Source organism: Stegostoma tigrinum, chromosome 25 (assembly GCF_030684315.1).
Source record: "Stegostoma tigrinum isolate sSteTig4 chromosome 25, sSteTig4.hap1, whole genome shotgun sequence".
In the NCBI taxonomy this organism is placed as follows: Eukaryota; Metazoa; Chordata; class Chondrichthyes; order Orectolobiformes; family Stegostomatidae; genus Stegostoma; species Stegostoma tigrinum.
The window spans coordinates 53,531,039-53,773,840 of NC_081378.1; the positions used below are offsets into that span (position 1 = coordinate 53,531,039).

The 242,802-nt window shown below is 43.2% G+C and overlaps 3 protein-coding genes across 8 annotated transcripts; 1 reads left to right on the forward strand and 2 right to left on the reverse strand.

The window, feature by feature from the left end:
* The first annotated feature begins 264 nt into the window (after positions 1 to 264).
* LOC125463442 (mitochondrial 10-formyltetrahydrofolate dehydrogenase-like) lies at positions 265 to 117,007 on the forward strand. Of its 5 annotated transcripts, none has more exons than XM_059654759.1 (23): positions 265 to 456; positions 1,250 to 1,394; positions 5,431 to 5,665; positions 30,558 to 30,723; positions 34,059 to 34,160; positions 43,689 to 43,778; positions 52,044 to 52,178; positions 53,285 to 53,410; positions 58,413 to 58,504; positions 58,692 to 58,839; positions 59,177 to 59,296; positions 59,491 to 59,618; positions 63,830 to 63,980; positions 72,854 to 72,924; positions 74,529 to 74,634; positions 87,368 to 87,455; positions 92,030 to 92,123; positions 93,918 to 94,017; positions 94,155 to 94,253; positions 94,363 to 94,528; positions 97,990 to 98,095; positions 107,355 to 107,445; positions 113,392 to 117,007. In XM_059654759.1, the coding sequence occupies exons 1-23, from the start codon at positions 409 to 411 to the stop codon at positions 113,431 to 113,433; spliced, it is 2,649 nt and encodes an 882-aa protein (XP_059510742.1). In that variant the 5' UTR covers positions 265 to 408; the 3' UTR covers positions 113,434 to 117,007. The 5 variants fall into 5 exon arrangements, with proteins under 5 accessions (XP_059510742.1, XP_059510743.1, XP_059510741.1 ...); XM_059654760.1 differs by lacking the exon at positions 113,392 to 117,007 and adding an exon at positions 112,723 to 113,360; XM_059654758.1 differs by having other exon boundaries at positions 266 to 456; positions 107,355 to 107,554; positions 113,392 to 117,002.
* Positions 91,964 to 134,070, reverse strand: nopchap1 (NOP protein chaperone 1). 2 transcript variants are annotated; one of them, XM_059654763.1, is made up of 4 exons: positions 133,296 to 134,070; positions 133,086 to 133,169; positions 127,347 to 127,483; positions 91,964 to 94,294 (listed from the first exon to the last, which is right to left on the reverse strand). In XM_059654763.1, the coding sequence occupies exons 1-4, from the start codon at positions 133,630 to 133,632 to the stop codon at positions 94,280 to 94,282; spliced, it is 573 nt and encodes a 190-aa protein (XP_059510746.1). In that variant the 5' UTR covers positions 133,633 to 134,070; the 3' UTR covers positions 91,964 to 94,279. The 2 variants fall into 2 exon arrangements, with proteins under 2 accessions (XP_059510746.1, XP_048410553.1); XM_048554596.2 differs by lacking the exon at positions 91,964 to 94,294 and adding an exon at positions 119,348 to 121,461 and having other exon boundaries at positions 133,296 to 134,062.
* Positions 134,071 to 142,009: 7,939 nt separating this feature from the next.
* On the reverse strand, positions 142,010 to 171,776 carry dldh (dihydrolipoamide dehydrogenase). The gene is made up of 14 exons (XM_048554541.1): positions 171,664 to 171,776; positions 170,861 to 170,933; positions 165,463 to 165,542; positions 161,755 to 161,823; positions 161,544 to 161,613; positions 159,200 to 159,300; positions 155,726 to 155,869; positions 155,291 to 155,392; positions 153,889 to 154,079; positions 153,577 to 153,747; positions 146,938 to 147,127; positions 144,105 to 144,242; positions 143,939 to 144,028; positions 142,010 to 142,252 (listed from the first exon to the last, which is right to left on the reverse strand). The coding sequence occupies exons 1-14, from the start codon at positions 171,700 to 171,702 to the stop codon at positions 142,187 to 142,189; spliced, it is 1,524 nt and encodes a 507-aa protein (XP_048410498.1). The 5' UTR covers positions 171,703 to 171,776; the 3' UTR covers positions 142,010 to 142,186.
* Between the last annotated feature and the right edge of the window lie 71,026 nt (positions 171,777 to 242,802).

The window sequence follows — 242,802 nt, forward strand, 5'->3', positions numbered from 1 at the left end:
TTCAAGTTGTCTCTGCTTCTGGTCTGTCCTCAGCTGCCAATGCGCATGTCCATTCGGGGTCCCTACACCGCTACCCACACGACGTGGGGGCGGGGCCTTGTCTCCGTGGTGACCAGCTGATGATGGGCTGTCCGCTCAGGTGGGACCGCGTACGCATGTAGCGTCTGGTGCAAGGGCGCGCGGGCAACGTAAGCGGCTCGGTTTCGCGTCAGCCCTGTCAGTGTCGGGGACGCGCGGGCAACGTAAGCGGCTCGGTTTCGCGTCAGCCCTGTCAGTGTCGGGGACGCGCGGGCAACGTAAGCGGCTCGGTTTCGCGTCAGCCCTGTCAGTGTCGGGGACGCGCGGCAGGTGGTGGTCAGTTCGCTTCGGATTCGACTCCAGATCCGTTGGGACCCTCTCCCTGGCGTCATGTTGTGGGCAGCCGGCCGGGCCGTTAGGAGATTCTCCACCGCGGCGGTGAGGATGGAGGAATCGGGGAGTAGCAAAGACGCAACCCTGGTCCTCTTTCCCCCTGGGTCCCACTCCCCAGCCCCCGGCCACACTTCCCTCACCCCCCCCGGAAAGCACCCACACCCCAGGGTGTCTGTCCACCGGTTCCCCCAGCCCTTCTCCCAATCTCCCCCGCCCCCCCCCCCCCACCCACCCCCAGCCGGGCTGCTCCAGCTGCTCCTGGGTGGACACGTTGCAGCAGCTGCGGGAGTTTGTGAAGGAGACGTGGCCCGATCTGAACCCATCGCCCAAACTCCCATCTCCTCGTAAACCCGTCCATCTCCCTCCAGAGTGTCCCCTCGGTGCTCCTGAGATGCTGTTTGGCCTGCTGTGTTCATCCAGCCTCACATTTTGTTGTCTTGTCCCCTCGATCTCCCCAGCTGAGATCTCTCCAGTTACTGCTCTATTTTAACGCTATCTCAGCCTTCTCCCTTCAACCTCCCTGGTCACTTGGTGGGACCTCCTTGATGCCGTTTCATGTCTCCTCGATGCATCGACATCTTCAACCACCCCAACCTTCCCCTTGATTCCCACTCGACCTCCTCAGTACTCCCTACCACCTCGATGCTCCCTGACCTCCTTGAATTCCCTCAACATCCTCAGATCCCCCGACCTTCTTGATACCTCTTGATCCCACCACCTCCTCGATTCCGCCACTTTCGACCTCCGCGATCCTGTCTCTCCTTACACCCTATCATGCTTCCTCTATCATACTTTAGCTTCACTGTACTTTAATCTGGTTACTGTTCTTTTTGAACAGAGCTGTTACCAGAGCAAGCTAAATGTGGCTTTAATAGGTCAGAGCCTGTTTGGGCAAGAGGTTTACACTAACCTGCAGAAACAAGGACACAAGGTTGTCGGAGTGTTCACAGTCCCTGACCGGGATGGGAAGGCTGATCCCCTGGGTGAGTACTGTCGTCAGTGTACTGTGGCAATTGACGCTTATTTTCTTCAAAATAATCTCCTTCCATTGTAGGCTGTGCTGTTTTACTCCTATCCAGAAAACTAAAACAAAACATTTGACATTGCATATGTAATCTACCCTTTATAAAATCCAAAAAGACAATTTATAACTAAAACTTACCTCCCATGTGATAACTACCCTAAAGTACATGATTTGAGCTTTTCTAAGCAAAATTAGACACTGAGCTACCTGCAGATAAATGGCCAAATATTTGGGCAATGAAGTTAGTTTGAAGGAGCAAAGGCAGGTTGAGAGGTGAAGAGGATTTGAAAGGAATACTAGAACTTAGACCGCAGACACGCTGACGGTGGTGAGCAGTAAAGTCTGGGGATTCTTCAAGCCAGAATGACATGAACACAGATCGTGGGTTGTGCAGCTGAAGTTAACAGAAAGGTCTTGCTCAGAGACTATATTACTTCTCAATCTCTCCTCTTTCAGTTACGATCTACATAATTTACATATTCAGTCTTCATGACCTAATTTCTTTTTTTCTCAGTTTAATAGTTCAGGACTGTACCAATATTCCTTTGCACACTGATGTCCAGAGCTGTACACGTTATTCTGAATGTGATTAGACTGATGTTCTATAAAATAACAGGATTACATCGGTATTTTGACTAAAGATTGATCTTTCGGTGCATTCAAACGTCTCATTGTTGTCATCACTGCTCATAGCTCCAATTTGGAGTCAGTTAGGACCTCCGTATCACCTCATTTTCCTCATACATTGTATAATTTTCATTCATATCATGATTCCCGTTCTTCTTCCCTATGCAGAGGAAGTGATGCGGGGGGTACAATTACAACATACAGAAGGCATCCAAATGGGTATGCAAATGGGAAGGATTTACAAGGCTATGGACTGAATGGTGGTAAATGAGACTACATCAGATTGGGATATCTGGTTGGTGCAGAAGTTGGACTGAAGAGTCTGCTTCCATGCTGTATGATTCTAAGTATGACTATACAGAACCTACTTTGTTTCATTTGCGACATGCCTAGTTAATTCACTTATCTAAATCCTTCCACTGCTTATCGCTTTCAGCTTTGTGGCCTTTAATTAACCTTGTACTATTTATATGTTTGCCTATCATGTTTGTGACACCTTGCTGCATTAAATAATTGTATTAATTATTGTAAGCAGAAATATTTGAAGTAATAACTTCCATTATCAGAGAGCAGCTTACGTTTAAACCAAGTGACTGCCATTATTTATACTGAATTTTACTTGCAGCTTGAAGTAAATTTCTAGGCTTTCTACATTACAATTTGTATAGGCTGAGATATTTGAACTTGGGGCTCAAGTTGATAATGCCTAGGGAGTCTTTTAATTTACTCACCATCTGCCACAGCTATTGTGACTCTACCTTAATTCCTAAAGGAACTGTCACTTCTTGAACTGCAAGTTAAGAGGATATGTTAAAAAGATACTTTGTCAAGCTTATCCAATGTCTTGATTTGGTTGTTTGCCCAGGCTTTCAATTCATAAACGGGAGTCCATGTAAAGTATGCTGCAATTGCCAGCAAGTTTACTTCAACAACTAATCAGCTCGTTATCAGTGGAACGTGGCATGTAATGTTGGTTTTTAATGTGGATTAAATATTCAGTAGTAGAGATGTTCATGATTAATAATTTTGTGGGAAAATTTCTTGTTACTGTTGAGTAAGAATATTCTATAAACATTTTTGCGTGTTTATTGTAGGCATAAAGAAAATCCACAACACAAGAAAGTTCTGTAAATAAGGAAAGAGACAAGCTATCGTATTCACTGAGCAGAGTCTGAATTCTTGATATCAAAGTTAAATATTTCTTAAATGGATCTTTATTTTTCTGTGCATAGCCTGAAACCAGTGGTTCATACACCCTTCTGAGTGAGGGATGCTAGTGCTGGTGATCTTCATGTTGAGTATTACAAGTTAGCAATCGGCTACATTGGGATTTGTGGAGTGAAGCTCTCATATTAGCCCCACTGTGACCGGATTGGAAGTAGTTTAGTTGAGCAAAGTCACAGCCATCAGAACGTGTGTTGATTTTACATGAAGCTTCTGGACAGGTATTTTGATAGTTTCTGTTCTAAAATAGTTACATCTAATAATAGAATGCAATGGAAGATAATCAGAAATAGATTCTGCATGGAGTGTCACATTTGCTTGGAGCTTGATGTAATAATGTGTTGTTTTTGATTTGCTTGATTTTTTTTAACTTTCTCATTTGTCACTTGACAATTGTTATAAAGATTGTTTAATATCGTTACCTACCTCTTCCTTGGTCTGAGTATTTATTTTTTCAATGAATTTTTCATCAAAAACTGCAGCATACTTTACGTGGACTCCCCTTTATGAATTGAAAGCCTGGGCAAACAACTAAATCAGTACATTAGATAAGCTTGACAAAGTATCCTTTTAACATATCCTTTTAACTTCCAGTAGGTTGTGTGGAGATAAAAATAAAACACTTAAATATTACAAGGAAAAATCCTGATATTATTCTGTCACCTTTGAGTTGCTACAAAGATGGCATGGGATATATGAAGGCTTTCAATCCAAGGCAATATATTATTTGCAGTTTATAACTAGAATTTTGTTGCTGGATTCCTGTTCTCCTATCACCCATTCCACAGTGACTGAGACACAGTTATCATACAATGGGATACAGAGCTAAAAGGTTACAGTTTCAGACCCTCGTCTAGGCAGAGGTGGCTGAACACAGATTAATCCTGGGACAAGTTCTGAGATTGGCCCAACAAACTCTGCACAGTTAACACAGTGTGGATCTGGAGGAACACAGTAGACCAGGCAGCATCAGAAGAGCAGGAACATTTCGGGTCGGTACCCTTCTTCAGGACTCTGCACAGGGAAGTGATTGATTGTTCAGGATTCCAGCTCTTGTGGCTTAGCTGAGAGTGGGAGAGGCTATGACTGCCTGCATAGACTGTGTGTGTGGGGTGGTGGTATCCTTGATTGATGCCCAAGTCAGGGCAGGAGAGCCCCATCAAATTAAAACAGGAAGGGCCTTGACTCTCGCTCTTAATGGAGGCAGGAGGGACTTCGATGGTGAGTTCAGGAATAGCATTCACTTTTTTAGAAATTCGGCACTTCTTTTGTTAGGCCTGAAACAGATTTGTGGCTGACTGTAAGTTGGATGATTTTTGGATAGTGATGAGGCCCTCAGGGCAGCAGTCTTTGTTTCAAGCCTGGAGACTAAAATCTGAACTGGTTGTAGCTGTCAGGTTTAATATAGAGAAAATGGATAGTAGGAATTTACTGACTGTAGTGTTTATAGAAAAAGTCATTGGGCAAAAGGCAAATGAAATGTTTTGCATAGAAAAATAATTTGATTTTTTAGATAATCCATTTTATAAAATATTGTACTGGAGAACGCGGCAGAAGAAGAGTAATATCAGACTCAGAACATTAACTCTGCTTCTCTCTCCACAGAAACAGTTAACCTGTGGAGTTTCCCAGAGCTTTGTTTTTTATTTCAGTGTTCTGTTCCCGGGCTGTACAGTTTTATGTTCCAGCATCTGCAGTTACCATTCTTCTATTTGATCGCCGATTGCAATAAAGTGAGACATCACTGGAAGAGCAGGAGAATAGTGGCTGTAGATTGATTCAGTTTTATCCTTAATTACACTTCTAATTAAACCAACAGCAGGTTGTTTCTGGTTTCATAATTGGATAAATAAAAATATCATTGTTTATCATCATTGATCTGCCAGTAAATTCATTGTGAACTAAGCTGTGAATCTGGCCTTTGTACTTTTCACCAGTGTCAGGAAACATTGGCCAGCAACGATGTTATAGGTATCGAATATTAGTTTATCCTCTTCCAGTCACACCAAATGGCATTTTAGAATCTATGAAAGACAAATTGACTTTGTTTTTTGGGGGGGAAATTCATTTTGAGGGTGAAAAATATCATTGTGGTAAATATATTGTAAGCTAATTTTTATTGTCATTTTTATTTTTCTCCTCAGCTGTTGCAGCAGAGAAGGATGGGACACCAGTATTTAAGTTTCCCAAGTGGAGGCTGAAGGGAAAACCTATTGCAGATGTTGTTGAGGCATATAAATCAGTTGGAGCAGAACTAAATGTGCTCCCGTTCTGCAGCCAGTTCATTCCTATGGATGTTATTAATCACCCAAGGCATGGATCAATAATCTACCATCCGTCACTGCTTCCACGTCACAGGGGTGCTGCTGCTATAAACTGGTGAGAATAGTGCTCCACGTGACATTGACATTGTTGTGGTGCACTTTAAATTGCATAGCAAGGATCAGGTAGATATGTAAGAAATTTATAATAAGGAAGAAACTGTGAGCTGCATGTTTCTTGATTTGCTGCAAAATTTGTATATTCTGTTGTGATTTTTAAAAAATTTTGAATTTTAAATTTAAATTGCTCACTAAACTCCTGACAGTCTATTAATGAACTCTGTCTTCTGCCAAGTAACCTGCGTTATTTGTTTGCACCAATCAAATTGGGGGCAGCATGGTGGCTCAGTGGTTAGCACTGCAGCCTCACAGCGCCAGGGACCCGGGTTCGATTCCAACCTCAGGCGACTGTCTGTGTGGAGTTTGCACATTCTCCCCATGTCTGCGTGGGTTTCCTCCCACAGTCCAAAGATGTGCAGGTTAGGTGGATTGGCCATGCTAAATTGCCCGTAGTGTTCAAGGGTGTGTGGGTTATTGGGGGACAGGTCTGGGTGGGATGCTGCAAGGGGGCGGTGTGGACTTGTTGGGTTGAACAGCCTGTTTCCACACTGTAGGGAATCTAATCTTTAAAAAAAATGAAGGTGAGAGATTTTAAGAAGGTAGTTTTATTGCTGAAAAAAGAGGCATGTTGCTGAAGGTTTTTATCATGCATGGTCAGAGCAAAAGCAAAAAACAGGTGGAGCGGCAAGTAGTGAGGATGACACATGGAGTCTGTAGAGGGAGAGAGACCAATTAAGTGAGTGGGCAACAACTTGGCAAATCGAACATATCGTGGGAAAATGCACTATGCCAGGAAGAACAGAAAACATGAATATTATTTAAATGGAGAGAGACTACAGAAAGCTGTAATACAAGATGGATTTGGTTGTGAATCACATAAAGGTAGCATATAAGTTCAGCAGGTAATAGAGAAAACAAGTGGAATGCTGGTATTTATTTCAAAGGGAATGGGGTAGAAAAATAAGAAAGCCTTTTTCAAAGTATACAAGGCACTGATCAGATCACAGTTGGAATATGATGAACAGTTTTCGTCCTCTTGACGAAGGAAAGATTTACTGGCTTTGGAGGGAGTACAAAGAAGGTACACTAGGCTGGTCCAGGATACAGAGATTTTCTTAGGAGGAGAGGTTGAGTAGTATTTAGGGGAAGGAGAGGTAGCCTTATTGAAACATACAAGATTCTTAGAGGATTTAACAGGGTGGATGCACAGAGTTTGTTTCCCCTTGTGGGAGAGTCTATAGCCAGAGGGTATAATATTAGAATAAGGAGTCCTCAATTTAAGATGGAATTCTTTTCTGTCAGGCTTGTTGGTCAATAGAATTCTTTACCACAGGGGGCTTTTGAGATTCGGTCATTAAATACATTAAATGTTGTGATAGACAGACCTCTAATAATTAAAGATTATGTGGATAGGACAGGAGAGTGAGTTGAGGATTTTCAGACCAGCCATAAGTAATCTCATTGGATGGCGGAGTAGATTTAATGGGATTCTGTTACATATTATGGTCTTAATGCCAAATTTCAAACAATTGCGACTTTTGTACTACAGGAGAAAAGAGATCTTGAAAAACACAAAGCAAAACATCCACTGATAAATGTGATTCCACAATTGGACAACAGTTTATGAACAATCCTGACTGCACTAATAGCTATTTTAACAATAAATTTACGATCAACTTGACCTCACAACATGTCTACTTTATGCTTGTTAGAAGTGATTTACATTCATATCAAGAGACCTGTTATCAACATGTATAAGGAATATGTTGAAGTGTTGCAGTGCTTGAAAACAATGAAGGACCAGGGGAATGTTTAATTCCCTGTTGCTTTCTCTGTGATGATGCTTCAGCCAGTTAGGGTGCCAAACGTACAGAACCCTTTTCCCTTGTCATACAAGTTGTTGTAATTTGGCATTCTTCCATTTGTTGTGATGAGTACAAGATGAAAAGCTTTGGCAACATGTCCCTGATTTCAACAGAATTCAAGTTTTGTATGACTAAGGAACTGGAAATGCGGAGGTTGTCTGTTGCGATGAGAGATTTCACTGTTTTGATCCATGTGTGAAGCAAATGGGACTTGATGCTTAAGAGACTGGGGTGAATGTGGATTCAGGTTAACATGAGCATTTAATTTAAGTTACACAGATGAAGGAATGTAAGCCGTTGCTGAGCTCTTGTGATATGTGAGTAATGTGCAGAATCACAAGAGATGTCTGAATCAAACATTTCCAAATTGTGCAGAACTAGACAGTTTGAGATGCATGGATAATGTGGACAGAAGTAGCTAAACCTCTCAGGTCACACTTGTCCCCCAGGCATCTTTTTTATTTGTTCATGGGATGTGGGTGTCACTGGCTAGACCAACATCAACTGCTTGTCATAGGAGAAGACGGTGGTGAGCTGACTTCTTCAATCTCTGTAGCCCTTGAGATATAGGTTCACTCTCAGGTTTGTGTGAGACAGAATCCTGGGATTTTGACTCAAAAACAGTGAAGCAACAATGATATAGTTCCAAGTCAGGACAGGTTATGTCTTGGACAACAAGTAACGGTTGGTGGCTTCTCTACGTACCTGCTATCTTTGTCCATCTAAGTGGTAGAGGTCCTAAGTATTGCTTAAGTATGAGATGGTCAGAAACAGAGAGAAGGATGTTCCTGAACAGTGTGTTTCCTCATGGGTGAGAAGCATATAAACTATATGGTTGTAGTTCTGGAGGTCTATAATTTGAGGCAATGGTGCCTTTGAAGTTGTGGGCGTAAGACTCAAATATTTCTTGCCTATTTGTGTCTGAGTGAAGGTAAAAGGCGGAAATGTCATAGTCAATGACATGGAGGGACACAATGAAATCACAAAAAATACCTTCTGATTAATTTATGTGCCATCTTCTGGAAGGAGAGTGAGGTTATGAAGATGACCTACATAGCCACAGGGTTATTGGAGCAGTAAGAGCTAACATGTTAGGAACACTGAGGTGGGGCATGGAAAGAAGGAAGGTTACTCTAACAGGGCCGACTTACCCTGAATCAAAATTATGCCAGTGTCTTTGTGGAGAGAGAAATGGAGGAAGATTTAAATTAGTACAAGTGCTTGTGTTACTGGACCTGTTACTTAGTGAATGTGTGTTGAAATTTCAAGTGACAAGTGGAGAAATTTGAATTCTGCTTATGTTTTAAATCTAGAAATTAAAAATTGAAGCAAGGAACAGTAAAAGTGATCTTGAGGCTGTTTGTCTAAAAATCTATCAGAGATAATGGGAACTGCAGATGCTGGAGAATCCAAGATAATAAAATGTGAGGCTGGATGAACACAGCAGGCCAAGCAGCAGCTTTTGTGCTCCTGAGATGCTGCTTGGCCTGCAGTGTTCATCCAGCCTCACGATTTATTGTCTAAAAATCTAGTTGAATTATGAATGTTATTTAGGAGAGGAAGGCTGCATTCTTACCTGGTCTGATTTATGTATGATTCCAGTCCAACATCAGTGTAATTGGTTCTTAAGCGACAAAAAGGACTGCAGATGCTGCAAGCCAGAGTCATTGGAGCACAGGTGCTCCCTGAACCACGATCTGGCACAGATTCACCTGCATTTCATCCAACCATATCTATTGCATCTGTTGCTCTGGATGTGGACTCCTCTATATCGGGGAGATCAAACGCAGACTCAGACCAGTTCGCAGAGCGCCTGCGTTCCACATGCAACAACCAGCCTGATTTCTGGTTACCATCCATTTTAATTCCTCCCCCCATTCCCCTGGTGACATGTTCTGTTTGGCCTCCTCCACTGTCAGAGTGAGGCCAAACGTAAACCGGGAGACGAACACCTGATACTTAGTCTTGGAAGTTTACTGCCCAATGGCCTTAACGTTGACTTCAGCTTCAAAATCTGTCTGCCCCCAGCCTTATCCCATGTCCAACCCCTCCCCCACCCCCCCACAACCTGACGCAACCTGTACATCTTCCTACTCACCTATCCACTTCACCCTTTCCACAAACCAATTACAATAACTCAAACCTGCATCTACCTAACTCCATCTCTCCTCCCCTTCCACCTGCCCCACCGCCCTCCCTCTATTCATTTCTGGGGCTCTTCTTTGCCTCCCCAGTCCAGGGGAAGGGTTTTGGCCAAGTGTTGAATTTCCTGCTCCTTGGATGCTGTCTGACCTGCTGTGCTTTTCTAGCTTCACATCTATTGTCATTGGCTCTTAACTGTACCCTGAAGTGATCTGGCAAACTTTTCAGTTGTATTAAACCACCGTCTTCTCAAGGCGACCATGGGTGGGTCGACAATGCCCTCATTCTGAAAGGGTGGGTGCTCCAAACAGTTGCAGTAGTAGAAGCTGAAGATGGTAGTTGAAAATGTTATCAAAATGAAAGGACAAAAAAGGACAAAAGTGCTGAGATAAAAGTTGCAGAAAAGGTGTAGGTTATCACGAAAGAAAATGTAAATATACATTTAATGATTGTGCTGTATTAAGTTGTAAAAGGGCAATAGTTATTTTAAAAAGATGGCACAATGTATTTTCTTGTACTGAGTGTTTGATAGCCTCTGAAAATGACAAATTCAAACTGTTAAAGGCCTATTCTGTTTTAAATTGACAGTGTAAATTAGTAATTTTATGCACATCTGGTAAGATTAATGTTGTATTCCTGAAGTGCTATGCCTGTCGTCAACCTGCTAACAAAACAATATCCTTTACCTGAATTCAGTTTAAATATCCTGACTGGTTTACCTCTCAATGAAAATTAACTCTGCTGTGAGACTCTGCATCATCTATGTTCTTCAGTACAAAACCTTCTTTATTACATTCCTATGAACTGTTCTCTACACTGCTTTTATGGAAAGGAGGTATTCAGCATTTATTTATATTTTAGATGTTATGCATTAGACATGATTAGGATAATTGTTGCAGTCTAACTGAATTTATTAAATTCATTATATGCCATTTATTGGTGTCTAACTACATTAAAGTGAATCATATGTTCCCTAGCATGACAGTTTAATTTTTGAAACCTCTTTTGAAAATTTGTCACGTCTGTTCCATTCTCTGGCATACTGAGAATATATAGTTTGCTTTTGCAGAAAATATCTATGTATTGCTCGCAATTATAAGTTTGGAGGAGACCATCCTCTGTTGCCCAAACTTTCCAGGCAATCATGAAAACATCAGCTACGTTCAAAGTTCATATTTGCAAGCTCATTTTAACCCAGTTATCTAAATTGCAAATTATTTCATTAACCTAACACATCAGTGCATTACTTGAAGGTTTATCTAGAGCTTTCTAAAAATCCATTGTGATCCCGTTCAGGGAATTTCAACTCAAAAACACTTTGTGCTCTTTAAACTTTGATGCTATCACCTAAGTCTTCCAGTATTTTTTCATTGCCAGTATGAAATCCATTAGTTTGTTTACCCCGAACTGGTCTTCATATTTTTTGACTATCAAATGAAACTTGGTAAGTTTCAGTCCTATGATAAGAACCTGTTTTTGTAAAACTGCTGAAAGTGTCAACTCTAAACTGGCCTATTACCTTAGAGATAATGGGAACTGCAGATGCTGGAGATTCCAAGATAATAAAATGTGAGGCTGGATGAACACAGCAGGCCAAGCAGCATCTCAGGAGCACAAAAGCTGACGTTTCGGGCCTAGACCCTTCATCAGAGAGGGGGATGGGGGGAGGGAACTGGAATAAATAGGGAGAGAGGGGGAGGCGGACCGAAGATGGAGAGTAAAGAAGATAGGTGGAGAGGGTGTAGGTGGGGAGGTAGGGAGGGGATAGGTCAGTCCAGGGAAGACGGACAGGTCAAGGAGGTGGGATGAGGTTAGTAGGTAGCTGGGGGTGCGGCTTGGGGTGGGAGGAAGGGATGGGTGAGAGGAAGAACCGGTTAGGGAGGCAGAGACAGGTTGGACTGGTTTTGGGATGCAGTGGGTGGGGGGGAAGAGCTGGGCTGGTTGTGTGGTGCAGTGGGGGGAGGGGATGAACTGGGCTGGTTTAGGGATGCGGTGGGGGAAGGGGAGATTTTGAAACTGGTGAAGTCCACATTGATACCATATGGCTGCAGGGTTCCCAGGCGGAATATGAGTTGCTGTTCCTGCAACCTTCGGGTGGCATCATTGTGGCAGTGCCACCCGAAGGTTGCAGGAACAGCAACTCATATTCCGCTTGGGAACCCTGCAGCCCAATGGTATCAATGTGGACTTCTCGAGCTTCAAAATCTCACCTTCCCCCACCGCATCCCTAAACCAGCCCTGTTCGTCCCCTCCCCCCACTGCACCACACAACCAGCCCAGCTCTTCCCCTCCACCCACTGCATCCCCAAACCAGTCCAACCTGTCTCTGCCTCCCTAACCTGTTCTTCCTCCCACCCATCCCTTCCTCCCACCCCAAGCCGCACCCCCAGCTACCTACTAACCTCATCCCACCTCCTTGACCTGTCCGTCTTCCCTGGACTGACCTATCCCCTCCCTACCTCCCCACCTACACCCTCTCCACCTATCTTCTTTACTCTCCATCTTCGGTCCGCCTCCCCCTCTCTCCCTATTTATTCCAGTTCCCTCCCCCCATCCCCCTCTCTGATGAAGGGTCTAGGCCCGAAACGTCAGCTTTTGTGCTCCTGAGATGCTGCTTGGCCTGCTGTGTTCATCCAGCCTCACATTTTATTATCTTGGCCTATTACCTTGTCTGTTTTATGGAGTAGGTCTCATCTTAGTTTAGGTGTCCTGTATATATTCATAAGTATAGAATTTTGCAGTACCATGGAAGATCATTTGGCTTATTACATCTGTATTCATTCTGAGAAAACAATCAGTTCAGTTCCATTCTCTTGTCCTTTTCCCAGACATATATATTTGGTGGATAGAAAATCAGAGATTTTTGCAAAAAAAGAGGAGTGCATTTGAGGCAAGTGTAGGTTGGGTTCATGCCTCACTTTGGTGACATAATGCAAGCTGATGCAGTGGTGCATTGCTGAGAAACTACTGCAGTGTCAGATGCACCATCTTTCAAAGAGCTATTAAAGAATTAAAATTAGATTTTATTGTCATGTATACTTGAGTATAGGAATACAGTGAAAATTGTGCAGAATTGCCATTCTCTGGCACCTTCTTGGATACAAAATGTAAAATAAAAAAAAACACAACAGAAATAAAAGGAACAGAGCCAAAAGGAAAGGAAAATGTCCAGATCTAAAAGTAAGAAAAATGTCCAGATCTTAAAATCCCATCTTAATAAAGGTGAATGGAACACTCGGGTTCTGATGCAGGCATCTGGGCCTAGATGCAGCTTAGTCTTTTGCTGCCTTCCCACTTCTGATTGCCAGGAGGAGCTTTGCCACTGATGCTGCTTCCAATTGTTGGGAGCAGTTTTATTGCCACCGTGCTGCCATGCCAGTTGCCAGGAGGAGTTGCGAACACACAGCCAATTCCAATGCCTCTGCCTCTGATATTTGGGAGGAGTTTTGCTGCCACTGCCGCCGGTGCCCTGGTTGATGGGAGGAGCCGTGAGCATGCTGCCACTGCTGCTGTCACATCAGACTACCGGGAGGCTGCTGCCATTCCATCAATGGCTCACTCTTGCTGCTGCACCGATGCCGATGTCTCCACCACAAAAGGCTTTACATAGAACATAGAACATAGAATATAGAATACAGCGCAGAACAGGCCCTTCGGCCCTCAATGTTGCATCGACCTGTGAACTAATCTAAGCCCCTCCCCCTACACTATCCCATCATTATGAGTCATCATTTGAAGTGCTGCTTGGTACATTCCGGCTCAACTAGTCATTGTCTTAACGAAAGATTATAAGCTGTAGGAGCAAAAGAAGACCATTCAGCCTATCAAGTCTACTCTGTCATTCAGTGAGAGCATGGCTGATCAGATATTCCTCAACTCTCCCACCTTAATTCCCTGACTGATTAAAAATCTGTCTATCTCAGACTTGAACATATTTAATGACCCAGCCTCAATAGTCCACAGATTCATTACCCTCAGAGAAGAAATTCCTCTTCATTACTGATATAACAAGGTGCGGAGCTGGATGAACACAGCAGGCCAAGCAGCATTAGAGGAGCAGGAAGGCTGATGTTTCGGGCCTAGACACTTCTTCAGAAATGGGGGAGGGGAAGGGAGTTCTGAAATAAATAGGGAGAGAGGGGGAGGCGGATAGAAGATGGATAGAGAAGAAGATAGGTGGAGAAGAGAAATACAGGTCAAAGACGTGGGTATGGAGCTAGTAAAGGTGAGTGTAGGTGGGGAGTTAAGGAGGGGATAGGTCTGTCCAGGGAGGACAGACAGGCCAAGGGTGCGGGATGAGGTGAATAGGTAGGAGATGGGGGTGGGGTTTGAGGTGGGAGCAGGGGATAGGTCGGAGGAAGGACAGGTTAGAGAGGCAGGGACAAGCTGGGCTGGTTTAGGGATGTGGTTGGGGGAGGGCAGATTTTGAAGCTTGTGAATTCCACATTGATACCATTGGGCTGCAGGCTTCCCAAGCGGAATGAATTGCTGCTCTTGCAACCTTTGGGTAGCATCGTTGTGGCACTGCAGGAGGCCCAGGATGGTCTGCGGAATGGGAGGGACCATTGAAATGGTTTGCAACCAGGAGGTGCTGTTGTTTACTGCGAACCGAGCATAGGTGTTCTGCAAAGCGGTCCACAAGCCTCCACTTGGTTTCCCTGATGTAGAGGAGGCCACAAATGGAACAGCGAATGCAGTATACCACATTACCAGATGTGCAGGTGAACATCTGCTTGATATGGGAAGTCATCTGGTGGCCTGGGATGGGGGTGAGGGGGGAGGTGTAGGGGCAGGTGTAGCACTTCTGCGGTTGCAGGAAAAAATGCCGGGTGTGGTGGAGTTGGAGGGAAGTGTGGAGTGACAAGGGAGTCACAGAGACAGTTGTCCCTCCGGAAAGATAAGGGTGGAGAGGGAAAAATGTCTTTGGTGTTGGGATCGGATGGCAGACGGCAGAAGTGTCAGAGGATGATGCATTGGATCCAGAGGTTGGTGGGGTGGTACTTGAGAACGAGAGCGATTTTTGTTATTGCAGGGAGTGGGTGTGAGGAATGAGTTGCAGGAAATGCGGGAGACATGGTCGAGGGCGTTCTCGACCACTGAAGGGGGGAAGTGCGGTCCCTGAAAAACAAGGAAATCTGAGATGTATGGGAGTGGAATGCCTCATCCTGGGAGCAGATATGGTAGAGGTTAAGGAATTGGGAATAGGAGATGGTATTTTTTTGCAGGGAGGTGGGTGGGAGGAGGCGTATTCTTGGTAGCTGTGGGAGCCGGTGAGCTTGAAATGGATATCGGTTTCTTGGTGGTTGCCAGAGATGAAGGCAGAGGTTCAGGAAGGAGAGAGAGGTCTTCGAGATGGTCCAGGTGAACTTAAGGTTGGGGTAGAAGGTTTTGAAGTGGATGAACTGTTCAAGGTCCTCATGGGAGCAAGTGGTGGCACCGATAGAGTCATCAATGTAATGGAGGAAGAGGTGGGGTTTAGGGCCAGTGTACGTATGGAAGAAGGATTGTTCCACGTACCTACAAAGAGGCAGGCATAGCTTGTGCTCAAGCAGGTACCCATGGGCACCCCTTCTGCCTGGAGGAAGTCGGCGAAATTGAAAGAGAAGTTATTGAGGGTGAGGACATAGAACGTAGAACATTACAGCGCAATACAGGCCCTTCAGCCCTCGATGTTGTGTTGACCTGTGAAACCAATCTGAAGTGGATCTAACCTATACTATTCCATGATCATCCATATGTTTATCCAATGACCATTTAAATGCCTTAAAGTTGGCAAGTCTACTATTGTTGCAGGCAGGGTTTTCATGCCCTTAGTACTTTCTGAGTAAAGAACCTACCTCTCACTTCTGTCCTATATCTATCACCCCTCAATTTAAAGTTATGCCCCCTCCTGTTAGCCATCTCCATCTGAGGAAAAAGGGTCTCACGGTCCACCCTATCTAATCCTCTGATCATCTTGTATGTCTCCGTTAAGTTGCCTCTTAACCTTCTTCTCTCTAACAAAAACAGCCTCAAGTCCCTCAGCGTTTCCTCATAAGACCTTCCCTCCATACCAGGCAACACCCTGGTAAATCTCCTCTGCACCCTTTCCGATGTTTCCACATCCTTCCTATAATACAGCGACCAGAACTGTACGCAGTACTCCAAGTGCAGCGCACCAGAGTTTTGTACAGCTGCAACATAACCTCATGGCTCTGAAACTTTCAGGGATCAATGCACGTGGACAACGAGATTTCTCTGCTCATCCACGGTACCAAGAATCTTACCATTATCCCAATACTATTTCTGTTAGTCCTTCCAAAGTGAATCACCTCACATTTTCCCTCATTAAACTCCATTTGCCACCTCTCAGCCCAGCTCTGAGCTTATCTATGTGCCTCTGTAAACTGCAACATCCTTCCGCACTAACCAAACTCTGCCGACTTTAGTGTCATCTGCAAATTTACTAACCCATCCTTCCACACTGTTATCCAGATCATTCATAAAAATGACAAACAGCAGTAGCCCCAAAACAGATCCTTGCGGTACACCACTAGTAACTGAACTCCAGGATGAACATTTCCCATCAACCACCACCCTCTGTTTTCTTGCAGCTAGCCAATTTCGGATCCAAACCACTAAATCACCCTCAATCCCGTGCCTCGTATTTTCTGCAATAGTCTACCGTGAGGAACCTTATCAAATGCTTTACTGAAATCCAGATACACCACATCAACTGCTGTATGCTTATCTACCTGTTTCGCCACTTTCTCAAAGAACTCAATCGGCTTTGTGAGGCACACCCTACCCTTCACAAAACTCTGTTGACTGTCCCTAATCAAATTATTCCTTTCTAAATGATTATAAATCCTATCTCTTATAATTCTTTCCCACACTTTACCCACAACCGAAGTGAGGCTCACTGGTCTAAAATTACCAGGGTTGTCTCTACTCCCCTTCTTGAACAAGGGGACAACATTTGCTATCCTCCAGTCTTCTGGCACTATTCCTGTAGACAACAATGACATGAGGATCAAAGCCAAAGGCTCTGCAATCTCCTCCCTAGCTTCCCAGAGAATCCTAGGATAAATCCCATCCGGCCTAGAGGACTCAATTATTTTCACACTTCCCAGAATTGCTAACACCTCCTCTGTATGAACCTCAAACCTGTCTCATCTAATATCCTGTATCTCAGTATTCTCCTCGAAAACGTTGTCTTTTTCCTGTGTGAATACTGATGAAAAATGTTCATTTAGCGCCTCGCCTATCTCTTTGGACTCCATGCACAACTTCCCACTACTGTCCTTGACTGGCCCTAATCTTACTCTAGTCATTCTTTTATTCCTGACACACCTATAGAAAGCTTTAGGGTTTTCCTTGATCCTACCTAACAAAGACTTCTTATATCCCATCCTGGCTCTTATCCATGAATCCGAAATGGCCACAACATCGAAGTCCCAGGTATCAACCCATGCTGCAAGTTCACCCATCTTATTCCAGATGCTCCTGGTGTTGAAGTAGATACACTTCAAATCACCTTCCTGCCTGCTGGTACACTCCTGCAACCTTATTCATGACCTCACTACTCCCACCCTGCTGTGCTGTACACTGGAGCTACAATTCAGGTTCCCATTCCTCTGCTGAATTAGTTTAAACCCTCCCCAAGAGCATTAGCAAATTTCCCCCCCCCCCCTCAGGATATTGGTACCCCTCTAGTTCAGGTGTACACCATCCCGTTTGTAGAGGTCCCACCTACCCCAGAATGAGCCCCAATTATCCAGGTATCTGAATTCCTCCCTCCTGCACCATCCCTGTAGCCAGGTGTTCAACTGCTGTCTCCCCCTGTTCCTCGCCTCGCTGGCACGGGTAACAAACCAGAGATAACAACTCTGTTTGTTCCAGCACCGAGCTTCCACCCTAGCTCCTTGAATTTCTGCCTTACATCCCCATCCCTTTTCCTACCTATGCTGTTGGTGCCTATGTGGACCATGACTTGGGGATGCTCCCCCACATCCTTAAGGATCCAGAAAACACAATCTGAGACATCACAGACCCTGGCACCTGGGAGGCAACACACCAACCACGAGCCTCTGTCATTCTCACAGAATCTTCGATCTGCCCCCTTAACTATGGAGTCCCCAATGACTAATGCTCTCCTCCTCTCCCCGTTCCCCTTCAGAGCAACAGGGACAGACTCTGTGACAGAGACCTGTACCCCATGGTTCACCCTTGGTAAGCCGTCTCCCTCAACAGTATCCAAAACGGTATACTTGTTATTGAGGGGAATGGCCACAGGGGATCCCTGCACTGTCTTCGGCTAAGTGGATGAGGGTGTCAGTGGTGGGACGCTGATCGGCCTGCGGGACAGGAAGAAGTGGGAGGGCATTTAAGCCATCTGTATGTGGAATGCAGGTGTATGGGGACTGGATGTCCATGGTTAAGATGAGCTGTTGGGGACCGGGGAATTGGAAGCTCTGGAGGAGGTGGAGGGTGTGGGTGGTGTCACGGATGTAGCTAGGGAGTTCCTGGACCAAAGGGAAGAAAATGGAGTTGAGATAGGTGGCGATAAGTTCGGTGGGGCAGGAGCAGGTAGACAATGGGTTGACCAGGGCAGTCAGGTTTGTCTTAAATATGTGACCCTTTGTCCTGAGATTATGCCTTCTGGTCCGAGACACTTCTTAAGGGAACACAATCTTTCTGATCTGCCCTGTGTCCCCTAAGAATTTTCTATGTTTCGGTAAGGCCTCCTCTCATTCTTCTAAGGGACAAAACATATGGGGACGGTCATTTGCACAGAAGACAGGACTGCCTCTTCATTAAAAATAACGATTTTATTGCCCAAGCATGGAAATATCTCTGAGCTTCAAGTGTTTCACATCATGCTGCCATTGGAGTGAAAAGGAAAGCCAGCAACATTTATAAAATTTTAGGCTCAAAATCTCTCTGTACTGATTTGTCGATTTGCTAGGATTTTGTCTGATTTCTTCATCAACTTCTTGCTTAGTTGACAGGATGTCTATCTTGTTTAAATAACTGTATAGTGTACTTGTCTCCATTGGTGATTCTTTCCCTTGAATTTGGTTAATATTGGTCCAGGAGAACATGATGTGTCGGATTGAATGTGATGATGAGGCTCTTGCACTGAATCCCTCAAGGTTCTTGTCAGTACAGCTAGATGTGTTGTCAACTGTTGACAAGGCTTATACTTGTAGCCACAGCAAAGATGTCCTGACTCTCTATCTCCTGCATCATATTACCCCAGTTTACTAACTGGAGGAGAGTACTGTCCATGACACTGCAAGTGTTGAATTAAGCCAGGGTGCAGTGACACAGCCATTGCATAACAGTTTAACTTGGCCAGTGGTGTTAAACAGCTTGACTCACTTATGTTGACTGCAATGGGCCAAAATCAATACCATATCTCATAAAGCAGGCCAATGTTTTGCAACTTGATGTAAACCTTTCAATAATGTCCGAGAGAACAGCGTCCAGTACACTTTTGATATGATGACTACTTCTTCCAATCCCCGTGCATGGAAATCCTACCGCTGAAAAGAGGCACGTTTTTAAGGGAGAATTTGATCATTGCAAATTATTTCCAAAGAACTTTGTGAATTTAATTGCATTTTGTTGCCAAATAGAAGATAAAAGGACTTTGAGAATGTGATTGCACCTGTTACTGTTGCCATTTTCCCATTGTGCCTAATTATTGTCTGCTTACCCTTCTTGCAGCTTTTTGTTTCAGCAACTTTGTTTCACATACTTTTGCAACTTGCATTGTAATGGACCAGACCAGACCACCTCAAAATATTTTAAAACAGTAGCCTAGACCCTAACTTTTTCTTATTTTAAGGGTAGATGTGAAGTGTGATGCATCTGGTCAAACCACTCAACGTTAAACAAAACGTAATTTATTTAAACACAATAGTTAAAATACAAACAAGAGAAAGAGAAACTTAGAATAAGTTTAGAAAACTTAAGTGAATAATAGGTAGAGGACCTATTACTAATTAACTGTTTCAATAAAGTAACATCCTATAAACACACCCTTTGGCAAAATGGTAAATCCAGACACAGATTCTTACAGGCAATTCTCCAAACTGGGAGGAAACAACATCGAAAGATTTCAGAGAATGTAGCAGCTAGGAATCATTTACTACAATTGCAACTCTTCTTGGACCTGGAGATGGTAGGAACTGCAGATGCTGGAGAATCTGAGATAACAAGGTGTAGAGCTGGATGAACACAGCAGGCTGAGCAGGAAAGATGACGTTTTGGCCTAGACCCAGGTCTGAAATGTCAGCTTTCCTGCTCCTATGATGCTGCTTGGCCTGTTGTGTTCATCCAGCTCTACACCTTGTTATCTCTTCTGGACCTAAACAGCTTCTGACTGCTACACTTTTTTTAAAAAAAGGTAAGAAAGCTTGATCTGTGAGTACTGGCCATTTCCCTTCCATTGTTACAACAGTTTTTAAAGAAAAGCCTAAAGGCCTCCTTTGATTATTGACTTAGGCAGTCTCCTGTAATCACTTTGGCATCTCTGCCTTTACAACCTCTCTTCAAAAAAAAATCCAGGACAAAATAACATTTTTAAAGTGACAGCATTGTCACACCATCAACGCATTCACTCAGGATGGGGTCCTGAGCTTGGCGAAACATAAGAATAAGTTTGTCCAGAAAATTTGTACTTCCAAATGTGGCTAGAACATTGCATCAATGAAGGTAAACATTATTTTTTCTGCATGAGAAATTTTCTATTACTTGGACTTTCAACTTTTTATCTTATAAATTTGGTTTTTTGACATTTAGGTTTTCCTGCATTTTTTTCAGTCAAGTAGACCCACGTCTGATATTTTTATCATGAACTTATTATCCCAAAAGGTTATTGTAGATTGATAATAACATTGCACATTTAGTGCATCTGCCTTCCCTTCACGCTGCATCTTGATGAGGAGATACATATGCCCTGATTTGTGTGCTCGTGCCACTTTAAAGGAGACATCTCTATTTGAACAAGTAGACTTATTTAATAGCTATTAAAATTGATTGCTATTACTGTTACCAACAGTGCCCTGAAATGTGCAAACAGGTTCAACGTACTGTTGAATGCCTGTTAGATTGTCAGGGTTGTATAATCAGGGAGGAATATTATTACTTCCTTATCTTCCTTTCACCTAGTACAGACAGCACTGGATAGTATTGTGTTTCTGGCTGATGATCTGGGATTCATGAGATATGCAATGAATATCCAGTACACTTGCCAAACTCAATGTCATGTTTAACCTGAGTGTTTCTCAAGTCTTCCAGACTGTTGAGAGATAACTTTGTTAATTAGAAATAGATTTGGATAAGGAAAGCTCTACGAAGTTTATATCTTCCTTCCTTCCTTTCCTTTTGAAACTTGCTTCTTGTTTGTAGGTTGAACTAAATGGTTGAGCTATGTAGAGACATAGAACATAGAACAGTAGAGCGCAGTACAGGGCCTTCAGCCCACGATGTTGTGCCAAACTTTTATGCTAAACCAAAGGTCTGTCTAACCTCCACCCCTACCTTATACTATCGTCCATATGCCTATCTAACAGCCACTTTAATGTCCCTAATGAGGCCAACTCCACTACCCTCTCAGGCAAAGCATTCCACTCCCCTACCAGTCTGAGTAAAAAACCTACCTCTGACGTCTCCCCGATATCTACCTCCGCTCACTTTAAAACTATGCCCCCATGTAACTACCTCCACCCTAGGGAAAAAGTCTCTGGCTGTCCACTGTATCTATACCTCATCATTTTGTACACCTCTATCAAGTTCCTCTCCTCCTTCGTCATTCTAAAGAGAAAAGCCCTAGCGCTGTCATAAATCATAAAGTCATTGCGTCATATGGCACAGAAGCAGACCCTTCAGTCCAACTCATTTATGCTCACCAGGTTTCACAAAACATAGAACATAGAGTACAGCACAGTACAGGCCCTTCGGCCCACAATGTTGTACCGTGTTTCCCAAACTAAGCTAGTCCTATTTGCCTGCATTTGACCCATATCCCTCTAAACTTTTTCTATTTATGTACCTGTCCAAATGGCTTTTCAAGGTTGTAACTGTATCTGCATCTACCACTTCCTCTGGCAGTTCATTCTATATATGCACCATCCTCTGTGTGAAAAAGCTGCCCCTCAGGCCCCTTTTAAATCTTTCCTCTCTCATGTTAAAACTATGCCATCTGGTTTTGAACTCCCTTACCCTGGGGAAAAGACCTTTGCTATTCACCTTATCAGTCTCGCTGATGATGTTATAATCCTTCATAAGCTTGACCTCCTATGCTTCAGGGAAATAAGTTCAAGCCTATCCAGTTTCCTGATAACTCAAACCCACCAGTCCCAGTAACATCCTTGTAAATCTTTTCTGCACCATCTCCAATTTAACAGTATACTTCCAATACCAGGGCAACCAGAATTGTATGCAGTACTCCAAAAGTGACCTCTCAGATGTCCTGTACCACAGTATGATGGACTAACTCCTGTACTCAGTGGTCTGAGCAACAAAGGCAAGTGTGCCAAATGCCTTCTTCACTATCCTACCTGTGACTCCACTTTCAAAGAACTTTCAAAGCACCCCTAGGTCTCTGTTTGACAGCACTACCTAGGACCCTACCAAATACTGTGTAAGTCCTGCACTGGTTTGCCTTACCAAAATGCAACACATTGCATTTATCTAAATTAAACTCCATCTGCCATACCTCACTCCTTTTGCCCTGCTGATCAGCATTCTCTCGTACTCTAAGATACCTCTCTTCACTGTTCACCATACCACCAATTTTGGTGTCACCCACAAATTTACTAACCATGCTTCCAATATTCTCATCCAGTCATTTATACAAAATGACAAACAACAGTGGACTTAGCGCTGCGGTCACAGGCCTCCAGTCTGAGCAACCACCCTCTCCTTCTGTCAAGACAATTTTGAATCCAAAGGCTTTCCCTAGATCCCATGTGACCTAACTTTACTGACCAGTCTATCTTGCAGATCCTTGTTGAAGGCCTTGCTAACGTCCGTGTAGACAACGTCTATCGCTCTGTCTTCTTCTATCTTCTTGGTGTCATCTTCAGAGAAACTCAAGTTTATGAGACACAGTTTCCCACTCTGACAGCCATGCTGACTGGCTGTAATCCTTCCTTGCCTATCCAAGTACATGTAATTTTTTTTTCCCTGAAGAAGGGTCTAGGCCCGAAACGTCAGCCTTCCTGCTCCTCTGATGCTGCTAGGCCTGCTGTGTTCATCCAGCTCTACACTTTGTTATCTCAGATTCTCGAGCATCTGCAGTTCCTACTATCTCTGCATGTAAATCCTGTCCGTCAGAATCCCTCCAACAATTTACGCACCAATGACATCAGACTCTCTGATTTGTAGTTCGTGGGCTTTTCCTTACATGCTTTCTTAAATAAAGTACAGTCAGTTCTGATATAATGTGTGATTTTCCAGTGTGAATTGGTTTTAACGTAATTGAAGAATTACAGAATGCTATTTGTAGAACGTTCCCTACATGTATTGGTTACAGCGTGATTCCATCTCTGTCACTTTAAATGTTGTGGTTATTGTGCGATTTTCTTGTAACACGAGACCACACAAGAACAAAACTATTGCGTAGAACCATCAGAATCAACTGTACAACATTAGCTACCCTCCAGACTTCTGGCACCTCACCCCTAACTGTAGTTGATACAAATATCTCCGTAAGTGGCTCTGCAATTTCTTCCTTAGCTTCCCACAAGTGTCCTGGGATATGCTTCATCAGGTCCTGGGGACTTAGTCATTGAGCAGTACAGCATGGAAATAGACCCTTCAGTCCAACTTGTCCATGCTGATCAGATATCCTAAATTAATCTAGTCCCATTTGCCAGCGTCTGGCCCATATCCCTCTAAACCCTTCCTGTTCAATACCCAACCAGAGACCTTTTAAATGTTGTAATTATGGCAGCTCATTCCATATGTGCACCGCCCTCTGTGTGAAAAATTTTCTCCTTTCAAATCTTTCCCTTGTCACCTTAAACCTATTCCCTCTAGTTTTGGATCCCCACCCCAGGGAAAAGATCTTGTCTATTCACTCTATCATGCCCCTCATGATGTTATAAACCTCTAGAAGGTGACCCTCAGCTTCCGATGTTCCAGGGAAAATTGCCCCAGCCTATTCAACCTCTCCCTGTTGTTCAAACCGTCAACCCTGGCAACATCCTTGTAAATCATTTCTGAACCCTTTCAAGTTTCACAACATTCTTCCTATAGCAGGGAGACCAGACTTGAACACAGTATTCTCAAAGTGAGGAGATTTGCATGTATTACTCGGGAGGCTTTAAAATAGTATGGAGGGAGTGTGGGAGAGATTCTAAGCAGTAGTAAGAAAAGAGAGAAGATCGAGGATGGTTTGGAAGTTAAAGAAAACAAGTTAAATAGACAAAGCAGACAAGAGCATGGCAGAAACTAGGGAAGACTGATGAATGAAACTGCACTTACTTCAATACAAGAGGCCTGACATGTAAAACGGATGAACTCGGGGCATGAATGGGAACATGGGACTGGGATATCATGGCTACTACAGAAATATGGCTAAAGACTGGCAGCTCAGTGTTCAGAGGTGTATATATTAAAGGAAGAATAGAAAAGGAGACAAGACATGACAGGGAGTGATGTTTTTGATTCAGGGAAACATCACTGATATACTTAGAGAATAATCTTGGGAGATCATCCAGTGAAGCTATCTGTGTGGAGCTGAGAAATAAAAGGGACAATCACTTTGATGTAATTGGAAAATAGACTGAACCAAGTTATTGCATTTCAGTCAGAGATAGAATTTTGATTACTTTGTAAACAATTGAAAAGTTGAACTGTGTCAACTATCCAAAGACTTGGTTCCAACCTGATTGCCATCCAAACTGAAGCCTTGTCTGGAATATCTTACATGTGACAGTGTGAGAAATCAAATTTTATCCTTTATTATTCAGGCTAGTAATCTTTTAAAAATATAATCCTTGCGGAGAGTTTGTTTTATTTTGAATTGTGGGAGTGTACGTGCATTGGGATCAAAAGTGGATATAGTTCCAAATCCGAATTAGAGATTAGATGGCAGCCAGTTTTGTTACTTGTTTTTGAAAAGTGAGTTGTGTTTGAGAGTTTATTACGCGGTCCAATGAAAATGTATTTATTCTGGATATCAAGACAAAAGGAAATCATTAACTATTTAGGTTAATCAATCAAAATATTAATTTTAATAGGTGATATTACCATTCAACTTGATTATCAGTGTATTCTTCCTTGCACTGAAACAACTCTGCAGAGGTGAGTATCCTACCACCAAGTCATCCTTTATTTACACATGAGCAGTCTTTGATTTTAGAACTCCCTCTTCAGAGTAGGCTGTCAGAGCAAACAGAACCTCTGACACTGCTTTTTTTAAAATCTGTCAGTCCGATTAACAACTCTAATCAGGGAAATCATATTCTATGTTGTCCAGCTGGCTGACCACATTACAATCACTGTATCCCTCCCTCTCTGAATCCATGACTTAGGCCAGCCCTAGTTTTTGGAGAGCCTCTTGGGCCATTTTAGCACTGGGTCAGGTTCCTCTGATTCGGCATTTGATATAGATAATGGGTAATACATGGGACCACACCTCTAGCGCCAGGAAGGCATCAGTAGAATTTCAGTTCCTTCTCGGCATCAAAGGCATTGATTCGGCTATGTCTATCCGACCTCTGATTCGGAGGACTCGTCACCACTTGATGGAAAGTTGAACCCATGGGTTTTAGCAGCCTTTCCAACTGTTCCAAGGGCAGGGTACATTTTGCTCCTGCACCATTTGTGAATTTGCAACTTTCATAGGTCCATGTGCTTGTTTGGGACTGTCGCACCTAGCCGAACTTTATATATCATTGGTCTTGCTGAATGTGCTGCTTACCCATGTGAAGCCATTTCTACGATTATTACACCAAATTCATCCCCTGTATCAAACAGTCACTCTCGCTCAGAGGAGTCTTGAGTCCAGCATTGATGTTCTTGATGCCATTTCAAACCAGTCCACTTCCTGCCAGGCCTGGGAAGATCAGACTTCACTTGGTTGGAGTCTTTTACCCATTAGCAACTCTACTGTATTTGCAAGTAGGGTGGCTCTATAACCAAATAAGAACCACGACAGCTTGGTGTCTACCAAGACTGTAGGCTGTTTCTTCATTGTTAAGCCCACTGTTTTCTGTCTCTAGTTATGTCCTTAGGGCAAATAGTACTGGGTGTGCCTTGCAGAGTTATGGAATTGCTTCCTGGTCAACATACAAGATGACCTTGGCTCCTCTGATTGTCCCTAGACCTTCCGGGAACACTTATGGGTATTTAATTAAGACTTCACTCAAGCAGCCATTTTCTAACTGAAAAATATTGAGCCAATCTAGGTGCATCTCTCACAACTCATTTGGGCCCGAGCCTTTTACTACAATCATTGGTAAGTGACCAGTTGCTTTTCATGAGACTGGAATCAATGTTGTAATTTTAATCTGTAAAGGTTCCCGGGTATAAGTTCTCAGCCTAGCCTTGTTCAAACTTGAGGGCTGGGGTCCAGACGGAATTTTGCTGAAAACTGGTTCTGTGATGAATGATGCCACCACACTGATATTGACCTCCATTAGAGCAGTCCAACCATTTAACCAGATGTTTATTTTAATTGGTTATGGTTTTGATGTTGCTAAACAGTTTAACTATTTCAAACCAGATGTAAGTTGACTTCTCAGTAGGTCCGGCAGCAACCATGGAGAGAAACCAGAGCCAAAGCCTCAGATCCAGTGACCGACCCCCTGCATCTGCCCCCTTCTCAGCAACCCAACTCCCCCCGCCGCCAAAGTTCTGAAGAAAAGTCACTGGATCACTGAAAACAGTGAGATTTTCCAGTAATTTGTTTCAGATTTTTTTTTCTTACACAGGTGGACTTTCCAAGGTATGAACTCTCCAGGATACCAACCTGTGAGTTAGCTTACTCAGTTTTAAGCCCAGAAGGACTCTTTTGCTATCTTGAGCCTGCATGCTGCAAGCAACTACAATGGCCAGGATCCTGAAGAAAATTTTAATTGTATGGCAGAGGCTTGAATTTGCTTTGAGGTTTTGCTGCAGGCCACCCTAGAGGCCACCTCATCATGAAATGTCCTGTTTGAGGCTATGTAATCGCACATAAATGGTGTTGCCCAAACTTGATCAGACTGGTGAGTGTGCCCACTTCCATCGGAATGTGCTGCAACTCTTATGCAGTTTCTAATGATAAATCCAGTTGCGTCCTCTGCTGGTAAATCTTTCCCATTTTGACTGGATTGTTTAATCCATGATTATTGCTGAATTCTTGGAGAATCTAAAATGCAATTTTTTTGATAAATTGTTCATTTGATTTGGATTGTTACTGCTGATGAAGCTTGTTGCATTCCTGTCACAAGTGGTTGGTTCTTCAAGTTTGCATCCCTCAACTCCACACTCAAATTGCTAATGTTTCCTTTTATGTTTATTCTTTGAATGTTGGCATTGTGCAAAGTCACCACTGTTGCCCATCCTAGTTACCAATGGGTGAGAGATTGAATGTTGAAGTCGATTAGGTGGGTGTCATTCAAGTGGACTGCTTTGACAGGATGGCATTGAGCTTCTTGAATGTTATTGGAGTTGCAGTTGTTCAGACAGCACAGTCCTGACTTGTGCCTTGTAGATGGTGGACAGCTTTGGAAAATCAGGATATGAGTTACTCGCTGCATGATTCATAGCCTCTGACTTGCTCTTGTAGCCACTGTATTTATATGGCTGGTCCAGCTCAGTTTGTAGCCAATGATAGCCGTCAAGATAGTGGGGGATTCAGTGATGGTGATGTCATTAAATGTCAAGGGATCATGGTTAGATTCTGTCTTGTTGGAGATGGTCATTGCCTGACATTTGTTTGCCGTGAATGTTACTTGCCACTTTTCAGCCCTGCTTCAGTGATGTGAAGTGTCGTAAATGGTGCTAAACATTGTGCGATCATCATTGAACATCCTGACCTCTGACCTTATGATAGAGAAAAGACCAGTAATGAAACAGCTGAAGATGGTTGGGCCTGGGACAACGTCCTGAAGAACTTCTTCAGAGATGTCCTGGAGCTGAAATGACTGATCTCTGACAACCACAACCATCTTGCTTTCTGCCAGGTATAACTCAAACCAGTGGAGAGTTTTCCCTCTGACTACCATGACTCCAGTTTTGCCTGGGCTCCTCAATATCACACGTGGTCAAATGCTACCTTAATGTCAAGGCCAACCTTTTGCACCTCACCTCTGGAGTGTACATCTTTTGTCCATGCTTGAACTAAGGCTATAATGAGGTCAGGAGCTGAACACCCCTCGTGGAACCCAAACTGAGTGTCATTGAATGGGTTATAACAAAGTGTGAAGCTGGATGAACACAGCAGGCCAAACAGCATCTTGGGAGCACAAAAGCTGTCATTGAATGGGTTATTGCTAAGCTAGTGCTGTTAGACCTGTTCTGATTGTGTTGAGCCTAGTGGATGTGCATTGCAACAATGGAGGGTATTCTGGCATGATGACAAGGTCAATGTCTTCACAGACTTAGTGATAATATTACTCAACTAGTAATCGAGAGTCAGAGGCTAATTTTTTTGGGGAGTTGGGTTTGAATCGGGGCAACTAGCGGAATTTAAATTTAATTAATTAATAGAATTCAGGCAATCCATAAACCTCGAATAGAAGGTTATTTTCAGAAATGATCGTAGTTTGTGGTTTAAAAAAAACCCATCTGGTTCCTTTAGGGAAAAAAATCTCCCGACCTGACCTACGTGTGACTACAGATCCACAGCAGCATGGTTAACTTTTAACTGCTCTCTGAAATGGCCTGGAAAGTCATTCATTTGGTCTAAATTACTGCAAAAGAAATAAAATTACACAGACTACCCCCATCTGTCCGAGATACTAAAACAAGAGATGGCACCCAGCTCTGTCAAACCTGCAGAGTACTCCTTTCTAATGTATGGGGGTCAGTATCAAAACTAGGACAGCTGTTCCATAGATGACCTAAACAACAGCTAGACATAGTGATTCCCTCATGGAATCATGACTTTGTCATTCATGTAAGGTGTCATTTGTGACTTTGGGAAGAACCATTTAAATGTTGTAATGGGATGAATATCTGATTGGAGAGAATCACACCATGTGTTGCAGGAAGGATAGGTCGGGATTTTGGAGGCAACAACTAATTATTAGCTTTAAATGATTACTGAATGGAACACAGTGACACAGTCAGTGACATGCTGAATTTAGAATGGATATCTCCTTCACTTTCTGTCTACCTAGATGTTCAGAAAGAATTGAGTCTTGTTTGTATCTATCTCATTGGACCTTTTTTGACTTCTTATTCCAAAACATTTCAAAAATACGTAGCAGATATTTCAGTCTTAACTGTGTGTTTCTGTGTGGTTAATCATGAACGAACACGTAACTGCAGCGCAGGATGCCAGTCATTGTTTAAACAAAAAGAATGAAGTTTTAGTTTCTGATCTTCAAATTTTGCTTGGTAGCTATAGGTTACAGCTTGGAAAACATTCGTTATCTGGCCTAATTGCGAGAAAGTAAGGATGAGAGGGAGCCTGCAGATGACAAAAAATTCTGGAATGTGGATGTGCTATTGGTTTTCACTCCAGGGCTTAATTACAAAATTGTTTGGGTGCCTCCAGTGTGCTAGCTGATATCGTGACAACTTGGTCAGTTGTTATGAAAGAAGCCTGACAACTGGAGGCAGCAGCTTGGGATTGGCACCTGACATGGGCAGGAACAGACACTCCAGGCTTTCAATTGGATGGATGGTGGGACATGTGGGTGTTAATTTTCTTGCTAATGTTGAGGTGAACGGTACAGACTGGAAGTGTCTGCGGGCTGGGAGGGAGGTGTTGAGGTTAGGGGGCAGGATCGTTAGACCCATCATTCAAAGGCAGGAGGCGGTGAATAGGGGAGGGAATTTACATCAGAAGGTGTTGCCTAGTGCAAGGGAGGCCTATGCTTTGTGAAGTACAGAAACGATGACGCAGTAGCATAGTGGTTAGCACTGCCGCTTCACAGCACCTGACCCAGGTTCGATTTTAACCTTGGGTGACTGTTCTGGATGTGAGTTTGCTCACTGAGCTGGAAGGTTAGTTTTCAGATGTTTCATCACCATTCTAGGTAACATCATCAGTGAGCCTCTGACGAAGCGCTGGTGTTATGTCCTGCTTTCTATTTGTCTGGTTAGGTTTCCTTGGGTTGGTGATGTCATTTCCTGTTCTTTTTCTCAGGGGATGGTAGATTGGCTCCAAATCAATGTGTTTGTTGATGGAGTTCCGGTTGGAATGCCATACTTCTAGGAATTCTCGTGCGTGTCTCTGTTTGGCTTGTCCTAGGATGGATGTGTTGTTCCAATCAAAGTGGTGTACTTCCTCATCTGTATGTAAGGATACGAGTGATAGTGGGTCATGTCGTTTTGTGGCTAGTTGATGTTCAAATGAACACTCCCCCTATGAAAACCAGTCCCACCCCATCTCCATAACCCCACATGGTGTTTTTACTGTGGTTAACCGACCTAACCTGCACATCCCTGGGCCGTCGGTGACAATTTTTAGCGTGGCCAACCCACATCTTTGGACTGTTGGAGAAAACTAAACCACCTGGCCGAAACCCACACAGACACAGGGATAACATGCAAACTGCACACAATCGCCCAAGGCTGAAATCAATCTCAGGTCCCTGGCACCGTGAGGCAGCAGTGCTAACCACTGTGCCAACTTGTCACCCTGAAGAAGCCCTGCCTCAGTTCCCCGAGATGGGGTAGTTAAGCCGCAGAGATTGTATAAACAAACCTGTAACCATTGTTTGTGTGCAGGACTCTTATTCATGGAGATAAGATCGGAGGTTTCTCCATCTTCTGGGCGGATGAAGGTCTGGATACTGGCCCCATTCTTCTGCAGAGGCAATGTGATATTGATCCGAATGACACTGTTGACTCATTGTACAATCGTTTCCTGTACCCTGAAGGAATCGTTGCAATGGTAAGAGCGTTTTCAAAATTCCTTCTCCAAATCTGAGCCTCACTGCCTAGACCAATATATATTTTGCAATTTTAATTGCCCAAGATCTGCCACTTGAACCTCTGCAGTCCATGTGTTGTAGATACATACACAGTGCTGATGGGGAGGAAGTTCAAGGATATTGAACCAGTGACATGAATGAACAATGATAAAATTCCAAGTCAGGATGTTATGTGACTTACAAGTGAACTTGCAGTTGCTGGAGTTATCATTTGTCTTGCTGATCTTGGTGATCAATAACGTGGGTTTGGAAGTTGCTGTCTTGGAAGCTTGGTGAATTGCTGCAGTATATCTTGGTACTCACAGATGCAAGGTGGGCTTGTGCCTGTGCACTAATTACAGGTTCAGAGGTGGCCTTGCAATGCAGCTTGATATGTTCTCCAGTAAGTGCAACAACTTTGACCATATAAGTCCCAAAAAAAAAGAAGCAACGTACCAGCCTGCTTCAGGAAAGTCCTGTTGAGCCCAAGGTATGCGACCAGAACCTGTCAGCAATGGAAAAGTTATCTTGGCAGCACACTCTCCAACTGACAAGACACATTACAGAATTGCCATATTGCAGCCTTCAGATATTTATCTGGGAACAATGTTGATTACATCTGCCTACCAAGCTGAAAGTGTGTGTACATATGAATTGAAATCAGAAGTAGGCCATGCAGCTCTTGAAGCTGTCCTGCATTCAGCGTGATCTGAGCTGATCATCTTCTTCCATACCATTTTCACCCAATATCCCTGTATCTTGATATTTTAATTAGTCTCAATCTATTGATCTTAATATTATACATACTCAATGACTGAGCCTCTGTGGTCCTTGAGTAGAGAATTCCAAAGATTCACCACTTTCTGAATGAAGAAACTCTTTCCCATCTCAATTCTAAATAGTCTGCTCCATATTCTATGACTGTGCCTCCTGGTTCTAGACACCAAGTCAGGCAAAGATTGTATATAATTACAGTAAGATGGTCCTCTAGCAATAAAGGCCAGCGTATCATTTACCTTTTCAAATGCTAGCCTGAATGTTAACTTTCAGTGACATTTATTATTATTGAAGCTTCTTGATTCAACCCTTTATTGATCAATGGAACAAACTCGAGGTGTCTAGTGGCCTGCTGTTGCTTCTAATTCATATGTTTATACAAACGAGGATGCCCAAGTCCCTTTTGAAATTCAACACTTCCTAACCCCTCACTATTGGATATTCTGTATTTCTGATTTTCTTATGAAAATGGATAATGTTACATTACTTCAGTGTATATTTCACCTGTCTAACTTGTTGGAGGGTTTGAATGTTTAATGTGGCAGAAGGGGTGCCAAACAGCTAAGCTGGTTTATGTTGGATATTATTGAACTCCAAGAGTTGTTGGAGCTGCACTTAGGCACACTAGTGAAGAAAATTTTAAAGATTTTATCACATCCCTGGTGGTGAGCAGTGTTGGGGAGCCAGAAAGTGCAGAATTTTTTGCAGAATCCTCAGCTTCCATTCTTTCCCAGGTGCTAAAATTCTGTTTTAACAGTGCCGCTGTAAATCTCCTTTGCACCTTCTCTCATACAAATGCCTCCTTCATGTACGCAATAGCCAGAATCAGAGGGGCTGAAGAAGGGTCCCAGCCTGAAATGTCAATTTTCCTGCTTCTCTAATGCTGCCTGACCTGCTGTGTTCCTCCGGCTCCACACTGTGTTGTCTCATAATATAACGCCTTGTTTGTCCAGCCTAAGTAATCTCTCACTTCTTGGAATTGAATCTCACTGTCTCATGTTTCTGCCCATTTAACCAGTCCATTGATACCTTCCTGCAGTCATTGGCTTATTACCAATTATCATTTCTTCTGTAAAGATATCCTATTACCTCTCTCTCATGTCCTCTACATTTAAATTTAAATTATTATTATATACCAGAAATAACAATTGACTCAGCATTCAGCCCTGCAGAATTCTGCTGGAAACAACCTTACTGTCACAAAATCACTCATTACCCCTTGCTGTCACCACTGATTCAAATTTCATTTCACTTGATGCATTTCCATGGATTCTACAAGTCTTTTATGGCCAGTCTGCCGTGTGATATCTTCTCAATAAGCCTTGCCAAAATCCAGATAGATTACATTAAGCGTTCTTATTCACTTCCCCTTGTTACCTGCCAAAACAAATCAAGTTATTGAGATAAAACCTTCTTTTAACAAAGCCAACCTATCTTTGGTTAATATCTATTTTACTAAATGACAAGTTGTACTACGCTTCAAACATTTTCCAGAAATTTTCCCTCTAGTAAGATTAGTTAGCCCTTTCCTCCTTTTTAAACAATGATGGAACTGCATTGTCCTTGGGTACCACATCTGCACTAAGAAAGGATTAGACAATGCATTTTATGTGTTCGTGAAACTGCTTTGGGTTTTACTTGATTTTGGTTGCTAATACACATCCTCACTTTGCTTTCTTAATTTCCTTTTTAATTCCACTTTTGTACTTCCTTAACCCTTTGCAGTATTGAATACTCAGTATCTGATGAGACTCCTTTTTATTGCCTTGACCTACCTTGGATGCTTTTTGACATCCAGGGTGTTTAGATTTTGGAGTTAAATGCCACCAAAGAAAATACCTGAGCCATGACAGCTTCCTATATGAAGAATTGCATGTATTGTACTTGACAGTTCTTGAGTGTTGAAATGAAATAGATTTTGATGCAAAGTCTCTGCTAACTTAATGATAGAACATAGAACATAGAGGACATAGAACATAGAGGACATAGAACATAGAGGACATAGAACATAGAGGACATAGAAAAGTACAGCACAGTGCAGGCCCTTCGGCCCACGATGTTGTGCTGTGGAATAATCCTAATCCAAAAATAAAATAACCTAACCTACATTCCCCTCAATTCACTGCTGTCCATGTGCATGTCCAGCAGTCGCTTAAATGTCACTAGTGACACCGCTTCCACGACTACCACTGGTCAACTATTCCATGCACTCACAACTCTCTGGGTGAAGAACCTCCCTCTGACGTCTCCTCTATACCTTCCTCCTAACACCTTAAAACTATGACCCCTCATGGCAGTCAATCCTGCCCTGGGGAAAAGTCTCTGGCTATCAACTCTATCCATGCCTCTCATCTAACTTATTGATGTGTGTGGCTGAGTTCAAATATGAATTCACTCCTGAATGGAAACTTGAGTGTAAGAATCTCTTGTCCATCACTTTAACTATGATTGCTGTGTAATATAACCCAGGATGCTGGTAATGTTGCACCTGAAGATTCCAGGAACTTTGGATCAAGTCCCAGTACCCTTTTCGTTTCAGGTAGAAGCTGTGCAGCTAATTGCTGAAGGGAAAGCACCTCGAATAACTCAACTTGAAGAAGGAGCAACATATGAAGGAATTCAGAGGAAAGAGAATGCAAAGGTAGTGTTTTAGTTTATTGTTTACAGTTATTTTGCAGTATCTTTTCTCCATAACAGTGACTGTATTTTGAAACTAAATCATACAAATGTATGATTCTGTTCATAGTCTGGCCTCAACATGATTCCAGATCTACAATGTACTTGACTCTAAACCACTTCTCAATTATATCAATTCACTAGTCCTACTAAAGGCAGGATCACCATACAATCTGCAGTGGTTCATGGAGAAGGTTCACCTCAATAATGAAGCTAGGGAGTGGTTGAAGCAAATACATGTAAGGAGAAGCTTGATTCATTCATTAGGTTGAAAAGAACTGAAGAGTATGGGAGCATGATAGGAAGAAGCAGAGTTGGAGCGTGGTCATTTTGGAATACAAAAATAACTCTTGGCTTCCTTCATCTATTGCAAAACATCTTGTTGAATTCCCCTGCTCTCTCCTCCACCCTCACTTCCAAGAAGTATGAGGAGCTCGTGGTGCTGTGAAGATTGAGGTAATTAAATGGCTGCTCTGCCATATCCTTCTTTTCCATGATCTTGGCTGCTCATACTAGCTTTAGTGCTCCTCTTTGCCTACTGTACGTTTACATCGATCTCTAGTTTTCATCCTACTTCACCTTATGTCTTCCTTGAGCTTATGTTGCCCATGGGTCCCACTTTCTGGTGTCCTATTCCTGTTAACCTATTCTCACTAACCTACTAATCACTTACCAGCTCACTTCCCCCACATCCATTGACCCATACTGTAAATGATGTTTTCAGTTCAGGTAGTGAAAGAGGCAGAAGTTCAGAAACTTGACTGGTTTAAACATGGGGAGGACCCTTTTGATAAGCTGATTGTATTTAAGGTGGTAATGTATTTTGCATGATAATGAGACATAAAAATTATAATTCAGAACAAAATTAATGTTCAGTTAATTAAAGAGAGCCAGCGGGGATTTTAAAGGATAATTGTGTTTAATTAACTTGCATGAGTCTTTTGATGAGGTAACGGCGTGTGTTGGTGAGGCTAATATTGTCGATGTGGTGTACATGGATTTTGATGGGGATAGAAGGCATTTGACAGAGTGCAGCTCAACAGACTTGTGTACAGACATTCAGCTCATCTAGTAAAAGGGACAACTTGGGCACAAAATTGGCTGAATGACAGTAAATAGAAAGTTGTGTAGCCTGGAGGAAGATTCATAATAGAGTTCTCCAGGGGTTGGTGTTATGACCTTGCTCTCCCTGATGCATATTAATAATCTAGATCTTAGTGCGCATGGCACAATTTCATAAGGTAGAGACTTCGCAAAATTTGGAAGCATTTTGAACTGTGATTGGGATAATGTAAACTTTAAAAATATAAACTGGTAGGAAGGGGAAGACAAGTAGGTTAAATTTAATGCAGAGAAATGTGAAGTGATTCATTTTGATAAGAAGAATTTGGAGAGGTGATACGTTACAAAGCGTTCAGTTTTAAAGAGAATGCAGAGTAGATGGATCTGGGGTATATATGTACAAATCTTTAAAGTTCTCAGGACAGATTGAGAGTGTGATTAATAAGCATTCGACATCCTGGTGTTTATTATTATATTTACAATGAGTATAAAAGCAAGGAAGATGTATAAAACCTCTATTAAACACTGGTTTGGCATCAACTGGATGCATCGATTACTTTTTGAAAAATGTGGTGAAGTTGTCAGGAAGATCACAAGGATGATTCCAGGGATGATGATTGTAGGTAGATTGGCAAAGTTGGCACTGTCCTTTGTGCAGAAGAGAAGGCTGAGTGGAGATTTGGTGTTCAAAATTATGAAGGGGCTAGGAGAAACTGTTTCAGAGATAGTAGGAACTGCAGATGCTGGAGAATCTGAGATAACAAGGTATGCAGCTGGAAGAACGCAGCAGACCAAATAGCATCAGATGAGCAGGAAGGCTGACTTTTTGGGCTTAGACCTAGGCCTGAAATGTCGGCCTTCCTGCTCCTCTATTGCTGCTTGGCCTGCAAAGGAGAAATTGTTCCCTTTATTGGTGGATTGAGAACCAGACGGCACGGATTTAAGGGCAAGGAAGCATTGGCAACACGAAGATGAACTTTTTAATGTAATGAGTCACTGAATGTGCTGCCTAGGAGCATGGTGGAGGCAGTTTCAATCTTGGCTTTCAAAAAGGAAATTGGATCATTATTTGAAATCGAAGCAGGTCTGCTGGGAAAAGACAGGGGAGTTGTACCAGGTAAGTTGCTGTTGCAGACAGTCAGCGAGAACAGAGCAAATTCTCTCCTGTGCGAGCTAAAAGTACAGTGTTAGTCTTTACAAGTACGCTGTTAACATCCAGATCTACCTCACCACATTCTATGCTAAATTGTCTGAAATGTCGTACTGGATGAGCAGAAATGTTCTCAGATATTGGCAAGACTGAGTATTTTGTCCCTGCTCTAAAACCCATTCCCTGGCTACTAACTCCACGGGGATACTTGCCTTTAAATTCTGTGCTTCAGCTCATAAAAGCAGGGAGGTTATGGAGGAACTGTGTAAAATTTGGTTAGGCCACCACGACAGAATCGTGTGCATTTCTGGAATCCATGTTATAGGAGGGATGTGATAGCACTGGAGAGGGTGCAGAGAGATTTACCAGGATGTTGCCTGGACTGAGAGTTTCAGTTATGAAGAGAGATTGGACAGACTGTTTTCATTGTTTGTATTAGAGCAGAGGAGATTGAGAGGGCACATGATTGAGATGTATAAAATTATGAAGGGCAAAGATAGAAAGAAAGAAACATTTTCCCTTGGTGGAAGGATCAATGACCGGAGGCATAGATTTAGGCTGGGGCAGGAGGATTTTTTAAAATTAATTCATAGGATGAGAACATTACTGGCTAGGTCAGCACTTATTGTCCATTGGGCAGTTAAGAAGCAACGACTGCTGTGGGTTTGGAGTCACGTGAAGGCCAGATCAGGGCATTAGTAAATGTGATGGGCTTTTCCAGCAACTGAAAATGGTTTTGTGGTAATCATTAGACTCTTAATGCCATATTTCTATTGAATTCAATTACTATATCTGTCAGGATTCAATCCCTGGTCCCAAGAAATACTACCTGTTTCTCTGGATTAACAGTCCAGTGATAATACCATTGGGCCATCACCTCCCCTTAGAGGAGATGTGAGGAAAGACTTTTTCACCAGGAGGTGGGAATCTGGAACACACTGTCTGAGAGAGTGTTAGAAGCTGAAACCCTGATAACATTTAAGAAGTATTTAGATGTGTATTTTCAATGCTAAGACATGCAAGGCTATGGGCGAAGTGCTAGAAAATGGATTAGGACTGTTAGGTAGTGACTTAGACACAGCCTTAAAAATCTGAAGGACCTTTTTCTGTGCTGTATAGATCTTTGTGACTATGTGTTTTGGGTTGTATTAGGATGTTAAAGGTGCAAGTTGTTGAGGGAATCTTAAGGGGTTTACATATTGTTAGAATAGTTGAGTTAAATTAGTTGACAGCATGTATGACCAATGTAAACATTTGAAAAAATTGACATTTGAGGACCTCATTTGTTTACTCTAATCTGTTTGAATTAAATCTGTGATTTTGTGATAATTGCTATGAATTACTTTAATATTCCTTAAATTAAAGAACTCCTGACTTATTCACTACCTAAACTGATATAAATAATTTTGAAAACAACAGGTAAAGGTGATGTTGTTATGAACAGAGCTGTGTATATAAGCTATCTGGACACAATTTTCCCAGATAGTGTCCTTGACTGAAAACCTTTTCAATTTATCTTTTAATTCCTAATGATCTGTAGTGTTGTGATGTATTCAGTAGTACACGTTCAGCTCTTAGTGCAGGTTACAGCTTCTGATACAGACATTCAAGCTGAATGTTTTATGTTTTGGCAGGGAAGGATGTATATTTTGGAAACTTGACTACATAATTAAGGCCAATACTACCTGTGTGGCAGTGTCAGTGTGTTACTGTGTTGGAGGTGCCACCTTTTAGATGAGATACTTAATCGAGGTCCCAGCTACTATCTCAAGTAAATGTAAAAGGTTTACATTCAAAGAGCAGGGAGTTCTCCCCTGATTCTTGACCACTATTTATCCTTCAACTGGTGTCTCTAAAAATAAATTACCTTGTCATTAACACAATGCTGAAAACAACAAATGCTGGAGATCACAGTGGCCAAGGCAGCATCCATGGAGAACAAACCTCAGATATCGTGCTCTGGAGTTAGCCAAAAAGTCCATCATCGATGAGGAGATCTAAATCTAGGTCAGCAACATCAGCATATGCTTCTACAAATCACAGCAGCAAGTGTGAACTTGCTACCAGTCATTTAAAATAATGGCAATTTGTCCATAAAGGTGGATCATGCTTTAAGTCCAAACACGTTAATGAAGAAACAAAGCAGTAAAGAAAAGGAAACAACCGCTGCACTCTTGATCCCATTACCTTGTGGAATGTCCTGGCCTATGTATCCAGAAATCTATGGGGTGAAAATTGGCCGATCCAGTCTCTTGAAAATCAAGGCAGAAACTTGTAACTCTGAGTAGGCATATAGAACATTACAGCACAGTACAGGCCCTTCAGCCCTCCATGTTGTGCCGACTTGTCATACCGATCTGAAGCCCATCTAACCTACACTATTCCATGTATGTCCATATGCTTATCCAATGACTACTTAAATGTACCTAAAGTTGGCAAATCTACTACCGTTGCAGGCAAAGCGTTCCATTCCCTTACTACTCTGAGTAAAGAAACTGCCTCTGACATCTGTCCTGTAACTTTCACCCCTCAATTTAAAGCTATGCCCCCCGTGCCCGCCGTCACCATCCTAGGAAAAAGGCTCTCCCTATCCACCGTATCTAACCCTCTGATTATTTTATATGTTTCAATTAAGTCACCTCTCAACCTTCTTCTCTCTAATGAAAACAGCCTCAAGTCCCTCAGCCTTTCCTCGTAAGACCTTCCGTCCAGACCAGGCAACATCCTAGTAAATCTCCTCTGCACCCTTTCCAAAGCTTCCACATCCTTCTTATAATGCGGTGACCAGAACTGTACACAATACTCCAAGTGCGTCTGCACCAGAGTTTTGTACAGCTGCAGCATAACCTCTTGGTTCCGGAACTCGATCCCTCTATTAATAAAAGCTAAAACACTGTATGCCTTCTTAACAACCCTGTCAACCTGGGTGGCAACTTTCAAGGATCTGTGTACATGGACACCGAGATCTGTCTGCTCATCTACACTACTAAGAATCTTACCATTAGCCCAGTACTTTGCCTTCCACTTACATCCTTGAATCAAGGGACATCCACAATAATTATGTTTCTGAGTTTGCACATTGACTCCTGAATGATTGATAACAAGAGGACATACCCTGAGACATTGACAAAAGAGTAAATGTCTAATGAGGAACCAGAGATCATTGTCTAGGGATAAGGAGTACATCAGTTAGGACTGAGATGAAGAGAAATCTCTTCACCAAGAAAATGGTGAGCCTGTGGAATTCTCTGCTGTATGAAGTGGTTGAGGTCAAAACATTAAATGTTTTCAAGAAGGAGTTAGATATGGTTCTTGAGCTAAAGGGACCAAAGGTTATAGGGCAAAAGTGGGAGCAGTATACTGAGTAGGATGATCAACCATGATCATATTGAATAATGGACCAGGCTCAAAGGACCGAGTAGCCTACTCCTGTTCCTATTTTTGTTGTCTCTATGAAAAGTCTTTTTTTGTGTAATTTGATGAGGATTTGGAATGCACTCAGCCAGATTGGCTGGCTGGCGGCTATCAATTCACTAGTAACTTTAAAAAGGGAATTAAATAAGTATTATATGAGGAAAGAATTGGGGACTTACTGTATTGGTCTTTGAGGCACAATGGGCCAAATAGCTTCTCCGATGCTGTACTGTTCTATGACAACACTTCATTTATTACAAACTGCTTTCAAACATCCTGAGATGTTGAAAGGTACTGTGTGGGAAAGTTCATATTTTATAGTGTGAGAATTTAGAATAACGTGTATGAGATCCCCCAGAGATGGTGGTGTGTTTCTGTCTTGGTTCCTCCAAAATAAATAATCATGCTTCCCCTTAGCTGCAGATCGATGGATATCAATAGCTTGCGTCTTGAATCCATATGAGTGTGATCAGGCCTTCCTTCAGAGGAGGTATCCACATAATCTAGATGAATCTCACAGTGCAGGAATATTATGAAATAAAACCTATCAGAACCACCAAGACAGATGACAAAATTCATGCTCATTTTGTACCATTTCTATTGCAATTCCCAGAAGGTGGTATAATAAGAGCAAATTAAAACTTTAAAAATGTTTAACAGTTGTGAACATCTGTTGGACCCAGTTGCTTCATTTCAGTTCCTGCAGTCTAAATGATGGGTCAGTGACCCAAATTAATGACAAGATGTTTTGAAATAAACTAGTTATGAAATAGATTCCTTGACAGCGGCTTCCTATGAACACTGGTCAGACACTCAGATTGAAGCTGACAGCTGGCAGTGAATATCTTCTTTTCAATACTGATTACTTCGAGTGCTGTGCTTAAGCTACAGCCAGTTCTTGGTGTAAATGTCACTCCAGCATGTTCTGAGCTAAAGAACGACAAACAGTTCATTACTTTTAATGGCATCATCCCACAAACTTGATTCCAGATCACTAAAAAAAATGCTGTTTAGCTGTCACCTTCCAATAATTAATTTAAATTTGTACAGTACAAGTTGATGAAGATAATGTAAACAGTAATAACACAAACATAATTAATTCTGTTTTTAAATGTAAAGCTTTAGTATAGGTATGTGGATACATTTTACTGGATTGTATTTTGAAATTATAGGTTACGACAACTTAAACTCTGTGGAAGGGTCACTGGACCTGTTGTTTCCTTCACAGATGCTGCCAGGCCTGAGCTTTTCCAGCAACTTTGTTTTCCTTTCTGAAAAATGTTTTCATTTCTTGCACGGTAGGGATGTTATTTCTAAAACCTCTCTGCTAAACTCTAAACCCATTTCTGATCTTCAGGAACGTGTAAGTTTCATTGTAAATCTGTAACTGCAGCACTGTATCCACTTGAACATGCTAACATGGCTGTTCAACTTATTTCCTACTTATAGAGTCATAAAGATCTACAGCACAGGTAAAGGCCTTTTGGACCACTGTGTCCACACCAGTCAAAACCAACTATCTAACTATTCTAATTCCATTTTCCAGCACTTAGCCAATAGCTTTGTATGCCATGGAATCACAGGTGCACTTCTGAATATAGTCTAAATACCGAATACAATCTGAATACATCCCTGGTGGTCCAGTGGTTAGGATTCGCCGCTGTCACTGCCATGGCCCAGATTTGATTCCTGCTCAAGGAATTAGGCTTTATTGTTCCTGGCAGTGACAATAGTAAAAGCAGAGCAGCTGCCATGGGATCCTTACACTATTTCACATCAGTTAAATTCCAATGAAGAGCCATTTGATCTGAAACATTAACAGTGATTTCTCTCCTCAGATGATGCCAGACCTGCTGAACTTTTCCAGCAACTTTTGTTTTGGGGCAGCTCAGTGGTTAGCATTGCTGCCTCACAGTGCCAGGGACCTGGGTTCGATTCCACCCTCAGGTGACAGTCTGTGTGGAGTTTGCACATTTTCCCTGTGTCTACATGGGTTTCTTCTGGGTGCTCCGGTTTCCTCTCACAGTCCAGAGATGTTCAGGGCAGATGGATTGGCCATGCTAAATTTTCCATAGTATCCAGGATGTTTAGATTAGGTGAGTTAGACATGGGAAATTCAGAGGTAGGGGAATGGGTTCCGGGTGCGATGCTCGTTGGAGGGGCGGTGTGGACTTGTTGGGCCAAATGGCCTGTTTCCACACTGTTGGGATCCTGGGATACTTAAATGTTGTAAGGGATTCTGTCTGTACCATCCTTATAGGCAGTGAGTTCCAGATTCCCACACCTAGGTGAAAAGGTTTTTCCCTCACATTTCCTCTGCCCCTTTCCTTAAATCTATGCCTCTTGGTTATTGATCTCCCCATCTAGGGGAAAAATTTCTTCCTGTTTATCATGTCTGTGACTCTGATAGTTTAAAACATGTCAGTCATGTCCTCCCTCAATCTCCACAGCTCCAAGGAAAACAACCCAGGTCTATCCAATCTTTTATCATAACTTAAACTCTTCAGCCCAGAGAACATCCTGGTAAATCTCCTCTGCACACACTCTAGAGCATTCATACCCCTCCTATAATGTAAACTTCAAAACTGCACGCAGTACTCTCGCTGTGGCCTAACCAATGTTTTAAACAGTTCCAAAGTTACTTTCCTGCTCTCAAACCCTATGCTTCAGCTAATAAAGGCAAGTATCCCATATATGTTTTATCCATCAGTTCTGCCACCTTAAGGGACTGGTGGATATGCACATGACCTTGTGCTTCCCCAAGGTACTGCCATATATCACATGCTCCTTTGCCTTGTTAGTTCTGCCCAAGTGCATCACCTCATACTTATTTAGATTTGAATTTCATTTGCCATTGATCAGCCTGCCTGACCAGCCTGCTTATATCCTCGGGCAATCTAAGGCTATCCTCCTCGCAATTTACCGCCCTATAAATTTTTGTATTGTTTGCGAACTTACTGATCAACTCTCCTACATTCAAGTCTAAATCATTCACATAAACCACAAACAGCAAGGGTCCCAACACTGACCCATGTGGGACCCCATGAGACATAGATTTCCAGCTGGAAAAACATCCCTCAATCATCTCTCTGTACTTCCTACCACTCAGTCAATTGTGGATCCAATTTGCCAAATTTCCTTGGATCCCATGGGCTCATATAATCATACAATTCCTACAGTGTGGAAACTGGCCATTCAGCCCACCAAACCCACACCAAACCTCAGACCATCCCACCCAGACCCATTCCCCTGTAACCCACCTAATCTACACATTTTGTTTTTGCTCTTTACCTTTGCTATCAGTCTCCCCTGAGGGACCTTATTTTCCTCATCTTTCAACATTCATGCCATCCAAAACTGCGTGTTATCCCAGACATGCCTCTATTTTACTTGTGGTAACTAAGGTTGCCAGACAATAAGTTTACAAGTAGTTAGCATTTTTAACACAGCAAAGCTTTCCAGGTTGCTTCAATAAAAGGATATCAAGTTGAGTTTGATACTGTTTCACAGAAGGAACTATGAATGTAAATAACCACAACTTTAGTGGAAATGGATTTCAAAGAGAATCATAAAGGAGAAGAGACAGAAAAGAAATTTAGACAGAGAATTCTTGAGCTGAGTGCTTAGACAGCATCATATTTTTATCAACATAACAAGATCATGATCATTAGGAACTCTAATGCCCATTTAGTCACAGCTGGCCCAATTGGCAGAAATTGCAGAGTAATATTTGTGTACAAATTAGTTTGACCCCTAGTTGTTTCAATGAAAAGCCTGTTGTTTTCCACTTTGTCTCAATTAGTAATGGTGTTAAATTAATGCATGAAAGTATAGGAATCAATTTCTGCACTAATGTTCTTTCTTCAGATTTCTTGGGATCAGCCAGCAGAAGCCATACACAACTGGATTCGTGGCCATGATAAAGTACCTGGAGCATGGACTCTCCTTGATGGACAAGTACTTGGAACATCCTTCTTTTCGTATTTTGATTTAACCCCTATAATGTGCAGGGCAGTTTTACTGCTTTAAATTGAGTACTGTTAAAAACAAATTTGAGTTAATATGGTTTCAAACTCAGTGTTAGAATTTTGAAGATTGACTCTAGATGCTGAATTTCATTTTTTGGCTCAGCAGCCTTGAGTGGGTCAATTTCCAAATGTCATATTGTTTACTTCAATTGGGCACTGCTTTTCCACAAAATTTTGGTCTTCAGAAATCTTGTGAAGACTGACATCAGGGCTGTTTTTGACTGATGACTGTTTTTGAATATTCCCTGTCTCTCCACGTGCTGATTAATTCTGTCACTCAGAATTGCTTCCAGTAGTTTCCCCAACGACTGAGGTTAGACTGACTGGCCTGTATTTTCCTGCTTTATCCCTTCCTGCCTTCTGAATAACAGTATTTTGGCTGGACTCCAAACTTCTGGCATCTCTTGTGGTCAGGGTGTAACTGAAAATTATTGCAAATGTCCTGGCTATTTCCTCCCTTGCCTCTCTCAACAGTTCAGGATATGTTTCACTCTTACCTGGAGTAAAGGGTCTCATTGTGCCTCACCCTGTCCCAATCCATCACCAATCAGATAATAATCTGCTTTGCTGTTTTTGTTACCAAAATGGATAACCTCACTTTTATCCACATTATATTTCATCTGCCATAGATTTGCCTATCCACTTAGAGTCATAAAGTTACTCAGTGAGGAAACAGACCTTTGGTCCAACTGGTCCTTGCTGACCATGTTCCAAACTAAACTAGTTTCACTTACCTGCTTGTCCAAATGATGATTAAGTGTCTCTGCTACGTCCTTACGGTTCATCCTCCGATCTAGTTTGCATTCATCTGCAAACCTGGACCATAAGACCATAAGACATAGGAGTGGAAGTAAGGCCATTCGGCTCATCAAGTCCACTCCGTCATTTAAATCATGGCTGATTGGCATTTCAACTCCACTTCCCTGCACTCTCCCCGTAGCCCTTGATTCCTTGTGAGATCAAGAATTTGTCGATCTCTGCCTTGAAGGCATCCAATGTCCCGGCCTCCACTGCACTCCGTGGCAATGAATTCCACAAGCCCACCACTCTCTGGCTGAAGAAATGTCGTCTCATTTCAGTTTTAAATTTACCCCCTCTAATTTTAAGGCTGTGTCCACGGGTCCTAGTCTCCCCGCCTAACGGAAACAACTTCCTAGCATCCACCCCTTCTAAACCATACATTATCTTGTAAATTTCTATTAGATCTCCCCTCAACCTTCTAAACTCTAATGAGTACAATCCCAGGGTCCTTAGCCGTTCATCATACGTTAAACCTACCATTCCAGGGATCATCCATGTGAATCTCCGCTGGACACGCTCCAGGGCTAGTATGTCCTTCCTGAGCTGTGGGACCCAAAATTGGACACAGTATTCCAAATGGGGCCTAACTAGAGCTTTATAAAGCCTCAGAAGCACATCACTGCTTTTATATTCCAACCCTGAGATAAACATTGCATTCACTTTTCTCATCAAAATCATTGATATATATTGTTAATAGCTGGGGTCTAGACTGATCCCTGCAGTATCCTACCATTACTGCCTGCTACTCCATAAAATTTATTCTTGCTGTTTGCTTCCTGTCCACGAAACAGTTCTCTATCCATGCCCATGCTCAATCTACAAGCCAATATAGACAATATCCAAGGTACAAAACCTCAAGTTTTGAAGGGTTCTGTGTCCCTTAGGAAAGGTGAAATCACAATGCTGAAGGTATACTACATGCTTCCCAACAGCCAGTGGGAGATGGAGGAGGGAATATACAAAAAACAAAGAAAATTACAGCACAGGAACAGGCCCTTCAGCCCCCCTAAGCCTGCACTGACATGCTGTCCGTCACAACTAAAACTCGCTGCTGTTCCGGGGACTGTATCCCTCTATTCCCAATCCTATTCATATATTTGTCAAGATGCTCTTTAAAAGTCGCTCTAGTATCTGCTTCCACTGTCTCCCCTGGCAGCGAGCTCCAGGCACCCACCACCCTCTGTTAAAAAAAAACTTGCCTTGTACATCACGTTTAAACCTTGCTCCATGCACTTTAAACCTAAGGCCCTGGTAACCTACCCATCCACACTTTCTCAGTGTTTCCCTCCCTACCTCCTCCTCTAACCAAAAAAAAGCACACAGACACTACTGTGAGGACCAGAAGCAAAGGGAAAGGGAGAGATCCAGGGAGCATCCTGGGAAGGTGAGTGAGGGGAGACCTACCTTGTATATACGCAGCGATAAGTAAGGTTAAGTGTTTAATAAGTTTTCCTAAACAGCTTGATTGGGGATAGAAATGTCAGTCAGTGGGGTTAAATGTTGCACTTGTGAGATGTGGGAGATCCGCAACACTTCCAGTATCTCTGTCTACATCTGCACTAAGTATGCCCGTTTGCAGCACCTCACAGACCATGTGGATAGGATGGAGTGGCAACTGGATGCACTTAGGAGCATGAGGATGGCAGAAAATGCCATAGACAATAGTTTTAGACATGTGGTGACACCCAAGGTGCAGGCAGATAGATGGGTGACTGCTAGAAGGGGCAGGCAGCCAGTGCAGGAGTATGGTTACCCCCTCTCTAACAAGCATACTGTTTTGGATACTGTTGGGGGGATGACCCCGTCGGGGGGTGCAGCAGCCAGACTGGTGGCACCATGGCTGGCTCTGTTCTTAAGAAGGGAAGGAAAAAGTGCACTATAACAGTAGTTATAGGGGACTGTATAGTTAGAGGTACAGATGGGCGCTTCTGTGGACATAAAAGAGACTCCAGGATGGTGTGTTGCCTCCCTGGTGCCAGGGTCCAGCATGTCTCTGAACGGGCAGAAAGCATTCTGAAGGGAGAGGGTTAACAGCCAGACATTGTGGTACACATTGGTATTAAAGACATAGGCTGAGTGACGAGGTCCTGTAACAGCAATTCAGGGAGTTAGGTAGAAAGCCAAAAAGCAGGATCTCCAAGGTTGTAATTTTGGGAGTACTCCCTGTGTCATGTGCCAGTGAGGCTAGAAACAGGAATATGTAAACAAATTTTGGAAAGATGTTAAAACAGCAGGTTTGTTGTGGCAGGTGATTTTAACTTCTCCTGTATTAACCCGGACTCAGTTCATACTAGGGGCTTGGATGGAACAGAATTTATAAGGACCATTTAGGAGCATTTCTTGACAGTGTGTAATCAGCCCAACCAGGGAAGGGGTTATACTGGACTTCATTTTGAGAAATGAGTCCAGCCAGGTGAGTGAAGTTTTCAGGGTGGGAGCATTTTGGGAGTAATGACCATAATACTGAGTTTTAAGTTACTCATGGATACCGACAACGCCTGTGTTAAATTGGGGGAAGGTGAATTACAACAATATTAGGCAGGAACTGGAGAGTGTTAATTGGAAACAGCTACTTGAGGGTTAATCCATATTGGACATATGGGAATATTTCAAATGGCAGTTGATGAGAGCACAAGAGTGGCACGTTACTGCAAGAATGAAGTATAGGTATGGCAAGTTATGTGAACCTTGGAAGACCAGGATGTTACAACCTTATTCAAAAAGAAGAAAGAATACATGAGGTCTAGAAGAATGGGACCTGACAAAGCCTTTCAAGTATGTGAGGAAAGCAGGAAAAAACTTAAGCAAGGAGTTAGAAGGGCTAAGAGGGATCATGAAAGTCATCAGCAAACAGGATTAAGGAGAACTCCAAGTGTTTTTATACATGTATGAAAAGCAAAAGGGTAGCCAGTGAAGGGGTTGGTCAACTCAAGGATAAAGGAGGGAATGTATGTTGGAGCCAGAAGTGGTATATGAGGTCATAAATGAATACTTTGTATTGGTATTCACCAAAGACGATGATCTCGGGGAAGGGAGTGTCAAATTTCTAAGCCAAGTTGCTATTAAAAAAGAAGAGGTGTTGTGCATCTTCAAAGCATGCTGCTCACAATGTGGTCCCCTCTACATTGGGGAAACGAAGCGTAGACTTGGTGACCGCTTTGCAGAACATCTATGTTATGCTGGCTAAAAAGACCCTGAACTACCTCAGATGGTCGGAACTGCCAATGCTGGAGTGTCTGAGATAATAAGGTGTAGAGCTGGACGAACACAGCAAGCCAGGCAGCCTCAGAGGAGCAGGAAAGCTGACGTTTCAGGTCTGGACCCTTCTTCAGAAATCATTTTTGAAGAAGGGTCCAGACCCGAAATGTCAGCTTTCCTGTTGCTCTGATGTTGCCTGGCCCGCTGTGTTCATAAGTCCATAAGACATAGGAGTGGAAGTAAGACCATTCGGCCCATCAAGTCCACTCCCCCAATTAATCATTCATCCAACTCTATACCTTGTTATCCCTGAACTACCTGTTGCCTGAGAGATAGTAGGAACTGCAGATGCGGGAGAATCTGAGATTAACAATGTGCAGAGCTGGATGAACGTAGCCGGCCAAGCAGCATCAGAGGAGCAGGAAGGCTGATGTTTCAGGTTTAGACCCTCCTTCAGAAAGGGGTTCTGAAATAAACAGAGAGCAATCCTTTAAGGATTTTCCAGAGAGAGGAGGGTAACTTCTTCAAGGTAGGCGTCCTTAGAAGAGGCTTCGCAGTGGGGTTAAAATTGTTTCAGAGTTAGTAGGAACTGCAGATGCTGGAGAATCTGAGATAACAAGGTGTAGAGCTGTTGCCTGCCACTTCAGTGCACCACCCTGCTTCCTGGCCAACATCTGGCTTGCTGCAGTGTTCCAGTGAAGCCTAATGCAAGCTGGAGGAAGAGCACTTCATTTTCCGCTTGGGGACCCTACAGCCCTCCAGTCTCAACATTGAGCTCAATTTTAGGGCCTAAACTCTCCCATGTCTCAGCCTCCTACCCCACACACCAGGACTTGTTACCACATAGCCTGCCGTTACACACTACCTATTGTTAGTCACTAACAGTCCCCATTAACGACTATTCACCCTCCCACCCTGATCGTTAGCAGCTCCTTTATGTATCCAACTGTCTTTCTCTCGCTTTGGGCCCTATTCTATCGTGTACTTCCTACCCCACCCATCTTCCTATTTTCTGCATATAAACCGATGTTTTCTCAGCCACCATCAGTTTTGAGGAAGGGTCACCGGACCTGAACCGTTGACTCTATTTTTTCCTTCGCAGATGCTGCCGGGCCTGCTGAGCTTTTCCGGTAGCTTTGTTTTGTTCCTGACTTGCAGCATCCGCAGTTCTTTTGGTTTTTAAAAAGTATTAAGATAAATAAGTCCCCGGGTCCTGATAGGATCTATCCCAGAACATTGAGGGAGGCAAAAGAACAAATTACTGGAACATTGACAGATATCTTTGTATCCTGTTTGGCCACAAGTGAGGTCCCAGGGGATTGGAGAATAGCTAATGTCCCATTGTTTAAAAAGGGTGACAGGGATAATCCAGGAAATTACAGGCCTGTAAACCTCACGTCAGTGGTAGGGAAATTATTGAAAACCATTATCAGCGACAAGATCTATAAGCATTTAGAAGCAAATGGACTGATTAGTGAAAAACAACATGGTTTTGTGTGGGGGAGGTCATGGCTCACTAACTTGATCAGGTTTTTTGAGAAGGTGGCAAAGATAATTGCCGAGAGAAAGTGGTTGATATTGTCTACGTGGACTTCAGAAAAGATTAGATTAGATTCCTTACGGTGTGGAAACAGGCCCTTCAGCCCAACAAGCCCACACCGCCCCTTTTAGCATCTCGTCCAGACCCATCCCCCTAAATTCTACGGGCAATTTAGCATGGCCAATCCACCTACCCTGCACATCTTTGGACTGTGGGAGGAAACCGGAGCACCCAGAGGAAACCCACGCAGACACTGGGAGAATTTGCAAACTCCGCACAGACAGTTACCCAAGGCTGGAATCGAACCGGGGTCCCTGGCGCTGTGAGGCTGCAGTGCTAACCACTGTGCCCCCGTCCCACCCTTTTTAAAAAAAAAGCCTATGACAAAGTCCCTCATTGGCAGACTGGTCCAAAAGGTAGTGTCACACGGTGTTGGGATGAGCTGGCAAGATGGATACAGAACTGGCTTGGTTGTAGGAGACAGAGGATAGCGGTGGAGGGATGTTTTTTGTAGTGGAGGGCAGTGAATAGTAGTGTTCCGCACGGATCAGTGCTGGGATCTCTGGTGTTTGTAATCTACATAAATGATTTGGAGGAAAATGTAGTTGGTCTAATTGGTAAATTTGCAGATGATACAAAGATTGCTTGAGTCGGGGATAGTGAGGAGGATTGTCAGAGGAAACAGCAGGGTATAGATCAGTTGGAGACATGGGCAGAAAAATGGTAGATGAAGTCTAACCCAGACAAATGTGAGATGATGCATTTTGGAAGGTCAAGTACAGGTGGAAATTCTGCAATGAATTAGTAAATGAATTAGGAGAATCGATATGCAGAGAGATCTGGGTGTGCAGGTCCACAGATCACTGAAGGTTGCAGTGCAGGTAGATAAGGTTGCAGACAAGGCCTGTGGGTGCTTACCTGTTTCCACTCTTCCAGCTCTATACCCGTCGACAGTGAGGATGAAAAAGTCATTGCCAAAGGCCCTGCGATCTCGTCCCTCACTTCCCATAGAATCCTTGGATAAATCCCATCAGGCTCGGGGGACTTATCTATCTTCAACCTCCTCTAGCCTACCTGCTTGTTTCACAACGTCCACCTCTACAGCTAGGTCCCTCTCAGTTGTGAATACTGAAGAAAAGTATTCATTAAGGACCTTTGCTATCACTTTAGGCTCTGTGCGCAAATTCCCTTTACAATCCTTGATCGGCCCTATCCTTTCTCCGGTCATTCTCTTGTTCTGCACATACGTGTAAAAAGCCTTGGAGTTTTCCTTGATCTTATCCACCAAAGTTTCCTCATGCTTCCTTATGGCTCTCTGAAGCCCTTTCTTCAGCTCTGTACTGGCTAACTTGTATCCCTGTCCAGCCTTTTTCGTTCCCCTTTTCTTAAACCTTACATAAGCCACCTCCTTCCTCTTAACCAGTCGTTCGACTTCTCTCAAGAACCAGGACTCCCTCACTCAACCGCATCTTCTCTGCCTGCCGGGGACAAACATATCAAACACACGCAGTATGTGTTCCTTAAACTATCTCCACATTTTTGTTTGTTGTTCCGCAGATGTTTTGTTACCGTGCTTGGTAACATCCTCAGTGCAGCCTCTGATGAAGTGCCGGTGTGTTTTCCCACCTGGCTTTTAAACCCTGAGGTCCATTGCGATGGATTACTTCACTTCCGGGTAACAACACACTCAACGTGGAACTATGCCGAGAGGAGGAGGAATACCTCTTCCAAGTGTTCAAGGATAATGGATATCCAAAGAACTGGAGATGCCTACAGGAACAGCATCAGAAATATTCTACACGCCCCGACACACGCATCACAGTACCCTACATCAGGAACATGTCAGAACTCACCATGACTTCTACGACCGCTGGGCATCAGAGTGGCACAAAAGCCCACATCAACCCTACGACAAGTGCTCACCCAAACTAAAGACCCACTCCCCCACCATGGACAGGACCAATGTCATCTGCAAGATCCCCTGCAGAGATTGTGAGAAACACAGCATCGGACAAACAGGAAGGAAACTAATGAGTACATGAACACCAACTGGCTACAAAAAGGCACGATCAGTACTCACTCATCTCAATCCACATGGACAAGGAGAACCACGACTTCGACTGGGACAACACCAAGATCCTGGGACAGGCCAGGCAGAGACAAGCACAAGAATTCCTGGAAGCATGACATTCCATGAAGCAGGCTATTAATAAAAACATTAAACTCGACCCCATATACATTCCATTACGGTGGAAGTGAGGCAATCCATCGCAACAGACCCCAGAGGTTAAAAACCAGACGGGTAAACACACCAACGCTTCATCAGAGACTGCACTGAGGATGTTAGCAAGCATGGTAATGAAACATTTGTGGAACAACAAACCAGCTCAGCGAGCCAACCAACCTCAGCAATCACAACCCCAGCTACGGATCTACTCCAAAACCTTAGAAACTGAAGTTAGACAAAGCCCCAGGATCGAATGCACTCGAATCAGTGTGAATACATTATACAACAGTTTACAAAAGGACAATATCTAGTTGCCTCTGAATTTGTTTGTAATGTAGTGATGACAGTGATTTTTTTTTATCTAAGAGATTATTTGGTTTTTGCAGTGCATCAGTTAACAGTTATGTTTTGTTTCTTGCCCATTTCAGGCAGTCACCTTGTATGGTTCATCCATGTATAAAGGAGCAGTACCATCAGGCCAGCCATTGGAGATCAGTGGTGCTAGCAAGCCTGGTCTAGTAACCAGCAATGGACTGGTGCTCTTTGGCAATGATGGAAATATGGTAAGACTTTATTACACTGACCTATCATAGTAAAGGGATGATTTTTCCAAATCTAAGACTCCTAAATTTCTTCAGATCCTTGTGTGAAATATGAGTTTCTCCAAAGCAAAGTAAAAGCAATCATGATAAAAGCAAAGTTTATTTGTTTGAATTATAATCAGTTTAGAATTAATGATAGGAACAAGTTGCAGCCCAAGTATTTGTTGCTGAAAAATTTGTCAGGTTATTTGTAAATGTATAAGGCCAGAAGCAATGAGCGCCTGGAAAATAATGGAGTCCTTTTAAAGGAGGTGCTTTAAATCCTAGAATGCCTGAACGTTGTTTAATAGTGATTGATTTTCTCTGTTTTCCGCTTTTATGGCAGTTATTCAATGGTGCAACTCCCTGTCTGCCATGTACTGTCCACTCTGCATAGTTAAACCACATAGTGTCAAACACCATATGGAAAATGTCAGTTCACTGCTAGATACTGCCTATCCAACTGGACCAGGTTCTTGGTTCCAAATCATAGAATCATTATAGAACCATAAAACTTAAGAGTATGAGGAAGGCCATTTGAGCCATCGTGTCTGTACCAACTCCTGAAAGAGCTACCCAGCTAGTCTCATTCTCCATAGTTAATGCACTTAATCTACACATCCCTGAACACTATGGGTAATTTAGCATGCCCAATACACCAACTTACACACCTTTGGACTGTGGGAGGAAACTGGAGCACCCAGCAGAAACCCACGCAGGCATGAGGAGAACGTGCAAACTCCACACAGGCAGTCACCCGAGGGCGGAATCGTCCCCGGGTCTCTGGTGCTATGAGGCAACAGTGCTAACCACTGAGCCACCATGCTGCATCCTGACTTGCTTGCTGACAATCTTGAAATTGTGACCCCTAGTTACTAACATACCAACTAGTGGATGCAGAATTTTGAGCCGTTAATTGCCTGAGGATTGTCTTAGCTGATCTTATCAAATACAGTGCTGCCTTGGAAGCTTTTGGTTTGGTGTTGGATAGTGGCATTTTATAGAGAAAGTCATTAGGTTGCTCAGTTCTCTTGGTGGTATACCTACACTTGGTATCTTAGATGAGTGGTGAGTATTGTGTTTTGCAGCTGGTGGTTCGAAACCTTCAGTTTGAGGATGGGAAAATGATTCCTGCCTCCAAGTATTTCTCATCTGGTGAGACTGTCACTGTGGAACTGACTGAAGAAGAAAAGAAAGTTGCAGAGAATATAAAGGTAAGTTCAGATTCTGTGGAATTAGAAATCTACACATCCCTGAACAAAAAGGATGCTTCTTTGTCTTAATGTGCTTCTCTTTGTTTGTATTTGTTATCTGCCCCACTCTATTGGACTGTCTCATTCTTTAGTGGAGCTGTTCACTGTCATGTTATATTTTAAGGATGTTCTGTTCAACATCCAAAAAAGCTCCAAATTGTCATTGATTGGTAGGTGAATGGTAGAAAGATTCAGGGCTGGGGCGATGATTAAGTGTTGTTGAGTTCAATGTGAATTACTGAAAAATAAGAATAATTCAGGATGAAAGAGCACTTAACTGCTTTCCCAGAATTGTCACCAGTATTCTTCCCTCATTGGTGTCATTGCTGTTTATGATATTGTGGGAATACTGCAGCAGTTACTTGTGGACTGTCACTGCTTATCAAAGTTTTAATAGCAGGTTTTGATCAATGTCTGGGTTTTTTTTAGTGGAAGTAATTGCAGCAAAGATTTTCAGGTTATTTGCATGAGAGTTAGACAAACAATGGACTATGTTGACATAGACAAGCAACAATTTTTGGTGTGCTGGAAAGCTTTGCTTTGAAACAAATACCTAGTTATATTTGTGAAAATTCACATTTCTTTCTTCATTTCTCATTTTTAAAAGATATACCACATGGGAAAGCATTTCCTTGGGTCCTCTGAGTTTGGATGAGACTATGCATGCCATCTGCTAGGAATTGGGGGAGTTACAGTACATAACTGTGGCGATTCAAGGGCACCCCAGCTATAACTAACTCCAATATAATTCTGTAATGCTGTTTGACTGAATCAGATTTCCAGGGCTCTGAGAGTAATGCTTCCCCTTAATTCTGGATGTTTAAATTGCAGACTTATGTTTCAAGGATGATGCAAAGGTGGCGCATAGAACATAGAACAGTACAGCACAGGAACAGGCCCTTTGGCTCACAATGTTGTGCTGAACGTGACACCGAGTTAAACTAATCCCTTCTGCCTGCTGATGGTCTATATCCCTCTGTGCTTATCTAAACACCGCTATTGTATCTGCCTGTACCACTACACCTGACAGCGCATTCCAGGCACTTTGCACTCTTAAAGAACTTGTCCCTCATGTGTCCTTTGAACTCCTCCCCCCCCCCACCCCCCCCCCCCCCCACCCCCCCCCCCCCCCCACCACCACCACCACCACCTTAAACGTTTGTCCTTTAGTACTAAACATTTCAACTCTGGGGAAAAAGACTCTGACTGTCGACGTTATCTACTTCCTGTCTCAGAAGGCAAACTGTTACTTGTGGAGCTGTTCATCAAAAGATAATATGCCTTTTTTGAATCAAAGGAATTGAAACTTGGAACATATTGTGTCAGGTCTCAAGTACGCTGAAGGCATCCAGTTGTGTCTCACCGCCACCTTTCTCGAATATCGTGCTGCCTCTGATTTCTAAAACTGTTTGATCATATTGAATGAACAGAAACTTCCTTCAGTTCAATATTGACGCGACTGGAAGTCATTGTCTTTGGTTTCCAACACAAATTCTATTCACAAAATACTGATTATATCTCTTTCTCTGATCACTTTTGCATTACAGAATCCCTGCATTGTAGAAGCGGGCCATTTGGCCCATGAAATCCACACCAACCCTCTGAAGAGCATCCCACCTAGACCCACTTCCTTACTCTGTCTCTGTAACTCCACATTTATCATGACTAATCCATCTGGCCTGCACATCCCTGGACATGTGAAATTTAGTCTGCCCAATCCATGTCCCCGATACATTTTTGGACTGTGGGAAGAAACTGGAGCAGCCAGATGAAACCCGTGCAGACTCCATACAGATAGTCACCTGAGGGTGGAATTGAATCCAGGTCCCTGGCACTGAGCCACTGTGCTGCCCGCAATCAGATTAATTTGAAACTTAATATCCTATATAATCCTGAGGTTCTCTAACCCAATTACAAACATATGAACTAGAAACAGACGTCAGCCATTCAGCTCCTTAGCCTACTCCCCATTCTATAAGGCTGATCTGTGTGTGTTGTGAATTCCACTTTCCCATCTATCCTGACAAATATTGATTCCCCTACCTAATAAATTCATAAAGGGGAATGACATTATAGCTGGAGATTTTTGATGGGATGCTGAGGTTCTAGAACAGGAAAGGTTTAGAGGGATATGGGCCAGCAGCAGGCAGATGGGACTAATTTAGTTTGGGATTATGTTCTGGCTGGACTGGTTGGACTGAAGGGTCTGTTACTGTGCCATATGACTTTATGAATCTGTGACTATGACAGTGTTAAGTTTAGTAAGGAGGAGGTATCAGGCATAAAGGTGCATAAATCCTCGACGCCTGATGAAATGTAGCACATGTTACTATGGAAGGCAAAGGAGGAGATTACTGGGGCCCTGGTAGAGATACTGCATTGGCTACCGGTGAAGTGCCAGATGACTAGAGGATAGCTAATTTGTTTTCTTGTTCAAGGGCAGCACAGACAGACCAGGTGATTACAGATCAGTTAATCTGAAATCAGTGGTAGGGATGTTATTGGAAAAAAGTTTTAAGGGACAGGATTAAGCAATACTTGGAAAGACCGGGATTGATTAGGGATAGTGAGCACAGACTTGTTGGAGGGAGATCCTGTCAGACTAATTTAATTGAGATTTTTGACTAAATATATTGAGGGTAGTGTAGGTTATATGATTTAAGTGGATTTCTGTAAGGCCTGCAATGAAGTCATATGTGGAAGGCAAGTCCAATAACTAAGATCTCATGAAATCAAAGGCAAGTTGATAAACTGGATCTAAGATTGGCTTTCAAATAGGAGGCAAAGTCTGAGGTGGAGGTGTTTTTGTGATTGGACTCCTGTGACCATTGCAGTACCATAGGGATCACTGCTGGGACGCTTGCAGTTTTTGACATTAACTACTTGGATGCAAATAAAGAAGGTATAATTAGTAGGTTTTCAGATGTCACGAAAATCGGTGGTGTTGTTGATAGTGAGGGTGGTGGTCTCAGGCTACAGTGTTCTATTAATCAGCTGGTAAATTGTGCGGAGCAGTGGATTTAAACCTGCTAAGTGTGAGGTGAAGCAGTTTGAGGATTTACACAATGAATGGTAGGTCCTTAGGGAGTACTGAGGAGCAAAGGAACATTCTTTTTCAGATCCACCTCATTAAGACCATTCAGGATCTCTTCTATTTCAATCAAGTTACCCCTCAATCTAAACTCCAATTGAAACAAGCCCAGTCTGTCAACATTTCTTAGTAAAGTAACCCACTCATTCCAGGAATCCATCAACCTCCTCACCTCTGTAATATCATTCTTCTCTGTCCTGACCTCCACTTGTCTATCGAAACCCTCATCCATGCTTTTGTTACTTCCAGACTGGACTATTCAATAATCCTCCTGGCCAACCAGCTTTTTACCATCCTGCCTCTCACCAAGTCTGTTACGTATCACTCACTGTTCCCACGTACATACTGGCTGACATTATGTCCACCTCTACCAATGTGTCTGATTTAAAAGTGTCATTATGAAGTTTTAAACTCTCCATTGCCTTGACCATCTGTATCTCTGTCACGTCCACCTGCTCTAAAACGCTTCTTCCAGAACATAGTTTCTTTGACTTTGACTTCTTGTTCACTTCCACCTTATTTGTCCATTGACAGCCAGATTTTCGATTATCCTGGCCCTAAAAACCAGGATTCACTCCCTAAATCTCTTCAGCTTGGTCTTTCTTTGACGTGTTCCATTAAAAACTACTACTTCACATCTCCTACTTATCCACTTTTCTTGAGATGACTTAGTCACATAGGAACAGGAGGAGACCATTCATCCCATTCCAACTTTGATCAGATCATGTCTGATTCTGATCTGTATTGTAACTGCTTGTAAATATTTTCTAGTCAACATGTTCAGAAATGTTATACAACTCTGAAGCAAGTGAGATTTGAACCAGGTACTCATGGTCCAGAGTTAGGGATACTACCACTGCACAATAAGTGGCCTCACTACCACCAAAATAGTCTATGGGTGGATTGTGCGTCAGCATACAAGTGCAGAGGGATGACATAGCAACCACTGCGAGCAGGGAAACCCCACCGTACCTGGTAATCCCAAGCAGCCTTCCATCCAAGTGTTAACCAGGCCTGAGTCTGCTTATTCTCCAAGATTAGACACTTTCAGACCATCATGGCTGTAGGCTATAGCTGCTTCTTCACATATTTCTATTCCTGAAATAACGCCCCACAGAAGCCAGTATCCCATCACCAAGCTACCCTTTACTTACATGTGAACAGCCTTTGACAATAGTACTGCCTCATATTTCTGGATGGTGTCAAGCCTGTTGAGTGTTGTTGGAGCCACAGTCATCTAGGCATGTGGCGAGTATTCCATCAGACTCTAGAATTGTGCTTTGTAGATGGTGGACTGGTTTTAAGCTGTCAGGTGGTGAGTTGCTTGTTGCAGGATTCCTAAACACTGACCCCCTGTTGTAGCTGGAATATTTGTGTCGATAGTCAAGTTTCTGGCCAGTGGTAGCCTTCAGGATGTTGATAGTGGTGTATTAGTAACAGTAATGCCATTGATTACCAAAGGGCAATGGTTAGATTCTCTCTTTTAGGAGGTGGACAATGTCTAACACTTGTATGGCATGATTGTTACTTGCCCTTGTCAGCTCGAGTCATGATACGGGACATAGACTGCCTGTTTACAATTCCCTAAGTTTCTGGTACCATCCCTCAATCCCAAGTCTTGAAAGACACAGTTTTATGTAAACAGTAGTTTTGTTATTGTGAGCTGAAGAAGATCATTGCAGTACGTCACTTCTATATGAAGGTGGACCAGTTGTCTAATTGGAATTGGGTGAGGAACTGGAACCCTGTATTACTCAAATCTTTGACATATCTTGGTAAACGTAATGTATGGGGGTCACTGCAACAGATTTTCTAAAATGGATTATGTTCGCTTTTATACATAGGCAAGTTTGTTTTGTTATTGTCTTCCAGACTATCTGGAAATCAATTCTGAGCAATGTTGATACCATTGAGGATACTACCGATTTCTTCAAATCTGGAGCAGCTTCCATGGATGTTGTCAGGTAAATATCTTTTCTTTTTAAACTCTGTGTTTGTGTGAAGCTTTGTGTGAGCCACAATACATCACCCTCTCAGCAGGGTGCCAGCAAATGAATATTCAGTTCCATTTGCAAATTTCACCAAGTTTGTCCTCTTGAAACTCTGTATGAAATTCACTCAGCTTGAGTAAAGCCATCGGTGTATGTTTAGGCTGGTTGAAGAAATTAAACAAAAATGCAATGGCCTGCAGCTGCAAAATGAAGATGTTTATATGGCAACGAAGTTTGATGATTTCATCCAAATGATTGTGAGGAAACTGAGAGGAGAAGACAAAGAGGAAGAACTGGAGGTGGATTATGTAAGTGCCATAATTTCAGTTCATTGATCAACAAACTAGTCAGTTTCCCAGTCTCTGATGTAAAAAGTCGTGAACTTATTACAGTTATACAATCAACAAGCCACATTCCAGTTAGCATGATGAACTGGGGTCATTAGTCTGCAGCTCTTAGAGTTAAGACATTTTAAAATTGCCGTATTCACAGACTGCATTGAATGAAAGGCTTCCAACACTGAATTTCCAAATTGTTGTTTATCTCGTTAAAGATTTGTGATTGTACCCTCAAATTCTGACAGTCTTTCAAGATGATCAAGAATGAAGGCCCTTGCAATTTATGAGATTCGTTTTCAATTTTTAGGTAACGATGGACGTAAATGACATGACTGTGAAAATGCCATACCAGTGCTTCATTGATGGCAGGTTTACAAATGCTGAGGAAGGGAAGACATATAATACCATCAATCCCACCAATGGCTCTGTGAGTAACCAACCTTCCAGTGAGATTCAGTCATTCGACAAAATAGACTGGCATCTTTAGCAAAGACAGTGCTAATTATTTCCCTGTCCTGAACGACTGGTAGTGTCAGCAATGTAACTGGCATAATTGGGAATACTTGTGATTTGTAATGGCTGTTGATAGTGAATTAGTAAATTCATTGGTCTGTTTGGCAGGTGATCTGTGAGGTGTCATATTCGTCAGTTGCTGATGTTGACAGAGCTGTGGCTGCAGCAAAAGATGCCTTTGAAAATGGACAGTGGGGAAAGATGAATGCAAGAGACAGAGGCAGATTGTTGTACCAGTAAGGCTTTTCTGACATTCCCATTACTCACAATATATGAGAATATGCACTATAATGTAAGTTGTTTGATTTGCAGACTAGTTGTTACTCCTAACTTCAACAGTTGCACAAAACTAAATTGAGCTGTAGAAAGAGATAATGGGAACTGCAGATGCTGGAGAATTCCAAGATAATAAAATGTGAGGCTGGATGAACACAGCAGGCCAAGCAGCATCTCAGGAGCACAAAAGCTGACGTTTCGGGCCTAGACCCTTCATCAGAGAGGGGGATGGGGAGAGGGAACTGCAATAAATAGGGAGAGAGGGGGAGGCGGACCGAAGATGGAGAGTAAAGAAAATAGGTGGAGAGAGTACAGGTGGGGAGGTAGGGAGGGGATAGGTCAGTCCAGGGAAGACGGACAGGTCAAGGAGGTGGGATGAGGTTAGTAGGTAGCTGGGGGTGCAGCTTGGGGTGGGAGGAAGGGATGGGTGAGAGGAAGAACCGGTTAGGGAGGCAGAGACAGGTTGGACTGGTTTTGGGATGCAGTGGGTGGGGGGGAAGAGCTGGGCTGGTTGTGTGGTTCCATCCCCTATTCCCAATTCCTCAGCCTCTGCCGCATCTGCTCCCACGATAAGACATTCCACTCCCGCACATCCCAGATGTCCAAGTTCTTTAAGAACCGCAACTTTCCCCCCACAGTGATCGAGAACGCCCTTGACCGCGTCTCCCGTATTTCCCACAACACATCCCTCACACCCCGCCCCCGCCACAACCGCCCTAAGAGGATCCCCCTCGTTCTCACACACCACCCTACCAACCTCCGGATACAACGCATCATCCTCCGACACTTCCGCCATTTACAATCCGACCCCACCACCCAAGACATTTTTCCATCCCCTCCCCTGTCTGCTTTCCGGAGAGACCACTCTCTCCGTGACTCCCTTGTTCGCTCCACACTGCCCTCCAACCCCACCACACCCGGCACCTTCCCCTGCAACCGCAGGAAATGCTACACTTGTCCCCACACCACCTCCCTCACCCCTATCCCAGGCCCCAAGATGACATTCCACATTAAGCAGAGGTTCACCTGCACATCTGCCAATGTGGTATACTGCATCCACTGTACCCGGTGCGGCTTCCTCTACATTGGGGAAACCAAGCGGAGGCTTGGGGACCGCTTTGCAGAACACCTCCGCTCAGTTCGCAACAAACAACTGCACCTCCCAGTTGCAAACCATTTCCACTCCCCCTCCCATTCTCTAGATGACATGTCCATCATGGGCCTCCTGCGCTGCCACAATGATGCCACCCGAAGGTTGCAGGAACAGCAACTCATATTCCGCCTGGGAACCCTGCAGCCATATGGTATCAATGTGGACTTGACCAGTTTCAAAATCTCCCCTTCCCCTACTGCATCCCTAAACCAGCCTAGTTCGTCCCCTCCCCCGACTGCACCACACAACCAGCCCAGCTCTTCCCCTCCACCCACTGCATCCCAAAACCAGTCCAACCTGTCTCTGCCTCCCTAACCTGTTCTTCCTCTCACCCATCCCTTCCTCCCACCCCAAGCCGCACCCCCAGCTACCTACTAACCTCATCCCACCTCCTTGACCTGTCCGTCTTCCCTGGACTGACCTATCCCCTCCCTACCTCCCCACCTATACTCTCTCCACCTATCTTCTTTACTCTCCATCTTCGGTCCGCCTCCCCCTCTCTCCCTATTTATTGCAGTTCCCTCTCCCCATCCCCCTCTCTGATGAAGGGTCTAGGCCTGAAACGTCAGCTTTTGTGCTCCTGAGATGCTGCTTGGCCTGCTGTGTTCATCCAGCCTCACATTTTATTATCTTGAACTGTAGAAACATGTGTTTTTCCACTTGAATGGTGCTGTGACTGTTCGAAAGCATCCTTGCAGGTACCAAATTGAAAATTTGTTTTGGATTTGCAAAAATTTGTTTTGTATTTATATTGGGTGGAATTTGCTATGTATTCTCACCCTGATATACCCACAATCAAGTAGTACAGCAATTACCCAGATCAAGGATGCATGGGAACGAACATTATGTATGTAAATATGTAAATATTCAGCTCTCTTCTTTTGTATTTGTATACTAATCCCTGTCCTAAACACATCTTGGCTCAAACCTACTCTGAGCTAAAGAACCTGTCACCTGCAAATTTCCTGCATTTATTTTTGCTCAAACTGACACCTCTCTCTGGAGGAGATTTATTGACACCTCAGGATACTGTCATTTTTTGGCCCAATATCACCAAACTTTGAGCAGATGCCATTTGTTTGTCCCCATAAATGCCCCCCACCAACAATATTTGAGAACAGTAGTTTTCAATTTTTTTTGTTGAGAATAGCTCAAATAGCCTAATTATCTCTTCACACCCTCATCTAAATTATGTAACTCATATTGTTAAAAAGGTGTGTGTAAAAGTTGTTTTAATACTGCATCTAAGGTAAAGATCTAAGTTGCAGATATCACCCCACCCGCTAAAGAAAGTGTTTGTGAGACAGCAACTCAGTCTGTGCTGCCCATGTTGTGGCTGCACTCTCCGTGGTCTCCCAGTTTAGCACAGTGTTAATTCCTGACCATTGCATTTCACTGACGTGCTCAGTCAGCAGATGCTTGTTATTTGCAGATCCCTTGAAAGTCTTTGTACAGCTCCAGGACTCAGTGGTTTGCGAACATTGTCTTAGAAGCCATTTTCATACATTTAGAACAAATTGCTGAAAAATTGAAATGCTTCCACAATAACACGTTATTAAGCTTGTTATGGTTAAAGTGAATGAATGATAACCAGCTTGAAAATTCACACTTTAAGAAGGGACACAGAATGTGAATTTGTATCATTCCCATGATTAGTATATTCCCAGCTGTGATTATGAGATTGGGTATTACTCGGATCTGACACATTTTGTTGATTATTTTTGTCTTGTATTCTTCAGGGCAATACACACTATTTCAGATTCAATAGGAAAACTGACGTTTGTATTGCATGAGAGGAGAGTGCTGATTAGCTGGCCACTGTAATCCGATTGGTAAACATGCCATAGAGAACGCACCAATTAAATTTAAACCAGGCAGGTTCACTCTGGTTAAGCATTCTCCTTAGAGAGGAGAAAAAAAACTGCAGATGTTGGAATCCAAGGTAGACAAACAGGTGGCTGGAAGAACACAGCAGGCCAGACAGCAGAGGCAAGGAGCAGTCAATGTTTTGGGAATTACCCTTCTTCAGGACTGTTTAAACAAGTGAAATGTGTGTAATTTCTGTCTGAAAAGACAGGTCCCTATGTGTTAATTCTTTTTATTTATTAACGGATAAGGGTGTTGCTGGCTAGGCAGTGTTTATTGCCCATCTCTAAATCCCCAGAGGGCAGTTCAGAGGGTCTGAAGTCGCATGTAGACCAGGTCAGGTAAGGACGGCAGTTTCCTTCCCTAAAGGACATTAGTGAACCAAATAGATTTTTCCTGACATTCAACAATGGGTTCATGGTCATCACTAAATTCTTAATTCCAGATATTTTAATTGAATTCATATTCCACCATCTGCCTTGGCAGGATTTGAACCCGGATCCCCAGAGGGTATCCGGGTCTCTGGATTAACAGTCCAGTGATAATATCACTAGGTAATCACCTCCCCGCTAATGTCTCATTTGTATTTGTACCTTCCAGCACATACAAGTGTGCTGCACAGAATATATACATTTATTGTGCCTGTTTTGACTCAACCAAATAGATATTAGCCGTATACTAATTTATTCCTCAGGATGTTGCTCTAATCAAATCCATGTTAACCTGCCGAGAATAAAATTTAAACAAAGCCTGCTAATTAACTGCCATTCACCATTAATTGGTGCATTCTTCATGGTAACTTTCTGCCAACCAGTTAGCATTTCACCTCTCAGGCAGCAAAGTATTTTTATGAATTGCCCTGATAAGTGCAACACAAAACCTTCAACTAAATGTGTCTTTTTTTTTCCAGAAATATTCGACACATTTGGGTTTAAATTAGTAATAACAAAATGGTGGATGATTGAGCAAAATTTTGAGTGTAACTTCCTAATTAGATTACCACAGGAAATTATGTGGTGAATCCTCATTTGCCGAGAGTGCACCCTGTAACTCTGAGAAATTGCAGACCAAGCACCTGCAATGTATTGAGATTTGGAGGTTGTTCTTATTTTAAAGTTTCTATGTTTCTGAGTTTACTTTGTTCAACTGTAGACTTGCAGATCTAATGCAGGAGCACCAAGAAGAATTGGCTACCATTGAGGCCATTGATTCGGGGGCTGTGTATACACTTGCTCTGAAGACGCATGTTGGAATGTCCATTCAAACATTCAGATACTTCGCAGGATGGTGTGATAAGATCCAGGTACAGAATGAGCACACACCTTTGGTCTTCCATTGCTTATTATAAAAAATGGAAACAGTGAATGCTAGTTCTTTGTTAATGCACATTAATACATAAAAGTTAAGAGCAGAGTACGCCTTCAACCTGTGAAGCCTATTCTGCTGTTTAATTTGGAAGATATAACCGATCTGATGTGGCTTTAAATCTGTATGCCCAGTTATCCCAATAATCTTTGGCTCCTTTGTTAGTCAAAAATTCATCTATCTGGGCCTTAAAAATTGCAGTTATCCCATGTCTACTGTTGTCTGTGGAATGGAGTTTCAAAGACTTGCCACCCTCTGAGAGGGGAAAAAAAAATTCTCAGCTCACTCTTAAATGGGAAAATCTTTATTTTTAATCTGTGTTCCCTAGTTCTAGTCTCTTCCACAATGGAAAACATGCTTTCAGTGTCTGTCCTGTTTGGTCCCCGTAGGATCTTGTATGTTTCAATAAGATTACCCTTCAAATCTCCAATGGATAGCTCAGCATGTCCAATCAACTGCTTTGAATGCATTTTCAACCCCTTTTTTAATAATGAGACCAAAATCTTTCTTACATTTACATTCTGTACAACTGTAGCAAAACATGCCTACTTTTAAATTCTATTTGCAATAAATAAGAAAACTTCATATGTTCCCTAATCAGTTGCTGTACTCAAACTACTTGTGATTTGTGTCAACACACTCAGATCCCTGTGTACCTTAAAGTTCTGCAATCTCTCTCTGTTGAAATGATATGCTGCTTTTCTATTTTTCCTGCCAAAGTGAATAACTTTACATTTTTCCACATTATACTCTGTCTGCTAAAGTTTTCCCCACACGCTTAACCTACCTATAAACCTTTCCAGAGTCCTTATTTCCACTTCATACATTACTTTCCTATCTATTTTTGTGTCATCATCAAACTTGGCAACCATCCATTCAGCCCTTTCATTTCAAGTAATTTATATAGAATTGTAAATTGTTGCTGCGCAAGCATCGAACCCTGTATAACCCGACTTGTTACTTCCTGTCACCCCAAAAAAGACCCACTTATGCCTTTCCTCTGCTTTCTATTAGCTACCCTCCCTCTGTCCATACAAATATGTTAACCCTGTACCATGAGCTCTTATTTTGGGTAATAATCTTTGTTGTACCTTGTCAAATGCTTTTTGGGAATCTTAAGTACGGTAGATTTCATGTTACTTCCTCCAGAAACACTAATAAATTTGTCAAACATGATTTTCCTTTTACAAGACCACATTAATTCTGCCTGTTTGCATTAAGATTTTCTAAATCCCCTTTTATATCCTTCTTAATAGATTTCAGCATTTTCCTTGTGATAGATGTCAGGCTAACTGGTTTATAGCTTCATGCTTTTTGTATCTTTTCTTGACTATTGAATTACGTGTGCTATTTTCAAATCTGATCGGACCCTTCCAGCAACCATTTCTTTTAACATTTTCAAATTTTCTTTATAAGCAACTTGTTGGAAAAGCAATTTGTAAATGATGGAATGGTTTAGACACAAACTGCGCAACCACATTTGGGGGATGGGGCATGGTAGGATGGACAGTGAGTGTTTCATGTTGGATGACCACAGGAAATCATTCAAACACGCAGTATAATTGAAAGGATTGACACAGTTCCCTGCATCTGAGAGTGACAGTCCAGAAGGCAGTGTTGCCTTTCCTCTTCCAGGGTTCTAGAACATCTCTCAGGACTGGATGAACTCCATCAGGGCCAAAGAGCTTATTAGACTTTAGTTTTAACAATTTTTTCAGCAGTCATTTCCTATTGATTGTAACTGTTTTGAGTCCCTCACTCCCCTTCACATTCTGATTCAGTTATTTCTACACTTATTTATATCCTCTATAATGAAGACAGATGCAAAATATGTTGAATTCATATGTCATTTCTTACATTTCCATGATTAATTCTAAGAGTCATGTTCTAGAGGACCAGTGCGCTCATAGCTTATTGTTTCTCTGTTTAAATACCCAAGGAGACTCTTGCTATTTGTTCTTATGTTTTTAGCTTTCTTTCTCTAATACTTTATTTTATTTCTCCTTATTAATCTTTCAGCCGCTTTTTCTGTTCTTTATATTGATATAGAAACTGTCAGATTTGTATATGTATTTTTAATGTCATTTGGTTCAAGTTTGGGTTTTGGCTTTTGTGGTAGTAACATATTGGTTTTCTGTGGGTCTGAAGTTAATAGTTCACTTGTAAATATTCCTGTAGCCATGTGATTTCTTTGAAAAGTGTTTGTGAGAACAACCTTGGCAGTGCTGAGTTTTTATTTACTTTAACATATTAAACATAGATAGGAGCAGGAGGAGGCCATTTGGCCCTTTGAGCCTACGTTGCCATTCATCATGATCACGGCTGATCATCCAACTCTTAATTAATTTTAATTAGATTCCCTACAGTGTGGAAACAGGCCCTTTGGCCCAACAAGTCCACACCGCCCCTTGGAGCATCCCACCCAATCCCATCCCCCAATAACCCACATACCCCTGAACACTACAGGCAATTTAGCATGGCCAATCCACCTAGCCTGCACATCTTTGGACTGTGGGAGGAAACGGAGCGCCCGGAGGAAACCCACGCAGATATGGGGAGAATATGCAAACTCTGCACAGACAGTTACCCAAGGCTGGAATTGAACCGGGTCCTTGGCGCTGTGAGGCTGCAGTGCTAACCAATGAGCCACCGTGCCGCCCAACTCAATACCCTAATCCTGCTTTATGCCCATAGCCTTTGATCCCATTTGCCCTGACTGCTACATCTGTCCACTTCTTGAGTACGTTTTTTTAGCAAGGTAAAATATTGTGCATTAAGGTCTATTAGAAATTGAGATTTTGGATTTTCCTAAGCTTAAGGGAAACATGCATAGCTTGGAGAGGGACATTTCTTTAAGTTTTTCTTGTTTTAGCAAAGAAGTCCTTAGCTGGAAGTGGTTGAAGAAAGCAGTGGTCCTGAGAAAGGGAGGATACAGTAAAAATAAATAACTTTTGAGTAAGGAATTAGCGATAGCTCCCAGACCAAATTGCTGGGATAAAACTCTGAAGACTTCAGGTGTATTATAGCTCCAGGAAGAAACTATCAGCAATTTCAGTCTTGAAGTTAAAACCATACTTGCCTAATAACTATTGAGATAGTAGGAACAGATTTTTTTATGTCTCTGCTATAAATGTGAGAAAGGCGTGTGCTTTTGTATACTGTACAAAGTATGTTTATGATTATAATTTATCAAGGAATGCTTTTACTGTGTGTTTAAAACTTTTTGTATTTATGTTTTAAGTTAAGTAGTTTGGTTTATTGTATTTTGTCTTTTCTTTTGGTTAATAATCTTACATTTTATTGTTAAAACAAAATCTTCCCTCTATTTGGTCACGTCTCAGTGGGACCCCCGTGTTAGATTCTGGTGGTATGGAGAAATGCTAATATAACACATTTATTCAAAAAGGTGGGAGGCAGAAAATAGGAAACTATAGACCAGTTAGTTTGACATCTATGCTTAGGAAATTATTAAAATCTACAATTAAGGAAGCCACACCGGGACATTTGGAAGGTCAAAATGCATTCCATCAGTCAGTATGGTTTTTGAAAAAAAGATGAATCATGTTTGACTAACTTGCGAGTATTCTTCAAAAATTTGACAATCAAAGAGGATAATGGGGCTTCTATGGATGTGGTATATCTGAATTTCCAAATGGCATTTGATAAGGTATTGCTCAAAAGATTATTGTAGAAGGTAAGATCAAATGGGTTTAGGGTAATTTATTAGTTTGGATAAAAATTAGCTAACCAACAGAAAGCAGAAAGTTGGGATAATTGGGTCTTTTTCTGCTTGGCAAGATGTAACTGGTGAGGTGCCACATGATGCGGTACTTGCACCTCAACTATTTACATTCTGTGTTAATTACTTGGATGAAGGGTTAGAAGGTACTATAACAAAATTTGCAGATGACACTACAATAGCTGGGGAAAGTAAGTTGCAATAAATAAGAAATTTACAAATGGATATGGATAAAGTAGATATATAGGCTCATGTGTAGCAATGGACGCAGATAAATATGAGGTTATCTATTTTGGTTTAAAAAATAGGCAACTTATTACCTCAGTAGAGAGAGGCTTCAGAGTGCTTCAGTGCAGAGGGATCTGGGTGTTTGGTGCATGAATCATTGAAAACTAGTGTGCAGAAATGGCAGGTAATAAGGAAGGCAATTGGAATTTTGGCATTTATTGCTAAAGGAATAGAGCATAAAAGTGGGAAAGTGTCTCAAATGTACAAGGTATTAGTGAGTTTGCACCTGGAGTATTGTATACAGTTTTTGATGCCTTACTTAAGTAAGGAATGTAGTTGCATTGGTGGCAGTTCACAGAAAGGTTCACTAGATTGATTTGAGTGATAAGAGGTCTGATTTATGAAGAATGATTGAGCAGGCCTATACTTTTTGGAGTTTAGAATGATAGGAGATTTATCTGAACAAGTCAACAACATGAGTGAAAGCCAAAGAGAAAAAGAAAGCAAAGCCCAATATAGAAACATAGGAACAGGAACAGGCTACTCAGCCTCTTGAGTAAGTTTTACCGTCCAGTGAAATCATGTTGCTCTGCGGCTTACCTGCCTTTGGCCCATATCCCTTAATAGTTTCACTCAACAAACCTTTTCCTGTCTCAGATTTAAAACTAACAACTGAACCAGTATCCACTGCTATTTGTGGAAGAGAGTACAAAACATCTACCATCCTTTGTGTGGGAGGTACTTGCTAACATCGCTCATTAAGCCTCGGCTTAATTCTGAATCAAGATCCTCTAGTTCTAGAATCCCCACCCAGTGGAAATAGTTTACCTACTCTATCATTTCCTGTCAACATCTTGAAAATCAGAACACCCACTAACCTTCTAAATTCTAGAGAAAGCAAACCTAATTTGTATAATCTCCCCTCATAACTTAACACCTGAAGAACAAGTATTAGTCTTGTAAATGTAAGTTGTGTTCCCTCCGGTCCCAGTATATCCTTCCCAGCATGTGGTGCCCAGATCTGCTCACCATGCTCCAAGTGGAGACTAAAATTATTTTAAGGTAAACTTGCAGGGTGTCAGTAGTCAGGAAGGCAAATACAATATTGGCATTATTTTGAGAGGACTAGAATATTCTTCTGAGGCTTAATACGGCTTTAGCCAGACTGCATTTAGAATATTGTGAGCAATTTTGGGCCCCATACCTCAGGAAGGATGTATTGGTCCTGGAGTGCGTTCAGATGACGTTCACAAGAATGATCCCAGGAATGAAAGGCTTAACATATGAGGAACATTTGACGACTCTGGGTCAATACTCGATGAAGTTTAGAAGGATGAGGGGAGAATCTAATCAAACTTGCAGAATACTGATTGGCCTGGACAGAGGGAAAATGTTTCCACCAGCAGGAGAGACTAGGACTCACGCCTTAGAGTAAAGGGAAGACCCTTTAGAACGGAGATTAGGACAAACTTCTTTCGCCAGAGAGTGGGGAATCTAGGGAATTCATTGCCACGGAAGACTTTGGAGGCCAAGTCATTCAGTATATTTAAGACAGCGAGAAATAGATCCTTGACATCAAGGGGATCAAAGGTTACAGGCAGAAAGCCTGGACCCAGGGGCATTGACTATGAGGAAAAGTTAAAAAGACTAGGATTGTTTTCACTGGAAAGACGGCAGCTGAGAGGAGACCTGATAGAGGTCTACAAAATTATGAGAGGCATAGATTGGGTGGACAGCCAGAGGCTTTTTCTCAGGGTTGAAGTTTCAATTACAAGGGGGCACAGGTTCACGGTCAGAGGGGGAAAGTTTAAGGGAGATGTGTGAGGGAAATTTTTCACGCAGAGAGTGGTAGCAGCTTGGAATGCACTACCAGAAGAGGTGGTGGAAACGGGCACATTGAATACATTTAAGAGGCACCTAGATGGGTACATGAGTAAGGAGGGAACAGAGCGATGCAAATCTAAAAATGGCAGGTTTGTTTTTAGGTTAATTAGGGTGTGGTGGTCGACACAGGCTTGGAGGGCCGAAGGGCCTGTTCCTGTGCTGTACTTTCTCATTTGTTTGTTTGTTCAAAGCAGGAGAGTAGCATTGAGAACCTTACCAGCCTTGATTGAATGGCGGAACAGAATTGATGGGTAAAAGGGCCTTATTTAGGGGCAGCACGGTGGCTCAGTGGTTAGCACTGCAGCCTCACAGCACCAGAGACCCGAGTTCGATTCCAGCGTCAGGCAACTGTCTGTGTGGAGTTTACACGTTCACCCCGTGTCTGCGTGGGTTTCCTCTGCGTGCTCCAGTTTCCTCCCACAGTCCAAAGATGTGCAGGCTAGGTGGATCGACCATGCTAAATTGCCCGTCGTGTTCAGGGGTGTGTGGGTTATAGGGGGATGGATCTGGGTGGGACGCTTCAAAGGGCAGTGTGGACTTGTTGGGCCGAAGGGCCTGTTTCCACGCTGTAGGGAATCTAATCTAATCTAATTTCTGCTCCTGTGTTTTATGGTCTTTTCGGTCTGAAATGGATTACCTAACACTTGATTACATTGCCTAGATGTTCCTAAATGGACTTTAACAATAACAAATTTTGGATACCAAGTTACAACTTAAACAAAAATTAAGATTTATTGTTAATAACATAACTTTAGCAGAACACAGATAGACAACAAAGTAGACCCATAGTCACAGTCATGGAGATCTACAGCTCTGGTCTAAAATTGGCTCTCCCCTCTCCCTCCCACTGCCAGTTCCTTTCCAGCCCCAAGGTGATGACTGGAACTCCGGAAATGGGCAGACGACACTGTTTCCTCGTGTCTCACTCTCTGATGCAAGGAACTGCGTTAATCACTTGGACTATACTGACCCCTGCTACCGTTACATTCCTATCAACATTATCCCACCTTCCCACTGTTTGAATGGCTTCCAGTGCTCATCCACCTAGATGACTTCATAGTTGTGTAGCTTGATTCTGAACCATTACGTTTTGAAGAATTACCTTTAGAATATTGATTGCAAACAAAAATTGAACAGTTTTTTTAATTGGATCCATTGGCTCGTGGGAGATTTTTCCAAGAATACGTGGTGTGTGTTTGAGCTCACAAGCAAAGAAACATTCCTGGTGGGGATGAATGTATTTGTTTTACTTTTGGACATGGACCACTGTTCCAACCAGTGGTAGAAGTCTTAAAAACATAACGGTGGATAAATCTCCAGGACCTAATGAAGTGTATCTCAGGATGTTGTGGAAAGTTAAGGAAGAAATTACGGGGCCCTTAACAGGGATAATTGTGTCATCTACAGCCATGGGTGAGGTGCTGGAGGGCTGGAGGACTGAAGTGTGGCTAATGTTGTGCCTTTATTTAAGCAAGGCTGTATGGAGAAGTCTGGGAACTATATACTGGTGAGTCTGACATCACTGGTGGGTAAATTATCGGAGAGGAGAGATTCTGAGGGATAGGATTCACATGTATTTGGAGAGGCAAGGACTGATTAGGGATAGTCAGCATGGCTTTGTGAATGGGAAATTGTGTCTCTCAAACTTGATTGAGTATATAACCAGAAAGATTGATTGAGGGCAGAGTATAAACATTGTCTACGTGGACTTTAGTAAAGCCTTTGACAGAGTTCTGCATGTTAGAATAATTAGTAAAGCTAGATCACATGGGATTCAGAGAGAGCTTGCCAGTTGGATACTAAATTAGCTTGACAGCCAGAGACAGAGGGTGGTGGTGAAGGGGTTTTTTTTGGACTACAGGCTTGTGACCAGCAGTGTTCCACAGGGATTGAAGCTGGGTCCACTTTTTTGTTTGTCATTTAAATAAATAATCTGGATGAGAATTCAGGAGGCATGGTTAGTGAGTTTGTGGATAATGCCAAAATTGGAAGCATAGTCGACAATGCTTATCTGAAGCTTATTTAAAGTTACAAAGGGATCTTGATCATTTGGGCTGATGAGCAGCAGCGGGAGTTTAGATAAATGAGAGGTATTTATTTTGGTAAAACAAATGAGGGAAGGACTTGTATAGTTAATGATAGGGCCCTGGGTCATGTTGTTAAACAGTCCAAGGAGTTCAGGTACGTAGTTCTTTGAAACTTACATCACAGGTAGACAGCATGGTTAAGAAAGGTGTTTAGCATACTTGTCTTCATTGCTCAGACTGTTAAGGATAGGAGTTCGAATGTCATGTTGAGGTTGTACGGCACAAATGTGAGGCAACTTTTGGAGTACTGTACATGGTTCTAGTCATCCTGCTAGTAGGAAGAATATTATCAAATAGGGGAGGGCTCAGAAAGATTTACCAAAATGTTGCTGGAACTGTAGGGCTTGAGTTATAAGGAGGGGCTGGATAGGCTGGGACTTTTCTTGTTGGAGCATAGGAGATGGAGATGTGACCTTTATAGAAGCTTATAAAATCATGAGGGAGATAGATAAAGTGAATAGCAAAGGTCTTTTCCCAAGGGCGGGGAAGTTCAAACTAGAGAGCATATTGTTAAGGTGAGAGGAGAAAGATTCAACGGGGACCTGAGAAGCGACTTTTTCACACAGGGTGTGCTTCGTATTTGGAATGAACTGCCAGAGGAAGTGGTTGATGCAGGTACAGTTACAACATTTGAAATCATTTAGAATAGGTATGGGACTAGTTTACTTTGGGTAATTTGGTCAGCATGAACGAATTGGACTGAAGGATCTGTTTCCATATTGTATGACTGTAGTCAAACTCTCTTGATCACACGTGGATTACCATTTCTCACTGTGCAACAGTTTACTTCAAGAACTTAAAATCTATTTTAGTTTTTTCTAGAAATGTTCAGATGAAAATTTAACGTGTGATTTTTTTTTTGATATCCTTTAGGGTTCTACAATCCCCATTAATCAAGCTCGTCCCAATCGTAATTTAACATATACAAAGAAGGAGCCACTCGGGTAAGATGGTGAATTCATTTGATGAGAGATAATGGGAACTGCAGATGCTGGAGAATCCAAGATAATAAAATGTGAGGCTGGATGAACACAGCAGGCCAAGCAGCATCTCAGGAGCACAAAAACTGACGTTTCGGGCTTAGACCCTTCATCAGAGAGGGGGATGGGGTGAAGGTTTTGGAATAAATAGGGAGGGGGGGGGCAGACCGAAGATGGAGAGAAAAGAAGATAGGTGGAGAGAGTATAGGTGGGGAGGTAGGGAGGGGATAGGTCAGTCCAGGGAAGACGGACAGGTCAAGGAGGTGGGATGAGGTTAGTAGCTAGGAGATGGGGTTGCGGCTTAGGGTGGGAGGAAGGGATGGGTGGGAGGAAGAACAGGTTAGGGAGGCAGAGACAGGTTGGACTGGTTTGGGGATGCAGTGGGTGGGGGGGAAGAGCTGGGCTGGTTGTGTGGTGCAGTGGGGGGAGGGGACGAACTGGGCTGGTTTAGGGATGCGGTGGGGGAAGGGGAGATTTTGAAGCTCAAGAAGTCCACATTGATACCATTAGGCTGCAGGGTTGCCAAGTGGAATATGAGTTGCTGTTCCTGCAACCTTCGGGTGGCATCATTGTGGCACTGCAGGAGGCCCATGATGGACATGTCATCTAAAGAATGGGAGTGGGAGTGGAAATGGCTTGCCCCCACACCACCTCCCTCACTCCTATCCCAGGCCCCAAGATGATATTCCACATTAAGCAGAGGTTCACCTGCACATCTGCCAATGTGGTATACTGCATTCACTGTACCCGGTGTGGCTTCCTCTACATTGGGGAAACCAAGCGGAGGCTTGGGGACCGCTTTGCAGAACACCTCTGCTCGGTTCGCAACAAACAACTGCACCTCCCAGTCGCAAACCATTTCCACTCCCCCTCCCATTCTTTAGATGACATGTCCATCATGGGCCTCCTGCAGTGCCACAATGATGCCACCCGAAGGTTGCAGGAACAGCAACTCATATTCCGCTTGGGAACCCTGCAGCCCAATGGTATCAATGTGGACTTCTCGAGCTTCAAAATCTCACCTTCCCCCACCGCATCCCTAAACCAGCCCTGTTCGTCCCCTCCCCCCACTGCACCACACAACCAGCCCAGCTCTTCCCCTCCACCCACTGCATCCCCAAACCAGTCCAACCTGTCTCTGCCTCCCTAACCTGTTCTTCCTCCCACCCATCCCTTCCTCCCACCCCAAGCCGCACCCCCATCTCCTACCTACTAACCTCATCCCACCTCCTTGACCTGTCCATCTTACCTGTGCTGACCTATCCCCTCTCTACCTCCACACCTACACTCTCTCCACCTATCTTGTTTTCTCTCCATCTTCGGTCCGCCTCCCCCTCTCTCCCTATTTATTCCAGAACCCTCACCCCATCCCCCTCTCTGATGAAGGGTCTAGGCCCGAAACGTCAGCTTTTGTGCTCCTGAGATGCTGCTTGGCCTGCTGTGTTCATCCAGCCTCACATTTTATTATCTTGAATTCATTTGATGGGTGTTTTGGCAGCCTGGAAATCTAATGTTGGAGTTAACAGTGGCTAATTTGAATGTGATGACTGATTATCAGTGTTTTCCAGAGTTTGTGCGATCATTATTCCCTGGAATTACCCACTCATGATGCTAGCATGGAAGAGTGCTGCTTGTCTGGCAGCAGGCAACACGTTAGTGCTGAAACCGGCACAGGTAACTCGGCACAAACTTGACTTGTTACTAGTGATAATGGGAACTGAAGATGCTGGGGAATCCAAGATAATAAAGTGTGAAGCTGGATGAACACAGCAGGCCCAGCAGCATCTCAGGAGCACAAAAGCTGACGTTTCAGGCCTAGACCCTTCTTCGTAGAGGGGGTTGGGGTGAGGGTTCTGGAATAAATAGGGAGAGAGGGGGAGGCGGACTGAAGATGGAGAGAAAAGAAGATAGGTGGAGAGGAGAGTATAGGTGAGGAGGTAGGGAGGGGATAGGTCAGTCCAGGGAAGACGGACAGTTCAAGGAGGTGGGATGAGGTTAGTAGGTAGGAGATGGAGGTGCGGCTTGGGGTGGGAGGAAGGTATGGGTGAGAGGAAGAACAGGTTAAGGAGGCAGAGACAGGTTGGACTGGTTTTGGGATGCCGTGGGTGGAGGGGAAGAGCTGGGCTGGTTGTGTGGTGCAGTGGGGGCAGGGGACAACTGGGCTGGTTTAGGGATGCGGTGGGGGAAGGGGAGATTTTGAAGCTGGTGAAGTCCACATTGATACCATTAGGCTGCAGGGTTCCCAAGCGGAATATGAGTTGCTGTTCCTGCAACCTTCGGGTGGCATTGTTGTGGCACTGCAGGAGGCCCATGATGGACATGTCATCTATAGAGTGGGAGGGGTTGTGGAAATGGTTTGCAGCTGGGAGGTGCAGTTGTTTATTGCGAACCAAGCGGAGGTGTTCTGCAAAGCGGTCCCCAAGCCTCCGCTTGGTTTCCCCAATGTAGAGGAAACCACACTGGGTACAGTGGATGCAGTAAACCACGTTGGCAGATGTGCAGGTGAACCTCTGCTAAATATGGAAAGTCATCTTGGGGCCTGGGATAGGGGTGAGGGAGGAGGTGTGGGGGCAAGTGTAGCATTTCCTGCGGTTGCAGGGGAAGGTGCCGGGTGTGGTGGGGTTGGAGGGCAGTGTGGAGTGAACAAGGGTGTCATGGAGAGAGTGGTCTCTCCGGAAAGCAGACAAGGGTGGGGATGGAAAAATGTTTTGGGTGGTGGGGTCGGATTGTAGCTGGCGGAAGTGTCGGAGGATGATGCGTTGTATCCGGAGGTTGGTGGGATGGTGTGTGAGAACGAGGGGGATCCTCTTGGGGCGGTTGTGGCGGGGGTGGGGTGTGAGGGATGTGTTGCGGGAGACGCGGTCAAGGGTGTTCTCGACCACTGTGGGGGGCAAGTTGCGGTCCTTGAAGTACTTGGACATCTGGAATGTGCGGGAGTGGAATGCCTCATCGTGGGAGCAGATGCGGCGCAGGCGGAGGAATTGGGAATAGGGGATGGAATTTTTGCAGGCGGGTGGGTGGGAGGAGGTGTATTCTAGGTAGCTGTGGGAGTCGGTGGGCTTGAAATGGACATCAGTTACAAGCTGGTTGCCTGAGATGGAGACTGAGAGATCCAGGAAGGTGAGGGATGTGCTGGAGATGGCCTAGGTGAACTGAAGATTGGGGTGGGAGGTGGTGAAGTGGATGAACTGTTCGAGCTCCTCTGGGGAGCAAGAGGCGGCGCTGATACAGTCATCAATGTAACGGAGGAAGAGGTGGGGTTTGGGGCCTGTGTAGGTGCGGAAGAGGGACTGGTCCACGTAACCTACAAAAACCTATACTCTCCTCTCCACCTATCTTCTTTTCTCTCCATCTTCGGTCCGCCCCCCCCCCCCCCTCCCTATTTATTCCAAAACCTTCACCCCATCCCCCTCTCTGATGAAGGGTCTAGGCCCGAAACGTCAGCTTTTGTGCTCCTGAGATGCTGCTTGGCCTGCTGTGTTCATCCAGCCTCACATTTTATTATCTTGACTTGTTACTAACCTCCTTTTTGAGTGGGTTTGTCAGTAATTGCAATTTACTGTCCAGACTCCACTTTTTAATGATGTCTAATTAACAGTCAAACATCTGTAAATGGAAAACAGGTCAAATTTCACTTCTTCTACTAACTTGGCAACAACCCCTACCATCATGTGGGGAATTTAAGGATCCAGCAGGAATACTGAAAATGCTTGACAGAGTGGAGGTTTAATTCCCTCTTTTTGTCATGTACATTTTCAGTTTTTAGGGAGAATCTGAAGTCATCAAAAACTCTCATTTCAAGTTTTGTTGTTCTGTCAGTGATCTTATTTTGGTTCCTTGTCAAACAGCCTTGATTTTAAAACTCTGTTCCTTGTTTCAAATCCCACCATGACTTTGTCCTTCTCTATCTCTGTAATTTCCATCTCCGCAATTCTGTGTGATACTATGATATTAGTACTGGCGTCTCATTGTTTCTCAATTATAATTGTTTCACTTTTGATAGCTATGCCTTAAAATGCCTAGACCCCAAGCTCTGAATTGCTCTTACACATCATTGGGGCAACACAGTGGCTCAGTGGTTAGTACTGCAGCCTCACAGCGCCGGGGACTAGGGTTCAATTCCAGCCTCAGGCGACTGTCTGTGTGGAGTTTGCACATTCTCCCCGTGTCTGCTTGGATTTCCTCCGAGTGCTCCGGTTTCCTCCCAAAGTCCAAAAATGTGCAGGCTGGGTGGATTGGTCATGCTAAATTGCCCGTAGGGTTCAGGGCTGAGTGGGTTATTGGGGGATGGGTTTGGGTGGGATTCTTCAAGGGGCGGTGTGGACTTGTTGGGCTGAAGGGTCTGTTTCCACACTGTAGGGAATCTAATATAATCTAATCACTGCCTTTCTACCCATTTTCACTCTTTAAGGCATTCCCTAAAACCAGCCTCTTTTACTCTTTGACTCATGATCTACTTATGCAGCTTGGTGTTTGATTTTGTTTTTATTTATTCCTGTGAATCATTTTGGAAATGTTGTTATATTAAAGTTTTTGCATACAAGCATATGAAAATGTGCATACGAACTAAAAATAGGCCATTCAGACCCTCAAGCTTGCTCAGCTAATGGCTGATCTGATTATAACATCAAATCTGCATTTCTGCTTCCCCTGATCATTTTTCACCTCTGCCTTAAAAATACTCAAGGACCCTGCTTTCATCATCTTTTCAGGAAATGTTCCAAAGATTCATGATGCTCTGAAAGGGAAAAGATGTCTAATCTCTGTTCTAAATGGGAAACCCCTGATTTATAAAGTGTCCCATAGTTCTAGATTCATCCAGAGAGGAAGTATCAACCCAGTAAAGACCCCTCAGGATCTTATGTTTCAATTAAGCAGCATCTTACTCTTTTAAAATACACAGAATACAAGGCTAGCCTGTGTAACCTTTCCTCATAAGACATTGCTGTAATTCTAGAAATTAGTCTGGTAAACCTTATCTGAACTGCCTCTACCACATTTATGTCCTTTTTTAAATAAAGGGACTAATACTACGCACAACATTCCAATATGGTCTCACCAGTGCCTGTTTGACTGAAGTATCACCTCTCTACTTTTGCATTCAATTCCACCTACGATAAATGTGAACCTTCTATTAGTTTTCTTAATTACTTGCTGTTTTAATTTCTTTTGAAATTCAAGTGCTCGTATGCCCAGAATCCTCTGCGAGTCAAAGCTTTGCAACAGCTCTCCATTTAGAAAATATGCTTCTGTTTTATCCCTTCCTGCCAAAATGGACATTTCCATTTGCCTGATTTTTTTGTCCCCACTCAATTAACATACCAATTTTTTTTTGTAGGCTGTTTGCATCCTCCTTACAACTTACTTTTCTACCTATCTTTGTGTCATCAGAAAATTTGGCAAAATACCTTCATCCAAATTATTTATATGAATTGCAAACTGATGAGCTTCCAGCACTGAGCCTGTGGTTCACTACTTGTTACATCTTGCCAACCTACAAAGATCCATTTACGTGCACTTTCTTCTTCTTGTAAGCTATCCAATCTTCTTTCCATGTCAATATATCATCCTTTATGTCATGAACTTTAACTTTCCTCAATAACCTTTGATATGGGACCTTTTCATGTGTTTTCTGAAGATCCAGTTGCAGTGAAACACTGGTTTTTCTTCATCCACATCATGTTTTACTTCCACCGCGAACTCCAACAGATGGTTAAATGTGATTTCCCTTCCACAAAACTGTATTGTTACTGCTTGGTTACCTCAAACGTATCCAAATGCCATGCTCTAACTTCTTTAATAATAACATTTTCCCTGTGATCGTTGTTTATATAACTGGCCTGTGATTTCCTGCTTTTTGTCCACCTCTCTTTTTGAATAAAGAAGTTATGCTCACCATCTTCCGATGTGATGTGACTGTCCCTATATCAAGGGGGTTTTGAAAACTTACAACCAGCGCATCAGCTATCTCATGAACCATTTCCTTTACAGCCCTAAGATAAAGTCCATCAAGACTTGAGCTCTTGCCAGGCTGTAGCTCCAAGAACTTATTCAGTATAAATTCAGTACTACTTATCGTGATTATCTAGTGATTTCCTTCTTCCCTTCTATTTCCTGATATATCGCTGCTTCTGGTATGTTATTTGTATCCCGTGAAGACTGATGCAACATACCCATTCAATTCATCTATCCTTTCCCTATTTTCATTATTGGTACTCAAGACTTCCTTTCCAAAGGACCAATGCTCAACAATACTAACTTCTTTTTAAAAGCATTAAACTCTTACCTGTTTTTATACTTGTAGCTAGTTTTCTCTTGTACTCCAAGTTCTCCCTTAATAATTTTTTTGTCACTTTTTGCAGTGTTTTTATATTCTGTGCAATCTTCTGACCTGCTAGTTGTCTTTGCACAATTATGTGCAACATTTTTATTTTGATTCTACCTTTAGAATTTCTGGTTAACCATGGATGGTGGGTCTGCCTCTTTGAAATGTTCTTACTCGTTGGAATTTATCTGTTGTGTGTATTCTGTACTATTCCCTTTAATGTCTGCCACAACAATTCTATCCTTTAATTAATTTGCCGGTTCACTTTAGCCAGCTCTGCTGTCATACCTTCGTGACTGAGTGGCATAGTGGCTTTGTGGTTCAGTTCTAGCCTCAAGCAACTTCCTGTGTGAAGATTGCATGTTCTCCCTGTGTTTGTGTGGGTTTCCTCCAGGTTCTGTGGCTTTGTCCCACAGTCCAAATGTTAGGTGGATTAGCCATGCTAAATTGCCCACAGTGTTTAGGTTAGGTGGATTATCCGTGGGAAATGCAGGTAGGTGGGTGAGTCTGGGTGGGGTGATGTTTGGAGAGTTAGTGTGGACATGTTGGGCTGAATGGCTTGTGTCCACACTGTAAGGATTCTATGATGTTGAACTGCCCTTAATTAAATTTTTGAAGTAGTAGTCTTAGACTCCCTCCTCTCTCCCTTGAATGGAATATAAAATTCAATTATAATATATTCAATGAGACCATTAATTAATGCTGTTTTTTTGGACATTTAACAACCCTAACCAGATGTCCTAAAGCCCTGATATCAACATAGCCCTCTGGACCCATGTGTTTGCTGAAGAGAACTATGTCAGTGCCCCTCATTATACTGTTACATATTGCCACTACATTCCTACTTACTTCTATCTTGTATATCTTCCTGTACCATGGTAGCATGGTCATTTAGTTCACTAACCCTACAGCTCTCACTGTATCCGGACAAGCTGAGATGAATCATGCTGAAGAAAAGTAATTCTTCCTTAAGGAAATGTGTAATATTGGTGGGCTAAGCTCCTACCTTGAATAGAGCACTGCCTTTCTGGTGGGGTGTCAGCCATGCCTCAGTTTGGAGCTCACACACCACCTAATCATAACGTTTTAGGTTCAAATTCCAGTCCAGGACAGTATTGAGGGAGTAATGCACAGTCAGTGCTGACCTCTGAATAAAATATTAAACTGAGGACCATCTGCCTCCTCCGTGGATGTAAAAGATCTCATGGAGAAGAAGAGCAGTTGAGTTCTACCTGATATCCTGGCCAATATGTATTAAGATATGGAAAATAATAAGCATCCCAAAAGCTGTGCACTTTGCTAATTATTAATTTATGTTTGTGGGAGCTGACTGTCTGCAGATTGGCTGCTGCATTCTGCAATACAATAGTGACTACATTTCACAAAAGTAGTTCATTGGCTATAAAGTGATTTGAAATATCCAATGGTTGTGAAAAAACTTGTGTAAATATAAGTTTGTCTGTCTTTATTGCAACTGCCCTGGACACAGTAAGCGATACCCTACGAAAACTGGTGATTATTGTAAATTAATCTTTCACACAGAAAGCTATCTGAACAAGCAAAATAAATGCTTGGTTAAAATTAAAGCAAAATATGTCACACATTCAGAGTTGCCTCTCACCCCAGTGCAATTTGTCTGCAGTCCAGCTGTCTCCCTTAGACTCCAGACTCTCAGTGAAGTAACAAAAGCGTTAGCTGGGTATGTCGTCTGAAGCAGCCTGTTGCTGGGGAAATCCAAGAACAACTCCAGCTTCCAAACAAAAATGCAGCTTCATTGTCAGCTGAACTCTTTCTCTGCAAATTGGAAACAACAAGGTTTATTCCAAGTTTGTCTCAACATAATTTCCATTGCACTAAATTGAACGTAAATTTGGGTAATTAAGAAAATCAGAAGTAGCAAAATAGACTGTGAACTGGATTTGTGCTGAAAGTAGAGATAACAGGGTGTAAAGGTGAATGAACACAAGGCCAAGCAGCATCATAGGAGCAGGAAAGTTGATGTTTCGGGCCTAGACTCTTCATCCAGCCCTACATCTTGTTATCTCGGATTCTCCAGCATCTGCATTATCTCTTGTGCTAAAAGTAAGTGTTTTGGGACACTCCTTATGAATGTGCAATGATAGCTTGTCTACTGCACTAAGCTGTCATGGACCAGACCAGACTCCCTCAAAATATTTTAAGGTATCAGAGACCCTAGTTTTTCTGATTTTAAAGGCAAATGTAAAGTGACTGTTTCTGATGCATTGTGACTGGTTAAACTACTCGTCATAACCAGCAGAGTTAATAACTCTGGTAGATGTGATGTGGAGATGCCGGTGTTGGACAGGAGTCAGAGGCTACGCGATGCCAGATTTATACTCCAACAGTTTTATTAGAAAACACAAGCTTTTGGAGTGCTGCTTCTTCGTCATTTCACCTGATGAAGGAGCAGTGTTTTGAAAGCTTGTGATTTCTAATAAATCAGTTGGACTATAATCTGGTGTCTTGTGACTTCTGACTCTAGTAGATATGATTTACTTGAACTTTCAGAAGGCTTTCAATAAAGATCCACAAAGGGATTAGCATGTAAAATTAAAGCATGTGAGATTGGAGGTATTGTACTGACACAGATCAAGAACTAGTTGTCAGAGAGGACACAGAGGGTAGAAATAAATAGGCCTTTTTCCGAGTGGCAGGCAATGACTCTTGAGATACTACAATGATCAGTGCTTGGACCCCTAGTTATTAATAATCCAGTAACTTTAGCAGATCAAAGTTAAACAATAAGTTAATCAAATTAATTTCTAGATTTTAAACCTAATTTCTTTTTCTCTAGCCCCCACTCCCACACAGACAGACAAACATAGTTAAGGGATAAATTAAAGAAAAATAAATGACATGTAACTGACCAGTTCACTTAAGCTGTTTCCACAATCTATAATATCGCACACACTTGGAATTGTATCTTGCTTGATTTCTGAAGGCACCAGTCAATGCAAATAGCTTCTGGCAGGCTGCAAAGAAATGTTCACCCATTCTGTGATTCTATCTCTGGACTTTCAATAAGTTCTTAATAGGAGTGTAACCAGAGAGTATTCAGATCTCCTTCCTGGAGCTTTGGCAGCTACAATCTTTCTGCCTTTAAACACAGTTCAAAGCCAGTTCAAACTTTGGTTTCTTTTGTTCGACTAGCTGACACCGATATCCCTATGAGGTCCCAGTTAGTATCCAACATCTGCCATCTGCTTGAGCATAATCCATCTCTGGAACCAAAACAACTTCAGTATTCTTGGAACAAGATTCAACGTGCAGTTGACTTCCAAACCTGGTCTTTTAAACAAATATCCATTTATTTGTTCTCCTTTTCTTTAAAACAAACTGCTGCTCATAACTCAAAGGTTACCTTCAGCTGACAGCTCACAGTCCAAATATGATGAAAATAAAAACACAGTGAAGCTTCTGTGAACCTTGGCAGTGAGAAGATTCATGTACAGGAACAGAGATACCTGGCTGCAATAATACAAGGCTGCGGTTAAACAAGACGTGCCGATTGTGTGCAGTTTTGACTCCTTGTTTGAGGAAGGATTTTCTGGCTATGGATGAGTGCAACCCAGGTTTACTGGAATGGTTCCTGTAATTGCATATGAAGAGAGCCTGGATTGATTAGGACTATATTGCTGGATTTAGAAGAATGAGGGGTGATCTCATACAAATCTACAATACTCTAACAGGACTAGAGACAATAAGGCAGGAAAGATGTTCCCAATTACCAGAGAGTCCCAAACCAGAGATCAGAGTTTAAGAAATGGGGTGAACTATTCAGGACTGTGATAAGAAATTTTGTCATCCAAAGAATGGTGAGCTTGTCTAATTCACTGCCTCAGAAAGCAGTTGAGGCCAAAGCAATGGATCTTTTTAAAAGTTATTTGTGGCTCATAGGGATAAAGGGATCAAAGTGTATCAGGAGAAAATAGGAACAGGGAACTGAATTGGATAAAACACAGAACTGCGAATGCTAAAAACCTGAAACAAAAGCAGAAATTGCTGTAGGAGGTCAGACCGCATCTGCAGAGACAAAACAGTTAACATTTCAAGTCCAGTGACACTTCTTTAGAACTGATAGTAGCTAATAAGATGTGGAATACAAGCTGAAGACGGAGTTGGGATTGTGGAAAAGAAGTAAATGAAAGCTGGATATGTAGCACAGAGGCAGATAAAGACAGGTAGACGATAGGATGGATAATAGTAGGTTAGGGAGAAGGAAAGGCCGGTAATGGGGATCTTAAGTAGGTGAAAATGATTTGGCTGAAAGCAGCCCGTGTCATGACAGAACCTGGTGTGACGGAGTGGGTAAAAGACAAAGAAGAAGCCATTCAAGCCAAAAATGATCGATATTGACTGATATTACATAAAACATTACAGCACAGTACAGGCCCTTCGGCCTGTGCCGACCTGTCATACCGATCTGAAGCCCATCTAACCTACACTATTCGATGTACATCCATATGCTTATCCAATGATGACTTAAATGTACCTAAAGTTGGCGAATCTACTACCGTTGCAGGCAAAGCGTTCCATTCCCTTACTACTCTGAGTAAAGAAACTACCTCTGACATCTGTCCTATATCTTTCACCCCTCAATTTAAAGCTATGCCCCCTCGTGCTCGCCGTCACCATCCTAGGAAAAAGGCTCTCCCTCTGCACCCTAACTAGCCCTCTGATTATTTTATATGTTTCAATTAAGTCACCTCTCAACCACCTTCTCTCTAATGAAAACAGCATCAAGTCCCTCAGCCTTTCCTCGTAAGACCTTCCCTCCATACCAGGCAACATCCTAGTAAATCTCCTCTGCACCCTTTCCAAAGCTTCCACATCCTTCTTATAATGCGGTGACCAGAACTGTACACAATACTCCAAGTGCGGCCGCACCAGAGTTTTGTACAGCTGCAGCATAACCCCTTGGTTCCGGAACTCGATCCCGCTATTAATAAAAGCTAAAACACACTGTATGCCTTCTTAACAGCCCTGTCAACCTGGGTGGCAACTTTCAAGGATCTGTATACATGGACACCGAGATCTGTCTGCTTATCTACACTACTAAGAATCTTACCATTAGCCCAGTACTTTGCCTTCGGGTTACTCCTACCAAAGTGCATCACCTCACACTTGTCTGCATTAAACTCCATTTGCCACCTCTCAGCCCAGCTCTGCAGCTTATCTATGTCTCTCTGCAACCTACAGCATCCTTCGTCACTATCCACAACTCCACCGACCTTAGTGTCGTCTGCAAATTTACTAACCCATCCTTCTATGCCCTCATCCAGGTCATTTATAAAAATGACAAACAGCAGTGGACCCAACACCGACCCTTGCGGTACACCACTAGTAACTGGTCTCCAGGATGAACGTTTCCCATCAACTACCACCCTCTGTCTTCTTTCAGCAAGCCAATTTCCGATCCAAACTGCTATATCTCCCAGAATTCCATTCCTCCGCATTTTGTACAATAGCCTACTGTGGGGAACCTTATCGAACGCCTTGCTAAAATCCATATACACCACATCAACTGGTTTACTCTCATCTAACTGTTTGGTCACCTTCTCAAAGAGGTCAATAAGGTTTGTGAGGCACAACCTTCCCTTCACAAAACCGTGCTGACTATCCCTAATCAATTTATTCTGTTCTAGATGATTATAAATCCTATCCCTTATAACCTTTTCCAACACTTTACCAACAACTGAGGTAAGGCTCACTGGTCTATAATTACCAGGGTTGTCTCTACTCCCCTCCTTGAACAGGGGAACCACATTTGCTATCCTCCAGTCTTCTGGCACTATTCCTGTAGACAATGACGAGTTAAAGATCAATGCCAAAGGCTCGGCAATCTCCTCCCTGGCTTCCCAGAGGATCCTAGGATAAATCCCATCCGGCCCAGGGGACCTATCTATCTTCACACTCTGTAGGATTTCTAATACCTCTTCCTTGTGAACCTCAATCCCACTTAGTCTAGTAGCCTTTATCTCAGTAGTCTCCTCGACAACATTGTCGTTTTCTAGAGTGAATACTGTTGAAAAATATTCATTTAGTGCTTCCCCTATCTCCACTGACTCCACACACAGCTTCCCACTACTATCCTTGATTGGCCCTAATCTTACTTTCGTCATTCTTTTATTCCTTAAATACCTATAGAAAGCCTTAGGGTTTACCCTGATCCTATCCGCCAACAACTTCTCATGTCTCTTCCTGGCTCTTCTGAGCTCTCTCTTTCGATCTTTTGTGACTACCTCATAGCCCTCAAGTGTCCTAACTGAGCCTTCACGTCTCATCCTAACATAAGCCTTCTTCTTCCTCTTGACCAGAGATTCCACCTCCTTCGTAAACCACAGCTCCTGCACTCTACAGCTTCCTCCCTGCCTGACAGGTACATACTTATCTAAGGGACACAGGAGCTTTTCCTTGAATAAGCTCCACATTTCTAATGTGCCCATCCCCTGCAGTTTCCTTCCCCATCCTATGCTCCCTAAATCTTGCCTAATCTCATCGTAATTGCCTTTCCCCCAGCTATACCTCTTGCCCAGTGGTATACACCTATCCCTTTCCATCACTAAAGTAAACATAACAGAATTGTGATCGCTATCACCAAAGTGCTCACCTACTTCCAAATCTAACACCTGGCCAGGCTCATTACCCAGTAACAAATCTAATGTGGCTTCATCCCTTGTTGGCCTATCTACATACTGTGCCAGAAAGCCCTCCTGCGCACACTGTACAAAAACTGACCCATCTATAGTACTCGGAACTATAGTGTTCCCAGTGAATATTTGGAAAGTTGAAGTCCCCCATGACAACTACCCTGTCTGTCTCACACCTATTGACAATCATCTTTGCTATCCTTTCCTCTACATCTCTGGAACTATTCGGAGGCTTATAGAAAACTCCCAACAGGGTGACCTCTCCTTCCCTGTTTCTAACCTCAGCCCATACTACCTCAGTTGACGAGTCCCCAAACACCCTTTCTGCAACTTTAATACTGTCCTTGACCAACAATGCCACACCTCCTCCTCTTTTACCATCTTCTCTGTTCTTACTGAAACATCTAAATCCCGGAACCTGCTCTATCCATGTCTCCGAAATGGCCACAACATTGAAGTCCCAGGTACTAACCCATGCTGCAAGTTCACCCACCTTATTCCGGACACTCCTGGCATTGAAGTAGACACACTTCAAACCAACATCTTGCTTGCCGGTTCCATCTTGCGTCCCTGAAACTTTATTTCGGACCACCCTACTCTCAACCTTTTCTGTACTCGAACTACAATTTTGGTTCCCATCCCCCTGCTGAACCAAAATTGTAGTTTGAGTACAGAAAAGGTTGAGAGTAGGGTGGTCTGAAATAAAGTTTCAAGATATTGAACTTGAACAAGGTCCCTCAGGGGCAAATGAGATGCTATTCTTCCAACTTGTGCTGAGCCTTGCTGGAAGAACGCTGCAGGCCTGAGACACAAATGTTGGTGATGGAACAAGTTTGTGTGTTGAAGTGGCAGTACTGAGTTGAATGATCATGTTGCATGACAGAGCATGCTTGAAGGGCTGAATGGCCCATTGCTGCTCCTATTTTCTATGCATCTTATCACTTTGATAATGTAAAGAGTTGGCTGACCATTCACTGATGGTCACAATTTCTTCTCAGGAGCATTTGGGGATCGGCGACATATGCTGACCTAGACAGCATTTCCACAGCCTATGAAAGAATAAAAAAGTTGAAGCCAGTGTGAGTCATTTTGTTTCAAAACACACATGGTCTCTTTATGTAATTAAATATGTTTCCAGCAATTAGTGATTATTGAACCCTTGTTTTTATCATTCTGTTCAGCAGGATGATCAACAAACACAAGACAATTCACCTCTGAGTATCATTTGAACCTGGGCTTTGGGAATTGAATGAAACAGTAGTTTTATTCCTCACCCAGTTTTTGAATCGGTGGAGAATGATTGTAAAAGTCAACATTTCATTCAATATTTGGAATTCCATTTAGTGAGTTAGGGTACACTTGACCCCACGTTCTCCTCTGGTGACTGTGTCTGGATTTTGTTCTATCCTAGGTAACTCCACTGACTGCACTGAAGTTTGCTGAATTGGCAGCACGAGCTGGAATACCAAAAGGAGTCATCAATATTCTTCCAGGATCAGGTGAACTGTCAAACCTCTGTTTCACTGAAATTGTTAGGTATATTTTGAGGGTGACTAACTTTTTCTGTATTTCAATGCAGTCTAAACAGTGAGGAACTGCATCATTCTTCTTATATGCCTACCTGTCATACTTACTGAGCTGAGTGCAGAGCTCTGCAAGAGAGGAGATCCAGTTGGAATTAAGGTCTTTACCCAGGGGAAGGAAAATCAGATGGAAGTTTGTTAGTGGAAATGAGGCCACCAGGTGCATTAACATGAAGAGGGAGCAAGAAAATGGTAGAATGTGTAGACGGAAAGTAGACTTAGAATGAAGCTTGCTGTGGAAGAGGACTAATCCTGTAAGGGAAGCTGGTTTTGAATTCTGTCAGAACTGCTAACTACCGTGGTACTGTGATAATGAATCTCTTTCGGATTGTTTTTCATCACTGCAGTCAGTGCTGAGACCTGACTATTAATGGAGACCAAGTTGAAGCCTTTGCTTACCTAACCCATTACCTCCTACTCTCACATTAGGCACCATCAAGCTTCTCAATCATGTAGCCTTTATATTCCTGAACTAATCATCTACAGTGTAATCTATCCTGTGCTAGGTTTGTCCATTTTTAATTCTGTTCTGGGATGTGAATGCCATTGATGTTTATTAATATTCAATGTCCATTCCTAATTGCCCATGAGAAGGTGGTAGTCTTTGAACCACAGGTACATCCACAATGCTTTTACAGTGGGAGTTTAAGACTTTTGATCTCACAACAGTTGAGGTTTGGAAGTGTATTTCTTTGCTTAGTGCACTGCTTGGAGTGGAAATTACAGCTAATTCCATGCATCTATTACCCATGATTGTTGCAGCGATAATAGGAAGTGTCGATGCTGAAGAATCTGAGATAACACGGTGTAGAGCTGGATGAACACAGCAGGCCAAGCAGCATCAGAGGAGCAGGAAAGATGACATTTCGGGTCGTGACCCTCCTTCAGAAATCTTTGACCTATCTCCTCTCTACCTTTCTTCTCCTTTATCCATCTTCCATCTGCCTCCCCTTCTGTCCCTAGTTATTTCAGAATCCTCTTCCCCTCCCCCATTTCTGAAGAAGGGCATCGACCCAAAATGTCAGCTTTCCTGCTCCTCTGATGCTGCTTGGCATATGTTTCATTCTAGCTAAGGAGCCTTGGTGAATTACAGTAGTGCATCTTGTTAGTGGTGTACACTTGCTACCACCGGTGGTGGAGGGAGTGAATGTTGAAGGTGGTAGATAGGGTGCTAATCGTTTGGGCTTTCTTTGATCTGGATGGTATTGGATTGCTTGGGTTTTTTTGGAATTGTATTTATTTAGTCAAGTAACGTATTCCAGCACACTACTTCTACGTGGTGGTTGATAGGCTGGTTTTAGGGAAACAGGACAAATGGCTAGTTCAGTTCAGTTTCAAGATGATAATGTTGAGGATGTTGATAGTGTACGGAGATCTAACCGAAATGCTGTTGAATATTGAATGACGATGTGTAGTTCTTCAATTGAAGATAATCATTGTCTAGCACATGACTTTTATTGCTAATTATCAGTTCTCACCTGGATATTGTCTCGGCCATGTGGCAAGCATGCATGCATGGAATAATTCAGTATCAGAGGGGTTGCCCACTTCTTTGTTCAAGTTGGAGGGGAGGTCATTGCAGAGATGTCGTATGGCTGAATTTATTCATTTCCGATATGACAACCATCCTCCGTTGTAGGACTCCAATTAGTCAAATGTTTTTCTGTTGTTTCCCATTGACTTTAGGTTTGCTAGGACTCCATAGTGCTACATTCACCTAAGTGCTGCCTCGATGCCCAGGGTTTTACCTCACTTCAGCACCATCCCAGTTTGGAACAAAGCCGTAAATCTGGTTAGAAGCTGGGTGGCCGTGATAGATGCGAAACTGACCATTGTAGATATTATTATTGGAAGGTATTGTGTGATAGCGCAGTGATAACCCCTTCTGTCACTTAGCTGAAGATTGATTACTGAGATACTGATGGGACAGTAATTTGTGAATTGGATTATCCCTTTGTTTTGTGGACAAATCAGATATGGGCAATTTTCAACAAATTTTGTGTTGTAGCTGCACCAAAGCACAGCTTGACCCAAATCTTCAATGCTGCAGATGTGATATTATCAGGGCTAATAGACTTTGTTGTATCCACTTCTTTCGCTGTTTCATTACATTGGAATGATTCATATTAGCTGAAAATTGTCCTCTGTGATTCTGGGGACCTTGCAGATGCAAAAATAGGTCTTAATGCTTCAGACTAAAGCTGGTGGTAAATGCTAAACCTTGTCTTTTGCACTACTCATTATGGATGGGGATATTTGTGGAGCCAGCTCCTCCAGTTAGTTGTTTAATTGTCCACCAATATTGACAACTGGATTTGGCAGAGATGCAGAGTTTAATTTGTTCTTTTGGTTTTAGAACTGCCTAACGGTGTCAGTTGCATGCTGCTTAGATTGCTTGGCATGCAAGTAAGTCCTGCATTTTAGCTTTAGATTGATACCACATTTTAGGTGTGCCCGGTCTACTGCTGGTATGCCCTCTTGCACTGTTCATTGAACCAGGGTTAATCTCTTGGCTTGATGGTAATGGTTGGACGGGGGATATGCCGGGCAATGAGGTTACAGATTATGCTGGAGTAAATTCTGCTGCAGTTGATGGCCATGGTGCCTCATGGATGTCCAGTTTGAGTTGCTAGTTCCTTACAAAATTTGTCCTGTCTAATGCAGTGGTGTGCCAGACAATATGACGGAAGGTTAAAGATTGTTCAATAATCAATTCTACAATACTGTCATGAACAGTTGCATTTGGTGAGGACAAGATCAAGTAGTTTTTTCCAGATGTTGGTTTCCTCAACACCTGTATACCTCACCTGGACGATATATCCTTCAAGTCTCGGGTGTCTCGAACCGTAGTGGTTCCATCATTAAAATCAGACTAAATCAAAGCAGGTGTAAGCAGTCGGCTGATCTGGTTTGCGGTCATAAGTGCACTTTCCCATCTGAGTCCATAATTCCGCACATTCTTGTTGATGGGAATTCTGTCACTTCACCCTTGAATTGATCCAGCCCTGACTCCTTTCCCGGGGGGAGAGAATTCCAAAGGCTACTTCCATTTTTCTCCTGAACTCTATAGGCCCAACCTGCTGAACCTTTTTTCATAAGACAACCACCCCCATCTCAGAAATCAGATGAGTGAATCTTCTCCAAACTTCTTCCAATTCAAGTTTGTTCTTCCTTAAGGAGACCAAAACTATACACAGTACTCTGTATGATCTCATTGCCCTGGACTGTTGTAGAAAGACTTCTCTAGTTTTATGCTTCATTCCCCTTGCGAAATAGGCCATTTTTCTTCTTAATTGTCTGAGGTACCTGCATCCTAAAGTTTTGTAATTTGTGTAGGAGGACACTAAATCCCTGCAGCATTTTGCAGTCTCCGTCTTTTTTTAAATAGTATTCTGCTATCCAATTATTCTGGAAAAGTGGCTAGCCTTATATATTTCCACATGAGAGACATCCTGCCAATTTTTGTCCATTCACTTAACGTGACTGATTTCCCTTGCACAATCTTTGTATTCTCCTCACAGCTTGCTCTCCTTTCTATTGTCAGAAAATTTGGCTACAGTACAGTCAGTCCCTTCATCCAAGTCATTAATCTAAACTGTAATAATAGGTCTCAGCATATATAATAGGGTTAGGGTTAGTTACACTAGTTATAATTTACCAACCTGAAAATTTATCTTTGACGTTGTTTCCTGTTGTTTAACCAGATCTATATCTCCTCCATCATCGTGAGCGCTTATCTTATGCACCAGCCTTTTATGCAACACTTTATCAAATGCCCTTTTGGAAATCTACATTGCATCTGTTTGTTCCCTTTCATCCATCCAGCTTGTTGGATTCCTCGGAAAGCTGTGGCAAGTTTATCAACACAGTTTCCCGTTCACAAAACCATATTGACTCTGCCTAATTTGTATTACGTTTTTCTGAATGTTATTAAATGAAGACAAGGGAATAAAGTCAAATGAAGACAAAATCTTTTGTCTTGCACTTGTCAGGACTCTGACACGGGAAACAGACTTGAAGAAAGGAACACTTGCACTGTTTATTGTGTAATAGTCCAGATAAAAAGATGAAATGTTTTGTCTTCTGGTTGTTTTTAAGCAATGTTCATACTCTACGCAACCAACACACATCCACTATGTCTGCAGCCACAATTAGCTGTGAGACATCAGCCAGATATTTACCCATTTTACTTGGTCCCATGAGACTTCATAGCTTCAGAGTCTCTTGGGCTCACACTCTGCTGACCATATACCACTGTGCCACCACCTTGGAGAGCCTGTCTTGCTTGTGAAACAGGACATTCCCATGGACGGTGATGGAGATGCAGTATTCTTGGCCACAATTCCAATAACATAGATACTGTGCAGACAAAACTACCATATTGCAATTGAAACTTCTACAAATCAGATTGCAACCAGTGAGCATTGATATTAATCAAGATTTTTAATAGCCATCCAACTACATTAAGAATCTTTCACATTTAATCCCAGGTGGCCTGGTTGGGCAACGGCTGTCAGAACACCCAGACGTTCGTAAATTGGGGTTCACAGGATCAACTCCAATTGGTAAACAGATCATGAAAAGGTGAGTTGAAAAACCAGTTTTTCAGGATGTGCAACAGAACATCTGACAATTCACCAATAACTAGATACATTTTTGGTTGTTGGGTGTGACCTACAGTTACTCTGGCCCTGCCTTTTTTTTGAGAGCAACAATCGTCGATGAAATAGCAGTTGTGGACAGAAAATTAAAGACATAGAAAAGAAAATAGAGAGGACTTCAGTTCAGAATATGAGAAATAAACAAAACATTTTGCAAAGACAGAACTGGGTTGAAAAAAAGGACCCTATAAATTGAGCAGCTCAGAACATTGCATAAGGTAAAGAACGGCCTTTGTCATCCTTCACTCTTTCTTGTGCCTTTCTGATCATGGCGACAGACAGATCTTCCCTCTGACAAAAGATAAAGTTAACTCTGGGTCACAGACACAAGGTGTAGCTCAAGAAGACGTCTTGAGATAGGTTGGTAAAAAAACCACATGGTGCTGAGAAATCTAAGGGATATAGGTAGAAAGTTTAGAAAGACAGCTTTCGCTGACACTGAAACTGCAGGACATCTGCGCTCATTCGAAAATGTGCATGCATAAGGTTCCAGGCCCTGCAGTTGTTGCAACATTCATAAAGTCCACACTGCGCATGTACTGTTAAGAAGGCACAACAAAGCCTCTTTTTTTTTCTCTCAGGTAGCTCAGAAATTTGGCAAGTCCATAAGGACTGTCACTAACTTCTACAGATGCACCATTGAAAGCTTATTGTCTGGGTGCATAATGCCCTGGTATGGCACCTGCTTTGCCCAGGACTGCAGGAAACTACAGAAGACAGTCTGGGTTGTGCATACTATCATAGAACCCAACCTCCCATCCATGGACTCCCATTTACATAGTTCCCAGCAGCAGAAAGGCTGCCAACATCATCAAAGACCCATAACACCCTGGTAGTGATCTTCTGCAAACTTTTCCATCAGGTGGGTGATACAGAAGCCTGAACTGATGCACAAGCAGGTTCAGGAACAGCTTCTTCCCAGCCATTATTAGATTGATGAAAGGATTCTCTATTCTCAAATAATGCTGATCTTGCTAATGGTGATCTGTTGCACACCCTGTGCGATGTAAACTGTATGCCTCTAAGTCTTTTTGATCTCTACGTCCTTGCTTATTATGATCTGCCTGTACTGCTCGTGAACAAAGCTTTCTACTATACATGGGTACATGTGATAATTAAAGAGTCAGTCAAAGAACAGTCACAGCATTGAAGCAGGAATCAGATGGGGCTGGGAGGTGGGTGGGGTGGTTGGCAGAAGACTGAATGTGGGGTTGGAAAGAAGAGAGAATAAATAGGCAGGCCCCCTCCCCTCCATAGAAAAAAAAAGTAAATCTCATATATATCGTAAGAGAGGAGGCAGGTTCAAATACTGGAGGATGCAGTTGATGATGCATCAGCAAGAAAGGCTTGTTGGGGGAGTGTATAGGGTTAAAACCGATTTAAGGATTTCTTTTTTTTTAAACCTACAATACCCCTACACAGAGAGAAATATCTGAGACAGAGTCATGCTCTTTCATCTTTAACTTATAGAAATTAGTGTTCTATCATCCAGTCAATATTCTGTCATATTTTGCAAAAATGATAGCATTTATATTTATTACATGACAGCATATATGCACAGATCTTTGATACAGCTTGACCTCTCAATAGTCAAACTGGAATTGAAACTGCTTTCATATGGGATCGACTCCTGGAAATAGCAAGGTTATAATGACAATTGTTAATTGAGATATGAATGACTGATAATATGACTGATGTTTTAACATCTGTTTGACAGTTGTGCTGTGAGTAATCTGAAAAAGGTCTCTTTGGAACTGGGTGGGAAATCTCCGCTCATCATCTTCAATGACTGTGACCTTGACAAGGCTGTAAGAATGGTGAGTGTTACCTGAGACATCTTTGTGTTTCCAACTCAGCAGTCAGTCTTTCAATATATGAAAACTGACCACAATTCTTGCTCAATGAATGCAGCAATTCCTTTTCTTATACGTATTTGTTGATCTTTCTCCCGCAGGGTATGGGAGCAGTATATTTCAATAAGGGGGAAAACTGCATTGCTGCTGGTCGTTTGTTTGTTGAAGAATCTGTTCATGATGAATTTGTTCGACGAGTGGTAAATTATCATGGAGTCCTTCTTCTTTAATGGTCGTCAGCCTTAAAGAGAAAATGTGCATTATTTATGTATGGTGATCCTATAACTCATCTCCCATGCTATTGTATAGGTTGAAGAGATTAAGAAGATGAAAATTGGTGATCCTTTGGACAGGTCAACAGATCATGGACCACAAAACCATAAAGCTCATCTGGAAAAACTGCTGGAATACTGTGAAATTGGAGTGAAGGAAGGAGCAACACTGGTATATGGGGGAAAGTCTATTTTGCAACCTGGTATGAAGTCTTTTATTCTATAGGAATGGATTGATAAAGCAACCTAATTTTTTTTTGCGATATGATTGAGCAGTATCTATTGATCTTGTTTTTATACTTACCTGAAGACAGGAACATTTATTGGAAAGACAGGAGGGATTTAATGATGTTAGAATACAACAATGTCAAGCATGTGTACAAAGGAACAGATTTACCCATTTAGACCCATGAGCCTGTTCATGGAAGACTCTTAAATTTCTATCGATTTTTACAGAATTTCAAAATTCTATTCCTGAAATGTCTGGTTCTAATTTTTGGACTCTTGCCTCATCAAAGACAACTGAACCAGTGGAAATAATTTCTCTCTATCCATCTTATCCATTTCCCTTAATTGCTTTAAAGCTTTAATCGAGTCACCTGTTTGCCTTCTAAATTCCAGGGAATATAACCCTAGTTAGTGTGTAATCACTCCATTTACTTTAACCTTCGGAGTCCAGGTATCATTCTGGTAGATATACAGTAACTCCTGAGGCCAGAATGTCCTCTCTAAGGTGTGATGCCTAGGGCTGGTCACAGTGACTGCAGGTGAGCCCTAACCAAAGCTTTCTTTTTCTGAAGCTAAGCATGTATTTTGGTCCTCTAAACTTATAGGCAGACATTCTGTTAGGATTTTGATTAATGATCTGATTTAATAGATCTGTACTGTTTCTAGCTGTAACCATTTAGGAGCTACCCTGATCTATCCTGCATTCACTTGCCACAGTTTTGCCTTTTCACTTAACCTATTAATATCTCTTTGTGACTTATTTACCTATCTTTGAGTCAACAACAATGTGAATTTTTGAATACCAAAATCTAAGTAATTAATGAATGAGGTGAATAGTTGAGGGACATCATAAGTCACATCCTAAGGTTTTGGAGTAGATTTGTAGCTCTGGTTGTGTGTGTTGAGGTTGGTTGGCTCACTGAGCTGGTTTGTTGTTCCACAGACTTTTTGTTACTGTGCTTGGTAACATTCTCAGTGCAACTTCTGATGAAGAGTCGGTGTGTTTTCCTGTCTGGCTTTTAACCTCTGGGGTCCATTGCAATGGATTGTTTCACTTCTGCGCTTCCTCAGTAGTGGAATGTATATGGGGTCGATTTCAATGTGTTTATTAATAGCCTGCTTCATGGAATGCCATGCTTCCAGGAATTCTCGTGCTTGTCTCTCCCTAACCTGTCCCAGGATCTTGGTGTTGTCCCAGTCGAAGTGGTGGTTCTCCTTGTCCATGTGGATTGAGATGAGTGAGTATTGGCTGTGTCTTTTTGGAGGCAGTTGGTGTCCATGTTCTCTTGTTGTTAGTTTCCTTCCCGTTTGTCCGATGCAGTGTTTCTCGCAGTCTCTGCAGGGGATCTTGTAGATGACATTGGTCTTGTCCGTGGCAGGGAGTGGGTATTTAGGTCGAGTGAGCACTTGTCTTAAGGTTAATGTGGGTTTGTGTGCGACTCTGATGCCCAGCGGTCGTACAAGTCTTGTGGTGAGTTCTGACATGTTCCTGATATAGGGTAGTGTGATGCGTGTGTCGGGGTGTGTAGAATCTTTCTGCTGTTCCTGTAGGCATCTCCTGACCCAGTTCTTTGGATATCCATTATCCTTGAACACTTGGAAGAGGTATTCCTCCTCCTCTCGGCATAGTTCCACATTGCTGCAGTGTATTGTTGCCCTTTTAAATAGTGTTCCCATGCAGCTTCATTTGTGTGCGCTGGGATGGTTACTATTGAATTTCAGTACCTGATCTGTGTGTGTGGCTTTTTGGTGTGCTTTCGTTCGCAGTTCCCCATTTGTCATGTGCTCTACCATGATGTCCAGAAATGGGAGCTGTTTGTTCTTCTCCTCCTCTGTGGTGAATTTTATTCCAGTGAGGGAGGTGTTTATGAGTTTGTGTGTCTGTTCTAGTTTGGTCTATTTAATGATGACAAAGGTGTCGTCTACGTAGGTTGGATTTGTGGAAGGGCAGTCCCTCCCAGTCTTTGCATCACTGCTTCTGTGAGCCTGGAGATAGGCGATCCCGTGGGTGTCCTGTTGATTTGCTCGTATGTTTGGCCGTTGAAGATGAAGTGGGTGGTCAGGCATAGGTCAAGTAGTTTAGGCATGTTGCCTTGGAGATGGTTTCACTGGGGTCATGTTCTTGTTCAAAAAGTGTTGACATTGTTTCCCTTGCTAGTGGTATGTCTATTGATGTGAATAGGGTGGTGACATCAAACGATATCATGGTCTCTTCGTCCTCTATCTTTATGTCCTTAATAAAGTTGAGGAATTCTTGGGCTGAGTGGATGGAGTGTGGTGATTTGTTGACTAGGTGCTTGAGTCTTCTTTGTAGTTCTCTGGCTAATCTGTGCGATGGAGTGCCTGGTAGGGAGACTATGGGTCTGAGGGCGACTTCCGGTTTGTGTACTTTAGGGATGCCGTAGAATTGGGCTGTGTTATTTCCTTTGGGTTTCATTCTTAAGAAGTCTGCTTTGTTGATCAGTCTTGTTTGTTTTAGTCTTTGTGTGCATAGGATCAACTAGGCAACAAAAAAAAATCCATGAGCTTCAATTTAGGAAACAACCTTATGAAGGGTTTATGATGTTCTGAATATCCAAATAAATGTTCCTTCACCCATTAGTTCAATCACCTCTTCAAAAAAAATTCTAGTTGATTTGATGACAGGACCTAGCTTTTACAAATCAATGCTGGTTTTCTCTCATCAGTTGAATATTTTCAAAGTGTTCAGTCACCATATCTTTACTTATAAACTCTGACAATTTCCACAAGGTAAATATTCAGATCAGTAATGAATAATTCTCTGGTTTTTCCCTTTTCTTCACTTATGTATTCATAGCTTTTCAATCTAAAGGAACTGTTTCCACATCATAAGAAACTTGGAATATTATAGTTTGGACACCTACTTCCTATATAAATCTTGGATAGAATCACATGGTTCTGCAAATTTGTCATTCTTTAGTGCTGTGATTTTCTTCATCATTGTTTCTGTGCTTAGGGTACTTCAGGTAACTCCATGTCTGCTGATTTACTAATAGTATTTTGGGGCTTCTCACATAATCACTGCTTATTCTATTGTAAATAATGATACCAAATGATTATTCAGCATGCCAGTCAATTCTGTAATATCATTGACAACATTATCATTAACAGTTTCAGACTGCTTTTTTTTCTCTTGTAATTGTAAACACATTCTGTGTTGATTTTTGATATTGTACATTTATTTTTATGCTTTTTTTTTACTAGTTCTCATTATTCATTTTGTTCATTATTCTTTGTATCCTTCCACAGTGAATAGATCAGTGGTGAGGAACTGACTGGGTTAAGCCATTGAGTCCTATGACTTGGTAAAGGACATGGTGCAGTCTGTATTCTGTGAACATAGTTGAAAGACTGTTAGTTTTCAGCCTTGACTTGGCAGCGGTTACTCTGTTTCTGATGGTTATCTTTGTTCTAGGCTTCTTCATGGAACCGACAGTGTTCACTGATGTGGACGATGACATGTTCATTGCCAAAGAGGAATCTTTTGGACCAGTGATGGTTATTTCTAAGTTTCGAGATGGGTGAGTTGAATGATGAAACAGAACTACTGTCCTACCAAGTGAGTAGAAAGAGGCTACGGGCAGTATTGTGCTGTAAATTAAATGAAATGACTCAGCCATAGACAATATTCCTCCACTTTGGTGTGGGAAAATAGACAGCAAGACTCTGTCACCAACCTCAACCCATTACAATCTTTTCCATTCCAGCTCTAGAGGGACTTGCTTTAAAAATACTTATTCAGGTCTTCTATGGCTGTTCCCATCATCTTCCCCTATTGGATATGTCCATTTCACTACCTCTGGAGGTGAAACAAGTGTACCCCCAATGAAATCAAAATCAGATGAGCCTTTCATATAATGGTACAGCACAACACACTCTGACAATACATTTTACTGTCTCTCTCATAGCAGTGACTGGTGGTAATGGGTAGGGATTGTATGGGGGTGATGGGCAGTGACTGAGTAATTGGTGAGAAGCAACTGAGTGTGGGCAGGCAAATTGGAAACATCTCCTGTTTACGGTATATCAAAGGTGAGAACAGTTTCTACGAGAATTGAAGATTTCTTTGTATCTTGAGAGATTTTATTTAAGGTTTCCTAATCTAGAATGGTGCAATACAGAAAAAGACCATTCAGGCTAGCTATCCTAGTTAGTCCCAAACCACCAACTCTTCGTGGAGTGGAGTTTTCCTTTGTTTTCAACTAACTCCCTTGTGAATGTAACCATTTAATCACTTGCATCGGCCCTTTGGTCAGCGTGGCCATGTTATAAAAACTCATGATTCTTTTGCTATCACTTCAAATCAATATATCTGGTTTTATCACTGGATACGGTTTATCATACTTATTCTATCGAGGATTTGGACACCTCACTTAAATTTCCTTTTAACCTTCACTGCTGTAACAATAAGAAACTCAGCTCTTCTGGTCTCCCCACAGGCCTGAAGACCTGCATCCCTTGAACTGTTCTGTTAAATGTTCACTGTAACCTTTTCGAAGTATTGTTTTGCAGAGATGCCAGCTAGACAATCCTGTATGCATGACATTCTAATATAAATGTACCACCTTGTTTTCGGGCACTTTCTGAATAGATTCTGTGTGTAGTCAGTCAGTTCAGTGTATGCAGTTGCAGTGACATCAGTAAGGACAGAACCCAGACTATGCATACAACTCTGTGCTTTTGTGGCATTATAGGTAGTTAGTGTTGTGAATAAACTTCAAGATATGTGACTCAACAAGAACCCAATCTTCTGGTATATATTACATGGACTGACATACAAAACTGAAGAAAGTGCGTTACTGTCCCTTTTTTTAGATTCTTTAGATTTTTTAGATTAGATTCTCTACAATGTGGAAACAGGCCCTTTGGCCCAACAAGTCCACGCCGCCCTTTGAAGCATCCCACCTAGACCCACTCCCTTATAACTCACACACCCCTGAACACTACGGGCAATTTAGCATGGCCAATCCACCTAGCCTGCACAACTTTGGACTGTGGGAGGAAACTGGAGCACGCGGAGGAAACCCACGCAGACATGGGGAGAATGTGCAAACTCCACACAGACAGTCGCCCGAGGCTGGAATCGAACCCAGGTCCCTGGCGCTGTGAGGCTGCAGTGCTAACCACTGAGCCAACGTGCTGTGTAGTGCCCAAATTTAGTATGGTCTAACCAATGTGTTAAGGTTTTGCCAACTTTGTTTCATTTCTATTCTCTGCCTCTATGAAACAAATGATTGGTATATTTTTGAACAGTCTTCTCAATGTGCTGAGCTCTGTATATACACATGCATGCACTCCTCCTTTCTTGCCACAAGCCTCGCTGTTTCTCTGCATCCCATCTAAAATTAGTTTCTCATTTATCGGACTAGAATAAATCAATTAACACTTAGGATAAATATTATCTGCTGTACGTCTGTCATTGTTAAGTCCTCCCAAAAAGATATGTGTACAGAGTCAGTTTGGGTTGAGGTCAGGAACAAGAAATGAGCAGTTGCTTTGGGGTTTTTTTACAGACCTCCTAATAGTTGCAGAGAAGTGGAGGAGTGGATTGGGAGGCAGATACTGGAAAGATGCGGAAGTCATAGGGTTGTAGTCATGGGTGACTTGAACTTTCCAAATATTAATCGGAAGCTTTTTAGTTGTATTAGTTTAGATGGAGCGGATTTTGGCCAGTGCATTCAGGAAGGATTCCTGACACAGTATGTAGGTAGACCAATACGAGGAGAGGCCACTTTGGATCCGGTGCTTGGCAATGAACTGGGCCGAGTGTTAGACCTGTTGGTGGGAGAGCATTTTGGTGGTAGCAATCATAACTGTGTTACTTTTACAATAGTCATGGAAAAGGATAGGTACAGACAGAAGGGTAAGGTTTATGAGATAGTAGTAACTGCAAATGCTAGAGAATCTGAGATAACAAGGTGTAGTGCTGGACGAACACAGCAGGCCAAGCAGCACCAGAGGAGCAGGATGGCTGACGTTTTGAAAAAAAAATTTCTGAAGAAGGGTCTAGGCCTGAAATGTCAGCCTTTCTGCTCCTCTGATGTTACCTTGTTATCTCAGGATAAGGTTTATAATTGGGGGAAGGGTAATTACAATTCTGTTAGGCAAGAACTGGGTAACACAAAATGGGAACAGATGCTGTCAGGAAGAGCACTATAGAAATGTGGAGATTTGTTTCACGAATGCATACTGGTTGTGATCGATATGTTTGTCCCTAGCAGGCAGGAAAGATGAGGTCGGGTGAGGGAGCCTTGGCTCTTAAGAGAGGTCGAACGACTGGTTAGGAGGAAGACGGATGCTTATATAAGGTTTAGAAAGCAAGGATCGGAAAAGGCTCTAGAAGGATACACGTTAGCCAGGAAAGAGCTGAAGGAAGACAGCTGTAAGGGGGCATGAGAAAACCTTGGCACATTGGATCAAGGAAAACTCCAAGGCTTTTTAAACATACGTGAGGAATAAGAGAATGACCAGAGAAAGGTTAGGGCCGATCAAGGATTGTAATGGGAATTTGTGCATGGAGCCTAAAGAGATAGGAGAAGTCCTTAATGAATACTTTTCTTCGGTATTCACAACTGAGAGGGACCGAGTTGTAGGGGAGGACATTGTGAAACAGCCTGGTAGAGGAGGTGGATATTCGTAAGGAAGATCTACTAGGAATTTTGAGGAAGTTGAAGTCCCCTGGGCCTGATGTGATTTATCCAAGGATTGGAAGTGAGGGAAGAGATTGCAGGGCCACTGGCGATGATCTTTTTGTCCTCACTGTCTGTGGGCATAGTGCCGGAAGATTGGAGAGAGGCAAACGTCATTCCTTTGTTCAAAAACAGAATGGGGATAACCCTGGAAATTACAGGCCAGTTAGTCTTATTTCAGTGGTGGGAAAATTATTGGAAAGGGCTCTGCGAGATAGGATTTATGATCACTTGGACAGGCACAGTTGGTTTTGTGATAGTCAGCATGGATTTGTGAGTGGTAGATCACAAACCTTATTGAACTCTTCAAAGAGGTGACCAAACACATGGATGAAAGTAGAACAGTGGATGTGGTATACATGGATTTAAGTAAGGCGTTTGATAATGTTCCCCTTGGTAGGCTCAAGCTGACAGTAAGGAGGCATGGGATAGGGAGAAATATGGCATATTGGATGCAGTCAAGGGTGGTAGTGGATGGAAAATATTCAACATGGTGCTCAGTTATGAGTGATGTACCACAAGGATCTTTTCTGGGTCCTCTTCTATTTGTGATTTTTGTAAATGATTTTGGATGTAGCAGCGGAAGGGTGGATTAGTGAGTTCGCGGATGATAACGAAAGTGGGTCAAATTGTGGGTAGTGTGCAGGGCTGTTCTACGTTACAAAAGAGGCAGAGCTGGGTTGAAAAGTGGCAGATGGAGTTTAACCCTGAAAAGTGTGAGGCGATTCATTTTGGAACGACAAACTTGAAAGCAGAATACAGGGTTAATGGAAAGATTCTTGGCAGTGTTGCGGAGCAGAGGGATCTTGGGGTTCGTGTCCACAGTTCCCTGAAAGCTGCCACCCAGGTGGATAGAGTTGTTAAGAAGGCTTATGGTGTGTTAGCTTTCATTAATAGAGGGATTGAGTTCAAGAGCCATGAAGTTATGCTCCAGCTATACAAAAGCCTCGTTCGACGACATCTGAAGTATTGTGTCCAGTGCTGGTCACCTCATTGCAGGAAAGATGTGTAATAAGTGTTGGAAAAGGTGCAGAGGAGATTTACCAGGATGTTGCCTGGAAGGAAGGGAAGGTCTTACAAGGAAAGGTTGAGACACCTCGGGCTTTTCTCTTTAGAACGACAAAGGATGACAAGTGACTTAATAGATCAAAATGATCAGAGGTATAAATAGAGTGGACAGCCAGAAACTTTTTCCTAGGGTGGAGGTAGCTATTATGAGGGTACAGAGTTTTAAAGTGAGTGAAGGTAGATGTGGGGGAGATGTCAGAAGTGGGATATTTACTCAGAGAGTAGTATAAGACCATAGACCATAAGACATAGGAGTGGAAGCAAGGCCATTCGGCCCATCAAGGCCACTCCGCCATTTAAATCATGGCTGAAGGGCATTTCAGCTCCACTTCTCTGCACTCTCCCCATAGCCCTTGATTCCTGCTGAGATCAAGAATTTGTCAATCTCTGCCTTGAAGGCATCCAACATCTCGGCCCCCACTGTGCTCTGTGGCAATGAATTCCACAAGCCCACCACTCTCTGGCTGAAGAAATGTCGTCTCATTTCCGTTTTAAATTTACCCTCTCTAATTTTAAGGCTGTGCCCATGGGTCCTAGTCTCCCCGCCTGAAGGAAACAACTTCCTAGCGTCCACCCCTTCTAAGCCATACATTATCTTGTAAGTTTCTATTAGATCTCCCCTCAACCTTCTAAACTCCAATGAGTATAATCCCAGGATCCTTAGCCGTTCATCATATATTAAACCTACCATTCCAGGGATCATGCGTGTGAATCTCCGCTGGACACGCTCCAGGGCTAGTATGTCCTTCCTGAGGTGTGGGGCCCAAAGTTGGACATAGTATTCTAAATGGGGCCTAACTAGAGCTTTATAAAGCCTCAGAAGCACATCGCTGCTTTTATATTCCAACCCTCTTGAGATAAACGACAACATTACATTTGCTTTCTTAATTGCGGTCTCTACCTGCAAGTTAACCTTTAGAGAATCCTGGACCAACGCTCCCAGATCCCTATGTACTCCTGCTTTACGAATTTCCTCACCATTTAGAAAATAGTCCATGCCTGTATTCTTTTTTCCAATGTGCAAAACCTCACATTTACTCACACCTGAATTTCATCAGCCATTTCCTGGACCACTCTCCTAAACTGTCTATATCTGTCTGCAGCTTCCCCACCACTTCAGTATTACCTGCCTGTCCACCTATCTTCGTATCATCGGCAATCTTCGCCAGAATGCCCCCAGTCCCTTCATCCAGATCATTGATATATAAGGTGAACAGCTGCGGCCCCAACACTGATCCCTATGGGACACCACTCGTCACCGGTTGCCATTCCGAAAAAGAGCCTTTTATCCCAACTCTCTGCCTTCTGTCAGACAGCCAATCGTCAATCCAAGCCAGTAGCTCACCTTGAACACCATGGTCCCTCACCTTGCTCAGCAGCCTCCCATGAGGCGCCGTATCAAAGGCCTTTTGGAAGTCTAGATAGATAACATCTACTGGGTTTCCCTGGTCTAATATACTTGTTACCTCTTCAAAGAATTCTAACAGGCTTGTCAAGCACAACCTCCCCTTACTAAATCCATGCTGATTTGGTCTAATCTGGCCTTGCACTTCGAGGAATTTAGAAATCTCATCCTCGACAATGGATTCAAGAATTTTACCAACTACTGAGGTTGAGCTAATCGGCCTGTAATTTGCCTTTTGCCTTGATCCTTTCTTAAACCAGGTTACAACAGCAACTTTCCAATCATCTGGGACTTTCCCTGACTCCAGGGACTTTTGAAAGATCACATCCAAAGCCTCTGCTATTTCCTCAGCCACCTCCCTCAGAACTCTGGGATGTAGCCCATCGGGGCCAGGAGATTTCTCAATTTTTAGACACTAGCTTTTCTAGCACTTTCTCTTTTGTAATGCCTACCATACTCAACTTTGTCCCCAACTCTCCCTAATTGTTGGCATACTACTCATGTCTTCCACTGTGAAGACTGACGCAACGTACTTATTAAGTTCTTCAGCTATTTCCTTATCTCCCATAACTAGCCTTCCAGCATCAATTTGGAATGGCCCAATGTCTACTTTTGCCTTTTGTTTGTTTGTTATGTATTGAAAGAAGCTTTTATTATCATTTCTAATATTACTAGCTAGCCTACCTTCATATTTGATCCTCTCCTTCCTTATTGCTCTCTTTGTTATTCTCTGTTTTTGTAGCCTTCCCAATCTTCTGATTTCCCGGTGCTCTTGGCCGATTTATAGGCTGTCTCTTTTTCTTTGATATATTTCCTGACTTCCTTAATCAGCCATGGCTGTCTAATCCCACCCCGGATAATCTATCTTTTCTTTGGGATGAACCTCTGTACTGTGTCAACAATTACACCCAGAAACACCTGCCATTGTTGCTGTACTGTCTTCCCCACTAGGCTCTGCTTCTAGTCAATTTTCGTCAATTCCTCTCTCATGCCCCTGTAATTACCTTTATTTAACTGTAACACGTTACATCCAATTTTGCCTTCTCTCTTTCAAACTGCAGACTGAACTGTACCATATTATGATCGCTGCGTCTTAAGTGTTTCCTTACTTTAAGGTCTTTTATAAAGTCTGGCTCATTACATAGCACTAAGTCCAGAATAGCCTGCTCTCTTGTGGGCTCCATCACAAGCTGTTCCAAAAAGCCATCCTGCAAACATTCCATGAATTCCCTTTCTTTGGATCCACCGGCAACATTATTCACCCAGTCCACCTGCATATTGAAGTCCCCCATGATCACCATGACCTTGCCTTTCTGACAGGCCCTGTCTATTTCTCGGTGCATCTTGCGCCCCTGGTCCTGACCACTGTTAGAAGGTCTGTACATAATTCCCGTTATAGTTTTTTTTTGCCTTTGTGGTTCCTCAACTCCACCCACACAGACTCCACATCCTCTGACCCTATGTCATTCAGTGCTGTAGATTTAATTTCATTCTAGTAGAGGGGTGGAATGCATTGCCGGAGAGGGTAGTGGAGTCAGCCTCATTCGGGACATTTAAGTGGCTATTAGATAGACAAATGGATGATAGTATAAGGTAGGGGTGGTTAGATAGACCTTAGGTTTAGGGTAAAGGTTGGGCACAACATCGTGGGTCGAAGGGCCTGTACTATGCTGTACTGTTCTATGTTCTTAGTCCTCGCTGTTTCCTTCTGTATTTGCAAAATTCACATTTTATCATCTATAAGCTTTGGAATTATGCTCCCCTTACCCAAGTCTGCATCAGTAGCAGTTGCCCAAATATTCACTCCTACAATGAGAAGAACTGTGTAGTTGCCTTTAATTTGGGAAAACAGCAATTACCATTACTCACTCACAAAAAGCAAAAGAAATTGGAGCAGGAGTAGGACTGTTAGTAGAGATAACATGGTGTATAGCTGGATAAACACAGCAGGCCAAGCAGGATCAGAGGAGCAGGAAAGCTGATGTTTCGGGTCGAAACCCTTCTTCAGAAATGGGAGGGGGAAGAGGATTCTGAAATAAATAGGGAGAGAGGGGGAGGCAGATAAGAGATGGATAAAGGAGAAGATAGATGGAGAGGAGATACAGATCAAACAGGTGGGGTTGGAGCCAGTGAAAGTGAATGTAGGTGGGGAGTTAGGGAGGGGATAGGTTGGTCCAGGGAGGACGGACAGGTCAAGGAGGTGGGATGAGGTTGGTGGGTACAAAATGGGAGTGGGGATTGAGGTGGGAGGAATGGTTAGGGAGGCAGGGACTAGCTGGGCTGGTTTTGGGATACAGTCAGGAGAGGGGAGGTTTTGAAGTTTGTGAAGTCCATATTGATACCCTTGGGCTGCTGGGTTCCCAGGCGAAGTATGAGTTGCTGTTCCTGCATCTTTCAGGTGGTGTCATCATGACAATGCAGGAGGCCCAGGATGGACATGTTGTCCATGGAGTGGGAGGAGGAGTTGAAATGGTTCGTGACTGGGAGGTGTAGATGTTTGTTGCGAACTGTGTTTAGGTGTTCTGCAAAGCAGTCCCCAAGCCTCTGCCTGGTTTCCCTGATGTAGAGGAGGCCACAGCAGATACCGTATGTCACATTAACAGATGTGCAGGTAAAAATCTCTTTGATGTGGAAGATCTTCTTAGGGCCCGGGATGGAGGTAAGGGGGGAGGTGTAGGGACAGGTGTAGCATTTGCTTCGGTTGTAGGGAGAAGTGCCGGGGTGGTGGGGCTGGAGGGGAGTGTGGAGCGGACGAGGGAGTCATGGAGAGAGTGGTCCCTCCGGAAAGCAGATAAGGGTGGGGAGGGAACAATGTGTAGTGGGAGGAAACTGGAATATCTGGTGGAACCCATGCACACATTGGGGAAAATGTGCAAGTTCCACAGTCACTCAAGGCTGGAATCAAACCCAGGTCCCTTGCGCTATGAGGCACCAGTACTAATCACAGATCCCACTGTGCCATCTGACCCCTTCGTTTTTTTTAACTTAACCTATTTTTAATAATCATCCTGTTCATTGACTGGAATAGGTGGAACTTGAATCTGGGCCTCCCAGTCCAGGTGTGGAGACAGTACTACTGCACCACAAGAGGCCCATCCCCAGTCTCCTCCTTGATCAAACTAGGAAATTAGCGTCAGATGATGTTCCTCCCTTGAGTACTGCCAAATTTCCAAACTCCTCTTCGTCAGTTTCCATCCTGTCCAATTGCTATTGTCGCTTCTCCTTCACTGCTGCAGAGGGAGTACCTTGTTTAAAGCAGTTGGAATCAAGGTGCTGACTCGTCACCTTACCCATCCACACTATATCCACAAGATTTTCTTTTTGGTCTGTAGTCATTCCTGCTTTTAGCATCTTTTTTATATGGTCATTTGTTTATTTGAAAAAAAAAGCTTCTGGATTCAGATTTATATTTTTTAGTAGCCTATTCACATTCATTGCTTTTGACCTGCTCACTGCGCTTTTCTGTTTCCTCTTGATGCACTTTGTGTTATAAACCTGTCGGTTAATGCAAGCATTTTTCTATTATGCTTTATACTTGAAGAAATATTTAAGTGGTTATGAGATGAAATGTATATTCCGATGTGAGCACTGATTTTACTCTCTTTATGTTGGTTTTAGAGATGTTGATGGAGTGTTGCATCGGGCAAATAATACTGAATTTGGCCTAGCGTCAGGGGTTTTCACACAGGACATTGGAAAAGCAATGTATGTGAGTGATGGACTTGATGCTGGAACTGTATTTATCAACACATACAATAAAACTGATGTTGCAGCTCCCTTTGGAGGTTTTAAACAGTCTGGATTTGGGAAAGATCTGGGTAAGTTTAGACTTCGTTCAGAAACACAGCCTCCATTGATGGTGAGGTTTTTATTGGCAGTATACTGTTGCAGCTGTCACTCTGTGACCAAGCACTCAGTGTGTTATATTGAATTCCAGGACTCAATGAAACGGAGTGCATGGGAGTTCCTTCTGGGGGATTAACCCTGTAGTTTTGCTGATTTTTTTTTGTACGCTGAACTATGAAGGAGCTCCATTGAGTTTGATTTGCTTTTACTCAACATTCTAGATGTCTGTTCAGCTTGTAAACAATCGCACATCGTGGCAGGGTCCCATTTTGGAAATTAGCTCAATCATTATGACACATGGACAAGAGTAAACCGTACAGTCCCTCAGTCCTGTTCTGCTATTTGACATCATTGTTGTTCTGATAAATTTTTGTCTGATTTCCCATTTGCAGAGCAGAAACAGGTAACTAGTTACAAATGTGACTGATTGGACAACCCGCCAAAGAATCAGATAAGACAACAATATCTACCGTGTACTGTAACTTGTGCATTAGTGATATATTGGGCCTGACTTTAATCCCTTCAAACATATCCATGTACACAGAGTTAAAATTGGGTCTATTACAACTGCAAGTTATGACCCTCATGCAGATGTTCAGTGGAAAGGAAATGGACAGCCAACTCAGACAAGTGTCAGTATGTACTTCACAGTCATACCACCTGGTAAAGTATGAGTGTCGACACTTCACATAATGTGTGAAAGGTGTTGTAGAATCCCTACAGTGTGGAAACAGGCCATTCAGCCCAACAAGTCCACACCAACCCTCTGAAGATCATCTCACCCAGACTCATTCCCTCACCATATCCCTGTTACCGTGCATTTCCCATGGCTCATGCACCTAACCTGCACATCTTTGGACTAGTTATTAAAATTATGAGAGCTCCAATTGACCAATATAAATGTATATAGGCACAGTCCTGTTTAGCCTAATTGAATCATTCTAGGTATATTTCACCTATTTATTGTGAATAATAGATAATTGCATAGTGAATTCATTGCACTCTGTGCTATGACAAATATTATTCTGACTAACATCTTAATACCTTTTTTTAATATAGTCTAGTAATTAACTTGTGGATGCTGTATTTTTTGCTGCATGTGATGGAACATAGAATTCTGTTCAGGTTTATTTTTACAGCCTTATCAATCTGTGGCAATGCCTTATTTGGGCAACCTGTACTCCAGATCCTTCTGCAATTACATAATGCTGAGCCCATTTCCATTCACATTGTTTTGTTTGGTTGTTTTTTTTTATTGAAATGTATTACCTCAAATTCGTTGAATTCCATTTGCTACTTTTTAATTTCTGTACACATTCCATCAATGTCTGTTTGCAACTTTGTTTCTAATTTTTAAAAAAGCTTTACATGGTATTTTGGTATCATCCTTAAATATCGATACCCCTCCTTCTAAGTCATGTCACTTGTCATATGCCTTTGCTCTCTCATTAAGATTAGTGTGCCAGTAATTTTAACTTCAACTAGCATCATGTTCAAATATGTTGATGTTCTCCCCCTGTCAGCCTAGTAATGAATTGTTTTCAGCTGCTGTTGAGTCATCCACTCAATGTGTCCCATTCGCAGCAGTCTAATCCAGATTTTAATTGTAAATGGTGTATAGCTTGCCAATACAGTTAATAAGGGATGTCAATATTCACCAAACTCAGAGGTATAAGAAGGTATTTGAAGACATGTTACTAAGAAAAGTAGGTTTTGTCTCTGTCTTCCTATCTCACGCAATCTTTTGCAGTTTGCAGAAGTATTGTCTCTTCCGCAGATTTCTGACCAGATCCTCTATTTGTAAATCTATATTTCTTTATCCTTTGTATTTAGGAGACTGGATTGGTTAGGATTATATACACTGGAGTTTAGAAGAAAGAGGGAGAATGTCATAAATCAGTAGGATTCAAATCAGATGGGACATTTTTAATGCAGCAAGGATGGTCCAAATGATCGGAGAGTCCAGAACCAGGAGTCACAGTTTAAGAATATGGGGATAGGCCATTTAGGAGTGAGATGAGGAGAAATTTCTTCAGAGTGGTGAGCTTGTGGAATTTCTTGCGACAGAAAGTGGCTGATGACAAAATATTGAAAGTTTTTAATAAGTAGTAAGGTATAGTTGTTAGGGCTAAAGGGATCAAAGGGTATGAGGAGAAAGTGGGAACAGGGTACTCAGTTAAATGATTAGTCCTGATCATTCTGAATGGCAGAGCAGGCTCAAAGAACTGATTGGCCTATTCCTGCTCCTATTTTCCATTTCTTCCAACAGGATGTGAAGCTGATGTCAGGTGAGCTATTTTCAAATTTGGAACTGATTTTTAAGATCAGCCAGCAGAAAAGTGGGGGACAGAGGCAAGATATAGTATACAACTGAAAAAGACTTGTGCAAAGGTGCAGGATTGGAGATTCCATGGACTGGAAGATTCTGAAAGAATAGCAAAGAGACACTAAACCACAGAAAGAGAATGCAAAATCAAAATACCAGGGGCAATGCTGAGGGGTTTTACAAATATTTTGAGAATCCGAGGGATATGCAGAATTTCCTTAAAGGCCTGAGTTATATTGTAATTGTAAACCAGAAAATGGCAGGCATGTTAAATAGGGACATATGTACAAAACATTAAGATTGACAAGTCGCCAGGCCCGGGCCAGATTTGTCCTCGGCTGCTTTGGGAAGCGAGAAATGCAATTGCTTCGCCACTTGCGAAGATCTTTGCATCCTCGCTCTCCACTGGAGTCGTACCTGAGGACTGGAGAGAGGCAAATGTAACTCCTCTCTTCAAGAAAGGAAATAGGGAAGTCCCCAGCAATTACAGACCAGTAAGTCTCACGTCTGTCGTCTGCAAGGTGTTAGAAAGGATTCTGAGGGATAGGATTTATGACCATCTGGAAGAGCATGGCTTGATCAAATGCAGTCAACACGGCTTTGTGAGGGGCAGGTCATGCCTCACAAACCTTATCGAGTTCTTTGAGGATGTGACTAGAAAAGTTGACGAGGGTCGAGCTGTGGATGTGGTGTATATGGACTTCAGTAAGGCATTTGATAAGGTTCCCCATGGTAGGCTCATTCAGAAGGTCAGGAGGAATGGGATACAGGGGAACTTAGCTGCCTGGATACAGAATTGGCTGGCCAACAGAAGACAGCGAGTGGTAGTAGAAGGAAAATATTCTGCCTGGAAGTCAGTGGTGAGTGGGGTTCCACAGGGCTCTGTCCTTGGGCCTCTACTGTTTGTAATTTTTATTAATGACTTGGATGAGGGGATTGAAGGATGGGTCAGCACGTTTGCAGACGACACAAGGGTCGGAGGTGTCGTTGACAGTATAGAGGGCTGTTGTAGGCTGCAGTGGGACATTGACAGGATGCAGAGATGGGCTGAGAGGTGGCAGATGGAGTTCAAGCTGGATAAATGCGAGGTGATGCATTTTGGAAGGTTGAATTTGAAAGCTGAGTACAGGATTAAGGATAGGATTCTTGGCAGTGTGGAGGAACAGAGGGATCTTGGTGTGCAGATACATAGATCCCTTAAAATGGCCACCCAAGTGGACAGGGTTGTTAAGAAAGCATATGGTGCTTTGGCTTTCATTAACAGGGAGATTGAGTTTAACAGTCGTGAGATCTTGTTGCAGCTCTATAAAACTTTGGTTAGACCGCACTTGGAATACTGCGTCCAGTTCTGGTCACCCTTTTATAGGAAAGATGTGGATGCTTTGGAGAGGGTTCAGAGGAGGTTTACCAGGATGCTGCCTGGACTGGAGGGCTTATCTTATGAAGAGAGGTTGACTGAGCTCGGTCTCTTTTCATTGGAGAAAAGGAGGAGGAGAGGGGACCTAATTGAGGTATACAAGATAATGAGAGGCATAGATAGAGTTGATAGCCAGAGACTATTTCCCAGGGCAGAAGAGGTTAACACGAGGGGTCATAGTTTTAAGCTGGTTGGAGGAAAGTATAGAGGGGATGTCAGAGGTGGGTTCTTTACACAGAGAGTTGTGAGAGCATGGAATGCGTTGCCAGCAGCAGTTGTGGAAGCAAGGTCATTGGGGTCATTTAAGAGACTGCTGGACATGCGTATGGTCACAGAAATTTGAGGGTGCATACATGAGGATCAATGGTCGGCACAACATTGTGGGCTAAAGGGCCTGTTCTGTGCTGTACTGTTCTATGTTCTAACAAGTGTAGGCCATTCAGCCACTCAAGCGTGCTCAAAAAGAGCAAGTCGTTTTGAGATCGGAGGGAAATTTTTTTCACCTAGAGGGTGGTAGATATATGGAACTTGCTGCCTGAGGGGGTGCTGGAGCCAAATATATTTAAGAAGAATCAGGATGAGTACATAAAATGCCAGGACATAGAATGCTGCAGATCAAGTCCAGCTAAGGAGGCTTAGTGTAGCTTGATGTTTGTTGATCTGCATAAACATGATGGGCCAAAGGGTCTGTTTCTATTCTGGATAACTCTGACTGTCTTTGACAATCATAGCTGCCTTGCGTGTGGCTTCAACTCCACTCTCCTGTCATGTCCACCTTGACAATCCAGGATCTGTCTAAATCTGCCTAAATGACGTATTGTTCTTTACTGGGAAAGAGAATTTCACAAGTGAATGAGACTCTGAGAAAAAAAAATTCTCTTCACTTTTATCTTAAATGCAAGATTCAGGGTGGCAAGGTGGCTCAGTGGCTAGCACTGCTGCCTCGCAGCACCAAGGACCTGGGTTTGATTCTACCCTTGGGCGACTGTGTGGAGTTTGCACATTCTCCCTGTGTCTGAGTGAGTTTTCTCTGGGTGCTCGGGTTAACTCCCACGGTCCAAAGGTGCGCAGGCTAGGTGGATTGGTCATACTAAGTTGCCCATTGTATTCAGGGATGTGTAAATTAGATGGGTTATAGGGAGAGGTCTGGGTAAAATGCTCTGAGGGTCTGTGTGGATTTGTTGGGCTGAATGGCATGTTTCCACGCTGTTGGGATTCTATGATCTGTAGTTTTTAAACTGTGTTCCTTAGTTTTAGTCTCTTCCACAAAGGGAAAGATCCTGTCAATATCTAAACCTCAGGATCTTATATTCTTAATAAAGTCACCTTTCATTCTTTTAAATAGCTATTTTGTATATATCTTCACAGTAAGGTTTTTTTTAAAAATTCATTAACAGGATGTGGGTATCGCTGGCTGAGCAGCATTTTTTGCCCATCCCTAGTTCAGAGTCACCCACATTGCTGTGGGTCTGGAGTCAGACCGGGTAAGGATGGCAGTTTTCTTTCCTAAAAGACATTAATGAACCAGACGGATTTCTCCAGTGGATTTATGGTCATCATTAGCTTCTTAATTCCAGATATTTTATTGAATTCAAATTCCACCGTCTGAGTCATGAGGCAAACTGGAAATAAAGCGTTAGGAGGAACTAACTAGATTAAATACAAAAAAAATTACAACAGAACTAGTAAGATTATACAAATAGAAAACTCTCCAGCATGTTAAAAGAATGAAGTGAGAAAACTGATGATACGTTAGTTATGATTGTCTGGACAGTTCACAAATTGTCCCTTGGATGGGAAACCCACTGATGTCACTTATGCTATTCAATTGGTTTCCAAGTCTACTATCAGTTGTAGGAAAGTTCCTAAAATCTTATAGGGGACAGGATGACTGAACATTTGAACAACTATGCACTAATTAGAGTGACAGCATATATTTGCAGAGTGAGTCTAAAAGAAAATTACCACCAGCAACTACAGAAGAGGACAACTTGATCAGCCAGGTGTTTGATTTTAAGACTCATAAAATTTCTAAATCTAAATCTGTTTTTTTCTTCCATTTTTAGGCGAGGAAGCTCTTCATGAATATCTACGAACTAAAGCCGTAACTGTTGAGTATTAGAACCATACTGCAGGAATATCTTTGTACACACTGGCTATACTTAATCCAGTAAAGATACTGCTAAATCATACAGTCAGAATCCTCTGGGACAACTGAATTGTACAGACTGAAATAAAAATAAAATACTGCGATACTGGACATCTAAAATAAAAAGTGTCTCTGTGGAAACCCAGCAGGTCTGGCAGCATCTCTGGAGGAAAGCATTCGACAGAAATGTCTTATTGGACTTGGAAACATTAACGCTTTCTCTTTCCAAAGATGCTACCATACCTGCTGGGTCTTTTATCTATGTATAGACTGAACCCTGGGGTCACCTGAATTATACAGACTGAATCCTACGCGACAACTGTACTATACAGTCTGAACCTTGGGGGACAACTGTAACTTACTTGCTTTTAATGGTGGCACCCAAGAGAAGCTAAAATTATAATCCTGTTTACATTGTTGATGCATTGACATCTCTGTGTGCCTCAATATCATCAAAAATACTTTTAAATAATCACTAGTTTAAAATCTCAGACAAAAGTTTCTGCTTTGTGGGTGCAATCAATAATTAGGCATACAATAATTTTCAAAATTGCACCAGTTCTTCAAAGTGTATTCTCTCTAAATTTTCCCTCAAGATTATATATGTATTATCTTCCATGAACTGGTACAATCAGGCTGTTTTTAAACTTTTTCTTTAAATTTGAGTTTAAAATATTCCTTAGACTATCTAAAGTGATAACCGGTGCAGTTTTATTGTAGTAGAGCTGCTATTGGGTTTATCACAAGCAAAATTAATTAATGTTTTATCCAGCACTTTATTTTAATTAAGTGAAAGTGACTGTACTGCATCATTTGTGAATTACAGTGGTGTACAGTATCAGTTTAATTCTGAGTTTTAAAAGTTGTCTATCGGTGTATTTACACCTTTAATATAAAACCGAGAGTTTAATAAAGGGCTTCCTAAATGGTCTGAAAACGACTGCAATTGTGGAAAATCACCATGGTGATTAATTCAACCTGGGCTGTGGGCAGTTTTGTGCACGGCCACTGCAGTTATCTAACGATCTCAAAATATCATAGAAATGTGATTTTTTTTTGCTTGAAATTCTGCAAACTTGTTTGCTGGAATTTGGGCTAAATTTGGGAAAATTCTGTAGGTAAACTCAATACAGCTGAGCACCAGAACCGAACACTTAAACATTTGGTTTTTATAATTCTGTAATTTTACTGACCATTTAAGATCATTTATTGTGTTCGACAAAACCTGATATGGAGGAAAGGGTGGTGTCATCAAATTCTGATCTTATTGCATTAATAGTTGTAGAATAATATACTGCTATATTTTTGTCCAGATATTGGTGCTGCCAAGTATCACTACAAAATTATTTGCACATGATCACAATGAAGTGCCTTTTAATATATATCATCTTACAGTGAACACAGATGACAGCATCATAGCATTTGAACTGCATAATAAGCTTTAATTTTGAATAATTTCAATATTTTGTACCTTTGTAAATTTGAATACCTGTTCCCTGGAACTTGCATACGTCTTGACTGTAGGCATATGCGTCAAGATTGTGTTTTGTAATATACACATAATGTCATATAAATACTGGTTAATCCAGTAGTTTCATGTGTCTAAAAGTGTGTTTATATTATTATGTTCACGTGTCCTGTTAAGAACTTGCTTCATTTGTGCAAGAAGATTTCCAATGCATGAATTTCTAAATGGCAATTAATCTATATACCTGCCTTTAGTCCTGACTATTTTGTTGTTTGTCCAACTATTCATTGAAAAGTGATCTCACAATGCTTCCACTTGATTGCTACAGAATATTAATAATTGACAAATGAACCTTGGAACTGCAATGCAGCACTACTTCTTGGAGTTAATGTGATGGTGAATTAGGGCAAAATCGACATTTTAAAACTGATGGAGTAGGTTTTAAAAAAAAAGTTGATCCATCAGATTGCCCCACATGCAATGATGACCAAAGTATCGCAACGGATACTTCCGTCCTGCACTCGGCTCATTTTCTGGGAGACAATAAAGAGAAAAGAAAGAACAGACAATTGGGAAGAACATACTGCAAAAAAATGTTTTCTAATCCCATCAAATTCAAGTCTAGTCCAGGAGAAATCACAGGGACTAAGTGTTTTCAATGAAGACATTTAGCTTATATATGTGATCTTGGGTTATGAGGAACTGATCCCACCCCACCTTATGAGCCACTACTGTCTCTGCAGCTTTGTGGGCAAAGAAGATCTACTGTTTCTGCTCTAAAATGGCTTAAATTTCCATTTATGTTTGTTTTCACAACTCACTAATATGAATTTATTCATCATGTATGTAAAAATTACTAGTTGCGGTCTAAGCATGCATCACATAATTTAGTAAAAATAAAGCTTTGCTATGCATTCCAGCTGATGTTGAGCCAGTTTCTTTCTAAATTTTCACTGGTCTTAATGCTGGATATTCAGTGATTGTGATTTGTGGCCATTGCTTTTGGTTGTTCTAACTCACTTGTGTCTAATATGTCCTGGAGTAAATTCATTGATCGTACGGGCCTTGTTTGTGGGTGTCTCCCCACATGTGACTGTGCTGAGTTTCATCCCATTGTATAAATTATTTGCATAAATTTGTATCCTTCAGTCTAAAATGAAATATGAAGCATTGCCTGTCTTCAAGATTTTGTGTTGGGGCGCAAAATTGCATGGTGTAGTCAAGGATAATCTGAATGGGCTGATAGATATGTGCTCAGCTACCCACCTGTCCAATACAGTTGGGATAATTCTGGGTCAAAAGGTCTAGGACATTATTTCTTTTATTAAATGCTAATGCTAATTGTGACAGACTGTTTTCTGTGAAATTTCTCAAATTCCATGAACGAAACACATTGGATGAAGCAGAGAACAAGAGTCAGCTTGGTTGGTACTGCAGCCACAAGCATCCACTCACTCCACTATGGACACTCAGTAGCAGCAGTGTGTAATACCGAGAGGATGCACTGCAGAAAATTTTAGGTAGCACTTCCAAATTTGCTATCTAGAAGGACATGGCCACTTACCATCTTGGAAATGGCTATTCCATCATTGTTGCTGGGTCAAAATCCAGTAAGTCCCTCCCTAATTGCATTGTTAGTCAAACCACAGCAAATGGACTGCAGCAGTTCAAGAAGGCAGCTCACCACCACTTTCTCAAGGACAACTACAGACAGGCAAAATTTGCTGGTTGGTCTATGATACCCATGTCCCATGAATGAATTTTAAAAATAACATGGTGGCTGTGTGGTTAGCACTGCTGCTTCAGCACCAGGGACCCAGGTTTGATTCCATGATTGGACAACTGTCTGTGTGGAGTTTGCACATTCTCCCTGTGACTGCATGCGTTTCCTCCAGGTGCTCTGGTTTCCTCCCGCAGCCAAAGATGTGCAGGTTCAGTAGATTGGCTGTGCTAGATTGCCTGCAGTGCTGGCTAGGTGGGTTAGCCATGAAAAATGCAGGGTTACATTCATAGGGTTGGAGGTTGGGTCTGGGTGGTGGGATGCTCTTTGGAGGGTCGGCGTGGAGTCAATGGGCTGAATGACCTGCTTCCACACTGTAGGGATTCTGTGATTCTAAGATGTGATCTTATAAATGGATTGTTAGTCATGGAATGCAGGGACTCCTACTGTACATTCAGGAAGTGCCAGACACCTGGTCACTTTCCTGTCAGCTTTGATTCAGTAAATAAAACTCAATAATCAAGCATCAATGACTACTTCCTGATCATGTAAGTTAAACAGAATTGTGTTTAAAAATGAAAGGAGTTGGAAAAATGCCAGCTGGAAGAGAGGTGGTATTTTAAATTTTGCTTTACAATTCTTAGTACAAAACGCTCAGCACTTAAAATGCATTGAAGATTCTGGCTCTATCACCCATTCAACCTGTAAGAGCAGATCCCCATTCCATGTCCAGACTATGGTGAAAAAAAATGTCTTCTGTGCCTCATTAATTCTTCCACCAAGTATTTGAAAACCATTAACCTAGCATCAACTAATGAAATAAGGTTTGTCCTATGTATTCACTGAAGCCCCTAATAATCTTAAATGCCTGAATTAAATCTTCATTTGGCCTCCTCTATCTGAAAGAAACCCAGTTTATCCAATCTGTCAATTAAGTCAAACTTAGTTTTAGCAGAAGTAGTTTTCAAAGTTTACTCTACCTGATGAACACGAGAAGTATTCACCCAAGAGCACTGCTCTAAGCAATAGCATTTACCTCCATGAGTTGCAGCTGTTTGTCACCACTAGGGCAATGAGCAAGGACAATCTTGTCAGCAACACCCATATCTTAGGAACAAGAAAATATTCAAACAAAAACTTCTGAAAGCCATCATGTGGAACTGGAGGATTGTCAATTGAGATTTCAAAGAATCTATCATATCAACTTATTTCAAACTTAACATAGTTTAAATATTCCATTGTGCCATTCTGGCATGAATTAGGAACATTAAAATGCATGCAGCTGGCCATGAAGATGGCAAAAATAACATTAATATGCTGCCACTGTTAGAAACAGGAACAACCCCCACTTCCACCTACTCCCTTTGTTACTACTGGATCTGTGGACTTGGTTGTCTGTGAACTGGGAAAAGTTAGAGATACAGTAAGTTTTGAATGAAGGCAGAGTGGCACAAGGACAAGGCAAGTTCTGTTATAGAGGTTGTGTTGCACCAATTTTCACATCTGTTCAGTTCACAAGAAAGTTCAGGTGCCTCAGTCCAAACGCTGGAATACCTCTCCCTAAATCTCTCTACTTATCTCAGTTAAGACATTCTTTAAGAACTGTCTCTTCGACTAAACTTATGGTCATTTGCTCTATTATTGCCTCATGCAATTCAGTGTCGTGTTGTTTAATAATGCTTCAGTGAAGCACCTTGGGATGCTTTATTACTTTAAAAACACTAATGATATGGAGTTGTCTCAGACAAGGAACATCAGTCATAAGAAAAACTGACTCTACATTTTGGCCAATGTGGAAATGTGGATAGAACAACATCAAGCTGACTCAGCAGTTCAACTGAGGTAGCTCACCATCAGCGCAGGACAACCAAGGATGACACTCATGAATGGAAAAAAGGGCAATTTATAGCTGACATGAAATAATTTAAAATCTTATTTTCACTGTTTGCAGCACAATCTGGGCATCAAGTGGAAGGACAAAAATCACAAAATCCTCTTAAGGGTAAATCTCTCCCAGAAGACTGGTGCTCAAATCAGAGGTAACTTTGCTGGTTCAGGCACATTCAGAGGATGAAAGATGGTCATTGTATCCAAGGTCTGTGGGTAAGGTAGCAACAGATCGATGGGATGCATAAAAGTTTTGTTTCAAGGATGTTTTCAAATGTGATATGATGACTCTAAACATTGATTTTCACACCCAGAAGACACTAGAAAAATAGCAACATGGTGGTTTTGGAACAGGCCCTAACACAAAATAACAAGTCACAGTAACATCTCAAAGTATGAGTCATTGGTGGCAGAATTTGTCTCTCAAATTGGTCTCTTCAATCATTAGCAAAATGCATCATATGAAGTCCATCCAGATTCGTAAGAATAACTGATGTACAACTCTCTTCAAGGGTTGCTTAAATTTGCAGAGTGATGAGCAACTCATTACAAGATGGCCAAAATTTGTTCCTATAGCTTTTGTATGTGTTTGAATAAGTCACAGCATGCTGTAGTGGATAAACCAATTTTCAGGCAGAATTCAAATATACTATTAGAGAAAGGTAACTTCAGCAACTAAGTTTTCAGATTTTTTGGTTCAGGTTAAACTTAGAACTACAAGGCAAGAACAACTCTTTGGATAGTAAATTCAAATAAATTTTTATTTAAAAAGAAATATGAATTAATATAAAAGGTTATCATACAGAAGTAGAGTATTGCTGAAAAGAGACATTCAGCAATACTACTGAAACGATTGAATACAGAATTAGTTACACCAAAATGTGTCATTCATCCATACAAAGAAACCATTATTTTAATACACAGAACATGTCCATAAATCATTCTTTTCTCTCAACCCTAGTTTAATCAGTTTTTCACTATCCTTACTTATACATCCTTCACAAGGAATCTTTCTTGGTAATTTGGAACTTTTGGATGCAAATGAAAGAAGCTTCACCCAGACAACAGGTGGAAACCACACTGGCTAACCTTCCCCAGTGAGGAAGAGCACTTCATTCACACTTATCAGAGTTTTACACCCTCTGCTGGACACAGGTTCATGACAACTAACAATTCCACCATTTGAACCTGGACAAGAAGTGCATGTGCAGAAACTGCAACAACTAGGCAGAAAACAACTCCACACATGCAGAATCAGAATGTGTCACTAAACCACAAGAAACCAGAGCTGCTCAGTTCCTTACTGAATGCTAAGGAGGTGACTCAAGAGGGTGGGGCTTTTGGAGAAGAATGAGGAATAAAGAAAAAAAATTCAATTAGCCATGCACAAGTGATGAGATTGCAGACAGCAAAGATCAGCTGAACCACCTTTCTACCAGGTTTCCTGCAGTCAGATTTGATAGAAAAATGCATTAGGTTATAGAGCTCGAAGAAGTATCTTCAAACACAAAGGCAGAGAAAAAAAAATGCATCAATAAGCTGGGTCAGGATCAGGAGATGTCGATGACAGAAGTGGGTTGCTTGTCCGATCTGGTGTTGCAAGACAGACAGAAGTGATAAATGTTTGAATGCTATCATGGAATCAAATTAGCACCTACAGCTGCAATCTGCTATGAATTATTTGAAGAAGATCTGCTACCAAATTGAGAAGTGATCAGTGTTGCAGACAAAGCACATCCCTGAGCCAGTGAATTTGTAACATAGGCTTAGCAAGTCAGTCAGTCTGTTCACAAGGATTATAATACTCAAGATTGTTTATAATGATTACAGGATATAGTACTGTCACTGTCAAATCACTTTACATGGTATATCAAAATATAAATTGGTATTTTCTAAAAATAAAGTTACAGGACATTGCTTTAATGATCTACTGGAATTGAGCAAAATTATCCACCAGCTCATAATTACGAAGATTTCTCAGCAAGGTGAGCTATCAGTTTTCATTAGCTGTGCCAGGAAATGGGTTGATTTGGTAAATACTCCCAGTGTACAGATTCTCATACATGTTTGGTTATCACCTCAAATGTCATTTTTACAAAATTGTGCTCATTTTACTGATTCACTTTTCAAAAACTACAACACTTGTCAATTCTCTTTTCAACATCTCTAACGCCATAAACTGACTGGATCAAATGGGTAGCATTAACTTAGTTCATCTATTTCCTGGTCATAGCGGAGCTTAACACTAAACCAGAGCTTATTATACCAGAGGGCTTTTTTTCAGTTTCTTCAGTACCAGGGCATTTGGTGAAATTATTTCCATTAGAAATGGTTCACAAGAAGAGCAGACCCATAATGGTCAGGACCATCAGGCACTGTTATATCCAGAGGCTGCCTGTTTTGACTGGCCATTGAATGTGCACCAGCTGACATGAGGTATACAAATAACATGCAATGACGGGTGTGGGGTGCTACTTCGCTGGAAAGTCATTCATTTGGCCCATTCCTTTGCAAGATAATTGATCTGGAAGTATCAGTCTCTTGGCTAAGATGGATGCTCTAGTAATCCATTCAGACACGTTAGTGATTGCTGCTGGGTCCAGTGTGACTGTTAATAGTGAGTCTGAGGACTGAACAATCGAATCATGCAGTACATGGCATCACTTGCATCCCTTTTAAAACATGAAGAAATTAATGACCGTAATCCAGGCTCCTTTGGATAATTAATGGTTGCCATCACTTGACAGAACTTCTATTCTACATTTCTTTTGTCTCTGGGTTCTGTGTAGCTTGAGATTTGCTTCAGTAACTTCCCCAAGCAAATCACTCTCGCACTGAGAATCCTCATCCTCAGAAGTTAATTTTTCATCTCCACTTTCATCAGAATCATTCATCTCAAACAGAGACACATTCTGAAACAGTACAACAGGTAAAAGAAGTGTCAGGGAAGAACTGGGCATGTAGTATGTTAAGACTGTGGAAAGTGGTTCGGGTGGGAAGGTGAGACGGGGCATGTTCAGAGGGTGGAGGGGAATAAGTGAGGGCAAAGTAAACAAAGATGTTCCAGAGGTTTTAGATCATGGAGGGTGAGGTGGGAATGTGTTTCAGAGAGGGGTAAGTGAGGGAGAAAGAAAAAGAGAAGACAACTGAGGGGTAATAAGACAGGCACACAGACAAATTGCAGAGAGGTCAGGGTCGGGATTATGGGTAAGAGGATGGGGAACTGGAAGAGCCGAGAGAGGAGGGGCAAGGGAAAGAATCATCATACAGAAGACTGTAACAATCAATGAAGACCTAACTACACATCTCATTTTTCAGCTTTTGGTCTAGGCCCTTGGAGGCTATGGAAATGTAAGTGAATATCTAAATAGTACTTAAATGTTGAGCTTAAATGTCTGACTCAACCACCCTTTCAGACAGTGTGTTCCAGTCTCTTTGAGTCAGAAAAAAATTATCCTCAATTCACGTCTTAGCCTTCTGCACCTTACCTCAGTTCTATTCCCCCAGATGATAACTCTTCTACTAATGGAAAAACTGCTTTCCTATCCATCCTTTCGTTACATCTCATAATCTTATACATCTCTATCACGTCCCTTCTCAACCTTCACTGCTCAAAAGGACATCCTCCAGCCTATCCAATCCTTCCTCATAACTCAGATCCTCCAGCCCAGGAAGCATCCTGGTAGATCCCCTCTGCACCCCCTCCATCGCAATCACATCTTTCCTATAAAAATTGCATGCAGTTGTGGCCCATAAAGAAGTTGCTGGAAAAGCTCAGCAGGTCTGGTAGCATCCGTGAATGAAACAACAGAGTTAACGTTCTGGGTCCAGTGACCCTTCTTCTTCAGAAAAAGAACTCAGTAAGGTTCACCGGACCCGAATTGTTAACTCTGTTTTCTCCTTCACAGATGTTGCCAGACCTGCTGAGCTTTTCCAGAAACTTTGTTTTTGTTCCTGATTTACAGCATCCGCAGTTCTTTTGGTTTTTATTTAGTGTTTTATAAAGTTCCAGCACAATCTCCTTGTTTTTGCATTCTTTGCCTCAGCTACCGTCAGGTATTTGTGGATAATCAAATCAGATGTCTCATATCTTCATTACTTTCCAGGACCTATCGCTCGATATAACCCATTGACTTCTTAGCGCTCTTTAAATGCTTCCACTTTTCTGGACTGAACTCCATTTGCCACTACTATGCCTACCTGACCAGTTGTTGCTTTGCTCTACAGCTATCCTCCATACTATTTGCTATCCTGCAAATTATAATATCGTCCATAAACTTCCCGATTACACCCTGCTACGTTGAAGTCTAAATCATTAAAGTGCATCACAAACAGCAAGGCACCAACACCAAGCTCTGCAGAACCCCAGTAGAAACACACTTTTTGCTACAGTATTACCACCCCTGTATTATCATCTCTGCTTCCTGCCACTCAAACAACTTTGGAAGCAATGTGTCACCTTGCCTTGGATCCCCCATGGGCTTTTACTTTCTAGACAAGTTTGCCATGACAGACTTTATTTGTCAAACATGACCTCTCAATAAATCCATGCTAATGTTCCCTGTTCTCTCCACGTGCAGATATAGCCTGTCCCTCAAAATTATGTCTAACAACTTGTCCAACATCTAAGTTAGACTGAGATAACAAGGTTTAGAGCTGGACGAACACAGCAGGCCGAGCAGCATCAGAGGGGCAGAAGGCTGATGTTTTGGACCGAGATCCTTCTTCAGAAGAAGGATCTAGGCCCAAGACATCAGCCTTCCTGCTTCTCTGATGCTGCTTGGCCTGCTGTGTTCATCCAGGTCTACACCTCATTATCTCAGATTCTCCAGCATCTGCAGTTCCTACTATCAGTGAAGTTAGACTCACTGGCCTGTAATTTCCCAGCTATCACTTCCTCCCATTTTTAATGATGGGAAAGATAGTAGCAGTCCTCTGGCACCTTTACTGTGTCCAAAGAGGATTTGAAATTTGATGCCAGGGCTCCAGTTATGTTCTTCTTTGCCTTTAACAGCTTGGGATACAAGATCTATGCCCGGAGATTTATCCATTTCTGAGGGTACAAAACCCAATAGCACCTTCTCTCCATATAAATCTAACATTTCAAACATGTTGATGCCTATAACCATGTTGTCCTTTTCCATTATGAAGAACCTTCTAAGCATTCATGCAGAACTGTGTCCACATTTTACTGGGTTCACACACAGATTGTCTATTTGGTCCCTAATGTTTCCCTAGTTGCTCTTTATATTTTTAAATAACACTTTCTTTAGTTTAATTTATTCTATCCTCGAATGCTTTTTCATGCAGAATTTTGGCTTTCCCAGCTTCCTTTTCATGCTCCTACCATGCCTGTTTCATACCCCTCAAAGAAACTCTGCCACATTCAGCACTCGGTGTCTACAATAAACTTCTCTTTTCTCTTAATGTCACGTGACAGCCAGGATTCCCTGCCCTGGTCCTACCCTGTGTTTTCATAAGAACATACCTGCCCTGTACTCTCACAATTCCCTCTTTGAATGCCACCTACTGCTTTTGACAGTTTTAAAATGGTCCCAGTACAACTGGGCTAAACTGTATCCTATCTAAATAAAGTTAGCTTTTCCACAGTTTAGAATTTTATTCCCTGCCCACCTTTACCCTTTTCCAAAAGCATATTAAGTCTAACAGACTTATGTTCATTATTTCTAAAACGCTTCTTTACTGATACATCTGCCATCTGTTCGGATTCATTTCCGAATATTAGCTCTGGAACTAACCCCCTCCCTAGTTGGGTTTTCTACGTACAATGAATTCCCAACTTACAAGCACTTGTGCTTATGAATGCGATCCCATACAACGGTATATTAACATTAATTTTAAAGTTCTGACACAATGGGCTGACAAATTGATGCTGGAAGGCTAGTGATGGGAGATAAGGAAATAGCTGAAGAACTTAATAAGTACTTTGCGTCAATCTTCACAGTGGAAGACATGAGTAGTACGCCAACAATTAGGGAGAGCCGGGGGCAGAGTTGAGTACAGTAGGCATTACAAAAGAGAAAGTGCTAGAAAAGTTAAAAGGTCTAAAAATTGAGAAATCTCCTGGCCCCGATGGCCTACATCCCAAAGTTCTGAGGGAGGTGGGGGAGGAAATAGTGAAGGCTTTGGTCGTGATCTTTCAAAAATCACTGGAGTCAGGGGAAGTTCAAGATGATTGGAAAATTGCTGTTGTAACCCCGCCCCCCCCAACCGTTTAAGAAAGGATCAAGGCAAAAGATGGAAAATTACAGGCCGATTAGCCGAACCTTGGTAGTTGGTAAAATTCTAGAATCCATTGTCAAGGATGAGATTTCTAAATTCCTGGAAGTGCAGGGTCAGATTAGAACAAGTCAGCACGGATTTAGTAAAGGGAGGTTGTGCCTGACAAACCTGTTAGAATTCTTTGAAGAGGTAACGAGTATATTAGACCAGGGAAACCCAGTAGATGTTATCTATCTAGGCTTCCAAAAGGCCTTTGATACGGCGCCTCATGGGAGGCTGCTGAGCAAGGTGAGGGACCATGGTGTTCGAGGTGAGCTACTGGCTTGGACTGAGGATTGGCTGTCTGACAGAAGAGACAGAGAGTTGGGATAAAAGGCTCTTTTTTGGAATGGCAACCGGTGACAATTGGTGTCCCGCAGGGTTCAGTGTTGGGGCCGCAGCTGTTCACCTTATACATTAAATGATTCGGATGAAGGGACTAGGGGCATTCTGGCGAACTCTGCCGATGATACAAAGATAGGTGGACAGGCAGGTAGTACTGAAGTGGTGGGGAAGCTGCAGACAGATTTAGAAATGGCTGATGAAATTCAATGTGAGTAAATGTGAGGTTTCGCACTTTGGAAAAAAAATACAGGCATGGACTATTTTCTAAATGGTGAGAAAATTCGTAAAGCAGGATTTGGGATCCGGGATCTGGGAGCGTTGGTCCAGGATTCTCTAAAGGTTAACTTGCAGGTAGAGTCCGTAATTAAGAAAGCGTATGTAATGTTCTCGTTTATCTCAAGAGGGTTGGAATATAAAAGCAGCGATGTGCTTCTGAGGCTTTATAAAGCTCTAGTTAGGCCCCATTTAGAATACTGTGTCCAATTTTGGGCCCCACACCTCAGGAAGGGCATACTAGCCCTGGGCCGTGTCCAGCGGAGATTCACACGCATGATCCCTGGAATGGTAGGTTTAACATATGATGAACGGCTAAGGATCCTGGGATTGTACTCATGAAAGTTTAGAAGGTTGAGGGGAGATCTAATAGAAACTTACGAGATAATGTACGGTTTAGAAGGGGTGGATGCTAGGAAGTTGTTTCCGTTAGGCGGGGAGACTAGGACCCCACGGGCACAGCCTTAAAATTAGAGGGGGTAAATTTAAAACTGAAATGAGACGACATTTCTTCAGCCAGAGAGTCGTGGGCTTGTGGAATTCATTGCCACGGAGAGCAGTGGAGGCCGGGACGTTGGATGCCTTCAAGGCAGAGATCGACAAATTGTTGATCTCAGAAGGAATCAAGGGCTACGGGGAGAGTGCAGGGAAGTGGTGGTGAAATGCCCATCAGCCATGATTTAAATGGCGGAGTGGACTTGATGGGCCAAATGGCCTTACTTCCACTCCTGTGTCTTATGGTCTTATGAACACTTCCGCACACTTACTAACAGTTATTTTATATCATCCTGCTTCACGTTCTGACCTGCACACAAATCAATTTGCAAACTTACTCAAAAACAGAACCTGACTGCAACTCAGGAACTGCCTGCATTATCTAAAAAGGTTACATTTTAAGAATTTTGCTTCTTCTCTACCTTGCCCTCCACATATCTTAGTTAATATCTGAATAGTTAAAATCACCTACAATTACTGCCTTACACTAGCCTGAAATTTGATTAAATATTTGATCCTCTCTCTCTCCCCGACTGTTTGGTGGGGGAGGGGGTCTACAGTACAAATCCAACTGCAATGTTCTCTTTAAGCTACGCATGCAGCTGCTCTGATGTTCTACACTAGGCAATCACTGCATTGATTTTTGATTCTGGAACTTGTTGCTGCACATGGGTTTGAGAGGCCTGTGCCGCTGGTAATAAAATTAGAGGGAACAATTCCCAGCAGCATCATCGCCTCTTTTGTGCTTATTTTTATTTCTACTTCTACCCACTTGGCATCAATTGATGATCCTTCCAAGTTATCCTCTTCACTCCACTCATAAATTCCCGATCAATATTGCAAATTCCCTCTTTTCTACCTCCTTCCAACCTTGTCTAAATCGAGGATGTTGAGCTGTCAGTCCTGTTCATCTTAAAGCCAAGTCTGGCTGATAGCTATGATATCATTCTGCCATGTGTTTATCTGTACCCGGAACCCATCTGTCTTAATGCTCAGACTCCTTACATGAAAATACATTCTAATTAACTTTTAACATGTAGCCTTCATTTCCAATGCCTTCCACATACACTCACTCCTGTTTCAAATTTTAGTTCCATCTCACTTTTGCTCCCCTTAACTTATTGTGACAGCTCCACCCTCCCTAGTCCTGGCTAATCTAGTTTAAATCCAGGCGGCCTCTCACAAGACTGTTGGGATGCAACACGTCCAGGTTCCACCTCTCCCAAAAACGGTCAAAATGTCTCAGGATTTTAAAGCTCTCCCTTCAGATGTAGAGAGAGAAAACAGTAAATAGACAACAATGCAACGTACTCTGTAATCATTAACTACCCCTGCTGAGAGCATTATCAACAAATGACAATAGCATGGGTGTCAGCGTTTATCATCCGTGCCGCTCACTCACCATTTCAATCACCTTATCGGGACAATCCTCTATATTCTCAATGTCAAAGTGACCCGGTTTGGATATCTCCATCTGCTTTAAGAGTTCCTGATTTGCTCTGGCCATCTGTGGCAAGAAGTTCTGCAGTCTGTCCAATACTGGAATCAAAGCAGGACAGGTACACGTGAAAATTTAAGCATGCTGGGTGGTATCAGAGATGGCAATGTTTGAACTGTCATGAATGAGATGTCGCCTGGAGAGAGGGTGACAGTGTTTCTTGGAGCCTGGCAGAGTGGGTCTCAGAGCAGTAATTACTATACTGGCACAATGACTGCTGCCAGCCAAGTGTTCCCTTCACAGCCCCAATAACTTCTGGGAGCAGGCTCGGAGTGATGTCTCAGGAGATAGGGAAGGGGACATAGGGGGGGTGGTGTGGAAGAGAATGGGGAAGGGGGGTGGAGAAGAGAAAGGGACCGTGTTGAGAGTTGCGGCGGGGGGGGGGGGGCGCGGGGGGGAGTGGAAGGGTTTTAAAGATAATCGGCAGGGGTTTGGGGGAGGCGGTTAACGGATAGGCGTGCAGTGGGGAGGGGGAAATGGGGGAGGGGGATAAGGGTGTGGTGGGGGAGGGGGTTAGGCGTTGTTGGGTGGGTGGGGGAGGGCGTTAGGCGCTGTACGGGGGGTGGGGGAGGGGGTTAGGCGTTGGGGGTTAGGTGTTGTTGGGGGGGTGGGGGAGGGGATTAGGCGTTGGGGGTTAGGTGTTGTTGGGGGGTTGGGGGAGGGGATTAGGTGTTGTTGGGGGGTTGGGTGAGGCGTTGGGGTGGTGGGGGGTTAGGTGTTGTTGGGGAGGTGGGGGGGGTTTGGTGTTGTTGGGGAGGGTGGGGTTCGGTGTTGTTGGGGAGGGTAAGGGAGGGGGGTTAGGTGTTGTTGGGGGGGAGGGGGAGGGGGAGGGGGTTAGGTGTTGTTGGGGTGGTGGGGAGGGGGAGGGGGTTAGGTGTTGTTGGGGCGGTGGGGGAGGGGGAGGGGGTTAGGTGTTGTTGGGGGGGGGGGGAGGGGGTTAGGTGTTGTTGGGGGGGGGGATTAGGTGTTGTTGGCTGGGAGGGGGAGGGGGTTAGGTGTTGTTGGGATGTGGGGGTGGGGGTTAGGTGTTGTTGGGGGGTGAGGGTGAGGGTTAGGTGTTGTTGGGGGGGTGAGGGTTAGCTGTTGGGGGGGTGGGGGTTTGGTGCTGTTGGGGGGGGGAGGGGGATTAGGTGTTGTGGGGGGGATTAGGTGTTGTTGGGGGGGGAGGGGGAGGGGGTTAGGTGTTGTTGGGGCGGTGGGGGAGGGGGTTAGGTGTTGTTGGGGGGGTGGGGGAGGGGGTTAGGTGTTTTTGGGGGGGTGGGGGTTAGGTGTTGTTGGGGCGGTGGGGGAGGGGGTTAGGTGTTGTTGGGGGGGGGAGATTAGGTGTTGTTGGCTGGGAGGGGGAGGGGGTTAGGTGTTGTTTGGGTGGTGGGGGAGGGGTTAGGTGTTGTTTGGGTGGTGGGGGAGGGGTTAGGTGTTGTTGGGGGGGTGGGGGGATTAGGGTTGGGGGGTGGGGGTTAGGTGTTGTTGGGGGGATGGGGATTAGGTGTTGTTGGGGGGGGGTGGGGATTAGGTGTTGTTGCGGGGGGTGGGGATTAGGTGTTGTTGCGGGGGGTGGGGATTAGGTGTTGTTGCGGGGGGTGGGGATTAGGTGTTGTTGGGGGGGGATGGGGATTAGGTGTTGGGGGGTGGGTGTTAGGTGTTGTTGGGGGGGGGGGATGGGGATTAGGTGTTGGGGGGTGGGGGTTAGGTGTTGTTGGGGGGGGATGGGGATTAGGTGTTGTTGGGGGGGGGGGTGAGGGGGTTAGGTGTTGTTGGGGGGGGGGTGAGGGGGTTAGGTGTTGTTGGGGGGGGGTGAGGGGGTTAGGTGTTGTTGGGGGGGGGGTGAGGGGGTTAGGTGTTGTTGGGGGGGGGGGAGGGGGATTAGGTGTTGTTGGGGGGTGGGGGATTAAGTGTTGTTGGGGGGTGGGGGGGGTTAGGTGTTGTTGGGGGGAGGGGGATTAGGTGTTGTTGGGGGTGAGGTGTTGTTGGGGGGGGTGGGGTTAGGTGTTGTTGGGTGGTGGGGGATTAGGTGTTGTTGGGTGGTGGGGGATTAGGTGTTGTTGGGTGGTGGGGGATTAGGTGTTGTTGGGTGGTGGGGGATTAGGTGTTGTTGGGTGGTGGGGGGGGTTAGGTGTTGTTGGGGGTGTGTGGGAGGGGGTGAGGTGTTGTTGGGGGTGTGTGGGAGGGGGTGAGGTGTTGTTGGGGGGGTGGGGTTAGGTGTTGTTGGCGGGGTGGAGGAGGGGGTTAGGTGTTGTTGGGGGGTGTGGGGTTAGGTGTTGTTGGGGGGTGTGGGGTTAGGTGTTGTTGGGGGGGTGGGGGAGGGGGGTTAGATGTTCTTGGGGGGGGAGGGGAGTTAGGTGTTCTTGGGGGGGGAGGGGGGGGTTAGGTGTTGTTGGGGGGGTGGGGGTTAGGTGTTGTTGGAGGGGGTGGGGGTTAGGTGTTGTTGGAGGGGGTGGGGGTTAGGTGTTGGGGGGATTAGGTGATGTTGGGGGGGGATGGGGATTAGGTGTTGTTGGGGGGGGATTAGGTGTTGTTGGGGGTGTGGGTATTAGGTGTTATGGGGGGGGTGGGGATTAGGTGTTATTGGGGGGGGTGGGGATTAGGTGTTATGGGGTGGGTGGGGATTAGGTGTTATGGGGGGGGTGGGGATTAGGTGTTGGGGGGGTTAGGTGTTGTTGGGGGGGGGATGGGGATTAGGTGTTGTTGGGGGGGGATGGGGATTAGGTGTTGTTGGCGGGGGGATTAGGTGTTGTTAGGGGGGGGGATTAGGTGTTGTTAGGGGTGGGATTAGGTGTTGTTGGGGGTGAGGTGTTGTTGGGGTGGGTGGGGTTAGGTGTTGTTGGGGGGTGGGGGATTAGGTGTTGTTGGGGGGTGGGGGATTAGGTGTTGTTGGGGGTGTGTGGGAGGGGGTGAGGTGTTGTTGGGGGTGTGTGGGAGGGGGTGAGGTGTTGTTGGGGGGGTGGGGTTAGGTGTTGTTGGCGGGGTGGAGGAGGGGGTTAGGTGTTGTTGGGGGGTGTGGGGTTAGGTGTTGTTGGCGGGGTGGAGGAGGGGGTTAGGTGTTGTTGGGGGGTGTGGGGTTAGGTGTTGTTGGGGGGGTGGGGGAGGGGGGTTAGGTGTTCTTGGGGGGGGAGGGGGGTTAGGTGTTCTTGGGGGGGGAGGGGGGTTAGGTGTTGTTGGGGGGGTGGGGGTTAGGTGTTGTTGGAGGGGGTGGGGGTTAGGTGTTATTGGGGGGGTGGGGATTAGGTGTTGGGGGGGTTAGGTGATGTTGGGGGGGGATGGGGATTAGGTGTTGTTGGGGGGGGGGGGATTAGGTGTTGGGGGTGTGGGTATTAGGTGTTACTGGGGGGGGTGGGGATTAGGTGTTATTGGGGGGGGTGGGGTGTTGTTGGGGGGGATGGGGATTAGGTGTTGTTGGGGGGGGATGGGGATTAGGTGTTGTTGGCGGGGGGATTAGGTGTTGTTAGGGGGGGGGAATTAGGTGTTGTTGGGGGGGGGATTAGGTGTTGTTGGGGGGGGGGATTAGGTGTTGTTGGGGGGGGGGGATTAGGTGTTGTTGGGGGGGGGGATTAGGTGTTGTTGGGGGGGGGGGATTAGGTGTTGTTGGGGGGGGATTAGGTGTTGTTGGGGGGGGGGATTAGGTGTTGTTGGGGGGGGGGATTAGGTGTTGTTGGGGGGGGGGGAGGGGGATTAGGTGTTGTGGGGGGGGGGGAGATTAGGTGTTGTTGGGGGGGGGGGAGATTAGGTGTTGTTGGGGGGGGGAGGGGGATTAGGTGTTGTTGGGGGGGGGAGGGGGATTAGGTGTTGTTGGGGGGGGAGGGGGATTAGGTGTTGTTGGGGGGGGGGAGGGGGATTAGGTGTTGTTGGGGGGGGGGGAGATTAGGTGTTGTTGGGGGGGGAGATTAGGTGTTGTTGGGGGGGGGAGGGGGATTAGGTGTTGTTGGGGGGGGGAGGGGGATTAGGTGTTGTTGGGGGGGGGATTAGGTGTTGTTGGGGGGGGGGAGGGGGATTAGGTGTTGTTGGGGGGGAGGGGAGGGGGATTAGGTGTTGTTGGGGGGGGAGGGGAGGGGGATTAGGTGTTGTTGGGGGGGGAGGGGGAGGGGGTTAGGTGTTGATGGGGGGTGGGGGAGGGGGTTAGGTGTTGTTGGGGGGTGGGGGCAGGGGGATTAGGTGTTGTTTGGGGGTAGGGGAGGGGGTTAGGTGTTGTTGGAGGGAGGGGGATTAAGTGTTGTTGGGGGATGGGGGTTAGGTGTTGTTGGGGGTGTGTGGGAGGGGGGTGAGGTGTTCTTGGGGGGGAGGGGGTTGAGGTGTTGTTGGGGGGGGGAGGGGGTTAGGTGTTGTTGGGGGGGGGGGAGGGGGTTAGGTGTTGTTGGGGGGGGGGAGGGGGTTAGGTGTTGTTGGGGGGTGGGAGGAGGGGGTTAGGTGTTGTGGGGGGGGTTAGGTGTTGTGGGGGGGGTTAGGTGTTGTTGGGGGGTGGGAGGGGGGGTTAGGTGTTGTTGGGGGGTGGGAGGGGGGGGTTAGGTGTTGTTGGGGGGGGGGATTAGGTGTTGTTGGGGGGGGGAGGGGGATTAGGTGTTGTTGGGGGGGGGGAGGGGGATTAGGTGTTGTTGGGGGGGGGAGGGGGATTAGGTGTTGTTGGGGGGGAGGGGGAGGGGGTTAGGTGTTGATGGGGGGTGGGGGAGGGGGTTAGGTGTTGTTGGGGGGTGGGGGAGGGGGTTAGGTGTTGTTGGGGGGTGGGGGATTAGGTGTTGTTTGGGGGTAGGGGAGGGGGTTAGGTGTTGTTGGAGGGAGGGGGATTAAGTGTTGTTGGGGGATGGGGGAAGGGGGGTTAGGTGTTGTTGGGGGTGTGTGGGAGGGGGGTGAGGTGTTCTTGGGGGGGGAGGGGGTTAGGTGTTCTGGGGGGGGGGAGGGGGTTAGGTGTTGTTGGGGGGGGGAGGGGGGGTTAGGTGTTGTGGGGGGGGAGGGGGTTAGGTGTTGTGGGGGGGGAGGGGGTTAGGTGTTGTTGGGGGGGGAGGGGGTTAGGTGTTGTTGGGGGGTGGGAGGGGGGGGTTAGGTGTTGTGGGGGGGGTTAGGTGTTGTTGGGGGGTGGGGGGGGGGTTAGGTGTTGTGGGGGGGGTTAGGTGTTGTTGGGGGGTGGGAGGGGGGGTTAGGTGTTGTTGGGGTTGGGAGGGGGGGTTAGGTGTTGTTGGGGGGTGGGGGAGGGGGAGGGGGTTAGGTGTTGTGGGGGTGGGGGAGGGGGTTAGGTGTTGTGGGGGTGGGGGAGGGGTTAGGTGTTGTTGGGGGGGGGAGGGGTTAGGTGTTGTTGGGGGGGGAGGGGGTTAGGTGTTGTTGGGGGGGGGAGGGGGGTTAGGTGTTGTGGGGGGGGTTAGGTGTTGTTGGGGGGTGGAGGGGGGGGTTAGGTGTTGTGGGGGGGGGTTAGGTGTTGTGGGGGGGTGGGAGGGGGGGTTAGGTGTTGTTGGGGGGTGGGAGGGGGGGTTAGGTGTTGTTGGGGGGTGGGGGAGGGGGAGGGGGTTAGGTGTTGTGGGGGTGGGGGAGGGGGTTAGGTGTTGTGGGGGTGGGGGAGGGGTTAGGTGTTGTTGGGGGTTAGGTGTTGGGTGGTGGGAGTTTCGGGATATTGAGGGGCGTTCGGTGTTGTGTCGGGGAGGCGGGGGGGGGGGCACTCACCGCTGCTTCTTCCGACCCTGACGATCTGGGGCCGGGTTAAACTCCGGGAATGAGCTGGATCCACCACGAGGCTCTGCCTGAAACCTGCCGAAAAAAATATCAGAGATTACAATGGGCGGAGCTGGAAGAACATAGCAGGCCGAGCAGGAAAGCTGACGTTTCAGGCCTAGACCCTCCGACCCCACTCCCTCCTGCTCTTCTTCTTCTCACCAAGGCCGCTCTCCGCCCTCAGAAGATCTTTGGAGCGATTCGGGGAAAGGCCGTTACCTCCCGCCGCCATCATCACCAGCCGGGACACCCACAAAACCCGGCGTGGGGCGCGAATTATAACCCGGAGCGGAGCGCGAATGGAACCCGGACCGGAGCGAAGAAATAACCCGGAGTGGAGCGGTGAAATAACCCGGAGTGGAGCGCGGAAATAACCCGGACCGGACTGGAGAAATAACCCAGAGTGGAGTGGGGAAATAACCTGGAGTGGAGCGGGGAAATAACCCAGACCGGAGTGGGGAAATAACCCAGAGTGGAGCGGGGAAATAATATAGAACATAAAACATTACAGCACAGTACAGGCCCTTCCGCCCTCGATGTGCCGACCTGTCGTGCCGATCTCAAGCCCATCTAACCTACACTATTCCATGTACGTCCATATGCTTATCCAAAGACGACTTAAATGTACCTAAAGTTGGCGAATCTACTACCATTGCAGGCAAAGCGTTCCATTCCCTTACTAATCTCTGAGTAAAGAAACTACCTCTGACATCTGTCCTATATCTTTCACCCCTCAATTTAAAGCTATGCCCCCTCGTGCTCGCTGTCACCATCCTAGGAAAAATAGCCTGGAGCGGATTGGGGAAATAGCCTGGAGCGGAGTAGGGAAATAACCCAGAGTGGAGCAGGGAAATAACACGGAGTGGAGTGAGGAAAGAACCCAGAGTGGAGTGATTAGATTAGATTCCCTGCAGTGTGGAAACAAGCCCTTTGGCCCAACAAGTCCACACTGCCCCTTGCAGCATCCCACCCAGACCCACCCCTGAACACTACAGGCAATTTAGCATGGCCAATCCACCTTACCTGCACATCTTTGGACTGTGGGAGAAAACCGGAGCACCCAGAGGAAACCCACACAGACACAGGGAGAATGTGCAAACTCCACACAGACAGTTACGCGACGGTTGAATTGAATCCGGGTCCCTGATGCTGTGAGGCTGCAGTGCTAACCACTGAGTCACCATGCTGCCCTAAATCATAAAAATAGAATTGAACCCAGAGTGGAATGGGGAAATAATCTGGAGCGGAGTGGGGAAAGAACCCAGAGCAGAGCAGATGTACTCACAAAACCCAGGGTGAAGCACAAAGGAGATCAGGATTCGAATCTGGAACCAGTAGTGACTCTTGGAGCTAGGATCCACATTGTGATCCAGTAGATTCCTGCATAAGGGCAAGTATGCCGTGATCTGTTCACAGAAATCCCTGTTATTCACATCACTGCCTCTATTGTGGGGCATCTTGAGCTGTCTGAGTCGAGACCTTCACTCTATTATCAAGCAGGGACAGTTTCCACAAGCTTGCTCACAAGTCTTTGTCCCAATTCCCAGGACCTGCTGCACAAATATCTGATTGTTCAAACCACAAATTATCATCTCCACTAAACAGCTCTGAAGAAGGATCACCAAATCCAAAGTGTTAACTCTGCTTTCTCTCCACGGATGTTGCCATACCTAACGTACTTTTCCAGCTCCTTCTGTTTTCGTTTCAGATTTCCATCATCTGCACTTTATTTTCTATCTTGCCATCTTTGTCCTGCCCTGCAACACTATACTTAAAGGGTCACTTTTTATCTGATACTGAACTAGAGAAGCCATACCAACACTGCCAGTTGCAGGGGCAGGGCAGAAGCTGGTGTGTATACAGGCACTGTTTGGAGCCAGAGGTTTGTGGAGACACAAGCATTTGTAGCTCAAGGAACTTTAGATCTGAGTTGAAGAGCTGGGGTCTGAACTGCAGACCTGTGCAACATAAGGGAATGGAAAAATGCCCTGGAAACTTTGCACCAGGAGCTGGTAACGGTCCTCAGTCCAGGTAATTCAAATTCGCATCATGCAGGTGAGGCAGATATGAGAACCCAGGCAGTAGCATTGGAGGAGCTAAAATTGTTTCAGAGATAATAGGAACTGCAGATACTGGAGAATCCGAGATAACAAGGTGTGGAGCTGGATGAACACAGCAGACCAAGCAGCATCTTAGGAGCAGGAAGGCTGATGTTTCAGGCCTAGACCCTTCAGGCCTGAAACGTCAACTTTCCTACTCAGCCTGCTGTGTTCATCCAGCTCCACACCTTGCTATCTAGCATTGGAGGAGCCTTGGCCCTGACAATTATCCAACAGTCTGGATGTTCTTGCAAGCAGTGTGGACAACAGTGGAGCTGCAGTCAAGATGGCCCCATATTGGACTTCATTTTGAAGGAAATGAAATATAAGGTAGTCTTGTTAAAACCATTATTAGTTAGTTAGATCATTAGTTAGATCACAGATAACACAGTGTGGAACTGAAATTTCTGAATAAGGGACCCAACCCAAAATGTTAACTTTTCTGCTTCTCTGATGCTGCCTGGTCTGCTGTGTTCCTCCAGCTCCACACTGTGTTATTACTGACTCCAGCATTGGCAGTTCTTACTATCTCTGAATTAGTTAGATCATAGTTGGAATACTCTGAACAGTTTTTTTCTTATCTTATGAAGGATATACTAGCATTGGAAGCAGTCCAAAGAAGGTTCACTAAGATTATACCATGTATGGAGGGATTTTCTTATGAGGAGAATCAGAGTCATTCGGCACAGAAACATTGATCCAACCAGTCCATGCTGAGCATAATCCCAAACTAAACTAGTCCAACCTACCTGCTCCTGGCCCATGTCCCTCCAAACCTTTCCTATTCATATGCTTATCCAAATGTCTTTTAAACATTGTAATTGTACCCACATCTACCACTTCCTCAGGAAGGTCATTCCACATGCAAACCACCCTCTATGTAAAAATTTTGCTCCATTTCTTTTTAAAATCTTTTTCCTCTCACCTTAAAAATGTGCCCCTAGTCTTAGAACCCCCCCCCCATCCTAAAGAAAAGACAACTACCATTAACCTGTGTATACCCCTCATTATTTTATAAACTTTTATAAGGTCGCTTGTCAATCTCCTATGCTCCAGTGGAAAATGTCCTAGCCTTTCTTCATAACTCAAACCTTCCGAACCTGGCAACATCCTGGTAAATCTCTTCTGAACCCTGTCCAACTTGATAATATCCTTCCTATAACTGTGAGACCAGAACTGGACACAGTATTCCAGAAGAGGCCTCACCGCTGTTCTGTACAACCTCAATATGGTTTCCCAACTTCTATACTAAAAATACTGAGCAATGAAGGCAAGCGTGCTAAACGCCTTTTTAATCAATTTTCTGTATGTGATGCAAACTTCAAAAAATTATATACCTGCACCCTTAGGTCCCTCTGTTCTCCAACACTACTCAAGGCCCTAACATCAATTGTATAAGTCCTGCTCCCTGTTTGTTTTACTAAAATGCAATACCTCACATTTATCCAGACTGAACTCCATCTGCCATTTTTCAGCCCATTGATCCATTTGATCAAGATCCCTTTGTAATCAAGAAAACCTTCTTCACTGTCTACTACGCCACCAATTTTGTTGTCATCTGCAAACTTACTAATTATATTCTCATTAAAATCATATAACTGACAAACAATAGATGACCCAGAACCAAACCCTGTGGAACACCACTAGTGACAGGCCTCCAGCCATAAAAGCAACACTCCACCACCAATCTCTGTGTCCTGTTGTGTAGCTAATTATCTATACAATTGCCGAGCTCACCCTGAATCCCTTGTACTGAACTTTACTAATTAGTTTACCCTGTGGAACCTTGTCAAAGGCTTTACTAAAGTCCAAGTAAACAAGGTCTACTGCTCTGCCCTCATCAATCTTTTTGGTAACATCTTCAAAAAACTCAATCAAGTTTGTGAGTCACAATTTCCTTTGCACAAAGCCATGCTGACTAACCCTAATGAATTTTTGCCCCTCTAAATGCCCATAAATCGATCTATTATAATCACTGCCAATAATTTATCCATAACGAAAGTCAGACTCACAGGTCTATAGTCCCCCAGTTTCTCCTTACAACCTTTCTTAGTCAGAGGTGTAACATTAGCTAACCTCCAATCATCAGGCACTTTACCCATAGTTATAGATGATGCAAATATTTCTGCAACGGGTCTCATTATTTTCCCTCTTAATTCCCACAACATTCTAGGATACATTAGTTCAAGTCCCAGAGCTTTATCCATCTTTATATTCTCTAAGATCCCCTGAACTTCCTCTTCTGTAATGTTAACTGTTTTAAAAACATCAATGTTTATTTCTCTGCATTCTCCATACTCCATTTCTTTCTCCATGGTAAAAACTGACATGAAATACTCATTTAATAATTCTCCCATTTTGTGGGGTTCAACACAAAGACCTCCTTAATCCTTAAGGGGCCCTACCCTCTTTCTAGTTACCTTCTTGCTCTTAATGTATTCGTAGAATCTCTTTGGATTATCTTTAACCTTATCTGCCAATGCTATCTCATACCCCTCTTTGCCTTCCTGATTTTTTTCCTTAAGAATACCCTTACACTGTTTATATTGATTAAGAGATTCAATTGAACCAAGTTATCCATATCTAAAATAAGATTCTCTTTTATTCATAGAAACATAGAAGATAGGAGCAGGACAGGCCATTCAGCCCTTCAAGCCTGCTCTGCCATTCTTCATGATCGTGGCTGATCATCCAATTCAATAGCCTAATCCTGCTTTCTCCACATAACCTTTAACTCATTCATCCAAAGTGCTATACATAGTTGCCTCTTGAATACATTCAGTGTTTTGGCATCAACTACTTCCTTTGGTAATGAATTCCTCAGGCTCATGACTCTTTGGGTAAAGACTAGAACCTCAATATCTTTATTCATCCATTGTTCCTTAATCTTACTAACTTTACCCTTCACTCTAACAGGAACAGAATGCCTCTAAACTCACGTCATCACACTCTTAAAAACCTCCCACTTATCAGATATCCTTTTACCTGCGAACAGGCTACTCCAATTAACGGATTGAGTAAGTTGGGCCTCTACTCATTGGAATTTAGAAAAATGATGGTGGCCTTAATGAAACATTTGAGTACTTGACTGGATAGATGCAGAGAGTTTGTTTCCCCTTATAGGAGAGTCTGGGACTAGATGGCATAAACTTAGAATCTTACTTTTAAGACAGAGATGAAGAGGAATTTAGTCTGTTAGAGGACAATGAATCTGTGGTATTCTTTATTGCAGTCATTAAATAAATTCAAGGCGGAGATAGATGAAAAGTGGTGTTGCGTATTATAAGATCAGCCTACTTGTCCTTCTACATCTTATGGTCTGGATTGAGCAGAATGATCCAGCAGTTAAACTGCTTAAATGATAAGGATGGAATATTAGAGTAAGCTTGTTTTCCCTTGAATTTAAAAGGTTGATATAATTGAGATGTATTAACATGGTCAAAAGAGTTGATAAAGCAGTTCTTGGAAAGTCTAGAACAGGAGGACACACATAGGAAGTGAGCACTTGTTGCCCTTTACAAAGTGGCAGCAAGCTGCCCTCTTGAACCATTGCAGTCCATGTGTGTAGGTAGACACACCGTGCAGTTAGGGAGGCAGTTCCAGAACTTTGACGCAATGACAGTAAAGAAACAGTAATATATTTCCAAATCAGGATGGTGAGTGAGTTGGAGGGGAACTTGCTGGTGATTATGAACCTACTTATCTGCTACCCTTGTCCTTCTAGATGGTATTGGTTGTGCATTTGGAAGGTGTTGTCTAAGGATCTTTAATGAACTTCTGCAGTGCATTTTGTTGCTGCTACTGAACATCGGCGGTGGAGGGAGTGGGTGTTTGTGGAAGAGGTGCCAGCAAAGGGGGCTATTTTGTCTTGAAGTGTAAGCCTAGAGTGTTGTTAGAGCTGCAGTCATCCAACTATTGTTGTGTTCCACCACACTGCTGACTTCTGTCTTGTAGGTGGTGGTAGGCTTTGAGGGGAGTCAGGTGGACAGATGCTTGCTGCAGTATTTCTTGCCTCTGAACTGCTCTTGTAGCTACTGTTCTTATGTGGGTAGTGCAGTCAAGTTTATGATCTTTGGTAACCTAAGGATGTTGACAGTGGGGTATTCAGTGATGTTATTTTCTAAACTGAGTTTTATAGACTTTTGTTGGATATTATTGGAAAAGAAACATAGAAGCAAGTCGAGCAATTGGATTTTAAATCCAAAATTACAAATTTAAGGCATCGACTGTGCTCTTTGGTCTTATTTTATATGTCACCTCTTTGAGATCTACAAAAAGTATTAGATCTAATCTCAAATCAAACTTGCTACACAATTGTAGAGGAAGGTTTTCTGGATAGGTAGGGGATGGTTTTAAGCCAATGTGTTGTAGACTTAAGACAACCTGCTATTCTAGACATATTGTGCAACAAGAAAAGGTTATCTCAGTCTTGTGCAGTGTCATTTGGAGACGACTGTGTGACTCTAAGATAACCACAACATTCTTCAAAAAGATGGAGAATGAAGTAGTCAAATTTGAAACTTGAGTGCAGAATCAAAATAAAAGTGAACTATGACAGTAAGGGAAAAACAAACAATCGGCAATGATAGATTGGGAAACCTTACTACGGGGGTTGATGGTTCTTAAGCAATGGTTCACATTTAAAGAACACACACCTGATTACAACAATTATTCACTCCTGTCTGGAGCAAATACAAGAGAGGATGGGTGGCCCAATCACAGCTTACAAAAACTATTAGATCCAAAAAGAGACGCAAAATTGCCAGAAAAAGCAAGAAATCTGAGGATTGGTAGAATTTAGGAAACAAAAACGAAAACTTTGATAAAGATGGGGAGTCACAGAGTAAAATTGCAGGGAACATAAAACTGACTACAAAAACTTCTATAGATATATTAAGAGAAAAATATCAGTAAATACAACTTTAGGTCTCTAACAATCAGAGCTGGGGAAATTTCACATGTCAGGGAACCATGGGTCTCGTGAGAGAGCAGAATTGAAGGAAATCAGTATTTGTAAGAAAATGGTACTAGGGAAATCAAATGGGATTAGAGGCTGACCTATAAATGCCTAACATCAGTGGCAGAAAAACCGCTCGAGTCCATTGCAATAGATGATAGCAGAACATTTGGAAAGTTTTAGCTAGATTGGACAGAGCCAGCATGGGTTGAATCAAATTCAAAAGTCACATGACACCAGGTTATAAATCCAATTGTGGTGCAAAGCTTTTGATCGAGTCCCTTTTAAAGCATTAGTTGGCAAATAGGGGAATAGAAGTTATATTGGCATGGTCCAAGAATTGGTTGATAGATAGGAAATGCAGAGTTAGAATAAATGGGTCTTTGAGTGACAGGCAGTATCACAAGGTCAAGTGCTAATATCCCAGCTATCCATGAAATGAAAGGGATGGACAAGAGAGCAAGTCTAATATTTTCAATTTTGCTGATAACACAACTGGGCAGACAGAGTTGTGAGGAAGCGGCAAGATGAGTTAGACAAGTTAAGTGAGTGGGCAAACATTGCTGATGCAGCACAATGTGACTGAATGTAAAGTTACACACCTTGATGTTGGAAAAAGAAAGGAAGATTATTTAAGTAGTGATACATTAAGAAATGTGGATGTACAGGGATATCTGGGCATCCTTACACACCAGTCAATGAAAGTTAACAGGCAAGTGCAGCAAGCAATTCAGAAGGCAAATTGTACATTGGCCTTCATTGCAACGAGACTTTAGTTCAGAAGAAAGCATGTCTTACTGCAGTTGTACAGGGTCTTAGTGAGACCACACCTGAAATACTGTGTGCATTTGATACCCCCAAGGATGATATACTTGGCATAGAGCAAAGTGCAGCTGAAGTTCAGTAGGCTGATAACCAGGGATGGCAGGACTGACTGGTTTGACTGGGCCGGTATACATTGGGGTTCAGAAGGATGAGAGTGGATCTTATTGAAATGTCTAAAATTTTAACAGGACAGGCGAGTCTAGAATCCGGGTAGTGTCTCAGGATAGGCCACTTAGTACTGAGACAAGGAGACATTCCTTTAAAGGGTAGTGAACTTGTGGAATTCCCTACCACACATGACTGTGGAGAGGTTCTGAAGAGCCAGACCCAATCATTGAATTTCTACAGCATGGAAGCCATTTGGCCCATTGAGTCCACACCGACCCTCCATACAGCATCCCACCCAGACCCAACCATCTGTGACCCAACATTTCCCATGGTTAATCCAACTAACCTGCACATTCCTGGATACTGGGCAATTTAGCATGGCCAATCCACCTAACCTCTGCATCTTTGCGAGAGGAAACCAGAGCACCCAGAGACAACTCACACAGACAGTCACCCAAGTGTGGAACTGAACCCAGGTCCTTGGTGCTGTGAGGCAGCAGTCCTAATCACTGACCAACTGTGCCACCTTTGTAATGTTAACTGTTTCTCTCTTCACAGATGCTGCCAGACCTGCTGAGTTTCTCCAGCACTGTGTTTGTTCATCCAGTTGTTTTCTACAAACTGCACTTTGAAAGCGTAGCTGCAAGGGCACAATTCCAGACTCTCCTACATCCCCATTGCCATAGAACTTCAAAACATATATATTCAATTCCATGATCATTTTCTGTCCATGCTACAGTTCCATTGAATTGTCATATCCCTGTTCCCCCTCAAATTCTTTCCTTTGGCCCTTCTGTCCTCCTTGAAGCCCCTCAGCCTCTTACCTGGAAGACAGCTGGAGCACAAGAATTTTTGGGTCAAAACACTGACACTAAAGAAATCAAATCTATACATCATTCCCTCAGTTTTATTACTGTTAAAATACAAGTAATGTGGCATCATTTGACAAAAGTCATTTATTACAATTCTGCTTAAAGACAACAGATAACTTCATTCATCATCACAATGCCAAGTTACTAACAGTTCTGACTCCAGTCACAGTTTATATACAAATCAGAAGTCTTTTAGAAATTAATGGCCTTGCCAAATGACGCTGCTATGTTTGCCTCTCTGAAAGCTTCTGAAACAGTCTGGAATAGAAAAAAAGACAATGAGTGAAACTCAGTTTATTTCCTAGTTTCATAGAGTCTTGGCAACTGTCAGTAATTGCTTTCATGATAGAAACAAGAACTTTGTCTGCTCTTGGTTTCCAAGCCAAATACAAATTTACAAACAATATGGAAATAAAGCAGAAAACTAAGTTTGGGAAGTGAATGAAGGTTAAGGGGCAGAGAGCAGCAAACTGGAATCTTGAGGTGGGATTTCAGTTGTTTGGAAATGCAAATAATCTGTATAAAAGTAAATGTATTAAACAAGACAGTAAAAATGCACACAATCTATTGATTATTAGTGAAAATGGAAACACTACTATTGGCAAAAAAGTTGTAATTGTGATGAGACAGTATTGAGAGAGTTATCACAGTCTCACCAATGTTCACAAGCACCCATGCTTTACACTGTTTACTCTTACCCTTGTAATCAAATGATTATTCAAAGATCATGGACGTTGAAAATGCTTTCAAAATCTTGTAACTAAGATGATCCCTTGATCAGTTATCTCTAGTAATGCCAAGACAAACTTGCATCTCTTTTTCAGTAGGCAGACCATGTATTAATCTCAATCCACAATGAGAATGACTGGGAAAAACTGATTATGGCAAACCATGTTAAGCATCAGGAGCTCAAATTTAAAAGTCAGGAGTGAGAAGTCATGTCAAGCTCAAATTGTAACCACATGGGTAATAAATATGGAATATCCGCCAGTGATGGTTCTGCAAAGTGAAGTGAATCAATTATATCGATTTGAGGTTGGATTTCAAAATCATGGCAGATGTGTATTGGCGAGCTTTCTGAAAGGTTTCCTCTTAAGGAAAATAAGATGGCGAGTGTCCTTCTAGAACAGTAACTAAATCTCACATTTAGTAAGTAAACAGAAGATTCCAAACCACTGAGGTGTTAATGGAAAGATGTTTATATCGTCATGCTTACAACAAGCATGGAAATATGTAAAGCCATTAACTTTGTTTTCAGTTAAGATAAATCCAAAGATGGAACCAGTCTTTTTAAAACTTATGTGCAACAGAGTGTTGAGTTCAGAAGCAAATTTAGTTCCTCTCTTAAGAGTTGTAGGAGGAGGAGTAGTGTTGTCACAAATAACCTTGAGAGAAATTGTTTGAATAAATTGGGTCTCTTTCTTTATAGTTCAGAAGAATGACAGGCAATCTCATTAAAACAAGATTTGGAAGGAGGTGGACAGGGTAGATGGAGAGGTTATTTCCTTCCTGGCTGGGCAAGTTAGAACCTGGGCAGCACAGTCTTGAGATAAATGGATGATCATTTGGGATTGAGATAGAAGGCATTTCTTCACACAATTCACTGTCCCAGAAGGCTGTGGATGCTCCACTGCTGAATATATTTAAGGCTTAGATAGACAGATTTCGATGTCTCAGGGAGCAGGCACTAAAGTGGAATCAAAGCCCATGAACAGCCATTATCTGTATTGAATGGGGAAGCAGGCTTAATGGGCCAAATGGTATACAACTGCTTCAATTTTGGGGACAAGAAATTTATAGGGTCACTATTTATAAAGTAAGCACAACTGCTCTTTCAAGACAGGCACAATGTTGGTGTGCTGAGGACTTTAGGGAATTCAGGCTTTTAATAATCTGTGCAGTCCTATCACTGTCCAGTACTCCACCTTTCCCACTGTCACTTACTGGATGAGCATGACAAACTCGGGCAACATCTTCACATGATGCTCCATACTCCATAGCGAGTGTGGCTTCATTGATCATTTCACCAGCACCCTTCAAAGAGAGAAAACCACATTTACTTCAGGAACTCCGTTATATCCCATCTACACACAAAGCTTTTGCTACTTACAGATCCAAGGATATGCGCTCCAAGCATTCTGTCCGTTTCTTTATGGCTAAGAATCTTTACCAGACCATCTGTATCATTGTTAGTCTTAGCTCTACTATTGGCAGCAAATGGGAATTTCCCAATCTTGTACGGGATACCCTGAGAAGAGAAAGTGAATGATCAATACTGGCTAAAACAGGCTCACTTATTTTACATTCAAGACAGACCTGTTTTTGCAGGAAGTGAGTTGTACACTTAGTGGGATGCATTCTAGAAAACTGCAGACAAATAAAGGGATTATGACAGTGTAGTGGTGATTTTACTGGACTAGTAATCCAGAATCCCAGATTATTGTTCTCGTGACATGGATTTGAATCCCATCATGACAGAAAATGAAATCTAAATTCAGTTTTAAAAGAAGTGGAATAAAATGCTAGCCTAATGGTGACCATGCAACTACTGTCGATTGTTATACCAAGTCACACAGCATCACTTTAGCCAATTTACCTTCCTTGCCTCGTCTGGCCTACATTTGACTCCAGACCCACAGCAAGGTATTTGGCTCATAAATGCTCTCTAGGCAATAAATGCTGGTCTATCGAGCAACGCTCAAATCTCATGAATAAAAACAATTCCAGATGGATACTGTCAGTGCAGTGCTATCCTGGGTATGAGTGACTCAATGGCCCCTGATAAGGGCTGACAAAGTCCTATGGTTTCTACGGAAGGAAATCAGACAAATGTCAGGCCAGAGCAGGATATGGGAACATCACCAAGTCACGGCATACAGTAATTTCTTCATTGCTGCTTGCAGGATCTTGCTATGCACCAACGGCTGCTTTGGAAGTGATCAGACTTCAAAGCCATTTCATGGTAATGAACAGTGTACAAAGTTCAGTGCTAGAAGCACAGCTTTTCCTGCTGTACAAAAAGAGGACTTACAATATACAGTAGAATTTCAACATAGTTTGAGAATCTGGGGTTGCTCTCCTTGGAGCATCGTAGATTAGGGTAGATTGAATACAGGTGTACAAGATTGAAAAGTCTGGATAAGGTGAAGGGGAAAAAAATCTGGCTTCCATTAACTGATGGAGCAACTTATAGGTGCACAGATTTATAATATGGTGCAATATGTAGGGGATTTTAAGGACGAACCATTTCACACACTGAGTGGTAATGACCTGGAATTCAGAGTCAAAGCCACGCAGCATGGAAACAGACCCTTCAGTCCACCTCGTCAACCAGATATCCCAAATAAATCAAGTCCCATTTTCCAGCAATTGGCCCATATCCCTTGACACCCTTCCTATCCATACACCCATCCAGATGGAGTGGCATGGTGGCTCAATGGTCAGCACTGCTGCCTCACAGCACCAGGAACCCACCTCTGGGGGACTGTGTGGAGTTTGCACATTCTCGCCTTGTCTGCACGGGTTTTCTCCAGTTGGTCCGGTTTCCTCCCACAGTTCACGGATGTGCAGGTTAGGTGGATTGGCCATGCTAAATTGTCCATAATGTTCAGGGATGTGTAGATTAGGTGGGTGAGGGGGGATGGGTCTAGGTGGGTCGGTGTGGACTTGTTGGGCCAAATGGCCTGTTTCCACACTGTAGGTATTCCATGATTTATGTTGCAGCTGTATGAAACAGCTTGACTAGGTGTGCAAGCTGCTGAAACATAGTCAGCTAGAGAGCGAGTGCGAGACAGCAAGAGAGAGAAAAGGGGGAGAAAATGTGACAGCCAGTGTAAGACTATCCTGTGTTGGTAACAAGGATTTGTTTGGTTCAACAGGGCTGTTGCTTGCCTTTAGCATTTCCTGTACCTAGGCTGATATTTGATTTGTTATTGTCAAGTGTACAGTGAAAAATGTTGTTTGGTATGAACTGCCTGTATTGCATGCAAAAGTACATTAGAGTAGCATTTCAGAGTGCAAAATCCAGTGTAGCAGCTGGAGGGGGGTGGGGAAGGCGGAGAAGTCAGGTGGTAATTCTTGTTTTACTCCAATGTTTAGACTTCATTAGTAGTTTGAAACAACTAAGAGGCTTGCTAGGCCATATCAGAGGGTAGTTTATTATCAACTACGTTGTTATCTGTCTGGAATCACATGTAGGCCAGATGAGGTAACATTGTCTATTTGAGAAAAAAATCTGCCAATGACCTAAATGGGGTTTTCATGACACCAACAGTAGCTATATGGCTGCAATTAGGCTAGCTTTTAATTACAGATTCTGTGGAATTCAAAATTTCACCACCTACCATGGTGGGATCTGAATCTGTGTCCTCAGAATGTTAGCATGAGGGTCTGGATTATTAGCACGAAGCCACAATCCTTTAATTCTATTTGTTATAAAGTATTTGAGAGCATCTTAAAGCCATAGAAGTGCTTTATAGCAGCAAGCTCTGTCTTTCTTAACTGAACCTAAAGGACATCTTAATGCAAGAACAAGACTTCTTTTGAAGTATCTTTTCATTTGCTAACTGCATTGTTAATTACATCCTTAAAACAGGGTAAACATCTGTACAAGTCATTATTAATTTTCATTTATACTTTAATTTACTTGAAAAAAGTCACCCGAGTGTTTTGGGGGAATTATTGGGTGAATGCACAGGCTCTAAAATATCCAGTCACTTGGAGATAGCAAGCATTGCAGATGCTGGAGTCAGGGACACACAGTGTGGAGCTGAAGGAACACAGCAGGAAAGTTGATGTTTCAGGTGCAGACCGTCCATCAGGGCTGAACGGTTCCGATCAGATATGTCGACTTTACTGCTAAAATATCCATTTTAGTATCAAACAATGCTAGTTCAATTTTTTTTGTACCAAAGTCAAAAAATTGGAACTAGTCAGAATATTACCTCCTCCTTCAATTGTTCTTCAGATTTGCCAACCCAAGCAGCCTCCGGATGAGTGTATACAACCGATGGGATGCAGTTATAATCAATGTGTACAGCTCCTCCGGCCATTCCCTCTACACAGATGATCCCCTCATCTTCAGCCTTGTGAGCCAGCATGGGACCAGCAATCACATCCCCAATGGCAAAGATACTATGAAAAGAGAGATGATTTTTTTGCAGCTTAATGTATTAAACAATCCATTTAAATTCTATTAAAATATGATACAGGAAGTATACGATCAAGTTTCCAGAGATTCAGTACTAGGATGTTTGCTGTTTCTAAACTTAATCGGGGGTAGTGAGAAAAGGGCCATTTCAAAACTTGCAGATGACATGAAATTTGGAAGTATGATAAACAATGTTAAAGACAGACTTCGAAGAAAATATTAGAACAAAGAAGCACCATACATGCTGGACAGGACAACACTAAAAAGAGTAAAAGAACAAAGATCTGAGAGGAGGGTCTGTGCACAAATGATGGTAGGACAGGTTAAAAAAAGTAGCCAATAAAGTAGATAGAATTCTGGGCCATATAAAGACGGAGTAGAAAAACCAGAAAATTTGCTAAACATGACAGAAGGTAACACCACTACAGCTGGCATCCAACTGTGGGCAGCAAAACTCAGGAAAGATGAGTGGAACGCACAAGAGATTTACTAGAATATCTCTAGGGCTGAGGTGATGTTAATGAGATCAATAAGACCACTTTGCTTGTTCTCCTTTGAGGACAGTAGGAATTAGAGGTTCTCTCAGTTGTAAGTTTAGAATAAATGTTGAAAAAATGTATGTAATAACTGGACAGATAACCAGAGGGCATGAATTTAAAAGGATTGGCAAAAGGCCCAATGGGGGAACTGGAATAATAAACTTTTTTTTTAAACACATCAACAGGATTTGTAACGTAATTCCTAACAAAAATGGTGACAATTTACTGATTTAATAACAATTCTCAGAAGGGAACTGGACAGAAAAAAAGTGAAGGAATATGGAGAAAGAGTGCGACTAACTCAAATGCTAATAAACAAGATTGATTCTTGGAAGATAATAAAATGTGAGGCTGGATGAACACAGCAGGCCAAGCAGCATCTCAGGAGCACAAAAGCTGACGTTTCGGGCCTAGACCCTTCATCAGAGAGGGGGATGGGGAGAGGGAACTGGAATAAATAGGGAGAGAGGGGGAGGCGGACCGAAGATGGAGAGTAAAGAAGAGTTGCAATGGGAGAGAGATTCCCTGAGGTTGGTCCGGAGGGAGGAGGGTAACTTCTTCAGGTTAGGCATCCCTGGAAGAGGCTTCGCAGTGAGGTTAAAATAGTATCAGAGATAATGGGAACTGCAGATGCTGGAAATTCCAAGATAATAAAATGTGAGGCTGGATGAACACAGCAGGCCAAGCAGCATCTCAGGAGCACAAAAGCTGACGTTTCGGGCCTAGACCCTTCATCAGAGAGGGGGATGGGGGGAGGGAACTGGAATAAATAGGGAGAGAGGGGGAGGCGGACCGAAGATGGAGAGTCAAGAAGAGTTGCAATGGGAGAGAGATTCCCTGAGGTTGGTCCGGAGGGTAACTTCTTCAGGTTAGGCATCCCTGGAAGAGGCTTCGCAGTGAGGTTATTCAGGTTAGGCATCCCTGAGATGAACACAGCAGGCCAAGCAGCATCTCAGGGATGCCTAACCTGAATAACCTCACTGCGAAGCCTCTTCCAGGGATGCCTAACCTGAAGAAGTTACCCTCCTCCCTCCGGACCAACCTCAGGGAATCTCTCTCCCATTGCAACTCTTCTTTACTCTCCATCTTCGGTCCGCCTCCCCCTCTCTCCCTATTTATTCCAGTTCCCTCCCCCCATCCCCCTCTCTGATGAAGGGTCTAGGCCCGAAACGTCAGCTTTTGTGCTCCTGAGATGCTGCTTGGCCTGCTGTGTTCATCCAGCCTCACATTTTATTATCTTGGAATTTCCAGCATCTGCAGTTCCCATTATCTTTGATTCTTGGAAGTCTTGTTTTCTATCTTTGCTCCTGATATCCTGCAGCAGGACTTTTCCTTCATCCACTTGTGATACTTGGGCTCACTGTCTGGGTTAGCATTTACTGCTCATCCCTGACTGCGTTGAGAAGATGGTGGTGAGCTGTTTTCTTAAAACAGCGACAGTCCATGTGCTGTAGATACACTTAATGACGTTAGGGAGGGAATTCCAGGATTTTGATCCTGCAATAGTGAAGGAACAGTGATATATTTCCGAGTCAGGGTGGTGATGCAAACTTGCAGATGGTGGTATTTGCATACATCTGCTGTAATCGCCTTTCCAGTTGGAAGCTGGAAGGTATTGTTTAAGGGTCTTTGGTTACAAGACCTGTAGTGCTTCTTGTAGACAGTAGTGTGTTTTGGGCCCTGTAAGGAAGGAAGGACATGTTGACCAACATAACTTTGGAGAAGGGCTTGTCAACTGAGGCACGGTTGAGGACTCTGGATCTGTACTCAATGGAGTTTAAAAGGATGAGGGCGTGGAGGGGTGGGGAGGAGACCTTAGAATGCCAAGAGGCATGGATAGAGTGAATATAGGAGATGATGTTTCCACTAGTAGGAAAAACTAGGACTTGAAGGCACAGCCTCAAAACGAAGGGGGAAGGTGAACTTTTAGAACCAAGAGGAGGATGAATTTCTTCAGTCACAGGGTGGTAAATCGGTGTAACCCACTGAGCAGAAGGCTGTGGACACTGTTCTTGATTACTAAGAGGATCAAAAGTTACGAGAAGCAGGACAATAGGATTGACAAACATATGAACCACAATGAAATGTCAGAGCAGACTTGATGGGCCAAATGACCTAATTCAAATCCTACAGTACAGAAGGAGGCAAAAATCAACCCATCATGTCTGTACCAGCTCCCAAAAGAACTACCCAGCTAGTCCTATTCTCCAGCCCTATCTCCATAGCCTTCTCAATACGTATCCAGTCCTCTTATGAAAATCCCTATGGCATCCACTTCCACCACTCTCTCAGGCAGTGCATTTCAAATCTTAACAACTGGGTAAAAAGGTTTCTCTTCACTCCTCTAGATATTGCTGACAATCTTGAAATTGTAACCCATAGTTACCAACATACCAACTAACAGAAACACAATATCCTTATTTTCTGAAGAAGGGTCTAGACCCAAAACGTCAGCCTTCCTGCTCCTCTGATGCTGCTTGGCCTGCTGTGTTCATCCAGCTCTACACCTTGTTATCCTTACTTACTGTCAGAATTGCTCTATTTTGAACACCTCAATAGGTTTGACTCTTAAGAGGCAGCACGGTGGCTCAGTGGTTAGCAGTGCAACCTCACAGCACCAGGGACCCGGGTTCGATTCCAGCCTCGGGCATCTGTCTGTGTGGAGTTTGCACATTCCCTCCACGCCTGCGTGGGTTTCTTCCAGGTGCTCGGGTTTCCTCCCACAATCCAAAGATGTGCAGGCTAAGTGGACTGGCCATGCCAAAATGCCCATAGTGTTCAGGGGTATGGGGGTTATGGGGGGGTGGGTCTGAGTGGGATGCTCGAAGGGGCGGTGTGGACTTGTTGGGCTGAAGGGCCTATTTCCACACTGTAGGGGATCTAAACATAGAAAACTAGAGATCTGTCAGCTTGACATCTATAATGGGAAGTCTGATGGAAACCATAATATGGGAGAAGTACACTTAAAGAAAAAATTAAGTTAATACTAGACAGTCAACACAACACGACTTTGTCAAGGGCAATTCATGTCTGACAAGTTTGATGCCCGAGGCTGGAATTAAACCCAGGTCCCTGGCGCTGAGAGGCTGCAGTGCTAACCGCTGAGACACCGTGCCACGCCGGGTTATTCTTTGCCCCTTTCTTAAACGATGGTGTTACATTTGCAATTCTCCAGGCCCCTGGCACTAATCCTGTGCTCAGAGAAACTTAAAGTTTCTTTCACCAGCTCTGCAATTTGCTCCTTCACCTCCCTCAGCAATCTAGGATGCATCCCATTGGGCCTGGCAACTACTTTATCCCAAGGTCTTCTACAATTCCTTTCTCAGTCGTGGTGAGTGAGCCAACTTTTCCCCAGGATTGCCCTGTCACTTCTCCCTGTTAGACAATAGACAATAGGTGCTGGAGTAGGCCATTCGGCCCTTTGAGCCAGCACCACCATTCATCATTATGATCGTGGCTGATCATCCACAATCAGTATCCTGTTCCTGCCTTATCCCTATAACCCTTGATTCTACAATCTTTAAGAGCTCTATCCATCTCTTTCTTGAAAGTATCCAGAGAGTTGGCCTCCACTGCCTTCTGGGGCAGAGCATTCCAAATGTCCACCACACTCTGGATGAAGACGTTTTTCCTCAACTCTGTTCTAAATGGCCTACCCCTTATTTTTAAACTGTGTCCTCTGGTTCTGGACTCTCCCATCAGCGGAAACATGCTTCCTGCTTCCAGAGTGTCCAATCCTTTAATAATCTTATACATCTCAATCAGATCCCCTCTCATCCTTCTAAACTCAAGTGTAAACAAGCCCAGTCGCTCCAATCTTTCAACATATGATAGTCCCGCCATTCCGGGAATTGACCTCGTGAACTTATGCTGCACTCCCTCGATAGCAAGAATGTCCTTCCTCAAATTTGGAGACCAAAACTGCACACAATGCTACAGGTGCGGTCTCACCAGGGCTCTGTACAGCTGCAGAAGGACCTCTTTGCTCCTATACTCAATTCCTCTTATGAAGGCCAGCATGCCATTAGCTTTCTTCACTGCCTGCTGTAGTGCATGCTTGCTTTCATTGACTGATGTACAAGAACACCTAGATCTCGTTGTACTTCCCCTTTACCTAACTTGACTTCATTTAGATAGTAATCTGCCTTCCTGTTCTTGCCAAAGTGGATAACCACACATTTATCCACATTAAACTGCATCTGCCATGCATCCATCCACTATCCGTTCTCCTTTATCATCACCACCCTATCCTTCACATGGTCGTTGAACAGTATATTGCACCACAGTTCCATTGTCTGTTTCTCACCTACCCTATAGTCCTCATTCTGAACAATACAGGTAGCAAGTGATAATGGGAAATGCAGATGCTGGAGAATCCATGATAAAGTGTGAAGCTGGATGAACACAGTAGGCCAAGCAGCATCTCCGGAGCACAAAAGCTGACATTTCAGGTAGCAAGTACCTCTTACGACTCTTAACATGGAGCAGGAGTAAGCCATCCAGCCCCTTGAACCTGAATTATGATCACTGCCACCAAAAATACTCTCCCACTAGTCAAGACTTATTCCCTAAGGGCATCGCAAACTTGTTAATTTTGCTTTGTTCTGGTTGGAAGATTCCCTGAATGCACATTCAACACTTTTTATAACATTTACACTGATCCATCCCAGTTAATTATGTGGAGGTGCCGGTGTTGGACTGGGGTGGACAAGGTCAGAAATCTCACAAAACCAGATTATAGTCCAAAAGATTTATTTGAAAACACAAACTTTTGGAGCCTCAGTCCTTCTTCAGGTGTCATTGAGTGAGGTAGTATCAGACACAGAATTTAACCAAAAGATCAAAGGATCACAATACTGATGAGGATGCAAACAAACCTAAGATACTGTTAAGTCTTTAATCAGTTAAAAGGTTTTAACTGATTAACACATATATTGAAGTCTCTGTCGGTTTGGTCGGGGGGGGGGTGGTGAAAGAAGGGGCGGGGAGCACGAGTGTATGCATGCATATTGAGAGAGATGGGGTCACCTGTCACATGACATGAACTGAAGATCCTGGTTCAAGCCATCTTTATGGGTACCGAACCTGTCTATCAGCCCCTGCTTGGTATTGTTGTGTATTCCAAAGTCCACCTTGTAGATGTTTAATCAAAAGTCCGAGGTTGAATGTCCTTGACTGCTGAAGTGTTCCCCAACTGGGAGGGAGCATCCCTGTCTGGCAATTGATACATGATTTCCATCTGACATGTCTTGCAGAGGTTGCCATGAGAGAGTGTCGTATATAGTGTTGTGGTCAATGTTGTCCTGAAGGCTGTGTAGTGCAAACAATGGTCTGTTTAAGGTTTGGTGGTTGTTTGAAGGCAAGTAGTGGTGGCATCGGGAAGATCTTGGGAAAGTGCTCATGGTCAATGGAAAATGTGTTGAAGGCTGTGAAGAACATGGCGTAGTTTCTTTGCTCCCAGGAAGTACTGGACAACCAATGGCATCCTATCAGATCTTATCCCATGTCGTCCTCAGAGGAGGTCATTACAGTTTTTAATTGTGGCAATTCAGAACTGGCCTATCTTCTGGTGGTCACCCATTTCCCCCCCTCAATACGAAATGTGCTGTAATGCAAAACATCATTTTCTTTTCTCACTGCACAAAAATCTTTCACTCACTTAATTCCCCATCTTCAAGTACACTTTCTAAGCTGGGCTGCATGCTACTTACTTTGGTGAGTGAATGGAGTTAGGTCACAGATCAACCAGCGTGTCATTGATTGATGGAAAAGGCTCAGTGGCTAAACGATCAATTCCTGTTCGAGCTATCTACAGCTTGGCACACACATACACAGACAAGTGTCCACATATATTCCTAGAATAAATCATGCTGTAGAGAAGAGGATTCACTTACTTTGGAATTTTTGTCTGGAAGCGATTGTTGACTGGTATTCGACCCTTCTTATCAACTTCAATTCCAATGTCCTGCAATCCCAGGTTCTCAGTGTAGGGGCGACGGCCAATGCTCACGAGCAGCACATCACAAGTGATCGTATCTGCCTTTCCACCAGCTGCAGCCTCAAAACTGGAGCAAGCAAATAAAATGTTTCAAAGTGCGCGCTTGGAGAATAAAGCACTTGTGTTTAACACTACACACAGCTTATAGCTTACTTCTTTCAATGTGTCCCAAACTAATCTATAAGATACATTCTCACTTCATACTCACGAAACATCAATCTTCCCGTCAGGCCTCTTGGTCGCTGAAGTAACTTTTGTATTAAGCTTAAACTTCAAACCCTGCTTTTGAAGAATGCGTTGAAAATTCTTTGCAATCTCCATGTCAATGCCGATTCCTCCAACGTGCCCCAAGAATTCAATAGCTGTGACTTCAGAGCCAAGGCGTTGCCACACAGAGCCCTGGAAACAGAAGAAAACTACGGCTTCCAGACACTGGCTATTGCAACATACACACTGACTGATTCAATAATGCAGCAGGGCTCAGGACAGAAAGAGCACTGGTATCATTTCTCCCACTCTGGCAGTGGTAGGTGGTAATGGGCAATATTTACCAGTGGTACAATTTCACTGCTAGAGATAACACGTGAGGCTGCCTGACAGGCTTAGGACCAACACTCCCTCTAATTTTCCTTTGCTGATCGATGGATTACGATAGCCGTTAAGATTGCTGCCCAGCTCTGCATGTCCCATTTAAAGGCACTGCAATTTGTGCATGCGCCTTTCGTTCTCTGTACAACGCAGGCCAGACAGTTATGCATCCATACAGCTTGTGCAGAATATTGATGGGGACATCATAATCCGATTAGAGAGGGATCAAGTAAGAGGAGTTCAAAGTATGAGATTAAGAGTCTGGAAGATAGGAGGCCAATCACTTGTTGGCCACCTTTAGGAATCACACTTGGAGATCAATGTCCGATAAGCCAGTAGATCTACAAATGCCCTACTACCTTAGCATGCCAAACTAGATGAGAGACCTAGCTGGTACATCATTAGTGTGGAGCTTGGAGGCAGTATATTAGACACTTTTGCAAGTATCGTGTAAATTGCAATCTACATAGTTCAGACTGTAACTGTGTAGTTGTGTAAGTGAAGTAGGGTCCTATGCCTGGTGAGACTTCTATCAGTGTTACTGCCAGGGGTCTCAGTACAATGTTTCAACGGGAACTGTGTCACGGATAGCTGTGACACCCTGCAGAGTCAGGAAATATTATCCCAGCAAACTATTAAATCATTGAACAACTTTTTAAAAAATTACACGATTAATTTCCTTTCTCAGTTCCACTCATGGTTATAGTGGAACCCATGATTTGTTTCAATATCTGTTAAGAGCAACAGGGTTCCTGGCTCAAATTTTCAAGAGGTCAGAACTTCGTTTGGTTTAAGATTCTCAGACACGTACGATTACTGGAGTGTAACTGGCTAATAATCCGCAGGTTTGAAATGGGGAGGAAATTGCAGTTCAGTTACAAAAGGTCAGGGACAGGGATTAACTGATTACCTCTACCAAAGATCTGGCTCAGGCACAATGGGTTCAATGGTCTGTTCTACATGATCCCTTAATTAACTGCTCTTAAAAGCTAGGTCTCATTTCTGCAGTTTTTTTTGCTTACCAATTCAACGCCAATGACACCAGCACCAATAACCACCAGCTTCTCAGGAACTTGTTTCAATGACAGGGCTCCAGTTGAAGACACAATTGTCTCTTCATCAATCTGTGAGTATATAATATTAATGTTGTTAATTTAATACTCTTACAAAGTTGACTTTCAGGTAAAGAGCATGAACAGATGCTACAAAAAAAACAAGACTATTGCCAAGGTAAAACGGATGTCAGAGGGAGAGAGACTGGGCAGGGAACTGGAAGTGGGTTGTGCCAAGTAAGGACTGCACCAGAACAGGCATGATGGCCTGAATGGATTTCAATTGTACTATAATTTCCACTTACCACAGTTTTAAACAGGATTGTACATCAACTAAATAGTTGTGTGAAAACATGGAAATTTATCAATGGAGAATGAATGTTTTTTTTTTGTTAAGTGACATACCTGAATCCCAGGGAACGGTGTAACCTCTGATCCTGTGGCTATAAGAATGTTCTTGGAGTTGATGATTTTTACACTACCATCATTACAGTAAGCTGTGACCTGGTGTTTTCCAGTAATCTTTCCATGTCCTTGAACATGTGTCACCTTGTAAAGAAATAGAAAGTAAAAACAAATATCAACAAGCTTTATTTGCCTAGTAGAATTGTAAGAAGGGTGAGGCAATGGATCTGGTTTATGTGGACTTCTAGAAAGCTTTTGATAAGACCTTGCACAAGAGATTAGCATGCAAAATTAAAGCACACAAGATTGGTGGTATGGCTCTGATACAGTATGGATAGAGAATTGGTTGACAGGCAAGAAATAAGAATAGGAATAACATGCCATTGTCTGAGTGGCAGCCAGTAAGTAGTGAGGTACTGGAGGGATCAGTGCTTGGACCCCAGCATGATATATCTTAATGATTTAGACAAGGAACTAAATGTAACATGTTTACATTTTCAGATGACACAAAGTTGAGTGGGAGGATGAAGACATTGGATGTAGATTTGTTTCAGTACGATTTGGACAAGTTGAAAAAATGGACAAAAGCATCGCAGATGAAGTATAATGTGGATAGTTATCCACTTTGATGGTAAAAACAGGGAAGGTAGTTATCGGAAAGCTGATAGGTTGGGAAAACTGAAGCTACAATCGGAGCTGGGTGTCCTTATGTGCAGTTGCTCAAAATAAGCAAACGGTGAAGGCAGCAAATGGTGTAGTGGCCTTCATGGCAACAGGGTTCAAGTACATTTTTTAATTCATTCACAGGATGTGCAAGTTGCTGGCTGGCCAGTACTTATTGCGAGTCCCTACTTGCCATGAGGTGGTGGTAAGCTGCCTCTTGAATCACTGCGGTCCACGTGCTGCAAGTAGGAAATTACAGAATTCTGACCCAGCAGCAGCAAAGGAATGGCTATATATTTCTAAGTCAGGATGGTGAGTGGCTCGGAGGGGAACTTACAGTGGTAGTATTCCAGTGTTTCTGCTCCCCTTGTCCTTTTAGATGGAAGTGGTTGAGTTTGGAAAGTGCTATCTAAGGATTTTGCCAAATTTCTGCTGTGCATTTGGTAGATAATACAGACTGCTGGTAATGAGCGTCAATTATGGAGGGAGTGCATATTAAAAGAGATAGTAGGAACTGCAGATGCTGGAGAATGAGATAACAAGGTGTAGAGCTGGATGAACACAGCAGGCAAACCCTACCTTGTCTTTCCTCCCACCTCAAGCCCAACCCCCATCTCCTACCTACTAGCCTCATGCTGCCCCCTTGACCTGTCCGTCCTCCCTGGGCTGACCTAACTCGCCACCTACACTGGCTCCATCCCCGCCTCTGACTTGAGTCTCCTCTCCACCTACCTTCTCCTCTATCAGCCTCCCCCTCTCTCCCTATTTCAGAACCCCCTTCCCCTACCCCATTTCTGAAGGAGGGTCTAGGCCTGAAACACTAGCTTTCCTGCTCCTTGATCAGCTGTGTTCATCCAGCTCTACACCTTGTTATCTTGGATATTAGAAGATCGGATGCAAATCAAGTGAATGGCTGTATCCTGGATCGTATCCGGCTAATTGGTGTCATGGAAGTTGGCAGCGGGCAAGCAAGGGTGTCAAAGGATACAGCAGGATATAGACTAGTTGGAAAGCTGGTTGGAGAAATGGCAGGTGGCATTTAGTCTGGACAAGTGAAGTGATGCATTTTTGGAAGGTCAAGTACAAGATGAATGTGTACATTAAGTGATAGGACCTGTAGGCGCACTTATATACAAAGGGATCTTAAGTGGAAGTCCGTAGCACTGTAAAAGTGGCAAGAGAAATGGATAAGGTGGTGAAGTATTCATACGACATTACTGCTTTCATTGGTCAAGGCACTGAGGACAAAAGTTGGCAAGTCATGTTGCAGCCACATTTGGTGTACTGTGTGCAGTTCTGGTCACCACATTCTAGGAAGGACATGGAGGCTTTGGAGATGGTGCAAAAGAGGTTTACCAGGATATTGCTGGGATTGGAATGTATCAGCTATAAGGAGAGGTTGGACAAACTTGGATTGTTTCTGCAAGAATGTCAAAGGCTGAGGGGAGACCTAATAGAAGAAGTATAAAACATTATGGAGGGGCATGGATAGGCTGGCAGACAGAGTCTTTCTCCCCAGGGTGGAAGTATCAAAGACTAGAGGAATAAGTTTAAGGTTAGAGGGGAAAAATTTAAAGATGTGCGATGTATGTTTTTTAAAAAAAACAAAGTGGTAGGTGCCTGAAACACGCTGCCAGAGGTAGTGGTAGAAACAAGTACAATAGCAACGTTTAAGAGGCATTTAGATCGATATAGTACCAGGTAGAGAATAGAGGGACATGGACCATGTGCAGGCAGATGGTATTAGTTTAGAATTTAGTTTTGGGCAGCATGGTGGCCCTGCTGCCTCAGTGTCAAGGACCTGGGTTCGAGTCCTGTGAATTTTGCATATCCTCTGTGTAGGTTTCCTATGGGTGCTCCAGTTTCGTCCCACAGTCCAAAGATATGCAGGGTAGGTGGATTACAGAGATAGGGTAGAAGGTATGTCCGAGTGGAATGCTCTTTGGAGGATAAGTGTAGACTCGACGGATTGAATGGCCTCCTTCCACACTGTTGGGATTCTATGATTCTAGAATGGTATCACAGTCAGAGATGATGGGCTGAAGAGCCTGTTCATGTGCTGTTCTGGACTTCGCTCTAAGCTTCTTGAATGTTGCTGGAGCTGTACTCATCCAAGCAAGTGAGCAGTATTCCATCACACTCCTGACTTGTCTTGTGGATGGTGGGTAGGCTTTGAGGGGAGACACAAGGCAAGTTATTCACTGCAGTATTCTGCTCTTGAAGCCAGTATCTACGTAGCAAGACCGTTGAGCTTCCAGTAAACCCTACGATGTTGTTAGTAAGGACACAGTGACGGTTACACCATCGAATGTCAAGGGGCATTGGTTTGTCTCTTGCCCAAAACATTGACTTTCCTGTTCTTCTGATGCTATCTGACCTGCTGTGCTTTTCCAACCTCAACTATAAACTCTGGCTTCCAGCATCTGCAGTCTATTGTCTCCAAAACCTGGGGTGCTCTATGTTTCATGCATAAAATGTGCACGTTAAATGCAATAATTGAAAATATTACTAAATTTAAAACAGAATTTCCTCAATTAGATGTACATCAACTTTTCAAAGACATTTCAATGTGCCAAAGACTACATTTTAATTCTGCCTACGTTCAAATGATAAAGGCCAAGTGAGTAGGTAATAAAAATTTAAGATTTCCAATTGATCAAACTTAAAGACATATTCTATCACACTTTCTTCTGATGAGCTATCTGGACTCTGACTGGAGCTGGTAAAGCAAACAACAAGCTCTGCTCCCACACCTTGGCAAAGACCCTGATTAATTCAAATGATAATTCCGATATAAATGCTGAAACTAACCTTATTCTGTTTAAATAGATGAGCAATTCCACCAGTCAATGACTTCACCGCATTGCTCTTTTGTTCCATCATCTTCTCCAGGTTAAGGTTCATTCCTGTGACTTGAGAACCAAAGTGAAGATTAAAGTAACACCTTTTGCACTTTCAATATTGCGCACTAAGTTACATTTTAATCAAATGTAAACGTAATTGTGAAGCATACTGCAAATAGAATGCTTTTGTTGTACTAACAAAACATTAGGATATTTTTGATCCTAATCTCATTTACAGACAGTTAATTTGCAGGGAAGTATATTTATATTCAAAAGGAGATTGCATCCCCTTGTAAGGTATTGAAATAAGCCATGATGTCTAACTTTACTCTTTTCAGCAGTCAATTCCCCCCCCACCCCCCAATATTTTATACAAGGTGGGGAAAAGACATCAGTAACAGCATTAGCAATGGCCAACTCCACCACATCTCATTTACTCAATTTCTAGCCAAATCTCTCACAAAAGCTAATTAATAAAAAGGTGGCGGGGCAATGGAAGAAAGAGGGCAGTTAACCAAATATACCTACATGTCCATGAGAACTGCCTGGTAGATCTAGAATTTTAGCCTGCTCCAGTCCCACAACAGATGGCTTCCCATCTTGACTATTTTATTCCCATTTGTCCAGTTTATTTTGAGACTACTCTACTCTTCAGATGCCCTCTGTTACTTTAACAGCTCTTAGTCTCCTGGCCTTAAGTGACTGGCTTACTCAGGGATGTCTATTCCCTTCACATGTTCATGCCTAACCAAGATGATCAGATAGCCCCCGATCAGACTTCCCCAAACAGAACCCAAATCACTCCATCCTTCCTCCATCTGGCTGTACCTTTCGTCGTTTTAAATGATTTCTCCTTTAATTCCACTCACTTACTCGAAATGGCAGCACGGAAGCAGTCCCTTGAACCAATACCACAAAGCAATCAGTTCCATTCTTGCCCCCTCAACCTCTCCTTATAGTCTGACAAGCTTATTTCTCTCAAAGCCTAACTTCCTATTGGAATTATTGATATCAGGCAGCAATTTCCAGGCTATTACCACTGACTAGGAGAAAAAAAAAGTGCTCACCTCATTTCACAATCTTGCCTAAAACCTTAACTCAATCTCCAGGTCCTTGCACATTTATTGCTCCATGGCTACTACCTCACCAGTATTCACAGAATTTGAAAACTTTCTTCATTTTGCTTCGAATTTGTACCCTTTCTTCAATGGCGTGCAGTCTCTGAAATCTCTTTTACCATTCCAAAGGGTAAGCTTGCCAAAGCTTAGCCCAAACCTCAATCACACCCTCCTCTTCTTGTGGCACCTTACAACACAATGACAAGAAGAAGTGTAACTCCAGAATTTTAGTGCACTTTTCACAATCCTAGACCCTAAACACTCTTATGTGAAATAAGAATTTATTTGTATTTTCATTTAGTATACTGCATTTGCTGCTTAGTGTAGTTTCTTGTCCATTAGGGAGACCAAAGTAGACTTACTAGTTGCTTTGCAAAAGATTCAAACAGGCCACTTAATTCCAAACTCTGGTCACGTGGCATTTTAATTCTCTTCCACGTTCACACTTTCTGTTGTGAACTGCTGTTCAGTGAAGATTGTTATAAGCTTGGGGAACAATATTTCACCTCCTTCCTTTTCAGCTAGGCATTACAGAGTTTTCAGAACTCATTGAGGTCATGAAATAGTTACAGCACAGGAGTCTGTTCATCCATTCCTTCGCTTTCTTCCGATTACAAAGAACAGTACTGCACAAGAACAGGCTCTTTGGCCCACCATGTCTACACGAGCCTTGATGCCATTCTAAACTAACCCCATCGGCCTACACATGGACATATCACTGTGCACATTCTTCCTTTTCAGAAGATAACTGAATTCTCTCTTAAATGACTTGATTGAACTTTTCTCCACACACGCGGGCAGTGCATTTCTGATCCTAATCACCTGTTTAGTGAAAAAAGATTTTCATTGCTCCACTCCCAGTTTGGCCTCCAATTTGTGCTCTTGGTGTCAATCTTTACATTAATGGGAACAGTTTCTTGGTCTACTGTTAGACCCTCATGATTTTGTATTCCTCTAACAATTTTAAAATCACAATCTTGGCCTCATTTATTCCCTTTTCCTTTGTTAAAAGGAAGAACTTTTGCACCTCATTCCTTTAAGATGGTAGTTATTCATGATCTTGCCATTCACATCTCTAGATATTCTTCATTTACTTCAGTTGACAGACCCGAATGTTAACTTGGCTTTTCTCGCCCAGATTCTGAGAGATATGGAGTATTTTGTGCTTGTGATCTAAACATCAGACATACTTACTTTCAATCCCTCTGCTGGCAAAATCTTTCCCATGGGCCAAGTGGTAGAGATAGGAGTTATTCAGCAAAGCCTTAGAACAAGAATGACAACATTGTTCAAACAGCTAATCTTAGAACAGATATGTTAAGCATTAAGATAGTGACTATATAATAGTATTCCAATAGAACATCGATTAAAAATGCAGTGTCTCACAAACTGAAAAAATACATACTTTGGAGGGGATACATCCTACATTCAGGCATGTTCCACCCAACGTGTCATTCTTTTCCACACAGACTGTCTACAAGGTTTAAAAAAAAAATGAAAGTTACCATGTTAAAGTGAACTTGATCTGATCTCTAACTGTGCAAATAGTATGAAAAGCACAAACACCTAGGCAATAAAAAGATTCACCCAAGCTGCCCTTCAAGTTTGCTCTGTCAATAAGAAAATAACTGATCTGCTACCTTCTCCATATCCCTCTGACAATCATTATTGAATTTGTTGGTAATTGCAGGCAAGGTACCAGTACCTGTGGAAATAAACACGCCTCATAACTATGACAAAAAACAAGATCTAGGGAGAATGGGAATCTGAAAAGATGGCAAAGTGCTGGAAATAGTCAACAGGTCTGACACAGAAGGAAATATCTCAGATCAGGGCCTGGTGAAAGGTCACAGACTGGAAATGTTAACCATTTCTCTCTTCATCTGTACTGGGAGACCTGCTTTGCATTTGCAACATTTTATGCTTTTATTTTAGACTAATAAATTTGTTCCATCCAAAATTACTCAAAATGACCTTTAAAAGTGCAGTCAAATCAAGTTCCAGTAAACCCACTGGTTGAGATGGGAAGATCCACATTCCTGCCTAACCTTGATAAGCAAGTGGGTGAAAGATTAACAAGAATAAATTCTCCTTAGCCTTTAAAACATTATGTACTACAACCTAATTTACTGACAATGCCTTTGCATTACTTACATATTTAATGTATCACTGATATAGTTATATAGCTAATAGGGCTAAACAATTTGGGGCAAGAATAAATTCCACTATTCAGAGACAATAACGGAAGAATTCAAAGGTGCCTTATTAGTTATGTTAAGTGCTGAACTGAAGGAAAGAAACAGGGACAGTGGACCAAAACATAGTCAATGGCAGAGGGTTAAAAGGAAGCTTTTGAAGGTGAGGATAGGTTAAGGTGGCAAAGATGGCTGAAAGTTGAGATTAGTGATGATGGAAGAGGAACAGAGAGCACTGGGCAGCTGTCTGCAATAGCAGAACTGCTGGGAGAGATGATGTCGACTCTGACTAGCAGATCTCAGGGTCTACTGGTGAAGCTGAGGGGTTTGAAACCAAAGCTGTGGTGTGAAGGAAATCAGTGAATACTGACAAGGGTCGAAAGGTCACCTAGTCTGCATGTGGAAGATGGTGTTCTGGATGAATAAGAGTGAGCGCTCTGCAGTTCACGTGAACTTCCATAGCCGTGGATGGAGTACAAATTTAGTTTCTGTAAGGAATACTTTCCCCATGCACAGGATGAGAGATGTCAGTTTGATCTGAAGGTCAATTTTCCTCAATTACCTTTAGGGAGTTTTTTTTAAAAATTCATTCATGGGAGGAGGGAGTCACTGGCCTGGCAGCATTTATTGCCCATCTCTAATTGCCTACAGGGCGGTTCAGTCAGCCACACTACTGTGGGTCTTGAGTCACATGTAGGCCAGACCAGGTAAGGGTGGCACTTTCCTTCTTCAAGTGAACCAGATGGGTTTTTCTGAAAATTGACAACGGATTCATGGTCATTATTAGACTCTTAATTCCAGATATTTATTGAATTCAAATTCCACCATCTGGCATGGCAGGATTCGAACCCAGGTCCCCTGAATATTATCTGGGGATCTGTATTATCATTACAGCGATAACACCACTAGGGCATCGCCTCCCCACAAGCCAGGCGGATACGCTTTGTCTTGTAATTGTAGTTAAAAATAGCAGTCTGTAATTCAATCACAGACCTCATCCTCTCTCTCTCTTTGTCTGCTGAAATGCCACATTTTTCTAGACAGCTCTTCAAACATTTATTAGAGTCTTTGAAACTTCAGAAGTGTTTAGTAGCATTGTGGAATACTTTCCTGGGTAACCATATGTACAAAGTGATCAGCCAAGCAAGGCAGCCCCTTTAAGCCACTGGTTTTACAACTGACTGACTTTACTGAGGAGCTGGATACTTATAACCTGGCAGCACCATCATACTTTCCTGGTCTTCCTGAGACAATGTTGGAGGAGTTTTGATATGGTAACTGCATGTAAGCGCAATCAAATATTTAAGAAATTAGAACTGCGTTCTCATAGACTTTAAGTATTGTGTCTGTTGATCTGCAATCTTATAACACGTGACAGGTGAAATTTAATGTAGCGGGATATGATAAATTTTGTTAGGAAGAATGAGGTAAAATAACAAGGCTTCCAGTAGCTGCAAAGGAATGTGGGGACACTTGCGCATAGTTTATCGAACATGGCAAGAGATGTTCAGTAAGTTGTTAATAAGGGATCCTGTGCTTTACCGGGGGCCCACAGTGTCCAGTTCTGGGTCACACACTTTAGAAGAATATGAAGACGCTGGAAAGGAGCAAGAAAAATTCAAAAGAATGGTTATGGAATGAAAGACTTTAGTTAGGAAGACTAATTGCTGAAGCTGGCTGTACTTTCCTCACAGAAATTTGAAAGGAGATTTGATAGGGGCGTTCAAAATTAGACAGGTGCACACTGGGTAGATACGGAGAAACTGTTGCCATTAATGGAAAGATGGGGGAGTGGGACTAAAGATGCCTGCCATGACATGTGAACATGAAAATATTCTCATACACCAAATGATTAGGATCTGGGACACTTTGCTGGTGAGTGATGGAGGCCAGGTCAATCTGGCTTTCAGAAGGGAACTGGGTAATAATCTTAAAAGGAAAGATCTGCTTGGCTGCAGGTAAAGGCAGGAGGGTGTGGCACACATGGCAGTGTTCAGTGGCACTATGGATGTTTAATTCCAATAGTACATTGGAACAGGAAGAGACTATTCAGCACTTGTTCTAACATTCAATGAAATCATGACTCTAATCTGATTCCATACACCAATATATCACAGGTTTAACGATGAATAACTCAGCAATCAAATCAACATTCGTAGAAGTGTTCAAATCATCCAAGCAGTACGCACAGAAGTGCTTCCTAACTTCAGCCCCCAAAGGGTGTTGCATAATATAGCCAGGTCTCCTAACTCCAGATTGCTCAAATAGCAAGAATAATTTGTTTCCCATCACTGCCTGAAAACTTTGAACATTTTACACTTTAATCTTCTGAATTTCAGGGAACACAATCCTAGTTTATGTAATTTCTTTTCATGATTTAAACCTGGGAGCCTAGATATCTGCCTAGTAAATTTACACTGCAGGGCCTAATACATGGTGCCATTCCTCCTGTCATCTTGTAACTCAGGTTTTGTAATGTTGAAACATGACTTCTACCTTCTTTTTATTTTATCTAGGAAAATGCCAGCCTTTCATTTGCCTTTATAAATTTCTGTACCTGTCTGGCTCTCCACCATTTAAAAAAAAGGCTCATGTTCAGTCTTTTTTAGATCCAAAGTGTACCACTTCATTTTGACATGAACAGCAATTTACTTTCTAAAGGGTTTTGACCCGAAACGTCAAACTTTCCTGCTCCTCTGGTGCTGCTCGGCCTGCTGTGTTCACCTGGCTTCACACCATGTTATATCTGCAATTTATTTGCCATAGCTTTGTCTGTTCTCTCTGTAACTTTAGACTTCCACTGACACTGCTTGCAATACCACCTTTTTTATTAAAAAAAAATCATTGGTACATTTGGACATTGGCTTTGCTTTACATATGACACCATTTCATAATTAACTCACCATTATTTGACTTACCTTAAACCCCAACTGTGCAGCCTTAATGGCAGCAACATACCCACCGGGTCCCGAGCCCACCACCGTGACATCTGCATCAACTGGAATGAGGAACAGAGTACATTCAGCTTGAACCTTCAGTGACACAATAAACCAATATATCTAATATAACCCCGAATATAAACATCCATAGCGCCATTGAACACTGCCATGTGTGCCACACCCTCATGCCTCGTCAGCGAACCTCCATCTAGAAGTCTTCTCAAAACTCGCTAACCTCCATACAGACCTGCCATAAAATGCAAGTTTACTAAAACAAAATTACTTTTCTCCACAAGAAATCCCACTTATACCTCAAAATCCAGCCATCTTAAACCTGAACTATTAGGAACAGGAATATGCCATTCAGCCCATCATATTGAATCACAAAACCCCACTGAGTCCACACCAATCTTCTAAAGAGCATCTCCAACCCAGACTTAACACCATACCTCCAACTCCCACCCCATCCCTGTAACCCTGTATTTCCCACATCTAAATCCACCTAGCCTGCACATCACTGGGAAATTTAGCATAGCCAGTCTACCTAATCTGCACATCTCTGGACTATGGGAGAAAGTACAAACTCCACACAGACAGAAGAGTGGAATCGAACATGGGTCACTGATGCAGTGAGGCGACGATTACCACTGAGCCACCTAAGAAACAATTTTGCATCACAGGTGGTCAAAGTCTGGAATTCACTGTGTGAAAGAAAGCCAAGTCATAAACACACTTAGCATTTAAGAAGTATTTAGATACTTACTCATGATTACATATGCCAAGGTGTATGGGGCAAAAGCTGGAAAATGGGATCCCTGTTCACCAGCATGAACATGATAGGGCAGAATAGCCTTCTATGTCGTAAACATCTGTAAATTTGCCCTGCCATTTTAGAACATGGCTGATCACTTCCTCTGCAATTTTCCCACATTATCTCCAAATTTTTCATTAAACTCTAAAAATCCACTGATTTTTGTCCTTAATTTGATGCATTAGTTTGCGTCTTTCCATTTAATTTACTTGCTTAGCATCAGATGTTGTTCTGCCTCCTACTTCTTTTAGAATTGTTGAATCTCTACAGTGTGGAAACAGGCCCTTCGGTCCAACAAGTCCACACCGACCCACAGAGTATCCCACCCAGACTCATCCCCTATAAACCCACCTAATCTACACTACTTATTCATCAACAATTCTTCATTTTAGCCTAACTGCTCAGTCCACTAGGGCCAAATTCATCCTCATGCTGCCTCACGGGGCCAGGGACCCAGATTCAAGTCCTGCCTGAGGTGACCGTGTGTGGAGTTTGCACATTCTCCCCATGTCTATATGGGTTTCTCCCAGGTGCTCTAGATTCCGCCCAGTCTGAAGATGTGCAGGTTAGGTGGACTGGCCATGGGTCGTGCAGGGTTTACAGGGGCAGGTTAGGGAGGTGGATTTGGGTTGGATGCTCTTTAGAGGGGTGGTGTGGTTTGATGGGCCAAATGGCCTGCTTCCATACAAAGACAAAGACATTCTATAAATGATTCTATGTAATTACGTTTAACTCCAAAATACTGCTGTGGGACTCTAGCTTCACACCCTGCAAGTGAATTTAAAATTCTAGATCATTCTTCCCTCGAGGATCTTTTACTATGAGATGTAATTAATACTAATTAATCTCACCTCATTATACAATTCCAAACCCAGAATAGCCTGCTTCTGGTTGGTTGTACAATATATTGCTCCAAGAAAAAAAGACTCCTATCTAGGAGAAACTTTTGGTGTACCCACCAGGTGACTCTTTCAACTAAAGGAATTTATTTACAACAATAACAATAAATTCTATTTCCTGGATCCGAAATTCCTTGCGTCATAAATATGAGGGAATAAATATAAATAAGAGGGAAATGACTTAGTTGCTGATGCTTGAGCTGATTCATGTGTCACCAGTGAAATATCATTTCACACTGTACAAGTCTGTCTACACAATGGATCAGAATAAAGCCATTATCTCAGTGTGCAAACCACACTTTAGGATGATTACAATGATATTCAAGATAACAGTGTAGAACTGGAGGAGCACAGGCCAGTCAGCAGAGCAGCAGGAAAGTTGATGTTTCAGGTCAGGAGATGGGGAAAGAGAAGTCCACCCTCTACAGACCCTTTCTCCCACCTGCAACATACCCCAACCTCCTGGACACCGGCCCAAAGCCTCCTGCTTTGCCCTCGAACTCTTCAACCAGTGTCGTGACAGCAACCTCTCCAACCCTTCTCACTCACTCCATCCTCTCCCCCACTGACCGTGCAGCCCTCCACTCCCTCCCTAACCTCACCAAACATGCAGATTAAGGGGGGGGGGGGGGGTGGGGGGTGGGGAAGGAAGAGCACAGCAGAGATATGGCCCACCGACCTTTACAAGGGTGAGACCGGGCACCAATTCTCTCCTACTGCCCCCTCGATCGTGGCCCCACCCTTGACCACCAAAACAACATTTCTCAGACCAATCATATCACCACCTCAAGTGACCTCCCATCCACAGCCTCCAACCACATTGTTCCCCAACCCTGCACTGGGTTCTACCTTGTTCCCAAAATCCAAAAACCTGACTGCCCCTGCCAACCCATTGCGTCTGCCTGCTCCTGCCCCACTGAACTTCTCTCCGCTCACCTTGACTCCATCTTGTCCCAAGTCAGGAACTCCCCACTTACGTCCAGGACATCACCCACGCCCTCCACCTCCTCCAAGACTTCCAATTCCCTGGCCCACAACACCTCATCTTCATGATGGACATCTAATCCCTGCATCCCCACGCGAATGCCTAAAAGCTCTCCATTTCTTCCTCTCCCTCAGGCCCAATCATTCCCCCTCCACCAACAACCTCATCCGCTTAAATCAAACTCGTCCTTACCCTTAACAACTTCTCCTTTAACTCCTCCCACTCCCTAAAGAGTAAGGAGGTGGCCATGGGAACCCAGATAGGCCAAAGCTATGCTTGCCTCTTTGCAGGCTACGTGGAACAGCTCCTCTTCCACTGCTACACAGGCACTATATCCCACCTCTTCCTCCACTACATTGATGACTGTATCAGCACTGCCTCGTACTCCCACAAGGAGCCTGAACAGCTTGTCAACTTTCCTAACACCTTTCACCCCAACCTCGAGTTCACCTGGACCATCTCTAATATCGACCTCTCCTTCTGGACCTCTGTCTCCATCTCTCGTGACCACCTTGCAACCAACATCTATTTCAAGCCGACCAACTCCCACAGCTATCGAGACTACACCTTCTCTCACCACCTTGCTGCAATAAGGCAATCCTTACTCCCAATTTCTCCACCTCGTCTGCTCCCAAGATGGAGCATTCCACTGCCGAACATTCCAGATGTCCTCTTATTTCAAAGGACCGTAACAACACCCGCTTCAGAGGTCGATAATGCTGTCAACCGCTACTCGCATTTTCCCGCACCTCTGCCCTAACCCAACGAAAACAAAGACAGAATCCCCCTTGTTCTCACATCACCACAGTAACCTCCAGCTCTAACGTATCATTCTCCGCCACCTACAATCTGACTCCACTACCAAGGGCATTCTTCCCTCCCTACCCTTATCTGCCTTCCACAGAGACCGCTCTCTGTGATCCCTCGTCCGTTCCACACACCCCACTAGCCCCACCACCTCCAGCACCTTTCCCTGCAACCGCAGGAAGTGCTACACCTACACCTCCACCCTCATCTCAATTCAAGTCACCAAGCAAACCTTCTACATTAGACAGAAGTTCACCTGCACATCTGTCAACATGGGCTCTTGCATCCGCCGCTCCCGATATGGCTTGCTGTTGTATTCAACGAGACCAACCACAGACTCAGGGTGTAGGCCCGAAACATCAGCTTTTGTGCTCCCAAGGTGCTGCTTGGCCTGCTGTGTTCATCCAGCTCCACACTTTGCTACCACTTTGTACAGCACCTGAACTCTGTTTGTAACAAACAACAACACTTTCCAGTCGCGAACCATTTCAACTCCCCCTCCCACTCCCCGGGTGACATGTTCATCCTGGGTATCCTTCAGTGTCACAATGACACCACCCACAAATTGGAGGAGCAGCACCTCATACTCCGCCTCAGGAGCCAACAACCTGATGGCCTAAATGAGGATTTTACCATTTTCAAAATCTCCCCACCCCCCCAGCCTCATCCCATGACCGATTCTCCTCCTCATCCCTGCCTACTTGATCTGACAATCTGTCCATCTTCTCTCCCACCTATCCACCCACCCACCTCACTGACTAATCCCCACCACTCTCTACCTACACTCACCTATCGCCATCCCAGCTACCTTCACCAGCCCCACCCCTCCTCTTTGTTTATTACTGAGGTCCCTTCCCTGCTCCCCATTTCTGAAGGAGGGTGCAGGCCTGAAACGTCAACTTTCCTGCTTCTCTGATGCTGTCTCGCCGGGATGTGTTCCTCCAGCTCCACACTTATGTTATCTGACTCCAGCATCTGCAGTCCTTACTATCTCCAAATGACATCCCAGTGTTTTTATCCAGAAACTACTAAACAGAGCAGAGCAATCAGCTATTATATTAGAATTGACAAGAGACTTTCACAAGCCCCATTGATGGCTTCAAACATTCCTCTAACACAAGGACTGGCAAATAATACAAATTTAGATACTTTTACCTAACTTTGGGCCTGAAACTATACCTTAAACCACAAATAGTAGACAATATTAAACAGTTTATCCTCACATGGGAATTGTGCATAAAACTAGCATCAGATTCAGCTCAAAGACATACAACAAACTTTTAGAAAGGCAGCCAAATGAGCTCACAGAGGAGTAAAAATAGACGCAGCACATAAAGCACGCCTGAAAAGAAAAGACAGAGTCACAGATGTATGGCATGGCAAAAGACTCTTCAGCCCAACCTGTCCATGCTGACCAGATATTCCTAAATTAACCTTGTACCATTTGCCAGCATTTGGCCCCATATTCCTATAAGCCCTTCCTATTCATATGCCCATCCTTTTAAATATTCTAAATGTACCCACCTCCACCACTTCCTCCAGCAGTTCGTTTGATACTTATTTCAATTAAACTGACTTGAGCAACAGCAGACTTGAATCTGTGCTGTATAACTTCTAAGATGGATTTAAATGTTTAGCTAGCCTAAACAAAAAAGGTTTATAAATTTATCAATGCACTACCAGTATACAAGTCCAATCCCACAAATATATTTTTCTGCTCCCTTTGCAATCCATAATCCTTTTCCATTAGGGTTAAAGTACACCACGATATTATAGTGAAAGCATTAGCCAGACATTACAAAGGTTGAAAAATCATTGGGAAAATCAGCATGGAAATGATTAGAAGGTGGAACTCTCGCCCACAGAGTACCATACCTGGTGCAACATCAGCATAGGTCCGCAGCCCGACTGCTGAAAGACCTTGGAGTCTACGACAGGCATGTCCAGTCTGTGTTCAGAAAGAAAAAAAAAATCAACATTAGAATCAAACTTCAAAACACAATGAACATGCCACTGCATCTTCAGTACTCTTTTTTGCTCACATCTGCTAGACCTTCTTCTCTCACACGAACGAAGGTAAACATTGATTTCCTTCCATGCAGTGGTTGACAGAGTACAGTAACCTGGGTCACAACTCCTTTCAAGCGTTAAAAACCCCATACAGGCATGCTGTCTGAAATTTCAATCAGCAACAAAAAAAAATCTGATGGCATTCAGCTGTTAGCTGTATCATTAAAATTGTGTGTATTTGGCAATATATATTGCATTCACTTCATATAATTCTATGACAGTGACCCAATAAGGAAATACCAGAATAAATTAGCATTATCATTGCAGAGGGATCATGAGGAGTGGAAGGGTGTAAGGTAAAGACATTAGGAGGCTGCAGGGTCTTGTCTTGGGGCAGGACAGAAGGGGATGGAAAGAAGAAACTCCAGGATTTTCGAGAGGGGGCAATTCGGGGTTTGGGGAGGAGGGAGGGGTCACAAGGTCTAGGGACACGAATTTTGAGTGGGGGGCAGGGAAGAGGCGTCTCCAGGATTTGGCGGAAGGGGCGGAGAGGGGCCTCTGGCATTTTAGGGGGGCGGGAGGGGTGGTGAAGCCTGCAGGCTCTGGGCCTGATCAGGACGACGCCTTTTGAGACGGGGGGAAGCAGCCTCTGGGGCACCAGGACTGACCTTGAGCAGCTGCCGAAACATCAGGCTCCAGATCCACATCGTTCCGTGCAGCGAATGACCCGGAAATACGTCACCGCCCTAACCCCCACCCCGACGCGCCGTCCGCCGCTCCGATTGGCTGCCCGGGTGGATGGGGGCGTGGCTAGAGGCGGTGAGCCCGCGAGCAGCTGGTGATAAGTGAGACAGTGACTAACACAGTACGGAAGGTTGGGCTCCACTGGCTGTACTTCACAACTGACAGCAGCTAGGGGCTAAAATAATGATATTGTTTTACTGGAGTCGGGAGAGCAGACGCAGCCCGGAAAGGAAGGAAAGGAAGGAAGGAAGGAAGGAAGGAAGGAAGGAGGGAAAAGAAAGAAAGAAAGAAAGGAAGGAGGGAAAGGAAGGAAAAGAAGGAGAGAAAGAAAGAAAGAAAACACCACCCACCCGTTGCGAAGGGCCTGGAACCGGCATCCCCAGAATATTCCCTAGTTCTGCATTGATTGTAACAGGAAATAACACCACTAGGTCATTGCCTCCCCTTTCTTTCTTCCTGGCAATCCTATCTACATTCAACTTGATGATGAGAGATTCCTGTATTAGACCTTGTCAAGTCACATGCTGAGCCTTTTGTGGATTCTGGATAAAGATCATGGATAATGTTTGAGGGGAGTCGGTTAGCATTAGTCACCGAAAGCCTTCAGTATCAACAGTATGAAATATTGGTCTCCCACAACCATTATCACGGAGAGATGACATCATGCCTCTGCGGAGGAGTCATTATGGACTAGGGTTTTGGGTCAATGTTGCAGTGACCTGCTGAATACCCTGCCTGATCTTCATTGTGTCTGTTGCTGAATCTAGTCTCTCTGGATGCTGTTTGACTTGGTCAGAACTTGTGTGTACTAAAGGATGAGGAGGGGGGAATTCATCTCCTTGTCAGGCTTTTGCCCCTTCCTGTTTGCTCCAGCAATTTCGGTCATAGTGCACGAATTCATTGCAGTGGAAACAGCGAATTTGGATAGCCTTTCCTTCTGCAGGTTTCTTGGATGGTCTAGACTGCTGGCTGAACAAGGAGCCCTCAACAGCAGCTACGTTAGCATTCCCCAAACCCCTGCAAAAATTATTTCAGACCAGGCCCAGGCTGTGTTAGTGTAAGGATTGGAACAGGGTTGGCCAAGTAGATTTCGTTGAGTATGAGATTCCTGACTGGGGTTGCTAAACTGGGTCAATCTGGAAGCCCTGGTTGACAGATATAAATAGGCCTCTCAGAGTGTCTCCTTACACTAAGGACTGCCCCTGAACTATGCACATGTAAATAAAGGGTGACCTGATGATGGGAAACTGGCCTGAGTACAGTTATTTTAGTTAGCATAGTGGATCAACTCATCACCGTCCACTGTTTTACACCCCCATGCATGATGGAACTCATCTATCGTAATGGCCAGTTCCTCCCTCAAGGTTGTAACCTTAGCTGGTGACAGGCATCTATGTGACATTGTGAACTCCTCTTTAACCACAGCATGGATTCCCCTCTTACCTAATGCTTATTCAGTTTTCATCATGCTCTTGTGACTATACACATAGACTTTTCTTCACTATTCAAGAAAGGGGAGGATTTCTTTCAATTACATTCAATTACATCAAAAGTCACAGGGAAATCATTCTTGCACATGCTTTCCAAGAACACATCGAACTTGTATATCCCACAAGCTGGGAACACAGCTATCCCTATTTTTTGACTAATTTTCATCTGGAATTGTTTAATTTTGGTTATACAGGGATGTGGTCTGCTTCAGGGAGGTAATACCTCTTGTAAATTGCTCCTCTTAAAGTTTGTTAATGTCATTGTGAAGATTAAGAGAAATGAGAGATGTATTAATTGTTTTTCAGCGCATATAAAAATGTGGACAGTTGGGATGTTGAAGGAAAGCTGTGAGACTGAGCTAGACAATAAACTCTGACCAATAATGAAAAGTTTGTGTGTTAGTTTCTACCTCCCCAGTCAACCTGGAAACCATTATCAGTCGGAGGAGAGGATAGTTGCCTGAAGGGGAGGTGGGAAGCTTTTTTATTCCAAACTGAGGATTATAATTTGATTTACTTTATGACAGTAATTATTACAGTAATTAGTGTTCACCTGGGGAAGAATGATAGAACAAAGTGTGAAATGTCAAAATATGATTTCCTGTTAAAGTTCTGTGAAGATGAACTTTTATGATTATTGGAAAAATGAAGTGACCACATGGTTGTGTCCTTCCCAAGAAATAAAACAAGGTATGGCGTTGGCTCTTGTGCTCCTGAGATGCTGCTTGGCCTGCTGTGTTCATCCAGCTTCACACTTTGTTATCATGGCGTTGGCTCTTGTTGCTTCCTACTAGAAGCAAAATCAGTTCTAAAGTATTTTCAGAACTAGAGGTTCAAAAATTGAACGTCTAGGAACAGGAGTAAGTCATCCATCCCTCATACCTGTACCATCATTCAATGAGATCATGGTTGATCCGTGGCCTAACTCCATTTCCTGCCTCAGGCCCAAATCTCTTAAGCCCTTCCTTTAACACAAAAATTAACTGTCTGAGATTTAAGATTAACAACTGACCCAGCATCCACTGTGGCTTGTGGAAAGGAGTTCTAAACATCCTTTTACTTTAGTCCTCTGGATATAAAGCCAGCATTCCATGAGCTTTCTTGATTAATTTCTGAACCTGTTTGTGGCATTTTAAAGATCTATGCACTGGAACGCCAAGTCTTTTTAGACATCCACTATATTTAACTTCATACCATTTAGAAAGTACCCTGATGTGACCTTTTTTGGTTCAAAATCGATAACCTCACACTTGCTTACACTGAACTCCATCTGCCATTGTTTTGTCCATTTACTTAGTCTATCCATATCCCTTCGTAATTTTATGCTATCATCTAACTACTTACAATACTGCCCAACTTTGTATCATCAACACATTTGGATATATGACTTTCTATATCATTATCCAAGTCATTAGTAAACAATGTGAATAACTGAGGCCCTAATACATCCTTGTGGACAGAAGTCAGATGAAATTAAGTTACAGTCCAACAGGTTTATTTGAAATCACCAGCTTTCGAAGCGCTGCTGTTCATCAGGTGACATCCTGCCAACTTGAGTAATCACCCATTGTGTATACTTTCTGTTACTCTCATTCAAACAGTTTCCCAGCCATGCCAGTAATTTCTCCTCAATTCCATGGGCTTCTACCTTAGTTAACAGTCTCTTATGTGGGATTTTATCAGATGCCTTCGAGAAATCTCTATAAACACTGAGTAGAGACATTCACTTGTCCACTACCTTAGTCACCTCTTCAAAAAGCTCTGGGATTTGTCAGACATGACCTACGTCATGAATCTTGCTGGTTCTTCTTGATTAACTGAAAAATTTTCAGTTTTTAGTTATGGCCCCTCCCCCATCCGCCCCGCTTTATTATAGTCTCCAACAATTTCCCCACCACAGATATTAGCTAACTGGTCTGTAATTCTCTGGTTTTCCTCTTTTGACTTTCTTAATAAAGCAGGCAAGTACAATTTTCCAATCAAGAATTCTGTGTCTAGGGAACTCCGAAAGATTACAGTTGGGATGTCTACAATGTATTTCCCTGCTTCCTTTAGAACCCTCAGATAGAAACCATCAGGTTCTGGGAATTTGTCATTTTTTAGTTCCATTAATTTCCTCATTACCAATGTTACGTGTGCGTTAATTTTGTTTAGTCCCTGTCCCCAATCTGTTATTGATTTTCTTAGGACTTTTGGCAATCCTGCTTTTCTACTGTAAATACCGAGACAAGGTAATCATTTAACATGTCAGTCATTTCTGCATAGTCATTGACAATATCCCCATTTTCAGTCTTTAGTGTGCCACAATTGTTCCTGACCACACGCTTTCCCTTTATGTAATTATAACATTTCTTCTTACTGATTCCAATGTCCCTGGTAAGTTGTCTGTCAGCATCCATTTTTAAAAAATTAGCTCTTATAAGCTACTTTGAGGCCCTTTGCTGGGCTTTGTAACTTGTCCATCTAGCAGCTCAGTGCTTTTTTTTTGCATTTTTATAAGATCTTGCTTTTACTTCTTTTAGTTTTATGCTCTCTCTCCTCTCCTTAATTATCAGTGGCTGATTTTCTGTGAAGTGAAGCTTTTCCCTCTTGGGTATAAACTGGTCTTGTTTTGTGCTAAATGCTTCTTTAAACATACTCTGTCGTCCTTCAGTTGTTTTACTCATGGGCAGATTTCCTAGTTTACTGTTTTGTCTCATTAAAGTCAGCCTTGTCTAAATCTAAAACTCTAATAGCTGATTCATGTTATTTGTTTACAAACACAATGTTGAAATTGATCATGTTTTGGTCACTATTTGATAATGTCATGCACAATTAGGTTACTCATTAAATCCACTCATTACTCAATACTAAATCCAATATTGCTTGTCCCCTAATGGCAGCCAGGACATATTGCAATACGGAAAAAAGTAAAAAAAAGGGGAAGCGATGGCCTAACGGTATTGTTGCTGGACTATTAATCCAGAGACCCAGATAGCGTACTGGGAAACCAGGTTCGAATCCCGCCATGGCATATGGTGGAATTTGAAGAATCTAATCATGACTGTGATTCCATTGTCGATTGTTGGAAAAACCCATCTGGTTCACTAATGTCCTTTAGGGAAGGAAACTACCATCCTTACCTGGTTTGGCCTGCATGTGACTCCAAACCCACGGCATTGTGGTTGACACTTAACTGCCCTCTGGGCAATTAGGGATGGACAATAAATGCTGCCTGGCCAGTGACACCCTCATCCCGTGAATAAGTAAAGAAAATAAACTTTGGGGCTGCACAATGGCACAGTGGTTAGCACTGCAGCCTCACAGACCCAGGGACCCGGGTTCAATTCCAGCCTCGGGCGACTGTCTGTGCGGAGTTTGCACATTCTCCCTGTGTCTGCGTGGGTTTCCTCCGGGTGCTCCGGTTTCTCCCACAGTCCGAAGATGTGCAGGCTAGATGGATTGGCCATGCTAAATTGCCTGCAGTGTTCAGGGGTGTGTGGGTTATAGGGGGATGGGTCTGGGTGGGATGATTCAAGGGGCAGTGTGGACTTGTTGGGCCAAAGAGCCTGTTTCCACACTGTAGGAATCTAATCTAAAAACTATCCCTGACATACTCCAGAATTCACTACCTATCTGAAAGGCATTTGTCTGCCTCTCTCAATCTATGTTAAAGTTAAAATCTACCATTAATATTACTCTGCCTTTGTATTAGCCAATACACTTGCCTAACTTCTGAATTTATACCATCTAGCACTTAAAAGCTGCTACCGCAGGTCTGTACGCAACACATACTATAGTTTTAGATCAGATTGTAGACATGTTCGCCAAGCTGGTGGGTTTGGTTGCAAATGTTTTGTCACGCTCCTAGGTAACATCATCAGTGAGCCTCTGGTGAAGCATTAGTGTTCTGCAGTGCTTCACCGGCGGTGCACTAACGATGTTACCTAGCAGGATGATGAAACATTCGCAGCCAAACCCACTGGCTCAGCAAGCAAGCCTACAACCTCATCCACAACCTGAGCTACAAATCTTATCAAAAACTTTAAACAGTTTCAGATCCTTTACTGCTCCTCAGTTCCACCCGGACAGTCTCCACCGAATACTTTCCCCTCATTATACTCTCCCTCACCATTGAGGTAAATTTGTTTCTAATCAGTAAGGCTACTCCACCTTTCCTGGCTGTCCTGTAAACTTGTAATCTATCTATATTTAGAACATAGAACATAGAACAGTACAGCACAGAACAGGCCCTTCAGCCCACAATGTTGTGCCGACCATTGATCCTCATGGATGCACCCTCAAATTTCTGTGACCATATGCATGTCCAGCAGTCTCTTAAATGACCCCAATGACCTTGCTTCCACAACTGCTGCTGGCAACGCATTCCATGCTCTCACAACTCTCTGCGTAAAGAACCTGCCTCTGACATCCCCTCTATACTTTCCACCAACCAGCTTAAAACTATGACCCCTCGTGCTAGCCATTTCTGCCCTGGGAAATAGTCTCTGGCTATCGACTCTATCTATGCCTCTCATTATCTTGTATACCTCAATTAGGTCCCCTCTCCTCCTCCTTTTCTCCAATGAAAAGAGACCGAGCTCAGTCAACCTCTCTTCATAAGATAAGCCCTCCAGTCCAGGCAGCATCCTGGTAAACCTCCTCTGAACCCTCTCCAAAGCATCCACATCTTTCCTATAATAGGGCGCCCAGAACTGGACGCAGTATTCCAAGTGCGGTCTAACCAAAGTTTTATAGAGCTGCAACAAGATCTCACGAGTCTTAAACTCAATCCCCCTGTTAATGAAAGCCAAAACACCATATGCTTTCTTAACAACCCTGTCCACTTGGGTGGCCATTTTAAGGGATCTATGTATCTGCACACATCCCTCTGTTCCTCCACGCTGCCAAGAATCCTATCCTTAATCCTGTACTCAGCTTTCAAATTCGACCTTCCAAAATGCATCACCAAAATGCATTTCCAAAATGTTTGGAAATTCTTTTAAAATTTAATAAATCATAGAATCCCTACATTGGGGAAAGAAGCCCTTTGGCCCAATAAGTCCACACTGACACTCAGAGCATCCCACCGAGACCCATCCCCTTAATAACCCACCTAATCTACACATTACAGGCAAATTAGCACAGCCAATACACCTAGCCTGCACATCCTTGGACTGTGGGAGGAAACTGGAGCACCCAGAGGAAACCCACGCAGACGCAGGGAGAATGTGTAAACTCCACATGGACAGTTGCCCGAGGGTGGAATCGAATCCAGGTCCCTGGCGCTATGTGGTAGCAGTGCTAACCACTGAGCCACTGTGCCGCCCCAAAATGCAGAAGGAAGTTGATCCATACAAGTTTATGGGCAAAACCTAAAAGGAAGTCGATCCATTCAATGCACAGTCAGACTTTGATAAGTTTACATAGTTCAGCGATTATTTAATAGAAAAATATTTAATTGAATTTACCATATTATAGACAAGATTGAAAAAATCTATTTGAACATTCCAAATTTCGTGTTTGCCTTTAAATTGTTGGACGTGCTAAGCTGTTGGATGGATAGACCATGTTGGCACCATGGCCACACCCTGACTTAGAGAAAGTGAGATGAGTTAAAGGAGAAGTTGTGCTAATTGAGAACAAGCTCAACCAGGTGAAGGGTGGATGGAGACTTGGTTAGATCCCTTTTCAAGGAAGAAACAGAGAGTCCTCAGACAATCATCATGAAGAATGAAGACCAGTGCATCCTCTGAGGGATCTGTGGCTTCTTCCTTAGAAATGGAGAAGGGGCTGCGCTCTTCTAGGCAGAGGCTATGTAGGTGTCATTGGTGCCTGCATCAGAGAAGAGGGAATTAGTTGCACAATACAGGTAGAAACTTGAGCATGTGAACATTCACAACACTAGTAACTGGAGAACAGCACAATAAAGCTTATGTGGTTACCTTGAGTGGAGGCTTTACCATCCCCGTGTGAGATGAGTCACAGTCCCCTCCCATGAACTCCCATGAGGGACAAAAATCAACCACCTGTCATGGCTCTTTGAATCTTATTATTGGCTGTTTTCTCCTGCAATAAGACAAACAGGAATTGAGCAAGATGAAAGTGACTGGAAGACCTGTTAGGGTTAGTACAGGAACAGGAGAAGTGGTGTGCTAGAGTGAGAGGTAGCTGAGAGAAGATGATGAGACTTAGACTCACTCAGTGCTGAGTGTAGAAGGTCACTGACCTTCTTACACTATTTCTTTTGATCATTGGCATGGCTCTAAGTCAGCTATTTTGGACCAAGCCAGCTGTGTTTGGGGCAGTGGCTGTGTGTCTGTCCTGGGGAAAGAGAATGGTCTTCTTGTCCACCATTCCATTCACCAGGATCTCCAGGACCCTGTCTGTGAACTAGCCATCTCCTTTGGAATTGTGCAGCAACAGACACTGCAGTGTAATCCCTGCTTTCAGCATTGTAAATAGTGTTCTGTGATTTAAATCTGGCACCTATTGTGTGAAGAGCAGAAGTTGCTGCTGTAAAGTGGCATGGTGGGGACCAAATTCATAAATGATCCAGTAAGCTCATGAAGCTCAATCCAGGCAAAATGGAGCTCAATCCAGGCAAAATGGAGTTCAATCTGGGCAAATGCGAGGTGATGCATTTTGGAAGATCTAATTCAAGAGCGAACTATAAGTAAATAGAAAAGTCCTGGGGAAAATTGATGTACAGAGAGATCTGGGTGCTCAGGTCCATTGTTCCCTGACGGTGGCAACGCAGGTCAATAGGGTGGTCAAGAAGGCATACGGCATGCTTTCCTTCATCGGATGGGGTATTGAGTACAAGAGTTGGCAGGTCATGCTACAGTTGTATAAGACTTTCGTTTGGCCACATTTAGAGTACTGCGTACAGTTCTGGTCACCAGATTACCACAAGGATGTGGTCGCTTTGGAGAGGGTGCAGAGGAGGTTCACCAGGATGTTGCCTTGCATTCAGGGTGCTAGCTATGAAGATAGGTTGAGTAGATTAGGAGTATTTTCATTAGAAAGACGGAGATTGAGGGGGGGACCTGATTGAGGTCTACAAAACCATGTGAGGTATAGACAGTGTGGACAGCAAGAAGCTTTTTCCCAGAGTGGGGGATTCAATTACTAGGGGTCATGAGTTCAAAGTGAGAGGAGGAAAGTTTATGGGTGATATGTGTAGCAAGTTCTTTACGCAGAGGGTGGTGGGTGCCTGGAATGCGTTGCCAGCGGAGGTGGTAGACGCAGACACGTTAGTGTCTTCTAAGATATGTCTGGACAGGTACATGGATGGGCAGGGAGCAAAGGGATACAGACCCTTAGAAAATAGATGATAGGCTTAGACAGAGGATCTCGATCGGCGCAGGCTTGGATGGCTGTAAGGCCTGTTCCTGTGCTGTAATTCTCTTTGTTCTTTGTTCTTTGTAAGCAGCAGAGAATTGTGTGAGAAAACTTGCCAGTGCTCACAGAGGGAATCCCTCTACTGAACACCTTGAAATTGACACTTTGTGACAATATAGGAAGGTTCAGACTAAGATTTATTTACATCACTTATATTTTTGATATTACTGTCTACTATTCATAACACCCTTAATCTTCCACTTAAATCTAGAATCCTTTCCAAAATTTTGATTCCTTTAGCTTCCTTGTGAGTTATTAAGTGAAACTTTAAACCTTCTTGGCTGCCTATGTGAGATATCACATCCTTTGAGTAAAACTACAGCTTCCTTTCCAGTCCTCCAGATTAGACCCAGTAGCTACTGCACTACAGTTACAAATTTCTTCAAGGACTGTGATCTCCCTCACATTTTCAAACGTTTCAGCTAAACAAATGAAATGACACTGTCTGAGTCTTGACATGCCTTTACCTCTAACGTATCGCAGGAATTTTTGCTGTGATTTTTTTCCCAAGTCTGAAATCTTAATTAAAAACCTCAGGATGCATTTCATATGCATCAAGGACTATATTTTAACTGCCTCACAATTCAAAGATTGCTCTTTCAATAGCCTTGAATAAACATCCATTGCCTTACCCTTGAAAACACTTGCAAAGTAAAAATTAACATATTCCACAGTGATAACAAAGTGTGAAGCTGGATGAAAACAGAAGGCCAAGCAGCACCTTAGGAGCACAAAAGCTGACGTTTCGGGCCGAGACCCTTCATCAGAGAGGGGGATGGGGAGAGGATTCTGAAATAAATAGCATCCCCCTCTCTCCCTATTTATTTCAGAACCCTCTCCCCATCCCCCTCTCTGATGAAGGGTCTAGGCCTGAAATGTCAGCTTTTGTGCTCCTAAGATGCTGCTTGGCCTGCTGTGTTCATCCAGCTTCACACTTTGTCATCTTGGATAGTCCAGCATCTGCAGTTCCCATTATCTCATATCCCACAGTTACTTTTGCCACTTTCTCATAATAGATCTTTCAACTCTATCCTGAGTGATATTTAAGCAATATTTATTTGTCAAAACTAGGAGTGGGCCTGAAATTATTGTCCAAACTATTAATTTATCTTTCACCTCACAAATTAAGCTGTTATCTACCCACTTTGTATTATCAGACCTCTTTGGAATTTGCTGTCCTTGAAACTCTCTGCAGCTGTCTCTTTCCTCACTTGCTGCATTTTCTCTATTTCATTTGTGTTAAAGCATTTTTATTTCTCTTTTTCACGTCTCTCTCTAGTCTGAGCTGCTATATCTGCAGTTGAATTCTGGCTGACTCAATCAGCATTGAACCTGGATCAGCCTGTATTTTTTCCCCCTATACCATTGCATCAACTATTTCTGCATTTTTAGGCCTTGTTTTTATCTCTAACATTAATCCTTCTGCTAATCCTGTTAATCTGACCTTGGTTAATTGTTGCACACCATTCAGGGATGAATCTTCACTCTCCAAAATGGTCTTTGCTACACATGCATCATTTTGTGGTTCACTTCATATTGTAAAATTCACATTGAACCCCTATAAGCCTAAACCTCAGCCAATTTTCCAACATGAACTGTTGATTCAGCATGAACTGTGATTTTGGAATTCCACTAGACTCCTAATTGTTATGATCTTGGTTGATTTATTTTTTCAGAATCGAAAAACCCAAGAATTAGTAAAAGAATAAAGCCACAGAAGTCATAGTTTAATCAAAATACATTTACTACAGAAAAATGAAAGGACACAAATGAAAGTGGCTACACTCTAACTTAAATAGTCACTTATGTTAAAGATATTAAAAGTACAACAAACTCAGTTATACATAATCAAATGTGACCACTTTCACCTTATCTTTTTTCTATGTGCATTTGACTTAAAACCCAAAATTCACAGTTAGACAAACTTCAAAATATAGACAATGAGCCACTTCATCTGAGTACTACTTTGAAAATTCAGAAAAAGGTTGCAATTTCTTGTGTCTTTCGGGAAGGTTGGTCCTTCATATCTGCTCCAATCATCCAGTGGTTGTCAATTTCCCATTCAATGCAAGCAAATATTTTATTAAGCATAGCTACATCAGATCAGAACTGTCCTGATTCTACTCGTTAAGTCTGAAGGTTTGTGTATAAAGCTGTCTCTCTCTTCTCAGAGATAGTGGAAACTGTCAATGCTGGAGAATCTGAGATAACAAGGTGTAGAGCTAAATGAACACAGCAGGCCTAGCAGCATCAGAGAAGCGGGAAAGCTGATGTTTCAGGTCTGGACGCTTCTCCTGAAGAAGAGTCTATACCCGAAACATCCCGCTCCTCTGATGCTGCTTGGCCTGTTGTGTTCATCCAGTTCTACACCTTGTTATCTCTCTCTTCTCAGTTTGGCTATACCAGAAGTTTAACTCACTATTAGGCCTTCTTCAGGTAACAAGGGATTTAAACACTTTTAGCCAACATACGTAATTTCAATTGAACTCTATTCAAGAGCAGCATTTTATTTTCTACAGTCAAAAAATCGAAATAAAGCAAAATTCCACACCTCTATAATTAAGTTATGCTGACCCTTCTTTCTGTTGTTGTCTGCGAGGCAAACCTGGTCATATAATCATTTACTAAAAGCCAGCTGCAGTTCTTAAAAAAATCAGAAATCAAATCCTAGCAAAACCTAGTTCTGAAAGGGACTATCATGCTCTGATAAAATACAGGGTTTATTCCCCCACATGGGATGCTTTTTGGAGGGTTGGTGCAGACTTGATGGACTGAATGGTGTCTACCTGCAATGCTGGTATTCTATGATTCTATGTCAAATTCTGTTTAATTATTGTTTCTGTGAAGCATCATAAGAGCATGACTACATTAAAGACTCCATATGTTGCATGTTGTAGTTGATCGCCTGCACTATATTTAAAAAACCAGTAGATGGTGGACATTCCCCATGAGTAAATCACAGTTTGGAAGTATTGGAAATCTGAGGTTGGCTCTTCCCATCCTGGGAAAGTTGTACAATGGTGCAGGAATTGGCAAAATTCCTAAGGCTGTGCTACCATAAATTTGAATTTCTCCTCAAGAAAAAAAGACCCACACAAATTCTCACGGATGGGAAAAAGTTTGGATTAGGTCTGATTTGTAACCCAGCATACATAAAGTGATAATAAAATGTGAGGCTGGATGAACACAGCAGGCCAAGCAGCATCTCAGGAGCACAAAAGCTGACGTTTCGGGCCTAGACCCTTCATCAGAGCCTCTGTGTTCATCCAGCCTCACATTTTATTATCTTGGAATCTCCAGCATCTGCAGTTCCCATTATCTCTGATACATAAAGTGATGTCAGATTGTCATTGACAAGCCCAAGAGATATTTGTATTCACTGTCCCTCAGTACTTTTGTTGGGTCAGGTGAGTTTTGGAAAACCTTTGATAAACCTGGCAGGAAAGATTTTGTGAAAATTGTGGGAACCTGCTGAAGAGTTGGGAAGACCCTGACAGGTGTATGTAAAATATGTTGACAACATGGGTTAGTAAATTTGCAGACGACACCAAGGTCGGTGGAGTTGTGGATAGTGAAGAGGATGTTGCAGGTTACAGAGAAACATAGATAAGCTGCAGAGCTGGGCTCAGAGGTGGCAAATGGAGTTTAATGCAGACAAGTGTGAGGTGATGCATTTTGGTAGGAGTAACCGGAATGCAAAGTACTGGGCTAATGGTAAGATTCTTGGTAGTGTAGATGAGCAGAGAGATCTCGGTGTCCACGTACACAGATCCTTGAAAGTTGCCACCCATGTTGACATGGCTGTTAAGAAGGCATATAGTGTTTTAGCTTTTATTAATAGCGGGATCGAGTTCCAGAACCATGAGGTTATGCTGCAGCTGTACAAAACTCTGGTGTGGCCGCACTTGGAGTATTGCGTACAGTTCTGGTCACCGCATTGTAAGAAGGATGTGGAAGCTTTGGAAAGGGCGCAGAGGAGATTTACTAGGATGTTGCCTGGTATGGAGGGAAGGTCTTACGAGGAAAGGCTGAGGGACTTGAGGCTGTTTTCATTAGAGAGAAGAAGGCTGAGAGGTGACTTTATTGAGACATATAAAATAATCAGTGGGTTAGATAGGTTGGATAGGGAGAGCCTTTTTCCTAGGATGGTGACGGCGAGCACGAGGGGGCATAGCTTTAAATTGAGGGGTGAAAGATATAGGACAGATGTCAGAGGTAGTTTCTTTACTCAGAGAGTAGTAAGGGTACGGAATGCTTTGCCTTCAACGGTAGTAGATTCGTCAAATTTAAGTACATTTAAGTTGTCATTGGATAAGCATATGGACGTACATGGAATAGTGTAGGTTAGATGGGCTTCAGCTTGGTATGTCAGGTTGGCACAACATCGAAGGCCGAAGGGCCTGTACTGTGCTGTAATGTTCTATGTTCTATATGTTCAAACTTCAAATGTTATAATTAGATGCTGTCTTTCAAATTAAATATGTTTTTATCCTGAAAGCATAAGTTGACCATTGCATTGCCCAATAAGAAGGGTAAGTGCTGAAAAAACCTTAACTGGGATGGGCCATCTGTGGACATGGGACCAAAGTTAAATCTTGAGTCAAATATGGTTCTAATACAGAACTCCTTGGATTGCAAACATTGTGTAAGTATTTAGATGCATTAGATTACATTTCCCATTAGGAAAAGTGCAATTATACATTTAATGCTGTAGAAAACAATGCTAGTGAACCAACGTGATGGTCTGAACAGTGATTTAAATATTCAGAGAGCTTAAACTTAAAAAAACCTACTGCTTAAAATTAGAAACAAGCGCAGTCATTTGTTCTACTTTTTTGAATGACAGAAGCAATCCACTTTGAATGAGAAACAAACCATCAATGCTTTCAGGTTTAATAGGTTCCAGTGTCTGGAGATTTAATTGTTTATTTTAGCAATAAAATAAAATGAAACAAATATTTTATGAACAATAAAAGTGAGGATAATCAAGAAAGAAAAAGAATAATCTGTTCCTATATAAAACAGATAAAAATATTTTTAAATATAGGGTAGAATTAACCCAAGCATTCATTGTGATTTGAACAGAAACGAAAGCTTTGTATTGGAATCTTTACACAAGGTAAAGCTTACAAATATTGTTGCAATTCTAACGCCATCTAGTACTGTACATCTAGCAAGACCTAGTGTCCAACTCTTTGGATCTTAATACATGCTTCTCTCTCAAATGGCTTCCCATCTCAGACCGAAAAATGAAAGCCAGTGCTTGGGAAATTCTCTACCTCAGTCCTTCAGGGCTCCCTAGGAACTCGGCAACTTTCTTTCACTTAGACCCATGGGTTTGTGGTTTTTAAAAGCTAATTGTTAGCTCCCAAGCCCATATATTTAACAAAGAATTCCAAGAATTTGCAGTAAATATTAAGATCCATATATAAATCTCCCAGTTTCATCATATATTATGACTATTTGGGAACTTGCTTTATAACGTTGAAAATGGGTTTGAGATTTTCCGTTCTGACATGGTGACATTTTTATTAGCAGTGGGTCAAAGAGATCATATAATTGTTAAATAAGCTTCCTAGTAAGTTAGTTGCAGAAGTGTTTTCTAAGTTGAGGTTTTACAACCCAGATACATTGTGGCCAGAGGCCAGAAGCAGATTTAGTTCAGAAGGAAAGATCCATATCAGCAGAAGGGCAGTTTTGTTTTATAGTTTCTAGGCAATCAGACCTGGAGAGAAGTCAGAAGTTTTCTTAGCATTCTGGGTAGAAAGAGTTGGAAAGAGCCCTGAGCTTTTCTTAAAGTTCATTAAGGAAACATCAGTGAGTTAGCCTGTGCCTTTGTGTCTCCTAGAGATACAGCAACAGAGAGAATCACATTTGTTAAATGTGCAGAAAGTTACCAAAAGGAGATGCTTGTGGCTTTGTCAGCTGAATAAGAAATTAGGGTGAAGGTTGACATGATACTTGATATTGCTAGGAGAAAGTGTTGAAACTTTCTTTTAGTCGCGGATCATTCCAAATTCTATTGTAATTAACTTTGTTTTTCTCCTCTATTTTTGTGAAATAAACTTGCGTTATTTTGCAAAATACATTGGCGATTTCTTGTTAATATGCACAGTGACTGACCACAACTAAATTGTGAAAAATAAAACTTATGATCTTTAAGTCAGGTTTCACTCTAAATTCTGATTTGTCCCGTATCACTATCAGTTGTGATCATAAACAATGGTTGCATCTCTTGAACAAACAAAAATAAGATTATCAAAAAATAAAAATATGATTATAGAAGTATATATCTTGATGAAGGTGAAGGCAGTTAAGTGGATATCTCAAAGTACAGCAAAATGTAAATCATTGATAAGATAGCATCTGATTCTAAAACAGATCAAATAACATCAGAGCTGTACATGATAAATGCAGATATCAGGAAATTGGATTTTATAACGTGTTAAATGTTCAGAATCACCTTCAAAAAGACAACTAAACGTGGAAACTCCAGCACTTAGGAAGTACAATTTTGTGAATGAATCAATAGTATTTCTGTCTCACCAGAGACTGCAAAAGACAATGTAGTGAGTCTAACCAGAGAGTCACCACACCTCACAAGAGGGCCAAGGTTGAGATGGAGGGACCTTCATGGTGACCTTAGCTGGTACAGGAACTGGATTCTGTGCTATTTACATCACTCTGCATTGCAAACCAGCTGTTCAGCCAATTGAGCCATCTGACCCCTTTTAAGAAGTAATGTTCTCGAGGAATTCATCTATTAGAACATGAATGAACTTTTTCCCATTGTTCTTGTGTTCTCGCTGCCATTCAGAATAATTGTTAAAGAAAAGACAGGATTATGAAAAAGATGGCAATTGAAGTGAATAAAGTAATGGATCAATCATCACTTGAACCTCCCAATAGTTAAGGCAGAAAGAACTCTGATGGACAGCAGTAGTTTTGACTTTTTGCTGCTGTTTGTATTCTCACTGTATTGTTCTGAGTCATCTGTATAACAAACATTTAAATCACGAAACATAAAAATGCTACTTGTAGGGCCAAAGGCCTGTACTGTGCTGTAATGTTCTATGTTCTATGTACTCGCCACAGGTACCTGTATAATTCTCCAACCCATTTCATTATCTTCTTTATAATCTCTAAGCAATGCAATTCACAGCATCACGTGAGTAGTTGCAATCTTGATATTTATTTATTTCTTTCATTCGGGGTGGCACGGTGGCTCACTGGTTAGCACTGCTGTCTCACAGCGCCAGAGGCACGGGTTCGATTCCAGCCTCGGGCAACTGTCTGTGTGGAGTTTGCACATTCTCCCCGTGTCTGCGTGGGTTTCCTCCGCGTGCTCTGGTTTCCTCCCACAGTCCAAAGGCTGCATTCCAGGCCCTAAGAAGCTGTTTCACATCAAAGAGATGTTCACCTGCACATTTGTCAATGCAATATATTGTATCCGCTGTTCCCGTTGTGGACTCCTCTACATTGGGGATACCAAACGGAGGCTTGGGGACTGTTTTGTGGAACACCTACGCTCTGTTGGCAACAAACAACTACACCTCCCAGTCGGGAACCATTTCAACTCCCCACCCCCACTCCTTGGACGACATGTCCATCCTGGGCCTCCTGCAGTGCCACAATGACACCACCTGAAAGATGCAGGAACAGAATCTCATATTTTGCTTGGGAACCCTGCAGCCCAAGGGTATCAACGTGGACCTCACAAGCTTCAATATCTCCCTCCCCTGACCGTATCCCTAAACCAGCCCAGCTAGCCCCTGCCTCCCACCTCAAGCCCCACCCCCATATCCTACCCACTAACCTCATTCCGCCCCCTTGACCTGTCCATCCTCCCTGGACTGACCTATCCCCTCCCCAACTCCCCACCTACATTCACTTTCACTGGTTCTATCCCCGCCTCTTTGACCTGTCTGTCTCTTCTCACCCTATCTCCTTTATCCATCTTCTATCTGCCTCCCCCGTCTCCCTATTTATTTCAGAATTCCCTTCCCCACCCCCATTTCTGAAGAAGGGTCCTGACCTGAAACGTCAAACTTTCCTGCTCCTCTGATGCTGCTTAGCCTGCTGTGTTCATCCGGCTTCACACTGTGTTATCTATACCTCTGATCATTTTGTACACTCCAGCAAGTCACCTCTCATCCTGCACCATTCTAAAGAGAAAAGCCCTTGCTGTCTCAACCTTTCCTTGTAAGACCTTCCCTCCATCCCAGGCAACATCCTCGTAAATCTCCTCTGTACCTTTTCAATGCTTCCACATCTTTCTTGTAATGAGGCGACCAGAACTGGACACAATACTTTGGATGTGGCCGAACCAGGCTTTTGTAAAGCTGAAGCATAACTTCATGGCTCTTGAGCTAAATCCCTCTATTAATGAAAGCCATCACACCATACGACTTCTTAACAACTCTACCCACCTGGGTGGCAGCTTTCAGGGAACTGTGGGCTAGAACCCCAAGATCCCTCTGCTCCTCCACACTGCCAAGAATCTTACCATTAACCCTGTATTCTGCTTTCAACTTTGTCCACCCAAAATGAATCACCTCCATCTGCTACTTCTCAGCCCAGCTCTGCATCCTATCAATGTCCCTTTGTAACCTAGAACAGTCCACCGTACTGTCCACAGCTCGATCCACCTTCATATCGTCCGCGAACTTACTAATCCACCCTTCTGCTCCTCCATCCAAAATCATTTACAAAAACCACAATGGCAGGTGTCTTTTCCCTGAGTTGGGAGATTTCAAGATTTGAAGGCATATAAGCTTAAGGTGAGAGGAGAAAGATTTAAAAAAGACATGAGCAGCAATTATTTTTTACACAGAAGGTGGTTTGTGCGTGGAAATGATGGATGCAGATACAATGACAACATTTAAAAGACATTTAGAGAAGTAGATGAATAAGAAATGTTTGGAAGGATATTGTCCAAGCAAATCATCAATCAATGGTGTCCCTCACAGATGAGGATGACTCTATTCTATTGTCAGGTAGGTGTGGCTGCCACAGGCTCTGTTACGTTTGGGGCAGAAGATCATTGTGGGACATCTTTCACTGTTTTTGTCTGGCTTTTACTTTTTCCCCGACAGCAACTCTTGAGGTGCTCAAAGCCTTCCTGGAAGCTCCTCCTTCAGCTTGGCCAGTCTTGGGCCAGGTGTCTGTGGGAATGTCGCACTTTGCCAGTGAGATCTTAAGTGTGTCACAGAAACACTTCCTCTGCCTACCTGGGGCTTCCCTGCCATTTCAAAGCTGGGAGTAGAGACCTGCCTAGGGAGTCTTGTGTCGGTCATGAGAACCATGTGGCCAGCCCGTCACAGCCAATCCAGGAATGTCAGTGCCTCGATACTGGGGATGTTGGCCTGGTTGAGGATGTTGGTGTTGGTGCGTCTTTCTTCCCAGTGGATTCGCAGGATCTTGCACAGGCAGCATTGGTGGTACTGCTCCAGTGCCTTGAGGTGAATGCAACAGATAGTTCATGACCCAGAGCCAAATAGGATAGGGCAGAATCATCACAGATCTGTAAATTGTAAATCTGTAGATTTTGGTGCTGGATTTGATGTTATTGTCCTCAAAGACCCATTTCCTCAAACAACTGAAGGCTGAGCTAGCACACTGGAGGATATGCTGGACTTCTTCATCAATAGCCACTTTGGCTAACAGGCCATCCTCAATGTTTTGGAAGTGGTCAACATTCTTTAAGATCTCCCTGTGGCCCCTGATGATTGAGATTCGCTCCACAATGCCAGGCCAGGTTGGTGAAGGACCTTTATCTTACAGATGTTCGGGGCAAGAGCCATGCTCTCAATATGCCTCTGTAAAAGTACTGACAATGGACCAGAGTATATCCTTGGAGATTGCACATACACAAGAATCATGTGCAAACTGTAGGTCAATGACATTGGTTGAGGTGACTTTGGTTTTGGCTTGAATACAGCAGAGGTTGAATAATTTCCCATTGATTGTGTAAGTTCGCTGAACTCCAGTGGAGAGCTTGTCAGTGGTGAGGTGAAGCATTGCAGTGAGGTTTCTTTTTTCTTTATTCCTTCACGGGATGAGGACGTCGCTGGACAGGCAGCATTTATTGCCCATCCCTAAATGTACACAGGGGAGTTAAAAGTCAACCACATTGCTGCAGGTCTGGAGTCACTTGTAGACCAAATTGGGTAAGGATGGCAGTTTCCTTCCCTAAACCACATTAGTGAACAGATGAGTTTTTTTTGACAATCGACAATGGATTCATGGTCATCATTAGACTCTTAACTCCATCATCTGCTGTGGCAGGATTTGAACCCGTGTTAGCAGTCCAGCAATAATACCACTAGACCATCACGTCCCTAATGTTGGGGAGAAAGCGCAATCCTGCTTGACACCCGTCTAAATGATTATTGGTTTGGTGGTGGAGTCATTTGTCATTACCATAACATCCATGTCATCGTGGAGCAGGCAAAGGACGGTGACAAACTTTAAGGCGCAACCATAGCGGAAGAGGGCCCCCCATAATACTTTCTGATTGATGGAGTCACAAGCCTTTGTAAGGTCAAAGAAGGCCATGTATAGGGGTAGGTTCTTTTCTCTGCATTTCTCCTGCAGCTGTTGCACAAGTGAAAATCACATCTGTGGCTCCCCTCCGTGGCTGAAAGCCACACTGTAACTCCGGGAGGAGATGGTTGCAGAGAACTTTGGTGATGACTTTTCCAATGGTCAACAACAGGGAGATTCCCCTGTAATTACCATACTCAGACTTGTTCCCTTTCTTGAAGATGCTCACAACTGTGGTGTATCGGAGCTCTCCCGGGATGCACTCCTTCCTCCAGACAAGGCAGACAAAGGTGTGTAGCTACAGCAGGAGCTCTTTGCCTCTGTACTTCAATGCTTCAGTGGCGATACTATCTGGTCCAGCAGCCTTGTTGTTCTTAAGCTGGCAGATGTCCCTCCCTACTTCGTGCGGGGTTGGAATGTTCCTAAGCTTGTGGTGTTGTAGAAGCCACGGGTTACAATCAAGGACACTTGGATCAACGACAGACCCCTGGTTGAGGAGGTCTCCAAAGTGCTCCCCCAAGTACAGTTTGATGGCATGTGCCAAGCGCAGGTAAGTGGGACTAGTTTAGTTTGGGATTATGGTCAGCATGGACTGGTTGAACACAAGGGTCTGTTTCAGTGCTGTATGACTCTATTAAAATAACTTCATGTTTCAATAGTAAAGTTAAAGAATCCATACATTTCTTTTACAGCATAATCTCAATTTCTAATATCAGTTATAAAGTGCGTAGACTCCTGCAAATTCTTTCAATTTTTTAATTTATACTTCCTCACCTCATTCCTTGAACCATTTCAGACTTCATAGCGGAGATGGAGGTCATTCAGGCTACCACACCAGTGATGGCTTGGAGAAAGAGCAGATGTGTTGAGAGGTGCACTTACAATTCCTTTACCATGATCCTGGAACCCTCATCAATGCCGATGGATGACCCACCACAATGCTAGGTCAAGTGTTTCAGACATCCATTGGAAAACACTCCCACCCACATGCTGTTTCATTATTTACCAATGGTATGGAAATGACAGCATCTGGTTATTGGCCTACTTGTCTGACGGAAAAATTTTTCTTTCTTTATTCCATCAAAACTGCTCATTATATTGAAAACGTCTATTAGTTCATCTCTTATTTGATTCTATTTAAAGTGTGGTCTTGACCTTTCAAACATCTTCCTCTAACCAAAGTCCCTCATCCTTATTAAATTGGTGATTAACCTTCTCTCCTAAAGTGTCCGTAATACTCCAACTGAAGGCTACAGCAAGCCTGACATGGTTGTGAAAAGTAGACACTAACTGGTTGTACGTTCAATTTTATAGATATTATTAATCAACCTGTTCATTTATAACATTGGATGAAACGCATGAAGGGCTTGATAAGTTTTGTGACATCAGTTAATCACAGTCTCACCGTCTCACCCTAGTAAATCTTTGCACATCATTGTTCTCTATTTGCTAATGAAACTTGAAGCTGCTGGTAAAATAATAATTCTCATTCCAATTCATGTAATTATATCTCCATAGACAGCAAGTAACCTTTGAATAAGTCCTTTGACTTTGACCATTTAACAGGTAAAGTGTAAAGTCGGACAATTTGCTAATTCCATACTCATGGTATTTTATGCCTCATCATTTAAGCAATGACAAATATCACATGAGAGATGATGGATTCAATTTTCCCCACTGCTGTATTTTTACACCACTACCTTCTCAACTGGGAAAAAAAAGGACATTCTGAAGGCACATACACTGAAGAATCTGGTGAAAGAATGTTCATCCATACAATCTCATATTACCATGGAATCACAGAATTGTTACAGTACAGAAGGAGAGCCTTTGGTCCATTGTGCCTGCACCTGTTCTGTTACCCAATCTCCTGCCTTTTCCTCACATCTCTGCATCCCATTTCTACCCAAACAACCACACCATGCCCTTTCAATGCCTCAATTGAACCTGATTTCACCATACTTCCAGGTAGACCCTTGTCATGTGAGAAGGATTTTTCTCACAATATCCTTGCCTCGTTTGCACATTAAATCTATGCCCTCTCGTTCATTTTTTTTAATGAGTGAGAACAGCTTCTCCCATCTACTCTGCCTGTTTGATCGTAGTTTTGAAAACCTCTATTAAATCTCCATTCAGCCTTCATCTCTCGAAGGAGGACAATTCAAACTTCTTCAAACTATCCTCATCACAGAAATTTTTTTTTATTTCTGGAACCATTCTTGTAAACTTCTTCTGAACTCTCTCTGGTGTGTTTTCAACTTTCCTATAATGCAGTGCCCACAACTGTACACAATATTTCAGCTGATGTCTTAACAAGGCCCTTGTACAAGTTCAAAATTAACTCCTTGTTCTTGTACCTGATGGACAAAGGTGAGTACACTGTTTGCTTTTTTTACTGCTCTCTACCTGCCCTGCCACCTTCAATGATCTATGTACATCTACACCCAGGTCCCTCTGCTCCTGCATGCCGTTCAGAAATGATTAGATTCCATTATTAGGGAAATAACAACAGTACGTTTAGAATGTCAAGTACAATCCTTTAGAGCCAGCATGGTTTTATGAAGGATTAGTCATGTTTGACTAATTTGCTAGAGTTCACCCTCAAGGTGCATACAATGTGGATAACAAGGATCTTGTAGGTGTGGTACATCTGGACTTCCAGAAGGCATTTGATAAGGTGCCACACAAAATGTTAGTACATAAAGTAAGATCACAAAGGGTAAGGGGTAACTTATTAGCTTGAATAGAATATTGGTCCAGAAAACAGTCAAGATAAATGGGTCTTTTCCCGGCTGTTAAGATATAACTAGTGGGCTTGGTCCTTGGTCCCCAAATATTTATAATCTATATTAATAACTTGGATGCAGGGACAGAATGTACTGTAACCAAATTTGCAGATGACACTAACATTGGTGGGAGGGCTATAAAGAAATAAGACATTTTCTAGTGGACATGAATTGATTAAGTAATTGGGCAAAAATTTGGAGAAGGAGATCAATGTAGTTAATTTGCAGGTCATCCATCTCAGTTGGAGGAATATAAAGACAATGTATTATCTTAATGGAGAGAAAATTCAGAGTTTGGTGCAGAGGGATACGGGTATTCTCAAGCATGAATTGCAGGAAACTAATTTGCAGGTTACAGTTTACAAGGAAGGCAACTGGAAGTTTTTCATTTAATTTTGAAGAAGTATGAAAGTCGGGAAGTGTTGCTGCTATTGTAGAAGGCATTAGTGAGACTGCACCTGGAGTATTGCATACAGTTTTGGTCCGCTTATTTGACAAGGGATGTAATTGCATTGGCAGTGCAGAGGAGATTCACTAGATTGATTTCAAAGATGAAGGGTTTGTCTTATGTAGAGTAATCGAGCTATTAGGCCTATGTTCACTAAAATTTAGAAGAACGAGAGAGATCTAAGTGAGATACACAAGATGCTAAAGGGGATTGACAAAGTAGAGATAGAAAGGATGTTTCCTTTTATGGGGCAGAACAAAAGGTTGTATTCTTTTGGATAAGAGGTAATGAATTTAGAACAGAGATGAGGAGTAGTGACTTCTCTCAGAGAGACCTAAAGGTTCAGGTACATAATTCTTGCGTCACATACTGATATGGTGGTTAAGGAAGCATTTAGCACACTGGCCTTCTGTAGTGATTGGAACTGGTGGACCTCATTGACTAGGAGGTCCTTGATTGGGATTGTCAACCAGGGCCAATCAGGAAAGCCCTGGCTGACCAATATTACCAGGCGATTATAATCTCCTTAGTTCAGGGGACTGACTCTGAGATGGCTGTGTACTGTGCACAAGTAAACAAAGGGTGCTTTGGTGACAGGTTACCAGCCTCTGTGCAGTTATTTCAGTGGCAACAGGAGAAAACAGTACATGGCTGAAGAACATTTGCTTGCAATGGTCATCTTGGAGTTGGGGTAAGCATTTTTGGCATCAAGACTTTATTGGAAAGCTTGACTTATTTGATACTAAAGTTGAAGACTGGGCTCAGGATGTGGAAATAATGCAATAATTTTTTTCTGGGCTAATGGCATTGATGAAAAGCAAAGAATAATCCTTCTGACCACTTGTGAATGTGCAGCATTTTTGGTCATAAGGGGCTTAACTTTCCAAGAGACGCCAAACACTAAAACCTTCCAAGGGTTGACGGAGTTGATTAAGGAATATTACAACCCTGAACTTCCTCCAATCCTGAGATGCTATTGGTTTTATTTGGCTGTTAGAGAACCAGGGGAATCTGTATTGGATTTTTGACAAGGTTAAGACAGTTGGCAGAGGCATGTAATTTTGGGTTATCTCTGAATGAGATGCTGAGAGACCATTTGGTATGTGGAATTAATGATGGGCCCATACAGCAGTGCCTACTAGCTGAAGCCCAACTGGACTTCAATCAGGCAATGCAGCTGGCTTTGTCATTAGAAAATGCAGCAAGTGGAACATGTGAGCTACAAGGGACACACTCACTTGTCTGACAGAGCTTGGTGAACACTACTTGAGTGTAGGGATTCATAGAACCTCACGTAGGTAATATCCTGAACAGAGGGGCACTGGGACAACACAGCAGCACAATAAAGCCTAGGCTTGGCAAAGTGGCTAAGAAGTTCTTCAGGATCTGAGCTGGCAAGCCATTGTAGTTGCACCCGGTATGTGGATTCAACACAACAAAGGAGTCCTGCAGGCCTGACTTGAGTAAGAAAACTCGTAGCCCAGTACCCAGGAGAGTGCACACCCTCGAAAGTCCACCTATTTTTGGTTGGAACAATTAAATGGCTTAGTGACATCTAAATTGGAACTGATTAAAATTAATCTTTGGTTAAATGGTCACCCAGTTCCCATGGAGGTCACTACTGGCACAGCTGTATCCATGGTTGCAGAATCTGTTTTTATCAAGATTCATTTAGCACTCCAATCCTTAAGTTTGCACGAGACCTCAGCCAGACTGAGAACTTACACTGGGGAACCGTTACACATTATGGGTATGCGTTTTGGTCTCCAATGAGAAACAGTTAGTGTAGATACCACTGATGGTGGTAAAAGGCTCGTGCCCAGTCTACTGGGGGTGGAATTGGTTGCAAAAGATTCATCTGGATTGGCTCAACAATTTTTGATTAGAAAATAGTTGCCTGAGTGAACTAGTGAAATACCCAGGAGAATTTCAGGAAGGGTTTAGAACTATCAAAGGGGCCAAAGCCACTTTAAATGTTGACCAGGAAGCAATTCCATGATTTTACAAGGCCCGTCTAGTGCCATTTGCCTTGTGGGCGAAAGTAAAGGCAGAAATCATGAGGCTGGAGAGTGAAGGAATCATCAAACCAGTGCAATTTGCAGAATGGGCAGCACCGCTCATACTGACTGTGAAGCCTAACAGCTCACTTTGCCTTGGTGGGTTTTTAAGCAAACAGTAAGCTACTATTCACAGCTGAATAAATATCCAATTCCTTGCATAGGGAACTTGTAATGCAAAGTTGGCCTGGAGAGTTGGCGGGGGGGGGGTTCTGTCCCTGTCAAAACCGGACATGAGCCATGCCTACCTGCAATTGTGACTGGATGAGGAGTCCCAGAAGTACGGTACAATTAATACGCATATTGGTTTATACCAATATATATAACACTGCCATTTGGGGTATCATCAGCCTGCGTCTTTTTCCGGTGGACCATGGAGAACACGGCACGGTGACTCAGCGGTTAGCACCGCAGCCTCTCAGCGCCAGGGACACGGGTTCAATTCCAGCCTTGGGAGACTGTCTGTGTGAAGTTTGTACATTCTCCCTGTGTCTGCGTGGGTTTCCTCTGGGTGCTCCGTTTTCTCCCACAGTCCAAAGATGTGCAGGCTAGGTGGATTGGCCATGCTAAATTGCCGGTAGTGTTCAGGGGTGAGTGGGTTATAAGGAGATGGGTCTGGGTGGGATGCTTCAAGGGGCGGTGTGGACTTGTTGGGCCAAAGGGCCTGTTTCCACACTGTAGGGAATCTAATAAAAACATTTTACAAGGGCTGCCCCAGGTTACTACCTATCTGGATGATGTGCTAATAGCTGGGAAGGCCAGTAAAAGCACTTGGAGAACTTGGACACAGTCTTAAGCATTTCTCCCAGGTGGACATACCTCTTTGAAGGGAAAAATGTGTGTTCCAGGCACCCTAAATGATGTACTTGGGGTTACAGGGTCAATAAAAGCAAGCTACACCTCTTGGAAGATAAGGAATGGCGATCAAAAGAGCCCCTGCTCCCATGCCTGCACTGGAGCTTAGATCTTTCCTTGGGTTAGTGAATTATTACAGAAAGCTCATACATAACTTGGCCCCCATCTTGGCACCCTTACATCTGCTACTGAAAAAGCTTTGGAAAAGGCCACGTAGCCAAGCAGTAGTCTTTAGGGAACTGAAAAAACACTTATCATCATCTAAGGTATTGGCCTGTTATGATCCGAAGCGAAAGGCAGTGCTGACATGCCATGCATCCCCATACAGTATCAGGGTAGTGTTGGCTCACTGTTTGCCCAATGGACAGGAACACCCAAAAGTGTACACTTCCTGGACTTTGGCTGATACCGAAAGCAAATATAACCAGGTAGAGAAGAAAGGTCTGGTCATCTTTGGTATGAGGAAGTTCCACGAGTAGCTTTATGGATGGGATTTTGTCATAGTAAAGCCACAAGTTCCTGCTAGGATTACAGAAGCAAGTCAAGGTAGTGCTTCTGGTGGAACTCAGCATTGGGCCCTTATTCTCACATGTACAGGTACAAGTTAGAACACTGTCCAGGAAGCCAAGTGACTAATATGGATACCTTGACCTGCCTCCTACTGGCAGGTACTCCATCGGTGGTGCATCCCCTGGAAGAGACTTCCTGGACACCCTTCTGATCACCGCTGACAATATCCGACTATGGACTCAAAGATCCTGTTCTGGAAAAACTAAAATGGTTGGTGGTCATGGGGAAGACAGAAGGGCCATTGCAAACAAGACTGAAACTTTTCTGTATTCAGTGAGACCAGATCATTGTGGAGGATGGCATATTCATGTGGGGAGGCACAGTGATTGTCCTGAATGCAGGTCGCTGGCTGAACTCCACCAGGCCCATCCAGGGGTTTCTGAGATGAAGATGCTGGCAAGAAGCTACGTTTGGTAGCCAAGGTTGGATGCCAACATAACTGTATTGGTGGGGTAGGGCCCAAAGTGCTAACAAGGACAAAAATTGCCACCAGCGGCAGCTCTGCATTCATTGGAATGGCCGGGTAAACCCAGAACTCGGTTACATGTTGGCTATACTGTTCCTTTCATGGGCTCTATGTTCTGGTCATTATGAATGCCCATCCACTTTGAATGGGCATGCATAAAGTCCATTCGGCAAACTCGGGGATGACAATTGAGAAGCTGCAAGCATCATTTGTGATACATGTACTCCTGGAAGTATAGGTGACGGACAATGGCACGTCACTTAGCAGGAAGGAATTTGAGTATTTCCAGAAGTCAAATGGCATTTGGCACATAAGAACAGTTCCATACCACATGCCATCCAATGGTTTGGCAGAAAGAATGGCCCAAATATTGAAGGCAGGTGTAAAGGAACTGCCTAGATTGTCACTTGATACCAGACTGTCCAAGTTCCTGTTTGATTATAGGACCACCACCCCCCCCCACATCAGGTTAGCTTCAGCAAAGTTGCTGATGGGGAGAAGACTCTGCACCAGGTTCAACCTGATATTTCCAGACCTGGTCGAGGAGGGTGGAATGGCAGCAGGAATGCCAATGCTGGCCACAAGCCTCCTATAAGTGAGACAGATAAATATGTTCAGTGCTGGAATCATGGAAATGGGTACTATTGTGAGTTTGGTTAGAGTACTTGTGGATTAGGAGGCAGGAGGTTAGAATTTGGTGTTTGTAAAAGGCCAGGGGAGAAAGTATTGTGTGGTCCCTTTAAAAGATGATGAGGTTTTGCTATGCTTAGAGATGTAATTTGGATGTCTGTGAGCAGCAGTTGAAGGTTTGTAAGTAGACAGAGAACCCAAACTGAAACATCAGTGTCAAAAGGCTGTACAGTTAGCTGGCCAAGCTGCAGTTTTGTTTTGTTACCCAGACAATAAATTTCGCATTTGGCCAATCAATTTGAATCAGGGTCTTGGATACCAAAAACCAATTAAATTTATTTCTGATGGTTTTGACAACATAGGCCTAATCACAGTATAAGAAATTGATATGTCATCAAGGGATAAAAGAAAAGGGCAGTTGGACAAAGAGGAGTTAACTGGCATCTGCCAGAGTTAACACCTCTCAGATCTCAAGAGCGAATCACTGGCTCTCCGAGTCTATACTAAGTCTTAGGGAAAGCACCATCTTAATCAAAGGTACTAATGGCATGACTAGTTAATATTCCTGAAAGAAGAATCAACGGTTAAGGCATAGAGCATTCTAGAAGACATGTAACCTAGCTGTAATTTCAAGGGACTACATTTTTTTTATTTTATATAAGTCGGACTTGTATTTATTGGAACAATGTACCATTAGAATCTTGTTTCATTCAGCAAAAGTTAGTGGTTAGGAGGGGTTAATAGTTTAGTTAATTTGCTCATTGTTAGAGTTAGACAAATTGTTACTTGTTGATTGTAAAGTGAGTTCAGGGATTTAATTTATTTAGCCACTAGAAGTTACTGAAAGGTAGGTTACACCACCTTTTATACTCCTTTTAAAGATTATAGGGCAAGGTGCTCCTTTTTAGGTGTTTCAGTTTTAGTTCTCAGAGGTGGGTTAACCTCCGCTTTATAAGATTGCAAGGTGACTTCCAAAATTTGGGTACGTGATACAGTCCTGAACAAACATATGGATCACCTGAAAGCTGTTACCTTGCAAACGGGGCAGAAGCAAAACCTACCAGGCCCCTCAGAACAGCCAGAAGATCTGACAGAAATTGTAGGTTCTCTCCCTCCATCTAGTGTCAAGGAAACATCAGAGTCCAAGATGATCGCAGCCTTGATACTATTACAGCTTGAATAAGAAGAAACACTCCTGAGATGGTCTGACCCACAAGAGACAGGACACGGTCCGACACATGCTGCCTGTATCGGAGTCTGAGTCAGAGGAGCCAGTCCTGGGATGAAAATGTTGCAGTAAAAGCTACGAAAGAAAGGCCAGGCCAAATCCCCAGATATAGTTTGGGGGGGGGGGGGGGGTGCAGGGGAAGGTGTGGTGGTAGGATGTAGTGACTGGAACCAGTGGATCTTGTTGACTGAGGCCCTTGTTTTGGCGTTGTTAACCTGGACCATTCAGAAAAGCCCTGGCTGACCAATATAAACAGGAGATTAGAATCTCCTCAGTCGTGGGGACTGACTCCGAGCTGGTTGGCCACAATCCGGGTAATGTGCCCAAGTAAATAATGGGTGACTTGGTGACAGAATACTGGCCTCTGTGGTTATTTCACCTTCATTGCTCAGATCTTTGAGTATAGGAGTTGGGATGTTATGATGAGGTTGTGCAAAATGATGTTGAGGCCTCTCTGTGTACTGTGTCCAATTCTGGTTGCCCTGACATAGGAAGGATATTATTAAGCTGGAGAAGGTTTAGAAAATATTTACTAGGATATTGCCAGAATGGAGGGTTTGAGTTATAAGAACAGGTTGGATAGGCTTGGATTTCTTTTTCACTAGAGCATAGGAGGTTGTGGGATGACTATAGAGGTTTATAAAATCATGAAGGATATAGATAAGGTGAATAGCAGGTACCTTTTCACTAGGGTGGGAGATTTCAGGACTCGCAATTTTTTCACACTGATAGCGGTTTGCATGTGGCATGAACTTTCAGAGGAAGTGGTGGATGAGGGTACAGCTACAATGTTTAAAAGACATGATTAAGAAATGTTTCAAGGGATGTTTGGCAGGTGGGACTAGTTCAGTTTGGGACAATGGTCTGCATGGACTGCTTGGGCTGAGGGTCTGTTTCTGTGCTGTATGACTCTATGGGTTGTGAGTCTGTAGAATTCATAACACCAGAGCGCAGTGGATTGTGGGACACTGAGTAAAGCTAAGGAGGAGACGATAGATTTTTAATTAGGAACAGATTGAAGGGTCATGGACAGCAGGAGGAAAGTGAAGTTGAGGCTGAGATGAGATCAGCCATGGTTGTATTAAATTGTGGACCAAGCTTGCAGGCTGAATTGCCTACTCCTGCTGCTAGTTCATTTGTTATAAAAAGATTATAATGAAGATTAGGAGAGCTAAAGGGATGTGCAAAGGTACTAGTAGGTAAAATAAAGGAAAATCCTAAATTACTTTTACATGTAATTTACGGTTTAAAACGATAATGAGAGAAAGGGTAGGGCTCATTAAGGGCCATAGTGGTATAATTTATGCATGGAGCCAGGTGATATAGCTGCATTCTAAATGAATACTTTGGATCAGTGTTCTCTATTGAGAGAGATGATATGGGTATAGAAGTCAGGCAGAAGGTTTGTGATACAATTAAAGAAGTTGGCATAGACAAAGTGGAGGTTCTGAGTGGGCTGGCAGGCCGAAAGATAGACAATTCCCCGGAGTCAGATGGAACACATCCTGAGTTGTTGAGTGAGGCAAAGGAGGAAAAAGCAATGGCATTTTCAAAAATGTTCAATTCCTCAATGGCCACAGGAGAGGTGCCACAGGGCTCGAGGACAGCCAAGGTGGTATTCTTATTCAAGAAGGGAACAAGGGATAAACCAGCAAACTACTGGCCAGTTAGTCAAACCTTGGTGGTTGGGAGGCGTTTGGAAGCTGTTCTGAGGAACAGAATTAATCTGTGTTTGGAGAGGCAGGGATTAATCATGAACAGTCAGCATGGCTGTTTTTAGGGGAGATCATCTCTGACCAACTTGATTGAACTTTTGAAAGAAACGACCAGGTGTGTTGATAATGGCAATGAGATTGATGTCCCACATAGGAGACTGATAGCAAAGGTACGATCCTATAGGAATCAAGGGAAATTGGCAAGTTGGGGGGTCACAAATGTCTTAAATTATACTGTGAATGGCAGAATCCTTAGGGGTCTGATAAGGATCCCCATGGCAGGCTTAATGAGAAAGTGAAGTCGCATGGGGTCCAGGGTGTCCTAGCTGGATGGTTAAAAAACTGGCTAGGCAACAGGAGACAGAAGTAGTGGAAGGAGGTTTCTCAAATTGGAGACCTGTGACCAGTAGTGTTCCACAGGGATCTATCTGTGCTGGGACCACTGTGGTTTGTGATATACATAAATGATTTGGGGGCAGGTATAGATGGTCTGATCAGCAAGTTTGCAGATGACACGAAGATCGGTGGAGTAGCAGATAGTGAAGGGGACTGTCAGAGAATACAGCAGAATGTAGATAGATTGGAGAGTTGGGAGGATAAATGGCAGATGGAGTTCAATCTGGGCAAATGCGAGGTGATGCATTTTGGAAGATCTAATTCAAGAGCGAACTATAAGTAAATGGAAAAGTCCTGGGGAAAATTGATCTGGGTGCTCAGGTCCATTGTTCCCTGAAGGTGGCAACGCAGGTCAATAGGGTGGTCAAGAAGGCATACGGCATGCTTTCCTTCATCGGACAGGGTATTGAGTACAAGAGTTGGCAGATCATGTTACAGTTGTATAAGACTTTGGTTCGGCCACATTTAGAGTACTGCGTACAGTTCTGGTCGCCACATTACCAAAAGGATGTGGATGCTTTGGAGAGGGTGCAGAGGAGGTTCACCAGGTTGTTGCCTTGTGTGGAGGGTGCTCGCTATGAAGAAAGGTTGAGTAGATTTAGGATTATTTTCATTAGAAAGACGGAGATTGAGAGGGGACCTGATTGAGGTCTACAAAATCATGACGGGTATAGACAAGGTAGATAGCAAGAAGCTTTTTCCCAGTGTAGGGGACTCCATTACTAGGGGTCATGAGTTCAAAGTGAGAGGAGGAGAGTTTATGGGAGATAAGCGTGGAAAGCTCTTTACACAGGGGGTGGTGGGTGCCTGGAATGCGTTGCCAGTGGAGGTGGTAGATGCAGACACAACAGTGACTTTTAGGATGCATCTGGACAGGTACATGGATGGTCAGGGGAAAAAATGGATACAGACCCTTAGAAAATAGGTGACGGGTTTAGACAGGATCTTGATTGGCGCAGGCTTGGAGGGCTGAAGGACCTGTTCCTGTGCTGTAATTTTCTTTGTACTTTGAGTATTGATATGCAAAGAGATCTGTGTACACAGGTCCACAGATCATTGAATGTGGCAGTGCAGGTGGATCAGATAGTGAAAAAGGCCAATGGCTTCATTGTCTTCATTAGGGTCATCGAGCATATAAATATGTTTTGCTGCAGATTTATAGAACATTAGTTAGGCCACAGTTGGAATATTGCATACAGTTGAGGAGCCACACTAACAGAAGAATGTGGATGCTTTGGAGAGGGTACAGAAAACATTTACTGGGATGTTGCCTGGAAACAAGTATTTTAGCTATGAAGAAAGACTTGGGTTCGTTTTCATTGGAACACAGGAGATTGAGGGTGACCTGATTGAAGTTTGAGATAGTGAATCGCATGGATAGAGTGGAAAATGAGGCTTTTTCCCAGGGTGGATAGATCAATGACCAGGGGACACTGGCTCATGATGCAGGGGGGTGGTGGGAAGATGTTTAAAGGAGATGTTGTGAGGCATGTTTTTCTCTCAGGATGGTGAGTGCCTGGAACACGTTGCCAAAAGGATGTGGTGGAAGCAGACACAATAGCAGCGTTCAAGAAGCACCTAGATGAATACATGATTATGAAGGGAATAGAGGGGCACAGATCCTGTAAAGGGGCAGCAGGAACTGCAGATGCTGGAGAAGCTAAGATAACAAGGTGTAGAGTTGGATGAACACAGCAGGCCAAGCAGCATTAGAGGAGAAGGAAAGCTGATGTTTCAGTAGATGTTCCACAAAGTGGTCCCCAACCACACAATCTACTGCACCTGCCCCTACACCTCTGCCACCCCCTCCCCTCACCCACACCCCAGGCCCCAAGAAAGCTTTCCACATCAAACAGATGTTCATCTGCCAATGTGGTATACTGTATCTGCTGTTCCCATTGGGGCCTCCTCTACATCGGGGAAAGCAAGCAAGTTTTGGGGGCCGCTTTGCAGAACACCTACACTCCATTCACACTTAACAACTACACCTCCCAGTCGCGAACCATTTCAACTCCCTCTCCCATTCCTCAGATGACATGTCCATCCTGGGCCTTCTGCAGTGCCACAACGATGCCAACCGAAGGTTGTAGGAACAGCACTCATATTCCGCTTGGGAACCCTGCAGCCCAATGGTATCAATGTGGACTTCACAAATTTCAAAATCTTCTCTCTCCCTACCGCATCCCAAAACCAGCCCAGCTTGACCCCGTTTCCCTAACCTGTCTTTCCTCCCACTTATCCCCTCCTCCCACCTCAACCCCCACCCCCATCTCCTACCTATTAACATCATCCTGCCCCCTTGACCTGTCCATCCTCCCTGGACTGACTTATCCCCTTCCTACCTCCCCACCTCTACACTCACCTTTACCGGCTCCATCACCGCTTCCTTGACCTGTCTGCCTCCTCGCCACCTATCGTCTCCTCTATCCATCTTCTATTCTCCTCCCCCTCTCTCCCTACTTATTTCAGAACCCCCTTCCCCTCTCCCTCCCCCCATTTAAAAAAAGCCATTTCTGAAGAAGTGTCTATGCCTAAAACGTCAGCTTTCCTTCTCGTCTGCTGCTTGGCCTGCTGTGTTCATCCAGCTCTATACCTTGTTATCTCCTGTAAGTGAATACAGTTTTAGTATGGAAGGGCAAAATATGTCAGCATAGGCTTGGAGGGCTGAAGGGGCTGTTCCTGTGCTGTATTGTTCTTTGTTCTTTGAGTAGCAGCAAGCAGAGTGTCATGGTTGAGATGCATATTTCCAACCTGAAGTCTGTGACCAGTCGGGTTCCACAGGGTCCACGTTAGGCCCTTACTGATTGATGTCTAAATAAATGATTTAGACTTAAATGTAGGATGATTGGTCAGTACGTTTGCAGATGATAGAAAAATTGGTGGGGTGGTAAAATAGTGAAGAAGATAGCCTTCGATCACAAGAGGATACAAAATGGCTAGTCAGATGGGCTGATCAGTAGCAAATAGAATTCAATGTGGATGACTGTGAGGTCTTGCACTTGGGCAGGACAAACAAGGCAAAGAAATACATGATGAATGGTAGAACCCTGGGAGACATATACATGTACACTGGATCCTTGAGGTGTCGGGATAAGAAGATAGTGGTTAATAAGGCACATGTTATACTTGCCTTCAATAGTTGAGACATAGAGTTTAAAAGCAAGGAGGTTATGCCAAAACTGTAAAACACTGGTTGGGCCACACCTTTGGCATTGTGTGCAATTGTGGAATTCACCTTTATAGGAGGGATGTGGCAGCACTGGAGTGGATGCAGAGGAGATTTACCAGGATGTTACTTGGGCTGGAGAGTTTCATTTACGAAGAAAGATTGGATAAACGGGGGTTGCTTTCCTTCGACTACAGGAGATTGAAAGGGGACATGATTAAAATGTACAAAATTATGTGGGGCATTGACAGGAAGAAACCTTTCCCTTTAATGGACAATCAAAGGCCAGGAGGTTTAGAGGGGATGTGAAGGAAGCTTTTTCACCCAGGGTGGTGGAGAATCTGGAACTCATTCTCTCTAAGAGGCAGAAACCCTCATCACATTTAGGAATTATTTAGATGTGCACTTGCATGTCTTGGCACGAAAACCTCTGAGCCAAAGTGCTGAAAAATAGAATTAGAAGAAAGTGGTTGTTTTTGAATGGCACTGACACGTTGGGCCGAAGGGCTTTCTTTCAAAGCTGTAGATTTTTAAGATTCAACTAGCGGAATGTTACAGGCAGGGTGTGACCTGGACCTGGTAAGTAACAGGTATTATTCCAAGACAATGTGTGGGCAAAGATCAAAACACTGATGGGCATAAGTCCAGGCAGTGCGGAGACCAAAATCACAGATTGCGCTAAGATTAACAGAGCGGAGGTAAGCAAATTTTAGCAGAGACAATACTGGATAAATGATTGATAGCATTGCAGAGATTAAGAATGTAGTAAAATCAATTTGAAGTAATGATACAAGTTTTTCAATTAAATTGTACTTGCAGAATGTTATAGCACCATGTCAGGAGGGCATTATAAAGCCTGTAAATGAGTTATCTCACAGTTCCTGAGGGACTTTGATCCAATCTCTCTGCTTATGAGATGTCAAGATAGCAAAATTGCAGCTCCCAAAGAGTATGTTGCAAGCAAGCTCATGCTGATAGACACCTCAGTTCTGTTGCTTTCTTGGGCAAGGGAGAATTTCTCACTGAGAAAGGGTGAGGTGATAGCTTAACTCTGGGACATAGGGAGTGGTTTCACTGGAATAGGGAGATGGTTTCCCTGGGTCAGAGGGGGATAGTTTGTCAAAGATACTATATAAGTACAAGCTATTGTTGTTAATTACTGAAAAATATCAGGCATGGACACTTGATGAGTCTTACTATCTAATACTTTTAAATGATTATGGTTTAAAGCATGGAACCAAAATACTGTCTCTAAAACTAACCTACAATGTTTTGTCTGAGTGCAGTCTGTCCTGATTCCAGACAGCCATTCCAATCTACAAGATGATGATTAACTTAAACAAAATCAGAAATTTCTGAAGAAACTCAGCAAGTCTAGTGACGTCTATGGAGAGAAAGCAGAGCTAATGTTTTGAGTCCAGGGTCCTTTCTTTCAGAGTTCTGCTGCTTTGAGATGTGAATTGTTGTTGTCATATCTGGGGATTAAACTAGTGCAAACTAGCAGGTATTTATCACAATAATTGACGACAAAAATCTGCTTTCATATAACAACTTTGACATCATAAAACATCTCAAGGTCTCTTGAGGAGATGTTAATGAACTCTTTTTCAATTGAGTTTTATTTGACTTTCAATTTACCAGGATTATTTTGGCCAAAGGGTTAAAAACAATGTTTAAAGTGGTTGTCATGTGAAATGACATACATTTTTAAAATGTTGTATTTTTCATACAGTTGCATTCTCAGCTGCAAAAATAGGATTTGCTAGGAAAGCTTAACAGTTTGACTGTGGAAGTGTGACTGCATTCAAGTGCCCAAGAGAACCCCTGTAAAGTTAATTGATGGCAAGTTGTTAGCTTACTTTCGACTTCAGAACTGAGCTGCAAAGTCTTAGTTCAGAAGAACCAGTAGTACAAAGTAGCAATATTTCTCCTCACTAGTTTTGGTTCAGGAGAATCAGTCACCTTACTTGAGGTGTTATCAGTTCATGGAACTTCGAAGCCAGGACACCACCTATGGAAGTTTTTGTTGTTAGAAGTGTGAAAAGTTAGGCCATCAGAATTGCAAAATGTTCATGCCATGGAATCAAAGGAAACATAAGGCTCAGCAGGTCCAAGAAAATAAACTGGGAACAGTCAGTTACATAAAAAAACTTAAAGAATTGAGATGGAAGGAAATTTTTCTGAAATTGAGAATCTATACAATTGGGTGTTGGAAAACAAGCTGAAATATTGCTTTGATGTTGGTATTAGGAGCTTTCTGTCTATTGTACACACTTTTATTTGTGCAATACACTTACATTCTGTTTTTAAAGAACATCAACAGTATTGTGTGATTATGTTTCAGTGATGAACCATCACATTAACCAATGGCAAAAATTAAACATGGATCTCACAAGACAGTTCTCATCCTGAGAACTTATTTGTCCAGTATTATAAATAGATTCCTTACAGAGTGGAAGCAGGCTATTTAGTCTATCATGTCCACACTGACCCTCTGAAGAACATCCCAACCTGACCCACACTGCCAACCACCACCACCCCACCCTCCCACAGTACACCACCCCCCCCAACCAGGCTCCACCCAATCCCTGCATCTCTGCATTTCCCATGGCTAGCCCACCTCGCCTCTACATTTGTAGACACTATGGACAATTTACCCTGGTCAATCCACTTTCCCTGCACATCTTTGGACTGTGAAAGAAACCAACACACTCAAAGGAAACCCATAGCATCAGCTGAGATTATAACATTTATTTTTCCAATCAGATGCTGCCTGACCTCTTGATTTCCTGTGTTTTCTTTTCTTCTATCTCAGTTATCTTTGGTATTTTGGTTTTGATCGTGCTACGTATAATATCTGGATTCAGTCCTATCGAGGTTCAATAACCTCATGAAGGCAGGAAAGGTGAATGATATCCAAATTTGTGATACCAATGAACACAGGCTGACCTTCCAGTGTTCTCCAGCCTTGCTCAGTTCAATATTTTTATAAGGTGTGAAACTTGCGTACGTTGATATTCAGAGAAATTGGGTGTACACATTCAAGAGACATAAAATATTAGCATGCAAAACATGAAATTATTATAAAAGCAAGGGGATTGGAGTATAAGAAAAGAGATACCTTGCTACAATTGTTCGGGGCTTCGGTGCGACCACACTCGGAATACTATGTACAGTTTTGATTTCCATATTGAAGAAGGCTATATCTGCATTAATGTAGTATATTGAAAGTTCCCTGGATTGCCCTGTGATGAGAGGTTGCATAATTATGCCTTAGATTCTCTGGATGGGTTGACCTGCTAAAAGACCAGTAGCAGAATGATGTCACGAATCTCAACAGGGATTGGGAATCCAGGGAAAGCAGTTGAGAGATGATTAGCTTTGGTAAGTATTTCTGGTATTTAAAGTAAAATTAAGGTCTTTAGTTTGTGTTAGGACTCTAGTCTCTTTTCTCTCTTTTTTTTTTCTTAAAAATAGCTCATTAAGTACAACATTGTTACTGGTGTTTAAAAAATGAATTACAATAAAATAAGTGCGAGGGATTCTTCAAGTATCAACAACAGGGACACCAGAGTCCAGTAGGAACTGCATGGGGCAAACTAACCATGAAATCATGATACTTTCAAGTGGAAGCAGGAAATTAGAATGTAGTAATAGTGGGAAAGATGCTGTTCTTTCCATCCATAAGTGTGAGTCCCAGAGACTGCATTACCTACCTGGTACCAATTTTAAGGATCTCCTCAGGGCTGGTGATGAGCTTGGATCAGGATGACAAGGATCCTGTTGTCATTGCCCACATTAGTATGAATGATAGGACCAGAAAGTAGGTTCTGATGAAAGATTTTGATCAGTTAGACACTAACTTTCAAAGAAGAACTTCCAAGCGAAGAACCTCAAGATTACTATCTGAGTTGCAGTCAAACTGGCATGGGTGAAATGAGGTCAAGGAGATAAATGGTTTGCTCAAAGTTTGATGTAGGTGGAATGGCTTTCAATTTGTAGGGCACTTCCACCAGTAGTGGGGTGGAGGGGATCTGTTCTGATGAGATAGGCTTTACTTGAAGCGTGCTGGACCAATACGTTGGCAAATCAATTAAGTAAGGCTGTAGAGGGGTTTAAACTTATTAGAGTTGGGCAAATAGGTTCTGGAGAGGAGATACATAGGCTTACAAAACAAAACATATGGCAGTATTGCAGGACAGTTACTGAGGCAATAACATCAACAGTGGGACAGGAATGAACCGTGTACAAACAGGAAAAAAAACCAAATAGTGTCAAAGGGTGAAAAATGGAAGGATGAGAAGTGAATGGCTCTTTACTCAAATGCAAGCACTATTCTGAACAAAATAATAAATATTGGCACAAATTCAGATTAAAATGTCTGACCCTATATCAATAATGGAAACATGATTACATATGGATCAGATCTGGGAACTAAATATCCAGAGGTATGTGATTTTTTTCTTTTCAAAAGGAAAGGTGAGAAAGAGCCGGTGGTAGGCTAGCTTTGTTTGTATAAGATGGAATAAGCATGATAGCAAAAAGTGATTTTGTAGCAAAAGATGTAGAATCCATGTGGGTGGAGGCAAGAAACAAGAAAAGGAAAAAGATACTGGTAGGAGTAGTCTATAGTACTCCTAATAATAGCCATACTGTAGGACTGAGGAAAAAATCTGGAGAGAATGAGGGCATATGCAAAAGACAGTACATTAATCATGAATGACATTAATGTTCATATAGATTTGGATAGTAAGATTGGCACACTGGCCATGAGGAAGAATTCATCAAGTCTATTCGGGACAGTTTCCTGGAATAACATGTTGTGGATCCAAGCAGGGATGAGACTATTTTGGATCTGGCAATGTATAATCAGACTGGTCTGATAAGTATCTCGGAGTAAAATTGTTGCTTTGATAAGTGGCCATAACGTGGCAGAATTTAGCATTCAGTTTGAGTAGGAGAAACATGGGTCAGAGGTAACAGTGCTGAACTTAAATGGCAAAGACTCCGTTAGGGGGAGACAACTCTTAATGTGTTCAATCTGAGGGTCACCATGCCTCAGGTGAAGGACAAGGTTGAGAAGGCAGACTTTCATAATAACTTCAGCTGGTACAAGAATTGAATCCATACTGCTGGCATCATATTGCTTGACAAAACAACTGTCCAGCTAAGTGAGCTAACTAATTGCTCAAAATAAGGATAATTACAAAGGAATGAATTCTGAGTCAGCTGGGGTGGACTGAGAAAAGGCGTTTAGCAGAAAAGCAGAACTTCCACATGTCTGTACCAATGATAGGAATAAAAAAGAAATGAAGTCCTGCAGCAGGAATTGAAAGAGTTAGGCAGTACATTAAAGGGGAAGACGAATATATTTGTAATCTGTGATTACTTCCTATGCCACATGCTACCGCGTATAGGAAGCTGGGTCAGCGGAAGACCGTCTCTGGAGCTGCTTGGAATTGGTGGACTGGACTATATTCGAGCACACAGTGGGAAAACTTGGTTGAATCTGCCACCACAGTCAGATTTTATTAGCAAGTGCGTGGAGGACTGCATACCGAGGAAGTCAATCTGAGCGTTCCCATCCATAAACCTTGAATGAATTGGGAAATCCACTGCCTAGTGAAGACCAGGAATGCAGCATTCAAGTCGGACCAAGACCAATATAGGAAATCCAGAAATGATTTCCACAAAGCCATTAGAGATGCCAAGAGGTAGTACTGGGCTAAGTTAGAGGTGCAAACCAACCATACGATCTATGGCAAGGACAAAACAACATGGGATACAAAATGAAGCTGAGCAAAGCAGCGGACATAAACACGTCTCTCCCTGTTGTGCTCAGTGCTTTCTAAGCTCAGTTTGAGCAGAATGCCAGCAGCACATTGACACAGATGCACCTGTTCGCTCCATCACCACTGCAGATATCATATCTGTTTTCCTGGGAACCAACCCAAGGAAAGCAATGGGCCCGAACGGAGTTCCCAGCCTTGCACTTAGATCCTGTGCAGACCAGCCTGCAGAGGTATTCCCAACATCTTAAACCTCTCCCTCCTATAAACCAAAGTCCCCACCTACTTCAAGAAGATGACCATCATCCCAGGACCGTAGAAAACACATGCAACATACCTTAATTCCAACGTACTGCCCAGTAGCTCTGACCTCTGTAATCATGAAGTGCTTTAAAGAGGCTGATCATGGCCCAAATCAACTCTCAGCCCGCTTCAATCATAGAGCATAGAACAGTACAGTATAGGCCCTTCATCCCACGATGTTGTGCCAACTTATTATCCTAATTGGAGAACAAACTACCCTGCAACCCTACATTTTACTATCTTTCATGTGCCTATCCAAGAGTTGCTTAAATGTCTCTAATCTATCAGCCTCCACTACCACCAGTGGCAGCACATTCCATGCACCCACCACTCTGTGTAAAGAACCTACCCCTGACCTCTCCCCCATTACTTCCCCCAATCACCTTAAAATTACGTCCCCTCATAATAGCTATTTCTGCCCCCAGGGAAAAAGTCTCTGCCTATCCACTCTACTTGTGCCTCTCGCTATCTTGTACACATCTATCAAATCACCTATCATCTTCCTCTGCTCCAATGAGAAAAGCCCTAGCTCTCTTAACCTTTCCTCATAAGACCTACCCCCCCATTCCAGGCAGCATCCTGGTAAATCCCCTTTGCACCCTCTCTCTAAAGCTCCTACAATCCTTCCTAAAATGAGGCAATTAGAACTGGACACAATGTTGCATGTGGTCTAATCAGGGTTTTACAGAGCTGCTGCATAACCTCACGGCTCTTAAAACTCAATTCCCCTGCCAATGAAAACCAACACACCATATGCGTTCTTAACAATCCTATCAACTTGGGTAGAAACTCTGAGGGATCTCTGGATTTGGGCCCCAAGACCCCTCTGTTCCTCTACACTGCCAAGAATCCTGCTATTAATCCTATATTCTGCATTCAAATTCAACATTCCAAAATGAATCACTTCACACTTTTTTTTTTCGAGATTGAATTCCATCTGCCACTTCTTTGCCCAGCTCTGCATCCTGTCAATGTCCCTTTGCAACCTACAACAACACTCCACGCTGTCCACAACTCCACCAACCTTCGTGTCATCAGTAAACTTACTAACCCAGCTTCCACTTCTCATCCAAGTCATTTATAAAGATCACAAAGAGCAGAGGTCCCAGAACAGATCCCTGTGGAACACCACTGGTCACTGAGCTCCAGGCTGAATACTTTCCATCTACTACCACCGTCTGGCTTCTACTGGACAGCCAATTTTTTATCCAGACGGCCAGATTTTCCTGGATCCCATGCCTTCTTACTTTCTGAATGACCCTACCATGGGGAACCTTATCAAATGCCCTGCTAAAATCCCATATACACCACATCCATTACTCTAACTTCATCAATGTATTTTGTCACATCCTCAAAGAATTCAGTGAGGCTTGTGAGGCATGACCTGCCCTTCTCAAAGCCATGCTGTCTTGTTCTAATCAAACTGTGCTTTTCCAAATAATCATAAACACTATCTCTGAATCCTCCCTTATAATTTGCCCATTACAGGAGTAAGACAGACTGGTCTGTAATTCCCAGGATTATCCCTATTCCCTTTCTTGAATAAGGGAATAACAATTGCTACCCTCCAATCATCTGGTATTACTCCAGTGGACAGTGAGGATGCAAAGATCATCACAAAGGTGCAGCAATCTCTTCCCTTGCTTCCCATTACAATTTTGGGTATATCCCATCTGGCCCAGGGGGCTTAGCTATCCTCATGTTTTTCAAAATTTCTAGCACATCCTCCTTCCTGATATTGTCCTGTTCTACATTGTCCTCACAAACTGCAAGGTTCCTTTTGATGGTGAATACTGAAGCAAAGTATTCATTGAGAACCTCCCCTGACTTCACTAACAAGTTCCCTTCACTATCCCTGATCAGCCCTACCCTCACTCAGGCCATCCTCTTGTTCCTCACATAAGCATGCAATGCTGTGCAGTTTTCCTTGATCTTACCCTCCAAGGTTTACTCATACCCCCTTCTAACTCTCCTCAGTTCATTCTTCAGTTCCTTCCTGGCTAAGTTGTAGCCCTTGAGAGCCCTGTCCAATTCTAGCTTCCTCAAGTAAGTAAGCTTCCCTCTTCCTCTTGACTGGATGTTCCACATGTCTTGTCATCTCAGGTTCCTTCACCTTACCATCCTTTCCTTGTCTCAGTAGGACAAACCTATCCAGCACTGGTGGCAACTGATTCCTAAACAATGTCCCACATTCCTGTTGTGCGTTTCCCTGAGAACATCTGTTCCCAATGTATGCACTGCAGTTTTTGCCTAACAGCATTGTAATTCCCCCTCCCCAATTAAATACTTTCCCATACTGCCTGCTCCTATCTCTCTGCATGACTACAGTAAAGGTCAGGGAGTTGTGATCACTATCGTCAAAATACTCTCCCACCTAGAGATCTGACGCTTGGCCTGCTTCATTACCAAGCGCTAAATCCAGTATGGCCTCCCCTCTAGTCAGCCTATCTATATATTGAGTCAAAAATCTTTCCTGGAAACATCTGACAAAATCTGCTCCATCCAAATATCTGCATTTTGGAGGTTCCAGTCGATATTAGGCAAGTTGAAGTCACCCACTACAATAACCATATTACTTCTGCATCTTTCTAAAACCTGCCTCCCAATCTGTGGCTCAATGCCTCTGAAACTATTGGTGGTGGGAGGGGGATGCTATCGAAAACTCACAACAAAGTCATTGCTCCTTTCCTGTTTCTGACTTCCACCCATACTGACTCAGTAGACAAACACTCATCGTTGACCTCCGTTTCTGCAGCTACGATACCATCCCTGATTCGCAATGCCACTCCCCCATCTCTTTTATCTCCCTCCCCATTTCTTTTGAAACATCTAAACCCCAGAACATCCAACAACCATTCCTGCCCATGTTAAACAAATCTCCATAAAGGCCACAACATCGTTGCTCCAAGTACGGATCCACTCTCTAAGTTCATCACCCTTATTCCTGACATTTCTTGCATTAAAATAGACACACTTCAACCTGTCTCACTGACCGCAATTTTGCCCCATCAATTGTCTGTCCTTCCGTACAGACTCTCTGAATGCTGTATCTGTCTATATAGCAGCTACCCCATCCTCTGATCTGTAGCTCCAGTTCCCATTCCTCTGCCAAACTAGTTTAAGCCCTTCTGAAGAGTTCTAGCAAACCCCCCTACCAGGATATTGGTGCCCCTCCAATTCAGGTGCAACCCGTCCCTCTTGTATAGCTCCCACATTCCCCAGAAGGTATCCCAATGATCCACAAACCTGAAGCCCTCCCACCTATAGCTCTGTAGACTTGAGTTCAGCTGCACTCACTCTTTATTCCTGGCCTCACTGGCCCGTGGCACCAGTAGTAATCCTGACATCACAACTCCATTCATCCTGCCTTTTAGCTTCTAAACTAACTCCCTATATTCATTTTTCAGGTCCTCATCTCTTTTCCCAGTTATGTCACTTGTTCTGATGTGCACCACGACTCCTTGCGGCTCGCCCTCCCCCTTAAGAATCCTGTAGCCTCAATCTGAGACATCCCTGACCTTGGCAGGCAACATACCATCTGGGAGTCTCATTCATGACAACACAATTTCCTGTATGTTCCTCTAACCATTGAATCTTTTATGACTATCACTCTCCTATTCTCCCCCATTCCCTTCTGAGTCAGAGTCAGGCTCAGTGCCAGAGTCCTGGCCACTATGGCTTTTCCCTGGTAGGTCATTCCCTCATCAGTATCCAAAGTGGTATATTTATTATTGAGGGGACCAGCCACAGGGGATCTCTACACTATCTGCATATTCCCTTTCCCTCTCCTGACGGTATCTAGCTACCTTTTCCTGTAACTTGGGTGTGACCACCTCCCTGTAGCTCGTCTCTATCACACCCTCAGCCTCCCGAATGAACATAAGTTCATCCAGCTCCACCTCCAGTTCCCTAACATGGTCTATGAGGAGCTCGAGTTGGGTATGCTTCTCACAGGTGAAGTCAGAAGGGACACTTGTAGTGGCCCTTACTCCCCACATCCTACAAGACGAGCATGCAACTTCTCTAGCTTCCATTCCTTCTACTCTAGATTGCCTAAAGAGAAGGGTTTTTTTTTAAAAAAAAGCTCACCTTGCCAACTCTTCACACAGTCTTTTTTTAACAGGTTGAGGATGGGCGGGATACACTACATGTGTCATGTATTGGGTTTAGCCACTGCCCAAATGTATTAGTTCACTTACCCAGCAGTCCCTGTGTCTGAATTTGCTCAGGCTCAGCCACCATTCTGCCTATTTGAGGCTAGGTTATTTGACATTTAGGTCCTCTGCAATTTGTTTTCAGATGTGATTTCCCTGGCCCTACGCTCATCCCTGGAATATCTGGACAAAGACACCTATGTCAGACTCTCGCTCATTGACTACAGCTCCAACTTCAACACCATAATCCCTTCCAGGTTGATCTCAAAACTCGGATACCTAGGTCTTGGTTCCACCTTCTGCAACTGGATCCTCAGCTTGCTGACCCACAGACTGCAATCAGTGAGGATAGGCAACTGCACCTCCTCCACAATAACACTGGAGCCCCCCCCCCACCCAAGGATGTGCCCTCAGCCCCCTACTGTACCCCCATATGCCCACGACTGTATGGCCAAATTCTGAATGAACGCAATCTACAAGTTTGCTGATAATATCACTGTGGTGGGATGGATATCAAACAACAATGAGTCAGAATCCAGAAAGGAGATGGAGGGCTTGGTGACATGGTACAACGATAACAAACGCTATCTCAATGTCAGCAAAACTAAAGAACTGATTATTGACTTCATAAAGGAAGGAGAATAACATGTCCCCATCTACATCAATGGAGTGGAGGTAGAGAGGGTTGACAGCAATGATAACCAACAGTCTGTCCTGGATCTCCCATGTAGATGCAATGTCCAAGGAGACACAACAACACTTCTTCTTCCCAGATGACTCAGAAAATTTGGCATGTCCATAAGGTCCCTCACCAACATTTGCAGTCGCCATAGCAAACATTCTATCCTGGTTCATGACTGCCTGGTACAGCAACTGCTCTGCCCAGGAACACAAGAAGCCGCAGAAGATAACAAAGTGTGGAGCTGGATGAGCACATCAGGCCAAGCAGAATCTTAGGACCACAAAAGCTAACTTTCGGACCTAGGCCCATCATCAGCAAAAGGTTTTTCTGATGAAGGGTCTAGGCCCGAAACGTCAGCTTTTGTGCTCCTTAGATGCTGCTTGGCCCGCTGTGTTCATCCAGCTCCACACTTTGTTATCTCAGATTCTCCAGCATCTGCAGTTCCTATTGTCTCTGATCAAGAAACTGCAGAAGGTTGTTTGCACAGCCCCAACCATCATGGAAGCCACCCTCCCATCCATGGACAATAAAATGAGAGGCTGGATGAACACAGCACTCCCATCCATGGACTCCATTTACCTCTTGTTCCTGCAGAAAGGCTGCCAACATCACCAAAGATCCCTCCCACCCTAGTAATGCTCTCCTATAACCTCTTCAGTCAGGCATGAAATATAGAAGTGTGAACACATGCACCAACAGATTCAAGAACAGCTTCTTCCCTGTTATTAGACTGATGAATGGACTCTCTAACTTCAAATAATGTTGATTTCATTTCATGCATCTCCTGTATAGTATGAGCCTGTATACCTTGCTCTGTCTAAGCACCCTATGATCAGTGTGTCCTTACTTGCTAAGATCTGCCGGTGCTGCTCACAAAACAACGTTTTTCACTGTACTTAGGTATACATGACTACAATACATCAAATTAAATCAAAGTCAGATAAGCATGTGGCTAAAGAGCTGGTTTAGGAAGTGGAGCTTTAGATTTTTGAGAGTTTTTCAGGGCTTTATGGGATCTGCACAAGCTGGAAAGCTTTCACCTGAACTGGAACGGGTCCAGTATTCTTGCTGGGAGGCTTGCTGTTGCTATTGGGAAGTTTTAAACCAAGAGTTTAAAAATAGAGTACACAGAGAAGACAGTTAGTTTAATGTCATTGGAAAAATGTTAGTGTATTATAAAGGAAGTAGTAGTGGAACATGTAGAAATAAAGACATTTGGAAATACAAGCAGGCAGATTCACAGCTTCATGAAAAGGAAATCATGTGATAAAATAATCACAATTCTTGAATAGGTAACAAATAGGATGGATAAAGGGGAACATGCAATTTTATTTGGGTTTCCAAAAGACATTCAGTGAGGGAACATTCATAAGGCTACTTAAGTTAAGAGGCCATGGTTTGGGAGTGCTATATTAGCAAGGATGAAGGATTGGCTAACTAATAGAAAACAGAGAAAGGGGTTAAGGAGGGGGAGGACATTTTCTGGATGACGACCAGTAACTGATGGAGTGCCACAGAGGTCAATACTGGGGCCTCAATTATTTACAATATATATTAACAAGTTTGACTGAAATAAATGGAGTACATCCAAGTTTGTGGATGAAACAAAAAGTAGGTGGGATGGCAGATGAACAGAATAACAAACAGGCTATGAGGGATATTTGACAGGTTAAGTGAGTAGATTAAAACTTTGCAGCCATAATGGAATATAGGAAAATGTGAGGTTATCCACTATGGCAGGAAGAATAGGAGGGCTCAATATTATTTAAATGGAGAGAGCCTGCAGAAAGCTGCAACACAGAGATTTGTGGGTCCTCATGCATGAACCACAAAAAGCTAGCCTCCAAGATCAGCAGGTAATAGTGAAAGGAAATGGACTTGTGGCTTTCATTTCAAAGGGAATGGAATATAAAATAAGGACATCTTCCTAAACTATACAAGCCACTAGTTAGGCCACCTGGAATATTATGGACAGTTTTGGCCCTCTTATCTAAGGAAAGATATATTGGCATTGGAGGCAGTGCAGAGAAGGTTTGCAGGGCTGATCCCAGGTTTGAGGGGTTTTCTTATGAGGATGAGTTGAGTAGATTTGACGTGTACTTGTTGGAGTATATAAGAGATGTCATCTTATTGAAACATAAAGCATTGCTGAGAGAGGTAAAGAAGCAAATTACAGTGACAGAAATTTTCTAGGCCTCTCTGAACACAGGATTAATCCCAGGGGAGTGGAGGATTGCAAATGTGACACTACTGTTTAAGAAAGGGGCAACATCCAAGAAACTACAGACCTGACAGTTTAACATTAACAGTGGGAAAACTGGTGGAAGTCATAATGTTACACTAAGAGAAAAATAAGTTAATACCATACAGCCAGCGTGGCTTTGTCAAGGGCAGGTCGTGTCTAACAAATTAAATTGTCTTCTTCGAAGAGGCAATACAGGCTGTGGATGTTATACATTTGGATTTTCAGAAAGCATCTGATACAATGCCACATTTGAGGTAGATTAGTAAATTAGAAATGTTTGGGACTGATGGGTCTTTGGCAGCATGGATGAGAAGTTGGCTAAAGGTTAGGAAACAGAGCGTAGGTATAGATCGGCATTTCTCAGATCAGAGAGGAGTTGAAAGTAGTGTTCCCTCAGAATTAAAGTTAGGACTCTTCCTTTTTCTGATTTATATAAACATTTGGAAATGCGTGTTGACGGCAAAATCTCTAAATTTGCAGATAATACTAAGCTAAGGAGAACAGTGCACTGTGACGATAATGTTGAGCAACTTCAGACGGACATTGACAAGTTGCCCAATGGGCAGACATCTGGCAGATGAATTTTGATGCAGAGAAATGTGAGGTAATGCATTTTGGTAGAAGAAACATGGAGAGACAACACAGGCTCACGGTACAACTTTGAGGTGAGTTCAGGAACAGGGAGACCTTGGGATTTACATGCATAAGTTTCTGAAGGAGGCCGGGCAAGTTGAAACAGTTAAAAGAAGACTTACAGGATCCTTGGATTTATAAATAGAGGTATAGAGCATAAAAGTATGAAGTGATGCTACGCCTCTACAAATCATTGGTCAGTCTGCATATATTGTGCTCAGTTCCAGCCACCTTATTTAAGGAAAGATGTTCAAACCCTGAGAGAGAGTTCACAGGAGATTCACTAGATGATACCAGGAATAAGGGATTTGATATAAATGGAAAGATTAAATAAATTGGACTTTTTCCCTTGGAGCAGAGAAGATTAAGAGATGATCTTATTAAGCTGTTCAAAATTATAAACAATTTTGGCAGGGTAAAGAAGGATATTCCGTTCCCATTAGTTGGTATATCAGTAACGAAGGTCACAATTTCAAGACTGTCAGCAGGACAGCCAGGAGTGGGATGAGGAGAAACTTCTTTACTCAGAGTTGTCAGGGTTAGGAACACGCTGACTAGGAGATTAGTGGAATCCATAGGGGATTTCAAAAGAGAGCTGGATACATATCTGAACATGACGAATTTAGATAGCTATGGAGATAGGGCTGGAGAATGGGACTAACTGGGTAACTCCTTCTGAGAGCTGGTACAGACAAGATGGGTCAAATGGCCTCCTTCTGTACTGTAAATTCCATGATTCACTGATTCTTAGAGGGCTTGACACAGCAGATGTGAAATGTACATCCCCTTCTGGGAGAGTCTGTGTCCAGTGGGCGTAATCGCAGAAAAAGAGGTCACCATTTAAGACTGAGATGAGGAAAGTATTCTCTTCTCAGATTGTAGTGATCTGTGGAGTTTCTTTTACAGAAGGCTGTTGTTGGGTTGTTAAGTATATTCGTGGTTGAGGTTTTTAATCAGTAAGGGAATGAAATGTTTTGGGGGAAAAGCAGGAAAGTGGAGTTAAGCATTATCAGATCAGCCATGATCTCACTGAATAGGGAGCAGACTTGATGGGCTGAATGGCCTACTTCTGCTCCTATGGTTTATGGCTTCCTGGTGTTATGGAACATGAAAAAAAAAGAAAGATGGTCTCAATGAAACATATAAGATTCTGAAGAGGTTTGACAATATAGTTACTTAAGACTTGCTCCCCCAGGCTTGGAATCTGGGAGATGGAAGCACAGTCTTAGACTATGAGGCCAATCAGTAATTGCTGGGCTGTGGAGAATTATTTTAATCTGTAACTCTTTAGAATTCTTTATCCCAGAGGGTTTTGGATCCTCCATTGCTGAATAGATTACACATTCATCCCCTCCTCCACTAATATAAATGAGAGCCACTGTTCAAGATGCACTGCAATAATTTACCAAGGTTCCTCTGATAGCCCCTTCAAAATCTGTGACCTCTATGACATAGAAGGATATCCCTCTCCAAGCCATGCATCATCCTGATTTGAAAATATCTCTCTTCCTTCAGTGTCACTAGGTCAAAATCCTGGATCTAATCCCTACGAGCACTGTGGGTACCAGCACCAACTAAGTGTACAGTCACCATCGATATGAGACTCTGACTGATAGTACATTAGGTAAGGACGATGTTATGACTTAATTAGGATGAGTGTATCAATAATTAAGCCCCATTATTCCACAAGCTACAAACATCACAAATTTGTAATTACCCAATTAAACCATCAAGGTGATCAACTTGCCTGACTGCTATTCAGGACAAAAGTAATTCACATCAGGTTGCATCGCTAATTGAAAATCTCTCTTTTTATTGTAAATACATATTCTCTAAAAAAATGGCAAAGAACTGGCAAATGACTAATTTACTTCTGTGTGACCACACACACACACACACACACACACACACACACACACACACATGACAAAAGACAGATGGATTGATACAAATATTTGGGTTGAATAAATATAGACGGGAAAACCAAAATGCTGAAGATCAAGTATCAGAAATAATGGGAACTGCAAATACTGGAGAATCCAAGATAACAAAGTGTGAAGCTGGATGAACACAAGAGGCCAAGCAGCATCTCAGGAGCACAAAAGCTGATGTTTCGGGCCTAGACCCTTCATCGGAGAGGGTTCTGGAATAAATAGGGAGGGGGAGGCGAACCAAAGATGGAGAAAAGAAGATAGGTAGGGAGGGGATAGGTCAATCCAGGGAAGACGGACAGGTCAAGGAGGCGGGATGAGGTTAGTAGGTAGGAAATATAGGTTCGGCTTGAGGTGGGAGGAGAGGATAGGTGAGAGGAAGAACAGGTTAGGGAGGCAGGGACAGGCTGGGCTGGTTTTGGGATGCAGTGGGGGGAGGGGAGATTTTGATGCTTGTGAAGTCCACATTGATACCATTGGGCTGCAGGGTTCCCAAGCGGAATATGAGTCACATTGATACCATTGCCACAATGATGCCACCCGAAGGTTGCAGATTCCTCAGACGGCATGTCCATCATGGGCGTCCTGCAGTGCCACAATGATGCCACCCGAAGGTTGCAGGAACAGCAACTCATATTCCGCTTGGGAACCCTGCGGCCCAATAGTACCAATGTGGACTTCACAAGCTTCAAAATCTCCCCTTCCCCCACTGCATCCCAAAACCAGCCCAGCCTGTCCCCACCTCCCTAACCCGTTCTTCCTCTCACCTATCCCTTCCTCCCACCTCAAGCCGCACCTCCATTTCCTACCTACTAATCTCATCCCACCTCCTTGACCTGTCCATCTTCCCTGGACTGACCTATCCCCTCCCTACCTCCCCACCGATACTCTCCTCTCCACCTTCAGTCCACCTCCCCATCTCTCCCTATTTATTCCAGTTCCCTCTCCCCATCCCCCATCTCTGAAGGGTCTAGGCGCAAAATGTCAGCTTTTGTGCTCCTGCTTGGCCTGCTGTGTTCATCCAGCTTCATACTTTGTTATGCTGAAGATCAAGAGTCCAGATTGGAAGGTGGACAGTTAATTCTCATAGTTCTTTTCATCTTAGCAATGATGACCCATTGCTATCGGGACAGTGATTGTCATTCTACACTTCTATAGTTGATCGAGTGGACCACAGTGCCTTCCTGCATTTGAATTCTTTCTTTTCTGTTTCTTGGTTTTTCTGCCTTATCATTCACACCAAGAGGTGGGAGAAAGTGGGTTTTTCTGCCTGCTGGACTGGATGGTTCTTGCACCAGTCTATAGAAAGCTGTAGCTCAACCCATCTGAGGGCCATCATCAGGAAGATTTTCCTTTGCTCAAAATCTGAAAAAGTCATAGACTCATACAGCACGGAAACAGATACTTCGGTCCAATTCATCTACGCTGGGCAGACATCCCAAACGAACCTAGTCTCATTTGCCAGCATTTGACCTATATACCTGGAAACCCTTCCTCATCAAATACCCATCCAGGTGCCCTATGAATGTCTCAATTGTACTGTCTCTACCACTTCCTTTGCCAGCAGGTTTTGAGAAGATTTGTAGCTCAGGTTGAGGTCCTGGATGTGAGTTTGCTCGCTGGGCTGGAAGGTTAGTTTCAGACTTTTCGTCACCATTCTAGGTAACATCATCAGTGAGCCTCCGATGAACTTCCTTTGCCAGTTCATTCCATACATGCACCACTCCTCTGTGTGAAAAAGCTACCCCTTCTGTCCTTTTCAAATCTTTTCCCTCTCACTTTCAATATGTCTTCTAGTTTTTGACTTTCTCAACATAGAAAAAAGTCCTTGACTCTTTACCTTATCCATGCCCCTCATGATTTTATCAACTTCTGTAAGGTTACCCCTCAACTTCTGATGCTGCAGGGAAAAAAGCCTTAGCCTTATTAGGATTTCTACGAATGTCCTGTACAGCTGGAACATGATGTCCTATATACTCAATATTCTGACAATTGTCCAGTAACATTCCCCAAGGACCAACCATTAACTGTACAAGACCTGCCCTCATTTGCCTTACCAAAATGTAACACCTCACATTCATCTAAATTAAATTCCATCTGCTATTTCTAGACCCATTGACTCATCTAATCAAGGTTTGGTTGTACTTTGAGATAACCTTCTTCACTACACTGCTTATTTTGATGTCAACTGCAAACCTACTAACCATTCCTCCTACATTCATATCCAAATCATTTATATAAATGACAAAAAGCAGTGGATCCAGCACCGATCCTTGTGGCACCACTGGTTACAGATCTCCAGTCTGAAAAGTGACCCCTCTATAACAACCAGAGATAATAGGAACTGCAGATGCTGGAGCATCCAAGATAAAGTGTGAAGCTGGATGAACACAGCAGGCCAAGCAGCATCTCAGGAGCACAAAAGCTGACATTTCGGGCCTAGACCCTTCATCTATAACAACCAGCTGTCTCCTACCTTCAAATCAATTTTGTATCCAGGTAGCTAGCTCCCCTTGGAACCCATGTGATCTAACCTAACTACCAGACTACCATGTGGAACCTTGTTGAATGCTTTGCTGAAGTCCATAGAGACAATGTCTACCTCTCTGCCTTTATCAATCTTTTTTGTCACCTCATTAAAAGACTCAGGCAATTTCCCGTGCATAAAGTCATGTTGACTATTCCTCATCAGTCCTTGCCTTTCCAAATGCATGTAAATCCTGTCCCTCAGAATCTCCGCCAACAACTTACCCACCACTGACATAAAAGCTCACTAGTTCATAGTTGCCTGGTTTTCCCTTAACACCTTTCTTAAATAATGGCACCACATTAGCTAACCTCCAGTCTTCTGAGACCTCACCTGCAGCTGTCATTGATGCAAATATCTCAGGAAGGCGCCCAGCAATCTCTTCCCCAGCTTCTCTCAAAGTTTTGGGAAAGCTCCTGATCTGATCCCAGGGATTTATCCATATTTACATGTTTTTAAGACACCCAGCACCTTCTCTTTTGTAATATGGATACTTTTCAAGACATCACCACCATTCATTTCCCCAAGTACTCTACCTTCCACTTCCTTCTCCATGGTAAATACTGATGTGAAATATTCATTTAGTATCTCAACCATCTCCTGTACTTCAACACATATACGGCCACATTGACCTTTAAGGCGCCCTATTCTTTCCCTCTGTACTCTTTTGCCCTTAAAATACTTACAGAATCTCTTTGGATTCTCCTTAGCAATCTCTTTGGATTCTCCTTAGCTTTGGCAAATAGAGTTATCTCATGTCCCCTTTTATGGCTGTCCTGATCTCCCTCTTAAGTATACTCCTATTGCCCCTATTCTCTATGGCTGTACATAGCTGCTATATGCTTCCTTCTTTTTCTTGGCCAGAGTGTCAATTCTTCTAGTCATTCAGCATTCACTGCACCTATCGGCCTTACCCTTCATAGTAACAGGAATATACTGTCTATGATAACACAGTGTGAAGCTGGAAGAACACATCAGGCCAGGCAGGATCAGAGGAGCAGGGAAGTTGATGTTTTGGGTCAGGGCCCTTCTTCAGAAATGGGGAGGGAGAAGGGAACTCAGAAATAGATAGAGGATGGGTGGAGCTGGGGAAGGTAGGTGGGATGGTGACAGGTAGGCAGTAGCAGAGATTGATCAGTGACGTGGGAGGGGCGGAGAGGTGGGAGAGAAAATGGACAGGTTGTGCCAGGTCAAGTAGGCAGGGATGAGAGGGAGGGATGGTCATGGGATGAGGCAGGGAGTGGGGAGACTTTGAAACTGGTAAAAGTCCATATTTAGCCATCGGGCTGTAGGCTCCTGAGGTGCTGCTCCTCCAGTTTGTGGGTGATGTCATTGTGACTCTGGAGGATATCTAGGATGGACATGTCACCCAGGGAGTGAGAGGGGGAATTAAAATGGTTCATGACTGGAAGGTATCGGAGATAATGAGAACCGCAGATGGTGGAGAACCCCACCACACCCGGCACTTGCCCCTGCAACCGCAGGAAGTGCTACACCTGCCCCCATACCTCCTCCCTCACCCCCATCTCAGGCCCCAAGATGACCTTCCACATCAAACAGGTGTTCACCTGCACATCTGCCAATGTGGTATACTGCATCTGCTGTACCCGGTGTGGCTTCCTTTAGGTTGGGGAAACCATGTGGAGGCTTGGGGACCGCTTTGTAGAACACCTACGCTTGGTTCGCAATAAACAACTGCGCCTCCCTGTCACGAACCATTTCAACTCCCACTCCCATTCCTTAGACGACATTTCCATCTTGGGCCTTCTGCATTGCCATAATGATGCCACCCATAGGTTGCAGGAACAGCAACTCATATTCCGCTTGGGAACCCTCAGTCTAATGGTATCAATGTGGATTTCACAGCTTCAAAATCTCCCGTCCCCCCCAGTGAATCCCAAAACCAGCCCAGCTCGTACCTCCCTGCCTGCCTAACCTGTTCTTCCTCCTACCTATCCCCTCCTCCCACCTCAAGCCGCACCTCCATTTCCTACCCACTAACCTCATCCCGCCCCTTTGACCTGTCCATCCTCCCTGGACTGACCTATCCCCTCCCTACCTCCCCACCCATACTCTCCTCTCCATCTACCTTCTCCTCTATCCATCTTCGGTTCGCCTCCCCCTCTCTCCCTATTTATTCCAGAATCCTCTCCCCACCCGCCTTTTCTGATGAAGGGTCTAGGCCCAAAACATCAGCTTTTGTGCTCCTAAGATGCTGCTTGGCCTGCTGTGTTCACCCAGCCCCACACTTCGTTATCCATGACTGGAAGGTATTGTTGTCACGAACAGAGCTCAGGTGCTCTACAAAACGGTCTGAACCTCTGCTTGCTCTCATCAATGTAGAGGAGGCCACATCAGGAGCAGTGGATGCAAGAGCCCACGTTGATGGATGTGCAGGTGAACGTCTGTCTAACGTGGAAGCTTTGGTTTGGGCCTTGAATGGAGGTGAGGGGGGAGATGTAGGGGCAGATGTAGCACATCCTGCAGTTGCAGGGAATGGTGCCGAGGGTGGTGAGGCTAGTGGGGAGTGTGGAGTGAATGAGGGAGTTGTGGAGAGAGCGGTCCCTCTGGAAGGCAGATAGGGTTGGGGACAGAAATGACTTTTTGATTGAAGCGTCAGATTGTAGGTGGCGGAAGCAGCGGAGAATGATACATTGGATACGGAGGTTCGTGGGATGATGTATGGGGACAAGGGGGATTCTGTCTTTGTTTTTGTTGGGGGAAGGGGTTGTGATGTTAGAGGTGCAGGAAATGCAAGAGGTGCGGTTGAGTGCATTGTCAACCACTGAAGGGGGAAGTTGCAGTCCTTGAAATTGAAGGGCATTTAGGACGTTCAGGAATGGAACGCCCTTGGGAGCAGATGTGGCAGAGATGGAGGAAGTGGGAATAAGGGATCACATTCTTACAGGAAGGTGGGTGAGAAGAGGTGTAGTCTAGGTAGCAGTGGGAGTCGGTTGGCTTGAAATAAATTTTGGTTTCAAGGTGGTCACCAGAGATGAAGACAGAGGTCTAGGAAGGAGAGGGAGGTATCAGAGATGGTCCAGGTAAATTTGAGGTTGGGGTGAAAGGTGTTAGTAAAGTTCATGAACTGTTAAACCTCCTCGTGGGAGCATGAGGCAGCGCCAACACAGTCACCGATGTAACAGAGGAAGAGGTAGGGGGTAGTGCCAGTGTAACAACAGAAAAGGGACTGTTCCATGTATTCCGATGAGGAGGCAGGCATAGTTTGGGCCCATGTGGGTTCTCATGGCCACTCCCTTAGTTTGTAGGAAGTGGGAGGATTTAAAGGAGAAGTTGTTGTTAAGGGTAAGGACGAGTTTGTATAAGCAGATGAGGGTGTCAGTGGAGGGGGACTGGATAGCCCTGTGGGAGAGGAAGACGTAGAGGGCTTTGAGGCAATCTGCATAGGGAATGCAAATATATTGGGATTGGCCGTCCATGGTGAAGATTAGGTGTTGGGGACCAGGGAATTGGAAGTTTTGGAGGAGGTGGAGGGTGTGGGTTGTGTCCCCGACATAGGTGGGGAGTTCCTGGACTGGGGGGACAAAACAGAGTCAAGGTAAACAAAGATAAGTTCAGTGGGGCACGAGCAGGCAGAGACAATGGGTCGGCCGGGGCAGTCGGGTCGGTAGATTTTGGGAAGGAGATAGAAACGGGCAGTGTGGGGTTGGGGAACAATGAGGTTAGAGGCTGTGGTTGGGCGGTCTTCTGGGGTGATGAGGTTATGGATGGTCTGGGAGATGATGTTTTGGTGGTTAGGGGGTGGGGACATGTATGAGAGGGTGGTGGAAGAAGGCGTCAGAGTTGGCGCCTGGCCTTGGCAATGTAAAGGTCAGTGCAATATAAGACTAATGGCCTCCCCGGTCCGTGGGTTTGCTAGTGTGGTTAGGGAGGGAGAGGAGGCTGTACGTTTTATGGGGGAGAGGTTGGAGTGAGTGAGGCGGGTGGAGAAGTTGAGGTGATTGATGTTGTGATGGCAGTGTGAGATGAAGCGGTCAAGGGAGTGGAGGAGACCATGGAGTGGTGACCAGGAAGATGGGGTGTGTTGGAGGCAGGAGAAGCAGCTTGTGGAGAGAGGGTTAGACTTGTGGTTAAAGAAACAGGTATGGAAGGGGAGGCAGAAGAAAAACTGTTTGATGTTCGAGCGTGAATAATATTCATTGATGTATGGGCTCAGGGGAGTGAAGTTGAGTCCTTTATTGAGGACTGACTGTTTGCCCTTAGTGAGGGGGAGGTCTGGGGGATGATTGTGAAGATCTGCCTAGGGTTGGGTGTAAATCTGGTGGCTGGGTTCGAGCTGTGTGTGGGGGTGGAGTTAGTGACATCGTCAGCAGCGTTGGCAATGACTGGGGGTCGTTAGCGGTGGGTGGGGAGATGGCGGCGGGTGGGATGGCGTTGGCGGTGGGTGGCGTGACGGCGGTGGGTGGCGTGACGTCGGCGGTAGGTGGGGAGATGTCAATGGTGGTTGGGGCGATGTTGCTGGAGGAAGGGGCCGCATTGGTGGTGATTCGGGCGGCGTTGGTGGGTGGGGCGATGTTGGCAGTGGGTGGGGTAATTATTGTTCTTATAATTATTCTTATTCTTACTATTATTCTTATAGATATCTAATATCTACTTACATTTTTGCTTCTTACTTCCACCCTGATTGTTGATGGGCTTATAGTACAATCCCAACAAGGTGATCATCCCTTTCTTATTTCTCAGTGCCACCCAAATAATTTCACTAGACAATGTCACAGGAATATCCTCAAGTATGGCCGTAATGTTCTTTCACCAAAACACCTGCCTCCCTCCTCTCTTGCCTTTCTTTCTATCCTTCATGTAGCATCTACACCGTGGAACATTAAGCTGCCAATCCTGTCCATCCCTGAACCATGTTTCTTTAATGACTATGATATCTCAGTCCCATATTCCTAACTGTGTCTTGAGCTCAACTGACTTACCTGTCAGGCATCTTGCATTGAAGTAAATGCAGTTTAATCTATCAGTCTTACCTCATTCTCTGCCAAGGTCTTGTCTGCCTTGGTTACTTGTCTTGATGCTCTTATCTGCTGTCCCAGCCTCAGCCTTTTCCCTCTTCTCATGATTGTGTCGTTTTCCACTGATTTTCCCCTTACTAGTTTAAAGCCATCTAAGTAGCTCTGGCAAATTTCCCCTTCCAATTCAGGTGGAAACTGTCCCTCTTATACATTTCATTTCTACCCTTGAAGAGATCCCAATGGTCCAAAAATATGAATCCTTGACCCCACATCAACCCCTCAGCCATGGATTCATATGCTCTATTCTCTCACTAGCATGTCCAGATATTACTACCCTCGAGGACCTATTTTTTAATCTCCTGCTAGTTTCTTCTATTCTTTCTGCAGGGCCTTATCCTTCTCCTTACTTATGTTGTTGGTACCGACATGCACAATAATCTCCTGCTGATCTCTCTCCCCTTTCAGAATATTCTGCACCCTCTGAGAGCCATCCTAGATCCTGGCACCAGGGAGGCAATATGCCATGCTGATGTCTTGCTGATGGCTGCAGAAACCCCTGTCAGTGCCCCCGACTAGACAGTCCCCAATCGATCGCTTGGAACCTGACATGACCTTCATTACAGTTGTACTAGTCATGGTACCAGAAACCTGGCTGTCACTGCTATACTTAACTGAGAGGCCATCTCCTCCTACAGTATCTAAAACAGCATACCTGTTTGAGATGGGGATAGCCACAGGAGACTCCTGCAATGTATGGCTTCCTCTTCTACCATTCCTAGCAGTCAACCATCTACCTGAATGTATCTGCGTCTTTTTTTAACTTTCCTGAAACTGACATCCATCACACCCCCTTGCTCTTGTAAAGTCTTCATTGTCTCCAACTGCCGCTCCAACGGATCCATATGGTTCGATAGGATTTGCTGTAAAACACACTTCTTGCAGACATAGTTTCCAGGAACATTCAAATTCTCCTTGATCTCCCACAGCGGACCAGAAGAGCACATCACCCTGATAAGAGCCATTTCTACTGCTTTAACAATCTACTGACCTAGAGATTACCTAAAAAAACAAACATCACTCCCTTTGCTCAAAAATACAGAATTAGCACAGTCCTACTGATCAAAAACATTGCTGCGGGATAACTTAATATCTATCTTTAATATTAAAATTCAATCAAGAGGGAGATCACACTATAAATGTAAGAAAAAGAATGTTCTCATCTCGCTCACTATTATAGATTTACAAAAAAGGACAGATTAAGATTTAAAAGTTTTATAAGTCTTAGCTGAAGACTTAGCTGATCAGGCTCAAAAACCAAAGGTCAACCTCTTCTTCTGTAATTTCAGGCAGTTTTTTTTTCTAAATCACAAATACCCCTACAGCAGCACCTGAAAATATTAGAACTCCCTTGTCAGTTATGAAACTTCACTGCTTGTTTGTTATATCAGTGAAACTCAACATCCAGAGTCCTTGTGCAATTTCTCAGACTGACAGCTGTGAAACTACACTTGTTAGTATGCTTCATGAAAAGCCAATCTCTGAGCCTTATCCAATTCCATGGTCTCCGACCTAGACGTGTGGTTGCTCTCCCAAAATCCTCTCTCCATCCTCCCTTTAATATGATTAGATTCCCTACAGTGTGGAAACAGGGCCTTCGGCCCAACAAGACCACACCGACCCTTGGAGCATCCCACCCAGACCTATCCCCCTATAACCCACACACCCCTGAACACTACGGGCAATTTAGCATGGCCAATCCACCTACCCTGCACATCTTTGGACTGTGGGAGGAAACCGGATCACGCGGAAAAAACCCATGCAGACACGGGGAGAATGTGCAAACTCCACACAGACAGTTACCCGAGGCTGGAATCAAACCTGGGTCCCTGGCACTGTGAGGCTGCAGTGCTAACCACTGAGCCACCGTGCTGCCCAAAAAGTATCTTTGTTTTTGATTGTTTTTTAAAAGCTCCAAAAACAATGCAAAACTTGGAAAAAAAAAATCAGCAACTACTGCCCCAAGGAAGTCATTAAATCTAGCTGAGTGCTGAAAAAAACACCTCAAAATTTTGGTGCCACTCTGTTTCCACAGTGCAACAACATCACTGTTCCAAAAGCAAGTTAGTCTTGTACAGCTAAAAATGTTTACGAGTTGATTTCTCCAAAGTGTAAAACTTCACCGACGGAGTGTCTGAATTCCATTTCCATTTTTATACCAAAATGGAAAACTACGTGATCCATTGTGACTAATCTATCTTTATGTGTTAGTGTCTACATGTTCATGTGAGTCTTTCAGAATATGCATTGCATTCTGTTTGCACTCACTTTGCTCTGTTTTTGCTCAGAGATGTATAGCGCCTAGACATCATTGGAAGGTTTCTCCAGAGTCTTGGAGTCTTAGACAACAACCATTGACTTCTCAAGAGCAATTATGGATGTACAAATTATGCTGGCCTAGCCAGTGACACCCACTTCCCATGAAAGAAGTGGAATGTAAGGTGGGAAAATGTGATGCAGTCTAGTTCAACAAGATGGAAGGAAAAGCAAAATATTATTCAGACAGAAAGACTGCAGAATGCTCTGATATGGAGGAATCTGGGTGTTTTTCTCTTCAAATCTGAAACTATGCATGCCTGTACAGCAAGTGGTTCGGAAAATATGGAAAGCTGGTCTTTATTGCCAGGGGAATAGAGTATAAAAGTAGGGAAATCTTGCTACAACTTATAGGATCTTGGTGAGACTACATCAAAAGTATTGTGTATTCTTGGATTTGAAAAAATAGACAGTAAAACTATAGCAATGGTACAAAGAGAACACTTTTTCCTTGGACTGTATCGAGAGAGATGATTCAGGATAGTAATGGAAGCTCATTTTTGAATGTTGACAAGGAGAATGAGGCTGCTGCAGGTTCTGAGTAATTTATCTCGAAAGGATACGTGTTTCCTTATGCTCTGAGGTAAACCAAAACAAATATTGAGGACACTAGGGCAAGTCAGTCAATGATACTGCCTGATGAAACTGCTGATGCTGGAGTCAGAGATAATACAGTGTGGAGCTGGAGAAACTCAGCAGGCCAGGCAGCATCTGAGGAGTAGGAAAGTTGACATTTCAGTTTGGGACCCTTCTTCAGAAATGCCCCATTTGACATTAAAAACTGGCCCCACTTTTGAAGAAGGGTCCTGACCCGAAACATCAACTTTCCTGCTCTTCTGATGCTGCCTGGCCTGCTATGTTCCTCCAGCTTCACACTGTGTTACCTCTGATTCCAGCATCAGCAGTTCTTGCTATCTCAGAGTGAGTTATAACCCCACTGTGAAGCCTCTTCTAAGGTTGCCTACCTTGAAGAAGTTATCCTCCTCCCTCCGGAAAGACCTCAGTGGATCTCTTTCCTACTGCAACCCTCTGGTAATCTTTTCGGCCCTGAAACTGCTCGACCATATACTGAAGCAAACCAGGTACTATAGCCACATTGCCTTTCATCGTGGAACGGAGTCATCCCCAATGGACTCCAGTCTATATTCAGGCCGTCCCAATGTGGCCCTGACTGTGACAACCTCTACATACACAAAATCCAGATTCTCCAAAAACGGTTTTCTCTGTGGCTCCTCAAGCACACGCTCTCAGCAATGCGCTGGCATCTTCTGGCCCTACAATCAACCTTACCCCAGCTCAGAGCCTCCCTCTCCCACACCTGCAAAATACCTCTTCTGTTTTTCATTCTTCACAGGATCCACAACCTCAACCAATGATTTTACTCTGCCCTATCTGACATTAAAAACCGGACCCATTTCTGAAGAAGGGCCCTGACCCAAAATGTCAACATTCCTGCTCCTCTGATGGATGTACAAATCATGCTGGCCTAGCCAGTGACACCGACTTCCCATGAAAGGATGTGTTTGTCCAGCTCTACACTGTTATGCCTGATGATACTATATGTCTCACTGCTGGACTAATGACAAAGAAAATTATTATACACAGAGGTTATGAACCAGGATCATTATATGTTACATATAGTTTATCACAGAGTGACTTGCTAAATGGAGAAATGTTGGCTGGCTTACTGAAACAAATTCCCAATGAGTGAATTGATTGTCTTATGAGAAATAACTTGGTAGGTTCAAGAATATTGGCTTCACCAAAGATGGTAGGACAACCAGTGGAGATAAAAGAAACTGAAATGTTACAAAAAGAACATCCTGGATTGTTCTAACAGAACTGTAAGCGGTATGGTACATACAGTCCATAGCAGCACCGTGGCTATGGGTGGCATGAAGGTCCAGTTCTTAGCGCCGCTGCCTCACAACGTCAGGGACTCGGGTTCAATACCAGCCTTGGACGACTGTCTGTGTGGACTTTGCACGTTTTCCTCATGTCTGCGTGGGTTTCCTCCGGGTGCTCTGATTTCTTCCCACAATCCAAAGATGTGCAGATTAGGGCGGACTGGCCATGCTAAATTTCCTGCAGTGTCCAAGGATGTGTAGGTTAGGTTGGTTAGCCATGGAAAATGCAGGGTTACAGGGAAAGGTTGGTAGAGGGTTGGTTTAGACCTGTTGGGCTGAATGGCCTGTTTCCACACTGTAGGGTTTTTGTGATGATTCTATGAAGCAAAATGCTGTGGATGCTGAAAATCTGAAGCAAGCATGGAGAACGCTGGAGAAATTCAGCAGGTCTGGCAGTATCTGTAGAGAGAGGTAGCGTTGCAAGTAAGTTGAGACTCTTGTTCAGAACCGAAAAGGGTTGGAAAATGTGATTTTTTAAAAAAATACTTTTGCAGAGACAGAGAAAGGACAAGGAGAATAGATTGTGTTGAGACCCAGCACAAAAGACAAAGGAGTTATTAATTGTTGAGGTAGAGAAATAGAGATGTAAAATAGGTGTATTGACATAAGGTTAAATGAGTTGGTGGAGTGGGTTTTTTGGTAGAAGTTGGAGATGGAGAAGAATGTAAGAAAAGTGGAGATCAGAGTTCATGCAGTCAGTCCGTGAGTTTGCAAAATTCAATAGGGTCCTAGAGGCTGTAAAGTACCTATGTGGAAAATGAGGAGTTGTTCTTCGAGCTTGTGTTATGTTTTGTTGAAGATTGCAGCAAGCCTAAGGCTATCTGATAGCATGAGAACAAAGAGGGTTATTGAAATGGCAAACAATGGAAGGTTGAGGTAATTCCTATGGACGAAGCAGAGGTGTTCTGCAAAGCAGTCACCCAGTCTGTATTTGGTCTTGCCAATGTAAAGGAGACTGCATTGTAAGCAACGAGTACAGTAGTTGAGATTGTAAGAAGTATAAACAAAAACACTGCTTCACCTGCAAGGTGCGCTTTGGACTGTGGGGCAGTGATGAGGGAGGAGTGACGACCAATTATTACACCTTCTGCCAAAGCATGGAAAGCTGCCATGGGTGAGTGAGGAGGTGTTAGGAGTGATGGAAGAGTGGTTCAGGTGTGTCAAAGGAAACAGTCCTTTGTGGCATACTGATATGCTAGGGGTGGGGGGAAGATATGTTTGGTGGTGGCATCCTTTTGGAGGTAGTGGAAATGGCAGAGGGCAGTCCATTGAATGTGGAGACTGCTGGATGGGACGTGAAGACAGTTCTGGGATAGAGAAGTGGTGAGGGCAAAGGTTGGGAAATAGGTCAGATACATTTGATGGTCCTGTGAACCACTTTGGGGTTGACTTCAATCCTCAGTTGGGGAGAAAGGAGGTCATGTTGGAGGCACACCAGTGGAAGGTTGCATCTTTGGAATAGATTTGAAGGAGCGGAAAGATTTGGGATAATGGATGGAATCCTTGCAGGGAGTATTCTAATTATTTTATTCATTAACTTTAATCAATTGAAAAAAAGTTAATGAATAAGAATTCAGAAACATCGCTTCCCATTTATGCTTCAAATGTCCAAGAAAACCTGACTAATGCATATGGTTCAGCTAATAAACATCTGAGAGAGGTTCAATAAATAATGAAATCTAGAGCAGACCAAAAAACCAATGTTGGATATTTTGTTGCAGGAGACAAGGTGTTAGTGTTGTTGCCTGTCTCTGGGAACCAGTAACACAAAATTCACTGGATCTTATCAAATTAAGAAGAAACTCCAAGAATAAATTATGTATTGACTACTCTGGACAGGAGAAACAAACAGTCAGTGACTGTGTCATACTGACACGTTGTAAAGATTATGATAGAGATGATAGTCAGAAAGACTATGTACTTAGAATAGGTAAGGAAGTGGGGAGTGTGATAGAAACACCAGAGCATTAAGAGAATGAATTGGAAATTCAAAATTTAATTTTCAAACAATCACATTGAAATATATTGTGATACTTAAAAAGTTTGATAACATCATGTTCAATCTTTCAGAAAACGATTGAGGTGACTTATGAAGTCCATTACATACTGTTGCCTCACAGCGCCAGGTTTAATTCCAACCTAGGGCGACAGTCTGTGTGAACTTTGCACGTTCTGTGTGTCTGCATGGGCTTCCTCCGGGTGCTCCAGTTTCCTCCTACAGTCCAAAGATGTGCAGGTGAAGTGGATGGGCCATGCTAAATTGCCCGTAGTGTCCAGGGTGGGAAATGCAGGGAAAGGGTAAGGGGTGGGTCTGGGTGGGATGCTCTTTAGAGGGTTGGTGTGGACTCAATGGGTTGAATGGCCTGTTTCCACACTGTAGGAATTCAATGTTTCTAAATACAAATCAATTTGTGGAAATAGGCAAGAAAAAATTGTCTTGGTTGTTCATGGTGTTGATATCGGGGATACATTGCCTATAAAGCAATGTCCATACAGGCCCAATTCAGAGTGATTAGCTCAGATGAGGGAGGAGATTAATCTTATGATGGACAATGACATCATTGAACCAAACCACTGTGCTACTCTCTTTTCATTCAGAGGCCAATCCTAAGATTTTTGAGAAATTTAACTTTCGAAGACAAGAAAGTGATTTTTCCAAAGGCCCTACTTCGAGATATGTTTCACTGCGTATATGTCCGTCACATGGACACATAAAGAAAACAAAAGATTGGCACATCTTTATAGATGCTCGACCATCTATTGGTCGAGCATCTATAAAGATATTAACCAACTGATAAAATTGTATGAAACACATAAACTCCATCAACTTCAACAACCAAGAGAACCTCTTATTCCCCATGAAATTCAACATTGTACCCAGTAAATTCCATGTCCAAGGGTGAAAGTGACTGTCAGATTCTTTCACCAAGCTCCCTTTTGTGACACAAAGTAAAGATACAACTAATGCAGCAGTTGTTGACACATCAACTGCCACATTCAGTACATCTGATCTTTCTCAGCAAATTGTGTCTGGCAATAAACACTAATACACCTTTTGAAAGTGTGCAAGAATTGGAGCATTCAAAACAAATTACCTCCTCTTCTCATTATCTTCAATCTAATGGTTTAATTATTAGTCTTATGGAAAAATGTGGGTTGCTTAGTCACTAGTGGTGTGCCATAGAGGTCGGTGCTGGGACCTTTTTTATTTGTTATTTACATGAAAAGATTTGGATGTGAATATACAAGGCATGTTTAAGTTTGCAGGTGATACAAAATTAGGAGGCATCGTCGATAATGAAGAAGAAGGTTATCAAAAATTACTGATGGATCTTGATCAGATGGGGAAGTGGGCTGAGGATTGGCAAATGCAATTCAATACAGCTAAGTGTAAGGTGTTTTGCTTTGGAAAGTCAGACCAAGGTAGGACTTATACAGTAAACGGCAAGGTCCTGAGGAGAGTTGTGGAACAGAAGAGTCGAGGAGTACAAGCGCATTGTTCATTTAAAACGGCTCACAGGTGGAGTGGGTGGTGAAGAAGGCACTTAGTATGCTGGCCTTCGTTGGTTGAGGCATTGAGTATAGGAGTTGGGATGCTGTGTTACAGTTGTAGAAGTCATTGGTGAGGCTGCACGTGGAGTATTGTGTACAGTTTTGGTCACCCTGTTAAAGGAAAGATGTAGTTAAACTGGGAAGTTGCACAGAAGATTTGAGAGGATGTTGCCAGGACTATTAGGCCTGAGTTATAGGGAATGGTTGGCCAGGATAGGGCTTTATTCCTTGGAACATAGGAGAATGAGGGATGACCTTATTGAGGTGTATGAAATCATGAGGGGCATAGATAGGCTGAATGCATATCGTCTTTTCCCAGGGATGGGGAACTGAAAACTAGAGGGCACAGGTTTAAGGTGAGAGGAGATAGATTTAAGAAGGACCTGAGGGGCAACATCTTTGTGCAGAGAGTGGTGCGTATACGGAATGGGCTGTTGGAGAAAGTGGTTGAGGCAGGTACAACAACGACATCTAAAAATCATTTGGAGAGGTACACGGATGAGAAGGGTTTACAGGGATATGGATCAATTGTGGGCAATTGAGCTAGTTGAGTGGACACCACAGTCAGCATGGACCAATTTGGGCCAAAGGGCCTGTTTCCATGCTGTATTATTCTATGACTCTGTGATTAGGAGCAGCCAGCATGGATTTCTAAAGAGGAAATCATTAAGTATCTTACTGGAGTTCTTTTTTGAAGAAGTAACAATTATGGTCAATGAGGGTAACACTGTTGATGTTGTTTACATGGGCTTTTAATAGACATTTGATTCCGTGCCAGACTCAAATTTGTGAGAAAAATTACAGTTCATTAAAACAGGTCAAAAGGGAGAATAGCAACAATGAATAAAAATTGGCTGTGTGGCAAAAAACAGACAGTAATGGTCAATAGACATTTTGTGGGATGGTGGGAGGTTTGTAGTGGTCAGTATCGAGAACGTCACTTTTCATGATCCCCACTATCAGATCAGGAGACAATTTCAAAGTTTGCGGATGATATGAAATTTGAAAGCACTGTAAACTGTGAGGTGGACAGTGAGTAACTCCAAAAGGAGTTGGTAGAATGGAGATAACAAGGTGTGGAGCTGGATGAACACAGCAGGCCAAACAGCATCTTGGGAGCAGGAAAGCTGATGTTTTGGGCCTAGACCCTAGGTGGCAGATGAAGTTCAATGCTAAAAAATGTGAACGGATGCATTTTGGTTCGGTAAAAAATGGGCAGACAATGCAAAATGTGGGATTTATACTTAAGGTGTACAGGGAGCAGACAGGCCTGGGTGTATAGATGCACAGATCATTGAAGGTGGCAGATGGAGAGATTAGTTAATAAAGCGTACCGTTCCTAGGCTTTATTAATAGGAGCATAAGTAATGCTGGACTTACACAAGTCACTTGTTAGACCACACCTGGAATATTGTGTACAGTTCTGAGTACTATTCTATTGGAAGATGTACTGATTGTAACAAGGTCAGCCAGGTGGACCTCATAGAATATGACTTCCCTGATTTGGGTTGTTAATCTGGTCCAATCAGGGAGCGCTGCCTGACAGATAAGAAAAGGTGTGTCTGACATTCTTTTGAGTCTGAGAGTTGGCTCTGAGGGAGTTGGATAAGTGCCAAGGACTCTCCACATATAAATAAAGGGTGGCTTGGTGACCGGATGCCAGCCTCTATGGAGTTATTTCATTAGTGACAAAAGAAAACAGGATGGTCCTGAAGAAATTTGCTCTCAACAGGCCATCTTTGAGTTAGTGGTAAGCATTTCTGCCATCGTGCCTTTGTTTGGGGAGCTTGATTTGTTTGATCTTGCCTTCAAAGACTGGGCCCAATATGTGGAAAGAATACATTTTTTTTCCCAGGTAAATGATATTGGGCCTGAAGAAAAGCAATGAGTAATCCTCCTGACAGCTTGTGGACCCATAGTATTGTCGGTTATTAGGAGCTTAATGTTTCCTGAGGCACCAGGTACTAAAACCTTCTCGAGTTGAATAATTTAGTTAAGGAATATTACCTCAAATCTACTTTAATTTTGAGACCTGATTGGTTTTATTTGGCTATTTGAGAACTAGGGGAATCTGTTTTGGGATTTGTAATGAGGATAAAACAGCTGGCAGAGACATGTGATTTTGGTTTAACGTTTAATGAGATACTGAGAGATCTGGTGGAAAGGGCAGTCCAAATGTTGAAGGTAGTCTTAACAAAACAGCCAATGGTTTCACTTGATATCAATCTGTCCCCATTCATGTTTCATTCCAGGACCATCCCTCACACAACTACAGAGAGAACTCCAGCAGAGTTGCTGATGGGGAGAAGACTCTGCTCCATGTTAAATCTGATATTCCCGTACCTGGTGGAAGGGTGAAATGGCAACTGGAATGCCAATGCTGGCCATGTGCTTCCTCTAAGTGTGAGAGACAACTTACTTCGGGGGCAAAGTTTTTGGTGTTGAAACCTACATAGGTACAAGGTGAGGTTGACATGGGGTCAAGTCCCGTGACACATAAAGTTTGGGTAGGTGAGGCATTCCTGAACAAACATGTGGATCACATGAAAGCTGCTACCTCCCAAAAGATACAGGAGCAAAACACACCTGGCCCCTCAGAACACCCAGAAGGCTGTCAGAAACTGTGTTCTCCCCCTCTGTTGAAAAAACCCTCAGACTGAGATGGAAGCAGCCTCGATACCGCTACCACCTGAAGAGGAGGAGGTAACTCTCCTGAGATGCTCTGGGCGCAAGAGATGGGCTACGTTCTAGTACACACCGCCTGTGTCCGGGTCAGAGTTTGACAATAGACAATAGGTGCTGGAGTAGGCCATTCGGCCCTTCGAGCCAGCACCACCATTCATATGATCATGGCTGATCATCCACAATCAGTATCCTGTTCCTGCCTTATCCCTATAACCCTTGATTCCACTATCTTTAAGAGCTCTACCCATCTATCTTGAAAGTATCCAGAGAGTTTGCCTCCACTGCCTTCTGGGGCAGAGCATTCCATATATCCACCACTCTCTGGGTGAAGACGTTTTTCCTCAACTCTGTTCTAAATGGCCTACCCCTTATTTTTAAACTGTGTCCTCTGGTCCTGGACTCACCCATCAGTGGAAACATGCTTCCTGCCTCCAGAGTGTCCAATCCCTTAATAATCTTATACGTCTCAATCAGATCCCCTCTCATCCTTCTAAACTCAAGTGTATACAAGTCCAGTTGCTCCAATCTTTCAACATATGATAGTCCCACTATTCTGGAAATTGACCTCGTGAACCTATGCTGCACTCCCTTGATAGCAAGAATGTCCTTTCTCAAATTTGGAGACCAAAACTGCACAGAATACTCCAAGTGCGGTCTCACCAGGGCCCTTGACAGCTGCAGAAGGACCTCTTTGCTCTCATACTCAATTCCTCTTGAGGGATTGGGCCTGCAAGCCTACATCCAAGGACTTGACAGCGTAGATGATAGCACAAGGGTTATCGTGATTAGAATGAGGGTCAGGGCTCTGAGGATCTGATTAACTGACTGAGATCCTTGATTGGTGTTGTTAACCTGGGTCAATCAGGGAGCCCTGGCTGACAGATACAAATAAGAGCTTCAGAGACCCTCCTCATTCTAGGGGCTGGCTCTGAGCTGGCTGGTCAGAGCTGATGTACTCTGTACCTTCAAATAAAGGACAACTTGGTGATGGGATACTGACCTGTGTGCTGTTATTTTAAGTTACATAAAGGGAAAGTGGGTGGTCAAGAGCAACATGGACATACTAAAGACTGAAAGTGGAATATTATCAATAAGGAAATGGCAGACATAATGAATAATTATTTGCCTCTGTTTACAGTGGAAAAGGAGGATAGCTTGCCAGGATCCCAAGGAAATTAAGTGGATCAGGAACAGGGAGTGAATATAATTAATGTAAGTAAAACATTGGTAATGTGAAAGTTAGTGGATTTAAAGAGTGATAGATCCCTAGGACCTGACTGTTTTGACCTCCAGGATGTTAAAGGAAGTAGGGGAGCACATTGCAGATGCCATAACTATAGTCTTTCAGAGATCACGAGATGCAGGAGTCACCTGCACCTACTGATGATACAAAGTTAGGCAGCATTATAGATAATGTAGATGATAGCATAAAATTACAAAGGGATATTGGTAGATCTAGAATCAAACACATCTCCCTGGTACTGAGGCAGCAGTGCTAGTCATTGAGCCAGCCAGTTTGGGCTTAGTTCATATCTATTAAGCAGATTGTTTTGTTGTTCACCCAGGTTATGCTAGTTACATTATTAATAATAAATTGTTAAGTTCTGTTGGTATTTGATCTCTGTGATAATTTGGTTCGTAACAATTAAGTGATGTTTCCTCATATGGAGGGCGCTAGCTATGAAGAGAGATTGAGTAGATTAGGATTACTTACATTAGAAAGATGGAAGTTGAAGGGGGACCTGATTGAGGTCCACAAAATCATGAGGGGTATAGACAGGGCGGATAGCAAGAAGCTTTTTCCCAGAGTGGGGGGACTCCATTACTAGGGGTCACGATTTAAAGGTGAGAGGGGCAAAGTTGAAGGGAGATATGTGTGGAAAGCTCTTTACGCAGAGGGTGGTGGGTGCCTGGAACGCATTGCTAGCGGAGGTGGTAGAGGCTGGCACAATAGCGTCATTTAAGATATATCTAGACAGATCCATGAATGGGTAGGGAGCAAAGGGATACAGATCCTTGGAAAATAGGCAACTGGTTTAGACAGAGGAACTGGATCGGCGCAGGCTTGGAGGGCCGAAGGGCCTGTTCCTGTGCTGTAATTTTCTTTGTTCTTTGATCCTGAGGGTCATTGAATTTTTAATTTTGCTGTGTTGTGAATCCAAAGATACAGATGTTCATTTGGTTTAATTTGCTGTCCTTATGTTGCCACTCTGGGCAGTTTCTTATTTTTACGGTACTGTATAAACATAAATTGTTCTCGCCAATTGTTGAAACCATAGCTATAACCCCAATGCAGGGCAAGAACTGCATTGCCTACCACTGTCTTTCTGATTGGGACTCTTCACATTTGATTCCTCCAAGATATAAGCAACATCTCACAATCTGAAGTACACTGCTGAATCTGGGTGCTCGGGACCATGGTTCCCTGAAGGTGACAGCGCAGGCCAATAGGGTGGTCAAGAAGGCATACGGCATGCTTTCCTTCATTGGGCGTGGTATTGAGTACAAGAGTTAGCAGGTCATGTTGCAGTTGTATAAGACTTTGGTTCAGCCACATTTGGAATACTGTGTACAGTTCTGGTCACCACGTTACCAAAAGGATGCGGATGCTTTGGAGAGGGTGCAGAGGAGGTTCACCAGGATGTTGCCTGGTATGGAGGGTGCTAGCTATGAAGAAAGGTTGAGTAGATTAGGATTATTTTCACTAGAAAGATGGAGATTGAGGGGGACCTGATTGAGGTCTACAAAATCATGACGGGTATAGACAGGGTGGATAGCAAGAAGCTTTTTCCCCAGAGTGTGGGATTCAATTACTAGGGGTCATGAGTTTAAAGGAGATATGCGTGGAAAGCTCTTTACGCAGAGGGTGGTGGGTGCCTGGAACGCATTGCTAGCGGAGGTGGTAGACGCAGACCCGTTAGTGTCTTTTAAGATATATCTAGACAGATCCATGAATGGGCAGGGAGCAAAGGGATACAGATCCTTGGAAAATAGGCAACTGGTTTAGACAGAGGATCTTGATCGGCGCAGGCTTGGAGGGCCGAACGGCCTGTTCCTGTGCTGTAATTTTCTTTGTTTTTTGAATAGATACAGTCATTGAATCTCTGTATATAGTTACAGCTTCATCTTATTTCCTTTCACCAGAGACAAGTTGAAAGAATGAGCACAAGGATTGACATAGATTGAAATTTGGTCACATGCAAGATGCCTCACTTGCATCAACTCAACTATTTTCCTGAAAAGAGTGGGATTTCACTTCCTTAATGTTCAGCATCTGTGTCACCACAAGCAGGTTTTTGTACATCATCCTGCGAACAATTATACTTTACTCATTATAATTTTTTTTAAACAGCCCTTTGTGTCTATTGCACTTAGATGGAGGGTCAGTGGATGTTAATGGGTGATGAACGTTGTCACTAATGAAATGGCTTCTAACATCAGACCATAACCTATTCACTCTTTGGAATTAACTCCACTATGAAAGAGATGTGGCTAGTAGCTTTTCAAGAGGGCCGCATTTTTTTAAACCTCCAGGGGAAGGTGACGGCTGACTGATATTGTCACTAGA

What these genes read in the sequence shown, in the direction of transcription:
- LOC125463442 (XM_059654758.1), top strand. Translation starts at nt 409, where the DNA reads ATGTTGTGGGCAGCCGGCCGGGCCGTTAGGAGATTCTCCACCGCGGCG. An exon ending in GGAGATTCTCCACCGCGGCG is followed by an intron (nt 457 to 1,249) that starts GTGAGGATGGAG and finishes CTTTTTGAACAG; the next exon opens with AGCTGTTACCAGAGCAAGCT. An exon ending in AGAGGAAAGAGAATGCAAAG is followed by an intron (nt 34,161 to 43,688) that starts GTAGTGTTTTAG and finishes TTCTTTCTTCAG; the next exon opens with ATTTCTTGGGATCAGCCAGC.
- nopchap1 (XM_048554596.2), bottom strand. Translation starts at nt 133,632, where the DNA reads ATGTTCTATATTATTTCCCCGCTCCACTCTGGGTTATTTCCCCACTCC. An exon ending in CAGGGTCGGAAGAAGCAGCG is followed by an intron (nt 127,484 to 133,085) that starts GTGAGTGCCCCC and finishes CTTTGATTCCAG; the next exon opens with TATTGGACAGACTGCAGAAC. An exon ending in CCGATAAGGTGATTGAAATG is followed by an intron (nt 121,462 to 127,346) that starts GTGAGTGAGCGG and finishes GTACTGTTTCAG; the next exon opens with AATGTGTCTCTGTTTGAGAT.
- dldh (XM_048554541.1), bottom strand. Translation starts at nt 171,702, where the DNA reads ATGTGGATCTGGAGCCTGATGTTTCGGCAGCTGCTCAAG. An exon ending in TGTTTCGGCAGCTGCTCAAG is followed by an intron (nt 170,934 to 171,663) that starts GTCAGTCCTGGT and finishes TTCTGAACACAG; the next exon opens with ACTGGACATGCCTGTCGTAG. An exon ending in TAGGATGTATCCCCTCCAAA is followed by an intron (nt 161,614 to 161,754) that starts GTATGTATTTTT and finishes TCTTGTTCTAAG; the next exon opens with GCTTTGCTGAATAACTCCTA.